This window comes from Ornithorhynchus anatinus, chromosome 15 (genome assembly GCF_004115215.2).
Source record: "Ornithorhynchus anatinus isolate Pmale09 chromosome 15, mOrnAna1.pri.v4, whole genome shotgun sequence".
Lineage (NCBI taxonomy): Eukaryota > Metazoa > Chordata > Mammalia > Monotremata > Ornithorhynchidae > Ornithorhynchus > Ornithorhynchus anatinus.
In genome coordinates, this window is record NC_041742.1 from 3274416 (window position 1) to 3543418 (window position 269003).

Sequence of the window (269003 nt, forward strand, 5' to 3'; positions counted from 1 at the left end):
CTACTAGGCCAGGTGGGACTCAGTCACTGCTCCAATTTGTGAACTAGAAGGATGCAGTAGCCTGTGTGCATGTGTATAGTATCACTCTACTGTCTCAAGCACTGCCTATAGCACGCTAACATTTAAGTGCTCAATACATACCATTGATTCCTCTCCCTTGTCCCTCATCCTGTCCACACCAAGATGTCTGCGAGGCAGCTGGGTCTGGCCCGACACATCTGGGGTTCAGGCTTCTGCATTGGCCCTTAAGGATACACCAGATCAGGGCTCAGGGGACTCTTGCTCTACCCCCCTACTTGGGTCAGGGGATGCTGAGAATGAAAAACACAGAGAAAAGAGATCAAATAAAGAGAGAGGGGGGAGAAGAGGCCAAATAAAGAGAGAGGGGGGGAGAAGAGGCCAAATAAAGAGAGAAGGGAGAGGAGGCCAAATAAAGAGAGAAGGGAGAGGAGGCCAAATAAAGAGAGAAGGGAGAGGAGGCCAAGCGAGGAGAGAGAAGGGGAGGGGCGAGTGGGGTGGGGGGGGCGAGCCAGAGAGAGAGGGGCTGAGCCAGGGGAGATGAGAGCCGGGGGAGGGATGGGGGGGGGGGGAAGCTGAGAGCCAGGGGAGGGATGGGGGGGGGGAAGCTGAGAGCCGGGGGCGGGAAAGCTGAGAGCCAGGGGCGGGGGGGAAGATGGGGGGGGAGAAATGAGAGCCGGGGGCGGGGGGGGGGGAAGATGGGGGGGAGAAATGAGAGCCGGGGGGGGGGGGAAAGATGGGGGGGAGAAATGAGAGCCGGGGGGGGGGGGGGGAGATGAGCCAGAGGGACAAACCAGGGGGCGTGCGAGCCAGAAGGGGGGGGGGGCGCGAACCAGAGAGACCTCCCTTCCAAGGGAGTGATAGACAGAGACCCGACAGAGTGGCAGCAACTCACATCCCCTGCAGACGAGGCCCTGGCCCCTGGCTGGCTTAGTCTCTCCAAGGCAGGACACCCCATGCAGTCTCGTTTCCTAGGATTAAAAAAAAAAAAAAAAAAAAAAAAAAAGAGTCAGCTCCTGCAGGCTCCATCCCCGACACCCCCACTTCCCCAAGGTCTTACCTGTCAGCGACATGGTCCAGGAGACTTCTCCGGCGGGGCAGAGAGAAGCTGGGCTTCTGCCTTCTCTTCTCACGCAGCCAAGTCCCCGAACACTTACCCCTTGACGGTCGGGTCCTCCACCGCCGTTCCTCCTCCACTCCACCCCCAGAGTCCCACTGGGCCATTCATTCAATAGTATTTATTAAGCATCTATGTGCAGAGCACTGTACTAAGCGCTTGGAATGTACAAATCGGCGACAGAGACACTCCCTGCCGTTTGAGGGGCTTACAGTCTAATCGGGGGATAGAGACAGACAAAAACAATAGCAATAAATAGAATCAGCTCACCCCACTTGGCTCCGACCTGAGACCACGCCCCATTAGACACCCTTTTTGGCAAACTGGGTGGAGGCAACGCAGCCCCTCCCCACTGGGAGATTACAACCCGAGTCAGTCGATTATTTGAGCTCCGTGAGCCAAGCATTGTATTAGGCCCGTGGGAGAATACACCATCACAACCTAACGGACTTCAGCACGCCCCCGAATTTAGAGTCTAGAGGGGGAGGCGCTGATTTTTGAACACGGTACAAAGTGCTTCAGGCAGTACAGAGCATACATGACCCCCGCTCTCGAGAAATTTTCGGGCAGACATTGAGTCACACACAGATACAAGGCAATCTCCAGGTCGGGACAGGGTTATCTTAAAACGGCAGTTCGAGTACAATAATTAAAAAAAAAAAGTACATCAGTACAGAGAGTGAAGGGTGGCAATATCGCATTAAGACAGCGCTAGTGATTATCAAAGGCTCTCGCAGAGAGCACCTTACGCAGAACGGGATGGGGGGAGAGGCCTCCATCGCAAAAGGCGTCCGTTGCAAGTCGGTCGGTTGTATTCATCCAGCGTTTACCGGGGGCCGAGCACAGTATGACCATCAACCGACAGATTCCCTGCCCACTGGGAGCTTACAAGGTACAAGGAGCGACAGAAGTAGAAATACAATTACAGCCATTTCATTAGGAGCCACGACAAGCCGAGGGCACTGGGAGCTTACAATGTACAAGGAGCGACAGACAGGAGTAGAAATACAATTACAGCCATTTTGTTAGGAGCCACGACGAGCCAAGGGCGAAGTGCACTGAAAATCTTCCCCAGACGAGATTCCGATTTAGTATCTATTAATATACTCAACGAACGCCGTCAGTGACTCCGCTTCCGTCACTACAACCGCGGTCAGTCCGTCATATGGGTCGAATTCAGAGGAATATTCAAAATCCCTTAACAGATGCATTCCCTGCTCATTTTAAGCGTACAATCTACTCCACGCGGGTAGGGCTCTGAGCCCCAACTCATACCTAGGCTTTTAGGGAGCCATAATGGAGCCCCATGGGGGTGGAAGGAGAGACTCGACTCTTGGGGTACAGCAAGGGAGAAGCCCCCAAAAGGAGTCCCCCGACAATTGGCTGACGGCGGCACAATCCTGCCCTGGAGAGACTTCCATTCTAGAGCCGTCGAGGGCCGCACGACGATACCAGCACCTCGCCCCTCCCTTGGCGGCGACTCTCGGATCCTGTCCCGGGGGGGGCTCACAGGCTGACCCACCTGTCCACACTGATGCTTCCCGGACCCAGCCCCGGCGCTCAATTCAAAGACACCATAAGAAAGGGCGCAGCAGAGCGCGCAAAAAGCGCACCGAATAGGGCGCAAGAAGCATAAGAGAGAGGGCGCAGACGAGGGCGCAAGACGCGCATGAAAGATGGCGCAGAAGAGCGCACGGTAGACGGCACAGAAGGGGAAAGGCGCAGAGCAGAGAGCGCAAAAGGCGCAGAGCAGAGAGCGCAAAAGGCGCAGAGCAGAGAGCGCAAAAGGCGCAGAGCAGAGAGCGCAAAAGGCGCAGAGCAGAGAGCGCAAAAGGCGCAGAGCAGAGAGCGCAAAAGGCGCAGAGCAGAGAGCGCAAAAGGCGCAGAGCAGAGAGCGCAAAAGGCGCAGAGCAGAGAGCGCAAAAGGCGCAGAGCAGAGAGCGCAAAAGGCGGCACAAGAAATACCCGGGAGATGGCGCAGGAAAGGGCGCATAGAAGTGCACAGAAAAGAGCACAAGAGGCAAAGGAGTGCCCAGAAGAGCGCGCAAGAGGTGCATGGGAGACAGCGCTGTAGGGAGCGCAAGAGGCAAAGCGAAGAGCGCGCAGATGAACGCGCAAAAAGCACAAGGGAGAGGCGCACAGGAGAGGGCGCAGAATTGGGCGCATGAGGCGCACGGGAGATGCCGCAGAAAAGCGTGCAGAGGAGAGCACTGGAGATGGCGCAGAATTGGGCGCATGAGGCGCATGGGAGAGGCAGAAAAGCGTGCAGAGGAGAGCACTGGAGATGGCGCAGAAGAGGGGGAAAAGGCGCACAGAGGAGCGCGCAAGAAGTGCACGGGAAATGGCGCAGAAAAGCGCGCAGAGGAGCGCACGGGAGAGGACGCAGGAGAGGGAGAAGAGGCGCATAGAAAAGCGCGCAAGAGGTGCACGGGAGATGGCACAGAAGAGGGCGCATGAGGCGCACGGGAGATGCCAGAGAAAAGCGCGCAGAGGAGCGCACGGGAGAGGGCGCAGAAGAGGGAAAAAGGCGCACAGAAGAGCGTGCAAAAGGTGCACGGGACAAGGCGCAGAAGAGCGCGCAAGAGGCGCACGGGAGTGGGCACAGAGAAGAACTTAGAAGAAGAGGCTATTGTGTACAGTGTTCTGCAAACAATAAGCGCTCAAATGATTGAAAGTCACTTAGCTTCTCTGTGCCTCACTTACCTTATCTGCAAGATAGGGATTAAGACTGTGAAGCCCACGAGGGACAACCTGGTTAAGTGGTTAAATACCATAATTAGCATTATGATAAACCAACCCCCTCAGTACCCACCTCCTTTCCGAGGCATCTAGATAAAAACACCTCCCCGCCACAAGCCAACCCCTCACCCATGTAGACAGCATTAAGAAGCCCACCCTTCAATTGCCCCGCCAAAAGACCGATCCTGGTGCCCCTAAAGCCATCGAAACAAACCTCTCCCCCAAACCCAGTTCAGTAAATATCAATTAATACGGCTGAGAAAAAGAGAGAAGCTAAGCAAGGCCTCAAAAAGCCAGAGCCGCACACTCTGTCTCCTCTTCAAGGCCAAAGAGAGAATGAAAAAGGAGGAACCTCAGCCACGGGCGTCTATAAAGGGGAGAGAAAGTTCCAGAAGCCTCTGAGGCTTTAAAGGGGCAGTGCCACTCACATCCCCCCCTCCCCCCCGAGGGCAATCCAAGGGCGAGATTGGGTGCCTGGGGGTGGGGCTGGAGAAGCAGGAGACCATTAAGAAGTGGATTTGCAGCTGCTCATCGTTAAATGGTCCTGGAAAAACATCCTTCATTGTAAACACCTGCAACCCATTCACAGACTCCTCGAGGATGGGGTCCGGTTCTCTCCCCGTGCTTTCTCTGAGCTTAGGGCAGTGCTTTGCACCCAAGGGGATATTCGATAAATAAGAATGAATGAGCGAATGAATCAGTCGATCAATCAACTCAAAATCTTCACTGAGGCCTCCCCATTCCCAGGCCCCACTTTCTCCTCCATTCTGTCTCTCCTTTTTGTTTCTTGTTTCCTGTTTAATGGTATTTGTTAAGGGCTTTCCAGGTGCCAAGCAATGTGTGCCACAGTGGATATAAGACAGTGGGGTGGGACATGGTCCCTGTCCCACGTGGGGCTTGCACTCTCGATCCTCCATTTGACAGATGAGGTGACTGAGGCCCAGAGAAGTGAAGCGACTTGCCTGGGGTCACGCAGCAGATGGACAGAGGAACTGGGGTTGAAACCCAGGTCCTCTGACTCCGGGGCCTTTTCCAGAAGGCCATGCTGCTTCTCTCCTCTCTCCCTCTGTCCCGTTCAGTTTCTGGAGAAGGACTGTTGTTGTAAGAAGTAGGTAGAGGAGGCCAGCTTTGGGGTGCTTTTTAAACACGGGCAAGGGGGCTGGGGGGGGGAGGCAGGTAGGAAGGGCAGGTCAGCTTTAAGGCTGGCCACAAGGGTGGCCACTGATGGCCCTTGCACGTCTTGGACGAACAGATAATAATAGTAATGGTATTCTTTAAACACTGCCATGTGCCAGGCACTGTATTAAGCACCGATTCCTGGGGTGTCACATGTCTCGTGGAACGCTTTTTTCTATGCCATTTGTTAAGTGCTATGTGTTCAACACCATCCTAGATGCCGAGTCAGTTACAAGTGAATTAGGTCAGACACGTTCCCTGTCCCATATGGGGCTCACAGTCTAAGGAATGATGGCATTTGTTCAGCGCTTACTAGGTGCAAAGCACTGTTGTAAGCGCTGGGGAGGATACAAGGTGATCAGGTTGCCCCACGTGGGGCTCACAGTCTTAATCCCCATTTTACAGATGGGGTAACTGAGGCCCAGAGAAGTGAAGTGACTTGCCCAAAGTCACCCAGCAGACAAGTGGCTGAGCCGGAATTTGAACCCATGACCTCTGACTCCCAAGTCTGTGCTCTTTCCACTGAGCCAAACAGACGACGGGAGTACCGAGGCCCAGTGAGGTGGAGCGACTTGCCCAAGGTCACACGGCGGGCATTTGGCGGAGCTGGGCGTAGAACTCGGGTCCTTTGACCACTAGGCCCGGGCTCTTTCCGCAAGGCCTCACTCCTTTTTGGAAGCCTGCCTGAATCTTGGGTGTTTCTCCAGTGGTGTTCCCCTCTTTCCGGTCCCTGGAAGCACCGGCACCGCCTCTGAGCCGTGGAACTCTTCAGGCAAAGTAAAAGAGTGTAGGGAGGCTGGCCGTGGAAAATGAAAATGGTGGACAGGAAGGTGTTCGGTACTTACCCTTACTATATCGGATTAGGTGAAAGATCAGATCGGACAAATGGACAATGGCCCTCAGGACTTACCCTCCACCCCCCTTTCCCTCTGCCCTCTCTCTCCTCCTACCCTCTGCTTTTCTCCCTTCCCCTCCCCTCTTCTCCCTTCCCCTCCCCTCAGCAGTGGGCTCATTTGTATATATTATTTATTACCGTATTTATTTTGTTAATGAGGTGTATATCTCCTTGATTCTATTTATCTTGATGATGTTGTCTTGTTTTTGTTTTGTTCTTTTTGACTTTGCTGTCTGTCTCCCCCCTTTAGACTGTGAGCCCTTCACTGGGCAGGGATTGTCTCTATCTGTTGCCAAATTGTACATTCCAAGTGCTTAGTACAGTGGTCTGCATGTAGTAAGCCCTCAATAAATACTATTGAATTGAGCACTCACCCTGTGTCAAGCATTGTGTATTCAGCAACTGGGAGAGTCTGATAGAGTGATTAGATGCGATCCCTGCCCTCAAAGGGCTAAGGGGCCAGCCAGTTGCCACCTGTGCTCGTTTCAGCCTTAATTGGAAATCTCTGTGATCTGGGCAAGTAGGAACGTGGAAAGTTGGGAGCCCCTACTCCATCACCCTCTTCGCCCCCATGGATTGGCCTCTATCCCCTCACTCCAGACCTCTTTGGTTTCCTCTGCCTGGCTCCTATGGATTGGGGATCCTCTTCCGGGCCCCGGGATTTGCAATTGAAAAACAACGGGTATAAATGGTGTCCGATGCCTCATCGGCTCTTGCCAGGGAACAGACCGGCTGAGAACTGGGCCGACAGGCATAAAATGGGTGAGACCTGCGGATCCTGGCTGAAGGGGGAAGGGAGAGAGGGTGGGTGGAGTGAAGGTAGAGGGAACATGAGCTCAGGGGCATCTACCATCCCCAAGGGAGCCCCAGTGATGCCGCCCGGAGGCCCGCAAGGGATCTCGGGCTCCAAAACGAAAATGGAAGCCAGAGGACACCCACTGTTATTGGGTTAAAGGCCGCACTGCTACTGCTGTCTGCCAGAGAACACGCACACCAATAATGGTGGTTGCGTGGCTCAGTGGAAAGAGGCCGGGCTGGGGAGTCAGAGGTCACGGGTTCAAATCCCTGCTCAGCAGCTTGTCAGCTGTGTGACTTTGGGCAAGTCACTTAACTTCTCTGTGCCTCAGTGACCTCATCTGGAAAATGGGATTAAGACTGAGCCCCACGTGGGATAACCTGATCACCTTGTATTCCCCCCCCAGCGCCTAGAACAGTGCACATAGTAAGTGCTTAACAAATATCACCATTATTATTATGATGGCTTTTGTAAAGTGCTTACTCTGTGCCAAGCATTGTTGCAAACACTGTGGGGAGATACAAAATAATCTGGTTGGGCACGGCCCCTGTTCCACATGGGGTTTATAGTGTTAATCCCCATTTTCCAGAGGAGGGAACTGAGGCCCAGAGAAGTGAAGTGACTTAGAACTACTTCCCGGTTAAAGGCCACGCTGCTGCTGTCTGCCAGGGGACACACACACACACACATAACTGCTGGATTAAAGGCCACATCTGCTGCTACTGCTGCATTGGTTTTCCTCGTAAGAGTCTATTTGGAAAGCACTGACTATGTGCCAAGGGCTGCCCTAAGCACTGGGGTAGATACAAGCTTATCAGGCTGAACATAATCCCTGTCCCCCATGGGATTTACAGCCTTAATTCCCATTTTCCAGATGAGGTAACTGAGGCCCAGAGGAGTGAAATGACTTGACCAAGGTCTTCCAGCAGACAAGTGGCAGAGTGGGGATTAGAACCCAGGTCTTCCCGATTCCTAGCATTTGGCCACACTGCTCTCCTGGAATGCCCTCCCTCCTCAAATCTGCCAAACTAACTCTCTTCCCCTCTTCAAAGCCCTACTGAGAGCTCATCTCCTCCAGGAGGCCTTCCCAGACTGAGCCCCCCTTTCCCTCTGCTCCTCCTCCCTTCCCCATTCCCCCTTCTCCCACCCTCTGCACTTCCCCCTTCCCCTCCCCATAGCACTGTGCATATTTGTATATATTATTACTCTATTGATTTTGTAAATGATGTGTATATATCTATGATTCTATTTATCTTGATGATATTTATGCCAGACTACTTGTTTTGCTTTGTTCTGTTTTGTTTTGCTGTCTCCCCCATCTAGACTGTGAGCTCATTTTGGGGCAGGGATTGTCTCTGGCTGTTGCCGGATTGTACATTACAAGTGCTTAGTACATTGCTCTGCACATAGCACTCAATAAATATGACTGAATGAATGAATGCTTCTAGGTGGTCCCAGCAGGGCTGGGGTGTGGCCGGAAGGAAAAACCTGAGCATGGGGAGCAGTGCTAAATATCCATTCAATCCTATCTCTTGAGTGCGTACTATGTGCAGAGCACCGTACTAAGCTCTTGGGAGAGTACAACAATAAATGGACATATTTCCTGCCCACAACAAGCTAGATCCCTGTTGAGCCTGGCTAATCCCTGCTTTCAACCAGGGTACACACAAAGCTCTTAAACACAATGATGAGTGTGCTGGTGTTGAAGTAACTGTGTGCCAAACTCTAGGGCAGACATAGGATAATCAGGTTGGGTCCAGTCCCAGTTCCACCCAGGGCACACAGTCTAAGTAGGAGGGAAAACAGGAATTGAAGCCCCATTTTATGGATGAGGAAACAGAAGCACAGAGAAGCTAAGTGATTTGCTCAAGGTGACACAGCAGAAAAATACCTTGGACTCATAGACTGATTAGTAACAGGCAAGACATATCCATGGACTTGAGATGTGACAGGCATCCCCAGTATCAATTATCTGTTGGGAAATTCCTTGATTGGTTTCTGTTTGTGCCAAGAGCCCTTAGCTCCTTCAGCTGGCTCCTTGACCAAACCTTCCCAGCTGAACCAAAGCTACTTTCTTTAGAATTAGTTAAGCAGCTTACTAGAGATAGCAAGCTAACCACAAATTGCAGATATTAAGGCACGGGATGAGGTATAAGATAAATGGGGAATGTGGGGGGGGTGTCTCATCTATGAGGCTTTTTGATCAGGCCTACATTAGCAAATTCTACACATCAAAGGGCAGAAAAAAACCTCCTACTTTTAAAGTTCAGGTAATTGAATTTTTTGACCTCAGTTAGTGGAATTATTTGCTGGTTCAGGTCCTTCTCTCCCTTCTTTCCCTCCACTAAAGACGTTGAAACAGGACTGAGATTCCCTGAAATCTTGGTGAAATGGCCCTCTTCCCCAGATGTCCCTCTCTTTGGGGACTGGGAGTCGGTGTGTGGAGAGGGAATGTGACCTCGTGTCTGATGAAGAGAAGCAATGTGGACAGAGCTAAGGTCTGGGAATCAGAAGGACCTGGATTCTGATCTCTGCTCCTCCGATTGCTTGCTGTGTGACCTTGGGCAAGTCACTTCACTTCTCTGAGCCTCCATTTCCTCAACTGGAAAATTGGGATTACTTGTTTTCCCTCCTACCAAGACTATGGGCCCCGTGCGGGACAGGGCATGTGTCCAACCAAATGAACCTGTACCCATCACTTTGTAAAGTGCTTGACACATAGTAAATGAAATACCCTTGAACAAGAAAGAAATATAAACACCTTGCCTTGTCCTGATCCTTCTCCCAGCTTTATTTCAGTTGATCAATGGCATTTATTGAGGGCTTACTGTGTGCTGAGCTCTGTATTAAGCACTTGGGAGACTATGATATAACAATATAGCACATAAACTCTCTGTGGGTCCCCCCGGCCGTGGACTGTAAGCTTCTTGTGAACAGGGAACATGTGTGTCAAGGAGCTAATAGTCTTATTAGCAGCATGGCACTGTGGATACAGCACGGGCCTGGGAGTCAGAAGGTCATGGGTTCTAATCCTGTCTCTGCCACTTGTCTGCTATGTGGCCTTGGGTAAGTCACTTCACTTCTCTGTGGCTCAGTTACCTCATCTGTTAAATGGGGATTAATACTGGGAGGCCCATGTTGGACATGGATCGGGTCTAACCTGATTAGCTTTGTTTCTACTCCAGTGCTTAGCACAGTGTCTTGGCATATAATAAGCGCTTAACAAATACCACATATTGCTCTGCGGGGGCTGGGTAGCTCCTGAGGACATAACTCAGGAGGCAGCCTTCTCTGATTAAGCCCTCATTTCCTCTTCTCCTACTCTCTTCTATGTCACCCAGATTTGCCGCCATTATTCATCCCCCATCAGCCCCACAGCACTTACGTACATATCCATAATCTTTTGCTTTATAATAATAATAATGATGGTATTTGTTAAGCACTTACTATGTGCCAAGCACTGTTCTAAGTGCTGGGGTAGATACAAGGTAATAAAATCGTCCCACGTGGGGCTCGCAGTCTTCATCCCCATTTTACAGAGGGAGCTGAGGCACAGAGAAGTTAGAAGACTTCCCCAAAATCACACAGCAGACAAGTGGTGGAGCCAGGATTAGAACCCACATCCTCTGACTCCCAAGCCCAGGCTCTTTCCGCTAAGCCACGCTGTTTCTTTATTTATAGACATGCCTCCGTTCTAGATGTAAATTCGTTGTGGGCAGGGACCGTGTCTACTGATTTTGTTCTATTGGACTCTCCCAGTTCTTTTACTACCGGGCTCTGCACACAGTAACTGCTCAATCGATACCATCGATCGATTGAACTGTGAAAAGGCAAGGTTCTCCATCAACATCCCCTCTTTCCTCGAGACAGAACATTTCTATCTGGAGCGTGGCAGGAGAGGTGCACCGTGTAAAATCCGGCAGGAAATTCTACAGACGGATGCAGGAAAAGTTCATTTCGGACTGGAGCTAAATCTTGTCTGGATCATACAGTTGAGTTCAACATCCGTCTGTCCCCTTGAGCCTCTGCCAGGACGGGTAGCCGGAGAGTGGGTGTTCATTCATTCATTCAATAGTATTTATTGAGCACTTACTATGTGCAGAGCACTGTACTAAGCGCTTGGGATGAACAAGTCGGCAACAGATAGAGACGGTCCCTGCCGTTTGACGGGCTTACAGTCTAATCGGGGGAGACAGACAGACGAGAACAATGGCGATAAATAGAGTCAAGGGGAAGAACATCTCGTAAAAACCGATGGCAACTAAATAGAATCAAGGCGATGTACAATTCATTAACAAAATAAATAGGGTAATGGAAATATATACAGTTGAGTGGACGAGTACAGTGCTGTGGGGATGGGAAGGGAGAGGGGGAGGAGCAGAGGGAAAAGGGGAAAAGAGGGTTTAGCTGCGGAGAGGTAAAGGGGGGGTGGCAGAGGGAGTAGAGGGAGAAGAGGAGCTCAGTCTGGGAAGGCCTCTTGGAGGAGGTGAGTTTTAAGTAGGGTTTTGAAGAGGGGAAGAGAATCAGTTTGGCGGAGGTGAGGAGGGAGGGCGTTCCGGGACCGCGGGAGGACGTGGCCCAGGGGTCGACGGCTGGATAGGCGAGACCGAGGGACGGTGAGGAGGTGGGCGGCGGAGGAGCGCAGCGTGCGGGGTGGGCGGTAGAAAGAGAGAAGGGAGGAGAGGTAGGAAGGGGCAAGGTGATGGAAAGCCTCGAAGCCTAGAGTGAGGAGTTTTTGTTTGGAGTGGAGGTTGATAGGCAACCACTGGAGTTGTTTAAGAAGGGGAGTGACACGCCCAGATCGTTTCTGCAGGAAGATGAGCCGGGCAGCGGAGTGAAGAATAGACTGGAGCGGGGCGAGAGAGGAGGAAGGGAGGTCAGAGAGAAGGCTGACACAGTAGTCTAGCCGGGATATAATGAGAGCCCGTAGCAGTACGGTAGCCATTTGGGTGGAGAGGAAAGGGCGGATCTTGGCGATATTGTAGAGGTGGCTGGGACCTCTAGACTGGAAGCTCCTTGATAGCACGGATGTTGTCTGCCAACTCGGTTGTACTGGACTCTCCCAAACACTTAGTACAGTGCTCTGCACACAATAAGCACTCTATAAATGCCATTGATTAATTGAATGACTATAGACTGTCCCTTTAGACTCTAAGCTCATTATGGGCAGGGAACATGACTGCTGACTCACTTGTAGTGTACTCTACCAAGCGCTTAGGACAGGGAACATGTATGCTAATTCAGTTGTAGTGTACTCGTGCAAACGCTTAGTATTGAAAGGAATAAATAACTGAATAATCAGTGTAAGGCCCTTTGGTAATTAAAAGCACCACCTAGAAACGCAGTTGAGAAGCAGTGTGGCTTAGTGGGAAGAACACGGGTTTGGGAGCCAGAGGACGTGGGTTCTAATCCCTGCTCTGCCACTTGTCTGCTGGGTGACCTTGAGCAAGTTACTTCACTTCTCTGTGCCTCAGTTCCCCCATCTGTAAAATGGGGATTAAGACTGTGAGCCCCACGTGGGGCAACTGATTACCTTGGATCTACCCCAGTGCTTAGAACAATGCTTGGCATATAGTAAGTGCTTAACAAATACCATTATTATTATTTTTATTATTACTGCGCTCTGGACATAGAAAGTGCTCAATAAATACCATTGATTGATTGATGGATTGTTTAACTATAGACTTTCACTCAAGACTGTAACTTCATTATGTGCAGGGAACCAGTCTGCTAATTATGTTGGAGTGTACTGTCCTAAGTACTTAGTCCAGTTTTCTGCACACAGAAAGCACTTAATAAATTCCACTGATTGACTGATTGGAAACTAACTCCCTAAGATTTTCCTGGTAAGATCTGCTTCTTGTCAGGAATTCTCCATAGGGTACTACTGGTTTGTCAGGGGGAAAAAGATCCCTGAGAATTGGGTTGCCATTTAGAAACAACTGAAGGGCAGGGTAAGAGGAGACACACACAGACCCCCTTCCCTAACTCTGAATTTGCTGGACTGCCAGATGGACAGCTTTTGCATCAGGTGATTTGTTAATAATGTCACCGTTGGTCGTCTCTGTCCTGAGGGGTTAGCACAGGCATAAGGACTGTAAACTCGTTGTGAGCAGGGAATATCTCTGTTGCATTGTTGTATACTGTTGCACATAGGAAGCGCTCAATAAATATGATTGACTGACTGACTGATCCTGAATCAGTTATAGGTCTGGCGCACCAAAGGCTCCCATCTGTGCTGAGGGCAGGGGAGAGAATCAATCTGCCAGTACCTCTGGCCTGGAATGCCGCCCCCCCCCCCACATCTACCAAACTAGCTCTCTTCCCCCCTTCAAAGTCCTACTGAGAGCTCACCTCCTCCAGGAGGCCTTCCCAGACTGAGCCCCCCTTTCCCTCTGCTCCTCCTCCCCTCCCCAGCGCCCCTCCTCCCTCCCTCTGCTCTACCCCCTTCCACCCCCCTCAGCACTTGCATATATTTGTACATGTTTATTATTCTATTTATTTTATTAATGATGTGTATATACCTATAATTCTATTTATCTATTTTGATGCTATTGACGTCTGCCTACTTGTTTTGTTTTGTTGTCTGTCTCCCCCCTCTAGACTGTGAGCCCACTGTTGGGTAGGGATTGTCTCTTACCGAACTGTACTTCCCAAGGGCTTAGTATAGTGCTCTGCACACAGTAAGTGCTCAGTAAATACGATTGAATGAATGAATGGTGTTTATTGAGCACTTCCTGTGTGCAGAGCACCATTCTGAGAGCTTGGGAGACTACAACAGAGTCAGGAGACACAATCCCTGTGAAAACTGACTGGCTTACTAATCAATGAATCCACTAACGGTTTCTTTTTTTTAAATTAAATTTATGTGCTTACTCTGCCAGGCACTGTACTAAGCACTGGGGTAGATAGACGGTTGGCCTTACAGTTTTAATCCCCATTATCCCTGTGTCCTCGGGTCTGTGGACCCTCTGAGCAGCTGTCCTGAGAGAAGAGGAGGACAGGAGGACAATGGACCAGGCTCATCCCCCAACCCAACAGGTGTCCCTGTAGGCAGTCTTACTCAACGGGAGCAGTGAGATGTCTCGGCAGACAGTTGATTTCAAACCCTGAGCCCAAGTTAGTGTGTGTTGCTGCAATAAACTGATCCCAATACCCTACCCTAAAAGATCAGTGATACTACTAACCAGGGCAAGGCCAACCAAGTAAACACTTCCCAGTTAGAGCTTATGGATGAAGGCAACACTGTAAACTGGCTTACTCACACTCTGCTAAGACTCACCTTCCTGCCCAAGAAGGCTTCAACTTCCTTCCCATTATCCATTGGAAATAGAGATTTGGAAACCCCTAATTGCAGCAAGTTGGGGAAAGGGGGAGGGGAAGGGGATGAGGGGAAGGCATGAAATTGTGCTTAACCACATCCTGGCTGGGGTTGGTGGGCATTCTTAGGAGTACTGGGAGGGATTTTTTTTATGGCATTTGATAAGCAGTTACTCTGCATCAAACACTGTTATAAGTGCTGGGGTGGGTTGGATACAAGTAAAACAGATCAGGTCAGCCACAGTCCCTGTCCCAAGCGGGGCTCACCATCTAAGTAGGAGGGAGAACAGGTAATCCCCATTATACAGTTGAGGAAACTGAGACCCAGATAAGTTAACTGACTTGCTCAAGGTCACAGAGCAAGCAATTGGCAGAGGGCGTCCAACCACAACACTGCAGTTTCCTACCTGCTGGAAACACTGCAGAATTGCATTTCACCTGGCTCAGGCTCAGGGCCAGATACTCTCCTTCTGCTCCCTTTAACACTGCAGCAGCAGCCAGCACCATCTCTGCCCCCCACACCCTGCCTACCCTCCAACCTGCTTCAAACTCTCCCAGACAACCTTCCCAATGATTACCAGAACTTTGGGCTGGAAGAAATCTTGGAAAGAAGGGGATTCTTCTCAGAGGAATGGAGACTGTGGCGGGTAAGGGAGGGGTGGCGGGCAGGCTGTCGACACTCGTATTCAGCAGCTGCTCCCTTCCCGGCCCAGTTCCAGCCTGGTTCCGGCCCGGTTCCGGCCCTGCGCAGGCCTGCCTGGTCCGCCGGCCCGCTGGGTCCCACTGCTTCCCTGGGGGTGCCAACGCAACACACTCGACTGGCCTCTGGTTTTCCCAGGATTTGTTGTTTTCTCTCTCTGTGTGGAATTTCTAAGGCATTAAGGAGAGGGACAATGCTCCCAAGTCTAAATCTACCTTTATTTGTAGCTTGCTGGGGCAATCTGCATCAATATCAGAATTATAAAAGAGCTTTAAATCAGTGGTACAAAAATATGTTCCAACAACTTTAGTTTACTCCAAAATAGCCTTCAAGCTTTCAGAGCTTTAAAAATCCACGTAAAAACTGCGCAACCCGGACCTTTTGCCTGGATATCGGCTTTTAGAAATGTAAAGCTTCAACAGGAGGAAGATTGCATTCGACAATTGACAAACAACCCTTTTAACACTGCCCATCCGCACGATTAACCGTTCATTTAAAAATGAAGGACACAATGGCACAAGATTTTGTATCAAACCCCATAAAAATATGAACTTTCCCCGAACCCAGTGATTTACTCCCTTATGACAAAATGAAAAAGATTCACTCATGTGCAACAAAAATCCAGTCTTTTTTCCCCGTCCAGTTACGGTTTGGTTTTAAATGATTAGGAAAGAAGAAATCAAATTGGGGCATGCGTTATGCTCATACAGTTTTTAGACGATACCCCGGCCGAGTAAAAATTAAATAAATATAAATAGGATAAATAAATAGGTCGTGGCGAATATAATACACGAGAATCATATATGGACCTGCGGCGCCCTGGTCGGTCCCTAACGCGTTGGTTCCCTTCCGGTCATGGCTCTGGAGCGCTGGAAGGGTAGGCTGCAGCCAGCCAATAGGTGAGCAAGGTGGGCTCAACTTTCACTTTTCCTGAACCCCCCCAAGCTGGCCCTCACACGGCTCTCCAGCCATTAGGACTTAGCATTCTTTGATTGTGAAGCCTGTCTTCCGACCTCGCAAGCTTAGCTATCAACAGGTCAGGCCATGCCAGCCCAGAGCCTGCAATAGAAGAGGCCAGTAGTCTCTGCAGGACACTGCGGGAGGTGCTTTGGCCCCCTTGCTCATTTGCTGGCTTTCAGCTCTTCAGCCTTCTCATCGCTCGGGGATACATACCACCCACCTCCTCTGCCTGTACTGGCCCACGTAGTAGCACTTCCAGGCTTGTAAGACCATTTAATAGGAGGGTAAAAAGGCGAGCCATCAGGGCCCAGCCATCCAAAATGGCTACTTATCCGCTCTTCCAAGGAGACTATTAGTCAATCCATCAGTGGTACTTACTGAGCGCCTGCCGAGAGCGAAATGCATACTAAGCGCTCGGACGGGCGGTGGCCCCCATTGACTCCCTGACACTGACTGCCTGGGCTCAGAAGGGTCACTGCCCCTGGGGGGGGGGGGGGGGGGGGAGACTCTCAGTTGGTATCTTCCATGGGCGTCACAGATGATCCGGCACCTCCTCCTAAGCTCTTTGGACAAGTTCTGCTACTGGATGCTAAGGACGAGCCAACAAGCATTCCACTGCCCCAGAAAGCTCCCTGGAGGTTTTCCTTCTGTCCCCTTCCCCACTGCTGCTCTCTTCTGCCGGCAGAGACCCTTGGAGGAAGGCCAGACTTAGCTGAGGCACCCACAGCCCAGAGGCACTCCCCTTCCCGCAGCTTCTGGGCCCTGGCAGACAAATCTGCCATGAACCATGACAGGAAAAGAAAGAGACAGTGGAAGCCGTTCCCCTATCCCCAACTGAGTCCAGCCATCCGGGAAGAGAACAGGATGGCTTCTTCTGTAGGCAGCTTGGGCCCTGTCCATCGGGGCAGCTCTAGCAGTCCGGGCTCTGTCCACGTTCACCGTCCTTGGGATCACCTGCTGGGCACAAGGAACCACGTCTCTGCTTTCCGGGGTCGGTCCAGCTCGTCTACGCCGGGGGGCAGGGCAAGAGGCACAAGGCACTTGGTTTAGGCAGCGAGATCGGCCTCTTCCGACTCAGGTGGCCCCAGTGGGGGCCCGGGCCCCTGATCTTCCTGGACTGTCCCCCACGGTCTTCACACAGGCTGCCACGGACAGAGAGGCTGGGCCTTCCTCAGAGGCCATCCAACGTCACGGGGGGGCCGGGCTCTCCTCTGGGCTCTCTGGGTTCCTGGGAATAGTAGGGCTGGAAGAGCCGTTCTTGGCTGCACAGCTGCATGGCACGGTAGGTGTGAGCGAGGAGGTGCGGGAACCGTGATGTGAAATAGCGCACAAAGTCATCGGGTATGGAGCCCAGGGTCTCCTGCACCTCCTCGGGGAGCTCCCGGTAGTGGTGCTTCTAGAAACAGGGCACAGGACAGAAGAGAACTTAGCCACAGGACAGCAGGTGCTCGCCAGGTGCCGGGAGACCGCCATGAAGAACCCTAGTTCCTGGCCAAGATGAAGGGCTGGAGGCCTTGCCACTTCCCTCCCCTCACTTTGTCTGGACCCACGAAATCCAGAGCATTCACCCTCTACTGGAGCTACAGCTCCCCCTTGGCCCGACTCCCGGAACCAGGGCCCTGGCCACCGCTGGGGAGGGCGGCTCAGACGGGGGGCCACTGGGCTCAGATGGACCAGCATGTTTCCAAACCCCAGTTGGGTCGGAGCAGGAAGGGGAGGGGGGCAAATTCCCCCCAGAGCCCTCGTTGGGGACAGGCACATGGGCTCCAGGCAGTCACCACTCAATCCAGACCGACCAACTCCTCTAAAGCAGAAGCAGTAAGCCACCGAGCACAGGAAGGGACCAGAGCACAGATCCCCAGAGGCCTTGGTTCGGCTCTGCTCAACCCCAAGAGCTACTCCCAAAGGCACAACTTTGGACATCGGTGTAGGGTTGCTCTACGCTTAGGTACCAGCAGACCCGAACAGGTGACAAGAACCTGACTTTTGGGTGGGGAAACTGCCTTGAACCATGACCAAATGCTGAGTACCCTCAATGCCCAGAACTCGCCAGATACAGTCTCACAGTTTCTCTCTTTCTCCCTCTCTTTCTCCTGTTTCAATGTGTTACACCCCGCTATCCGGCTGGATGTTCTCTGAAGCGTTCAACGGCAGGCCCAATCTTTTTCTTGCACAGAAAAGATTTGATTAGGACTGTCCAAGATAGATCAAGATTTCTGAATGGGAACTGCTAAGATTTAGCAATCTGCATTTTTTTGTTGTCACTTGGCCCACAAGTGGGGGATGTTGATTCCCCCCACATTGGCATCCCGATGTGGAGGCAGAACTGTCATTTGTGGGATGAGGCCTTTTTCTCCATAGCAGCAGGAACAGTGCATATTATCTCTCTGGATAATGAAGCAGGGGGAGGTGATAGTGTTCTCGTTTTGACAAACTGATAAAATCAATGCTTGAGAGATGCTACGCCCTTAACTTCTCCTAATTTTATCTGCACCATCAAAAGCAGCAGCAGCAAATCCTACCCTGTTAGCAGTGAAGTCACTTCCTGAGCATGGAGCTACAGAAAAACGTTTCTCTAAGGGGCCCAAGCACAAGACACTGATATCTCCAAAGGAGCAGGCTTGGGTCTTGTGTACCAGGAGACCTCCCAAAGCCAAGAAAATATACTGTCAGAGATGGGGTGGGCTTATGAAGCGGGCTCACAGGCAGCTCATACACCAAAGTGAGTAGAGTGCCAATTGAGAAGAGAGTCCATCAGAGGTGTGGTGCCACTCACCCCCGTTCCCCATTCACTTTCCTCAGGACCTAAGGGGACATGCAGGCCCCCGATGGGAAACCTCCTCTCCCTTGACTAAAGCTCGGCCAGTATGCAAAGGCCTGCCCCTGCCACCCCGTCCCGACCCCATACCTTATTTCTCATGGCACGGAGGAGATCTCGCACGGAGCCACCTTTGTAGGTTCGGAATTTCCGGAGATCTGTGAGAGGAAAGGGGCACATGGATTTGAAGCACTGAAGTAACAAACGACTGGAGTTACTAGTCCTTTGGGGTTCACTGGGGTCACCTAGCTAGCCCAGCCCCACCACCCTCGAGTGCTACAAGGGTGCACTCGAAGCAGCGTGGCTCAGTGGAAAGAGCACGGGCTTTGGAGTCAGAGGTCATGGGTTCGAATCCCGGATCGGTCACTTGTCAGCTGAGTGACTTTGGGCAAGTCACTTAACTTCTCAGTGCCTCAGTTACCTCATCTGTAAAATGGGGATGCAGACTGTGAGCCCCACGTGGGACAACCTGATTCCCGTGTCTACCCCAGCACTTAGAACAGTGCTCGGCACATAGTATCCCAGCTCTGCCACTTGTCGGCTGTGTGACTGTGGGCAAGTCACTTAACTTCTCTGTGCCTCAGTTCCCTCATCTGTAAAATGGGGATTAAGACTGTGAGCCCCACGTGGGACAACCTGCTTCCCCTATGTCTACCCCAGCGCTTAGACCAGTGCTCGGCACATAGTAAGCGCTTAACAAATACCAACATCATTATTATTATTATTATTACATAGTAAGCGCTTAACAAATACCAACATTATTACAACGGATCTGGATCCGGGTGAGCAAAACACAACCCGGAGCCCAACCCGGGTTTGGGTCTTGAGGCAGCTGTGAAGGTGGTAAGCAACCTCTCAGCAGCACGAGGGAATTGCTGGGGGCCTTCCCAGCCGGCCAGGAGCCTGGAGGACAAGCAGCAGTCGGGAGAAGACCAAAGTGCAGTCGCCTCTGCCTTTCAAGCCCCGCCCCTGCCCCATCCTGGCTAATCGCTTTCGGTTGGCTCTGAGGCACTTACAAAATGTGGTGAGTAGCCCATAGGCCCAAATAACTGGCCGCCCCAACCTCCACTCTTGTCATTTGGATAAAACTAAGATCTCCATCTGGCATAGACTCAGCAGGTTGGGCTTTGTTTTTTCCAACAGGCTCAGGGCTCCGGAGTTTCTTTAAAGGCTCCAAGGGCCCCACTTTCCACCTCCCCCTCACCCAGCTGACAAATCCAACAGCCCAAACTGAATTTTCACAACTGGGAAAGGTGGCCAAAGGTGGTGATTGCCTCAACCTACAAGTCACTGTGGGGACCGATGCTGCCAGGCTAATAATAAGGGATATGGGGAAATCCATCATTATATGCAAAAACTTAGGACCCAAGCCCAGTAGGTAAGACCCAAAGTAAGTTCAATCAATCGTATTACTTGTGTGCAGAAGGCTATACTAAGTGCTTGGGAGAGTACAATATAGCAGAGTTGGAAGATATGTTCCCTGTCCACAATGAGCAACTTCCTTATGTAAGTCCTGCCACAGGTGAATGCATAAAGCTTATGCCTTCTCCTTTCCCCCATTAGATTGTAAGCTCCATTAGGGCAGGGCCTGGGTCTTTTATTCTTGCTGAACTTTCCCAAGTGCCTAGTACAGTGTTCAGGACAAAGCAAATATTAATGAAAGAAAGAGGGGAACATCCAGATCTAGATTTGAATTCAGATTCCTTTAGGGGGAAGGACCAAAAAACCCCGTTCAAAGTTACCTGTTTGGGAGAGGAACGGTGATGTTTTCCCTCCAGTCCATTTTGACCACATATCTCCCTCCTCTTTCCAGCTGTTTAACTATTGGTCCATCTAAGGATTCCTTTTCTATTCGGTCGCTCACATCCTACAGTGAAAACCAGTGAAAGTGAGAGATGAATAAAGTGAGACTGACATACCCGTAACCTGCTGGCCACGCTGTCAAGCAACACTTTGGTTTCTATAGCTAGAACAGGGAGCAATTTTCTGTGACCCCACAAAATCAGCAGCAACTTCCCAGTGAGATGTGTGCAACTCTGGGGTTGGAGCAGGTTTTGGAGGTCAGGACTCGCAAATCTCTAGCCCATCAGCAGGTTACCATGGAACCCCATTCACTCAGCCTGTCTGGGACTTTACTGCCTCCCCAATGTCAAGTGGAGTTCACTGTCATCCTTTAAAAGTGCTGGGAGAGAAAGAGAAAGGCTAGATGAGAAGCAGTGTGGTCTAGTGGAGAGAACATGTGCCTGGGAGTCAGAGGACATGGGTTCTAATTCCGGCTCCATCGCTCGTCTCCTGTGTGACCTTGTAAAATGGGGATTAAGATAAAATGGGGATTAAGACCGTGAGCCCCATGTGGGACAACCTGATTCCTTGTATCTACCCCAGTGCTTAGAACAGTGCTTGGCACATAGTTAGCACTTAAATACCAAAACAATAATAACTATTAAGGACCTTTTGTTCTAATCCCAACTAAGCCAACTCTCTGCTGTGAGACCTTGGGTGAGTCACTTAACTTCTCTGGGCCTCAGGTACCTCATCTGTAAAATCGGGGATTAAGATCGTGTGCCCCAGGTGGGACACGGACTGTATCCAATCCGATTAGCTTGTATCTATCCCATTACTTAGTATGGTATTTGGCATACAGTAAGAGCTTAACAAATGCCATAAAAAGTAATAATTTTTCAGATAATCCTATTCACAACGGATGGGGCATCAACCCCATCCGGATTACGAGGCCAGGTAGACGGCCCGTCTCCCAGCACCAGCACCACAGCCGGGATGCCTGGGGTCTTCGCTGAGGCCCCCGGCCTCTCTCTGCATCGCCGGGACCCTCGCCTTAACCACCTTCATCCTCATATTAACTCTTTAGGTTTTGCCCAGGAGGGAGCTTTCAGCAAGGAGCTTCTGAAATAAAGCTGTGTAGGGGGTTAGGTTCTACATTCACAGCTAAGGGCAGAGGGAGGGAAGTGGCAGGGGCTGGGGGGGAGGCAGACACACCACACACACCTGAAAGAACTGCAGCTGTTTCTCCAGACCCCAGAAAAACGGGTGTTTCAGCACGTGCTTAGCCGAAGGCCGTTTCTGAGGATCCATCGCGATCATCTTCTCTATTAATTCGTGAGCGATAATGTCCTCTGAAAAGAGCAACAAGACATCACATTGATATTTCTGGGCTCTGGCAACTCAGAGGCCCAGGGAGCTAGCCACCCAGCTAAAGCTTCCCTCCAGCCCCAGGAAATGCTCCGGAGAGAGAAAAGAGATAGCTTGGTTGGAAAAGGCTTCCTTCCAGACTTTAGCAAGCTCGCCCTACACAAACATCCTGGCTGCTGCTGGGATTTGGCTTCCAAAGACCTACAGAACTTGAGCTCCCATCACACCAACTACTCCAAGCCCACACCTTCTTCCCTTGCCCGTTAGAGGGCCAACGGAGGGCATTTCCGTCCACATCTCCCAAGTCCCGGCGGGGAGGCCGCCTGTGGGGCAGTGGACGGGATGGGGGTCGGGAAGTCAGGGCCAGGGGAGGGTCACCAGGACAGCAGCAGAAAGCCTTCCCGACCACTCACCCGTGCTTCTCTGGGTGCAGGCAGTCCAGGCTGTATGCGCCCAGGAGATGTTGGCTTGCCGCTGCAGGGACTTGCCAAACGGTGATTGCCGTCGGATACCACGTAGTAAAACACACAACCCGCAGAGAAGATGTTCCACTGTGTAAGTCTGTGAAGAAACGCCAGAGCATTCGGGTGCCCACATCCCTTGGATCGCCCCAATCCCCTGCCCCAGACACCAGCCTGGAACCAGGCCTTCAAATCATGAACTTCTCAATTGGGAAAAAGGCCCTGGCACGGGCTAGTGAAGCGGGCCCGCCTTGAGGACGGGGACTGGGGTTCGTGAAATCTGCTGCATATTTTCTAAACAACATTGGGAATAAAGGCACCGACTCTTTCTCCACCTTCCTGGACAAGTACAGTGCCTCGGTACAAAGTAAGCACTTAACAGATAACATATTAAAACAAACAAATAAATAAATAAATGTCACTGCGTGACAAGATGATCCCATGCAGCTGCCAAAGACTCTGCCTTTTGACAGGAAAGAGGGCAACCTTGCAAGGGAGATGGTGTGCATGTGATTTTCCATGAAGTGTTCACCCTCTGTCTCTAATTGTGATGCCGGGTTGCCTCTCTGGTGAGGTTGTGGTTACTTACTTGCCACTTTTCAGGGCAGCCTTGGTCAAGAGGACTTAAGACAAATGATCATACTTCAACTTTACAGGGGTAACTCAGGATAACTGCCCCTGGATGGGTGGCTCATGAGGAAAATGAGCCTATAAGAGGCTTCGAGTTACATTGCTTCTCCTCCCATAAAGTCGGACACACAGTGAAAACCCGACTGTGTTCACTGTTTATGTATTTAGACTGACTGCTTCATGATGAGGTCAGGGCTTGGGTGGGGAGTTTACAGGAAATATTCCGAGGCCTCATTTCCTCATTCCTTTCTGCTCTTTCACAGAGCCATCCTGTGAATCACTTGGGGGGCGGGGATGGACGAGGAGACACCAAATGAATGCCCCAGGAGCTGTCCCATGCCACCCCTTACATCGCCCTGACAATAACACAACAAAGATAGAAAAATCTATTTCAGAAGTCCTTCATTGCAAGACACTTGCTTATAATAATAATAAAAATGATATCTGTTAAGTACTTACTATGTGCAAGCACCTGTACTAGACGCTGGGGGTGGCAACAAGCAAATCAGATCGGACACAGTCCCTCTGTCCACATGGGGTTCACAGTCTCGATCCCCCATTTTACAGATGAGGGTAACTGAAGCACAGAGGAAGTGAAATGACTTGCCCAAGGTCACACAGCAGACTAATGGCGGAGCCGGGATTAGAATCCCATGGACCGTCTGACTCCCAGGCCCCAGTGGTCTATCCACTACGCCACGCTCATCTCTACAACCAGCTCAGAGCAGCCTAAATTTCACACTTTTTAGCCCAGATAGGACAGGGTTATATCCAATAAGATCGCAAATACTTGGAGGGCAGGGACTATCCGATACTTTGGTATGCTCTCCGAAGAACACTAAAGTACTAATGATCAGTGGCATTTTATTGAGCACTTACTGAGTGCTGGGCACCATACCAAGTGCTTGGGAGAGTACAGCAGTTAGCAAGGAGTTTACAACTCTAGCGGGGGAGCGAAAAGCATTTCGATGGTGAAAGCTGGAGGCAGGAACGAGTATAAAGCATGAACTGAATGGTCTACCCACAGTAGGCACTCCGGTAACTACTACTGAAGGATCGTTGATCGCTCTAATTTGGTTGCTCTTGCAGACAGGGGCACAACCCTGTTCATCCCCTGAGAACTCAGAGAAAACAAAGTCCCATAACTCACAGGTCTCCCTTGCAGATCTTCACTCAGCATCTCTGGAGCGATCCAGCCCTCTGTCCCTGCACTCCGGAGCGGCCGACTGAAGTCGTGCCTGCCCACCGAGCCAACTTCTTGACAGGCCAAAGTCAGAGATCAGGCTTTTGATCTGGGCCGTGGGCGTTGGGGCATGGGAGATGAGAAGGTTGTGTGGTTTCAGTCTCCTATGAACTAAGGTGAAAACAGAGAAAGGCCCAAGTTATGTCAGTGTCCTCGTTACCTTCCTCAGTGAGGGCCCTAGCGGAACTGCAGCCACTTCTGGGGGCAGTGGCATCCAGTGATTCCTCGGGGGAGACGAAAACTCAGGGCAGGAGGCTCCGCGATTTGATGCTAAAACTTATTTCTCCTCCGTTTCCAATCTGCGCAGACCCGATCCGTGGCCTGTGAGATGGTTCCACGGCTCTCTCGGACCCCACCGAACCTACTGGCCCAAATCCAGCTGCATGTGGGCCCCGGGCGGTGGGGGAGAGGGTGCGGGGTGACCAAGACCACCGGAGCCCAGCTGGATTTTTCAAGGGGCATGGGTCTATCGGAGTCGGGCCCCATAATGCTCTAGCACAAGCTGAGCTACCAGAGTAATCCACTGTGGCTGTCTCCACTGGCAGGCAAGCAATGGGCCACGGTCACCCACCAGGGCTCTCTCTCTCTCCTCTATTAGGAAGGTTTCTCACCGATGCTGAGGGAGTGCAGGTAAGCAAGACCCGACGTCGTCTGCTGCAACAATGTGATTGGCTCTAATCCGAGGTGAGAGAAGTCCTTCTGCCCACGTACTGAAAGAAGGTGGAATAGAGTCAAAGCCCAATTGCCTGGACCTTCCCTTCTTTCTGCCTAAAATGGATTATGTTTGGGCTTGGAAAGCCTTGATAAATCATTACAAGTGTGCACCACTCACAGCTCATAAACCTCTCCGCAACTATCCGTCCCCAAACTCCCTCGGGGAAGAATTTCTCTCTAATCCACCAGAGGCCATAATTTTAGAGGCTAGGCTTGGCCACCAAGCCCAGGCAGGCTGCTCAGCCACACTTCCACCTCTGAAACCAGAGGACGCTGAGCCCTGACTTCCTTGACCACTGGACCAAAATGATGGCCAGCGAGTGAGCTGTACTTAATCTTCCAAGGAAGTGCACTCTTTCAAACTCGAGTTGTCTAAGCCATCTGACATTAATGGGGGTCAGTTTACAACAGGAGGCTCTGTGAGCAGGGCTGGACCTCCCACAGTCTCTGTGAGCCTGGCCAGCACTCCCATAGTCTCTTGCTAATAATGTTGCTATTTGTTAATGTTGCTATTTGTTAAGCGCTTACTATGTGCCGAGCACTGTTCTAAGTGCTGGGGTAGACACAGGGGAATCAGGTTGTCCCACGTGGGGGCTCACAGTCTCAATCCCCATTTTACAGATGAGGTCACTGAGGCACCGAGAAGTGAAAGTGACTTGCCAAAGTCACACAGCTGACAAGTGGCAGAGCCGGGGTTCGAACCCATGACCTCTGACTCCAAAGCCCGTGCTCTTTTCCACTGAGCCACGCTGCTTCTCTAGCAGCGTTGCTAGCCAGGCCAACCCCACTAGCCCTACAGCCAATGCCGACGGAGGAGCCGGACCCTACCTCTTGGCAAGGTGGCCGTACACAGCTCGATCGCGATGTACTGGGAACTGTCTGTCTCTCTCTGTGCAGAAGTAGCGGATTACATTGGGGTGCTCGTCCGACTCCCGCAGCAACTCACCTCCCGGGTCGCAAAGCTGAAGCACTCGGGAGGGATCCTCTTCACGCCACGTCTCGGTTGTCAAACATGCCTCTACAGGAGAGGAAGGTTGGAACTCTGCTTTCTCCGGCGCCCACATGTTAGGAAACATTAAGCAACAACCCCAGAGGACCCTCCTCCCCTTCTCAGTTGCCAGCTTGTTTTGTGCCTTTGCCGGACTGAAGCTTTCCCAGGCCGCTCACCTGTACACGATCGTGCCCTCTGCACCGTGTCCCAGGACGTCCCTTGGGCAAATGAAATCTTCCCAACCACCACCACATTGGTCTCGTCATCTGGACATTGACAAGGGAAGGTTGGTTTAAACAAAGGGGCAGAAACATCCACCTTTGAAGGCCAATCTTCCCTACTCCCCCACCACCTCCCCAGCCAGTGCTCCTTGAGATATTTCCCAGTGCAGAATTGGGAGCTGCTGTTTGCGCCTGTTTGGGCGTAAAATGTTTAAGGTTCTGGGGTCAGCCCTGGGCGATTTTGCTCTGATTTTGCCTGAGGTCAAACAAGGGACTATCCTCACCCCTCATTCCGGGAAGAGGGAAAAAGAAAAGGGGCTTCATTTTTGGTGATTCTGTCTCTGTCCCCTGAGTTTCCCAGGTGCACTCTAAATCACAGTCCAGTCACCCGCAAGCCCTTCCAAAAGGATAAAAGAAAGCGGCACATTGCTTTGGAACTATAACACACCACGAGAAGCAGTGAGCCTAGTGGAAAGAGCACAGGACTGGGAGTCAGAGGACCTGGGGTGTTAATCCTAGTTATGCCACTTGTTTGCTGTGTGACTTTGAGTGAATCACAACCTCTCTGTTCCTCAGTTACCTCTTCGGTAAAATAGGGTTTAAGTCTGAGAGCCCCATGTGGAACAAGGACTGTATACAGCCTGATTATCTTCGATCTACCCAGTGCTTAGTACAGTGGCTATGTCATAAGCAGTTAAATACCGTTAAAATAAACATCCCTTAGCATCAATCCCAGAGTTGAGCCTACGTCTCGCTCCTTGGCTCCCTATTTTCTTCTCAAAGGGCAGTCCCAATTTTGCTTCTTTGAACCCCTGACCTAACTCCCCACAGTCTAGACCCATTTGTTCTCTTCCTACACAGCTGGTTCTCACCCAACTACTTGTTGCCCTCTTTCCCTGCACACTTTAGCTTTCTTTCCCCTGACTACCTCTTCTTTCATTGCTGGATTTAGTGGCAGAGCTGGGCCAAGGGGAGAGGAGACACAAGAGGACTAAGGAAGGCAAGGCAGTGTGCCCAAGCAGATGAGGAGTCCAGAAATTAAATTCCCTGAGAGGAGAGAGTAGCGAGAAGAAGGTTTGGTGATGGCAGCTGTCCATGAGTTGGCTTCGATTTGGGAAGAGTAGATGAAGGGAATTTGTTCTAATTGGCCGAATTTGTTCTAATTGGCCTTTAAAAGGCTTGGTTTTCAAAGATTTGATGGATAAATCAATCAGGTGGTACTTATTGAGTACTAACTGTGTGCAGAAAACTGTACTGACTGCTTGGCAGAGTACAGTTTGATACTATTGTGTTGACCAGGAGAATGAAGGAGAAGGGGTTAGCATTATGAAGGATAGTTAGAGGCAAATCCTGAAGGTAGGGGAAAAGGGGAAGCTATTTCCCACACTATCTGTCAGTCTGTTTTGGCAGCTTACAAGAACAGAACTGTCAAAAAATTGAGAGGCGACGGGGGAGGTGATGGGGAAGAGAAGGACGCTTGCTTACCTGGCTTCTTCTTGCTCCCGGGTCACAGAGGTGTTGGTGCAGCGAGTGGTTGGAAGCCCTGGGGGACACATTGGGGCTGCTGGTGGCTGAGCTCTCCGAATGCCCGCAGGTGGCCACGTCCAGGAAATCCGGGTCCTGGGCCAGGTCACCAGCTGGGTGGAAGGGAAGCTGCTGTTGCTGCAAGAGCTGGATCTTCTCCTCCAACTGCTTCTGGAACTGCTGGTGTTGGAGCTGCTGTTGCTGATGCATACTCTGGGGAGACAGAAAGGGAAAAGGGTGGGGGGAGACGTCCCCCGGCCACAAGATTCGCCTGGTAACTCTGGTGCCTGGAATTTCGCAGCCACAGCCTCTGACCCTTCTAAGAGCCAGAAGGGCAGTGGCCTTGCAATTCTTCTAAGAGCAATGCTCTTGGCAGGGGTGGTTCGAGGGCAGAAGGCATTACCATGGGGTAGGTGATGATGAAGGCAACCCATCCCACAAGTAGAAAGGTGCTCAGGATGATCGTAGCCATGTCCTTCAACATGAGTCCACTGGGGCCTCAGGTTTGGCAGAGAGCTCGTGGATGAGCGTCTCTTCAATATCTTGAGAGTCGTGGGAGGCAAATCCCCGAAGTTTCATCGACAATATCGATAACCTTTGCAGGAGAGGAGTCGGAATCATTATATTATTAATATTTATATAAAAATAATATTTGTTGATGCACTTACTATGTGTCAGCACCGTTCTATGCGCTGGGGTAGATACAGCTAATCAGGTTGGACACTGTCCCTGACCCACACGGGGCTCACAGTCTTAATCACCATTTACAGAGAAGTAATTGAGGAAAAGAGAAGTTAAGTTACTTGCCCAAGGTCACACAGCGACAAGAGCAGAGCCAGGATTAGAACCCATGTCCTTCTGACTCCCAGGCCCTTGTTCTATCCACTAGACCATGCCGCTTACTGCAAAGCTCCTAGTCAGGGCACAAATGAACCAGGGTTTGGAGAGCATGTGCCCCATGTTTTAAGAATTATCGCAGTGGGATTTTTAAAATCCCTTTCTGGCATTAAAGACTGTGCCTTACAAGACGCTGGACTGACCCTTCTAGGATTCAGAAAGAGCTTGAACATTTCCAGAGGTTTTGAAGGTGGACTTCCTCAGGATATCCAACAAGCAAACCCTCATGTTATGGGATCTACCATCACTAGTCAAAACTGGAATTTCTCCCACTTTTCCAGCTTCTGCTTTTCACCTACTGCACTTCTCTAACAATATCACCAGGTGTTGACTTTCTCTGGGCTTTGTTGGGAAGGCACTGCTCACATCTGAGTTTAGAGGGCACTTCAGCACAGTAAAACCTAGAATAACTACCTCGGCAGTGTGCTCTTAGAAATAATGCATCGAGGGAAGCCAGTGAAGGAGTAAACGAGAAACAGCATGGCCCAGTGGATAGAGCATGGGTCCAGGAGTCAAGAGGACCTGCGGTCTAATCCTGGCTCCGCCACTTGTCACTTACCTTCTCTGTGCCTCAGTTACCTCATCTGTAGTAATGGGGAAGCCTCCAGCCTTGAGCTGTGAGGCCCATGTGGGACATGGGACTGTGTCCAGCTTGATTAGCTAAAACTACCCCATGTGTTTAGTACAGCCTGGCACACAGTTAGCGGGCTTAACAAATACCATTAAAAAAATTTAAAAGTACTTGGGGGAGGGTTAGTATACAGAAAGAAGGTGAATTTAAAATAGATATCCTAGGCAGTTCAACAGGCCTATTTTCTGTGTGTGTTCTAAGTGTGTGTTTGTGGTGGGCATGTTTGGATGTGCTGAGCTTCTCTAACTTATGCTATCCCCTGGCCATCTTTTTAAATTTTTCTGTAAAGTGTACCACATTTCACAGCATGCTATGATAATCCATTTGAGAACCAGGCTTGCAGGGCCTAAACATTACCCGGGCAGTGAAAACAACATTCTCATTTATCACCCACTCCCCTGCCCAGTAGTCACAGCAAAATACAGCAGATCTTTCTATTCTTCACCCACCTCCTCGAAACTTTTTTTCTCGGATTCAGCCGGGATGATGTTTTCAGCGCGCTTGGGCAGGCTGTTGGGAAACCTCTCCAGAATCTTGGTGGAAGCAGAAAGTGGGGTTTCATGGTGCCCTGAAATGCAAAAAGACAGAATGTTGCTATGGCCCACGGTATCTACTATGGCTCAGACTTCTTTCGTGCCCATGTCTCCCAGCAATTTCCTCAATTACAGCTCCAAGGAATCAATCAATCACATTTATTGAGCACTTACCTATGTGCAGAGCACGTACTAAGTGCTCATGAGAGTACAATATAACAGAGTTGGTAGACACGTGCCCTGCCCACAACGAGCTTACAAATCTAGAGGGGCAGACAGAAATGAATGTAAACAAAAACAATTACAGATACGTACATAAGTGCCGTGGGACTGAGGGACGGGTGAATAAAGGTTGCTATACAAGTGCAAGGGTGGCAGAGAAGGGAATGGGAAAAGGGCAAATGAGGACTTAGTCAGGGAGGGCCTCTTGGAGGAGATGTTCCTTCAATAAGATCCCCTCTCTGCTTCCCTCAAAACAAGGATGCCCTTATCACTGCAAGGGTCCTGCCTACGCCAAAGCTCCGGAGGTTAACAATAGGAAGACATGAGAGAAATGCCTGAATAACTGGGAGTGGGCAAGGGGGAGGCTTCCCCTTTCCTAACCGCCCTGGCCTTGACCACGGCAGGAGACTTCTTGGGGAAGTGCTCAGTTAACCCACAGATTTCCTTCCCTTTTCCCACTCTAAGGGTCTAAGGGCTCAGAATGGCTTCGGAAAGTCTCCCCAACAGAAAAGAGTCAGTTATCTCTGGACGTCAACGCTTGGTAGGAGAACCCGGTTAAGATACACCGCACCCCAAGACGAGCTGGGTGACCATGTCAGGGTGCCTGGGCCCAACGGGATCCCGCTGAAGAAGAAACTGGGGGACAGAGCATGACACAGAGTGGGCTGGGGACAAATGCTAGCAAGTGGGAGAATTTCATCTTGCTGTCGGTCTGCAGGGTCTCACAGACTGTGAAGCCTGTAACCTCCTGAAATGTGAGGTGTACTAGATAGCCAATACATCCTTCTCATATCCCTTTATGACAACTGCCTACGGTATGTGGGGGGTTTAGGGGTCGTCACCGGGTTAGGGAATTCTTGCCTGTCAGGTCATGTAGATGTGAAATCATGTGAATTCAATTTGAAAATAACAAGTAATCCAAACAGAAATAACACTTTATAGAAGTAGAAATGGGCGGCTTACTAACCTACTCTTTCGGCCAATCATTCGCAAGGCTGGATGAATTTTACCCAATTGTCTTAAAAAAAAAAAGGAATTGAGCATCTCAGGTTTCCAAGTCAAATTCAGGATTGAAGACAGTAGGTGGTCTTTTAAGAAATTCTTGCTTACAGAGTTTTCTGTAAAGCCCACTTAAATTCAGAAATTGGCTACTATAAGCCTGCCACTGCGAGTAGAACTCTGGGTGGATGGAAGAGTCCGAAGAAAGAGAGTCCAAAACCTCATTTTAGCCAATGTTTTCCATGCTTCTCTGGGCCATCTAACCAGAGACAGGGGAAACACAACTGATTTTTACTCTTCTGCTCCCTGCCCGCCTCTAGTGGATGTGAGGAGTGGTAATGAAATAAATGGCCCACGCGGTAGGGAAAAAGAGCGAAGATGAGAATGAAAAGCAAGAGGGCCCGGAAAAAAAAAATGTAACCAATTGTTTTAGCCAGGGGAATGACGGAGAGTCAAAAAGAGCCCATCCTAATCCTAGTTGAACCCTGAAGGCGTCCACAAGAGGGCAGCTCCTGCCAAGTGGCAGAGGCCAGGCCTCCTATCCTATGAGCAGCCATAGTTCCTCCAGTAATCCAGCTTGTTCTCCCCTTTGAGGCTGGAAGCAAACTTCAGGTCCGTACTGGGGGTAAATTACGCACTCTCCGTTGTCTTTGATGGTGAGCGCCGTCCGTCTGAGGCCCCTCCAGCAGGGGAAACGAACTGCCGCGCGGCTGGGAAGACAGACTGGGGGTGAGAGGAGCGATCTCATGCAAGTCCAGGGAGGCGGCATCGCTTGGGGGAATTCTCTGCTTCTGTCGGCAGGCACCCACACAACCTCTCACTAGGTGCCGCAGATGAAACTCCACTGACTGGGGTGGAAGGGCTTGGAGCCCTGCCTCCTCCTGGGGAAAAATAAGCGGTCGACGGCCTAAGAGCCGACACGTCGGCAATCGCAAGCAGTGTGGTCTAGTGGAAAGAGCGGTGGGTCAGGGAGACAGGAGAGCTGGTTCCCGTTCTGCCACTGGACTCTGCTATGTACCATGGGCAAGTCCCTTGACCTCTCTGGGCCCATTTCCTCACAACCAAATAATAGTACCTGCCCCCACCACCCTGTCCCGCCAGCCGTCTTTGACTGTGAGCCCATGTGGGACAGGGACTATGTCTAGTCTGATACCCTGTATCAACCCAGCCCTTTATTAGTACAGTGCTTATATCATAGTTATATAGACCGGTCGAAGTACAGATACTCGCCGGGACTTACCACGACTGCAACGCCCTCGTGCACCATCGATGGGAAGCATAGAGACTAGTGGAATATTTCCCGACATAGGGGTGGCCTAGAAGGAAACAAAGGATATATTTACTGGAGGACACATGACAGCTTAATCAATCCTCTTCTGCAAAGCCAGGAACTGAAGAGCAAAGCTGCTCGATGTCAGCAATTTGGCGAGGGTCTAGTATGGTGGCATGGCTTCCTTCTCACTGCATTTTGGGCACAAACTTTCACACTACTGGTCTGTGAAACTTTCTCTGGGGAAGTCTGGCAAGATGCTAAATTGCAGGGTCACCTTCCAGTTGTTAAGGTGATGGGTATTCTTAGATCCTATCCCCATGATTCAAATTTAGTAGTCTGTTTGAATAAGGTCCAGGTTCTTAAATCAGCACAAGGCACAAACATAAACAAAACAGTGTTTACTGTACTCTCCCAAGGGCTTACTATACTGTTCTATAGACAGTAGTGACCCAGTATATACCACTGATTGACTAAATAGCTATGAAATAGGGATTACATTCATTGGCCTTTTTTTTGGTGGGGAGGGGAGGGGGAGTCAAAGAGAATAATGTTGTGCCTAAAGAGCACTTTTCATTGGATATTTTTCACCCTATGCATCCAGGTGGGCATTAGGAGCCACAGAGCTAAAGGGGTCGCTTCTCTTTTCCAATTAACAGGTGAAGAAACTCGGTAGGGGAAGTGACATCCTCCGATCACAGGGCATTCAAGATGGGTAGGGGATGGCAAAACCAAATCTCCAGGCTTCCTTCCCCGACTCGGACGCCTGCTGGTTTCAAAGCCCAGCCCACAGGCAGAGAGGGGAAGAAACGAATTTCAGTTAAACCCTCAGACTCACGTCAATTTGCCTTGGTCTCGGTCTCCCTTAGGGAAAGGGTATTTCCATTTGGTGATGCGCCCCACCTCCCCAGACATGAAGGTGAGGTAACGCAAGGTTTCCACGGCCACGTTGGTGTGCAGCACCTTCTGCAGGCCCTCTCGCTGCCAAATGTAGAAGGCCACCACCGGGGACGCATAGTTCTGGATCCACAAGACGTCCCCCGACTCGCTGTCCACTGTCACCACCAGTCCCATCTCCGTTGGACACAAAGTGGGACATCTCTGAAACAGGATCAAATACACGAGGTCGGGTCGGGTTTTGCAGCCATACACATTTCTATTCTCTTGGAGTTACTCCGAAAGCGGACTTTGACCATTCGGTTAAGAAGAACAAAAGATTTCTAAGGATCCCGGGAGTTTTGAGATCCCGCCTGATGTGGGCCTTTGCAGACGTTCCAGGAACAATCCCCTGATCCAGGAAGTGTTGACTCCTGTGCCCAACAAACTGGGGAGTTCTGCCTCATTTTCGATATTCTGGAAGCTGAGCCGAGGACAGGACCTGAAAACTGAGCTATCTGCCAGCGTGGAGCAGACGGCATCTCTGGCAAGCACAAGCAGTCCTGGTTGGGAGGCGGAAGGCCCAGGACAAGAAAGGCATGTTGTTTTTACAGTATTTGTTAAATGCTTACTATGTGCCCGGAATGTACTAACACTGGGTAGATACAAGGATGGTCAGGTCGGACAACATCTATGTTCCACATGGGGCTCAAAGCTTAATTCCATTTACAGATGAGGTAACTCAGGCACGAGAAGTTAAGTGACTTGCCCATGGTCGCAGAGGCAGACATATGCGGAGCCGGGATAGAACCTAGATCCTTCTGACTCCAGGCCTGTGCTCTATCCACTGGGCACATTGCTTCTCACAGTATCCAGGAACAATACTATGGAGCTCCCCTCTTCCCTGCAGGGCTTTGACCACTTTAAATAACCCCCAAGACACTCCCTCACCCCTGCCCTGAGTCCCTTTGTACAAAAAATCACTGTTTCATGCAGCATAAAACCTCAAAGGAGAATTTCGGGGATTCTCTTAAAAAAAACCCAAACAACTACTTCCTGGCATCCCCTTGGTCCAAGAGAGACAGCATTGGGCCACCTGAGCAGGCCTCGAGGTCTTACTGTATTCCACGTTCTCCTCAGGAAGAGTGGCTGCATAGTCAAAATAAGTAGCGTTCCAGCGCAGTTCCCGGCTCTTGGTATCAAACATAGTGATGGTGTACTCTGCATGGGGAAAAAAGAGCACTGTGAACCCATTCCCAGGTATCTCCGAACCTGACATGAGGCTGATACTCTCCGATGATCCTGCCTCATCCTTCCACGCTAACACCCTCTCTCCTTGCCTGCAGAGGCAGGTGAGTTAAATGGCTGTCTTTCCACACAAATAATCTATATATAGTCTAACCACAGTGGAAGTGGATCCGAAAAAGCCTGTTTTGTTGGTTCTATCACTGAGGAGGCTTGTGATTAAGATTTTCTTCCCCACGTCCCTAAAAATCACAACACAGGTTTATCTTTTTTCAAAGCATTCGGAGGAGAGTCCCGCGCTCTACAGTTGGCTAGTGGAAGAAGGATGAAAAGCATGAAAAATAAAATCATTTGGACATGTTCCCTGATGCCCAGCTGAAAGAACAAAAGGGACACCCAAATTTTCTCTTACCAACACACTCCTGCAGAAGTACGAAGAACTACAACCTTTGCTACTGATTTCTTCCATATTTATTCTTCATGTCAATTTCAGCTCCCTGAGTTCCTCCACCTGGAATCTCTTGAGTAAAGTCATGGAAGAAGCTCAACCTACCCGGAGCATCTGGGAGAAAAGGGACTGGCCGTGGCCCCTGGAGGACTGCACCTGAGTCACACAACTTTGTCGCCTTCTGCAAGCCCACCCAAGAGTTTTTGAAAGAGGAGAAAACCCGCATTTTGCCCACCAGAAGAAAGCCCTCCTACTTACCTGTTCTTCCCAAGATAGAGGAGGGAGGAGGATGGGCAGAGGCTCGTCCTCAAATGCGACGATAAGGTCTGTTGCTTCCGCGCGGTCATGAGTCGAGACGACTTACCAGATGTCCTGCTTCTTACCTGAAGAACATGAAGGACTTTCAATCTATTCATTTGGTCTGAAGAAATTAGGGTAGAACACACCTGAGGGAGTGGACTCCGAAATATACAAAGATTCAGGCCCCGTTGGGTAGACAGAATAAGGGGTTCATAAAAGTGGTTGATTGAGTCGGTTGAGTTACGCATGCAACAACTGCCCTGGCCCATCTGTGAGGGAAGTGGGACCCATGTGGGGAGAAGTCCAGCTCACAAAAGCATTTTCTCCAAGAGATGCTTTCTCTCTTCAGAGCAATAGCTTTTGGGCGTTGAATCTACAACTGGATAATCACTAGTCTTGAGCCTTCCTAATGTGAACCACCGCTTGACCACCATCTTCCAACTCGCCAGTCAAAGAACCAAAGGGGAGAAAACAGCTCCAGAACTACTATTCCATTTTCCAAGACCTTCCAAAGCCTTTGGCACCATTCAGTGGAGCTGGGCTGTGGCAATTACTAGGTAAATATGACTGCTCCACATGGTACACGATAATATTTATATGGAGCATGACTGGTTGGATCAGAGTTGAGGGGGCCTTTTCTGAGACTTTCCTCAATATCATCTGGGTAAAGCAGGGCTATGTAGGGGGTACAGTGCTGTTCAATCTATTCCATGCAGACATGCTGGTAGATTCTATTGATCAATGGTATTTATTGAGCACTTAATGAGTGCAGAGCACTGTATTAAATGCTTGGGAGAGTATTTATAATAGAATTGTTAGATCTATTCCCTGCCCACAACAAGTTTACAAACTAGAAGACTGTAAGTTTTAACAAGAGGCCCAGATATTGGGGTTAAAATCCATTTCCCATCCCTGAGAAACTCTTCCAACTGGAGACAGTCTTTCGCAGCCAGGCAAGGCAACACCCTCACTGTGGGAAGTATGTTGCAGTGGGAGCCGGGGCTACGATCGACAATAGGAAACTGAGGTACTGTACGCTAGCCTGCAGTAGGAAAATCCTTCATGCAACTAGAGATCTTCAACAGTAACAAGGAACTGAAAGCTGTCTTGAAAATCTCTTATCTAGGCAGCACATTAATCCAACCAACCAATGACGGACAAGCAAACAGACAACCAGAGAAGACGGCCAGCATATCCTCTGTGGGTAGCAACGACGTCTCAAACTTCATGCTACACTGAACACCTCCAGAATTGTACCGCTACCCAACCTTGCGAGATCCGAGAAAAGGCTACTGCCGGCTCCTTGAGCAATTCTCGCAGTTTCATCTAGGTGCTAAATTCATATCATATGGTAAGAGCAATTACCAACAACCAAATCCTAGAATGAAGCACTAACATTATGCTTATCTTAGCTTGTTCAGGAATTTATTGAGCGCTTACTGTGTGTGCTTGGGAAGGAACAAAATAATAAAGTTGATAGACATGCTCCCTGCCCACATTATGATTTGGGGAAGCAGTAAATAAAACCTCAAACAAGGTGACATCACCACTGAATGTAGGGAACCAGGTGGACCAGATCGGTGTGCCTACAGTTGAAAAAAAGAGTGGAGGTTTTTGCACATAAGCACTTACAGAATCACTAGGCAAATATCAAAACAGTGCCAAGCGCTGCAGAGAACAAACAGATTAGCACAACAAAGCACAATCTTTGCGTATATATGGTGTGGTCAAGGCTGTCTGTCCTGCAACGGCCCTTCTGGCCACACTTACACCCTCGAGTAAACCTTCCTGTCAGTAGTGTCATTGCTAAATATCAAAGACAACTATTAATAGGTGGAGATTAGGTTTCTTCTCAGGGTTTTCATCTGGAAATGACCGTGGCCTTGTTGACAGGTACATGCACCACGCATAGAGTTCACATGAAAATCAGGATTCAGCTTTATCTCCTTATTCAGCCAGTTGCAACTGCTGTTCTTTACCTGAACACAGTGACTTGATCCATCCAGGTGAAAATAAGAAATGCTATTACTGAGTCAAACTAATGGTCCATGCAGGCTAATATTCTGTCTCTACACTGGAAACCCCCAGATTTTTGGAGACAGAAGGTTGGTTGGGCATGGACCGAGTACAGAGGCTTTTATGAGTTTTGCCTAGGAAGCTCTCTGCCCTTCTCCTATACTTGCATGTTGAAAAATTCATATCTACCATGTTGCATTTTGGCTGGATGCTACATTGTGACTCACAGAGAAAATAGGCTCCTCAACAGTAACTCAAGCAATGTCTCGACTCGACGGCCCATAAAATGAAAAGCAGTGTGGCTCAGAGGATAGAGCATGGATCCGGGAGCCAAAGGACTTGGTTCTACTCCCCGTTCCGCCGTGCCTGCTGTGTGACTTTGGGCAAGTCATTTCACTTCTCTGGGCCTTCATTACCTCATCTGTAAAATGGGGATTAAGACTGTGCACCCCGCGGAGGACCTGGACTGTGTCTAACCTTGATTAGCTTGTGTCTACCCTAGAGGCACATAAGCCACAATTAACAAATATGATTAAAAAAAATCCAAACTCCTCTCAAACCCACTGAAGCCTGCAGCTTTCTATATTGGAAGATTCCATATGATTACTACTCATTAGCTGAAGAAGTACTTCCTTTTGTTTGTTTCTTCATTCTGAGCCTATTACCTTTAGGATTAATGGACACTCCCTTCACCTCTGACGGGATTTGGTGATTTCAGTGCATGCCCTGGTTTTGTACACTTCAACCATGTTCCATCTTAGGCTTTGCCTTTGAAGCATGAAGAGTTTCAATGCTGTCCATCTAAACCTCATTCAAAAGCCCCCCAACTTCCTCATCAACTGGGTTGCCCATCTTTGGACCCTCTCTGGTCAACCGGGTTCTTCCTGTGATGTGGCAACCTGAACTGAAGTAGCCAATTTGTTCTTAATCAATACCTGAGATTTCCCTAATTTGTCAGCACTTATAGTTCATTAATGACCCGATCAATGCAACCTTCCCTACATGTTATATTCTCACCTTGCTTTTCTTTTATTTGTCTGGGAACTCTTTGGGAACATCCCTCAATTATTATCTGTGTGATGGAGCATTTTTAGCTCTCTGTGCTTTCAAATATTTCTGATGTAAATGTCACAGGCAAAAAGATGCCCATTTGCACGTCACATTCTAACTGCCTTAAGGTAAATTATTATTATTTTTTAATCAGACACATGTAGTCTCCTGCGGCCAAATGGAAGCTGTTTTGCCACCCAGATATTGGGGAAATGAGAATGTGACTCCAGAGTGAATTGTGAACTGTGAGTGAGATACCCCCAGAGAATATCAACAGTCCCCTGAATTCACTGGGCACCTTCCTTCAAGGCGCTTAGCCTGCTTTACAATATGCTGAACACTTCTCACCAAATCCTAGTAGAATAGACAGATAATCCTTGAAGACTACTACTCTCAAATATTCTTGTAAGAGAGGAAGAGCATAAGTCATTTGAAATCCACCATTAATCCTAAAGTCAATTTAGCTATTATTTTCAACCTCTTCTGTCAAATTTTTGATATGAGCTACTAGTAAAACTGTGACTTAAGTATCCCTTCTTTTTCCTCCCCCAGTCCACTTTCTAACGAGTAAGCACTCAGTAAATACCATTGATTAAGGAGTGAAATTGCCCCAAATATGGCAAAAAGGAGATGGAAGACAAACAAGTGGGTTGATAATCTGTCCAAATCAATCCAGCTCAACAACCAATAGTATTGAGCGCTTTCTATGTGCAGGGCTTGGGAGAGTACAGGACAATGGAGTTGGTAAGAAACAATCCCTGCCCACCAGGAGCTTACAGTCTTAGAGCTAACCCAGAGAATAAAGAAAGTTACTGTCCCTGAATAAAGAAAATTGATTTTATCCCTATATCACAGAAAGGGGAAAGAGGCAGAAGAAAGGAAAGGAGAAATGATCCCCCCAAAATCTCCACCTACACCACCCCGCAGCTGCTCTGCCCAGGTTTCAGAAATTGTATCTGGTTGGGAACCTGGGCTCAAGTCTGGATGAGCCCTTTGACTTGCTGGGAGATCTTGACCAACTCCATCCACTCCGAAAGGCCACCAGCAACCAGCTACTTCAGTTTAGAGTCCAGGTGCGCTGTTGGGGAGTTGAGGAAAGAATAAACAGTACCTGCCTAAGTTACCACCAGCTCTGGCAAATGTCCTAGGTTTGTCCATTTCATAAGAACTGAACCTGCCTGCTGCCCATGACCTTCCTCTCTCCCTGCCTCCCCCAACAATAAAGCCCACTGTGAAAAGACCTGAAGGGTAGAAAAGAGAGAGATAGAGACAACCCCTGCTAGCACAGCCTGTACTCAGGAGCTAAAAAGAACATTGCATCACTGAAAGGTGAACCACAGCTTAAAACAATTTTGATTAAACCCAGCAGTGCCCCGAACAAAGGAATTGGCTGTACCAACAAGCTTTTAAGTACACAATTTGGACTGATTTGAGGTAGTACTTGGGTCCCGAAAACAAATGCACCAGTCTAAACATGGCCGAGGTAACTCAATGACAGCTGGAAACGGATGCCCCAAGCATCTGTGATCTTTGGCATTCCCTAGGGCCACGGTGCTTCCCTTTATGGAAAGCTGAGACTGGGAATGCAGGGTACCTGTGTCCTCCCAGTTGAGTGTCCTAGCGTAGGGGTGAAGGAGGTATGTCGACTCCAAAGCAGCCTAAAAAGTACTGCTAGGCTCCCTAAGAACCTCAGGCAATGAATGCCCTCAGAGGAGGGAAAGCACTTTAGAGTCAAATTGAGAAGAGTGCCTGATGGGCTCTGCCCCACAATTAGAAGAGCTTCGCTCCACCCCACCTTCCCCTTCTCAGAGGAGCTCCCTGTGAGGGTGCCATGGAGGATTGCGATTTGGACCCTTGCATGAGGTCGCTGTCTGTGTTAAAGAAAAGCTGCTGGATCCTACAGGACAAAGAGGTTTGGGGCAAAAGCCACTGTCCTGGAGGGGAGGAAACCAAGCTGGGACAAGTGATTCCACCTCTTTGAACCCTCATTTCCTGATTATGAAACAACTGCCTCACGCCTCTCACTGATAAACTGATCCCAAAAAAGCCTTTGTTAAAAGTCAAAGGTGAAACAGATGGTTTGTGAAAAAGCCTCTAAGGTCCTCTCAAGAAAGACGGCATGTGAATATAAGATATCACCGTCACCATCATGCCAAGATAAGTGTAGATTTACTCTGATAAAAATGGTGTTATTAACTCGTGTTTTGGCAGGAAAAGTGAGGGTTGGAAAAAAAAAATACCTCTGCAAGAACAATGCACATGGCCTATCCCATCAAGCTAAGTGCCGTTTTTTTTTTTTACCATGTGATCCAATATCAGGAGGAAGGGAGAAAGTACTATAATTAGTAGTGATAGCAAGCAGGGCTCCTTCCCTGGTGCATGATGCTCTATACTTACTTTAAATTTCATTTTTAGTGGTGGCCCAGTTTACCACAAAGTTTAAATGCCCCAGGGCAGATCGATACGGCAGGACAAAACTGGCAGGGGAAATATCTCTTATCGCACTTTAGTAGTCACAACCTCCAACAGCACTTCTGTATATATCTTACATGTCTATTACTTAGACACTAACTCATGTACATATCCCCTTCTCTTTCTTCATATTTATAATTAATTTTAGGGTCTGTCTTTCATGCTGATCTGCAAAATCCTTGAGGAAAAGGACCAGGTCTTTACAGTAATGTCCGCCTCCCCATCTAGACTACAAGTTTGTTGAGGGCAGGCCACATTTCTATCAACTCTGTCAGAGTGCATACTCTCCCAAGCGCTTAGTACAGTGCTCTAGACAAACTCTCAATAAATAACCACTGTTGATGATGATGACATTAATTTTACTGTACTCTCCCAAGATCCTAGTACAATGTTCTGAATATAGAGGGTCCTCAAAAAATTCTATTGATTGATGAAAAGCAGCCTTGTAGAAATTCTCTTTCATGCGGGAAAACTACAACACCCACCCCTCTCTCATCAGATGCCTGATAGTTTTGGAACAAGACAGGCTGAACAATTCAGGTAGGGCTGTTTCCATAAAACTTAGAAGGGAAGGGCATTCCTTTGCCTTTCTGGTAACTAGTCACGTTCCCAATTCACCTGGAAACTCAAAGAGCCAGTTTTCCCTGGCCCCGAGGCGAGGTCCTGGAGTCTCTTACCCATGTAGAGAATTCCATCTGAACTCCGGCATGGAGATGCGTGCACCAACTCGGGAATAGTAAACGGCAGTTTCTATAAACAAAAAACAAATGTACGAGGAATAAAGTTGACTTAAAAAAAACTATGCAACCTATTACATTTTGGCTACTCTTCTTCATCACTCAGATCTGATATTCACAACCAAGGAGGGATGGGATATGTAACTTAGAAATATGAGGAACCAGGCAACATTGGAAAAAGTCAGGAAAATTTAAGGAAGACAAAATTCCATATGGATTCATCCCGCTTGCCTAATCTGGATCACAGTCTTCTGTTGTCTGATTTTTACTGATAATGACATAGTGGTATTTGTTCACCACTTACTATTTGCCAAGCATTTTACTAACTACTTGAATACATACAAAATAATCAGGTCAGACACAGTCCCTGTCCCACATGGGGCTCACACTCTTAAGTAGGAGAAGGAACAGGTACTGAATCCCCATTTTACAGAGGAGGGAACTAAGACACCAAGAAGTTAGGATGCTTGCCCTAGGTCACACAGAAGGAAAGTGGCCAATGCTGAGTTTAAAAACCTAGGTCCTCTGACTCCTAGGCCCGAGCTCTTATCCACTAGGTCACGCTGGAGTACTAGTTCTTGGCAGCTCTAACTTTTGTAATTCCTTTTAACCCCTCTAAAATGCTTCCCCTGCCTTTTCACAATTTCTCCCAAAACAGATTCCCCCTCCATCTGCCTCGTCACCCTTCTTTCATCACCCTCTCAATTTCTGTCATATCCCTCAAGCACTACAATTTAAATCCTTCCCTTCCCCCTATGCATTATCCCTTAAGATACACAACCCTGAGGACACATCCCCTATGGCCACACTTGAGAGACCGGCCCACCTGCAGAGGAGAGGGAATCCATTGCCAGCAGTAGCAGCAATCCCAACTTTTTCCACCCAAAGGAGCCTCTCTCAGCTAGGTCCTTTGGGGGACACTTCACTGTTGCTGAATGAACAAGACGAAAAAACTGCCTTGCCCTCAACTGAGGAAGAGCTGATCTGCCTGATTCTTATCCCCAAAGCCTGAGGGAGTGCGAGAGACTGGCTAGAGGTTGGAACCAGAGAGGCTGAGGGGTGAGATCCCCAGGCCATTTGGGCCACGTACACCACCAATAATTTCAACTCCTTTTTACATGGGTTCACCCTCCTGGAGAGCCCCTATGACTAAAAGGAAGGGTGGTCTATGACAATGAAAACATTCCCAGCCCTTGGGTCTCCACAGTTGTGAACACAAAAATAGAAGATAGATAACCTGTTCTTTCTAAGGGATAAGAACCCAAGGGTTACAATTTACGTGAGGCTTTTAACCCAAGGTGGAGAAATAAGGAAAGAACTAGAGAGGCAAAAGATTAACTCTGGGCAAAAGGAAACTCAGTGCCCAGCCCTGAGAGCTCCCTACACCTTTCCAGGAAGAGGCCTGAAGAATAGCTGCACGGAGAACATGACGGAGCTAGAAGACAAACCCTTAAAGCTCTCTGCCAGAAATGCCTCTCTGTTCAAACAAAAAGGTGCCATGGGGGAGGGGGAGAAAGACTCAGAATTAGAAGGAAGTTGTGGTGGGTGCCAGGAAAAGAAATTAATGGGAAGCCAAATGTTTCACTGCATTTCATCATAAAACACGTTCTTCGTAGACGTACAGCTGACACCTGAACTGCTTCCAAATACGGTAGTTTTGGAAGGGCCACTATTTCTGAAGCTTTTACCACTTTCATTCTGTTCTTATAAAACATAGAAGTGACTGGGGGTCAGGAGACTGGGGTTCAAATCTTGACTCCTCCTCTTGCTAGTTGGGCAAGTCACTTATCTGTTCTGGTCAGAGCAGTTAATAAACTATCTGTATTTCTTCCTCTGTAGGATGGGGATTGAATACCTTGTTCTCCCTTCCCTTTAGACAGTGATCCCTGTGAAGGGCAGGGATGGTCAGTGTTTGAGCTTATTGTAGTGTATCTACTCCAGTGCTTAACACAAAGTAAGCCCTTAACAAATACTATTATTAGTAGTAACTCCAAGCTGAGATAATTTTTTTTTTAAGGACGGAATAAGGACAGAATATTGATGGACTTTAAGGAATTTTTTTGTATCCGCTGGATTTTTAAGGAGGAGTTTTTGTGGTTTTGAAATAAGAATAAGGGTTTCCTCTGGCTTAGCTAAACATTTTTGTAAATTTTGTGCACTTAATGACTACTTAGCATTTCCCTTCCAGCCAAGAGCAACAAATGGTGCACTCTGCAGACAATAAATTCCACTGATTAAATGAAATGGGTGTCAGGAACAGGGTTTCAACCGAGTGGCCAGGGAAGGGGGGCGTGCTGTGTTGGACCCATTTGCTTTCCAGGCCTTGGCCCCAGGCTCAGCCACGCTGTCTGGGAAAGACCAGATGTTTGCAGAGCAGTTCTAGAACAGAAAGTGCTAGGCCTTACAGTATAAGCTCCGTACCCCAGATTGCCCCCTCAAAGCCTTGGGCAAAATACCAAGAGCACCTTGCTCCCCCAGTGGTGATGTTATCTTGGCTCTACTACACCATGAAGTCAGAAATTCCTGTTTCAGATCTGGTTGTTCCACTCCCGGTTAGATGAATTCAGTTTTTACAGCTGTCTTCATTCTAAAAGGGATAAGGGCCATAATGGCTCCTAAGTTGTTCCTACAACATTCTGGCATGAATGCTTAAGACGATGATGGGGTGAGGTTGGGGGGGGGGGTTGGGGACGAAGGGTTTGAGGAGGGCAAGAACTTTTACTTCCTTCCCCTACTCTCTTAACTGGCTCTAAGTGGTGTCATACTCGTTCCAAGGGCCCAAAAAATAGGCAACTTTTATGAGCCAGACACTCTACAGAGGGACACAGACCATGCCACAAGGGCCCCAAGCCCCAGGTTTTCCCAGCATCCCTGTGGCCAGCCCTGGGTTGCTCCTGAGAATCACAAAAGCGGCTGCTGCCCACAGCACGTCAGCTACAACTGGGATGTCCTGCTCAAAAATATGGGACTCTGGCAAGTGGCACAACGGATGAGCTATGACACTTCAAGCCAAAGACCCAGAGACCTAGGGGATGCTCGCTTCTGCAAGGCATAGTCCGTCTGACTGATCTTTACAGCTAATAGTTACCAATAACAAGAAAGGGCCCACATCCAGTAGCAAGCTTCCAGACCCACACTTAGTACTAGATGCCCAAACCATACCTCACCGTCAGGCCTTCGTTGTTTTTGCCCCCGACGGTGTACAGGCTGCCGTCATTGGGGATCTGGGAGGAATGCAGGCCTAGGAGTCAAGCCAGAAAAGGCGTCAGGGAGGACCCAGTGAATAGAGCCTGGACCCAAGAGAGCCCTGGAAAGGTAGAAGTGTCCATGTGACCATGTTACTTCCCTGACTTCAATTCATGTTCCATTTCCTCCCAAACCAGAATAATCAGAGATGGGGGCTTATAATAACAATGATGATGGTATTTGTTTGCTGCTTCCTGTGTGCCAAGCACTGTTCTAAGTGCTGGGGGAGATACGAAGTTATCAGGTTGTTCCAGGTAGGGCTCACAGTCTTAATCCCCATTTACAGATGAGGCAACTGAGGCCCAGGAAGGTGAAGTGACTTGCCCAAAATCACACAGCTGGGATTGGAACCCACAACCTCTGACTCCCAAGCCCGTGCTCTTTCCACTAAGCCACGCTGCTTCTAACACAAGAACTAATGCAGAGGCTTCATTCGGAAATGTACTACAAGATTCAGAAAACTCTGAACATAATAATAATAATAATGTTGGTATTTGTTAAGCGCTTACTATGTGCCGAGCACTGTTCTAAGCGCTGGGGTAGGCATAGGGGAATCAGGTTGTCCCACGTGGGGCTCACAGTCTTAATCCCCATTTTACAGATGAGGGAACTGAGGCACAGAGAAGTTAAGTGACTTGCCCACAGTCACACAGCCGACAAGTGGCAGAGCTGGGATTCGAACTCATGAGCCCTGACTCCAAAGCCCATGCTCTTTCCACTGAGCCACGCTGCTTCTCATATTCTCTATGTTCTCATGAACATATTAAAAGAGGATCAAAAAGGGAAAACCATTACAGGTTATGGTCCAACTTCAACTTTGAAAACACACTCCAGGGAGAGGATAACCAAAATGTAGAGCCCTGGCAAGTTTTAATGTACAGTGACCACCTTCCCCTAGAGTTTATTGCCCAAATCCAGACAGCAGAACGTTTGGTGATCCTCTAGACTGTGAGCTCATAGTGGGCAGAGAATGTGTCTGCTACACTGTTGGGTTGTTCTCTCCCAAGCACTTAATATAGTGTTCTGCACACCGTAAGCACCCAATATCGACTGACAAGCATGTCTGTCTGTGAAGAACATGATGTGGTATCACTACCACTCCTTGAAAGCAGGGATAATGTCTAGTAATTCTATTGTACTCTCCCTGCACTTGGTATAGTTTTTGGCACACAGTAGGCACTCAAAACCTACTACTGATTAGAGGAAACCTGACTTTGGTTTTATTATGGGGAAATGGGGTTCCCTGCATATTCTCCCCTTCTCAAATTCCCAGAACTTCTCCATGGTTTGGGAGTTGGAACCTCTGACTTTCTTGCCCTGTCTTGAAAAAGCAGAAACAGTCTAACTAGATGGACGTGAGCTGAAGCATACTTACTCTTCCACATGTGTTGGAATCTGCAGGACTGGATCTGCATGAGAAAATAAACAGTATGTCGATGAACAGGCAATGAAAAGAATCAGGGCCCCAGAGAAGAGGCTGTGAGATGGCAGAATAAGACTGCTGGAACATTCTTAGATTGTGAGCCCCCTCGATGGACACGGTCCATGGTCTAACCCCCACCTGGGTACTCTGCCCTAGAGCTTAGTCCAGTGCTCTGCACACGGTAAGCATTTAATAAATACTATTATTACTACTACCCCATAGCTTCCAACTGCCACATAGGGCAAAACCAGGAGTCTAGGCACGCCAGCCTATGTCTAACCAATCTAGCGCTAGTCCTCGTCCATTCTAGCGAGGCCCAATCCAGGAGTAGTATCAATAGCATCAGTACTCACTAAGTTCCTATTTTGGGACGGCACTGAACCAGGTGTTTGGGAATTTCCAGAATAAACTGGCATGTTCTTTGACTGCAAGGAGTCTACCCAAGAGTCATAAACATAAAAATATTTACAGGAGTAGTGAAATAAATCATTGAATGCACAAAGGATTAAACATACATTCAAGGGCGCTGAGGATGGGTGTAAGTACGGTCAATAAGGCTAGAGCTGTCTGTTGAGTTTATGCAGCTTGATGTCCTGGGGATTAATTGGGGAAGGTTTTGTTGAAAGAGGTGGGATTTTCAGCGTGTTTTTGAATGTGGGGAGAGCTGTTGTTTGTCAGATTTAGGACGGGACAGAGTTCTGAGTCGGGGGAATAACCTGGATGAGGAGACAGAGGTGGGAAAGTAGAGAATAAGGAAACAGCTAGCTAAAAGTTGGCTTGGGAGGAATGAAGAGAGCGAGTTGGAGAAAAACAGGTGACAGAACAGACAGTTAAAATGCGGGCCAGTTGGTGCATAGCCTAGAAGAGCCTAATTGGCTTGAGGGAAAAAATTAAGCAAATCATTTAATGAGGAATAATGTGCTTTAGAATACCCAAAGTAAGATCCTACAGTCGGTAAAGCAGTCTGCTTTATCTTCCCATCAATCCCATCACTATTCCTTCACACATGGTGATCAAAGGAGGATATAAAAGTACAAGATATTTGTCAAACTGCAGTGGGCAAAGACCTAAAATGGTAGCCATGAAGCCTTCCAACTTAATGTAGCAAGATTCTTGAATTTTAAAGATCAGGATATCAGTGGCACATTTATTGAGCGGCTTACTGTGTGTACAGCACTGTATTAAGCACTTGGGAAAGTACAATCCGGATAGGGTTATGGACATGTTCCCTGCCCATAAGGTGCTAATTTACAGTCTACAGAGGGAGCCAGACATTAAAATAAACTAAAGCTGGGGGAAATGGGAAGAATGTAAGGATATTTACATAAGTGCTCGTGGACAACAAGTGACACAGTCAAAAAATAGAATGATAAATTCTCTGCTTCCATAAGTTCATCATGAACAAACTGAGACACTTAAATACAGGTAACAAACTGACCCTAAGCAGTCTTATGGTAGGAACTGTCCTGAGCTGGTAGCTTGTCCATTGACCAACTGAATCAAGAAATCAGATTTGAAAATGTGCACTGGTACCAGACAAGCCCAATTAAATAAAGACAGAGCTTTCAAAAAAATCATCACGAGATCTTCGAGAGGCTCGTGAGGCTAAAAGGCAAAACTGAAAATGTTATCAGGTGCTGCAGCAGGAAACAAGTCAGCACAACAGGTGGATGCTTTTTTGGAGACTAGGGTTGTTAATCCCACCCCCACTGGTGGGTAAATTTCACAAAAAAAGGAACACTCTTTTGTAATATGAAAGAGGTATGTAGGTTGTGTGTTGGGTGAATGCTCATATTATAGCTAAAAACCATGCCGCTCAAGGAGTTTTATCACATTTTGTAAGGCCTTTTTTTTTTAACATGCTATTTAAATCCTAAAAGGGAAAATGGAAAAAAAAAATTCCATGATTGGAAAATTAGGAACAAGAGTTAAAAAAACCCCCAATAAATGAGTTTAAATCATTTCAGTCTACTCAAGATAAGCAGTGGGAAGAAACACCAGCTGCTCACTTTATACTCTAAGACAAACACACCAAGTCCTTCCAATTCTACCGCAAAGTGTAGAAATGATCCCCAAAAGCCTTTTAAATATGAAGCACATAAAGGAATTATCCCTCTAGGCTATTTATCTTAGCAAACTCTCAGGAGAGTTATCCAGTGATAAGCACTTTTAAATGGTTGCACTGTTATGTGAAACCGTTCTGTGGAAGGCTATTTTCTTCTGCTTCCCCCACTAAATTCAATGCAGGAGACTCTCAATATTAAAATCCAATTCTGCATCAAATAACACAGATATAGGGCATAAATATGCATTTATTTGACATTTGCCTGGAAGGCTTTGCCATATAAGTGAGGGAAGACTGAGAACACAGACAAAGGCCAACATGTCTTCTGTCATTTCTAAGGACAATGTAGAATGGCCCAAGAAGGGAGAGGGCCTTTGGAAAAGGAAAGAAAGAAAATCATCATTTCAGGTTTCCTCACACCCCAAGTTGGTTGATTTAGAATGGAGGAGAAAGGAGATTTGGAAAACCTATCAGTGGAAATTCTGCAGATGCCCAGGGGTGAAGACAAACTACAATTTAAAACAAAGTTCCAATCCTGACTTGAAGGCAGCATCCCCACCTAGGCTGACTTGGCTTAGAAGCTTTTCTCTAAGAGAGGAAAACAATCAGATGCCTTTGCTGATTAAAGTCACTTCTAGAACAGAGTGCTCATTTAATTGTTGCTCAAAGAACCCTAATCTGAGATCATTCTTTTCCTTAAGTGATCACCACAGGGGAAAAGAAAAAGTTGTCTCCAGCCTAGACTGGATCTTAATGATAACTGGATGAATAGTTGCTCGAGCAGCCATTTCACTTTGTTTTTTATTTAGCTTTCTTAAAACCACAATCCCTTACCAATGGAAAATGCAGGAAATGACCAATATCACCTTAAGCTTGTTCCCGAATTGTACTTTCCAAGTGCTTAGTACAGTGCTCTGCACACAGTAAGTGCTTCCTTAAATATGATTGAATGAATGAATGAACTGAAGTGTTCCCTTTGTTTACAGTGACACACTTAACATTCATCAACCCCACTCCTTGAAAATTCAACTGCCTTCTTTAATACACCCCAGCCTCAGTCTCCCAGCACGTCTGCACATATCTGTAATTTACCTAAAGATCTGTCTCCCCGTTTGGGCTGTAAGCGTTCTGTGGGCAGGAAACGTGTCTACCAATGCTGCTGTATTTCAATCCCCCAAGCGCTTAGCACAAGGCTCTGCATATAAGAAGCGCTAAATAAATACTATTGTTTGACTGAGCTGGGCCTTTGTACCACAGCTAAACTTAGAACTTTGTCTGTCCAGAGCAGCCTACCAAGACAACTAATCAACTCAAAGCAAAACTCTTTTGCTCCCTCTGGGAGCAGAACACCTCACCATCTTCTCTTTATCATATCCATTGGTCAGGGATTCCTTTGATTTTTGAAAAACAGCCTGACATCCCCAGCCATGAGGAATGGTTTGCTCAATTATTTCACCACAATGCCAAGCCTCAGTCTGGAAGGCTTTAAGCATGATTCACTGGAATAAGGTTCCTCATCTTTATTTGCTGACAAAAATTATCCTTCCCAACTCAAATTTTATTAAGCTCTCAGCCAAATTAAATCAATACATCCTAGTTCATAGATTGTTGGGAAGAAACTTTTCCCCAAATATAAATTTATTCCTGGCCTTCTGAGGAAAGGGCTAGATTAAGCCTAATCTGCAAGTTTACACCTACTAAGTACTTAGATCAAAACTATAACATTGGGGCAGGATTTACATAAGACTCGATTTAAGATCCTCAGACTCATAAGAGCTGGAATGGGTGTGGCAAACTTTCTTCAAATATCACATTATTAAAGATAACAGTATTGCAGATTTTGCTCAAAGCAAAGTGTAATAATAATAATAATAATAATGTTACTTGTTAAATACTTAGTATGCACCAAGCACTGTTCTAAGCTCTGGGGTAGATACAAGGTCATCGGGTTGGACACACTGTCTCTGTCCCACATGGGGCTCACATTCTTAATTCCCCTTTTACAGATGATGTAACTGAGGCATAGAGAAGTGAAATGACTTGCCCAAGGTCACAGAGCAGACAAGCAGCAGAGCCGAGATTAGAAGCCAGGTCCTTCCGACTTCCAGAGCACGGGTCACACTGCTTCTCAATGCATCAATTGAACAGATTTAGAAAATAATGATTCTCATTTATCCACAGGAACTGATGCATGGTTCTGCAGCACAAGCAAAATAAAATATGGTAGCCAAATAGGAAAATAGTCAAAGGAGAAAAAACGGTGGAGGGAGACCCAATATTGCTTGGTACAATTCCTGAGGAGCTCATCAAGAGGAGAAAACTTCAAAGACCCAAGCACAATGTTTCCCAAATACAGCTAAGTAAATCGAGATGCAAACATGAGGAAGGGTCACCAAACAAGAATAGACACAGTATTCATTTAATTCTACAACTTCATTCTGTTCAAAACATACTAGCATCAAAGTGTGCCTATTAATGAAGTGAAAATGTAGGTGGAGGTTTCTGAGGAGCCAACACCCCCTTCTCAGGAAAGCCAACAGAGGCCAATCTCACATCCTCCCTAAAAGAAAATCAAAAATTTTCCTCTCTGTCTTCAACAGAACAGAGGAGACCACCTTTTAAACCACCCACGGGGCACTGAAATAAGTTAGAGAGCTTGAAGAGTATAAAATCAATTAATTAATCAATCAAGAGTATTTATTGGGTGCCTGTGTGCAGACACTGTTCTAAGTGCTTGGGAGAGTTTAATAAAGACAGAAGATAAGATCCCTGCCCATAAGGAACTTAAAATCTAACGGGGGAGACAGAAAATAATTTGCAAAGAGGAGGAAGAAGTGCTCAACTAAATTCTAAAATTAATTTCTAAAAAAAAATATTCAATGTCATCTTCCAGACCCTCCCTACCAGTTTGGACAACATCAACAGATTTCCCTCCTTGAGCAACGTGGCCACGCCTGCAGAGCGGTAAAGAAATCCAACTACTGAAAAGGAGAAGTGGAACACTGAATCAAGAGACTGGACAAGCACCAGCTCCTGCTGCCGCGCTGCAAAAGAGCTGAAAAGAGAGTTTTCTCAAATTAGAGGCTGAGTGCAAGGACTTTAATTCACTGGAACTAAATAAACCTTGTTCTGTTAATTGAAGTCCATGATCCCAGATCAAGATTGGAAATACTCTTTTCATTAGCTCTTAAAGCCATCCCAGTCTCTCTTCTCTTTCACTTGGGATTTTCTGATTCCAGAAGGGTCGGAGTCCAGCTGTCTAATTACATGTCCTTGAACAATTTTGTTAGTCCAAGACTACATTTCGGCAGCTTCACGGTTCAAGACAGCAATGAAGGAAGCTAATTTTTCAGCATTTCGGAGCCCCGATCACTGATAATTTTGACCACATTAAGTTTCAGTTCCCAAAAGTAGGCATGATGATTTTAAGCAGAGGGTGGCTCACCAATCCAAATCTCTCACTGCTAGGACCAAGAAAGCCCGAGGATACTGTATTTCATTGTTAAATGTCCTTGTGAGCCTTGCATGAAAAACTAGGAATGACCAACAGTTCCAAGTGAAATTCCCATTACTGACCAATCACTACTAAGGGTACATTAAGGGAACCTTGAATAGACTGGACTTTTACCTCTTTCGAAAAGTCATCTGCCTAGCAGAAGATCAACTCTGATTTCCTCTTTAATCTCTCTCAGCTATATCCAAATTATACCACGTGGAGACACCGAAGCACAAGGAGGAAGAGAAAAACAAAAGGAAGGGATGTTCTGAAGAACCACTACTAACTTCATCATGGATAATTTAGACATTAGAATGAGCATTATCTGGCATTGTTGAAAGGAGGCCTGAGTCCCCTCTAGACTGGAAGCTCACTGCAGCCAGGGAATATTTCTACCAACTCTGTTATACTGTACTCTCCTAAGTGCTTAGTAAATGTTCTGCACAGAGTAAGCATTCAATTAATACAACTGAAGGGAAGCAGCATGGTCTAGTGGCAAGAGCACGGGCTTGGGAGTCAAAGGTCATGGGTTCAAATTCCGGCTCCGCCACTTATCTGCTGTGTGACCCTGGGCAAGTCACTTAACATCTCTGTGCCTGAGTTACCTCACTGTAAAATGGGGATTAAGAATATGAGCCTCATGTTGGACAGCAACTATGTCCAACCCGATTACCCTATATCTACCCCAGTGCTTAGAACAGTGCTTGGCACATAGTTACATTTAACAAATACCATAACTATTAGAGGAACTTTAAACAGGCACGTCATTCGGGGCACAGATGTAATAACAATAATAGCAATTATGGCATTTGCCAAGCTCTTATGATGTGCCAAGCACTGTTCTAAGTGTTGGAGTAGATAAAGGGTAATCAAGTTGTCCCACATTGGGCTCACACTTTTAATCCCCATTTTACAGATGAGGTAACTGAGGCACAGACAACTTAAGTGACTTGCTCAAGGTCACAGAGCAGACAAGTGGCAGAAGCGTGATTACAACCCACATCCTCTGACTCCCAAGCCCATGCTCCTTCCACTAAGCCATGCTGCTTCTCTGTGAAACAGTGCTGAGGCTGTTGCCATCAGATAACGTGCTAGATGAAGAGAGATTGCCGTGAAGTCTTTAGGACCTCCATATATTCCATTTCTAAAAAGATATGGAAACTGTTCTCCATCCAGGTGTGGTTTGACACTGCAGGCAAAGTGGCCTTCATTTCTGGGAACAGGAGCACATGTTTGATTAATCAGATTATTGGCCAGCAAAGGCATCTAGAGGAACTCCTCTGTGAACAACCCCCGGTCTTTAGGGTTACGGGAAAGGTTACACTATGAAACTGGAGGATCCTGGTACCATGGAGCTGAATCACCATCTTTATATGCTGAATTTGGGCCAGTTTTTATGAAGCAACACCACTCATCTTAAAGCAATTCCAGTGAGTTATTAACAATGGTTTTCCAATCTCTCCACCTAAATTCCCAGCAGAAATTTCTCGACCCTAAATTCCTGTTGGATTGCCCACTGGTTTACCAACAAGCGGGAAAGAGAGGGTGGTACAACCGAGGACATGGTGGTGGGTGAACTCAGTACGGTGGGACCGAAGAACCCAGCTGTATGTGGGTGGCCCAGCACTGATGGCTGACTTAACTGCACTGCATTTGATTACATTTTCAGGTTTGGCAGCGACCCAAATAAATCCCCATTATCTTATTCGGAGGACCTGACTCATTATTAGGTTCGGCATCGGCTCAGCCCGGCAACAAAGATAACCTGGGCTACGCAAGATTCGCTAGCTCAAGGTAGACTGCTGTAAAAGAAGAACTTAAAGGAAAAATATCTGGGGGACTTGAGGGGCAAGAGGAGTGGCACGGCTGTATAAAACAGTTAAAGTTAGACGGATTCCTTAGTGTCTAGTCTTCATGCAAGCCTTAGAAAGGTGAAATTCCAGGAGAGGGAGGAGAGAGGCCAAACAGAAGGGGGCACGATGCTTTACATCAGAGTGTTTTGACCTGTTTGAGACTAATCCTTGTGAGAAGAGAGAAACTCAGAAGGAAATTAACTCTGCTTTAGAAGACAGGGAGAGACTTCACACAATAGAGGCCAGTAACAGAGAGCTGTCTTGGGGCTCAACTGTCGTGCCACTTCTTCCCAGTTACCCTTCCTCACTTCAGCTATGAAAACTCCACCATTGCTTTCCCTCGCATCACTGAGGACCCCTGATGCCAGCATGCTCTGTGCATGCCGGGTCAGGGATCCAAGTCTGCTATGGCACGCTTGGCATTTCCCCGGCTGGACAGCGATCCATGCTGCCTTGCCCAGTACCACCCTGTCCTGCCTTCCATCACCCTGGCAGGAAAGGCATAAACACTCGCAGCATGAAGGATCCCCAAAACCTCAGGAAGATTAATGGCTGCTGTGTGGCTACAGGTTTGTCTTGGATTCTGAGCCACAAGAAACCTCAAATTCTTGTCCTCTAGCCCAGTACTGCACCCCACTGATTTTTTTTAATTGTGTGTAATTGTGTTTGTTTCAGCATTCCTGACGTTTGTCTTTCTCTCCACCATGTCTAATTTCCCACCTATGTGCTCTCTCCCAGCATGTGATATAATGCTCTACACACTGTATCTTAATATTTATTAAGATTTATTTATTAAGTACTTAATAAATACCATTGCTACTATTAGGGTTTGGGCTGCAGGACTTACTAGGCAATCCTGGAACCTGCCAAGCAAGATGGCAAAAGCAGCCTTTGCTTCCAACCTTTAGATGGCAACAAATCCTGTCACTTGTGGTGATAACATCATGCGTGACCTTCTGACACAAGCGAAACCTTTTCCATATGGAATGTTATTTGGAAACATTTATTCATGAGATGAAAACACTTGCTGTGCTCATTAATGAATCACAGAGGGTAAAAATGGAAAATAGGTTGGCCATGTTCTACCTGAAGCCAAGTCAGAACTGCTATTTTACAGAACAGTAGAAAGCACAATATGTTCAAGGGTACAGTCTGTAAGTCCCATAACCTGTCCCTTGCAAGATTTTCCTTGAAAGATTATTTTCTTGAGTATCGCCACGCTCTAAGGTTTAAAGGACAAAAGCTTTTGCAGAATGAGTTGAAGGGCTACAACAAAATTTCAATCTCACTTCCTCTAACGAACCCCACTGGAAGTTGACCAGTTTGGTAAACATTCTCTATTGCCCACATTTTGATGAGCCCTGTAACAGTTTGAAGGTAAGCCTCATGAATTGTAAATACAGAGGCAGTTTCCTTGCAAATATAGGAAGCCTGACTTCAACCTTTAAAAAAACCCAAAAATGTTAAAAGCAACTTGTCCTCACAAAGACCAGCCTGATAGAGCTGTTATTAGCAAAATGCATGCCAATTATATAAAGGTACAGGCTGGATGGCTGCAAACAAATCCTAATGAAACATTATTAGTGTGCAAACAGCCCTTAACACATTTGGCAATCACACTAACACAACTGCTAAAATACTCTAATTGTACATTTTCCTCAAGCCACTTTCTCCTTTATTGAGTAATTATAACTGCTTCACTTTCTTTGTCATCGGGAATGAGTCTGGGATTCAACAGTTCAAGATCAGCTCATCAAAATGCCCACCTCATCCCAAAAGTGGTTCCAAATTACCTTCTTTTAGAGTCCATTTGATGGAACCAGTCCTCTTGCTGACAGCATGCAAACTTCCATCCAGAGTAGAAACAAACAATAGTGTTTCAGGAAGGGTTACTGTGCTGGTACTTTCAAAACTCTGAAAGGGGAGAGGAAAAATAAAGAAAATCTTACTATTAACACAATCTGCCCACCACACAGCTGTAATTCCACAGTTGAGAAGTCGCCCTTCTGGAAATTCATAAGCCTACCGGCAGACAGAAAAAACAAACACTCAAAGCAGAGGAACAGGATTTACAAACTGGAATCACTGGTATGGCGTAATAAATGTCAAACAGTGAACAACTAATACAATGAAGATAAGATGCAAGACCCTGTGCAACCCACATCCTCATCTCCGTTACTTCTAAGTTGCTCTAACAACTCTTAAGGGGGAAAGTGCATATGGATTTTAAAAGGCCTCAATGTATCTTTGACATCTTTTTCCATGTGAACTGTTACCATCTACCAAAGAGAGGCCACTCAACAAACTGATGCAGATCCAGGGCTCTAGATTTCCTCAATCAAAAAGCTAGGCCATAATTCTTATTTAAATGGTAAATTCAAATGGCATTCTAATCACAAGTACTTTTAAAAGTTAAATATAAAATAGCTTTAAACATTTACAAACAGCAGCAGCAGCACCACGTCATTCCGGGGGATGAAAACAACAGCCAACTGCCTTTAAGACTACGTTCTTGTCCATCATAGGCTGGGGAAATAAAATACATCTTCTATTTCATAACCCAAATGGCTTCCCCAATATTAAAAAACAAACTACTTAAATATAAATTCAAGATCTGCATGATGAAAGAGAGGCAGGGGGGCCTGAGTCCATCTTTGCAATGTCCCAGGGGCAGGACTACATCATGAGTGATGGGTTTGAACCTTCTGACTTTTTTTCCATGCATCCTCAGACTACCCTGGAGGTCACTCTGCAAGTCACTCCGCCAAAGAGAAGGCTCTCCCAAGGGGCGGGCTAAATAACAAATGAGAAGTAAAGCGTGGAAATTCTCAGTCTAGTCTTGCAACTAATTTGAATGGAATAAAAGCCCCTGAAAAGCAGGAAATGCTTCTTCAATTACATGGCTCATGGTATGGAACCATACACAGGAGAGTGCTTAAATGTCATCTCCCTGACAGTCACAAAGAATCTGGAGGTACTAAAAATTTTGGGTCCCTCTTTTGCTTTACCTGACCTGTGTATTGCGGTCACTAGCAGTCAATACCAATATGATTCCTGTTTTCCTCCTTCCCTGCCCCTTAGAATTCTCTTCCTGTACCTTCCTGAACTCTCAAGGCCACCCTGTTTGGCTACTGAGAGGGTCTCTCTCTCTTCTAGGCTCATTTTACCTGGCTTTAGGCCCGACCTGTTAGTTCAAGTTCTTTCTCTCTTTTCCTGCTCCTTTACTCCCTCACAATTACTGTCACCAGAGAGTGTTAGATGATGATGAATTTGCTACTTTTTTATTAATGTTAGTCATTGGCTAACATGACAGTATGGCTAGTCCTCTCAAAGTTGTGGGTACACTCCCTGACACATTCCCCATCAGATAACACTGGGTTTGGAAAAGGTTCTGCTCAACTTATTGGATGTAGTAATGCTGGAGAATGCAACAAGAAACCTGGACACTAATATTAGAATATATATTCCCATCAGCCAAAGACTTAGATACCATCATTCCAGTGATGCTTTATGAGGATTATTGGTCCCTTGAGGTACTCCTGTAAGGAGACCAAGTGATGATCAATTGTTTTTTACGGTATTTGTTAAGTGCTCACTATGTGCCAGGCACTGTACTAAGTTCAGGGGTAGATACAACCTAGTCAGGCTGGACACAGTCTATACCCCACACGGGGCTCACAGTCTTAATACCCATTTTACAGATGCGGTAACTGAGGCACAGAGAAGTGAAATGCCTTGCCCAAGGTCACAGAGCAGAGAAGTGGCAGAGCTAGAATTAGAATCCAGGTGCTTTTGACTCCCAGGCCCATGCTCTATTCACTAGGCCATGCTGCCACTCATGGCTTCTCAAAATGGCTCTGCAAAGTCAGCCTGACTTAATTGGCTGAAGATAAACTTCAAGAAAATGGGGGAATTGAACCAGCCTGCACTAGGGAAACTCCACACAAGTTCACAGATTTTAATCAGCAGTACAGAACTGAAAGTTTTGCTATCTCTGGAGCAAGCTGTCCAGTGACCCTGTGACTAAACAAAAAAGTCAAAAACCAAATCAGGAGAGACTGTGCCTTTCAGGAATCTGTCAGCGCATGTGGGTGACTTCAAGCTTCAGACCAGAGTGTCTACAAAACTGTAATGTTGTCCAACCTCCTATACAGTTTCAGATTTGAACCCATTACAAACATATCCAGTGTCTTGACCAGTTCCATTCATTATCACACTTGACATCACATGACAAGACAGGAGTACAAATGGATAGGCCTTGGAACAAAGGGACTCTGACAGTATCAAAGCTATGTTCATCTCATCAGAGCTTTGCTGGGTGTGGGACTCGTGTAGCACGGAGGGTATTATGATACCTAAGAAGCGGCTGTACAGTTATCTGAAATGGAGCAACTAAAAGCCAGGAACACAAAGGAAGAACTTAAAAGCTCACAGTCAACCACTACCTTAGATAATGCGGGATGGCAGTTGAATGTTGGGATACAATTGCGGCGGGCAGCTTTGACGTGACAGGCTGCCATCGAGAATAGATGACGCCTTGTGAGCCGAAGCTGTGAGAGTATCACAAGTCTGAGACCCAAAACCGAAAATGACACCAGGTGCTACAGACAGCAAAAACACAGGGAACAGTCTTTGTGTACGCACAGTGAAGCTGGGACTGACAGGCTAATGGCCCTTTCAGCCATTTTCCCACCTGTGGATATACTTCACCATCACAAGAAGGATCTTTGAATTCAAAGGACAACTTCATATGCACATTTAAATATCTGCTGTATCTCAGGCCTTGTCTATTAGATTAAGAACACCTGTTCTTTTAACAAGCCTGAAAGACAAATATTATTAAAAAGTCTCCTAAAAACAGAAATAGCTGTGTATCTGACATGACAGATGCACGAGAATGAAGACTTTGCAAATGATTTCCTATTTGGGGCCTGGACTGTGTTCTACAGAAACTGGGGGATACACAATGATGCTCACCTTCCAGAGAAGAAAATGTTCTCTTGGAATAACCTGAATTTCCTGGAAGCGGTAGCATGGCCTAGTGAAAAGAGCACAGGTCTGGGAGTCGGATGACCTGGGTTCTACCCAGCCTCTGCCAGTTGCCTGCTGCGTGACTTTGTGCAAGTCACTTAACTTCTCTGTGCCTCAGTTTTCTCATCTGCAAATAGGAGATTCAATGCCTATTCTCTTTCCTACTTGGGTCATTAGTCCCACGTGGGACAGGGAATGTGTCCAACCTGATTAACTTGAATCTACCCCAGTGCTTGACACACAGTAACTTCTTAACATGTAATAAAAGTCATCATAATAATAATAAAGGAACGCTGGGCCTAGGAGATGACAGTCTCATCACTGTGGCATTTATTAAGTGTTTATACTCTGTGCCAAGAGTAGATGCAGGATAATCAGATGAGGCAAAATCCCTGTCACATCCAGGGTTCACACTGTGCGAGAAGGAGAGGAAGGGGCTAGAAACATTCTCACCAGTCCGGGCATTCACTGCAGGATTAATCGGGGTTAAAGAGAGAGTTTGGGTGACAATTTTGGGAAGGGAGTCAACCAGAGGGATCGGATGCTGTCTGGGGGGGAGGGAGGTGGGCACCGCCCGCAATCCTGACACTCCAGATAAGTCTCTTCAAGCGGCCAAAATAGAAGCCGAGGGAGTGGGCAGTTGAGGGCCAACAAGTAGTTAAGGGCGAAGAGTGGTGCTGCAGGCCCCGGGCAGCAGCCGAAATCCTGGCGGGGGTCACCTTACGGGGGATTTAGATACAGGACAGAGCTGCAACCTAGAGGCAGAGGCCCCGGCACATTACAACTGCAAAGGCAAGATCAGTTCCTGGAGCCCTTCTGTCTAGAAACAACTTCTTCTGAGGTCCAGAGGCTTTGCTCCTGGAAAAAATCCCTCTCTTTGACCTTTCTCTACTTGACGTTCACCATGGAACTTCGGGAAAACTCACCCCCAGTTTACAGACAGGAAAATGACTAACTGATCAGGCTCTGAAAATTCTTGGTTTCTATGACACATTCTAAATTACTTGTGCTGCTTTATCTGCCTGTTCCTCCTGTGCCTGTAATGGTTCATCATTTAGTGAGGGACAGGAGAGATGCTAATTTCAAAAAATTCTTGCATAAATCAAATGTACCATCAATATAATAAAAAACACTGAAATGATGGAAAGCACTAATGAATGGGCTAAAACAAAAACAAACTTCTGAACTGCTTTTGGAATACTCTTTTTCCACCCTGAAGCTTTATTTCAGTTCAAGTGTCTCCTAACTCCTATATGTTTATTTTAATGCCTACCTCACCCTCATGACTCTAATCTCTTTCGGGCAAGGAACATATCTATTAATTCTACTGTACAGCACTCTCCCAAGCCCCTAGTACAGAGCTCTGTACACCGTAAGCGCTTATAACCATGGTGTGCAGAGCTCTGTACTAAAGCTTGGGAGAGAGTACAATATAACAGAGTTGGTAGACAGGTTCCCTGCCCACAGCAAACTTACAATCTAGAAGATGAAAAGGCCACTGATACCGATACCACCGAATGACTGATGATCCATCCAGTTACTGACACAAATTGGCAAGGCTGGAGGTTCCACCAGAATATACACCATGCCATTGTAAAACCACCCATGGCAGGCCCGTTCAGTGTGGTCTAGAGGATAGAGCATAGGCTTGGGAGTCAGAAGGAAGTGAGTTATAATCCCAGCTCTGCCATTTGCCTGCTGTGTGACCTTGAAAAAGTCACTTCACTTCTCTGAGCCTAGGCTGAAGCAGCGTGGCTCAGTGGAAAAGAGTCCGGGCTTGGGAGTCAGAGGTCATGGGTTCTAATCCCGACTCTGCCGCTTGTCAGCTGTGTGACTTTGGGCAAGTCACTTAACTTCTCTATGACTCAGTTAGTTCATCTGTAAAATGGGGACAAAGACTGTGAGCCCCACGTGGGACAACAAGATCACCTTGTATCCCCTCCCCCCAGCGCTGAGAACAGTGTTTTGCACATAGTAAATGCTTAACAAATACCATTATTATTATTAGGCTCCCTCATATGTATAACAGGGATAAAGACTATGAGCCCCATAGGGGGGCATGGACTGTGTCTAACCTGATTAGCTTGTATCTACCCCAGCGCTTAGTACAGTTCCTGGCACTTAGTAATTACTAAAATCCTACAATTATTAAATGTACATCTACATTTTCCATGGAAACCAACTCCCTCTAAAGTTCTAAACCGCCAAATTCCGGGAAAGGCAGTGTTGCAGACACCGTATGCCTCCCCGCCCCCGTTTACAGATTGCCCAATGTGATGGGCTCAAAGGTCTAGAAATAGTCCAGACCCTTTCATCTCCGAGTCAGTACTTACATGAGAGGCACTGCTGCCCTCATCTTTTTAGTTAAGATCAATTTTTCCCCCCGGGAATCTCCACTACAGGGGTAATTTAACAGCTGGTCTGTTTGTATTCGGGAGGTGGTTTTTCCCACATGTGCAACATGCATCTAAGATACATCCTGCTGGAGCCAATCTCTCTCTAAATGCATGTTACATCTAGAAAGTCAATTTGTTTAATCTAAACCAATAGCTGGATCCATGTGCTTAATTCCACTTCTAGTAATAATAATAGTAATGATGATGATGGCATTTGTTAAGCGCTTACTATGTGCCAAGCACTGTTCTAATACGGAACCACAAATGGAACATCACTTGGGCAAATGAGCTTTTTTAAGTATTAATTTTTTTTCTTTAAACTTTTTTTTTGTCCCACAGGGAGGAAGACCTGGGAGCTAAGGTGGATTTTCGAGAGTAAATATTGACACAACTCAAAGTGTCCTATAAAAGGGTTACCATAATAAAATTGCAACACAACCTGCAGAAAGGAGTTTTTGGGTCCAATCTAGCCCTCCGGGTCAGAAGACAAGTGCTCTTTAGTCCTTTAATTCCCAGGCTGGGGCACAAATTTCTCTCTTGCCATTTATTAATGAAGAAAAATTGCCCCTTTCAGCTGTCTCACTGCTGGATTGAGCCAGTCACTCGTGGACCCTCTAATGCTTAGAGTGAAGCTGCTACTTTTGGGACAGGTCATTCCTGGAGGGGAATCAGCTTTTTCCTTTCTCGAGTCGGCTCTCAATTGCAGGGAGTGAGAGGGAAGAGTTCCTGCGGTTTAGGGGCGCTGAGAAATAAAACTCGAAACAATGGGCCATGTGCTGGTCATGACCAGGCTGGTGCATTCAGTTATTTGCCTCCTTACAGCTTCTCTCAACAGGGATCACCATCCTTGCCAAGCAGCATGGCTTAGTGGAAAGAGCATGGGCTTGGGAGGCAGAGGTCGTGGGTTCTAATCCCGGCTCCGCCACTTGTCTGCTGTGTGGCCTTGGGCGAGTCACTTAACTTCTCAGTGCCTTAGTTACCTCATCTGTAAAAATGGGGATTAAAAAATGGGAGCCCCACGTGGGACAATCTGATTACCCTATATCTACCTCAGCGCTTAGAACAGTGCTCAGCACAGAGTAAGCCCTTAACAAAGACCATAATTATTATTACTGTTATCTGACTATGCGACACAAACAATCGTTTGGCTTTAATCACAATTTCCTTCTCTCTTTAGTGGGAAATGAAAATACTTTTCCTTTTTCTGTAATCTATATAAAAGGTGGGCTCACGAGGGCACAATGTTCTGCAGTCACAGACCACACCCACCTATCTCTGCCAGCTACCAAGCTGCTAGGCAGAGTGGGAACGCGGAGGTAAAGTTGAAATGTCAACACAAATCTTCGAAACTACTAAAAAAAAAACCACTACCGTGCACGTTCTGGTGGTGGAAGAACATACTTTTCTTCCTATCCCTAAACTAATACCCTAGTAAACATGGGGGGGTTCCTATATGTGTGTTTGTATATACATAAATAAAATATGTATTATCAAGGTTCACAGATTTCTTTAAGGACTGTAAGTTATTTATATTAACGGTTGGCTTTCCCTCTAGACTGTAATCTCATTAAGAGCTGGGAACATGTCCACCAACTATGTTGTATTGTACTCTCCCAAGCCCTTAGCATTGCACTCTGCACACAATAAGCACTCAATAAATACTTTGGATTGATTAGATACAATTGACTGATATATAAGCATCATAGGATCAGTTTTGAAGGAGGGACTGTTTCCTACTTTAAAAGAGGGAGGAAGGGAGGAGGGGTTCAAAAATATTAAAATAAAAATAGCATTTCAGAAAAATGTAAAAGACAAAATAAAGGCCCAACAAATCACAGTGACTACTGCCATGTCCAGGATTGGAAAAAGACTTCTGTGTATTAGGAATTCACATTTTAGGTGTGACACAAAAATCCCAAAGGCCTGGAAAAGACCTGGAGAAGTCTAGCACAATATTATTCTTGTTATAATTTTATATTCCAGGCTTTAAAAAAAATCCACTAGATGTACATTTCTCCAATTTTAAGCATTATTTAATTGCTCCATCTTCTGGTTCTGCTCTCATTCACCTCCAGAATCAGCCAGTTTCATTCCTCACAAAACAAGCATATGCTTCCTTCTCACTGTCACATCGATTTCTACCCTAATCACAAGAGAGTCAATAAAGATGTCAGTTAACTGTGATATTTGCTTTGGATTCAATCCTTTAATTTGGGATGTGAAAAAAAACTTGCTTGTGCTCAGTTAACTGAATGTGGCCGTGTGGTTTCCGAGCCGAATGGCTCAAAGAGAGACGTTTGAATTTGTGGCAATTCTGAGGTGTGTAATTACCACCATTTCATACCATCATAGTTTAGATTACCCTTTTCCCTCAATGTGACTGACAAACTTTTCTGGGGGGGGGGGGAATCCAACTCTTTCTTGAAACTTGCCCAGTTTGGTGATTTCACACCAGCTTAATGTATTTCCTTGGCACTGGGCATAACCTGATCGACAGAGCATGGGCCTGGGAAGTCAGAAGGACCTGGACTCTAATCTAAGCGTTTAACAAGTACCATAATTAGTATCATTATTATTAGCCCAATGGGATTCCGGGAAAACCCCGGTTGGCCGTTGAGACCCCAAGCCGGGCCTCAAGCAGTTCCTTGTTTTGGTGGAGCACCGAGCCACATGAAGTTGGTAAGAAGTAATGTGGAAATTGGCTCTAGAGAAGCTTCTATACCTCAAACCTCCAACTCCTGCTCTCCAAAGGTTTACACCCAAAGTCCCGGGTGAATGGAAGAGTCAATGCAGCCCTTTTCACTGGTGGTGGAGCCTCAGTTTTGCCTACTTTTGTCCTGAGTGAACAGCTTACGATGGGGCTTGAAGATTAACGTCTTTGGCATTAGCCACCCAGCCTGACTGCTTGGGGCTTTGCCTTATCACTGAGTAACTTGATCTCGGAGTCGCTGTCCTTTAAGAAATGTTAGACCAAGACCCTTTCTTTTTTGCTCAGAAAAATACATGTAGTGGTAGTTTTAAGGAAAACTACAGGAGTAGTTGGCCTACGGGGTAGGTTAACTTACCTGTTACTGTCAAACAGGTTTTTATGCCCCGGGCTAGGGGTACACCTGTTCTCCCTCCTACCTAGACTTTGAGCCCCTTGAGGAACAGGGAGTGCGTACAACCTGATCAACTTGTATCTCCCTCCAGTGCATAGTAAGTGCTTAGCAAATACCAAGAGAATAATAATAATACACATTTCTGCTAAATGCATCGGCTGTTCTAATGCCTCCACGGTCCCTCGTTCACTAGTATGCAATATTATTCTGAAAAAAAAACAAAAACCCTGGGGACTGACAGGTCCCACACAAAATGTCTTTCCACTCTATTTCACTTTTCTCCTACGGCAGTAACCGACAACAAGTCTTTGTTCTTAGTCAGTTGACACAAGTGGGCAAGGTAGGAACAGTATATCACCAGTATAGATCAATCCTTTGGAAACTGATAAAGCTGATAAGACTTTTAGAGACCTGGCTCATTTAGCTTCACGGCACTGTCACTATCAATAACTGAAAAACATTTGTTGACCTCCTGTTTGTTGATGGAGCTGATATAAATATGTGCGAGCGCATTAGATATGACCTGTGAACTCCGGAAGCGGGGAGACATATTAAGGATTAATATACAGTTGACATACATGGGCAGGATGATGGTAACTGGCTCAATAAAAGACACCATTTTATCTACCTGTTTAAAGTCTCGGAACAATAATAATTTCTAAGAATGGACTATAAAAAGCAATGCGTAATAATCCTCCAAACCATCACTGCCATCTGTTGCTTGGTGAAAAATCCTGAAATGGGAGGCTAAGGAACTGAATAAAGGCTCCAGTTGTTACAACTACTTTCAAACAAAAACCATGTACAGCACATCAATTGCACTTGATTAAAAAACACCTCCATCTGCCAGATGTCATTGAGCCTTATTCTGTAAGTTAGCTACAAGAGATAAGCCTGTTTTTGGAGGGCCACCTGTGCCGACTTGCTTCTCCTGCCCAGAGCACGTGGTGTTACACACTTGGAAACCTTCCTTTCCAACTCTCTCCTTAGGCCCCCTGTTCCTCCCCCTCCCCCATCTCTCACCCCTAATGATCTGGCCACCTATTTCCTCACGAAAATCAACACGATCAGGTCTGAGCTCCCCAAAGTCACCCCTCCGCCTCTCCCCTCCCCCCCAACGACCCCCTCCCCTACTTTCCCATCCTTCCCTGCAGTATCCTCAGAGGAGATCTCCTCCCTCCTCGCAAGTGCCACCCCCTCCACCTGCGCCTCGGACCCCATTCCCTCTCACCTTCTTAAAACCATCGCCCCTGCCCTCCTCCCTTCCTTAACTTCTATTTTTAACCACTCGATCTCCAAGGGCTCCTTCCCCTCTGCCTTCAAACACGCCCACGTCTCCCCCATCCTAAAAAAACCCGCTCTTGACCCCACTTCCCCCTCCAGTTATCGTCCTATCTCCCTACTACCCTTCCTTTCCAAAATCTTAGAACGAGTCGTCTACAATCGATGCCTAGAATTCCTTAACTCCCATTCTCTCCTAGACCCCCTCCAATCTGGCTTCCGTCCCCTCCACTCTACCGAGACTGCTCTCTCTAAGGTCACCCGTGACCTCCTTCTTGCCAAATCCAATGGCTCCTACTCCATTCTGATCCTCCTTGACCTCTCTGCTGCCTTTGACACTGTCGACCATCCCCTCCTCCTCCATACCTTATCTCACCTTGGCTTCACGGACTCTGTCCTCTCCCGGTTCTCCTCTTACCTCTCTGGCCGATCATTCTCGGTCTCCTACGCTGGAGCCTCCTCCCCCTCCCATCCTTTAACTGTTGGAGTTCCTCAAGGGTCAGTTCTTGGCCCTCTTCTGTTCTCCATTTACACTCACTCCCTCGGTGAACTCATCCGCTCTCACGGCTTTGACTACCATCTCTACGCAGATGACACGCAGATCTACATCTCCGCCCCTGTCCTCTCCCCCTCCCTTCAGGCTCGCATCTCCTCCCGCCTCCAGGATGTCTCCACCTGGATGTCGGCCCGCCACCTAAAACTCAACATGAGGAAGACTGAGCTCCTCATCTTCCCTCCCAAACCCGGTCCTCTCCCAGACTTCTCTATCACCGTGGATGGCACGACCATCCTTCCCGTCTCTCAGGCCCGCAATCTCGGTGTCATCCTTGACTCGTCCCTCTCGTTCACCCCACACATCCTATCCGTTACCAAGACCTGCCGGTTTCACCTCTACGATATCGCCAAGATCCGCCCTTTCCTCTCCACCCAAACGGCTACCTTACTATTACGGGCTCTCGTTATATCCCGGCTAGACTACTGTGTCAGCCTTCTCTCTGACCTCCCTTCCTCCTCTCTCGCCCCGCTCCGGTCTATTCTTCACTCCGCTGCCCGGCTCATCTTCCCGCAGAAACGATCTGGGCATGTCACTCCCCTTCTTAAACAACTCCAGTGGTTGCCTATCGACCTCCGCTCCAAACAAAAACTCCTCACTCTAGGCTTCGAGGCTCTCCATCACCTTGCCCCTTCCTACCTCTCCTCCCTTCTCTCTTTCTACCGCCCACCTCGCACGCTCCGCTCCTCTGCCGCCCACCTCCTCGCCGTCCCTCGGTCTCGCCTATCCCGCCGTCGACCCCCGGGTCACGTCCTCCCGCGGTCCTGGAACGCCCTCCCTCCTCACCTCCGCCAAACTGATTCTCTTTCCCTCTTCAAAACCTTACTTAAAAATCACCTCCTCCAAGAGGCCTTCCCAGACTGAGCTCCTCTTCCCCCTCTACTCCCTCTGCCATCCCCCCTTTACCTCTCCGCAGCTAAAGCCTCATTTTCCCCTTTTCCCTCTGCTCCTCCACCTCTCCCTTCCCATCCCCACAGCACTGTACCCGTCCGCTCAACTGTATATATTTTCGTTACCCTATTTATTTTGTTAATGAATTGTACATCGCCTCGATTCTATTTAGTTGCCATTGTTTTTATGAGATGTTCTTCCCCTTGACGCTGTTTAGTGCCATTGTTCTTGTCTGTCCGTCTCCCCCGATTAGACTGTAAGCCCGTCAAACGGCAGGGACTGTCTCTATCTGTTGCCAACTTGTTCATCCCAAGCGCTTAGTACAGTGCTCTGCACATAGTAAGCGCTCAATAAATACTATTGAATGAATGAATGAAAGTCCCAACTGTAGGCCTGGGCACTTATAAGCTCCTCCCTCACATTCCCTCAACTTCAGCTAGTAGTCACCAAAGTTCTATGTCTCCATTATTTTATAATCTGCACCACAAAGCTGAAAAGGGGGATGAGCTGGCAGGATCTAGAAAAGGTTGGTGACTTCTAACTTCTTTAGAACCACAGGTTCATATCCCAGCAAATCTGAAATAACACATTCCAACTAACTCAAGGTGTGCTTCTCTGAGCCCTCTATGAGGAGCAGCATTTTAGAGATAGCTTGGAAATGCAAAGCTTGACTGGCCCCTGAAGACTCTAAATCCAGTCTTGGTTTTTAGAATTCGATTTCCGCAACCCCACCTTCACAAAATACCTGAAATTCATTCTCTAGGAGGAACAATCACTCATGAAGCAACACTGCTTCCTGAGCTGCCCAATTCCTCTACCAGGTGTGACCCTAATGCCGAAACCTACACAATGAGCAACGGCAGAGCCTCTGTACCACAAGACCCATCTCTACCCAAGTTGCAACCTGACAGAGGGCAAGGCTGTTTGCAAAACCAATGGATCAAGCCAGCAAACATCTGCTTGCCCCATACCTACAGAGCTGATATTACCAACTCAAAAGCACTTTAAAAAAATGCACCTTTCAAAACTGGCTTATGGTACTCCATTTGGGCTTCCTGAACTCTTTAGAAACATCACCCTGTGGGGTCGAGATGTGGAGGGAGAAACCCCATGGATGGAGGCTGAGCTATACAGCCAGAGGTCTGCAGGAAGAGAACAGGCAAAATGCAATAGTTCATACTAGAGCAATACTGGGCTCCCCAAGACTCTCAGAGAAAAAACAAAAAATAGAAGGAAAGAATTACTAACGCCAAAAAACCAAACCTCCAGGGATGGCATCAACGGTCCTCTGAGCAACAGGAAAAAGTCAGATTATCTCATGGCCCCCAGGCGAATGCTCATGTTAGCCAAACTACTTATATCCAGCGGGCATAAGTTTGAAGGTTTCCCCCTCCCAAAAGCCTCAAGCACAGACAGTAGTAGACAAGGTATCTACTGAGTGCCCACTGGGTGCAATGCTTTCACTCAACTCTGGGAAAAATACAGTGACGCATAACACAAGATCCCTGTCCACAAAGAGCTTACCTTCCAATTGAGGAGGGGGAGAAACCTATCTACAAATAGGTCATCAGAAGGAATTAAATGACTATAAAATCAATCACACGTGTATTCAAATGTGTTGAAGAGGGACAAAAAGTCACAAATGAACATCTGATGCTGCAACAGGTGACAATGTGGGAAACCTAATAAGGGTGAGAGAGTCTGCATCACCAGCGTGGCTCACTGGAAAGAGCACGGGCTTTGGAGTCAGAGGTCATGGGTTCGAACCCCGGCTCTGCCACTTGCCAGCTGTGTGACTTTGGGCAAGTCACTTAACTTCTCGGTGCCTCAGTTCCCTCATCTGTAAAATGGGGATTAAGACTGTGAGCCCCACGTGGGACAACCTGATTCCCCTATGTCTACCCCAGCGCTTAGAACAGTGCTCGGCACATAGTAAGCGCTTAACAAATACCAACATTATTATTACTATTCCTCCCACTCACACAGGGACCTGAAAACTCAGAATTGAATACTGAGACTGTGAGCTCCACATAAGACAGTGACTGTGTCTTATCTGATTATCTTGTATATACCCCAGGGCTTAGTACAGTGCTTGGCACAGAGGAAGACTTAATCATTCATAGTTACTGAGCGCTTACTGCTTGCAGAGCTCTTTACTATAAATGCAAATGCCACAATCATTACTATTATTATTACAAGTTCCTCGTGTACTCTGCAAAAGGTTGGGGGATCATGGCACCCTCTTTTGGAAGCACCTGTGATCCTCACACCAACCAATCTAGTCACTGTACTAAACTGCTGGGGTCTGGAGAAAACCAGGCGTATTTACAGGACTTGGCATGATAAGACATGCGGGCGTGGACTTTCCAAGGCTAACACTGTGGAAGGGTTCCCTCACACACGCTGCTCAAAGAAGAAAGGCTAAAAAAGCTGAAAAGTCAAAGAACAAAACAAACCAGGGCCTTGAAGTGAGAAGGGAATTCTTGCTTCTCTCTAAACCACAAACCAGATGTGAATTCAAACTCTACCCACACTCTGATAGCCCTTTAGATCTCAGAGTAACGAATGATGACACTGGAGATTTTAAAAGCTGTTTTAGAAACAATGTGGTTTCGTTTTAAGTCTGTTGGGCACTAGAGTGTAGAGACTTTGCCTGCAATCAGTTTTGTTTTTTTTTTTTATGGCATTTAAGTGTGTACAATGTGCCAGGGGTTGTACTAAGCACTGGGAGAGATATGAGCTAATCAGGTTGGACACAGTCCACGACCCACATGGGGCTCACAGGCTTAATCCCCATATTACAGATCCCCATCTTATAGATGAGGTAACTGCGGCACAGAGAAACTGACCTGCTCAAGCTCACATTGCAACCAAGTGGGAGATCGGCAATTAGAACCCAGGTCCTTCTGATTCCCAGGCCCATGTTCTATCCACTAGATAGAGCACCTAAAGTCACCTAAATACCTTTTGTTTCTTGATTTTGTGATTTCTTGAACCCACCTCAGGGCTCAGAAGAGATCTCAACAAGTAGTAAGCACTTAACAAATGCCATAATTATTACTTCTAGTTTCCAGTAAAAAAAAAAAACTTAGGTATTTTTTTCTGGATAGTGGTCCAAGGCAATTGTGAAAAAAAAAATAACACAAAAACTCCTAAATCCTAGTAAGAAAAAGATGGCAAACCCCAGGAGGATTTTGGATTGTTCAGTACGGCATCTTCAGACCCCTCCATTCAGTCCTGCATTACCTGGTCTGAGGACCACCAGGCTAATTTTGCCCCCTACGCCAACCTCACCGCCCGCAAGTTAAGGGTATCGGTTTTGCGTCCCTCCCCATCCCTGTTCTCTTCCAGGAATGGAGGAAGGCAGTGAGGGAGGGCCTTGGCCTGACCCAGAATGGTCCCCGCTTCACTCCTTTCCCAGGGCCACACCTGAGGTGTGGGGAAAGAGAGGAGAGAAGGAGGGTGTGGTAGCCATCCGTCCCAAGCCCCAGCCTAGGCTTTGGAGACGGCACCTAAAGCAGGTGAGCAGGTTTGGTACGGCTCTGGATTCAGAGCTTTGCAGCTGGCTGTATGCTGCTGACGGTCCAGTCCACAGGCTCACAGCACCAGCCAAAGGCTCCCCTCCCCTCCACCTCTGAATGCCTGGCAGAAGGAGCAGGGGTCTGAAGCAGAGGCAGAGGACGTTGCCTGGGGCCATATCCTGGGTCAGATTATTGGACGAGGGGAAGGAAGGGTAATGGCGGGCCCTGTTTTTTTATCTTCTCCTCTGCTCGACCTCCAGCAGCTGTCCTTCCCTGGACTTACGCTTTAGCCCTTCGCCACCTCTCACATTGAGATTCTAAGGGTTCCAAAAAGGAAACAACTACTTTTCAAAAGAAGCCCTGACGGCTCCTAAATTGACCACAATACAAAACTCCATGTTGACAGCTCAAAAAAGATATTAAGAAATACATGTGCCAAGGAGGTTACCTATCTTGCCCTTTACCTTGAAGCTAGTGGCACATGCCCATAGAGGGTAGCATTTAACAGTGTTGTACACTGGTTGCCTGGACTCTGTGCCCCCAAAATATCACCCTTTGCCAGGCCATGGTCAGGAAGGAAGTCCAAGTTATAAGAACGGTCAATACGATTTTTGGCCAGGCCTTTACAATCACCAGTCAGTCGTATTTATTGTACGCTTACTCTGTGCAGAGCACTGTACTAAGCGCTTGAGGAAAGTACAGTATAAATCAGCCACAACGAGCTTACAGTCCAGAGGGTCACCAAATGTCCTGCTGGGAGACTGCAATGAAGTTGAGTTAGTAGACAGGATCCCCACTCTCAAGGAACTTACGATCTCACAAGGAAAATAGATGCTAACCTAATTTACAGACAAGATGAAGCAGTACGGCGTAACCCAAATCACCAGGAAACTCAGGAGCTCATAATGAATTTCTGAACTTCACTGGGAAAAGCAGGCTTCATCCCAATGCTCAAAAAACTAAGGGTGAAAAGAAAGGTGAAGCTCAGGCACACGGCTGAAGAGTCTTGTGCAAGAAAATGCGAGGAGCTAGGACACAGGAACGTATAATACTGGACTGCTGAGTGCCAATAATAATAATAATGTTGGTATTTGTTAAGTGCTTACTATGTGCCGAGCACTAGTTCTAAGCGCTGGGGTAGATACAGGGTAATCAGGTTGTCCCACGTGAAGCTCACAGTTAATCCCCATTTTACAGATGAGGTAACTGAGGCACAGAGAAGTTAAGTGACTTGCCCACAGTCACACAGCTGACAAGTGGCAGATCCGGGATTCGAACTCATGACCTCTGACTCCCAAGCCCGTGCTCTTTCCACTGAGCCACGCACTTTTGGGTGTTATGAGCCAAGGAGCTGGGTGGCCAAAATACAGAATTTAAGCATAAAAAGAGTTTGTTTTTAAACCAAGAGTCTGTTATGGGAAAGCAGCAATGTGGTTTAGAAAAGCAGCACGGCCTAGTGGAAAGGGCACAGGCCTGCAAGTTAGAGAATCCAGGTTCTAACCTCAGCTCCTCCACTAGTCTGCTGTGTGACTTTTGGCAAGTCACTTAATGTCTCTGTGGCTCAGTTATCTTCACCTGTAAAATGGGGACTAAGACTGAGCCATTGTGGAACCTGGACCGTGTCCAACCTGCAAATCATGTATCTACCCCAGAGCTTAGTACAGGGTCTGGGCATGTAGTAAGTAAGTGCTTAACAGATACCAATAAAAAAAAAATTGTGGAAAGATCAGAAGATGGGTATGGAACTGTGAAAAGGAGAATGGGAAATTGGTACAGAAATCATTAGAAATAAGGTAAAACTGCTTGCATTTTAAGATATTTGAATGTAATTTTGTTTATATGAACTGCTTTTATCAGATGACTTTTATAAAATCCAAATACAGAAAATCAACAGCTTATGTTTGCAGAACTCCAGTTTACTGCCAACTTCTACTTGGGTAGGCTTTCCAGAACCTTTTGATTTGGCTTATTCCCAGTGACCCAAAGGGAAATTTGGTGGAGTTCAGCTACAAGTGAAGTTAAATCTGGCCGCTTAACCGGCCACTTTGGTAGCTCCCTCCAGCAACAATCACAGTTCAGGGACTGGCCACTTTCACCTGGAATTCAACTGCCTTTAAAAGTTAGTGGAATAAAAGTGTTCTGAAATTCACTGGCGCCTCAACTTTCTGCACTATGCCGCATGTGACTGGGTCAGCCTGAACACTTACAAACATGGGACTGCAATAAATATATGTGTGGAAAAAGTGAGGCAGGAAAACAACCAGATTCCAGAACTTGCTTACAGAATCCCTCTCCTCTCCTGCATTCTGAGAAGGGCAGCTCCTTCCTTGGGCTATTTGCTGTGCCTTTTTGTTATTATCATGGTATTTGTTAAGCACTTACTATGTGTCAAGCACTGGTCTAAAGCCTTCCACCTTACCCTAGCCACTTCTGCCTCATATTTTTTCAGGCTCTTCTCCAAACACTTGAAAGCCTAGAGTGCAGGACTGAGAGTCAGGAGACCTGAGTTCCAGTCCCGGCTTTGCTACGGGCCCTCTGTGTGACCTTGGACAAGTCACTTAACCTCCCAGTGCCTCAGCTTCCTCTGTAAAATAGTGATAAGAATCTGCTCTTCCCATGTCTCAAATGGTGAATTCTGTGTGCAACAGAATCTGTGTCTCATCTGATTATGCTGTACCTACCTTAGCACTCACCATTTGGTACATACTTAATAAATTCTATAATTATTACTCATACGGTTTCCGAGAAAAATACCTTACTGTGAACCTGACTTGATGCTTCAGGAAGAAGTAATTAAGCCCTAAAAACAGCATTACTTAATTCCTAAGGTTCCTACAACTCAGAGAACAGAAAAGAAACCCAAAAATGGGTAGAGGGGCTACCCCAGTATGAACGGATGTAGTTAATTTTGATTATTCTACAATTAAAAGTCTCAGTTAATAAGAACCTCCAAAAAAAAAAAAATCCATGTATTTTTTCGAGGAGAAATGGAAGAGACCGCAGGGAACAGACAAACCCACCAAGCTTTGTATCCTGCTGGAAGGCCTCACAAGTGTCTGCAACTCACTCATCCCTCCAAAAAATCAAGGGGTATTTAGTTCTGTGGAATTTACCAACTGAACAGGGAGGAAGAGATGAAGGACTTTAGGCACCTAGTACTAAAGTTGTTTGTGCAGATAAAATAAATATGAGGAGTTCAGTTTCCACGGCGGCTAGACCTGTAGCCTTGACAAGCCCAAAAGGCTCTTCGCAGGAATGCAGCAAAAAGAGATAATCAGCCACTGGGATGGGCTATGGTTTAGAATGATAAACAAGATTTCCCCTATATCATCTTAAAGGGGTGATTTTCAAAGCCAAGGTCAGAACAATTTGGGCTCCCAATTGATTTTTAAACAGTGAAAAGTCAGGCTTGGTAAAAATGAAACCAACCCAAAATCATCCCCTTAGGTGTATCAGGCTTGTTACTGGAAAGCAAAACAAACAAACAAAATAGTTAAAACAACCAAAAAACATGCCCCATAAAGCTCCATCCCAAAGAATTGGTCTGAAGAGTTTCCACTTATTCCTGGAAGAACAGGAGGGTGAAAGTGTTGCCCCTTCCATATAGCTGGAAAAATGTCCATCCCTGAGTGCCTTTCATTCCAAAAGAACATTAATTCCTGGCAACGGGAAAGGGGAATTATTTGAAAGACGGGAAGACTGCATAAGGAAATTCACTCAACCCTCCCCCCGGCCATTACTGATTTTGACAAAGGTCTGCTCAAACTGGGACCTCTTCAGGGAAGGCCAGTTTCAGTTACAGACATAACCAACAAACGAAATTTCAGTGTGCTTTACAGAAATATTACAGGGCTCTCTAGGGCAGAACACATGCACCTGCAGGGTTATTATTAGTGCACAAACAAAGACTACATTCTGGGTTGATCATTTCGGGCTGGTATTACTCTTCATCTTTACGGGCCACATCTCCCTGTGACCCAATCAGGTCATCAGGCTCCAGAAAAAAACAGATGGGTCAGTCACTCTGTTGATGGATACTCCCCAAAGAAGGTCCATAGCCGAAATACTTATGATTCTACACCTCTCTAAAAAATGGGTATTCCCCACTTGCGAAGCATAGGGTACCCAGCTCACCCCCAGGTAGAGAAGGGGAGAAGGAACACAAAGGGAACCTTTCTGGTGATGGAGAACACTCAGTCTGCCAAAACAGGGCCATCCCTCCCTGCAGCGAGGAGTAAAGCGGGAAGAGAACTCTTTTGAGAATACAGCCCTTTGGAAGAAAAAGAGATGGCTCAACCCTTCTGTTCATTCACCATCCCCTTAAGAGGGTTCGGTTTAGCCACCATTCCTGCCCGGATGAGATACTTTTTGTGTGGAAAATGGGCAATGCTCGGCTGGTGTGGAGAAGAAAACCACCACAGCCACTGGACAGGTGTGTTCTAAAAGCTCAGATGCTTCCAGAGTGCTGGATGGAAACCCCAACAGACAACAGGACTCTCTTACCCCCTTTCTCCACTCCTGCCAGTGGGTCAGTACAAGAAAGCAAATCAAGCCACATCTTTTTGAAACAGCGAAAACCAAACATACAGGATGGGCATGTGATTGCTATAATATTATTGACTTTTTCAAAAAACAAACCCCCCTGTAACCAAAAAATAAAAAAAAAAAAAGAAATTCAAACAGAACTTGGCAAACTTGGCTTCACCAGGCCCAAACTTCATGCAGCCACTGGATAAAGCTTTAAAAGTTTGCCCATTCAGAAAAAGTTTCAAGGAAATGGTTTTGATATTAAGTCGTCAAAACATGAAACCAGGATTGTATTTGGAGAATCTTGGCACCACCTAGGTGCTACCCAGGGTTTTGAGCATCTCAGAGGCAGGGACCAGGACTTTTCTTTGTAAACTTTATTTGACTAGACGGCACGACAGACCCTCAAATATCTACGATGCTCTGTTGACCTGGAAAGAAGACCTTGGAGATGAGACAGGATGGAAAACACACAGCTTCTGGTAAATATAATATGCAGCAGCCAGCACATTCATCATTCATAGCCTATGATTCACTGCCCCTATTTGTTAAGCAAGCACTATACTCTAATTACATTGCTAGGCTACAGGCCTAAAATCATTTGTGCATAATAAAAACTGAAGCCATTAAGAGTCACACATGGAGACGTTTGCCATATTTATGGACCTCAAATTAAAATCTCTGGTAAGGGAAGTTGTAACCGACAAAGTGCGCAAACATGCAGGTATTCTGAAACCAAAGATGCACAGTGATTTTCTAAAGAGATATGGATCCAAGTGTGGATTTTCCAAAACAGAACCTAATCTTAATTTCCTCCAGGACTGGTAAAACTACTTCCCCACTCACACTCCAAGCCTGCCGGGTCACAGGATGCTGCCCCTTGGACTCGGCCTACAAATTCCTGTCCCCAAAGTGCAAATGGTAAGCTTAATATGTACAGATTTTCAGTGGATCCCTTTCTCTCAGTGTGAGAGGCCCAATGGAGGGACCCAGTGACCTGGGTCACAAGCTGCCCAAGAGTGCTGAGAAGTTGGGCAAGCTCATACATATGCTCAAACCCTAGGATCACTGACTTCTGCCACAGCTAATTTTACGGCTTACAGAAGCTAGCGCTTTAATAAAAACATTATTATTCCAGCCTCTCAAAAGGCCATGGAGTCATCGGCTAGGAGGATAATACATGCATGCGTGTGAAAAGAATCAAAATGAATCATAAAGAAGGCCGAGACTTTGCATTCGACCTCATTTCCCTTAAGAATGCACTCTTTATGTGATTTCTCACACACATTCGGCACCGGCTGAGGTAAGTGAGGAAAAAGTACAAGTAACTACAGCAGGGAAAAGACTCCCCTAGGCCACAGTCACTTCTGTAAAATTGATAACCGCTGAGAAGGGACGGTATCTGGCACCCTAGACCTTGTGTGCAATGGCCTACTTAGGGGCATTTGAAGGTGTCCCTCCTGAAGGTAAAATCTCATCCTCTCGGGTGGGTTTGGCTGAACAGGCTTATGCTTGGCTGACAATCCACTCCATAGTGCAGGCACAGAAAGATTGTCCTTTGCTGCCTGGGAGCCAGAGGACCTGGGTTCTAATCCCAGCTTTGCCCCCTTGCCTGCTGTGTGACCTCAGGAAATTCACTTCATTTCTCTGGGCCTCAATTTCCTCATCTGTAAAATGGGGATTCAATACCTAAATCCCTTCCTACTTGCACTGTGTCTGAGCTGATTATCTGGCCTCTGCCCCAGTGCTTACTTAGTTCAGTGTTTGGCAGAAAAAGAACTTGACAAATACCGCTGTTATTATCATTTTTGCTCAACTGATGCTCCGCTGTTGGCAGAGCTTATTGCTGTTTTCAAAACGAGCTTCTGGATATCCTGATCTGAAGTCACTGCTCAAAGGAGAGCAATCCCTGGCCTGACTGTTGTAAGCCATGTCCCGCTGATCTGGTTCAGCCTCTGCTGGGATCCTATTCTGGGACCCAGTTTTTAAAATGTTTCCTCTCTTGCCTCCACTTGGGCATGCCCCAATTCAGCTCACCATATCGCAGTTTTTAACCCCTCTTCTCATGCATCTCACCCAGCAGCGTTCTGTTGTATAGAAAACTGCCTCAATACTAATGAACTGACTATAGCCCTGGACATCACGCTGGTAATTCTATTTTGCCATTTGTCCTTCAGTGTGGCTTGCAGCTGATGCTGATGACACTGAGTGATTCATGCAACCACTAATGTCAAGGTAAAGGAATAAACCCAAACAAGAATCTAAAAAAGCCCAGGTTCTATGAGCTAATTCTGGACTACAAATGACAGGAAAACAAGAGAAATTCCTATCGGATAAACAGCAATCATATTCAGTTTTGCACCCGGTAGTCTGAGGGTCCAAATGTGCCTCTGCCTATCCATCCAATTGAAACCCTGAAGTAAAATCTCAACTCCACTGGACATGAGTAGCTTTGCATCCAATGATTTGACTGCCTATTTGACCATCAGAAAACGGAAACCCACCTACAAAATACTCTTAAACTCGGAGTTGTTTTTATACCTATACTCCTAGTGGGTTGTCGAGATCTCACGCACATTCCGAAAAGGACAAGGGTCTGAATGATCTACTTTACAAGAAGATGCACTGATAAGGCCTCACTTTCACTTTAAGGGGCAAAGCAGCAAAACTAAACCTTTTACATGCATTCCCCTTTGCTTAAAAGAAAAACTGTTACACTGGGGGCCTTTTTTTTCTCCAATAAACCATATTTTTTGCTGTTGGAAAGTTATGACAGCCAGTTCCGACCTCTTAAATAATAGCAATTACCAAGATGCAGAATTTGGGCTTGAGAGATTTACAAAAAATAGACCACATTTCCATCTCCAAAGTCCTCCCGTACAGGAACTAGTCTGTTAATGTTCTGCTCTGTTTTAATTACTTACATGAACCCTGTAACCCAAGGATACCAAAGAGTGAATATTTAAAAAAAAAAATCAGGAGAAAGGTATAGGCCACCTATACCAGGCTTATACCAGGTCAATAATTTATGGGAGTGCCTTTACTTAGATACCACAATATTTGTGAAAATGCCTGATAGTGTGTTGCAGCAGTCCAAAACGTTAAGTCATTGCTCATTTAGACGATTTCATTTTCCATTAATATTCTTTTCTATCAAATCGAGTCTTTAGTTTCACTGTCTAGAGAGGGATGCTCACGTAGCAGTATTAACGAAATTACATTTTTTAGGAGATTTTTCTTCATTAATGCAGGATTTGTTCCCTTACCTGAAAAGAAAGTTATACGCCTCTGCGTGGCTAGCATCACAAGCACACCAGGCTGACATACTTTTTCACACTGTTAATAAAGGTGACTTTAAAAATCACAGCAGTCCTGTTTTCAAACCCTTCTTATTCCCAGATCACAAAGTCCATTCTAAGAGGCACAAGCTCAAATATGACTCTCCAGCCCTCAGGGTCTGTACCTGCCAAATCTGCAGATCTGCCTGACGATTCGGACACCGGATACAACGAAATTCATTAAGCAGAATATGTATTTGCTACACAAAAAATACACTAGTTGTTCATCGCCCATACCCTCCTGGACAATAATACACACAGCTTTATGGTCATTTGAAAGGCAGACTCCTCTTGCCCACAAGGGAAAAAGTCCCTTCAAATGTCCTTGAGTCGGTTGCCTCTCTTAGGCTATCCATCCTGCCTCTATTGCGGTCCAAGTACCTCACGGCAAGATGCAGAGAAGGGTTTTAGATACCATCAAAAATGCTTTCAAGTGAGGAAACAGACACCTCAAATTCCATACAACTTCACCTGTGGTCCCTTGGGAGGGAGGTTTAAGTGAGCCACTCGAAGTCGGGGTACCTGGCTACAGTCAGGCTTAGAAACCAGCAAGAACAGTACGGAGGTGAAGGAGCAGGATCCAGCCGGGTAACTTGCAACAGGGCCACAACCTAGTCTTTGAAATAAGGATTAAACCTCTCCCCTTAAAAAAAAAAACAAAAACCACCTTCCTTCTTCCTGTTATCCGCAGCAAGGCTGCATGGAAATGCCAGGGAATAAAGAGCCAAAGCCAAGGCCTAAAATCGCCACCGATGAGCCGTAAAGGGCTAAGGAAGTTGGCCCAGGGACCCCAAAATACTTCTGGGGGGAGAAAGGTGACTGCCTTCGATGCCTCCCATTTTTGGACCGGTGCGTGGTTCAGCAGCGTGGCTTAGTGGCCAGAGCCCGGGCTTGGGACTCAGAGGTCATGGGTTCTAATCCCGGCTCCGCCACTTGTCAGCTGTGTGACTTTGGGCAAGTCACTTCACTGGGCCTCAGTTCCCTCATCTGGAAAATGGGGATGAAGACTGTGAGCCCCAAGAGGCACAACCTGATCAGCTTGTATCCCCCCCGGGGCTTAGCATAGTGCTTTGCACATAGTAAGGGCTTAACAAATACCAACATTATTATTATTACCTCTCATTAGAGCCCCCCACCCAGGCAGCCCACCGATCCATCCAGTCTGCCGAGCAGGAGACCGGACCGGTCCTGCCCCAAGCTGAAACGGTGGTCGTGTCCGGCCGGCCCTTCCGCACACGTTGTCACCACTGTCACCTCCACAATAACCACCACGATGCTCTCTGTGGGGTGCTGCCCTCCGTGTCCGGCACTAAACGCTGGGGCGACCCGGGGCCTGGGGTTGACGGTCCAAGGGGGAGGGAGGGAGGGGGCTCTTCAGTGGCCCTGCCCACGTCCCCCGGCCATATACACACACCACAGCCGCTCACACACTGCCTCCCACGCTCCGGCCACTTACCGGGGGCCCGAGCAGGAGCAGGAGCAGCGGCAGCAGCCTCCGGGGCAGGGGATCCGGGGTCCGGGGGCCTGGCATGGCGGGGCTCGTTGTCGGAGGGAGGAGGGAAGAGGGAAGAGGGCGGGCGGCGGCGGCCTGGTCGTCGTGGTCTCTTCACCGAGCGCGGAGGCGTCTCTCCAGCAGCTCCTCCATTCCCGGCTCGCTTGGGCCGTGTGCTGAACGCCTCTTCCTGGCGGGGCGGGGCGGCCTGGGCCGGGCCTGACGAGAAAGGCCTCGAGGGGCGGGGCGGGCCCGGCCCCGCCTCAGGCCTTCGTCCCCCTCCTCCTGCCCTCCGACACACACTCATTCACTCGTATTTACTGAGCCCTTACTATGTGCCAAGCACTGGGCTAAGCGCTTGGGATGTACAATTCGGCAACAGAGACCCTCCCTGCCCAATGACGGGCTCTCATGGACAGCAAAGCAAAAGAGAACAAAAAAACATTCATTCACTCCATTGAATTTACTGAGCCCTTACTATGTGCAGGGCACTGGGCTAAGCTCTTGGGATGTCCAATGCGGCAACAGAGACCCTCCCTGCCCAATGACGGGCTCTCATGGACAGCAAAGCAAAAGAGAACAAAACAAAAACATTCATTCACTCCATTGTATTTACTGAGCCCTTACTTTGTGCAGGGCACTGGGCTAAGCGCTTGGGATGCCCAATGCGGCAACAGAGACCATCCCTGCCCAATGACGGGCTCTCATGGACAGCAAAGCAAAAGAGAACAAAACAAAAACATTCATTCACTCCATTGAATTTACTGAGCCCTTACTATGTGCAGGGCACTGGGCTAAGCGCTTGGGATGTCCAATGCGGCAACAGAGACCATCCCTGCCCAATGACGGGCTCTCATGGACAGCAAAGCAAAAGAGAACAAAACAAAAACATTCATTTTCTCCACTGTATTTACTGAGTGCTTATTATGTGCAGGGCACTGGGCTAAGCGCTTGGGATGTACAATTCGGCAACAGAGACCATCCCTGCCCAGTGACGGGCTCTCAAGGACAGCAAAGCAAAAGAGAACAAAACAAAAACATTCATTTTCTCCACTGTATTTACTGAGTGCTTATTATGTGCAGGGCACTGGGCTAAGCGCTTGGGGTGTACAATTCGGTAATAGAGACCATCCCCGTCCAATGACGGGCTCACTGTCTAAAGGGGGGAGACGGACAGCAAAGCAAAAGAGAACAAAACAAAAACATTCATTCACTCCATAGTATTTACTGAGCGCTTACTATGTGCAGGGCACTGGGCTAAGCGCTTGGGATGTACAATTCGGCAACAGAGACCATCCCTGCCCAGTGACGGGCTCTCAAGGACAGCAAAGCAAAAGAGAACAAAACAAAAACATTCATTTTCTCCACTGTATTTACTGAGTGCTTATTATGTGCAGGGCACTGGGCTAAGCGCTTGGGATGTACAATTCGGCAATAGAGACCATCCCCGTCCAATGACGGGCTCACTGTCTAAAGGGGGGAGACAGACAGCAAAGCAAAAGAGAACAAAACAAAAACATTCATTCACTCCATAGTATTTACTGAGCGCTTACTATGTGCTGGGCACTGGGCTAAGCACTTGGGATGTACAATTCGGCAACAGAGACCATCCCTGCCCAATGACGGGCTCACTGTCTAAAGGGGGGAGACAGACAGCAAAGCAAAAGAGAACAAAACAAAAACATTCATTCACTCCATAGTATTTACTGAGCGCTTACTATGTGCAGAGCACTGGGCTAAGCGCTTAGGATGTACAATTCGGCACCAGAGACCATCCCTGCCCAATGACAGGCTCTAGGGAGACAGACAGCAAAGCAAAACAGAACAAAACAAAAACAAGAACAAGACAACATCATCAAGATAAATAGGATCAAGGATATACACATCTCATTAATGAAATTAATAGGGTAATAAATAATATATACAAATGAGCACAGTGCTAAGGAGAGGGGAAGGGGAAAGAGGAGAGTGTGAGGGGCTGGGGGGAAGTCTCCTTCTCAGGCGCTCGTTCACACACACACTCCGCCACCCACCCCAGCATCCCAAACTGTCCTTTCCAAACGGCATGAATGAAGGGGGCCCTGACCAACATTCCCTTTCTCTTGGATACGTGGTGTGCCTACATTCGCATTCATTCATTCAATAGTATTTACTGAGTGCGTACTATGTACAGGGCACTGGACTAAGCGCTTGGAACGAACAATTCAGCAACAGAGACAATTCCTACCCAATTTTACAGTAGGGAGAAGCAAACTTCACAGATGGTAAAACCCCACTGGCAGCTCCTTTCCCAGCAAAATGTTTTACTGCTGGGAACCAGCGTTTTCTAGGGGATAGAGCAGGAGTCAGAAGGATAATAATAATAATAATAGTATTTGTCAAGTGCTTACTATGTGCCAAGCACTGGTCTAAGCACGAGGGGGTGATAAAAGGTAATCAGGTTGTCCCTGAGGTTCCTGGTCTCCTTTCCGAGCAAAGGACTTTCCCAGGTGTAATTAGGTGTTCTGTTTGAGAGTCCTAACGGGTCGAGGTGGAACTCATCAAAAACACTTTTCTCCCAGCTCTTCTGAGCCAAATTAAACTTTTTCTACACACACTTTCCTATACTTTTCCTAGGAGAGGAACTCATGGACAGTCCCAGAGTCTAATCCCGGAGCCCAGTGCAGGAGCAAAGGATATCAGCACTGCCAATGTACTGGGTCAAATCAACAGATGCTCAAAACAATCATACAACAATTGCCCTTCCATCATCACTAGCTAACATGTTGAACTTTTTCTTCTCTATTATCCCTCCAGACTCCTTCTGGGCAGGGAACGTTTCTACCCACTCTATGTTGTGCTCTCCCAAGAGATTAGTATGAGTGCTCTGATCACAGTAAGCGCTTAACAGATATGACAGATATCCTATCCCTATCCCTACTGGTCTTTTTAGCCTGCACAACTTCCTGTTGAAACAAATTTCAGGTGCTTAACACTAGCTGCATGGAAAAATGGGGTTTGTGGGGTTTGGGTTATGAGGAAACAACATGGCCTAGTGAGGACAGCATGGGTCTAATCCCAGCTGTACTACCTTGGGCAATTTACTTAATTTTTTTTAATATTTGCTAAGCTCTTACCATGTGCCAGGCATTGTTCTAAGCACTGGGGCAAGTTAATTAGGTTGGACACAGTCCCTGTCCTTCTGCCAGGGAGAGGAGCATCTGGTCTGACACCAGAGCTTGACAGAAGTAACTGTGGGTTTGGGGCCGGAAGAGCAGCTGGCAGTGTGTTTTACAGGGGTGTATTTTCCCCAGGCACCTAGGAGCTGGCAAGCAGGCGGACTTCTTTTCTTGCCCTCATGCAAGAGTTCATTAAATATTTTAGCTAATAACTTACTGAGTAAAATACAACAGTCAGTTCAGCCATGCCCAGTGCTCTTCTGATGCTGACCTGGCCCTTTGACATCTCTCTCAAACTAGGGTATGGACCTAACCTATTTCTTCCACTTAGAATCTGTAGGCCCATGCCCACTTCTGGCACTCTCTTCTAAATAATTACTTGCAAAAACTCTATACTCTCAGAACTTTCTTCCTTTCCTTTTTGACCTCTAGATCCTAGATCCCACATGCTACCACCACCCTCTCATCTTGACTCCTGTTGGGAGCGGTTACTTGTACCTCACCCCTAATTCTTTCACCTTCTAATTCCTTCCTCAGATTTGTCCCTATTGCTTTGCTCTTTTGCCTTTATGAGATTTCATCCTTTCTTTCCTTGAAATTCCTGGCTTCATTCCTCTCTCTGACCACCTTCCCAATACATTTTTCTAAATTTCTCATCACTTTTTCACCTTGTAGAACTCAGTTATCACCCCCCAGAAAGTTTTTTTCTTAACTTGCCTATCCTTGATCTTGAGGGCTAAATTTCCCCTTTCTCCTTTCCTTCTCCTGTCACAGTAGCTCACAGCAGGAGGGTACAGCTAACCATATCCAGGACCCCTAGTTCTGCTTCTGTTCCTGAGTTTCTGAGAAGAGGGAAGAGCGGAGGGCTCCACAAAAGCCCAACAAAGAGGCGTTAAGGAGCGCTAATCTCTAAAACAAGCAGCCCTTCCAATTCTGCCCATCTTGTCTGCAGCACAGATGGACCTTGAGCCTGTGGCTCAGAGGACGATCAGTTAGGTGACATGAGATTCAGAGGATGGGGAGGAGTGAAGGAGGAAATGACAAAGAAATGTGGAAGACGATCAAGTGTGCCATAGGTCAAATACAGCTCACTTAGGTCTGGTCTAGGTCAGGCAGAAGTGAGCAGACTGAATCCCAGTTCCCTTCTGAAGAGTTCCTGTCTTAGCATGACTAGGGCAGTTTAGAATGAACCCACACAGCATGAGTGATGAATCCAACCCATAAATTAAGAGTTAAGCTACATCCAGGCAAACGTAAAGGCTGTGGGCATGTTCATTTTAATAAATGTTTGCCGTAAATTTAGATGCAAACAGCTTCCCTCTGGATTAACAAGTTGGGGCACTGCGGCTAGATTCTGGTGAGGAGACTGGCTCTCTAAATTGCTAGCAGGGAGCCCCATTGCTGCTGAGCCACTAACAGGTGTCTCTGAAGAAGACTGAAGCAAACAAAACTGGGAGTAACACTTTAATTACTACTTTGTCCACAATGCAACCAGAAAAAAACAGGATTTATACGGTGGTGGTGGTGTGGTCTAAGAGAAACTTGAAGAAAGGCCCCTTTGCAGATCAGTTCTCCATTGTTTTTATCAGATTAAAAAAAATTTCTAGGAGAGGGACTTTATGTGCTGAAACTTCAGCCATTCCTTTTAAAGCAAAAATGTCACCGTGACCCTGCTCCAACCGGTAGAGATGGAACACAAAGAGATGTGTTACCTTGGCCAGACCCATAAATCGCAATTACAGATCCTTGAAAGAAATAAATGAAGAGAGCCAAGTGAGTAATGGGGTCTGGTGGATAAGGCTTGGTTCCGGTGAATTTGCCAGGACCAGCCCTGTTTGGTAAATTATTACACCGATAACCTGGTTTGTGCTCTCCGAATCCCACAGCCATCCCATTTAGCACTCACACTTAAAGATTTCACATTCCCAGTGGGCTTTGGGGTCCTCTTGGCAACGGCCCTGAAGATTAAACCATAATTAGGGGGAAATTTTGCTAATCATCTATAATCATGCCCTAAAATATTGCTTTGGAGTTTTGATTATAGTACAGCTAGAAGCTGGTGTAGTTTATAACAACATATAAGGATTTTACATGCAGCCTTTGAACAAGTTTGTCCCTCCACTGTGGAAAAAGCTGGAAAACAGGCAGTTGCTGTGCAGGGCCCACTAAAAAGAGTTATGCCCTGGAGAGGATACTGCCTTCTTTCCTGATCCAAATTCTTACCTGGATTTGGGGGCTTACCTCGGTTGTATCCAGACTCTCGTTTGACCTGTCACCTGACTACCCGACTAGGAGTGGGCTGGCACGGGTCCCACAGTGGGCTTGGGGCAAGAAGGAGCTGGCAAGCAGCTCTACTTCTTTCCTGAAAAGTCAGGCCACATCTGGGGCTAACACGGGAACGCAAAGAGCTGCCGACCCTGCCATCCACTCGCCGGACACCAGCCCCTCAGCCTGTCAGAGGGAGCCTTGCCCCCGGGGAGAATCGGGTGAGCGGGCAGCCTTATGCATGGCCCAATGGATCCCACTTTCCAACTGGTTCCTGGGGGAGTGGGGGTCGGAACTCAGTTGCCCCCCGGTCCCCAGGCCTACCTCACAGCTGGAAAGTGGGCGATCCAGGGTACTTGGTGGGTGAAGAAGAAGTCAGAGGGGGGCTTCAGGCAGCAGAGATGGTTAAGAAGGAAAAAGAAAAAGATAAAGAGATGGATAGAGACACCAGGGAAATGGATGAGGGCAATGATGGGTGGGGCAATAAAATAGCATGATATTTGTTAAGCACTTACTCTGTGTCAAGCACTGTTTTAAGAACTGGGGTAGATACAAGATAATCAGGTCGGCCACAGCCCCTCTCCCACAGGGACCTCATGGACTGAGTGGGGGGAGAACAGGCACTGATTCCCCATTTTACAGATGAGGAAACTGAGGCACAGAGAAGCAAAGTGACTTGCCCAAGGTCACACAGCAGGCAATTGACAGTGCTAGGATTAGAACCCATGGCTTCAACTACCTCCTCTAGGAGGATGATATCCAAATGTACAACTCCAGCTCTGATCTCTCTCCCTCTCTCCAATCTCACATCTCCTCCTGCCTTCAAGACACCTCTACTTGGATGTCCTCCCATCACCTCAAACTTCACATGTTCAGAACCTCCTCATCTTACCACCTAAACCCTGTGCTCCCCTTGACTTTCCCATAACTGTAGAAGGCACTACCATCCCTCCTGTCTCACAAGCCCCTAACCTCGGCATTATCCTTGACTCCTATCTGTCATTTAGCTCACATATTCAATTCGTCGCTAAACCCTGTCAGTCCCACCTTCACAGCATTGCTAAAATCCGCCCTTTCCTCTTCATCCAAACTGCTACCACGTTAATAAACTCATTTTATCCGGCCTGGATTACTGCATCAGCCTCCTTGCTGACCTCCCAGCCTCCTGTCTTTTCCCACTCCAGTCCATACTTCACTCTGCTGCCCAGATCATTTGTCTATAAAAAAAAGTTCAGGACATGTCACCTCGCTCCTCAAACAACTCCAGTGGTTGCCCATCCCCCTCTGCATCAAACAAAAACTCCTCACCATTGGCTTTAAAGCACCACACCACCTTGCCCCCTCCTACCTCACCTCGCTTCTCTCCTTCTACAACCCAGCCCACACACTTTGCTCCTCTAGTGCTAACCTTCTCACGGTGTCTCACCTTGCCCGTCTTGCCGCCGACCCCTAGCCTACGACCTGCCTCTGGCCTGGAACGCCCTCTCTCCTCAAATCCGATAGACATTTGCTCTTGAAAGAGCACAGGCTTGGGAGTCAGAGGTTGTGGGTTCTAATTCTACTCCTCCACTTGTCAGCTGTGTGTCTCTGGTTAAGTCACCTAACTTCTCTGTGCCTAAATTCCCCCATCTGTAAAATGGGGATTACGACTGTGAGTCCCACGTGGGACAACTTGATTACTTTTTGTCTACCCCAGCGCTTAGAACAGTGCTTGGCACACAGTCAATAATAATATCATCACTGAAGGCACATCTCCTCCAAGAGGCCTTCCCAGACTAAGCCCCACTTTTCCTCATCTCCCACTTTTCTCTGCATCACCTTGATTTGCTCCTTTTGCTCTTCCCCCTCTCCCAGCCCTACAGCACTCACGGACATATCCGTCATTTTATTTCTTTGTATTGAAATCGGTCCCCCCACCCCTACCTCCGCACTGTAAGCTCGTCATGGGCAGGGAATGTGACTTACTGTTGTATTGTACTCGCCCAAGCACTTAGTACAGTGCTCCGTACACAGCAGGCGCTCAATAAATACCATTTGATGAATGAATGAAGATCCTTTGACTGCTTCTCAGAGAATTGGGAAAGAAGAGGGAGGGAAAGGCCTGGGCATTTCTGCTAGTGCATTTTTGGGTGTGAGTTCTGTGCAATAGAGCAAGGAAAGCATTGGGACTGGATCTTGGCGGGTGATGGGAGTTTGCACTTCTGTTCAAATCTATTGGCTTTGAAAATTGTGCCCTCTTGTGGTAGTATTTGCGCCCTAGACATTTTAAAAGGTTTCTAGTTGGTGGCTAATACCAAAAAAATTAGTTTAAAAATAATAATTATGGTATTTGTTACGCGCTTACCATGTGCCAAGTAATAATAATAATAATGTTGGTATTTGTTAAGCTTTTACTATGTGCCGAGCACTGTTCTAAGCACCGGTCAAGGTCATCAGGTTGTCCCACAAAGGGCTCACAGTTTTAATCCCTATTTACAGATGACATAACAGAAGCACCGAGAACTTAAGTGACTTGCCCAAAGTCACACAGCTGACAAGTGGAGGGCCGGGATTAGAACCCACAAACCCTGACTCTCAAGCCAGTGCTCTTTCCACTAAGCCACGCTGCTTCGCTTTAGAAAGGAAAAAGAAAATGAAGGACGAGAGTAAAGTTTCACAGACTTTGGGATCTAATAGGAAGACCCAATGAACTTGAGAGATAAATCAACTCAAGAAAACTGGTTTATGGAGGAAAAAAAAGTTTCTTAAATTCACTTATCTCCTAAATCTGGAAGAGAGCAGAGAGTGCAAAAAAAAAATGTAAAACTGTTAAACAAAGACTTGAAAAGTGAGAAAGATACGAAAAGTGGAAATCAGGCCACATCTGAGTATGAGTTGTATCCGGGTATGATCGGGTACGGATAAGTCAGAAAAGTTCAAACTAGAAGGAAATGAAGCTAGAACAGGATATACAATACTTGTTTGTTTTCAAAGATGCCTCTGATAATGAACTTTACTTGCCTGGGTGTGACTACTAAGGGTAATGTGTCAACCCACCAGCTCCTTATGCAGTTATAACAATTCTCGTTATTTATACAAATTAATTTATTTTGTTGCATCCTGACATTCATACCCACTACCTCTTATTACATCTGTGCTCTTCCTCTTGCTTCCACTATGTGTACATAAACGTGTTCAGTCTACTTCATTATCATTAGACCATAAGTAGATTTCAAAATCCTTGAGGGTACGCTATCTATTTTGTTTTTGCTGAACTCTTGGACGGCCCAGTGGAAAGAGCCCGGGCTTGGGAGTCATAGGCCATGGGTTCTAACCCCAGCTCTGCCGCTTACCAGCTGTGTGACTTTGGGCAAGTCACTTAACTTCTCTGTGCCTCAGATATCCCATCTGTAAAATGGGGATTAAAACTGTGAGCCCCACGTGGGCCAACCTGATCACCTTGCACATAGTTAGCGCTTAACAAATACCACCATTTATTTTTTTACACTTCACTCAGTAGAAGCTCAAGATGTACTTGGCCTAGTGGAAAGGGCCTAGGCCTGGGGGTCAGAAGACCTGGGTTCCAAATATTTGCATGGGTTAATTTTGTAGTGTGTGACTGTGGGCACGTCACTTGAGTTCTCTGGGCCTCAGTTCCCTCATCTGTAAAATGGGGATGAAGACTGTGAGCCTCACGTGGGACAACCTAATTACCCTGTATCTCCCCCAGCGCTTAGAACAGTGCTCGGCACATAGTAAGCACTTAACAAATACCAACATTATTATTATTATTAGTGAGGATTGGTGAAATGACATAAAGGACTAAGGAAATAAGGAAAACAATTATTACAGTGTGGTCATGAAAATTTAGCAGCCCTTCCTCCACTTGCCTTTTGTGTGGACAACTGGGCAAGTCACTTAACATTTACTTTTCTGTGCCTCCGTTTCCTCGTCTTTAAAAAGGGGGTGAAATATGGGTACAACCCCCTCCAGAGATTGTGAGCCCCACCTAGCACCGGGATTGTGTGCGACCTGACTGATGTGCACCCATCCCGAGAAACTTGTTTCCCTCCCTGCGTTTGGAACGGTGCTTGCCACACACAAAGGGCTCAACAAATGTCACAGTAATAATTGCAATTCATGTGACACCCCCCTTCCAAACTGCCATCCCCAACGGTATTTTACTGAGCGCCAACTGGGGCCAAGGGCTCTCTGATTAGGCATGTGAAAGGAAACCCCTGAGGAGGGAATTGCGAAACCCGACCTCTCGTGAGTTTATTATCCAACAGGGAAGAAAACCAAAGGCGGGCAAATAATGAGGAATTACCACACTTCACTGCTAGGCCAGTTCGGTCGAAGTCCTAACGTGCTGCTTTCCCTTGCATCACCCAATCACACGACGGTAAAACTGCTGCTACTCCTGAAAACTTTTTCCACCCCTACAACCAACAGAAATAATAAAAATTTGCCCCTAATCGGGCCTACAGGGACTATCTCCAGCCGCCCCTCTCTCCCTGGCTCCCCGCTCTCTATGATCAGCATAGAGAGCCGCTCTATCCACCGGAGGACTGAAGCCTCTATGACCAGGCGCACCTCACGTGGACTCCGATCTGCCTTTCTATTGGTTGGTTCCGGGCGCAGGGGGCGGGGCGTCAGGCCCCCCCTATAAATATCGCTTAGGGGGCCGCTTTTCGGTCTTTTTGGGAAGGGAGGGCGGGTGGGGGCAACCGGTCCTTTCTCTGGCCTTAGTAATAATAATTATTATGCTGTTTCTTAAGCGCTTATTATGTGCCGAGCACTGTTCTAAGCGCTGGGGCTGATACCAGGTCATTAGGCTGTCCCACGTGGGGCTCAGTCCTGATCCCCATTTGACAGAGGAGGGAACTGAGGCCCAGAGAAGTGACTTGCCCAAGGTCACCCAGCTGACACGTGGCGGAGCCGGGATTAGAACCCATGACCCCTGACTCCCAAACCCGGGCTCTTTCCACTCAGCCACGCTGCTTAGGCCTCAGGTGGGTGGTCTCCCCCCCCCCATTCATTCGTTCAATTGGATTTATTGAGCGCTTACGAGGTGCAGAGCACTGTACTAAGCGCTTGGGAGGTACAGTTGCCCCCGGGGGGGGGTGGTCCCAGAGGGGCTCGGCCCGCCTTGCTGTGATGACTTCCCTTGAAACGTGTTAGACTGCTGATGCGAATGATGCCACTTCCAATCTGAGCCCAGGGCGGGCCGGGGGCGAGGGAGCAGGGCGGCCCGGTCACCCAAATCCACCTGGGGACTCGCTTCTCACCTCTCTCCTTTTTTTTTTGCAGCTCCTCGTCCACCGGACCGGTCTCCCTCTGCCTCGTTCCGCCCACCTGGGGAGCAGGGAGATCCGCTTTGGAGCAACTGTTAATAAAAGTGATTTAAAGAAAAATGGTCTGTCGCCTTTTGCTTTATTCGGGTGCACTGTCTTTGAACCCATGAAACGCCTCGTCCGTGGCTTGATGGGCTACGCAGCGGTGCAAAATTATGAGCTTGTTTATAACTGGGGCTGCTTGGTCAAACCCAAGTGGCTCTTTTAAGAACAAGTGACATTTTTAGCAGACAAAACCTTGGCTGTAGCGCGAGGGGTGCTGAACCTTAAGTATAGTTGGGTTTGTTCGGGGGCATGATAGCACAACGTTTGGGCAAGCAATTACTTCTAACCCCCATCCAATAGCAATTTCCAACTAGGCAGCATGGGGAGAAGGCTGCAGCAGAAATAAAAACAAATCTACATCTCCAGCCCTCATTGCTGACCTCCCTGCTAACTCCTTTCTCCCTATTCCAGTCCATGCTCCACTCTGCTTCCCGGATCGCCGTTCTACAAAAACGTTCAGGCTACATTTCCCCACTTCACGACCTCCATTCATTGCCCACCCACCTCCACATCAAACTCCTTACCATCGGTTTTAAAGCACTCAATTTACCTTGTCCCCCACCTTTCATTCAATCAAATCGTATTTACTGAGTGCTTACTGTCTGTAGAGCACTGTAACAAGTGCGTGGGAAGCAGCATGGCTTGGCCCTCAGAAGGTCATGGGTTCTAATTCCAGCTCCGCCCGTTGTCTGCTGTGACTTGAGCCAAGTCACTTCACTTCTCTGTGCCTCAGTTACTTCATCTGTAAAATGGGGATCAAGACAGCCCCAATGGGGCAGGGACTGTATCCAGTCTGATTAGTTGTGTCCACCTGGGTGCTTAGTACAGTACCTGGCACACAGTGAGCACTTAAATACTGTAATAATTGTTGGGAGTGCAGTTGTCCTTTCTGTCTCCTCCAACTCAACCTGCACACTTCACTCCTCTAATGTCAACCTACGCACTGAACCTCCATCTGCATCACTGTCCAACCCCATGAGCCCTTATCCACCCCAATGCTTAGTACAGTGCCTGATACACAGTAAGCCCTTAACAAATACAACAATTATTACAATCGCTGCAGATCTATCTATCCCACAACCCACCTCTAGGTTGAAACATCCTCCCTCTTCATATCCGGCTATTAATCTCCCCGCCTTCAGAGTAGGTACATCCCCAAGAGGCCTTCCCTCTTCCCACTCCCTTCTGCATCGCCCTGATTTGTTCCCTTTATCCACCCTCCCTCAGCCCCACAGCACTTCTGTACATATCTATAATTTATTATTAATGTCTGTCAGACCTTCTAAACTGTAAGCTTGTGGTCAAGGAATGTGTTATAATGTCCTATCCAGAGCACTCAGTACAGTGTTCAGCACACAGCACTCACGCTTGAAAGCTGGAGGACGCTCAACTATAAAATGAAAATTCATTTTTTGGGGAAAACATGTCATGAACTTTGTTGCAGCAGGAAGTAATTTATTTTGACACTGCCGCCCTTTTAGAAATTGTAGTAAAGTACACATTCCATCCCCACAGCACTTACAAGTACACAGCTGCCTGCTCAGAACTGCCCGCCCCACCTCCCAGCTACAATTTTTCCATAAAGTTATACGATTTACCAGTTCTTCAAAACAGCTCAAAGATACAAATGACCAACGCTCCAGGGCCCCTGAAAAAACAGTAAGGGACAGTATGCACATTGCATCCCATCTGCTTTTATTGAAACACCTGTCTAAACAGTTATGTAAAAATAACTTAGATGCTGTTAACATTAGACAAGAGAAATTTATTTTTTAAAACAAATGCAAGCGGATTGTAATTCCTTACATACTATCTTGATTTAAGTGCGATAGGATACCTTCAAGTGTAATCCTACACACTAGTGCATCTAAGTTCTTTGACTTTAGTTATTGCACAAATATTAAATCATAAAGATCCCGTGAACAAGACATGCGGATTTTATGAAAGGCAAAGGGTGCTGACGTAATGAAAAATAACCGTACACAAACTGGAATGGTCAAATATAAATTTAGTCAAATATAATATTGCAATTGAAAGTAACCAAAAATAAGTGTTCAAATATAATTTCTTTCAATATATTAAATGCTTTTTATGCTTTAGGCAAGGTGCTGTTTAAAAAACCTTCACTATTAGCTTTGTCTAGACATGGTAAATTATCAAAAGTTGCACAAAGTAATGTAGATTTACATCGAATGCAGCTTTTGAACACAATACAAAAAACTCCCCCCAAATTACTTTAAAGCAAATGATACAACTAAAGGGAGCCTAAATCTCCCCTTATTTGTAAACTAAACATTCTGACACAGATGCACAAATAAAATTGGCAACATTGAGCATCAGAAGAAAAAGTCACAAATGGTCATGATCAGATACGTAGTGTTTCAAAGAATTCTGCAAACTTTTGGTCTTGAATTTAATAACAGGATAAGTAACAGTTTCTTTCCACTTTGGCCACTTTTTAGAAAAGGAAACTGTTCTTAACATTATCCTGGACCAGTTTACATAAGCATTAATTTAAATAAGCATTTTAATTCCTATATAAAACTTCCAGAAATAAAATCATGGCTGGGAAATCATTAAGACACCCACAGGACTGTCCCACTCTCCTTTGGCCTCTACTGAGAAGGCTCCACTGACAAGTGGGACAATTCATTATTTCTGGACAATGTGTGCAGTGTTAGACATTTTCATGTGTGCTCATGTCTCACAAACATTCAGGACTAGTCACAAACCATGGTGATTGTACCTCACTGGTAAAAGGCTTGGTATGGTCTGATCTCATGGCTTTGCCTAAGTGTTTCACAAAACCCTACCATTCCCACCCCCAACAGATAGTGTGTAAAGTGTTTTTGTATGTTTTATGGCTACTTGCTTCCAAAATGCACTAGTTAATATGAAAAAAAAACCACCCAAAAAACAGCTTAATGCTTTTCTGCGTCCAGTGAAATCATTCACTAAATACTCCATCTGATTTACATTCTTTTCAGGCGAACAGTGGGCTGAGATTGCACAACATAGCCCACTTGGCCACAGGAGTGGAAAAAAAAGGTTTAACTAGGTTCCTCTAGCTGTCAGAGGAAAAGCTATAGAATAGGGAGGATGAAGCTTTCTAGTGGACCACTTTCCTTTTGTACTTTAGTTCCATTGGCTCAGCATTGCCAATCCTCGGCCACCAAGGTAACACCTCTAGTGGAATGAGGATGACACATCCCAAATTTTGGGATCCTCCAATTTAAGATCTACCGTGATCAGCTTCCCTCATTCACCTTTGCCAACTGTCAGAGCTCGACCAGCGGCTAATCCATCCGCTTGAAACCTGAAGACCTGCGCTGTGGTGGAACAGGTAAGCAGAGCATAGGGATAACAGAAGCAGTCCTCCTTTGAGAAACAAAACCTGTGGCACAAGTTAAGGATAAGACTACGACACAGAGCAAAGAGAACTAAAATCCTAGAAATCAAATTTCATTTAATACTGTAAACGGCAAGTCTTCACATTCACAGTTGTTCAGCAGCCTCCGGGAGCGGATCTTTGAATGGACAGGCAGCGGAGCGAGGATCCATGGCCGAGTGCATTACAGGGAGATAAACATCATCCATGTTTGGCATGACAAAAACTTTCTGCAAAATTCATATTAAAAGGAGAAATTACACATCCTCCATGCTGAAGCCCCAGTCAGAATAGCTATGTGGCTCCCCACAAACCCTAGCACGTTCACTGAGAGGTGAGCAAACCAGAGTGAGTAGGTAGTTTCTAACACTGTCCTGGACAGATCCTTCCTGGTATATTATGTTTACTTTTGGTGTTGAGCATTAAAAATGATGCAGAAAAATCAGAGAGGTTGCAGAAAAATTAGAGAAGTTCCAGTAAAGTAGCTAAAGAGGCAAACGGGGCCCAGAAAAAAAGGATTAGAGAAGGTGAGGTTATTTAACCTAGAGAAGAGAAAACTGAGTGACAAGTGTCTAAGAGTATAGAGAAAGGTTTCATGAGGAGGGCCCTACTCAGTTCTTCATGCCCTCAGAGACCTGAATAAAATGACAAGCTCAAAGGCCAACAAAAGAAGTTTCTTTTAGTAAGAGGAAGAATTTTTGAACTGATAGAGATAGGAAACACCAGAACAGCTCCTCAGAGGGCTTGTAGTCTGTCCCTGGAGACCTGTAACAAAATTCACCATTTCATCCCTCTCTGTTTGTAGTAAGTATACAACCTCACTACCACATTTAATACCTTTAAAACGAGTCTAATAAAAAAAGCTTAAACTAGTACTTTCCTCATTGGCCTTATTGCTGCAGGATCCAAGTCTAAGTATCGGACAGGGAACTTGTCCACCAACTCTTACACTGTATTTCTCAAGCACTAATAAAGGGCTCTGCACACAGTAAGCTCTCAATAAAGATGACTGATTGACTCGGACCAGAGATGCTCTGCTTAGAAAAGAGCAGGATATGTTTCATTAGTAATTCTCTGATGTAGAGAACCAGAACCCTTCCTTGATCTTGAGCTAGCCAGTCTCTACTCCACGAGTAAGACCTAGGTAGAGGCCTATAGTGAACACATACTTTCTGATAATCTAGACTGGCAGATCTCTATTTTAGAGCTGAAGGATGGAATATTTATTCAGGTTTCCTTTTATGTTTCCCCCATTAATCCCTATAAGGGTTTGTTTATACTAAACACCAGAAAACAGAACATACTTGAAACTCTTGCTCCAGTTTCTTTTCAATCCATTCAGTCACGTGGACTAAAGTCACTTCTCTCTCCCCAAGTTTTGGCCGGGCTTTCAGTTCCACGTATGGCGGTTTTCGGAAACCATACCTTTCAGGAAAATAAACATAAGTTAAAAGACATATTCCTTCAGAAGCTAATACCATGTTAGTCACATCCTTATCTTACTATTTTGTTTCAAAATGTTTCTTTTTTGCTGTATCTGAGCCACAGATACCATTACTATTGCTCATAAACTAAAATCAGCTCAAACAATTGCTTAAAATTCCCTACTGCCGAGAGAATGTAGCCCAGCTCACAAAAAATTGGCTTTTCTGGTTTATTAAATGTGTTCACAACAGATGACTCTTCTTCCAAATAAAGTGAAATCCTCCAACAATGACGGCTGAGTTAAATTAAAAATTAAAATTTTTTCACATTCCTAGGCTTGAAGAATAGTGACTTTTCAGCTGCTTACGGGAGAGGGAAAAAAAACAACTGAATATGTCAATACCAACAATAAGAATTGTGGTACCTGTTAAGCGCTTACTATGTGTCAAGCACTATCCTAAGTGCTGGGATAAATATAGGATATCCAGGTTGAACACAGTCCCTGCCCCAACCAAGGTTCACATTCTAAATGCGAGGGAGAACGCGTAGCAGTGTATTGACAACTTTGCAGATAAGGAATGGTTGCTCCATATTCCTGTGTCCCTTCCTTGTCTCTGTCCCATCCGCTAATCTGCCTGTCGCCCCTCCCTCCCATCCCAGGTCTGCAACAGATGATTGTGAAACTCTCTACTCTAAGACATACCATATTCGGTCAGTTGGAGGTGGTGGAATGTTGATGGCCAGGGTTCCTTTACACTCTTGAACTTCGACCGTTAGCAGCAGTGGCGTATTAGAGACTTCTTCAATTTTCTTTTTAATGAACTCTGTCTCAGTTGCCTTTTGAAAGTATTTCGACTTGGTGATTTTATCTACAAATCTCATTATCTTACTGGTTCGATGACCTCCAACATACCTTCAAATTCAGATCACAGAAAGTATTATTAAACACTCAACTTGATTCCTCCAGAAAGTCATGAGATTTTGAATGAGGTATAGGGGAGTATATGAATGCAATACATTCCAGCTCACTCATATAGATACAAACTAAGACTCCGGTGTAAGATGACATCATATATCAGTTCTGAACAGACACTTTATTTCATCTCTATGACTATTAGCTAGCATCGTACAATTTACTCCTTTTTCTCCCCTTAGTTTCTGTCAGACAAGCAAGATGCCAGAAAGTAAATGTCCCAAAAAACAAGCCTCAGTTAAAGTAGTCAGAGTCACCATCTACCTATGACTTTAGGGGCCGTGGACAATTTGAAGCCAGAGGATTTTTTTTTTTCTGGGGATGATTCTTAGGACCCCAAAATTAAATCCTGCTAGGCTTATATGCAAGTTGGATTTCTCACGTGTCAATTAAATTTTAGTACTTTATTCATTATCTGGATCAAGAAGAGATATGCTACACGAGGAGAGTACTTAAAGCAAACCTAAAGTTTGCTTCTGCTAAAATCCTTTGGGTTTTAGCTTGGGACCTGAGCCGCTCTAAGTGGAATTAGCAGCATGTAGGCATACAAGAAAATTATGAGCAACAGGGATGTGCTAAAGAATGAAAAGAAAGGCAAAATGTTGGCAATCAGTACAAAAAAACTCATGTCAACCACCTGAAGATTTTAGACTTCTAACTTTTAAGTCAATCAATGTATTGAGTTCTCACTGTGTGCAGAGTACTGCATTAAGTGCTTGCGAGACTACGACAAAGTTGGTAGCCACGACCTATGGCCACGAAGAGTTTACAGTCTATAAGGAGAGACAGACATTAAGATTCTACTCTTCATTATAAATACGATTCTAACAGTTAACTGCTGTTCACTTTCCTGCACTTAACTTGTAAAACATTTGGAACTGCACTGTCTCTTAAGGGCCTGTGGGAAAGAGATGAACAGGAATTGGGCCTAAAATCCCTAAAGCCACTACCACTTGGACAAAGCTTCCACAGGGGAATACTACAATTATAACAATAACTGGTTTTTGTTAAGTGCTTACTATATGCCAGGTGCCGTACTAAGCGCTGGATTTAGACTGGTCCCAAACTAAAGCCAAGAGAATTAAGTGGAAGCAAACTCTGTGGTCTGCAGTGAAGGAAACCACAGGCAAACAACATCTGGTTAGCCGTTTGTGTCTCCTTGTTGGGTAACGAGGAGAAAAAATTACATGGACTAAATTGACAAAATAATTTCTCACATTAACCACAAGGAGGAGACACTACAAAATCAGTTTGGTGAAAAAAAGATCCAAGGACTGCATATTTAAGATCAAGTCACTGAATAGTGAAGAGTTACATACTTAACCCTGGAGAAGGGGAAGAGTTATGTTTTTTATTTTTTTAATTCTGCAGAATGTTTCCTCCTACTACTTACCCTTCAGCTCCAGGAGCGAAGGGTTTATCTCCCGTGGTCACTTCTGGGGCATCGTCTTCATCGGAGGAGCCGGCGCTGGAAGACTCCTCATCGCTGTCGGCGAGACAATAAGCCCTAGGCCTGGATCTGTTCAAGAAAAAGAATCACAACTTCCCACTGTGAACTTCTCAGCTTTGTCAAAATGAAAAGTTATGGTCTAGCAAGAGACATATATTCAATGCCATGCTGGATGGTAATCCTTATTTTTCATAAAGCTATCCTACCCATACCATCGCCCCTCTCAAGACAGACTAGTTGCAAAATCCTTGAAACCGACTTTCCAAAACCTAATTTCTAGTCTGATATTCCATATTAATGTGATACATAGGGCCACAAGATTTATTCTGCATGCAGTATAGGACAGACGACAGGTAAATGTTTTCTATACAACAATGCAATGACCTCATCAGAAGCTGCCAGGCCTATGAAGAAGGTTAGTAGTCAATATTCTACTCAGGAGTTAATGTGAGAATGGCATGGTTTCAGAGGTGAGATGATAATGCATTTTATCTTGTACTGGACACACGAGTTCGTACAGGGGACTTTTCTGCCAGGGCACTGCTTCCAGAGGAGTCTCCTGGCTCAATGGGACTTCTGCCACATGACCCGGGTTTTTCATGCACCCTAGGGGCCCCAGCTTCACACCTTCTCAGGCACTGCCTAATGGGGAAGGAGCACAAAAGGCAGGGAGTCCAAAGTACAGTTGTCAGGGGGTGACACATATGTCTGGCTTCATATTGCTTTACAAGGGAGGTGGGAAATTAAGATTGACCTTTTTCAAACAACAAAATATATATTGGTGGGAGCTGTGGGGTAAAGTATCTTCTTAAACAGGAAAGAGCATGCATTGGCCTGGGATTCAGAGGACCTGGATTCTAATCCCCGCTCTGACACTTGCCTTCTGTGTGACACTGGGCAGGTCGCTTAACTTCTCTGTGTCTCAGTTTCCTCAGCTGTAAAACAGGATTCAATACTTGTCCTCCCTCCATCCTCTTTAGGCTGAGAGCCTGACGAGGAACAGGAACTGTGTCTGACCTGACTAGCTTGCTTCTACCCCAGTGCTCAGGACAGTACTTAATACCCAGTATGCATTTAACAAAATGCCATCAATCAACAACGGACCAAGGACAAATTCAAAGCCTCAAAAGGCAGAGAAGACATTGGTTCAAACTTCTGACAGCCATCTCATGCCGTATTACTCTGCTTCTCAATGGGACATAGAAACAGACAGTGTAGGAGGAAGCAAAACAGTGAGAGGGCAGCTCTCCTGCTGGACAAAGTCCACTGTGAGGGAAAGGAAAAAGAGCATATAAAGACAGGCCACGACTTGCTCTATAAGCCAGAGAGTAGGACATTACATGAGATTTCACTCTTTTCTGGATTGCTGTGTCTTCTGGAAGGAGATGGCTGCTATCTTGCTCTTAGCAACTAAAATCTTTGTGATTCATTCTCAAGCAATTTGAGTGTATAACATACGTGTCTCAGGACTATTAGCAGGCAATTGAATAGTTACCCACTACGAGATCTTTTTGACACATTTATCTCTGTCAAAGACAAAATGATCCAGACAGAGAATAACAGTTGTGTAACATTTCAGTGACTAGCTACTTTAATTTTTGTTGTTCATCTGGTTTGCTTCTTTTCTCATGGAAAATCCTCTTGGTATTGGCCACCTCACACAGCAGCACTTTAAGCACAGAGGGCCAACAGATCAAGAATAGACTGATAGGCCTCCACAGTTAAGTTCCAAACCACGAACATATGGAACTTGGAAGTTGGTATTGCCATTGGTGAGAGGTCCACAATAACTTCCTTGGAATAGGATCTGGTTTGTTGGGTAAAAAAAGCACCTCAACATCCCTCCTCAATGTGCCAGGCTGATCCTACCCTGCCCGTTTGCTGGCCTGGGGGAAGGGGAGAGTCTGGTTGCAGTTAAACTTTAAAAGAAAACTCCCTTTGACTTGAGCAAAAGGCACTAGGACTTACCCCCTGAAACTGCATTTAATGGCCACTTGCTGCTCCCAGAATTGCTGACTAAAGCTCTGAACAACATCGACAGGACATTCTAAGAGTAAAGAGTGAGAGCTTCTCAGTGCAATCACTTCGGAGACCTCACTGATTAGGAAATTGACTGTGTGGCCTTCTTTGGCTTAAAGGGTACTGCCTGAAAGGATTAATTGCTCTCTTTTGAGGGTGCACACAACCTCTTCTCCAAGGACTGTCCCCAAAATTTTTAAAATTTCCACAGTTTGGGGTTTTCCCCTAATTCGCTTCTGAGAGCTGATAATGAGGGGGTTCAAGATCTCATTGTAAAACAAATGAGCACTGTATTTCAGGGAGATAGCTCTTCAGTTTCAGGAGCTTGACGTTGCTTGTACAAAAAGTCTTGGATCCCACTCAGTCTGCTGACTCATCCACATTCTTTGCAGGGCAAACTTTAGCCTCCATTCAGCAGCACTCCAAGGGGCAAGAACTGCACTGAGTTCTCATGTTATGCAATCAATTGCTCTTGCAGAGATTAGCGGACCAAAGATAATAATTTAAATGAAACTACTACAGTCAAAACACCTTGTGTGTGATAGGAACTGAATTTTTTAATTGTGGTGCTCACTCATGTCGAGTTACTTTCTACAAAGTAACACCAAATTAAATACTTATGGAATACTAAGACTATGCCTCCTTAGTTTTGATTAGAAGGGTGTAACCATCCCACAATCTCAATGTACTCATTGGCTGTGGTGGTTTTATAGGATCCCATCTAGGATTACAGAAGCTATTAGGAACTGAAATGAAGAGTGAAGTAGCATGAGAATCCGTCACAGCAAGTTCCTCACAAAGAAGTAATACTACTAAAAAAACTTCCAAGTCATCTCATGTCTAAAAGTTTCTTTCCTTATTACCCCAAATCCTTTCCAAGGCATCTCTCCTCATTCTCAAAAGAGGGACTGTTCCTCTCCCTTGCCCTCTTATTTGACTGAATTCCACTTGGGACACTTTGTTGCCTAGGAATTGAACCTAGTTGGAGGGAGCCCAGTGAAGAGTGGAGATGAAAGAGAAGAACAGAAGAGCCACAATCTGTTCAGTCCAGTTTGCTGGTATTTGCTGACACAAATGGAAAAAGGAATAGTATGAAGAAAGATGTCCTAAAGCGATGGGAGTCTGAGGAAAAGCAAAATTCTCATCCTGAAAAGCCGCCATTTGGGAGGACTTACATAGGGAGTCATTTGTTCCCTGAAACTAGGCAGGTAAAAGAGGTGCTATATGAAGGGATCCTGCACTTGCAAAGACACTGATCAGAGGGACCTACCAGGAACAGGATACTAAGGAGTTTGAGGACAATGACTTTTATCATAAAGTGAGCTTCTCAATAACTAGATGGAAGAGTGTGAAGGATAGTTATCTAAGTATTTTGGCTCCTCATTCTTGAGTGAGTTTAGAGAAGCAGTGTGGCCTAGTGGGGAGAACACAGGTCTGGAGTCAGAAGGACCTGGGTTCTAATCCTGACTTTGCCACCTAACTGCTATGTGACCAAAGGTAAGTCACTTCACTTCTATGTGCCCCAGTTACCTTATCTTGTAAAATGGGGATTAAGATTGAGACACAAGGACTGTATGCAACCTGATCAGCTTGGATTGACCCCAGCACTTTGAACAGTGCCTGGCACATAGTAAGCACTTAACATATACCAATTAAAAATATTACTTGGGAGCAAATGGTGAAGGAAAATGCCAAAATTAAAAGCATATGTTTAATGGCTTTTACTGCTTACACTCATTTCTTATTTCAACTCTGGCATTCAGAGCTCTAAGGGTGATTTCCTAACATTCATGGCTGCAGTTGACCTTTGATACTATCATTCTTAAAATTTTTGGACCTTCCTGCCAAATGAGGCATTTTGAGTTATATTACCTTAATTTGCTTTGCAAGACTGTTAAGAATGTGGGTGTTTTTTGAGGGGGAATGTGGAGGATAGCTTTTCTCCAGAGCCTACAGAATTGTGATTACAACTGCTTTGCATGAATTTGTTATTCTAACTCTAGAAGACAGTATAATGCTCCAGGGGAGGTAATTTATTTTCTATTTACAACTAAGATCCAAAAATTAACTCTTCCTTAAAAAGAAACTCACCCTGAATTTCCAACTCACGCTCCAAAGGTGCACACTGTCTCACCCAATACCCTGACATTCCTTATGTCAAGAAGCCACTGGGTGGATTTTAAAGTTAAATTTAATTCCATCCAAAATGAAACTGAATCCTGAATTTCAAACATTTCAATAATGACCTTTGAATTTTATGCCTGCTTTCTGGGGTGGCCATTTTATACTGAAGAGAGAAATACTGTCTCTGATGACATTTCTAAGGCTTTGGGCACAGAATCCTTGGAAGAAGGCCAGTTTGGGGGGGGGAGGGCGGCAGTGGCGGGAGGTGTGTGTGTGTTTCATACATTTGCAGTTACATACCCGGTAGAAGGAACCTACATGGCACCTTTCCCTGGTCAGACTCCCTTGGAGAGCCCAGAGATCTCCATGCTAGGCTGGAAGCTAAGGACCGGCACTTGCTAAAAACCCAATTTCACAATAACGCTACAGAAGGAAACCAGACACCCAGGCAAGCTGTGTCCTGTTCCAAAAGGCAGGGTTCAGAAACTAGCACTTGAAAGCAGAAGGATTTCTTGTTCGAGAAGCTTTGTAGATCGTCCCTAGAGATCAAGATCTCAATGCTTTCTGACGTTTGTGCATTTTCCCATATTTCTAGGAATGTGGGGGAAAGAAAAATTATGGTTGACTTCAGTACCAAGAAGACTCAAGACTCACAGGGCATGAAATGCTAATGGAGAGTTGATAAATACCACTCACCAGAGAATACAAATCCACAGATGGACGAATCCCAACATATTATAATAAATGGAGAAAAAAATGAAGGGAAAATAGCACATATACAAGTTAGATGAGATTCAGCAGGTGAAATTCTGAGATCGTTACGCTAATAAGCAATTGAACAAAACTTCCGGACTGAACAGATTATCCAAGTAAAATACCTTTCCAAATGTATTACTTCCTTCCCCCCAAACATTTACATTATTGTTAGATCAGCACTGAATTGTATTACAGGGGAACAGCACACTTACTCAGGTCATGAGCAAAATGCCTAATGAAACAATAAAAAGGAACCATATTTCAAAAAACTGCTTGTCCACACTAAGTGCCACATGAACACAAATGGGGCTATAGACTGATGGTAACACTTTGAACTATATAATAATTTCAATTAGGGTCAACCCCCTAAGAGGGAAAGCATTTGGGTCTATTTGCAGTCCAGATATTTGGAAAAATACTAGCAGAAATATGGCTCTCTAAGTATTCACTAACCTACTGTATGGGTGTACAATAAAACTGCAGTAGCAAACAGAATAATAATTTAATTTTCACTTATGGCCCATGACCTCTACGTCACAGGACTGTTTCCCTCCAAACTGGCTTAGTTATTGTAATTCATTCAGGCCCATGAACCTTTTGGACTTCTATCACAGATTTTAGACAAGAAATTTGAATCTTAGGAGAAGCATTAAAACAGAAAACTCGGGGGTTAAGGACCAAGAATATCAAAGTTTCTTCTTTTCAGTTAAAGCTACATTTGTTACTTTTCTTAAGAGGCCATCATTTACTAAGATATAATGTGTTCAAGGCTTGAGAAGATGAGGCACTTTGATATAAGTGGTTTATTACTTTGTCCCTAAGTTACAGGCTACCACCTGCTGCTTAGCGGGGGGAAAGGCCAAAAGAAATTAAATGAAACAAATTCACTTAGGTCCATAAAATGGAACACCTCCTCTTCGCTACAAGTTAAATAGCAGGGCAGTTATGCAAAAATCAATAAGTCTCCTTTAAAAATAAATGTGACTTCAAGCAAAGTTAAATATTTACTCCCCTCTCCCCAAACTGCACAAATTGAGTTAATGCTAATTATCTCTTACCCTTCTTTGCCAATTTCTCCAACTTTGAGGTCTTCACAAAGAGGCTCTTTACCCAGTTTGGTCAAATTCATTTTGGTCTCAAGAGTCATCAGAAAAGACCCAGTGTAAGACATTTCCAAGTCAATCCAGAGTCCTAAAGTGTTAACACAATATGAGAATGCAATTTTGATATGAAAACAGAATGGGAACAGGACAAAAAAAACCCCAAGATACTTGCCTCCAACAAAAAAAGGTTGATGAAATATAATCTTTGGGAAAATATGGGCATCATTAATCTTGTAGCTTTGTGGAGCCTTGGATTTTGTGTTCCTGGGTGACCACTTAAACCTCTCTGTCTGAAACCTGCCCTTAAGGAGAGGATGTGAATTGTAATTAGGGGCCACATATGAAGTGTTTTGGGTGGTACTCTGGGTGCAAGTGGAATGGCCGAGAAGCAGCATGGTCTAGTAGAAAGGGCATGGGCCTGGGAGCCAGAGGACCTGGGTTCTAATCCCAGCTCTGCTTCTTGTCTGCTCTGTGATTTGGGGTAAGTCACTTAACTTTTCTGTGTCACGGTTACCTCATCTGTAAAATAGGGTTAAGATTTTGAGTTTTATGTGGGACAGGGATGTTGTCCCACCCGATTATTTTATATCTACCCTACTGCTTAGTATAACACCTGGCACACTGTCAGCACTTAATGAATACCATAAAAAAATTTGCCAACCTTGATGGTTCTGCAGTGAATCAGGAAATCATAGTTTGCTATCCTAAATACTGGAAAAAGAAGCTATAATATGAAATTTTAGACTCAGAGCTCTAGAATGCTTAATGGACTATCACCATCCATCTCAATCTGATGTTTATAAGAATGTCTAAAAGATGCTAATGCAACAGGAATGAATCAATAGATTTCAATTCACACCACACTGACGAGTAAGTCTATTTTGTTTCTGTGGGTTTGTCCTGTGGCTCGTTATCTGGCTGCAAGGAGGACCTTGGCAACCTGGCTGGAGATGTGAAGCCTAGATGTGCCCTGAATACTGGGAGCACTTCTATTCTTGACAAAAGGGTCCCTAGATCTGGGTGAATTGTCTGTCCTTGATTTGGTGTTATCAGGAGAGGATTATCCCCTAGAACCACTGAACTTTCCACTGAACCACTGAACTTTGTACTGTCTTCAGTCACAGAACCATTTCAAGAAAGCTTAGTATGGTGTTAGGAAAATCTCAACTTGATTAACAAACTGAACAACCATGGAGGAGTAGAGAAAAGCCAAAGAAATGTTCAGGCTTTCACTACACTGCATGGCTCTGCTAAAGGCAGTAATTTTATGTGCAGGCAGTCCTAGATTTGTGACTTTTCAAGTTTGAGTTTCAATGATTCTGAATTGTGCTATAAGCCTGGGGATTTAGAAATTTTTTTAGGAATGCCACTACATGGCCTTTAAGAAATGTGTGTCACGCTACTGCTCTTTGGCATAAAAATACTCATTTTCCCCTTAATCCATGGAAAGGGTTGATTTCAATTCTCAGCAGAGTAAACACCAGACTGAAAGGATGATCTCTGACACATTTCCCAAGTATTTCAATGCCGCTCTCATTTACTGTGTGGTAATGACAGCGCTGTCCTCTAACCTAAACAGTCAAATGTCAGAAATGATTATTGGAGGTTTTGAGGATAATTTTCCCCTTCCTTCTTTCGAAGTTGGAGTAGCAGACAAACCATTAAAGCTTCTTGGGAAAGGAGGCTTGGTTCCAAGCCCAGGAAACTAATGATTTGGTTCCAGCAATCACTCCAAAAACGGCCCTCAGCTTTGCTCCTCACAGAAAGGCCGGGCGACACCTTGCTGATCTGCCTAGTATATCTCAAAAGGGGTGAAAAACTTACTGACGGTAGAGCTACATATATGGAGGTGATGTTATTAAGTGTTCATTCAGGAAAAACACTGATGAGAGCAGGATGAGCTATTTAGGTACAACTGTTTCTTTAAAAGAAAAAAAGAAAATATATCATGGGAGATGACAGTGGAGCTGTGGGCAGGGAGAAGCTATATGACCACCCAACCACACAGTGGTTTTTCCAGCACAACAGACTCGCAAGCTTACCAAGCAGAGCACCAACTTTAAGGTCTTCAGAGACCATAGAAGTCTAGGATTGAAACAAGAACATATGGAGAGGGTATGCCCAGGGTAGTTGTCTAGTCCATCTCTCTTTCAATTATGACAATAACAATGATGGTTTTTGTTAAGCACTTACTATGTGCCAAGCACTGTTCTAAGCACTGGGGTAGATACAAGGTAATCAGGTTGTTTCACATGGGACTCACAAACTTAATCCCCATTTTAAGGATGAAGTCACTGAGGCACAGAGAAGTTAAGTGACTTGCCCAAAGCCACACAGCTGATGAATGGCAGAGCTGGGATTAGAACCCACAACCTCTGACTCCCAAGCCCAGGCTCTTTCCTCTAAGCCACACTGCTTCTCAATCAGTTATCAATCGGTAATGCTTACTGAGCACCTAATGGGGGGTTTCCTAGCATTTCTCTTATATTGCTGGCCAGACACTAGTAAGGCACCTAGATTTTAAATAGCAGAGAGGTCATTCAAGCAGTCATTAGTGCTTAACAACGGATGCTGTCAGGTTCTTGAATGCCGTTTCCCTTACTGAGAGTTGCTGGGAAGTGCTAGCCTTCTCCAGAGACTCATCAAAGCTTGAATGTTTACAAGCTTGAAGGTCTAAGCAGGCTCTACGACAACCTGAGCCAACAGGAACCTCTTTCTTGCAAAATACACAACTCTACACAATATTCACGGCTCCCATCTTCAATTGATTTTGTAGGAAAACACTGAGGGAATAGAAAAATGGTTCCACTGGCCAGTAGTCTCACAGTCTGGTTAAGGTTGAAGACTGACCCAAAATGACAACCCATTTTTTCCCTTTTTTATACCAAATTAAAGGACAGTAGGGAAAAGAAGGAGCTGTGACTCGGGAAGGCACTTTCCATTGGAAGCTAGGAGGCTTCCTCACTCAGAACATGGTACACAGCAGGGACAAGGACAGTAGTCATGGCATTTTGCTGAACAACTACTGGGTGGTGTACTTCACTAGGCACTTGGCAAGTACATAATAATGAAGTGCACGTTTCCTGCACACAAGGAGCTTCCAATCTAAGAGGGGAAGGAAACAATAAATCTACTTACAACTATAGAGGTCAAAAATAAAGCAGACATATGTACATGAGTGCTGAAGAGGGTGTGAATACATTCATAAGTGCTACAGCTGGGTAAACTGGGTGAACTTAATCGCTCCCACAGCTTCAACTATCATCACTTTGCAGATGACACCCAAATCTACATCTCCTCCCCTGTTCTCTCCCCCTCCCTCCAGGCTCGTATCTCTTCCTGCCTTCAGGACGTCTCCACCTGGATGTCTGCCCACCACCTAAAACGCAACATGTCCAAGACTGAGCTCCTTATCTTTCCTCCCAAACCCTGTCGTCTCCCTGACTTCCCTGTCACTGTGGACAGCACGACCAACCTCCCGTCTCACAGACCCGCAACCTTGGTGTCATCCAGGACCCTGCTCTCTCATTCAACCAACACATCCAATCTGTCACCAAAACCTGCCGGTCTCACCTTCACATATCGGCAAGATCCGCCCTCTCGTCTCCACCAAACAAAAAATTTTTGTCTGTCTTCCCCCATTAAATTGAAAACTACTTGACGGTATGCACTTTGTTACAGTTATACTCTCCCAAGCACTTACTAAACTTAATTAAAACCACCGATTGACAGGAGCAGTGTTTAACAGGCTCTGCAGTGAACTTCTTACAATGTTTAGCATATTTGTAAAATAGCATAATCTCTTCAGAAACCTTTCTCCACCAAACTGTGAAATGCATAAACATACTTTTCAATTTGTGAATTGCTAAAGGTAAATACTAAGTGCAAGTTTAAACACTACGGTAATTCTATACATTTCAGCTTCTATTTCCAGCTTTTCATACTTTTTGAAATCATGCACCTCCCATAGTTGAATTTTATGAGTGCTTTCAAAATAAACATGTCCTTCAGGTATGCTTTATTTGTTCTCCTTGGCCACATTTTGATTGTTCAGATAGCTATTTAGAAAAAATGTACACAAACCTTACCTAAGAATGACTTAGCTTAAAGATGCTTATTTTTAAAAAGTTTCATTGCAAACACCTTGTTTGCTACTTCCCTGAAGGATGTAATTACTTCATTCTGCTGCTTAACAGGTTCCTTGACCAAACCCAACTTGCTGTTTGTCTAAGAAGAATTCATTAATATGCATTATACTGTATTTCCTATCATACATAAAAATATTTATAAACCAGTTTCCAAAAAAAAAATAGTGAAATGGGATTTTACAGAATTGTGTACGATAATCACTCTTTTCATGGAGGTTAAACATGAACACTGTGTGCATAGTGTTTTATTTTTTTTAATGGTATTTGCTTAGTGCTGAACTATGCTTTAGAGTCTAACTGAGACTTTCTCTTCACTCTGACCAGATGTCCTCTCAAGCACAAAGAGCGGCTTGGTCCAACTGTCGGTTCAACAACCAGTATTTCCCCCTTTCTCTTTTGACCAGATAAAGAAAAAATTTACCTTGGTGATCAACATAAGGCTTGAAGGCCTGAAGGATCTTTGGCACAGCCACTCCCATGTCAAGTTCTGTCAGAGTTAGCTCATTCATGAAGTACGGGAGCTAGAGAAAGATGGAATATTAGGGTTGGGGGAGTTGGAGGGGACTATTACAAAAGGATTAATATTTCATTCAGTGCCAACTACTCCACTCAGCAGCCTCCTAGTCTTAAACCAACAGACTGAAAGCAAGCCAGCCTGAGATCTCTTCCATTCTTTAAATGCTTAGGGTAGTGCCTTTATCCAGCAAGGACACAAATACCATTGACGGTCACTAAGCAGGCCTCTCCTAACCAGATGATCCCAGGTGGAACACTTCCTTTTCTCTGCCTCAGTTTCCCAATCAACTTAATGGAAATAAAACTTGCTAATACCCAGCTGATAAAATGTTTTGAGACGGTTTAGTCTGTTGACATGTTTCCCTGGCTACGGCGCTGGAGAAAGAAGAGTAGCGCACATACGCATAATCTACAGCTCTCTCGAAGTAACTGCTGCCCAACCATAGCTGAAAGCAGTCAGGGGATGAACAAGACCAAGCTTCTACCCTCCAGGTCCGTGAGTCAGGAGCAGAGGGCCAGGTGCTGACTCTGCTGCTTGTCATGATGTCGGGCTCTGTTCTAAATAGGTTGAATGAGGACTGCTTAAGAGACCAAGTAGTAGTTTTTCCCCCAACCACCGCTCCCCAGCAGTGTTTGCATTATTCATGCAAGAAATCAAATCTAATCACTCTGCGTGATACAATACCTTTATTTTACTGAGTTTCATTTGGATTTTCTTCGACACCAGATCAGTCCAATATTTCTCTCCCAGAAAGTCCCAGAATATCCTTCCAAACAAGGCATTAACCCAGGCCTCCTGTTCTTCCTCTTCAGGGGCTTGGGCCTCTGGCAACTGAAAACAGAGATGGAATTGAACAAGCAGCATTAGGACAAAACAGCTGGGGATTTCTGTAGTCTAGACAGGTATTTCCCCTCTCAAATTCTATACTTTAAGGGTAATGGCGCAGACTAAGTCAGGCTCTGAAGCCGGCTCGGCACCTAAGAAGACTACTCTGGCTTGGATCACGTTTCCTTCTCGGAGCAAAATTTCCTTGAGCCCAAGCATGACACCGCTGCTGTTGCCTCCCACTCCTGGTGCCAGGAGCAGTGCTCCTTCCTGATGGGAATCCCTCTCCAGGATGTGGAGGTGCCAATGGCTATTATGGGGCCACCTCACTGACCTTGATCAGCTGTCCTCAAGAAAAACTGGGGGCAAAATAGCAAATTCTCACAATGGGGAAAGAAAAGGTGGCAAAAAGGTGGCTGTCAAGCCTAATGATAAGACTAGATATGGAATGGATTAACTGCTAAAGCCGAGAGTCCGGGATAAATCGACAAGCCGGGAATGGGGTTGGGGCTTCCAAGATGGAAATATTGGAGAAGCTTTCCAGCTCAGTCAAAAGGAGTTCCTCATATTTCTCTCCTGATATCGACTGCTGAAGAAAAAAAGTATAGCCATGAAGTTCTTCATTTACTTGAACCCAGACTTATCTCTCACAGATTCACAAATGTAGTGATCAGGCCTCCATGTGACTCACTTAGAAAGGAAGAGTTTAATTAGAGCCTGGAAAAACTGAATCTCAATATAGTCCAGAATTAGAGAATTTGCCTTTCATTTCTAGTACATCAAAGCCAGGTATAAGTCAGGTAAAGGCGCGACCTAGTGGTAAGAGCACAGGCCTGGGAGTCAGGCGACCTGGATTCTAATCCTGGCTCCACCACTTGCCTACTGTGGGCAAGTGACTTGACTTTTCTGTGCTTCAGTTCTCTCTTCTGCAAAATGGGGATTCAATACCTTTTCTCCCTCTTACTAAGACTATGAGCCTCACAAGGGACTTGATTATCTTCTATCTACCCAACGACTCTGTTGAGTGCTTGGCATAGTAAGCACTCAATAAATACTATTGAATGAATGAATGAATATAGCAAGTGCTGTACCAAATACCACAAGTAATATTGTTACTATTAGTAGTAGTAATAATAATAGTAATAAAAGCCTAAGATTCATTTCCCAGAGCTGTCAGCACACTCTCAGGCAAGGGGTCTAGAGACTGCTGTCCTCTGCACGAGATGACTGCTAAATCTAATGAAGACAGAGGGTTACCATCCTTAATTCCATCATATTTTACTTATCATTAAGGTCTGTAAAATAAAAGCTCCAATACTGCCATCCCCTGGGCCTGAGTTTTTGCAACCCCTTCAACACAGCCAGCACCCCTGCTGCACATTTTCTGAAAAATTCAACATTCAGAATCTGTTCAGGCTATGGCAGGGGGTTTTCAGATCAACTGGTTCCTATCACACTCCCAGATCCAGGCCTGTTTCTGAACCTCCAAAACCTACATCTGCCATGCTATTTACACCACTTGTGGGTAGGAAAGGAGACCTTGTTGGCTGGAGTTTACCCCTGCATCCTGACAGCCCTCAGAGTTGGCAGGGAACCAGTTTAAAAAAAAAAGGAGAGAGATAGAGAGGGTCAAACAGGGCATGGCAAAAGGTGGAGTTATCAGTTATTCAAGGGGAAGGATGTAGCTAAACTGGTAGCTATCTTGGTAGGATATCTCAAGGAAAGATGTTGCAACTGAATGGATGGAATATGACTCCCTTGAGTTTCTCCATAATTAATTCTTGGAAAGGCTCCTGAAGCGTCAAAGTGAAGGAACAGGGAACCCCACCCAATGTCCTAACACACTAACAGAGGACTGGCTCTAATGGCCACTTCAACATCATTAAAAAAAACACACAGATTTAGGTGATCGTACAAAGTGAAAAATCTTAATATGAAGTTAACAAGGTAGAAGGTATAATCATTCAATCAGTGGTATTTATCAAGCACTGTGTGCAGAGTACTGTACTAAGCTCTTGGGAGAGTACAATATAACAGAGTTGGCACACAGGTTCCCTCCCCACAAACAGCTTACATTCTAGAGGGGGAGACAAACATGGAAATGAATTAAGGATATATACATAAGTGATGTGGAGTTGAGGGTGGGGTGAATAAAGGGTACAAATCCAAGTGCAAGCATAACACAGAAGCACGCTAATTAAGGGCTTAGTCGGGGGAGCATTACAAGGAGGCTTGTAAGATGGAGAGAGTTGTGGTCTGTCATGGGAGGAACCCCAGAGGCAGGATGAGGGCATGGGGTTGGTGACAGGATTGAGGTACAGCGAGTAAGTTGATGGTAGAGCCGTCAAGTGAGCAAGCTGAGTTTTAGTAGGAAATCAGTAAGGTAAGGCAGGAGGGGACAAGGTTTAGAGTGTTTAAAAACCAGTAGTAAGGGGTTTCTGTCTGATGCAGCGATGGATGGGCAACCACTGATGGCTCAAGACTGTAAGCTTGTGGGCAGGAAATGTTTCTGTTATATTGTAATCTCCCAAGTGTTTAGAACAGTGTTCTGCACACAGTAAGCAGGCAATAAATATGATTGACTGCCTGCCTGACTTGAGGAGTGGGGAAATGTGAGCCAGGTAGCCAAGTGAAGTATGGCCTGGACTGAGAAGAGACAGGCGGGACAGAGGTCAGTAAGAAGGCTGATGCAGTAATTGAGGCAGGATAGGATAAATGCTTGGACTAATGTGGCAGCAGTTTGGGGGGAAAGGAAAGGGTGGATGTTAGTGATGTTGTGAAGGGTGAACCAACAGGATTTGGTGACAGATTGAATATGGGGGTTGACTAAAAGAGAGATGAGTCAAGGATAATGCCAAGGTTATGGGCTGTGAAACAGCAGAAGAGTTCATTTTCTCCACTTTGGCTTCTCAACTAATTTCGAGGGAGATCTGACTGCCAGAGCTAAAGGCTTAGTTGATTATGGTCTCCCTGAAGAACAAGGTTAAAATAATTAAAAAAAAAATAAGTAATGCTATCTGTTAACTGCTATGTGTCAAACACTACAGTAGATGCAAGTTGATCAGGTTGGACCCAATTCCTATCCCAAATGGGGCTCACAGTCTTAATTGCCATTTTACAGATGAGGTAAGACAAATTAAATGACGTGCCCAAGGTCACACAGCAGACAAGTGGTGGAGCTGGAACTAGAACCCAGGTCCTTCTGACTCCCAGGTCCGTGCCCTATCCACTAAGCCATGCTGCTTCCCTACCAAGAGTTGCACAATTTCTTACGATCCTTCTGTTGACCTAATGTGCACAGTCTCTACAAAGGCCAAGGTGCTGTTAATAATAATAATAATAATGTTGGTATTTGTTAAGCGCTTACTATGTGCAGAGCACTGTTCTAAGCGCTGGGGTAGACACAGGGGAATCAGGTTGTCCCATGTGGGGCTCACAGTCTTAATCCCCATTTTACAGATGAGGGAACTGAGGCACAGAGAAGTTAAGTGACTTGCCCACAGTCACACGGCTGACAAGTGGCAGATCTGGGATTCGAACTCACGAGCCCTGACTCCAAAGCCCGTGCTCTTTCCACTGCGCCACGCTGCTTCTCGTTAAGAAACACAGACCACGAATGCTTCTCTCCTGAGAATATAACCGCCACGTGGCAAAAATACAACTGCAGTAATTACAGTCAATTGTACGCGGCAGCTATCTACTATGGAATGGTGATGGGTTTGAGGGTGGAAAACAGGGAGTAGGAAGAACTTCTCATAGAGCAAAAGAACAATGTAATTCCCTGGCAGCCATTTCAGCATCCTGGGTTTTGGCAGAAGACCCTTCCAATTCTAGCCATTATGCCTGTAAAATGCTCAGAAACAAAGAACAAAGATGAGAAACTCAAGTTTTCACATATAACACAAACACCACAATATGCCTTCATCACGATTTATCCTATTAAAATTGTGAAGCTCATCGATGATCTGATCAAATAACCCATAGTAATAGAAGCAAATCCTTTTACCTTTTTCCCAGCTGTAGGGCTGCTCTCTGCACTCTGAATTGGGCTAACTTTGGGGCTTCTATCTTCCTGTGGGATACATTTGGCCATGTACACATTGTAGTCCAGAAGCATTTTCTGCCGCACAGCACCAGTCAGCTCCTTTTGCTTAGCTGGAGACATGAATTCTTCTACACTGCCTTTGCTGCTGTTGCGGCTATGTGTTAGGTTCCCAGACTGGCTACCGTGTCTGCTGTGGGTGGGCAAGAACCCTGAAGTAAAGGAAAAACAATTACAACAAGAAAATGACAAGATACAATAAGGCGAAACTTCAAAGTGCTTGATCTGAGGCAGACGGTAATGGCTGGTTTTTACAGTTGGTATTTTCAAAGACATTAAAAGCCTGTTCCATAGTTCAAAGCAGAAAATGACCTAGAAAATGCTGCCTTAAATTCCCACATTTTATACTGTTGTTCTTTAACGTAAAATTCATTATCACCTTCAATGTTTCAGAACCAAGTACAGTCCTAAAATGGGAATTTGACTCGAGGGAGTTAAAGTATGAAGTTCTTGGCCAAGTACTGTATTTTTTTTTTTTGATCATTCACATCATTGGTGTTCGACTGAGGTAGTCAATGACAGGGGCAATCACAAAAAATGGAAGAAAACTAATTGCTAGTGGTAGTTTGGGCTAAATTTTATGAAAGAGATAAAATGATCTCCAACCCAATTTGCTAGTATCCACCTCAGCATTTACTACAGTGCCTGGCACAGAGTAAGCACTTAAATTCCACAATTATCATTACTATTTTTATTAGAAGGATTCCATCATATGACAGGCTGCTCCCATCACGTGAGAAAGTTTTCAGTTGGAGAACTTTTAGAATTATTTTTATCTTGAATTAATCAAGAAAAACCTGCGGTCAAAATGAGATGTGAGGTAACAAGAAAAATTACAACGTAGTCATACTAAAAAAGTAAATGGACATGTACTGGATAATATGCATATACTGTACATCCCCCTGATTTTCCCATCACTGTAGACAGCACCACCATCCTTCCTGCTCTTAGTCCCATAACCTAGGCATTATCTTCATCATCATTCATTCCTCATTCAATTTGTCACCGAATCCTGTTGATTTAATGCTCACAGCACTGCTAAAATCTCCCCTTTTCTCTCCATCCAAACTGCTATGTTAATCCAAGCTCTTATCCTATCCTGCCTTCATTACTTAATCACCCTCCCTCCTGACCTCTCTGCCTCTTGTCTCTTCCCATTCCAGTCCACTCTTCGTTCTGCTGAGAGGATCATTTTTACACAAAACCTCTCTGTCCATGTTTCTCCACTCCTCAGGAGTCTCCAGTGGTTGCCCATCCACATCAAACAGAAACTCCTTACCATTGGCTTTAAAGCATGCAATCATCTTGTCCTCTCCTATTTTACCTTACTGATTTCCTACTACGACCCAGCATGCTCACTTTGCTTCTCTAACACCAACCTACTCACTGTACCTCGATCATATCTATCTCACCACTGACCCACCAACCTACTCACTGTAACTTGATCTTATCTATCTCAGTGCTGACCCCTTGCCAATGCCCCACCTCTGGCCTGGAACTCTCCCCCCCTTCACATCTGACAGACTACCACTCTCCACACCTTCAAAGACTTATTAAAATCTCATCTCCTCTATGTGGCCTTCCCTGACTAAGCCCTCAATTCCCTGACTCCCCGTCCCTTCTGTGGCACCCTTGCACTTGAATTTGTACTTTTAATTCACCCTATCTTTAACTCCACAGCACTTATGTACATAGCCATAATTTATTTTTCTCTCTCTCTCTCTCCCTCTGATCTTGTGGACAAGGATAATTTTTACCAACTATGTTATACTGCACTTTCCCAAGCACTTAATACAGTACCCTGTACCCACTAAGTGCACAATAAATATGATTGATTAATATACAGTGAGTCCTTCAGGTCAAGTTTCAGTCGAAATGAATCCGAGAGACTACGTATCTTAAGTAATCCTGGAGAAAAGGGAACACAGTACTGAGGAAGAAACTCGATAAAGCAGTTTCTATCAGAATACTTGAGGGAAATAATTGAGTTTTATGCATTTCCCACTCTACACTGTTAGCTCACTGTGGGCAGGGGACATGTGTACAAAGTCTGCTGTATTACATTCCCCCAAGTGCTTAGTAAAGTGGTCTGTACATAGAAATAGTGCAACATGATTGATAACTACTGTACTCTCCCAAGTGCTTGCTACGGTGCTTTATACATAATAAAGTACTCATTAAGTGCCACTGATCGACTGATGTCATCCAGTGAATTCCCAAGAGTGACTTGGGATCTCCCAGTAGTCAAAAAGAACCAGATTTTGGTGAATTCAGATTTTTGCCACTTTGGGGACTGGAAGAGAAGGGGAACGGTTGGAATCTCACCTTCTGCGATGCTCCTCTGCTACAAAACATACTTACACATCTTGAAGAGTTGTCTCCCAGTAAAGTTTCAAGAATCATTAATTTTTTTTTAAATGCTATTTGTTAAGCTCCTATGTGCCAGGTACTGAACTAACAGCTGGGGTTAAATATAAAATAATTATGTTGGACCCAGTTCCTGTCCTGCATGGGACTCACAGTTAACTTCAGAAGGAGGTCAACTTAATCCTCATTTTACAGATGAAGGAAGTGAGGTACAGAGAAGATATGTGGGCTACACAAAGTCACAGAAAGTGGATAGGTCCTATCAGTATCTACATAATTTTTAGAAAGTTGATATTTATCCAGCTAAAACCTGCTGAATAATTTCTCATCCACAATGGCTGACTTACTTTGCTCAGGGCCAGATAACTGGGAGGCTCTGGATTTCATAAACAGCTACCTTTTCTCCTAGGTCAGAACCTCTGATTCTCCAGGTCAGGCCCTATAAAGTACAGTTAGAGTTTAATATCCATATCACTACCTGGCTTGTTTCCACAAAGGTTGAGTGGTTTCTTCATTTCAGATTTCAACTTGGAAGCAAGAACAAATCTTCTGAACCACTCCTCTTTCTCCCGACCTGTCCTTCCAAAGAGATAAAGGATTTGATCTTTCTGGCCTGTAGATTTTCCTCCATCCAGAAGTTTCTTTTGGTCATCACTTCCTGAATCCCTCTCAGCTGGTGACTTCTCTTCCAAGGCATCTTTATCCGCCTGGACTTTAGACATAAAGTCATCTTGTTTACCAAGTTCAATACAGATTGGGTACTTTTTGTTCCAGATTCGCTTACGAGCCAAACTCTTGGGAACAAGATAAATCTACAGAACAAAGAGGAAAATGTAAGTTACTTCTCAAATTAAAGTTTTCATGATGCAGCTACATCAAACACTCAAAACTATAGCTCAGTAACATCACTTTCACTTGCTGGCCCAGAATGAGATTTGGAAAAGCTCACTTACTAATAAGCAAGGTCTCAGGATACATTCTAAAATAGGCATTTTTTGCAAACTGTGCAGAAGTTTTTTGACTCTAAGTCTAGTGTTCTTAGATATTTGCCCAACTGGTTCAAGACTTACTGGGACAAAGAAAAAAATAACACTTTGTGTTTCAGTTAATCATTCTTCTGTGATGCTCGGAGTGAATGCCAACGTTTTTCAAGAATCCATTTACTCAGTGCACAAGATTAAATGCTAAGCCTTTTGTAGAATTTTGGCACAAACCAGATTATAGGTTTTTGTTATTCATGTGAAAATAATCAAATTACATGTACTCTTTAAAATTTCCCAGACAGACCCTATCAGACACCATACTAGATCACATCTGTGAAAACAGGCAGCCTGGCAGCTCGTCCACACAGATAGGAAAGTCATAGTGTAGCCACACTAGTGGTGCCATGGGAAGCAGCATGCCTTAAAAGATAGAGCACGGGCTTGGTAGTCAGAGAGTCGTGGGTTCTAATCCCTCCTCTGCCACTTGTCTGCTGTGTGACCTTGGCAAGTCCCTTCCCTGGGCCTCACTTACCTCATCTGTAAAATGGGGATTGAGACTTTGAGCCCCATGTGGGAAAGTGACTGTGTCCAACACAATTCACCTGTATCCACCCCAGCGCTTAGTACAATGCCTGGCACGTAGTAAGCACTCAACAAATATCACAATTACTATTAATTTTACTATTCCAAATACAGGCACCACTGATATCCCTCCCCTGACTTGGGTGGGCTGAATCGAGAACTCATGGATCTTTATTTTCCAGAGAATTATATAATAATAATTATGGTATTTACTAAGAGCTTACAAATTGTGAAGCACTGTTCTAAGCACTGGGGTAGATACAAGTTAATCAAGTTGGACAGAGTCCCTGTCCCACATGGGGTTTACAGTCTAAGGAGGAGGGAGAACAGGTATTTCACCTCCATTTTACAGTTGAGGAAACTGAGGCCCAGAGAAGTTAAGTAATGTATTTAAGGTCACACAGCAGACAAGTGGCAGAGTCCAGATTAGATCCCAGGTCCTCTGACACCCAGGCCTGTGTTCTTTCCCTGAGGCCACACTCCTCCGTTTTAGCCTTTTCAGCATTTTAAAACTACAGGGAAATATAAAATTGTTATCAGCACATCATGACCTAATTGTTTTGGCAGTCATTTACAGATCAACCTCACTCGTAAGGCCTCATCCTGCTTGCCTTTTAAGATATAATTTGGTCCTATCTCCCAAAAACCTTGACTGGGCAATGTTTTCTGAGCAAAAATGATGATTTCAAAAATGTAAAACCTCTGCTTTACAAATGGTACTCTCTGAAACCTTAAATCTAGCCTACAAAAATCAAGAGAATTAAGTCATTCCCAAATCTTCTATGGATTTTATTGGCAAAGCACAATAAAATTCACACCAGTTATTTTCCTAAGAGACCACCTTTGCTGGCTGTTCCCTCTCACATCATTCTGTTCTCCTGAAAGAACCACAATTAATGCTCTTAAAGCTGTCAAAAAGCAAGTATGTGAAATATATCTGTTAAAATAATACATTTTTGATGTCACACGAGACAAAAAATAAAGCAAATATGGTGATTTTAGAGGCAAATTCATTCAAGGAAGTTCTTAATTCCAGTGTTCCCCCGTTACCTTGCTTTCTGAAATATCATAAATCTTCTGGCTGATGTAAGTGACCTCGGGCTTTGGCTCGTTGAAACTGGCTCTTCTGGATATATTTTTGTTGGGCTTTGAAAGCCTTAAGGTTTCTCCTTCAAGTCGTACATAGATTGAATGGGTCAAAGTCGCATGGTAAGTTTCTGGATCATAATTGTAAATCTCATTCATCCATCCCTGATGAATAGAAGAATTGTGTTACTGACACTTAAATGGATTCCTAGTAAGAGATGAAAATGGCAAGCACACCTTTCCTCCTGAGGGAAAAACCTACCATCTCATGCTTAATATTGCACTGAAATAATGGAATATGATGGCGGAGAGATTGACTTATGTGAAACAAAATGATCACATAGTTTGCCAAGACAAATATTTACTTTAAAAGGGATAATCAATATTAATGTTCACTGAATAAGATTCTTTTTATATCCAAGCATTTGGAAATCTATTCATTATGGTCAAAAGGTTCATTACTTACCCTCTGAGTCCCATAAGGGACAGGGCCTGTGTCCAGTCTGCTTATCTTGTATCTCCCCCAGTGCTTAGTACAGTGTTCTACACTTAATAAGTCCTTAATAAATACCGTTATTATTTAAATAAGCCAATGGTTTAAAAAGAAAAACTTGATGTATAATGCATAAACCAGAAAACAGGAGTTTATACACCAAGATCTCCTTAACTAACTTAGGAATAGTTCTGCATTGTTGACCAGTGGGGTAAAAGTGATTAGTGTTGACTAGTATATAAATTAGTATCATATTTGGCTCTTCACATTATTTATTCCCAAACTCTGAATTTCCTGGAAGAAATTATGAAGTAAATTCTCAGCACTGCTTGAAGTCAAAATAGGAAAATGTTAGACCTTCAGTTTTAGTGACCATTAAATTGCTTTAGCTCATATGCAAACTAAAAATTAGAAATATGATCCAAAAGGCCATACTAAAATGGATCACTTTGGGCAGGAGGTTACTTTGGTGAATCTGAAAATCGGATTCTTTGGCTATTATTTAGCTTCTACCCCAAGCATCAGGTTTCTACTGCTTGAAACACACACACACACACACACGATCATCTTAATATCCACAGTATCAAATCAAGAAAATTTTGTAAAATTTTTTTGAAATATAAGTTCACAGAAAAAAAGAAGTTTTATTAGGTATCAAGAAATAAAGTAAAAATATGAATCATTCTGGGTTTTTAGTATTGTAGGAGAAAGAATTTGTAATTCATAGGTTGAAAAGTTCACAGTATTTGTAACATACTGCTGAGATCCTGGAAATCCTAAAATGCGGCTGAAAGGTTTATATTGGAGGATTAAAAACAGTCTTCTTTCAGATGAAAAAGAAATTGTGTTCAATGGAATTTGCAGCATATATGGTTCCCTAGAGGTTGCAGGAGCTGAAGCTTGTTTTTGCTGAGGTTTAAAACCCAGGAAAATGACCTGGCATATGCTTTCCTATCACCTTCTGCAGTTAAGCAACAAGGTTATCATATGATTTGCCTCTAGGTCACAAAAGTCGATAGTTCCCTGCAAAGGCATTCACTGGAGCTTCCGACCCTAGGCCCTAACAACACAACCAATGGCCACCCAGTGACAGAACTGTACAGCAATGTGCCACAGTAAAAGTTAGAATATTATTAATAACAATAATCGTAATGATGATGATGATGGTGGTGGTGGTATTTGTTAAGCTCTTACTATGTGCCAGGCCGTGTACAAACCAACTGGGTTGGAGACGATCCCTGTCCCCCATGGGGCTCACAGTCTTCATCCCCATTTTACAGATAAGGAAACTAAAGTTCTAAGAAGTCAAGTGACTTCCCCAAGGTCACATAGCCAACAAATGGCAGAGGTAAGATTAAAATTCAAGTCCTTCTGACTTTCAGGCCCATGTTCTACCCACTAAGGCCATGGTGCTTCTAGATCAATCTTGTAGGTCTATTACATGTTGATCCAATGCAAACCCCACTCAAAATACATCTCTAGCTCTATAGTAAAATCAACACTGTGGATTTAAACTGCTCTATATTTTGTATGTATATAACTGGCACATTGGGTCCACTAATCTCCATGGATTGTAAGCTCCTTGAAAGTAGGGGAGTATCTTAGTTCTAAGGATATTCCTCAGATGTCTAGAACAGTGCTCTGCAATCAATCAGTGGTACTGAGTGCTTACTTGGTGCAGAGCATACACAATAGGAGCTTAATAAATGCTGCTGATGATACCCCAACATGTATTTTTTTTCCCAATGAAAAGTGAGAGATACTGCTCTCACTTTTAGGAAACTGAGTCACGCTTGGAATAAAGAGATCTTATTTAATGATTTTTCTTTTTCTTTTATATCTGGTCAAGGGAAACTAAGTGGACCTTTGGATTTTGGAATCTTGAACCTAACACCTTTAAACAAATACATTTTTATTTCAATATATTATGACCTATAAATGAAAACAGAGTCTAGGATGTAACTTTATAAAGGAAACAAAGCACTCCTTTACAGCCATGATGTGACCAGGAGCATCCTTCTGGAAAATGTGGAATCCTTTAAGTCCCCTCTCAAAATTAATCTGAAGATAAAAAACTAACTACCGTGATATAATTTGTTGATGGTAGCAGTGCAGAGCATTTATCAGCAGGACTGAACCAAAAATGCTCATTTGTACTCATCAACAAGCGTGACTTGATGTGAAAGAAACAAAACACTATTATTGGCAGTTGTGTGTGTGGGTGGGGGAGTTTTCTCTGACATGAATCTCACTCTCTGCGGAGAGGAAAAAAAATCAATATTAAGCTGGGTGAAGTTTCTAACTAATTATAAGTGCCCTGGCTTATTCTCTGAATTATCTCTATTGGATGGCCTAATCGGAAAGTAAATCGTGGCCTCATATCCATTTACAGAATTGAAAATTCCTTTTAAAAAATAATTTAATTTCTGCAGAGACCATAAAAAAACTTCAAAAAATAGGTTACTACCCTATTATCATGGCAAAAACTCCTCAAGAAATCACATAATGTACTTCACCATCAGAAAAAACCCCTGAGGAAATATTTTTACATAGAACACATTTGAGGGTCACTAGGTTTTTGTTTTTTCTTGGCATTTCCTCTAGTTCAATTACTCTAACGCTTAATTTGGAATATCACAGAAATGATTCACTGATTCTCTGTCAAGAAATAAATAGAGGGAGTTTGGAGTAAAGAGAGGCATCATAACTGTAATTCTCATTTCATTTTAGCCCTTCTGCCATCAAAAAGTAGTCCTGCTGATACCTTCAGTGCAAGCCTCAGCAAGTGAAGCTTTATCACTATTTCTTTTTGTTCTTAACCTTATAAAAATGGGAACATCAAGCAAGTGCTTTGGAACAATGGGTATACAGTCAGTCAGCTACTCTGCAGCTGTCTAACTATGCACACTGATCTTGTGATTCTCATTTGTTAAAGGTCAGTGGTTTCTTTGAAATTCCCTGATGGGTTTAGGAGTGTGTATGTCTGGCTCTAAGTAGATCACAACAAACTTCAGTGGGGTGGTTAAATTGCTAGTATAAGTACTACATTCACCCTTTTGAGAGAGGGTGAAGTTTGGAAGAGTTGCATGAGCTGGAACAAGAATGAGGCTTCCAGTTGAAATGAAAATGGGCTTAGGGAACCACTAAACTAGTTCACAAAATCATCAAGTCCCACATGAGGCTCACAGTCTCAGAAGGAATAATAATAATAATGTTGGTATTTGTTAAGCTCTATGTGCAGAGCACTGTTCTAAGCGCTGGGGTAGATACAAGGTAATCAGGTTGTCCAACGTGAGGCTCACAGTTAATCCCCATTTTCCAGATGAGGTAACTGAGGCCTAGAGAAGTTAAGTGACTTACCCACAGTCACATAGCTGACAAGTGGCACAGCCGGGAGTCGAACCCATGACCTCTGACTCTGAAGCCCAGGCTCTTTCCACTGAGATGGGGGAACTGAAGTACAGAGAAGTGAAGTGACTTGCCCAAGGCCACACAGCAGGTGGAGCTGGAATTAGAACCCAGGTCTTCTGATTTCCAGACCCATGCTCTTTCCAGTAGGTCAGACTGCTTCCCACCCTGCACTCGAATACTAGGACTGCTGCTGTACCGACAGTCTATAATTCAGAGCTTCCAAAAGGCCCTGCCACCATATTTCTCTCTCCATTATCAAGGTCAGAAAACTCTCCAGTTGTGGCTAATCTAGCCAATATTAGAATCACCCAGAACAGTTTTCCTGCTCTTATGTTCTGCAGACATCCCGAGAAGCAGCATGGCTCAGTGGAAAGAGCATAGGCTTGGGAGTCAGAGGTCATGGGTTCGAATCCCAGCTCTGCCACTTGTCAGCTGTGTGACTGTGGGCAAGTCACTTCACTTCTCTGGGCCTCAGTTACCTCATCTGGAAAATGGGGATTAAGATTGTGAGCCTCACGTGGGACAACCTGATTACCCTGTATCTACCCCAGCGCTTAGAACATAGTAAGCGCTTAACAAATACCAACATTATTATTATCCTGATTTAGGCAGGGCTGTCTTGGAATTTCAGGGCACATTTCCAAGCTTAGGTTCTTTAGGACACTTTGCATTCTAAAAAACTAAATAAATATAACGAGAAAACTATGGTTGGATGAGGTGCACCTCCACTTCAGGATGAGAGGGATCATACAGGGAGAGTAATAAGTTCCCTGCTGACTGCAGAGGAAGGAGAAAGCATACATACAGGAAGAGGATGGAGCAGAAAATAAGGCAGCAGGAGGGGGAAAGCTGCCCTGGGGAAGAGGAGGGAAGAAGAGGAGAGAAAACAGCTTCTCTCATTCCTCCTCTTCTCATTCCTTCACCTCTCGGCAGGCTGTCCAGGCCATCTTCACCCAGGACAGTTGGAAGGCTTTTCTTTCCCATGTCAGTTCAACAGGTGAGTGAGGGATTCTCTCCCTGGGAATCTCACCCCTCCATCTCTGACCTGGAGACAAGACCCCTTTCTGCTATATCTCGCCCCAAACCCCACAACTTCTTGACACTTTTATGAATCCCTGCCTCAAGTTTGTTCCTGAATTACAAATGAAAGATTGGCACCTAGTACTAATAATGATATTTGCTATGGGCTTCCCAAGTGTTAAGCCGTGTACAAAGCACTGGGGAAGAGACAAATTAAAATAGACAATAATCCATTGTCATAAAAACTTTGTGGGTTTTAAAGATAAAATTACTCATCAGTTTTAGACAATCAAAACATAAATAACTGTGCCAAGCAGGGGCAAATCCTAGATCAAAGTATTGTCAAATGGGTTCAGATCAACTCCTCAAACCACCCAACCCTCTATTATCCACCCTCCTCATAAGGACAGGAGGGGTTGCCAGAAGGGCCCCTAACCCAGAGGAACAAAATCTCTAGTCCACAATAATGGGGCAGAAGAGTTGGGCCTCACATGGCCTCTCCTCCAACATTCCTGATGTTTTCCAGATAGTAAAAGTACATCCCAACTGGCATCCATATCACAATCTACCACCAAACATGGGAATTTTACTAAATTGAACTCAGTGAGTCATAGACTGGTGTCCACTCATTTCCAGCTGAGACCCTCTGGCCACATCTCAATGAGTTCAGCCCAGCAATATCAATGGTATTTATTGAGCACATTCTGTATCTAGAGCACTGTAATAAGCACTTGGGAGAATACAATGCAACAGAGTAGTCAGATAAGATCCCCGCCCAAGAGGAGCTTGCACACAAGAAGGGGAGACAGACAAGAAAATAAATTACACGTGGATAGATACTTAAGTGTTGTGGGATGAAACAGAGCAATCCCCAAGGGTGCCTACTGGTGAATTTGCATACTTTGGAAATGTGTTTAGCCTATGTAAGTGACTCACTTGGAGAAGAAAGCTGGGGGCTGAAATTGAGAAATGGTTTTGGCCTGGTGGTTCATTCCTTGACAGCCCAGAAAAATGACCTCTAGTGCCAAGGGTACTTATATTAGAGTGAGATGAAAAAATAAGATCAGTTTCTTTTCACAAGGCTCATGGCTTGCTGCTGAAGACCAACACAAAGCAATCCTCGCTCCTTTTCTCTATTCATGCTAAGATCGCCTACGCTGGCATTATCTTTAGGCCTCTTTCAAATACTGGCTTCTGAAGCTGGAGGAAGGTTTTTAATGCAATCAAATCGAAATTTACAAGTCCAAAACAAAACTACTTTTCAAGACTGACAGTGTGTCCCACACACAGTTACGCTTTTAAAATATCAAATTCGAGAATGGGTTCAGGGTCCCCCAAAATCTACTGTTTTGAAATACTTCACTTCTATTAATTGTACAAGTGCGTGTTGGAGCGGAGATGAAAGGAGAGATCAAGGCAGCCAAGAGACTATTAAAGAATCAGTTTTCATTTTTTGAACTGGACCCAATATTGCTCTTCAGGCTTCATTCAAAAACAGTTCTAAAAAAAGGGTGATACTAGAAGCTGGAGAAAACTGCACTGAAGATTTACTGACAGTTTCAGGCCCAGAAAAATATTCCCTGAAACTCTTTTGCAGTCACTATTTTTTTTTCTTTCTCCCCTACCTCCTTTCTGTGGACTCAGCCTAGAGCATGTCTCTTGAGATTTTAGCAAAGAACCTTTCCATACTTCACTGATCTGCTTCGCTCTGCCACCTTCCCAAATCAGAACCTAAAACTGGGGGAAGCAACATACCTAAAAAGAGCCTTAACTCTCAAAAAGGAATGAAGTCCAAAAGAACCTAATACCACCACCCGGAAAAAGTTAAAACAGTTAGCCACCTTTCAGGCAACTATCCGGTCAAGGCATCAAAGGGCTTGAATGTCCCACTTAAAACAGGCAACAAGCTATCTTCTTCAGCCCTCCCTGCAGCTGCCAGGGTACAAATGCTTCCTCTTGTGGGTGGTCAGAGGATGGTGTGGGGACAGTATTTTGGGCTTTACCTACTAAAGCCTGGCATCTTCAGTGCTGGAGAGACTGAAAACTGCATGGCAAGCTCTTCTTTTGCCCTCCTTGCAGCTGGTTTCCTAAAACACTTCACTATCAAGCTACACCCAGAGAAGCAACATGCCCTAGTGGAAAGAGCAAGGGCCTGGAAGTCAGAAGGACCTGGGTTCTAATCCCAGCTCCGTCACTTGTCTTTTCTTTGACCAGGGTGTGGGGAGAGGCACCATATGCACCATATGAAATAACTTGTGCCTCCCTAAAAGAGGAAAAAAATGACAAGACACTTAAGTTAAAATCCTCCCTCTTCTGAGTATCAAGATTGGCTCATCTCACTTTCCAGCATTACTATGCTTCTATCTGCATGGGGATGGGACTGATGGGGTGGTCTGAAGAGGACAGCACTTGCCTGCTGTGACCTTGGGCAAGTCACTTAACTTTTCTGGGCCTCAGTTACCTCATCTGTTCAATGGGGATTAAGACTGTGAGCCCCAGGTGGGACAGGGACTGTGTCCAACCTGATTACCATTATTATTAAGTGCTATCGAGTCATTTCCGATTCATACTGATTCCATGGATATACTTTCTCCAGAATGTCCTGTCCTCTGGCATAATCCACAGCCTTTCTAATGGTTCTTCCATTATCGCTGTTATGGTCTCTATCCATCTAGCTGCTGGTCTGCCTCTTCCATGCTTTCCCTGGACTTTTCTTAGCATTAGTGTCTTCTCCAGAGAATTAGTCCTGATTATGTGTCCGAAATACGCAAATCTAAGTCGAATCATATGGCCTTCCAAAGATCACTTTGGTTTAATTTGCTCCAAAATCCTTGGGCCTTTGTTTTGTCAAGAAAACAAAGACCATGACAACTGCAAGTTTTAACACATTTGCAGTGGATGGAAAGAAGACTGAAATAGTTGACATTTTTCTTTCCTGGGATTGATAATAATAAAGGAACTAGTAACCAAAAAAATAAAGGCACATAGTAAGCGCTTAACAAATACCATAATAATTTATTATTATCATTATCCCCAGCAGCATCACCTGAAGAGAGGTTACATAGCTACTCTTGGATTGTTAGCTCCTGCACTGGCAGAAACTATCTAATTCCCTCCTCTCTATTCTTTCCCAGCACTTAGTACAGTGCTCTGCTCAAAGTAAGCACCTACTAAATAAATATTATTACTCCCACTCCTCTGTTCCCATAGCAGCCAGCCATGCTTAGGAGTAACTGCTGATGCAAGTCATTGCACCTGGCTCTTGAAAAGCAAGAGGTCACCTTCTAGTGCTCGGGGCTCTTTCCCGGACTAGAAAATGTCAGGTTCTTCAACAATGCTCCCATTAACTCTGAAGAATAAAGCTAAAATGTAGCTTCAGACAGACAATTCAACTGACAGGGAAACCTCTCCAGAAAATAAAGGGAGAAAAAAACCAAGAGAGAAACATACATTAAAAAACAAAACCAGACAGTCCTGCCCTAGTGGGATGATGAGATCCCTACCACATCTTTCCTTTGCCAAAGTCTTACATTTACAGAATTACACCTCATGTGTGAAAGCTCTCCAAATGAATGAGTTGGGCTAAATTTTCATTGTTGCTTCACTGTTTTCCCACTATCCACTGACATGGGTCTGAATTCTTATTTTGGGCCTGGAAGCTAACGGCATGCATGCAGTGGAGGGGTGGGGAAGGTGACTTCTTGGGGTGGGGCTGCCAAAGGAAAATAATCTCTAAATACATATTTTCTATGAGATTACATAAAATTTAGAAAAAACTAATGACACAAAATGGGGAGGGCAGATAATGACTGCCCAAAGTATCCGTTTTCATGGACTCTAATAAACCCGCAACCTCCAGCAGAAAGGCTGAACTGTAGTTATTGCCCAGGAAGTTGAATAACTCCTTCTGCTGCATGTGCAAAAACCAACAGGGAAATATGTGTTTACTTGCCTAGATGAGTAGTATCACCATGGCTGCCTCTGTGGTTTCTGGAGGAGTGGGAACAGCGACCACTGGGTGCTTTAGGGGGTCAATATTCCCAAGACCAGCAGTTGGGGGTGTGGCAGCGCCTTTGCACGGGACAGTCCAGGCAGGGGGCAAGGTTGGGAGGCAATAACAGGTTCTCGATCTGGGTCAGACACTTTGCTGGTGCTCCTGCAGTCTGGGGCTTTCCAAACCAAGGGAGAACACAAAACTGGAAATTCCTTGTAGGCAGAGATCATGTCTACCAACTCTATTGTAATGTGCTCTCCCGAGTGCTTAGTACAATGCCCTGCACACAGAAAGAGCTCAATAAAAAAGCAGGATGGCCTAATAGAAAGAGCACAGGCCTGGGGCTCAGAAGACCTGGGTTCTAATCCCAGCTTCTCCATTTGTCTGCTGTGTGACCTTGGGTAAGTCACTTCACTTCTCTGGGCCTCAGTTTGCTCATCTGTAAAATGGGAATTAAAACTGTAAGCCCCAGGTGGTACAGGGACTATGTCCAACCCAATCACCTACTCCGGTGGTCAGTATAGCACCTGGCACATAATAAGTGCTTAATATCGCATTTATTATCATGATTATAATTACGATAAATACTGCTGATTGACTGCGAGTCACTGGGCACCACTGATTAGGGAGTGAATTACATCTGGAAGAAGGCCTGGCCTGATTTCCAGGGAAGGCCCACCATGTGTGTGAGGAAACTTTGCTCATGTGCAACTGTCCCCAACTTCTGGGATTATAACTCCCAGCCATTCTGAGCATGTACAGCAGCACTTTCCAGAAATTAGTTACTGAGTTAAGTAGGTGGTTATTGCTTTCTTGGCACACGTGCAAATCACTGAGGTAAATATATCGATCAATTGAAACACCATCCTGTGCTATAAGGAGTGCATACTCTAACCTGGGGAAAGATACACAGAATGATAAGTGAGGCCCAAAACTCTGCTCTGTGAGGGACTGGAATTGGATCCACCCAGAGTTCCTACTCTTGATAACATGTTAGGGGCCAAGGGCCCTGCTAATTAAGGGCTCAAGACCTGTTCTACCTTTGAGACCCTCTTCCTTCTCTCTGTCACACCTACTGTTGCTACTTCACTCTCCTCCCTCCATCACTGATATCTCTGCCTCCTCCATCACCATCTCCTCTTTCTACACTTCTCCCATGTCTCCCCCATCCTAAAAAAAACCCGCTCTTGACCCCACTTCCCCTTCCAGTTATCACCCTATCTCCCTACTACCCTTCCTTTCCAAAATCCTAGAACGAGTTGTCTACAATCGCTGCTTAGAATTCCTTAACTCCCATTCTCTCCTGGACCCCCTCCAATCTGGCTTCCGTCCTCTCCACTCTACCGAGACTGCTCTGTCTAAGGTCACACATGACCTCCTCCTTGCCAAATCCAATGGCTCCTACTCCATTCTAATCCTCCTTGACCTCTCTGCTGCCTTTGAAACTGTCGAACATCCCCTCCTCCTCTATACCGTATCTCACCTTGGCTTCACGGACTCCGTCCTCTCCTGGTTCTCCTCTTATCTCTCTGGCCGATCATTCTCGGTCTCCTTCGCAGGCGCCTCCTCCCCCTCCCATCCTTAACTGTTAGAGTTCCTCAAAGGTCAGTTCTTGGCCCTCTTCTGTTCTCCATTTACACTCACTCCCTTGGTGAACTCATTCGCTCTCACGGCTTTGACTACCATCTCTATGCAGATGACACGCAGATCTACATCTCCGCCCCGTCCTCTCCCCCTCCCTCCTTCAGGCTCGCATCTCCTCCCGCCTCCAGGATGTCTCCACCTGGATGTCGGCCCGCCACCTAAAACTCAACATGAGCAAGACTGAGCTCCTCATCTTCCCTCCCAAGCCTGGTCCTCTCCCAGACTTCCCTAACACCGAGGATGGCACGACCATCCTTCCCGTCTCTCGGGCCCGCAATCTCGGTGTCATCCTTGACTCGTCTCTCTCGTTCACCCCACACATCCTATCCGTTACCGAGACCTGCCGGTTTCACCTCTACAATATCGCCAAGATCCGCCCTTTCCTCTCCACCCAGACGGCTACCTTACTGCTACGGGCTCTTGTTATATCCCGGCTAGACTACCGTGTCAGCCTTTTCTCTGATCTCCCTTCCTCCTCTCTCGCCCCGCGCCGGTCTATTCTTCACTCCGCTGCCCGGCTCATCTTCCTGCAGAAACGATCTGGGCGTGTCACTCCCCTTCTTAAACACCTCCAGTGGTTGCCTATCGACCTCCGCTCCAAACAAAAACTCCTCACTCTAGGCTTCAAGGCTCTTCATCACCTTGCCCCTTCCTACCTCTCCACCCTTCTCTCTTTCTACCACCCACCCCGCACGCTCCGCTCCTCTGCCGCCCACCTCCTCACCGTCCCTCGGTCTCGCCCATCCCGCCGTCGACCCCTGGGCCGCGTCCTCCCGCGGTCCCGGAACGCCCTCCCTCCTCACCTCCGCCAAACTAATTCTCTTCCCCTCTTCAAAACCCTACTTAAAACTCACCTTCTCCAAGAGGCCTTCCCAGACTGAGCTCCCCTTCTCCCTCTACTCCCTCTACCGCCCCCTTTGGCCTCTCCGCAGCTTAACCCTCTTTTCCCCCCATTTCCCTCTGCTCCTCCCCATCTCCCTTCCCATCCCCTCAGCACCGTACTCGTCCGCTCAACTGAATATATTTTCGTTACCCTATTTATTTTGTTAATGAAATGTACATCACCTCGATTCTATTTAGTTGCCATTGTTTTTACGAGATGTTCTTCCCCTTGACTCTATTTATTGCCATCGTTCTTGTCTGTCCATCTCCCCCCCAATTAGACCGTAAGCCCGTCAAACGGCAGGGACTGTCTCTATCTGTTGCCGACTTGTTCATCCCAAGCGCTTAGTACAGTGCTCTGCACATAGTAAGTGCTCAATAAATTCTATTGAATGAATGAATGAATACACTTCTTTCCAATCTCCCCTCCAATTCCACAATCGCCACCGCTGCTCTCTGCCCGCTTCCAGAAGAAGCCAGACTACCCCTGGCTCCGGCGAAGCCGGTGAAGAGCAGGCGCAAGAGCAGTGGTGTCACGATAGCGTGTCATCAGCCTGAGATGGGGCGATGCCAACCCCAACCCACACTCACTGACATAAAGATGAGGAGTAATGAGCTTAGGGCTCCTTACATGGGGATGAAATGATACTTCTTTCCCCACTCAGTTGGTTATATGTAATTGGCTGTTTGAGTCAGACAGCCGTGCATCAGGTTATTCAGCCGCTTTCACAGGCAAATTTCTCCATCGGCAACATCACGATAGCAATTAATAATTATGGAATTTGTTAAGCGCTTTCGAGGGGTGAGGCACTGTCCTAAGCACTGTGGCAGATACAACACAGTCCCTGTCCTGCATGGGGCTCACAGTCTAGGTAAGAGGGAGTAGGATTTAAACACTTTTACAGATGAGCAAACTGAGGCACAGGGACTTGCTCAAGGTCACACAGCAAGTGGAAGAGTTGGGAATAGAACCCATGTCCTCTGACCCCCAGGCCTGTGCTCTTTCCATTAGAACACACCAGTCATCTTTAAATACAAAAGACAATTATAATTATGAATCAGGTACCTGTATCACCCAGGATGGCGTAGTGGATAGAGCATGGGGCCTGGGAGTCAGAAGGTCAAGGGTTCTAATCCCAGCTTCATTAATTGTCTGCCGTGTGACCTTCCTTGGGCAAATCACTTCTTCCATGTGTCACAGTTACCACACCCGTAAAATGAGGACTGGGACTTTGAGCTCCATGGGAGACAGGGACTGTGTCCAACCTGATTTGTTTGGAACCACCCCAGCACTTAGCACAGTACCTGGCATTTAGTAAGCGCTTAACAAATACCACAGTTATTACTATTTCAAACCAAGTTCAAAGGGAAGAGAACACTTGGAATTTTATTGCAGCAAGGGTGGCTATTTTTGCACCCTGATGAAACCTTTCATGTGTTTCATCTATGTGGCAAATTTATTCAGGAGACTAATCTCCCTTTCCCAATCCCACAAGATTTGCGTTGAGAAAGCCTCTAAATTCACAGGAATTGGAAAATCTAGTCTTTCAAGACACGTCCTCTCTAGACCAGTAAAATTCATGGAACCAACTCTACAAGATGCATAAAGAATTTACTTCTTTAACTGACACAGGTAGAACAGGAGCTTAAGAGAAAGGCTTCTGAGCTCTGTCACCACTGATTTACTGGCTAATCCTGAGTAAATCATTCTTTGCGCTTCAGTGACTTCATCTGGAAAAAACAAGGGCACCTTGGGCCACCTGCCTACATCTCTGGGATAATAACAATTATGGTTCATATTAAGCCCTTACTATGGGCCAAGAACTGTTCTAAAGTGCTGGGATAGCTACAACTTCATCAGGTTGGACACAGGCCCTGTCTCACATAGGGCTCACACTCTTAATCCCCATTTTTCAGGTAACGTAACTGAGGCCCAGAGAAGTGAAGTGATTTGCCCAAGGTCACCCAGCAGACAAGTAGCGGAGCCTGAATTAGAACCCAAGTCCTTCTGACTCCCAGGCCCATGCTCTATCCACTAGGCCATGCTGAGAATGAAGCTCTGTTCAAAACCTGAGGTCTTTGGAGAAGAGTAGGACATGTCTGATCAGTACTTTACTTTTCTTTGCACCAGTCAACTATGCTACACAAGCATGCCATTCTTCACTTTTACTCAGCACCAACTGGGATGCTGCCAGTTTTACACACTTTTGTATTCAACTACAGCAAGGCTCGAAATCATAATGTGCTCCCTAATCCAAGAAAAAGCTCAATTAAAATACTCTTACCTTCAGTATTTCAGGCTCTTTGATATCCAGAGGTTCTGTTTTCCCACGTTTCATATTTTTATATAACCTGGGATATTTTCGAGCACTTGGTGGTGTAAAAAACCAAATTACACAAACTGCAGTCATAAATCCAAGGGCAACTCCCAGAAAGAGTCCACTCACATAGCTTGGAAGAGGGATTATAAAGTAGGCATAGACTAGCATTATAAATAAATACAGCGTCTTCATTGGTAAATTAGGCTGTGGCACACACCGGTCGTCTTCATCTTCACTCTCAAGAACGGCACCGTTTTCCTCACGCATCTGTGACTTGGAAGATGTATCTATGGGTTTATCCCCTCTGTTTTCCTCCTCAGTATCCAGATCAAAGTCCTCGGTGTACAGCTCACAAAATTCCTCATCCTCTTTGCTCGCCAAGGCGGACATCGAACATTTTTCAAGTGCCAGGGAAACCTTCAAATTCACATCCTTTGTGCTGCTTGAGTGAGAGGTTTCTTGAGCCAGATCCTCAGCGGGCTTCGTGGAGTCATTTTTACTGATGTTTGAGTCACTTCCATAACAGTCCCCTTCTGAATCACATTCCTCTTCTTTAATGCTGTAGTTGTTATTGCTTTCCAAATGGCCATTTAAGCTGGAAAGATTGGAGAGTTCCGAAGCACTTGAAGATAAGGCTTTTGGCCTGTGGCTGCTGCTTTCGTCTCCCATAATTTTGCTGAGGAGTTGGAAAGGTTCATATATGACTTCGGACAGGCGCCGTTTAGTGTCTTCTATTTTCGCCTCCATTTCGGGCACTTTAAAAAAGGAGCGAGGTTCCGAGGGAGATGTCAGCGGAGAGGAGGGAGCAGTTTTGGAATCTCCCCCCGTGTTGCGTGGCTGAGTGAACTGCTTGAACAAGTGCAAGTTCAGTTTGGAGTCGGGGGGCTTGTAGGCCACAGTGTCTGATTCTTGTTTGGAAGTGTCTGTGGACAGAGACTTCACTAGAGTCTTCATCAAGTGCCTGTGCCTCAGGGGTGACGGCGAGTCTTTTGGCTCTACATCTGTGGAGAAGGACTTGACAAGGCTCATGAAAGGTTTTGCACTGGAGAGGGTGGAGGAAGAGGCACTGGAGGAGAGGACAGGAGACTTGGAAGGCGAGGACAATGGGGAAGAAGAACTGGTCTTCTGCTCCGAGAGCGATGACACGCTGGGTGAGCTAGCTAGGGGAGCGAGGGGGGAAGATGCCTGCAAAAGAGCCGATGGCACCGTACTGAATACTTGGGCAGCTGGAGGAAAGGGCTCCAATGGCTCTACAGTGTCCCCGGTGACAGGTAAAATGGCAGGAGATGAAGCTAGGGACTTTGCTGCCAGATAAGGCAAGGTAGCGGGTCCTGCAAAGTCATGGCCACCATGTTCAAAATCAAGGTCTTCCTTTGCTTCGAGCCCAGTTACAATGCTTTGGTCGTCTACCTCCTCACTGGGGGACTCCCTAAACCCCTCCTCTTCCTCTTCCTCCTCCTTCCCGGAGGCCGAGAAGTGAATAGTGATGGTCTCTCGGGAAACGGACCGCTGGACCTGCACCTTGGGGGTTGTTGGCTTGGGCATGTCACCGGTTTTCTCTGCATGGCTACTGTTCAGACTTGTCATTGCCGTCCTCACCAGGCATCAGGCTCTGTTAAAAAAACAAAACAAAAAACAAAACCATGTCGGGAAAAACAAACAAAAATCAGAGCCAATTTCTCCAAAACAGACCCTGTCATTTTCAGATCTGCCTAACTGGGCTTTCTTTGTGAAGCCTGCTAATTACATTTTTCCTGAAGACAGCATTTTTTTACCCCCTTCAGTGGATAATTGGCATTTATCTGGAGAAAATTTAATCGTGAATAACGCTCATAGAGGCAAATCCTGAAACGTTTCTCTATGTTTCACATAATCCACTCACACCCACCCTTCCAAAGCTGTACGGTTGCTTTTCCATGCTTCCCCTCGTCCTTGAGGTTCCCGAAAATAATCATTCAGGGGAGTGCACATTGTTGCTCCCTTATGATGGGAACCACCAAAGATTAACTCCACCTGAAAAGAAACACTAAAATCCAGGAACTGGAAGGGAATCAAGACAGCCACAAAGTCTATGACTATTGTCCCATTTACCCACATACTGATGGGTTTTATGTCTTCACTTGGCAGACAATCATCTCGTGGTCAAACTAGTTCAGTGACCAATGTTTTAAATGAACCAACCTGCAGATTTTAACTGGTGCATTTAGAAGAAGGTTAATTTTCAGTAAGAGCAAGGAGAACTAAACAAAGTAAATCATTTTAATAGCAAACGAGGAAGTGAATTTTTTTTTGAAAACTATACTGATCAAATTTTAGCTCATGTGCACAGACTTTAGATGTCTTCAAGGGATAACTGGGACAATAAACAAAATTTTAATTGGTTTTCCTATAAATCGGGACTTAGATTGGTGGGTAACAACCTGCAACTGCACATTAAAGAAACCCCCTCTGGAGCATGTGGTGGGAGTTGATCATTGACACAAACATGTGCAAACATGCATTATGCAGTACACTGTGCTAAAAACTGCACTAAAATGAAAGCCTAGACCATGCAAGGAAGATGTGCCTTAAAAGTACCCGCCAAAACCACAATTTCCAGAGATGACGATTCCATAACTTCTAAAGGTTTAAACTTCACAGTCAGAAAGTTTTAATATCCAGCCAATTCACACTGCAATTTATTCACCCTTGCTTGGGCCTTCCTGACAAGGGCAAACAGTAACCATTTTCCTTATCAAAGTCCTTCAGGTATACCGCATCAGTTAAACCCCTACCCACGTGTTGTTAGTAAAATGGTGGAGCAAAGATGACTGTGAGGGGAGAGAGGGTTTAACCGATATAATATTTCTGAGGAAGATTAAAATAACAATGGAATTTATTAAGCGCTTACTCCATGCCAAAGCACTGTGCTGAGTACTGAGATACAAACAAATGATCAGATAGGAAACAGTCCCTGAGTGTGTCTGTTATTTTGTTTTACTGTACTCTCCCAAGCTCTTAGTGCAGTGCTCTGCACACAAAAAGCGCTCAGTAAATACAAGTGATTGATCCCACCCAGGGCTTGCCATCTAAGAAGTAAGAAAAGCAGATATCTTGTCCCCATTTTGCAAAAGAGGGAACTGCAAGTCAGAGGGCTGAAAGTGACTTGCCCAAAGTGACTTGGCTGGATGGGACAGAACTGGGATTAGAACTAAGGTTTCCTGACTTCCAGACCCATTTGCTTTCCATTAGGCCCCAAAACACTAATTTATTTACCCTTTCCTCATATGCTATTTTCCTTCTCCTTTAATCATTTGTCTTGCTCTCCTCCAAACCCTCTTTTTTATGGCATTTGTCCAGTTTCTCCTCAACATTTTAAAAACACACTGGCCAAAACAGACTTCAAAATTTGAATTAGAGTCTGCCAATACATAATATAATGGAAATATTTCCCAGTTTTCCATACTTCTGGGAAAACATCCCAGAATCAGGTTGGGAGTTTTAATCCTGGCACCCATGAAACAGAGAAGAGAATTGCCAATTTTACAGCACCTCTCAAAACAACTTATGTTCCAGGGTCATAATTACACCTTTGAAAAATTTCTCAGTGAAATAGAACATAATACTTTGAGCCGCTTACAATACCAACAATAACCAATTATATTCAGAGTACACTGTATATCAGTCTCAACCTGATTAAAGTTCTCCAATTATCCATTTGTGCTTCAGTAGATCCTAAAATGCTGATTCACACATCAAAAACTCACTGAATCTTGACCAATTAGTTATGCATGTTTCTTGGTCCTTCCACTCCTCTCAAGGACAGCTGCAACAAGCTACCAGTCTTTAGATGCTCAGCGTTGGAGCCAAAGCTATTGCACCTTCCCTTTCTTTCAAGATTATCAGTTCTGAATACCACTTTCCTTCACCCTACCCAATCAAAAACCTACTAGATCCCCTTAATTCCCACATCAGTTCAGGGAACAATTTTCTAAGCAAAGAAATAGTCCCATTCCTCTCCACCCCAGAAAAAAGGAAATGAGGGTAGAATGCAGGGATATGACACCAAAAAAGCAAGGGAAACATATGCTGTTAGACTGACTCAGCTTTAAGCCTAACCTTTCTCGACAAAAAAACAGTTTTCATTAGTGAGCAAAGTTCCCAGGAATATTTGTAATTCAGCAGCAAAATTATCTCTCCAGAGGTTCCCTCCACCAGCAAAATCAAATGCAATAACTGTGTTTTATTTTTTCCCCATTAAGAGTACAGTTATTTTATCCCATAACCCATTAAGAATAATCAATAAGAAAACATACTGTTTTCCATGGCACTCCTTACAGTACATGAAAAGCACTACATGAATACAATCACCACAGAACTAGTTGGCTGAAAAGATCAGGTACTGAAATTCTAAGTAGCATAAAAGGCGATAGGGGCAGAGAATATACACCAATTACGGCTTGATAAAAAAAAAAAAAACTAGGTCAAACCTCAAAGTCTCAGTCCCCAGTGGACAGGATTCCAAAGCAGTAGTTCTAGAATGAATTTTAAGAAGTAGAGAATTCTAAGTGTGACAATGCTATGGAAGCTGTCCAGAGCTCACGTGCCCAGTTACGGGGGTGGGAGGGAGAGAAGGGGAGTTGGTGGGGGGGAATGATGAGTCTATAACCTTTTAAGTATTGCATGCTAAAAATATTTCAGCTTACAAAGAGTTTATCAGACACAAAGTTTTCCTTGAATGTTAAGTATTGATGCATTTGATGGCAGTGAGCATAATCTAATTTTTGATCTGAATTAACCTCTGCCCTAATTTATTTATATAATCTGATTTCTACCACCTTACCTCATGCTGTAACAATGGGAGGACTGATTCTCCCTTTCTAGGCAACCACAAAGATTCCTGTTTTCTCTCCTGGTAGTAATACTGAACATAGCAGCAGGACAGCAGAGTGTCAAATTCAAGTTCTTTCTCTGCTTCCTTCTACGTCTTACTCCTTGCCCATCCTTCCACCCACCACCCATCACATTCATGCAAAGAATACATCCGCTTCAGCAGATCTCCTGTATCACCTACTTGCCACAGGGAATGGACATGTCCTAAGTATATAGCATGTGTTAAATTGAGAAGCAACATGGCCTAGTGGATAGAGCACAGGCCTGGGAATCAGAAGGTCATGGGTTCTAATGCCAGCTCTGTCATGTCGACTTTGTGGCCTTGGGCAAGTCACTTCACTTCTCTGGGCCTCAGCTCCCTCATCTGTAAAGTGGGGATTAAATCCATGAGCCCGATGTGGGACAGAGACTGCGTCTAACCCGATTTGCTTGTATTCCCCCCCAGTGCTTAGTACAGTGCTTGGTACACAGTAAGTGCTTAACAAATACTGCAATTATTATTATTAGAGAGTTATATCTAGATGGCATTAGTAATTGAGTTCGCCAGAACTGTCCCAAGGGCTACTTACTGAATTTGTGTTCAGGGTTAACACAGCAACTGCAACCTATAAGGAATCTCCTCCTCTTCCCCACAAAAGCACCTACCCATGCTGACTATTCTGATAGAGTTTGCTAATGTTCCACTGATTTAAAATTGTGGGGTAAAGGATGAAAATCACCTTGTCAGGAGATAGATGTAGGGCTGTGGCATGAGAAATAAAAACCACAGACATATCAGCATTAGTCCTGGGTTTCAAAAGTTTAATCCACCATCTGATCTTTCACCCAATAATTTAATTCATTCATTCATTCAATAGTATTTATTGAGCGCTTACTATGTGCAGAGCACTGTACTAAGCGCTTGGGATGAACAAGTCGGCAACAGATAGAGACAGTCCCTGCCGTTTGACGGGCTTACGGTCTAATCGGGGGAGACGGACAGACGAGAACGATGGCAATAAACAGCGTCAAGGGGAAGAACATCTCGTAAAAACAATGGCAACTAAATAGAATCGAGGCGATGTACAATTCATTAACAAAATAAATAGGGTAACGAAAATATATACAGTTGAGCGGACGAGTACAGTGCTGTGGGGATGGGAAGGGAGAGGGGGAGGAGCAGAGGGAAAAGGGGAAAATGAGGCTTTAGCTGCGGAGAAGTGAAGGGGGGATGGCAGAGGGAGTAGAGGGGGAAGAGGAGCTCAGTCTGGGAAGGCCTCTTGGAGGAGGTGATTTTTAAGTAGGGTTTTGAAGAGGGAAAGAGAATCAGTTTGGCAGAGGTGAGGAGGGAGGGCGTTCCAGGACCGTGGGAGGACGTGACCCAGGGGTCGACGGCGGGATAGGCGAGAGCGAGGGACCGTGAGGAGGTGGGCGGCAGAGGAGCGGAGCGTGCGGGGTGGGCGGTAGAAAGAGAGAAGGGAGGAGAGGTAGGAAGGGGCAAGGTGATGGAGAGCCTCGAAGCCTAGAGTGAGGAGTTTTTGTTTGGAGCGGAGGTCGATAGGCAACCACTGGAGTTGTTTAAGAAGGGGAGTGACATGCCCAGATTGTTTCTGCAGGAAGATGAGCCGGGCAGCGGAGTGAAGAATATACCGGAGCGGGGCGAGAGAGGAGGAAGGGAGGTCAGAGAGAAGGCTGACACAGTAGTCTAGCCGGGATATAACGAGAGCCCGTAATAGTAAGGTAGCCGTTTGGGTGGAGAGGAAAGGGCGGATCTTGGCGATATTGTAGAGGTGAAACCGGCAGGTCTCGGTAACGGATAGGATGTGTGGGGTGAACGAGAGGGACGAGTCAAGGATGACACCGAGATTGCGGGCCTGAGAGACGGGAAGGATGGTCGTGCCATCCACGGTGATAGAGAAGTCTGGGAGAGGACCGGGTTTGGGAGGGAAGATGAGGAGCTCAGTCTTGCTCATGTTGAGTTTTAGGTGGCGGGCCAACATCCAGGTGGAGACATCCTGGAGGCGGGAGGAGATGCGAGCCTGAAGGGAGGGGGAGAGGACAGGGGCGGAGATGTAGATCTGCGTGTCATCTGCGTAGAGATGGTAGTCAAAGCCGTGAGAGCGAATGAGTTCACCGAGGGAGTGAGTGTAAATGGAGAACAGAAGAGGGCCAAGAACTGACCCTTGAGGAACTCCAACAGTTAAAGGATTTAAACAATGGCTAATCCAAAAGCAATTTAAACAATGGCTAATCCAAAACGGCATGAATTCACTGGACCAGCTTAAAAAACAATCAAATCAACTACTTCATGTCTGAATCCAATAGCAATCTAGTTAATAATAACGATGGTATTTGTTAAGTGCTTATTATGTGCCACTTTTCTAAGCGTTGGGGTAGATACAAGGTAATAAGGTTGTTCAACGTGGGGCTCATGGTCTTAATACCCATTTTACAGATGAGGTAACTGAGGCACAGAGAAGTTAAGTGACTTGCCCTAAATCACATAGCTGCTAAGTGGCGGAGCCGGGATTAGAACCCACGACCTCTGACTCGCAAGCCTGGGCTCTTGCCACTAAGCCACGCTGCTTCTCTATTGCACCCATCAACCATACGAAGTACTCAATCTCGGGAACCTTTTCAATCTAACATTTTGACTAGCAATAAGTGTTTTCTATTTTTCAGATTATTTTCACTGATCTCTTACATAAATGTTAATTAGCTGGTGCTCAAACAGTCTAACATGCCATGTATTTGCAACTAATACTTAATTACCTGAAACAAACTAGATTTATTAACAATATCCCATAGCAGCTTGGTGTATTAGAAGAAGTCTAGGATTGGGAGTCAGGGGACCTTTCTTATGGTATTTGTTAAGTGACTACTAGGATCAGGCACTATGCTAAATGCTGGGGTAGACACAAGATAATCAGGACCAGAGTTCTAATCCCAACTCTGCCATTTACCAGTTGTGTGACTTTGGGCAAATCACTTCTCTCTGCCTCAGTTTCCTTATCTGCAAAATAGGGATTCAATCCTGTTCTCCCTCCTACTTAGACTGTGAGCCCCATGTAGGACAGGCAGTGTATCAACCTAATTATTTTGTATCTGTTCCAGCACTTAGTACTGTACTTGGTACATATTAAGTGCTTAAATGCCACATTTATAACCCTATCCCTGTAGTTGAAGGCCCCGAATTAACTCTTTTTACTGAACTGCTCCCAACCCTAGAAATAAACTCAACATCTTGAGCTACTCTTTCCATCTTCTGTCCTTTCGAGTCATCTGTGATAGTGACTGGGCAAAAGATTAGTAGGAAGAAAGGAGAAAAGAAAGGGGCTAGACAAGCCAATCCATTTTTTTCTAGGTCCCTCTTTCACATTCCCTCCTCTCCTAATAAAAACAGACATTTAGTCATAATATTTAAAAAATAAATAATCTATACAATGCAAGACAAAGCCTAAACTGCTCTCAACTTAAACCATACAAATACAGACCAAGAGTATGAATGTAAAGTAAATTTGCTCAAATCTTAACAGCTCCTTATGTGAACTGGGCTTAGTTCCATTTAAAAACCACACCGAAGAAATACGCTGAAGACCGGATACTTAAAAAGGAAACAGTTACCATGGTGATGCTTTTAAAGACCTCAACAGACTCTCACTTGTTGGTAGCTTGTCCTTGAGAACTTCAGTTTCAGAAGCTGGGCTTAAGGAAAGCAAAATTTAACCTGGGAAGCAAACTTCACCAGGGAAGTCATACACCGGGGCCCAGTTGTCTAGGAGAACTGGGATTCAGCCAAATTGACTTTGCATCAGGGTTTAACTTCCCCAGAGAGATGGGGAAATTTCAGGGTCTTCCCATGGGGCTAAAAGAAGGAGTATCCGGATTTTTTGTTGACTAACACGGACCCCAGTCAACTTTCTACACTATCCTATAAGTCTCCTTACTGTATGGGTGGAGTCAGTGGAAAAATAGCACAGAGAAAGAGCCGCAAAAGCACTCCAGTTAATTTTGAGGTGGCCTTATCTGAGATTCATTTAAGACTAACTGTGTATGCATAGAAATACTTCTGGGGTTGCCGCTTTACAATTCTCAACACACCTTCTACTACTGAAGATGAGGCCTTTAGGAACATAGCAAAACAACCAACGTATAAAGACAAGGCACCTGTCCCATCTACCGAGGAAGTCACTGCAGCAGCATCAAAAATATTATTCACTGAGCACCCACTGCATACAATGCACTATATTATGGGCTTGGGAAAGTACAACCAAAGCACAAGGCATTCTCTACCCTCGTGTAACTTACAGTGTAACAGGGGAGACAGACCGAAAAATATTTAAACACAGCAGAATCTGAATAACTGAAAATACACATATACACAAGTGCTAAGGATGGGTAAAAGTCAATACCCGATAAATTCTAGTATATCTTGCTAATCACATCTACAGCATTAATTTTACATGAGAAATAATGATCAATCAGTATGGATCACTCATGCACTAGGCTTCATTTCAAATTAGCTTGAGAAAGTAGGTTAATTTTAAATTTGAGACTAGATCCCTAAAGGGTTTAGCACATTTTGGAGTTTTCAATTAATTCCACTCACTGATCTCGGGTAGACAATATAACTTGAAGCTACGTAGTTGAATGTTTGGGATTTTTTTTTTGGTCCAAGTAGTTTTTTTATTTTATCCTTAAAACCCTGAATCAGAAAATTCTGTCCAGTCATCTTGTATCAAGCAATTCTTCCAGACTCCAAAAATGAAACTTACCTAAGACTGCCTTGCTATGGAATTGAAAATTACTTCAGAAGCAGAGGTACCTACATAGAGACATTGACAGGAATGTGTCATTTTGCTGTGTGTCACTAGACACACGTTGCTGCCCAGTGAAAAGTCTTGGATGATGCCAACCAAATGCTGAGGCTGCTCCCCTTAAGAAGGGCAGTGCCTCTGAAGTTGCTGAATCTCAGGGTTTACCAGCAGGGTCACGCTGGATCCTACACTCTTGGCCGAGGTTCCAAACTCTTAACCATAAAGAGGAATAAAATGACAAAGGGGGCAACTGGTCTGAGGGGAAAAAGAAACTCAGGTAAGCCCTCTGGTGCAGGCAAACATGAGTATAAACCAGGGTGAACAGGAGCTTCGCAATATGAACTGCTTGGCTGGCCGGGCGTCTATTTCCCTTTTGCACAACCACACCCCAGAAGTCATCGGAGCGGGGAGTGCTTTACTTGGTGCTGTCCTCTGGCCCAGCTTTTCTGAATCATCATCACCATCATCAGCAATGGTATTTACTGAGCACCTACTGTGTGCTGAGCACAGTACTAAGTGCTTGGTGGGGTACAATATAATAGTATCATTATTAGTATTTCAAACAAAGAGAAGTGATTTGGGGGAGCAGGGTCTTCCCTGTTGCAAGGATTCCAACAAAAGCATGGACAAGAGCAAGCACATGTAGGGAGACGAGAACCTATAAAATGCTCCCTCATCTGGAAGTTAATATTCACATCCTGAAAGGTTTGAGACAGCCAGCAAAGAAATACTGGGTAGGTGCTGATGTGCCCAGACCCATCTGTGCATCAAGCTGGGCAAAGGTCATCAAGATGGGCTGATTGTGGGGAAACAGCATGGCTCAGTGGACAGAGCATGGGCCTGGGAGTCGGAAGGTCATGATTTCTAATCCTGGCTCCACCGCTTGTCTGCTGTGTGGCCTCAGGCAAATCACTTCACTTCTCTGGGCCTCAGTTACCTCATCTGTAAAATGGGGATTGAGAGTGAGAGTTCCACGGGGGACAGGGACTGTGTCCAACCCAATTTGCCTGTATCCACACCAGCGCTTAGTACAGTGTTTGGCATATAGTAAGTGCTTAAATACCAATATTATTATTATTATTGTTATGGTGACCCACTCAGTGGGGACTTGCTTTGTAATAGACTCTGGGCAGCTAGATCTAGGCTTCCTTGTGGGGCAGTCTTTTCTAGCCCCAATCAAAGTGACATACAATACTGGCATGTAGCCAATATGATGATGCTAAGAGGTCTGTATCATTGGGCATGAGGATATCAGTGGGAAACGTAGACAAGTAATGCTAACCTGGGTCTGCTTGGGATCTCCACAAGCATGTCAACTGAACAAAAGAGCAAGCAAGGTATGGGTTAAGAACACAGCCTGTGCAGATACAACATCTTCACTCATGTTTATTCGATGTAAAAATTCTACCCAAAAGAGCAGTGTGGGGCAAAAATGTCATCCAGGGGATTGAGTAAAGTGCAATCTGCACAAAAGGGAAAAAGTCTGGTCAAGGTTTTGTGTGATTATGCAAGTCTGAGTAAATATGACCAAGTCAAGCATGCAAACCTACGGAGGCAAGTGGAGCCTTTCAAAAGTAGAGGTCTAAGCGAACATGCCAACCTAGGCATGTTGCAAGTCCAAATGGAAATCAAAATAAACAACAGCTCCAACATGCCAACTGACTCAGAGAGCTAATCTAGGGTAGTGTGTCAAACTGTTGTTTTATGCTAATTTGGGATGTCCAGATAAATGGCTACAAATTTAAGAACCACTAATTCATGGGGAGCTGAAGATATTGCAAGCAACCACCTCATAATTCTTGAAAACTGCCTAAGATAAAAGTTGGTATAAAATGCTGAATTAAGGAGATGTATAGATTAGTGCTAATCGGAGTATAGAAGCAGAGAAGCAGCAGAGAAGCAGAGAAGCAGAGAGCATAGTAGAGAAGCAGCGTGGCTCAGTGGAAAGAGCCTGGGCTTTGGAGTCAGAGGTCATGAGTTCGAATCCCAGCCCTGCCACTTGTCAGCTGTGTGACTGTGGGCAAGTCACTTAACTTCTCTGTGCCTCAGTTTCCTCATCTGTAAAATGGGGATGAAGACTGTGAGCCCCACGTGGGACAACCTGATTCCCCTGTGTCTACCCCAGCACTTAGAACAGTGCTCTGCACATAGTAAGCGCTTAACAAATACCAACATTATTATAAGAACCTACATCGATGTATAAATATATATTTACTAGTCAGAGGTATCAACCTGCAAACAAGTCTAAGCTGCTGTGCAAATCCGACTTAGCATACTAAATAAGCTAAGAAATGAATGTGGGCTTACATCACAACATGGCTGTTGCCTTGTAACAGCATTTAAAGGCCTCAACAGGCCAAAAAAGTTGCCCAACTTTTGTCCTAACATTTGTTCTGGTGGTAAAGTTCCTATTAGCAATAAAATTTGCCCATTTTGAGTATGTGCATAGTTTTGCCAAGTAAATATAAGTTTGCCAAGGTGACCCATTCAGTGCTCCAGTTTCTGTTGTTGCTTAGCAGAACCTGAGTTGAGCCCATTCCCTTTCTCTTGTTAAAGTTACACTGAATGTACAGCAATCATATTAATAAATGTGGTATTTGTTAAGTGCTTACTAGGTGCCAGGAACTGTACTAAGTTCTGGGGTGGACACAAGCAAATCTGGTTGGACGCAGTAGCATACCCACTTCCAACTCTCCCACTGTAGACCTTTTCAACCCATCTTTCCCCCTTCATGGTACCCTAACCCCTCTCAAATCCACCAACTCTTACCCTCAAAGCCCTCCATGAACCTCCTCCTCCTTTTTGAGGAGGCATTCCCTGAAAAATCCCTACCTCCCAATCTAACTAGCCACTGGTAGCACTCATGTACATAGTTTAAATCTCAATGATATGACTGTACGCTGCAGATTATCCATGTCTTTCCCACTGTGGTGTGTCTGAGCCAAGAAGGTTCTGGTATTGAGTGGGACGGTGCAGTGAGTAGGGCTTGGGGTGGCCAGTCCTGCTCAACACCACGGTCCTCACAACAAAAACTGAAGTTTTTCCAGATCTGGTGTGCTCCCGTGTCCACTGTTTGGGTAATGCCGGAACTTTAAAATCTCCACAGTGAGCCAAAAGAGTAAACAGCTGAGAGTGAAAACCTCTCAGCTCAGGAGATCCATCTGAACAGGAGACACAGAGGCCTACTCAAGCTGGAAAAATCACCAACCTTAGGAAGAGGTATTAGAGAAGCAACATGGCTTAGTGGAGAGAGCCCGGGCCTGGGAGTCAGAAGGTCATGGGTTTTAATCCCGGCTCCACCACTTGCCTGCTGTGTGACTTTAGGCAAGTCACTTCACTTCTCTGGGCCTGTTACCTCATCTGTAAAATGGGGATTGAGACTGTGAACCCCACGTGGGACAGGGACTTTGTCCAACTAATTTGCTTGTATCCACCCCAGCACTTAGTACAGTGCCTGGCACATAGTAAGCACTCAACAAATACTGTAATTATTATTACATTGATTTTCTACTTCACCTGAGTTGGGAGACTGATCCCTCAAAATCTAGCATTTACTTTACATTTGCTTATTTCATTCACCCATCCTGCCTTGTTTTTATCATTTGTATCTGCCATTTCATTCGTATAAGCTTGCTGTGGGCAGGGAATGTGTCTTTCACCTTTTATATTGTCCTCTCCCAAGTGCTTCGGACAATGCTTTGCATACAGTAAGTACATAATGTAACTGATTGTTTAATTGATTGTTCTTACTATGTTTTTGCAGTGTGTGTCTGCTCATCTCCCCCATTAAACTCCTAAGCTCCTTGACGGCAGAGACCGCATCTTCTCTGCCTATTCCTAAGAACCCAGAACAGTGTTTGGCAGATTGATGAGAATGGACTATGCAAATTTATACAAGTGTTAAGTATGCCAATTCAAATTTAGAATTGTGTGATGATGCAATGGGGGTCATTTGGTGAAGGTGATGTCATCCTCTCTCTCCTAGAAAGAGCTCACTGAATACAGAGGGCCTATACGGACTGCTCACATACGTTCTCTGAAAATGTTAGCGGCATCATACCTCTCCCGATCACAGTACCAACATGTCATCCAGGCAATCCTGGCATCTTCCTTCCTCTCCCCACCCTCTCAATCCCACCTCAATACTACAAGTTGAGTGCAGTCTGGACAAGCACGGCAGGCAGCAGGGGGAACCATGGAAATGGGAAAGGGGAATCTCTCACTTCCCATTCTAAAAGTGCAGCAGTGGATCCCATTTCCCTCTCGGGATAATAGGGAAGCCGTGTCAAAGGGTTTAAGGGAAAATTAAGTGCTAAATGGATCCATTTTCCCCTTAATTTTACCATTTCTTTGACTTTGGGGCTATTGATTCTCTAAAGGATAAAAAGAGAACTCCCATCCTCTAAATCAAAGTGTCTTCAGGTTGTGTGGAAAGGAGAATGGGAAAGGATTGGCACTGAGAGGGTTCTTCTTAGAAGATCAGCTACTATTTACTGAGAGAAGAGACAGAAGGAGGGATCTGTAAATATTGTGAAGTTTTAACTCTATTCAAACTCTTATAGGAGAACTTAAGCCTATACTTATAATTAAAAATTTAACCAGCAAAATTCATTCAGGGATTAAAAGGTATCCTGAGCATAAAGTTCATAGCTATATAATTTGTCTTTTTTCAAGGTGCCTGCCTATCTACTTTCCCAGAACTCCAATTCTAAAACATCCTCGTGAACTTCTGTGATCCCTTTGGAAAGGCTGAAGGAGCCAGGTGTCATTACTAGCTATACATTTGAGTTCAACTTCTAATCCCTATTTTCTAATTCAGTTTTTTTTTCTCACATTCATGATACTCCCTTTTCAGCAGCTTATTCACACATTCCATTCGATTTTTAAATCCAGTCTTATCTTTCTTTCCCTTTTAACACCAGTGGATACAATATTGCAGCCAGTTCTACAACGTACATTCTTGATGATACTTCAGCTAAGGAAAACTTGCATTTGACTCACGTGTGGCCAACGCTCTGCACCTATGTACAGACATTTCTTCTGACTCCACATGGCCTGGTCTCCAGACAAGCACTTGAGCCTTGTCAGACAATCCTTAATCCTGCTGTCACGTTCTATCTAAAACACAGAGTGAAAACCTATATTCCCATAGAATGTAGGCTACTTGTAGGCAGGGATCTCATCTACCAAGTCTACTGACTTGGTAACTGACTTGGGGAAGCAGCGTGGCTCAGTGGAAAGAGCATGGGCTTTGGAGTCAGGGCTCATGAGTTCGAATCCCAGCTCTGCCACTTGTCGGTTGTGTGACTGTGGGCAAGTCACTTAACCTCTCTGTGCCTCAGTTCCCTCATCTGTAAAATGGGGATGAAGACTGTGAGCCCCACGTGGGACAACCTGATTCCCCTATGTCTACCCCAGCACTTAGAACAGTGCTCGGCACATAGTAAGCGCTTAACAAATACCAACATTATTATTATTAATTTAGCTAATTTAATATTTTATTATATATAATTATTTATGATTACAATATGTATTTATAAAAATTTGTTTGTTATATCATCATTTATTTAAACAATTTATTTATATTAGTCTGTCTCCCCTTCTAGACTGTAAACTCGTAGTGGGCAGGGAATGGGTCTGCTATATTGTTATACTGTACTCCAAGGGGTTAGTACAGTGCTCTGCATACCGTACATGCTCAATAAATACGAATCCTGAATTATACTTTTCCAAGTGCCTCATACAGTACATTGCACACAGTAAGTGCTTAATAAATACCTAAGATTGAATGATTCTAGGAGAACTGACTCTACTTTTTCAACATTTAACACAACCAATTTTATCACCAGACACCCATCTACCCCCACCCCTATTGAGAGTTATGCTTTTATTAAAGCTCAGATAGGCTATATTTAATTTTTAAAATGTTATGGGACTCCCCTCAATTATTTCTCACAGCTTGTGTCACTCTTTTGTTGGCCATAATAATACAATTTACTGATGTGTATTAGAGTAAAAAGCTCCTTTCAATTATTTCACATTTCCTTCTACAGATTAGCATGTTGCTAAATTTAATACCCTTCCTCATTTACCACATGAGGAGCCTGATCTAGTAGTAAATTCATACAACAAAAACCAAAACAAAAATATTCAAATTCTGAAACTCTCTACTGACAATTACTCTTCTCCACTTCAAAGCCTTATTTAAGACACAACTCCTCCAAGAGGCTTTCCCTAAGCCCTCTTTTCCTTTTCTTCCATTTCCTTCCGAGTCGCCCTAACTCCCTCTATCACCCCTCCCAGCCCCAGAGCACTTATGTACGTAACTGTAATTTTATGGAATAATAATAATAATGGCATTTGTTAAGCACTTACTATGTGCCAAGAACTGAATGTCTGTCTCCCCCCTCTAGACTGTTAAGTTCATTGCAGGCAGGGGAACGTGTCTGTTAGATGGTACTCCTCCAAGCACTAGTACAGTGCTCTGCATACAGTAAGCTGTCAATAAATATGACCGACTGAGGGTCAGCCTGGTCAACTGCCTACCCTACCCACTTAGCAAATGGTGAAAATAATTTAATAACAATCAGTCTTGGACATAGGTGTCATTTGAACTCCTGCTGCACTATACTTTTATCTATCCCAAAACACCTACATAAGGAGGCAACCATATTTATTGGAAGGTGGTAGGATCAAAACAAAAGGAAACACCGCCTCAGGTGTAAAATCTGTGGAACTTACCTCATGTGTTATCTCAAAAAATGCATTCAGCCCCAAAACATTGACAGCTTTTAAGAGATTGGAAAAATTAATGGTCAGGAGGATCACACAAGATTACAGGAGGAAAAGTTAAGGAACTAGTGGGACACATTAAGTACAATAGATGATAAAGTCTGAACTATTAGGTAGGCAACTAGAATACGGCCATGGTCAAAGACCGAATACTGGACTGGACAGAACATTTATGTTACTATTCTTCTAGTCAGATTAGCCTTCCCTCCACTTTCACCTCTAAATCACCTCCCAGATTTTTATTCCTATTTCAATTTTACTAGAGTTCTCAGTACTTTTCTCATGAACAGTTCTCATGTAATAACAAACATTTTATGTTTTTCTTTCAAACAAAAGGCATCCATAATCTGTTCCAAATCTATGGATTGAAAAAGAGAACCTCTCATAGCTCTTGGTGGAAAAGACTTTGTCCTTACAATAAAGGGTTTTGGGTAACCATAACATAACCACAACCATAGCATAACCATAACAATTGGCTACGTAACAACGATATGTTCATGGATTAAGTACACAAAAACGGCATTTTCAAACCTTGCAAAATGCTAGCAACACACTATTATGCATTTAATATGCTTCACTATAACAGTAGAACCTAGTAATTTAAAATAAGCTCCTGATATCAAGAGACAAAGCAATTAGTAGCTTCTTCTTCCCAATCAAATGACTATACTATCGTGATCATTTTGATCAAAGGCAGGACAGACAGTAGGCCTCAATACAATGTCCTTTGCTCAGCCTAAAATTCTCTAATTTTCACAACCTGTCTTAACCCACAGAGACGATCCAATAGAGTCAGGACTGGAAGCAGTTTGAAAAGGCAACAAGCCTCTGGAGGAATGTGCTGCTGAAAGAGCAGTGCATTTATAGTTCACGATTTAAGGCATTTTAACATGGATTTAAAAGTGGATGTGAGTAGGCTCCTCGGGCCCATTCATTCATAAATTAAATGTGGTTCTGATTCATTAAAAAGGGGTTTCTTTTCCTTCACCCCTTGTTAATTTCCCAGCCAGGCGAGAAATCTAGGGTGATCTGCATTATAGTTTAAGAGGGCTGGGGTAGGCATGAACTCGGGGGGGGGGACCCCCTAAAACCAAGCAGCCCCAAAACACCCTCCTGCTGAGAAAGAGGGAAGAGAAAAAACAAGAGTCAGGGCTCCCCTTTCCAGCTCGAGGTTCTTCCTTTCTCTTGGGTCCTTGGCAGCAGAAAGGGCAGGAGGCTGTTGTGCCATCAACCCAAGGTCCTTTCATTTATTCAACCATATCTATTGAGCACATACTGTGTGCTGAGCACTGTACTAAGCGCTTAGAAAGTACGATATAGCAATAGGGACAAACCCTGTCCACAACGGGCTCACAGTCTGGGGGCGGGGGAGACACAGTCATTCAGTCCTATTTATTGAGTGCTTATTGAGTGCAGAGCACTGTACTAAGCGCTTAGGACAGCGCATTATAGCAATAAAGAGGGATAATCCCTGCTCACAGCGGGCTCACACTGGGGGGGGGGGAGACATTCATTCATTCCAATTTAGTAAGCGCTTACTGTGTGCAGATACTGTACTAAACGCTTAGGACAGCACAATAGAGAGATAATCCCCGCCCACAACGGGCTCAGAGTCTAGAGGAGGGAAGACATTCATTCATTCAATCGTATTTACTGAGCGCGTCCTGTGTGCAGAGCACTGTACTAAGCGCTAGGAAAGCACAGCGTGGCTCAGTGGAAAGAACTCGGCCTTGGGAGTCAGAGGTGGTGGGTTCTAATCCCGCCTCCGCCGCTTGTCAGCTGGGTGACCTTGGGCAAGTCCCTTGGACTCCTCTGGGCCTCAGTTCCCTCCTCTGTAAAATGGGGATGAAGCCTGAGCGCCCCACGTGGGACAACCTGATGACCTTCTAACCACCCCAGCGCTGGGAACAGTGCTTGGCACATAGTAAGCGCTTAACACATACCAACATGATTATTATTACTACAATTATTATTATTCACTCAATAGTATTTATAGAGCGCTGGCTATGTGCAGAGCACTGCACTAAGCGCTTGGAATATCCAAATCGCTAACAGATACAGTCCCTGCCCTTTGACGGGCTTACAGTCTAATCAATAATCTAATATTATTATTGCAATTCCCCGCCTGCAACGGGCTTGGGGGGGGGGGGGGAGGAAATAGACATTAAAGGAAGGCAAAAGGGGACCGTATAAAGGGAATTACAGAGAAATGTTTTCTTCCCCAGCCCAGGGATTCCAAGCGCTTAGTACAGTGCTCTGCACATAGTAAGCGCTCAAATAAATACTACTGAGTGAATGAATGAATGAACCGTCCCTGCCAAGCAATTAAAGTCAGACTGGCCGGGGGGGGGGGGGTTCATCGCCATCTCCTGCCCATGCACTTGGTGCCTCGGCGCCCCCTTACCCCCCTCCATGCCACCTGCCAACAGGTGCCGGTGCCCGGGCCGCCCCCCCCCTCCCCCCACCCCGTGCTTACCGCAGCTCCGCCGCCCAGCTCATTGCACGGCGCGCCCCCGGCGGACAGCGCGCGCGCACGCGCGCGCCCCCGCCCCCCCCGAGGCCCCGCCCCCCTCGCCTCCTCCAATCACGACGCCGCGGGGGCGGAGCCTGCCCCTGCCAGCCCCGACCAATCCAGCGCCGAGCGCCTGGAGACCGACGAAAGACCGGGGCGATTGGTTGGGGCTCTTAAAGGGGACGCTACCGAGATTCCCTCACTGCCGGCGGGGGTGGGGGGGGGGGCGGTGCCTTCTTCGCTTGTCCTTCATGGCGCCCCCTGCTGGAACATCGTGATAATGTTGGTATTTGTTAATAATAATGTTGGTATTTGTTAAGCGCTTACTATGTGCCGAGCACTGTTCTAAGCGCTGGGGGAGACACAGGGGAATCAAGTTGTCCCACGTGGGGCTCACAGTCTTCATCCCCATTTTTACAGATGAGGGAACTGAGGCACAGAGCAGTGAAGTGACTTGCCCACCGTCACACAGCTGACAAGTGGCAGAGATGGGATTCGAACCCATGACCCTCTGACTCCAAAGCCCGTGCTCTCTCCACGGTTGTTAAGCGCTTACTATGTGCCGAGCACCGTTCTAAGCGCTGGAGGAGACACAGGGGAATCAGGTGGTCCCACGTGGGGCTCACAGTCGTAATCCCCATTTTACAGATGAGGGAACTGAGGCCCAGAGAAGTGAAGTGACTTGCCCACAGTCACACAGCTGACAGGTGGCAGAGATGGGATTCGAACCCTTGATCTCTGACTCCAGAGCCCGGGTTCTTTCCACTCTTTCCAACATAATGATAATGTTGGTATTTGTTAAGCGCTTACTCTGTGCAGGGCACTGTTCTAAGCGCTGGGGGAGATACAGGGTCATCAGGTGGTCCCACGTGAGGCTCACAGTCTCCATCCCCATTTTCCAGATGAGGGAACTGAGGCACAGAGAAGTGAAGTGACTTGCCCACAGTCACACAGCAGACAAGTGGCAGGGCGATATTCGAATTCATGACCTCTGACTCCCAAGCCCGGGCTCTTTCCACTGAGCCACGCGGCTTCTCTGGAGCATCCCTTCCTTCACCTCTGTGGTCTGTTGAGCCCCCAAGGAGTCAGAGCTGGAGGATCGTCCCCTTTCCTCCTCCTTCTCCAGATCCAACCTCGAGGTTTAAACAACCGAACCAAGACCAAAGGAATCCCTAGGCCCCCAACCCTTGACCCCCTAACCCTTGACCCCCCCACCCCCAGGCCTCATGCCCAGGGCCCTCCTTCTCCTGATTTTCTGGGCTCGTGGAGGAATAAAGGCCAAAGGCTTCGCCATGCTGCACCGTTTCCCAAATGCCAATTTGCATTTGGGAGCAATATTCACCTCTCCTTGTAGGAAGAAAAAACAAACCACTGAAGACAGTTTACATCCTGGAAAGGGAGGGCAGGAAAAGTTTCACAAGACCAGACTTCCTTCAACTCTAATGTGTGCTCCTCCCCTTTTGAAATCACATCTCCTCCAGGAAGCCTTCCACAATTAATTCCTAATTTCTCCATCCCTTCAACTCTCACGTGTGCTCCTCCCCTTTTGAAATCACATCTCCTCCAGGAAGCCTTCCACAATCAGTTCCTAATTTCCCCATTCCTTCAACTCTAACATGTGCTCCTCCCCTTTTGAAATCACATCTCCAGGAAGCTTTCCACAATTGATTTCTAATTTCCCGTCTTTATATGCCGCAACGGCCACTTCAGCCTTTCCGTGACATTCAAGCACTTAAGTACTCACAACCCCAGTCGGTAGCCCTCATGTACATATTTTTGTACTCTAATACTTCCTCCTCTCTGTAATTTATTTAAGTATCTCACCAGATAGACTGTAAACTCCCCAGTTCAGGGATCGTATCTGCTAATTCTATTGTACTTTTCCAGTTCTTAGTCCACCCAGTATTCACTATTGTACACCCTTAATAAGGTGCTTAATAAAGACTGCAAATTGAGTAATTGCTATCCACTTCAAGACAAATGAAGTTTTAGAAATATAACTTTAAGGAAGAAAAAAATTCTCAAAGATGTATGGGTAGTTTGGTATGCTTCAATGCATATACATCACGATATTGTTTCAAAAAGTAATACCCAGGACAGCAGGTCCCTATTACGTGTGATATTATATAATACTATATTATATAGTATTATATATATAATATTAGATTATTACCATATTATTGCTCTCTGTTGCCAAAGAGGCAGCAGTACCTGTCTGCTGTACCAGGAATTTATCCTTGACTCCTCTTTATCATTCAACCCACATATAATAATTATGGTATTTGTGAAGCACTTACTATGTGCCAAGCACTGTCCTATGCACTTGGGTCGATACAAGGTAATCAGGTAATCAGGTTGGACACAGTCCCTGCCCCAGATGGGGTTTACAGTCTTAATCCCCATTTTACAGATGAGGGAATTGAGGCACAGAGAAGTTAAATTACTTGTCTCAGACACACAATACACAGCTTGTCACACAGCAGGCAAGCGGTGGAGCAGGGATTAGAACCCATGTCCTCTGACTCCTAAGCCTGTGCTCTTGCCGCTAGGCCATGCTGCTTCCCCATCACTAAATCCAGTCGGTCCCACCTTCACAGCATTGCTAAAATCTGCCCTCTCCTCTCCATCCAAACTGCTACCTCATTAATATAATCACTCCCCCTATTCCACTTGGATTACTGCATCAGCCTCCTTGCTGACCTCCCAGCCACCTGTCTCTCCCCACTCCAGTCCACACTTCAGTCTGCTGCCCAGATCATTTTCCTACAAAAAAAGTCCAGTACATGTCACACCACTTCTCAAAAAACTCCAGCGGTTGCCCGTTCACCTCTGCCTCAAACAAAAAGTCCTCACGATTGGTTTTAAAGCAGTCAGTCACCTTGCCCCCTCCTATCTCACTCCCCCACTACTCTCCCACTACTATCCAGCCCCCACACTTCACCCTCCTAATGCTAACCTTCTCACTGTGCCTCCATCTTGACTATCTCACTGCCGACTCCTCACCCATGTTCTGCCTCTTGCCTGGAACAACCTCCCTCAGATCTGACAGACAATCACTGTCCCCACCTTCAAGGCACATCTCCTCCAGGAGAACTTCCCTGACTAAGCCCCCCTTTCCTCATCTCCCACTTCCTTCTGCGTCACCCTGACTTTCTGCCTTTGTTCTTCCCCCCTCTTAGCCCCACGGCACTAATGCACATATCTGTAATTTATTTATATTGATGTCTGTCCCCCAGCAAACTGTAAGCTCTTTCTGGGCAAGGGATGTGTCTCTTCATCGTTGTATTGTACTCTCCCTGGTGCTTAGTATAGTGATCTGCACATAGTACGTGCTCAATACATTGAGTGAATGAATGAATTTCATGGAAGCCCAAATACCTGCCCCCAAATAAAGCTAGGGCTGAGGGAAAAACTTCAGGATTTTCTTTATGTCCTGTCCTATGCCAAGCTGCAAAGAAATCCAAAGCACAAAGCAGCCTGTATGCATTCATGTCCAAGGGCTTCACTCTTTTTTATTGCCCATCTCTGCTGGTGTTAGTAACTCTCCAACTGCCATCCAGTCCCTTAGCTGCCCCCTGAATATCTGCATTCCCTTGATAGTCGTCCTCATAACATCCCCATCAGAAGTAAACTCCCTGACTTCTGACTGTTCAGCAGTCTCCCTGGACTGGCTCTCATCCCTAACTCTGGTACCATCAGCTCACAACTGAGGCTCTCACACTTGTGGGAGGGGGAAAGTGGCTCTCCAATTTGTGTCACTCCATCTCTAAACTCTACCATTACCTTTTCCAACAGTCTTCCTACCTTTCTGAATCACCAACCCCTCTCCTTTTGTCTATAACATCATGATCCACTCACAAATACACTTTGTCTTAGAAACCCAACGGCTTTTACGGCCCTTAATCTATAAATAATCCAAGTCTTGTTCTCGCTGCGTCCATTATTTGCATCTTGCTTTTCAGCACCACAAGGCTCCCTGCAGGGAAATTAACTAGGTGTCCCTTCAGAATGGGAGGTGGAGCCAAGGAAGTCTACAGATGCCTGGCAGGTGCTGATTATCCAGCTCTGGGGGTGGAAGTGATACACAATAGGTTCTTGTGTTGCCTTAGTTAGCCTGTCACTAAGCCAAGCTGCCATGGGGTACTAATAAAATACAAAAAGGAGGTTGAGAAAGCAACAGCGATTTCCTGGAAGGAGGGAGGATTTGGAAACTCTTAAAAATGAACATTCTTGGTACTAAAGAAGCTGAGGGAAAATCATTAAGTAAGGAACAAGAAAGGAATGTTAAATGGTCTCATGATCAGCAGTCCTTGACTCCTGGGTTTGACCTGGAACAGTTTTTCAGAAATCAGGGATGCTAAGTCTGGAAGAAAGTCAAGATGATCTTGGATTTTATATCCAACATTAGCTATACAGAACAAATACAGATTATATAGTTGCTTGAAGTACGTGCCCCCCATAAACTCATGGTGGGCAGGGAACACGTCTATCAACTCTATTGTATTGTACTCTCCCAAGCGCTTAGTACAGGTGCTCTAAACACTGCAAAAGCTCAATAAATACCATTGATTGATATTATCCTCCACCACCTAGACTTACAGGAGAGGAATAGCAGCATGGCTTAGTGGATAAACCACAGGACTGGGATTCAGAAGGATCTGGGTTCTAATCCACATGGTTGTGTGATCTTGGGCAAGTCACTTAACTTCTCTGGACTTCAGTTACCTCATCTCTAAAATGGGGATTGAGAGTGTTAGCCCCATGAGGGACAGGGACTGTGTCCCACCTGATAAACTTGTATCTACTCCAACACTTAGAACAGTGCTTGGCACATAGTAAGTACTTAACAAGTACCATAATCATTATTATTATTAGGAGTAGGAATAAAATATATAGAAACCTTTGTCGTAGTCTCAGTTCTGCCCCTAGCCTGCTGTGTGACCCTAGGCCTGTCATTTAATTTTTCTAAACCTAAATTTCCTCATCTGTAAAATGGGGATAATAATACCTGTCTCTCCTTACCTCACAGGACCGTCATAATAATAAAAGAGATAAATGATGTGAAAGCGCTTTGGAATAATAAAAACACTACCAAAAACAAGCAAGATGGAGGAACAAACCTACAAATAATGCAACATTCACGGGGTCATGTAACTCACCCACAGGAAGAGGATCCTAGGAGCTAGGAACTTGAGAAAGGCTTTTATCTGGTCACACTGGTGTTTCATCCCACCCAGTGTTTCATCAAACACAGAAATAAGATGCTTGAAGGAACCAAGTTACCTTCCTTGAGATCCATCCTAATGGTCAGGGATGCACTATTCAACATCCTAGCTTTTCCCTCCAATCCCCCAACCTACCTTCTAGTAATTATTACATTTGAATTTACCAACACCTTTAAAATGATCTAGGATTTTCAGCCTACCTGATTTCCCCAGGAAACCAATTCTATCTTTTTACCATCCACTGCATGAAGTGCTTTGTTTTGAACATTCTACCTTCAATCTTTAGTGGGTATCCTTTGAAGGTGATGTGGAATTTGGCAAAAAAAAATTTCAGATTTACTCTGTTCATCCCTTTCAGGATTCTGTAGATTTCAAACACATTCCTGTTCAACCTTCATCTTTCTAGGCTGGAGAGTCCTCACTTTTTCAGTCTATTCTCAAAGACTTCTGCATTCTCTGATCCTTGTTGATCTTAGTTTCCCTTTGCTGAATCTCTGTGATTATGTCTGCTTTTCCTAAGATGCAGGAATACCACCACATGCAAAATTCCAGGTGTAGTTTTCTTTGATTTTACTGAAGGCTCCTTGTAGTCAGTAACATGTTTCATGCTTCTGTTGTACTTTTTCCAGCTCTTAGTAGATTGAACTGCCCTTCAATCAATGAATATTTACTGAATGCTAATTATGTTCAGAGCACTCTATTAAGCACTTGGGAGAGTACAATGCAACAGTTGGATTCCTGCCCACAAGAAGTTTACAGTCTAGATATTACTGAAGGTCAATAAATATCATTACTAATGCTGTGCCTTTTGTTTTTGATTCCCTCTTGAAGGTGGTTATTAGGTTGTCCTTTTGACTTCTGCAAACTGTCAAACACATTATTATTCCTGTATAAAACAGCAAGGTCCCATTCGTGCCCCCCAACACACTCCAGGAAAAAAACACACACGAATGAGGTGGGAACCATTTGTTGACTTGTCATATGACAAATGAAAATCTGTTCCTATACTAACATTGATGGGCCCTGATTTTTAGAGACCTAATGAGGAATGTTCTCTGGGAGTTTTCAAAAGCTTTTAAGGACCATTTGTTAGGTTTTTAAAAAAACGTTCTGAGTAATTTCCTGTGATAATGGAGTGGCAACCTATTTGGTGACTCTTCCTTCTGGTATCTATTATTTACTTTGTACTTAGTATTTGGACATCATTATTAAATACTAGCATTTGAAAGCCAGTCATTCCCTGGCCTGTTTGGGAACTGTGGCTTTTAATTGGGCTCCAGCTGGTGCTGATGATACAACGTGGGAGTTTTCTGAATGACTCTTCTAGACATTGTTTTGCTCTCTCATTTGTCTCCTGCTAAGCTTAGAGGAGAGCTGAATGGTATCTCAGAGATAGAGGCACTTCTTCTTCCTCACTCTCCTTCCAGAAGTGAATAAGCTGCAGCAACAGGAGGTAAATGTCATCTCTCTGCTTAGAATTTCACTTATAACTCTTTCTTTGGCCTTGACCATTGAACTCTTCTTCCACCCACATATCTCTCCAGAGAAATCAGGACTCACCCCCACTGAACCACTGTGGAATGACCTGGGGTAAGAGAGGGCGATACTCAGAACAGTGACAGCAAGAAGTCTGGCCTGCAGTGATTAAGAGCCAGAGTTACATGAGTGAAATATAGTGAAAGACTTCAATTTCCAAACACACGGAAAGCCGAATTACAGGTCCAATTCTCCAGTTACAGTATTTAGTGGGAGCCCTGTCCCTAAGGACAGAATAGAGCATGACATTTTGTTGAAAGACCATGGGGCTGGGAGTCAGTAGGCCTGGGTTTCAGTCCAACCTCCGCCACTGGCCTACTTGTGTGACCCTGGGCAAATCACTTCACCTCTCTGTGCCTCAGTTTCCTCATATGCCATAATAGGATACTAATATCCATGTTCTCCCTTCCTCCAAAACTGTGAGCAAGGCTCTGCACCCAATCAAATTATTAGCACATAGCACATTGCAAGTGCTTAATGAATACTATTATATCTACATATTTAGGTTGCGAGATCTCAGAAGGAACTTGGATGCTGCCACAACCTGGGTCAAAAACCCCCAGTTGGAGGGGTGGCCCCAAAGAGGGTGAGTCTGAGATGTCATGCCTCTTGGATTAGCACAATCCCCTTCTTTAAAAAGCAACAGAGTGATTATTTCTAAAAATCAAAGGAAGATTACCAATTTAGGAGAAATATACATTTTATCTAAGGTCCTGGCCACCCATATTAAGGACTTACTTTCTTCCCATTTTCCCCCTTGCCAAAGAGCCTCAAAGGAGCAGAATGGAAGCAGTCTCCATTACCACTGTAATAAGCTAAAGAATGATAAAACTACAAACCTTTCTACCGGTTGTATCTCTTTCACATCCCTACATGCTCGGGTTTCCTAGTCATATCCCTGGCATTCTGCCAAATTGTTGGAGCAAAGCGTTTCTACCATTTGCTCTATTCAGTTTTAAAGGTCCTGACAGGACACAAGAACCTACCACATTCCAAACTTGCAAAGGGATTCTAGTAAGCAAAGGAAGGTAATAGAATGATAAATGGAAGGCACCCTATCCTAGCAGAAAGTGCATGGGATTGTGAGACCTGGCTTCTAATTTCTCCTCTGCCTCTGGCCTGGCTGAATGATTTTAGGCAAATCAATTAACCTTTCTGGACCGTGGATTTCTCATTTTGAAAAATGGGGATGACACCTCTTCCCATACCTCTTAGCTCACGAGCCACGTGTGGGACAGATATTGCCCAATCTGATTATTGCAGAACTTGGCACTTAAGTGCTTTACAAAAAGAAAAAAAAACAAGAGGCATTTTGAGGCGTGAGGAACTGTGGGGAATGGATGGCGGAAATAACAAAGGGTTGACTGGATCCCAGGAAAGTCAACCGCCAAATGGCTCTGTGGAAAAATGAACATCATCCTCAGATCAACTCACTCCATACCTTCTGGCAAAGCCCTGCTTCCCTGTTAACTTCCTCTTGTGAAACATGGAATTAGGTGGATCTGGGGCATCGTCTGTTTTGCGGATGAATTAATTACCGCTTGCAAAACACTTTGAGTGGCAAACTATGCTGAGCAAGTGCCAAATAAACACACCCAACTTGCCTGCAGTACTGCTAGGATAATACAATTAAATGGTTTTGAGGCTGAGCCAACCCAATCTAACTCAGCAGGGAATGGGAAAGGGGAGATTTCTGAGCATTTTGACATTAAATGAACATGCAAATTATGTGGAAAACAATGTATAAGATTCTACTATTTAAGTTGCCAATTCAAGCACGCTTAATGCTAAGATGATTTCACTGGTGCATAGGCAAACTGGGTTATTAGAACGCAGGTTTTGCTCATGGACCATTTTTTGGTACACCCCAGCTCTGCGTACCCCTATCTGATATTCAGTACACTCTTCTGGTTACTGTGGAATGCAATTTTGAGTAAACACTGTTTTCGGCATTTGGTCAACAGCTTGTCGCCTGCCATTTTCAGATAACCAAGCTCTTCCTCATCATCAACACCACACTGAGAGTCTCACCGTGGCTTTCAGGGTAGCACCGTCCTCCAAATTTCACCCATAATTTCACTGCCCTTCATCAGGACTGCTAAGCAAAAAGTGAGCAAGAAAACTGTGGAGAAGGCATAGAAAATGCTGCCTTGGAAAAGAAAGTGGGACTGTGGGAACATGGAACATATGGAGAGATCATGGTGTCTGGAGGGAGGTGAACAAGTTCTCTGTAAGAACCATTAAGAAAAGTAAGACTATCAGTGGGGATGAATAATAATTATAGCAATAATAACAATAGTATTCATTAAGCATTTACTAAGTGCCAAGCACCATGCTAGAGGAGAACAGATTCGAAAATATACCTAACTCCCTCTGAAGGTTAATTCAAGGAGATCTTTCTAAAACAAAGCAGCAAAACAAGGAACAATCCTCGTTCATGCAATATCATCTGGTTTAGAGTTTTACATCTTGAGATTTTCTGCTTTATCAACAATGGTATAATGGGACTGGATGAGATCACAGGGTAAAGATAGCTCCAAGAAAATCTCTCTGATATTTTACACCCGCCAGCACTGCCCTTATCAGTTCCATGGCTCCACACAGACTCAGGCAGCTCTTTTAGGCTATGGGGATCAAGAAGGGGAAGAGATGTTCTCTCCTTAGCCATCTTTTTAGCATCCCCTTGCCCTTGCTCTTATCTCCAACAGGGCAACTCCCAGGGATTGGGGTGGAGAGCCTATCTTGAGAGACATGAGGGAACTTTGACCTAGGGATCAGCCATTGAGCATTACCTCCCCTGGCCCACCAGAGCCTTCAAATGCTTCTGTCACGTGCCTACAAAGTCCAAACGAGCTCTGCCCCACCCACCTTCACAGGAACTTTCTTTCCCCTTCTAAAACTGAGGTCCTAGGGAGAAGCTGATCGCCTATCCCGCCGTCGACCCCTGGGTCACGTCCTCCCGCGGTCCTGGAACGCCCTCCCTCCTCACCTCCGCCAAACTGATTCTCTTTCCCTCTTCAAAACCTTACTTAAAAATCACCTCCTCCAAGAGGCCTTCCCAGACTGAGCTCCTCTTCCCCCTCTACTCCCTCTGCCATCCCCCCTTTACCTCTCTGCAGCTAAAGCCTCATTTTCCCCTTTTCCCTCTGCTCCTCCACCTCTCCCTTCCCATCCCCACAGCACTGTACCCGTCCGCTCAACTGTATATATTTTCGTTACCCTATTTATTTTGTTAATGAATTGTACATCGCCTTGATTCTATTTAGTTGCCATTGTTTTTACGAGATGTTCTTCCCCTTGACGCTGTTTACTGCCATTGTTCTTGTCTGTCCGTCTCCCCCGATTAGACTGTAAGCCCGTCAAACGGCAGGGACTGTCTCTATCTGTTGCCGACTTGTTCATCCCAAGCGCTTAGTACAGTGCTCTGCACATAGTAAGCGCTCAATAAATACTATTGAACTGTGGTAAAATTCAGTCTTCTCTTCTTCTTCACTTTTTGCCTCTCTAGCTTCTTTTGGTTGTAAAACGAGCATATTCATATGTTCTTAATGAAGCATCCTTGACCATCTCGGAAACACTGTTTTAACCCGGCTGAGGAGATGATGGAGGCCTGGTATACTACGGATATGAGATCATCTCTTCCTTTATCAAAGATAATAAAACAGCCACTCTAGGAGATGCAGGGAAAGAGGCGGGTTTCATTAGGCAGGAAGTCTCTCACCCTCAAACTCCAATGCTTTGTCAGTGACTGATGCATCTCTTTATTTACAGCTATGATGGACTGGGAAAGAGACCAGATATTTACCTTCTATTAGGACTATTATGCTTGGATTAATAAATCCAAGGCAGATTTGTAAGAGGCATCGGTGGCTTTTATCAGCTGCTCCTGACAGCCATTCTGGTAGAGAAAACTGGGTTGCTCCCATTTTGAAGATAGAAACACCAGTCCAGAAAGGTTAAGGTCAAGGTCAGACTGTAATCCTGTGATCCAGATGGGATTTCAATATCGGGCACTGTGTCCTCAATCCATATTGTCTCCCTTTTCATTCTAATCCAAGAATCAAACACAGGCTGTCAATGGAAGTTCTACTGCTCGTCTCCCCACCTTCCCCCATGAAGAATGCCCAAATCCATTACTAAAGAGACCCGGGTGATGATCTTGGATTACACGTGCTAGCCACAGTGGGAAAGAACCTCCCAATAGTGGTGATGAATGTCAACATACCCCATTCAGACTTGGGAAGCCATGTTCATGAAATGCAGGTGAAGATTCGTGAAATGTTCTATTTTTTTTTTCTCACCACCAACCCCCTTCCCCGGGTCCTCCTTCGGGCCTGGAATGCCCCCACCCCATTTATCTCCAACAGATGAACCTTTTCCTCATCTTCAAAGCTTTACTAAAATCATGTAATAATAATTATGGTATTTGTTAAGCGCTTACTATGTGCTGAGCACTGTTCTAAACGCTGGGGTAGATATAGGGCAGCGTGGCTCAGTGGAAAGAGCACGGGCTTTGGAGTCAGAGGTCATGAGTTCGAATCCCACTCTGCCACTTGTCAGCTGTGTGACTGTGGGCAAGTCACTTAACTTCTCTGTGCCTCAGTTACCTCATCTGTAAAATGGGGATTAAGACTGTGAGCCCCACGTGGGACATCCTGATTCCCGTGTCTACCCCAGCGCTTAGAACAGTGCTCGGCACATAGTAAGCGCTTAACAAATACCAACATTATTATATAGGGTAATCAGATTGTCCCACATAGGGCTCACATTTTTTTTCCCTGCCAAACCCCTTCTCTGACTAAACCCTCACTTCTCCATTTGCCCTCACTTCGAGGTTGCCTATGCACTTGTGTCTGTACCCCTTAAGCACTATGATTTTCACCCCACTCCTGAAGCTCTTAAATATATCCATTTGTGATTTATTTTAATGCATTTCTCCCCCCTCTAGCGTGTGAGATTCTGTGGACCGAGACCATGTCTACCAACTCTGTTATATCGTACTCTCCCAAGGGGAGCAGCATGGCTTAGAGGAAAAAGCATGGACCTGAGAGTCAGAGGACTTGGGTTCTAATCCCAGCTTTGCCAACATATGTTTCCTTAAGGAGCTTGGCAAGTCACTTAATTTCCCTGTACCTTAGTTCTCCTGTTCTCCCTCTTACTTATATTCAGAGTCTCATTTGGGTCAGGGACTGTGTCCAAACTAATACAGTAGCATCTACTCCAATGCTTAGAACAGTATTTGTCAAATAGTAATTGCTAACAAATACCATTTAAAAAAGTGCTTAATAAAGTGTGAACCCTAGATAATAATTAATAATAATTATGGTATTTGTTAAGCACTTACTATGCGCAGAGAACTGTTCTAAGCGCTGGGGTAGATACAGGGTAATCAGATTGTCCCACGTGGGGCTCACAGTTTTTAATCCCCATTTTTACAGATGAGGTAACTGAGGCATAGAGAAGTTAAGTGAATTGCCTAAGGTCACAAAGCAGACAAGAGGCAGATCCTGGATTAGAACCCACGACCTCTGACTCCCAAGCCTGTGCTCTTTCCACTAAGCCATGCTTCTTCTCTAACCTCAAAATCTACTTAGGGAGGAATTGTTTTTTACTGACCTTCCCAGAGGTGTCAGTAATAGAATTCTTCTATCTACTATAATTATGCTTAACCTTTCCACAGGCAGAGCTCACACCAGGGAATGAATGAATTTACATTTCATGGCTTGAAGACTGCCCTCCCCGCCTTGCCCTCGGTCTTCCTCTAGGCTTCCCCACCACAGCAAGCCATCTATGATTCCCACCATGCCAATATGCTGGGGCAGCCTCACCCCTCCCCTCCCAAAGTTGCAAACATCCTGCCCACTCAACCCTTTACTTAGGGCCCAACTCCAACAAATCACTTGGCCACTGGCCTTCATCATTAGTAGCCACAAGCTTTCCCCAGCTGCTCTGCTGGAGGTTAATTTCCCCATCTCTTCCAACTATACTCAAGAGCTGGCACATAGCAACTAGCAAAGATAATAATTATTAGTAGTAATGTTATTATTATTATTATTTTTATGAAAAATATTCCAGCCTTCATTCCAAGGGGATCCTGCTGGAATTTCACCTACTTAAAAAAGGAAGAAACCCAGAAAAATGTGAATTCTTATGGACATGGAATGTTTGTCTTGCTACTCTCTCTCAAGTATGTAGCATAGTGTTGGTATTCACTCTGCATGAAGCAGCATGGAGCAGTGGAAAGAGCATGGGCCTGTGAGTCAGAAGGTCATGGATTCTAATCCCAGCTCCTCCACTTGTCTGCAGTGTGACCTTGGGCAAGTCATGTCACTTCTCTGTGCCTCAGTTACCTCATCTGTAAAATGGGGAATAAGACTGTGAGCCTCAGATGGGACAGGGACTGCGTCCAACTTGATTTTCTTGTACCCATCCCAGTGTTTAGTACAGTGCCTGGCACATAGTAAGTGCTTAACAAATACCATAATTATTATCATTATTATTCGCCCAAGCATTTAATATGAGGCTTTGCATCCAGTGGACACTGTTGATCTTAAGTGTTTGGAGAGTCTCAAACTAGCTCCCCCCGCAAGGGGCCAGCATTACTGTTCCATCTCCATCTGTGGGTCGAATCACTATTCCAGCTCCATGACACGACCCCCAGGCTGTCAGGTTTCCTACCACAGAGAATGCATGAGACACTGCTTCTTCGGAGCGAGTTTTTAAGATACCGGGCAACAGCCTTACCCTGAAACAGCACAATCTTGCATATCAATGGCCTACTGGTTCCTTTAGCCCTGAGCACTATACCCACCAACCCTGCTCACTCTCAGCATGACACAAGTGGAGAAATCAAAGTACAAGCCACTTAAGTGCTTGCTGCCTGAGTTTCCCCATCTGTAAAATGGGGATGAAATACTCGTTCTCTTTCCACTTTAGACTGTGAACTCCAAGTAGGGCAGGGACCGTGTCTGATCCGATTATCTTGTGTCTATGCTAGCCTCTAGTTTGGTGTTTAACACATAGTAAGGGCTTAAAAAATACCACAGTAATTATGATGATGATTACTACAAGCGAAAACAAAAACTTCCCATTTTTCCCTACCTGGACAAAAGAGTTTAGTTTTCTGAGTTTCCAGAACCACGTCCCACCTGCAAAAAAGAAAGTGAACTCCTCAAGAAGAGGACAGCTGATCCCTCCCCCTCCTCCATTCCTAGGGCCTGCTCTGGTTTCACCACCCCTCAGAGGCAGCCAGAACGCCACTGCTGAGGGCCCTGAGTTGAAGGATCAAGCAGAGTTGTTTATCCTGGCGGGGGCAGGGAGCTGGGGACAGCATGTCTTCATGGAAGGAATGCATGTGTACAAAGGTCCTGGCCATGGATGGGAAAAGGAGAGGGAGCGGGGGCCATGGGGGATCCTGCCCCTAGAAGCAAAATTCACAAGCCTTCTCAGATGCTGAGCTTCTCTAAGTACCTGACTTCCTTGCTTTATCATCTTCCTGCACCTCTATTTAGGGACTTAAAAGAGTTTAAGAAAACATAGAAATAAATGGGCCTAACCAATAACTAGTCCTCTGCACACAGCAGGTGCTCAGTAAATACCTTTGAAGGTCCTGGGTTCTAATCCCAGTTCCATCACCTGTCTGCTGTGAGACCTTGGGCCAGTCACTTCAGTTCTCTGTGCCTCAGTTACTTCATCTGCAAAATGGGGGTTAGGACTGTAAGCCCCATGTGGGACAGGGACTGTGTCCAACAGGATTAGCTTGTACCTACCCTAGTGTTTAAAACAGACACATAGGAAGCACTTAACAAATACCATCATCTTCATCATTATTATTATTATTAATAGATCGATTGATTGGCTGACCAGAGAATGACCTCTGCCTCAGCAAGAACATAAACTGGTGAAGACGAGGGAGTATGATTATCCCTCCACACACTATTATCACAATAATAGCAATTCCTGGGTACAGGTTCTTTATTCTGATGTCTCAGGACCCAGGCTCAATCTTGATGGGGGACTGCAAGATCATACTAGATATTAGAGAACATTCAGTAGACAATGTGATCTCTTCCTTCAAGGAGCTAACAAACTTACTAGTCTCATTGGCCTTTGGGTAGAGTCCTTTGAGCTAGGCTCTGCTACCTTATCAGCTGCTTTTTGCACTTGAGTATTTATGTCCATCCTCATCAGTCAGTCGATGGTATTTATTGAGCTCTTACTATGCTCAGAGCATTGTACTAAGCACTTGAGAGAACACAATATAACAATAAACAGAGATACACCCTGCTCACAATGAGCTTACAGTCTCTTGCCTGTGGGATAGGGACTGAGTCCAATCTGATTATCTTGTATCTACCCTTATGCTTAGTAGAATGTTTGGCATATAATAATATACATTTAATGCTTGTCTCCCCAATTAGAGTATAAGCTCCGTGAGGGCAGGGAGTGTATCTTGTGTTTCTGTCGTATCTCCCAAGTGCTTAGTACAGTGTACTTCACTCAGTAGGCACTCAATAAATAGCACTGTTACTACTACCACCCATCACCCCCACCACCAAGTAAGGTTTAAGTTATGCTGAATTGAAGCCAGTTAACAGACATGACATGAAAGTCCAGCCCATTCCTCAAAAAAAAACAACCCCCAAAGCCCCCAATTTGCATGAGACAGAAACTCATTATAGCAGAACTTTGAATGAATAATGTAAAGACAGAATCTGGAGGCAGAAAAATCCACTGGCAAAAAGTCATATGGGTTGATCACCTGGCAACAATCAGATTTGGGACATGGGGCAACTGCCAGAGTCACATTACAGCTGAAAGTAGAAAAGATTCAAAAATAAAACTGAATAATTTTCCCCACCTGAGACTGTTTCTCATCTCCTCCAGCTGCCTCACTTCTCATTCCTGACCATTCAAGATTTCTGAACATATTGCCAAGTTTTCTGCCTATTGTTCCAACCATTATATCTAGCTAAAAATAAATTAATAAGCAGTTTAGCCAGTGTACTTGCTTGAACTCTTAAAGCAGCTATTGTTATCACAATAATCAGACTGTAAAAACAATTTGGGTATGGAGCAGTTGCTTGAAAACACACTGAAGAAGCTACATTCTTTGTGCAAACACATTTTATATATGCACAGTTATGATATTTTTATAAGACATATATATGCATACTATGAGAATATAGACTGTACCTACTTCAGTTTGGTTTCAGATAACATATGCATAATAAGGAAGGGAAACCTGTACTATATATATTTTATTATTTTTATTTTGGATGTTAAAAATTATATATTATAAAGTCTTACTGACAGTATCAACCAAATGCAACAACCAGGATTCTGTGGCAGCTTCTTTAGTGTGATGTGTTCTCTGGAAGCAATTTAGTAGACTCATCTCCTTCAGATCCTTACAGACCCCTGAGAAATTATCCAGGACTCCTTTTAATGAAGTTGAAAATCTAAATTTGCCCTTCTCTTATTCAGGTTAGCAGCTGGGGTTTCTTAAGCTGGCTGACCTTACTTTAGCATTTCCTGACCATTTTAACTTTTCTGTACACATTTTTTCTAAGGGGTTCAGCCTGTTTCTCATCTCTTTCATCTGTCTTGGTGATTATGATCAGTCCCGCTCTGGAGGCCAGGGGCTAGACTTCATGACCCCTTCAGGTCTCTTTCAGCTCTAGAGTTCTTAGAATTAGTTTGTGGGTTTTGTTTTCACTCTGGATCATTATTTAAAAACAGGCCAGCCGGTTGGGGGCTTCCTACAGCCTCAACTCTGAATCACCAGTCCCTCTTGGGGATGATGGAGTAGACTGGTTGGCCTCATGAAGCTTTCCACAGACCCAGAAGTCCAGGAATTTTTTTTTATTTTAAGTAGAAAATCTCCAGATCCAACAGGGAAGCTAATTAAGACCCTAATGCTTACAGCACAAAGTGACTCCATGGTAGAATAAAGTAGAATAAATAAGAAAGCAACGTAGCCTAGTGGAAAGAGCATGGGTCTGGGAGTCAGAGGACTTGGGTCCTAATCTCTGCTACACCAGTTGCCTGCTATGCGACCTTGGGCCAATCATTTAACTTCTTTTGCCTCAGTTACCTCACTGCTAAATGGGGATTCTATACCTATGTCAACCTGAAATACTTGATCTATCCCAAAGCTTAAACAGTGATTAACACATAGTAAGCTCTTAACAAATACCATTAAAAAAAACAAAACTAGATTCAAAGTTGGGAAGGAGGTAGGACCTCTTAGGGAGGGAACAGAAAGAGAGAATAAGGGATGAGGGAGAAAGTGAGAGAAGAGTAAAGAAAGAAGCAGAAGAGAAAAGAGAGGAAAAAAGGATAAAGAGGATTTCCATTCATTCATTCATTCAATAGTATTTATTGAGCGCTTACTATGTGCAGAGCACTGTACTAAGCGCTTGGGATGAACAAGTCGGCAACAGATAGAGACAGTCCCTGCCATTTGACGGGCTTACGGTCTAATCGGGGGAGACGGACAGACGAGAACAATGGCAATAAATAGAGTCAAGGGGAAGAACATCTCGTAAAAACAATGGCAACTAAATAGAATCAAGGCGATGTACAATTCATTAACAAAATAAATAGGGTAACGAAAAATATATACAGTTGAGCGGACGAGTACAGTGCTGTGGGGATGGGAAGGGAGATGGGGAGGAGCAGAGGGAAAAGGGGAAAAAGAGGGTTAAGCTGTGGAGAGGTAAAGGGGGGATGGCAGAGGGAGTAGAGGGAGAAGAGGAGCTCAGTCTGGGAACGCCTCTTGGAGGAGGTGAGTTTTAAGTAGGGTTTTGAAGAGGGAAAGAGAATCAGTTTGGCGGAGGGGAGGAGGGAGGGCGTTCCAGGACCGCGGGAGGACGTGACCCGGGGGTCGACGGCGGGATAGGCGAGACCGAGGGATGGTGAGGAGGTGGGCGGCAGAGGAGCGGAGCGTGCGAGGTGGGTGGTAGAAAGAGAGAAGGGTGGAGAGGTAGGAAGGGGCAAGGTGATGAAGAGCCTTGAAGCCTAGAGTGAGGAGTTTTTGTTTGGAGCGGAGGTCAATAGGCAACCACTGGAGGTGTTTAAGAAGGGGAGTGACATGCCCAGATCGTTTCTGCAGGAAGATGAGCCGGGCAGCGCAGTGAAGAATAGACTGGAGCGGGGCGAGAGAGGAGGAAGGGAGGTCAGAGAGAAGGCTGACACAGTAGTCTAGCTGGGATATAACGAGAGCCCGAAACAGTAAGGTAGCCGTTTGGGTGGAGAGGAAAGGGCGGATCTTGGCGATATTGTAGAGGTGAAACCGGCAGGTCTCGGTAACGGATAGGATGTGTGGGGTGAACGAGAGGGACGAGTCAAGGATGACACCGAGATTGCGGGCCCGAGAGACGGGAAGGATGGTTGTGCCATCCACGGTGATAGAGAAGTCTGGGAGAGGACCGGGTTTGGGAGGGAAGATGAGGAGCTCAGTCTTGCTCATGTTGAGTTTTAGGTGGCGGGCCGACATCCAGGTGGAGACGTCCCGGAGGCAGGAGGAGATGCGAGCCCGAAGGGAGGGGGAGAGGACAGGGGCGGAGATGTAGATCTGCGTGTCATCTGCGTAGAGATGGTAGTCAAAGCCGTGAGAGCGAATGAGTTCACCGAGGGAGTGAGTGTAAATGGAGAACAGAAGAGGGCCAAGAACTGACCCTTGAGGAACTCCAACAGTTAAAGGATGGGAGGGGGAGGAGGCTCCAGTGAAGGAGACCGAGAATGACCGGCCAGAGAGGTAAGAGGAGAACCGGGAGAGGACGGAGTCCGTGAAGCCAAGGTGAGATAAGGTATGGAGGAGGAGGGGATGGTTGACAGTGTCAAAGGCAGCAGAGAGGTCAAGGAGGATTAGAATGGAGTAGGAGCCATTGAATTTGGCAAGAAGGAGGTCATGGGTGACCTTAGAGAGAGCAGTCTCGGTAGAGTGGAGGGGACGGAAGCCAGATTGGAGGGGGTCTAGGAGAGAATGGGAGTTAAGGAATTCTAAGCATCGATTGTAGATGACTCGTTCTAGGATTCTGGAAAGGAAGGGTAGTAGGGAGATAGGGCGATAACTGGAGGGGGAAGTGGGGTCAAGAGCGGGTTTTTTTAGGATGGGGGAGACGTGGACATGTTTGAAGGCAGAGGGGAAGGAGCCCTTGGAGATTGAGTGGTTAAAAATAGAAGTTAAGGAAGGTAGGAGGGCAGGGGCGATGGTTTTAATAAGGTGAGAGGGAATGGGGTCCGAGGCGCAGGTGGAGGGGGTGGCACTTGCGAGGAGGGAGGAGATCTCCTCTGAGGATACTGCAGGGAAGGATGGGATTTCCAGAACCAGGGCGGAGGTAAGTCACCAAGTTGTTGCCTTCTGTGACCTTCCACACCTGGCGTTACTGCCAATCTCACTGCTGCTGCTGCTGCCATTCTCCACTACCACCCCTTCCCAGAAGAACTGTCTCCTCTGAATAATTATGGTAATTATTATGTGCTTACTGTGTGCTAAGAGAATCAGAAAAGGAGCGTGGCTTAGTGGAAAGAGCATGGACTTGTAAGCCAGAGGGCCTGGGTTCTTATCGCATCTCTGCCCCTATCTGTGTGACCTTGGGCAAGTCACTTAACTTCTCTGTTATACTGCATGCTCCAAGTGTTTAATACAGTGCTCTGCCTACAGTAAGTGCTCAGTAATTACAATTGATTGATTCCCTGTGCCTCAGTTTATTTCCTCATTAGTAAAATAGGCATTAAATGCCCATCGTCCTTCCCCATGTGAGGCAGAGACTGTGTCTGACCTAAATATCTCATATCTCCCTGGCACATATTAGGCATTTGACAATTATTATTCTTATTTTTACTAAGTCCTGTGATAGAGTCAAGATAATCAAATTTTACACAGTCCCTGTCCCTCATGGGACTCACTACCTAAAAAGGAGAGCACAGGTATCTTATCACTATTTTACTAATAAGGAGACTGAGGCCTGGGAACACGTGGTGACTTGCCCAGGGTTATACAACAGGATAGTGAAAGAGCTGGGTCTCCTGATTCCCAGTTCGATGTTCTTTCCATTAGACCATGTTGCCTTCCTAGACCAAAATAAGTAATAGTCCAGAATAGCCAGCTCTGTTGGGGTCAGGCAGCCTCTTTCTTGACCTACATCTGTCACCACCGTGGCTAGCGGTTTTTCCCCTGTCTAAAACCACACCATCATGACTAAGATGTCCCCGGCTGGCACCTGAAGATCCCAGATGATGTCTTGCCAACCCAGAGATGCAAGTTGCATCGTGTGCCTTATGCCAGTTACCCGAATTAACAAAGATGTGATCCAGAACTTTTGGTGGAAATACGAGGAATCTAATGCAATACCAGGTTGACCCCCTGACCTCCCCCTTATGCTTGAGAGATGTTACATTCCCCTTTCAGATCTGTGTAAACAGGAGCACCTCTTCTGAGCCATCCTCTATGTCCCCTATCTCTAATGTATTTTAATGTCTGTCCCCCTTGTAGACAGTAAGGGCCTTAAAGGCAGAGATTGTGCCCACCAATTGCATTATATTTCCCAAGCACTTAGTATAGTGCTCTGTTCACAGTGAGCACTTGATAAATTCCATTGCTTGAGTGACCGATTGCTAGGATGGGGCTGCAAAAGCCAAACAGAGGGAAGCTAGGTAATGAGAGTGAAATGATTAGACGTAAAGGTGCCTGGTGCCATTCCGATACAAAAAAATGAACAAACAAAATCCAACTCATCAGTTAAAAATCAGAAGACCGGGCTCTCATCCTGCCTAACGCAGGCCGTCTGGTCACCTTAATGCGGTATCAACCCCGGCCGACCCACCTCAGTTGAGCGTGTTGAAGAGCCTGGAGCACGTGAAGTGCCCCATGGTCCTCACTTGCCAAAAGCTTGCTCACAACTGAAGCTTAGATTCCAAACTTTTACTTCAAACGGGTAACAGGAATAAAAAAAAATGACTGAGAGTTGTATGGAGCAATAAAGACAACAATGGCAGTAGTTAGTACTTCCCCGCAAAGCGGCAAGGCTTAGTGGAAAAAGCATCAGGCTCAGAGGACCTAGGTTCTAATCCCCACTCCTCCACTTGCCTGCTGTGTGACCTTGGGCAAGACACTTCACTTCTCTGTGCTTCAATTACCTTTTCTGTAAAATGGGGATTAAGACTGTGACCCCCATGTGGGACATGAACAGTGTCCAGTAGAATTATCTTCTATCTACCCCAGCACTTAGCACAGACACAGAGTAAGCGTTACCAAACACCATGAAGGAAAAAAAAAGTACTGCTCACACTAAGATTTCCTGAGGCACTGTCTCAGCTCTTTGTGCTGGACTGTACCAATAGAGTCTCCTATTATTAGCAGCGGTAATACAATCCTCAGCACCAAACGGCAGTTTAGAGATTTTTGGAACAGTCTAACTGCACTGAAGCCATACATAATGCACAACAGTGGCAGGACATCTTGCAGAGTGTAGATGACAACTGGACAACTATACAAGTCAAGGGTAATGTCTGCAGGCAGGGAAGGCAGAAGAAACTCAAGTCATCAAAAGAGGCAACCTTAGGCAACATCATATTGCCGGGACAAAGCTGTGGCCCGGAATGACACAGTCAGGAATAATTTTACTCTCTCTGTATAGTCCTACAATACAATGGAATCGGTAGACACATTCCCTCCCCAAAAGGAGTTTACAGTCTAGAGAGGGAGACAGAAATTAAAAGAAATTATCAGCAGTTCATACATGCTGTGGGGCTAAGGGTGGGGTGAATATTCAGGGCTTAGAGGCTATAGTCTTTAGTATAGTTAACATCACCATCACCCTCACCAAAGTATAATTTTACCTCACGTCAAGCAAAGCAATGGAGGGCAGCATGTGGCAGATATAGCCAAGTGGAAAGGGCTATTAGCCATGTAAGCATTTGATGAGGTGGTCCCAGCAGCAAGTACTATAGAAAGTGTCACTTTTACATGGATGGGACATGTAATTTGGGACCAAAACAAGGCTAGAGTAGGAGACACTGTACTCCACAGTAACAGCAGTTGTCTATCTTCCTCAGAGGTCTCGGGGGTTGTTCCTCCTGGCCCTGACTCCAGGTTGGAAAGGGATTTGTAGGGGGCAGAGAGGGAAAGTAAGAGGGAAGAGCAGGGTGATCCAGAATGGAGGGAGGGGTGCATGGACCCAACAACATAACTATGGCAGAACCATAGGCCGTTCTGGGGGGCAAAAAGACAAGAGAAGCAACACGAGTCCTCTCGACTGTGAACTTGTTATGGGCAGGGAATGTGTCCAATAATTCCACTGTATTATACTCTCCCAAGTGCTCAGTATAGTACTCTGGACAGAATAAGTGTTCTATATATGATTGTTTAAATTTTCTTAGGGTCGAACCCAAATTTTCAAAGGAATTAAATGAGTCCTATCCATAATTCATTTATATGAATGCCTGTCTTCTCCTATGGACTGTAAGCTCATTGTGGGCAGGGGATGTCTACCAACTCTGTTATATCATACTCTTTCAAGTGCTTAGTACAGTCTCTGTGCACAGCGAGGGCTTAATAAACGCTTGGTGGCAGGTAATTTGGGAAAAATTAGGGAAACAATGAAACCGGGATTCTAGTAGGTCGTTCAAGTAGTGTGTCGCACTCCCCAAAACAAAAGAAAGCATCCTGTTCGTTTGGCGCCATCTAGTCACCTTCCCATATAAACATACAACTCATTCTCCAACCGCCGCCACCTCACTGGTTTCAGCGCTATTTCTCTTCACAGTCCCACATGGGACTCGCAATTTTAATCCTTATTTCACAGATGAGGTAGCTGAGGCACAGAGAAGATAAATGGCTTGCCCCAGGTCACGTAACAGACAAGCAGTGGAACTGGGAGTAGAACCTAGTTCCTCCGACTCCCAGGCCCATGCTCTTTGCACTAGGCCATGCTACTTCTCAGTTCTTGAGCTGGGACAGTGTTCTACCATGCCAGAAAAGGCTACACTGGGATTCGTGTGCACATGTTTAATCTTTGGGTTGTACCCTCTTCGACAAGATGAGCTGGGCCCACTGCTTTAAGGGAGCCACCTTATGCTATGACCCAAGACCCCACCCTGAATTTAGGGACAGTGATAGGATGGAGGAATCCCCAAAGGACATACCCACCTAGAGATAGCATATTCCATTCATAAACATAAGATAAGGAGAGTTCACTGAGTCTCATTTGGCCCTCTCTACTGTCTTAGTAACCTAGGAAATATCCTACAGGACAATAAAGCCATCCCCTAGAACATTCTTCTAGCCTATTGAATGTTAATGCCACATTTCTCTCTCACTCCAAGATAACACTGGAAAGTTTGCTTTGCTTTCAACACCTCCATTCCTCTCCTCCACCTTTGAAGTGCAGTCATCCTTTTCCCCTTCCCTGGAAGGTAAATGGATGTGTTTGTCCCAGCACACTCCAAGAAGCCCTGCTGGTGAAATTCACCTATGGCTGCAGGGTGGCTGAAAAGGCCAATAGGGGACCCATGGACCAGATGCCAATCCTCTTTCCAGCACCAAGCCAATGGAGGTTGAATAAAAAATGCAAATATAAAGACAAGAATGGCCTACCTTGGTCGATTCCTTGCCGCTGCTAGATTCGGGTCCAAAGAGGGCTTCTTGTTCCTTTTATATCCGGATGCACCCTTCAAGCCCCACCTCCCTTCCCCGGTTGAAAACCTGAGGACAAGTAGGTTATGTCATTATAGTCCTCTTTCTTCCTTCCTTTCTCTCTCTCCCTGTCTGTCTCTCTCTCTCTATACACCCACTATACATATACATATATCACATGTTACATGCATGTAAGGAGTTAGTGTATGTGCAGTGTATATGTAATGTGTATGTAGAGCAATCATATTTATTGAGCACTTACTGTGTGCAGAGCACTGTATTAAGCGCCTGGGAGAGTACAACAGTGTTGCTAGACACATTCCCTCCCCACAGCAAGCTCACAATCTAGGGAGGAGACAGATGTTAATATAAACAAATACATTTTAGATAGGTAAATAAGTGCTGTGGGGCTGAGGGAGGGGTGAACAAAGGGAGCAAATCAGGGCGAGACAGAAGGAAGTGAGAAAAGAGGAAATAAGGGGGTAGTCAGGGAAGGCCTCTTGGAGGAAATATACCTTCAATAAGGCTTTGAAGGTGAATGTATATCTATATGTTTATAGGAGCAGCGTGGCTCAGTAGAAAGAGCACGAGCCTGGGAGTCAAAGGCCATGGGTTCTAATCCTGGATCCACCACTTGTCAGCTGTGTGACTTTGGGCAAGTCACTTAACTTCTCTGTGCCTCAGTTACCTCATCTGTAAAACGGGGATTAAGACTGTGAGCTCCACTGGGACAACCTGATCAATTTGTATCCCCCCAGCGCTTAGAATAGTACTTTGCACATAGTAGGTGCTTAACAAATACCATTATTATTATTACTATATACATGTATTATCTCTCCATATACATTATATGACTATAAATCTATCCTCATTATCTTGCTCTCTATATAGCTTTCTATACAGAGATACCTAGATATAGATACCTATACATATATCTATATTTAGATATATATAGGGAGATAATGAGGACAGATATGTAGACAGGAGCAGCATGGCTTAGAGGAAAGAATGTGGGCCTGGGGGGTCAGGGGACTTGGATTCTAATTCTGCCTCTATCACTTGCCTGCTGTGTGACCTGTGTGATCTCCATTGGACTCCCAGGACTTTTCAGATATTATCTCATTTACTTATATGTTTTCACTCGTTCCTGGGCGTTTGGGGCAACCAGGTCATTTTTAACAAATAGAAGCAGTAGATAAAGAATCGATGATCACTTCCCCCCGAGGTCTGAGTGCCTGCCTAAGGGTTGAAATGTTTGATTCCACCAGGGGTCAGTGCTGCATCGTGCTTCCTCGCGGCTGCTTGAGACGCTCAGGGCTGTGGAATAGAGGGAATGAACCTGGTTTGGCCTCAATTACCTGGGTCATCACCACCTTCTCTGCTCTGCTAAGACTGTGGCTACCAGACCACAGGTTTTTTGGTTTGGGTTTTGGTTTTTAAAGGGAATTTGTTAAGCACTTACTGGGTGTCAAGCACTGTTTTAAGTACTGGGGTAGAGATGTAGTTAAAGGTTGGACACGGTCCAATATCCCACTTGGGGCTCACAGTCTTAATCCCCATTTACAAATGAGATAACTGAGGCCCAGAGAAGTTAAGTGACTTGCCCAAGGTCACACAGCAGACAAGTGATGGAGCTGGGATTAGAACCCAGGTCCTTCTGCCTCCCAAGTTCATGCTCTGTCCGCTGAACTGTGCTGCTTCTCAAGGGAGTTGCGTCCCACTGGCTCAGAGGCAAGGATTGAGAGGAGGCCCATTTCTAGGTCAAGCTGCTTGGAATGGGATCTTTCATAGATGAACACTGTCCTCCAGGATTCCTGGTGAAGTAGAGTGAGGGCAGGAACTGGGATGACCCTGACTCAAAATTTCTCTCCTGGGAAGAAACAAAGAGGCCCATAGTAGCAACACTGAGTCAGGCCTGGACCGGATTCCCCAGTAGTCATGAGGGTGGCGGGAAAGAGATATAAGGGTCTGGGCCGGGGTTGGGGAAGCGGGGAAGACATGGTCAGAAACAAGTACCAGTAGTGATTTCAGCAGCACTGTCTCCCTGTCGACCCCTTGCCCACATCCTGCCTCTAGCCTGGAACTCCCTCCCTCTTCATGTGAGCCCACTGTGGGCAGGGATTGTCTCTGTTGCTGAATTGTACTTTCCAAGCACTTAGTACAGTGCTCTGCACACAGTAAGCGCTCAATAAATATGTCTGAATGAATAAATGAATATCTGACAGACCATCACTCTCCCTACATTCAAAGCCTTATTAAAAGCACATCTCCTCCAAAGAGGCTTTCCCCGACTGAGCCCTCATTTCCTCTTCTCCTACTTCCTTTTGGGTCACCCTTGCACTAGGATTTGTGTCCTTTATTCACCCCTCCCCTCCGCCCTCAGCATTTATGGACATATCCGCAATTTAGTTATTTATATTAATATCTGTCTTCCCCTTTGGCTGAAAGCACCTTATGGGCAAGGAACAGGTCTAAAGAGTCTGTTATATTGTACTCTCCTAAGCACTTCAGTATTGTACCCCCATTAAGCGCTAGGGAAGCAGCACGGTACAGTGGATAGAGCACGGGCCAGGGAGTCAGAAGGTCACGGGTTCTAATCCCAGCTCCACCATTTGCCTGCTGTGTGACCTTGGACAAGTCACTTCACTTCTCTGTGCTCAGTTACCTCATCTGTAAAATGGAGTTCGAGTCTGAGCCATTTGAGGGACAGGGACTGTGTCCAACTTGATTAACCTGTATCTACCCCAGCGCATAGAACAGTACTTGGCATAGAGTGAAGGTTTAACAAGTACAACAATAATAATAATAATAATTATGCACTCAATAAATATGATTGACTGATTGTGGGCAGCTGTTGTTGCTCCTGGGTTTGGTAACTAAGATACTGTGGGCAGGCTTTTCACCTGGTGGGGTTTTTTTGATTTTTTTTGTTTTGTTTTGTTTTAAATCCCTTAGGCGACTTCGGCCCTGATGAATTTCATCAATTAATGGAAGACCATTTCTTTAGTTTTCAGAAATCATTTTGCATTCTTATTCTGCTTTCAAAGGGCTTAGCAGCACCTCCCAGTTTAGTATCAATGATAAATTGGACGAGCACACATTCAATTATCCCATCTGAGCTGTCAACAAAGATATTAACAGAAGGAATTCCAGGATCAATCCCACTTAATACACTCCCCTCAAGTTGATATCAAGCTGTTGATTACTTGCTACTCTTTCAGGGCTACCATCATGCCAGGTAGGCACCATCTTAAACAAAACCTACAACATGTTCTCCTCCCCTGATTTGCTCTTTCCTTTTGACTATGAACCCTGCCTGGGACAGGACCACATCCAATTTACTTGTATTACCTCTACCCCAGTACTTAGTACATAGTAAGCAATTAAATTGAAGAATTATAATGCTATAATTATATTGTTATTAATAATATGGGTTTTCAGCCTAGACAAAATAGGATTTAACTTGTGTTGTAGGGCTTCACTAGACTTTGATTATATCCCATTCCATCCCAGGGGTTCTCCTCAAAGAATTGGAAATCATATTGAAATCCTCATTCTTCACCTTTTCTCTCCTGAAGAGTTTTTTTTGTTCAATGATAGCTTCTCCAGGCTTAGTCCCTGGGTGTCTAGTGGGGCATTCGGTATGCTGCCCTCACCTCCCCTCAGGGCCAGCAGAGGGGACTGATAACCACAGCAGAAACTCATAAAGAAATTTCTGGCCCTGGACTGGCTGTTCAGCTCAACAAGACATTCCAGGAAAATGAGCACATCTCAGTGCTGTTTGAAATAGCGAAGAATCCAATGGACAGCTCTAGAGAATAGCTGCATTTAATAATTCCACCCACAGAGCTTGCTGGGAAGGAAGAAAGTTACATCAGAGCAAATTTCCTGCTCACTGATTGGGGGGCCAGGCATGGCTCTCAAGTAGTTTGCCCACAGGCTGCTGCCCTGACAATTAACTTTTTCCCAGGGTCATTCATTGTTCAATGAATGGAGGGAAGTTTCATAAGGGAGATAGTCTCTCTCACAAGCACTCAGTACAGTGCTCTGCACACAGTAAGTGCTCAATAAGTACGACTGAATGAATGACTACTTTTGACCTATTTTGTAGCTGGGGAGCAAAAGAGAAGGAAAAACAGTCACTCTGGAAGGTCATGCATCTAGAAATTCTAGGCAGATGGCAGCCCTGGGGAAGAGAGCACACCAGATCGTTCTAGAGAATGAGGACCTCTCTTTTTTCCCAGGAAAGACCGAATTCAGGTTGCTGGTAAGTTGCTTCCCCCGATTCTATAGGAGCTGCCTCTACCATAGGATGGAACTCAAAGGTTACATCCCAAACCAAACTCTTCAAATGAAGCCAGATCCTCTAGTCCCACCTGCAAACACCATCAATTTGACATGGGTGTCCTCATTAAGCCTCCTGCTTTTTCAACCTCTTACCCCTCTATCCTGGTTTGGACCCTAGAAGCTCCCCTTCCTCACAATGGGTAGATTAAGTTCCTTACTCTCTCTGAGCGAGTCCTTATGGAACATCAGAAATCACGCTGACCTGTATGGGATGAGAGAACAGAGCATCTCATTCATCTTTCCCAGACTAAAGAAGGGAAAGTAGGGGAATGGAACTTAGAAGGGCTTTGCCCATTTGGGCTAATATTTAAATAACAAATTGCTGTTTGTCTTCCCCTCAAGTTAATATCATAAGTTTAGAACCACGAGAAGAGAAGATGGTTCTTGGGTCTGTTTCAGGGTTGTTGTTTTTATGGCATTTGTTAAGCACTTACTATATGCCTAACACTAGACTAAGCACTGGGGTAAACACAAGTTAATCAGGTTTGGCACAGTCCATGTCCCCACATAATTCCATTTTACAGATGAGGGAACCGAAGCACGGCGAAATGAAGTGCCTTGCCCAAGGTCCCACCACAGGCAAGTGGCGGAACTGGGATTAGTTCCCAGGTCCTTCTGACTCACAGCCCCATGCTCCTTCCACTAGACCTCCCTGCTTCCCACTGTTCCAGCAGAGCTTTAGGTGATTTGTCTTATCCACAAAGCACTCACAGCCAAAATGCTAATGGGTTTTGGCTCTCCATGTACCATTTGTGGAGGATGACAGAAGCACAGGAAAACACCACAAATAGACCTCGGGGCATGGACTGTTGGGTCAGGGTCGCTGAATGAACTGGGCCAGTTAGGGAGACAGTAGAATGCTAAAGAGATAAACCAGTGGATTCTAATGCTTCATTGTTTAGGACTCATACCACATCTAGGCACATCTTCAAAACAAGGCCTCTGCCCAAGCATATGTTTCAGCTGGGGAATAGTGTCTATTTAGCTGTCTCCAGGCTTAGGCTCTGAATCAATCAATCAATGGAATGAGTAGTGGATTAAGCACGGACCTGGGAGTCAGAAGGTCCTAATCCTGGCACGGCCACTTGACTGCTTTGTAATCCTGGGCGAGTCATTTCGCTTCTCTGTGACTCATCTGTAAAATGGGGATTGAGACTGTGAGCCCCGTGTGGGACAGGGACTGTGTCCAACCCAAATGGTTTGCATCCACCCCAGCACTTATTACAGTGCCGGGCACAAAGTAAGCACTTAACAAATACCCCAATTATTACGAGAATGTACCGTGTGCAGAGCACTTGGTATTAAACACTTGGTACAGTACAGTAGAGTTGGTAGGCACGATCCCTGCTCACAAGCAGCTTGCAGTCTTACAGACATTAGATATATTACAGATAGGGGAAATAGTAGAGTAGAAGGGGAAGACATCTCAGAATTTCTAGACACAACTATTTGCATTTTCCTGTTAAATAACATTCCACAAACTTGTGAAAAGTAAAGTCCAGATTTGTTTTTACTAACCCCTTCAGACTTTAAACAGTCGCATGGTTTTGTTGATGGAGCGGGGAGAGTGCTCTAGGTGCACTTTGCTAATACAATTCACCAGCAGAAACTACTGGCTCCCGGCACAATTTGCAGTGCTTTATAATCTAAGAAACATTTCTTTAGTAGGCAATAAATTAAAAGAATCAGTGAGAAATTACAAGTTTACTCTTGCTTGTAGGAACCCATTGGAAGCTCTCCTGTCTCATAGCCAATGGTGGAGTCCTTAGAGCAATGGAGAAGAAGGAAAGATGAGAAATAAAGTAACATGCTTACGAATGCCAGAACTTCTTTCATTTCATTTTTTTAATATTACTAAGGAGGATTGCCCTGGACAATGAGAAAACAGTGCCAGGTCCTGCAAACAACAAACCTGACAGTCCAGCAATCTTTACGGGTTCATGGTACGGTCGGGACTGTGGATTCTGCCTTGGATTTTTCAGCCACCCATGCACCTGATGGGTGCTTTTCACTGCCAGTGGTGTCTTTTCTCAGTGTGAAGGACAATTACAGACATGTACAACAAGACACTTCGAATTAGCATTTCAAAAGATTCAGTCTCCAACTGCCCACTTTTCCCACTCCAAGACCTCCCAAAGTTGTCTGAGGAAGCAACTTTCCCATTTATATATTGAAAGGGGCTGAGATTGGACAGACATCTGGAAGGTGAGAAGGAAAATAAAAAAAAACAAACAAAAAAACCCACAGTCCACGAGCCTGGCCGTATTAACTCAAACAAACAATTTTACCATAAAACAAGAAATAGATCTCTAGGTAGGCACTTTGCAAAGTTCTGCATCTCTGTACAAACAAAATATTCAAGTTTCAAAATATTCCAAAATGGACTGTTACCAGTGACCCTCCTGCACCAGCTCAAACTCTCCCAAATTGCAGGAACCAGAGGACCCAGGACCGAGATCTGTTGGTGAGGGGAGCTGGGTGCGGAATTAAACGGAACACTGGACGTCCATTTCTCTAAGATCTTTACAAGGAGTTTATCCCAAGTGCAAATGATTTAGAGATAGATTCTTTTTTAAAAAACGATAGCTCAGCCTGAGGAAATCACTATTTGACGCAGGGGAAAGGTAGGTTCATAGTCAGGTGATACAGAGCTTTTGGAATATGTGGTCTTCTTGGTTCATGGGTCTCTTTCCAGGATTATCTTCCATGGTCAGTTTTTTAAGTTGCATCAAGAGAGCCTTCTATTCTCTGTTGGTGACAAGAGACAAAAAGACTGATCAGGTGTGTACCACTTATGAAAGCCAAACTATGACAGCAAGCGGGGGTGTGGCGAGAGGCCATCCTAGTCTGTTACTTTTCCAACTCCCCAGTTGTTCATAGAAGAAAACCCTAGCAGGCAAGAAGAGCACATGTGAGGCATGATAGACAGCATCATCCTGGATCTCTAGTCCCTCCCAGGGCAAGGGAATGGCAAGCACATTAGAAGAGTAGAAGCTGGTCATAGTAGAGGCAGAGAGAATCTCTTTTCATCAGTGATAAGGGAAGTTATATCCTTGAGTTACTGAGTTTTTAAACAACTGCTCAGGCCACTGTGTAAGAAATTGACATCTCTTTCCCTTTTCTCTGGCAGGTAGGGATGGGGGAAGACCACGAAGATGGGCAGAAGACTTGCAGGCAGTCTTAAGATCGGGTCCAGAGATCCCAGCAACAGGATGCTGGCTCCACGTCCCACCCTCACCCAGACTTTGAAAGATGTCCAAAACCCTGGAGCGAGCAGTTTTTTGGCTTCCTCTGTACTGTTATCTTTAATGACCATGTGGAAGATTATACTATATTAGCTTTCTCTCAATTTCTCTCGCCACAGTAGCAATGGGAGATACTGTGTCTGGCTCGCTGTTCTCAATCAGGACAGAAGGATGCTTAGACCCTACACTGGCAACTCCCAGCCCGAGAGTGACTCTGTTGCTTCTTCAGGGTTCTCAGCCAAGTTTGTTGGGAGGGGTAGGGATTAGGGTAGGACTGATCAAGTTATCTGCGAAATTACTTAAGGAAAAGTGTCACATATGGAGTCCTCAGGAAGCATGATCCAAACTAAGGGGGAAATGTGGATTTCATTAGGGCTGGGGCCTGTTTGGGTTAGTTTGGGGTTGCTCTACTTAAAGACTTATGGAGAATGTGAGGCACGCTGAGAACCAACTAATGTGGAGAAATGGATGGATGGATGGCATCACGACAGAGTTTTCTCTTCCATCATTTAGCCAAGACCCATATTGAATAATTGAAGATGGTAACTCCTGTGGTTGCCTCCCTGCTCTTCCACTGCTCCATGCCCTGCCCAGAACTGGCTTTATTTAGAGTAATAAAAGTAACTTTCCTCCTTCTGCAGTAGATCTGAAAGCACTCTGGGGTCAAGTGAGTGCTTTAAGGTGCAAGTGGTAAAATTGACCAGTTTCACCAAGGAGAAAGGAAAAATACAAGTTTCTCTCCAAGATCATAAATTTTTCCCTATTCTGGATTTACACCTTAAAGAACAGTTTGTTCTGTTTCATGCTCTGTCTGAAGGCACCACAAAATGCAGCTTATAAACAAGGCAAAATATGGCAGGGGAAAAATGAAGTCAGAATGTACCGTTGAAGTAAGTCAAACACAATACCAAATTAGTATTTGGCTGAGCGGCTATCTCATTGTTAAGATATTTCCTTCAAAATGTTTTCAGAAACTGTAGCCATCAAACAACTAGGAACGATTGCCAATTTTGATTTCAGGAAGGAAACCCCCTCCCAGTTCCCTTCTGGGTAATTCAATTAATTTACTCCTGACCCTTGCAGGCAGATTATTAGGGGAAAATCCAACCAGACCAGCTTCTTTTACAAACCATTTCCATTTGTTTGGATTTAAGATTCAAAATCTCTTCCTAATCGTTCAAACTGTGGTGTTTCCTCTAAATTGTCATACTTTTGTGCTGGGCTTTAGGCCATGGAAGACCAGCATCCCTCTCAGAAGCTTTCATTCGAATACAATTCCCTGCAAAAGCCGGGAGAATTCTGTCTGTGCTTAGAGTGGCTGGTGTGGCCTTTTGGACTGAATTCAAGGTAAACAAGGCAGCCTAATCCTAGTGCAGAAAGTAGGCCCGTCCCACCCGGTGCAGCAGGACTGCTTTGGGTGGATATGGGGCTGTTTATTGGAAGAGGAATTCATTTTTATCTGGGTCCCACACTACGCGGGGAGCAAAGTTTTCAATTTTCCCTTCAGAGCCACCCTTACTGAGTTATATCACTTCTTTCAGATTTGGGGTTGGACTGGGAAAAGCAGTTCAGTTTACATTCAGTTGTTTGCCTTTTCCCAAAACCAGTTCCTCCCCATTTAAGTATAGCCTGAAACTTTCGCTCTCTTGTAGCTAAGCAATAATCTCATTTTACAATACATGTCATCGAATATAATCAAACTCAGACTCAGAGGCCAGAATCAGAACAGCTAGAGATAGTTCCTGGACTCCATGGACTCCAGGCCCTTTGGCAGCAGAAAGCTTTTCCCACTCCCGACAAAGGGGACTCGGCTTTGTATTTTTTGGCACTTAGTACAGTGCTCAGCACACGGTAAGTTCTTAGTACAGTGCTCTGCACACAGTAAGCACTCAATAAGTACTCTGAATGATGGTTCATGCCCAATCTCATGGTCTCCAAGCACTTTCAGGCTTTTGTATTGGTCACCCTCAATTCCCATTTTACAGATGAGAAAACTAAGAACCAGATCAGTTTACGGGCTTTTCAAAGTCACTGGAGGACAGAACCACTCTGCCTTGTGAGCCTGAGAGCCAGTCTGTTTACCGCATTTAAATTGAGAACCAAGATGAGACGAGAGCAATAGAAAAAAAATTTAGCTAAATTACTCCAATGCCAATCCACTTCTCGAATGAGTCTTAAAATAGGCTGGAAGGATTTCTAGTTGTCTTACTGGCTCCTCTTCTGATCTACATGGTTTGGGGTAAGGAGCATGGGGCTGGGAGTCAGGAGACCTGGGTTCTAATCCAACCTCTGTCACTAACCTGCTGGGTGACTTTGGGCAAGGCACTTAACCTCTCTGAGTCACAGTTACCTCATCTGAGAATGAGGATCAATCTATCAGTGGTATTTATTGAGTGCTTACTGCGTACAGAGCATGGTACTGGGAGCCTGGGAATGTATAATACAACAGAGTTCGTAAACATGTTCCCTGCCCACAAGAAGCTTACATTAGAAAGTCAGTTTCACAACTTGACATGATAAGATGCCCAATTTCCCATCTTTAATTGTGAGTCCCATGTAGGATAGATACTTCATCTGATTTTATTATCTTAAATCGACCCCAGCGCTAAATACAAAGAAAATGTTCAGCAAGCACCATAAATAAATATTCTTCTATGGGACGCTGTACTAGGCCTTTCACCTATGTGTGCTTCTATTTCCTGACCTGTAAAATGTGGATCTTACTATTCAGTTTCTGGGAAAGAGCTCACAATCATTGGATAAACAGCCCTACGTAGATGTCCAAATACTGCATTAGAAACCTGGCCTCTAGCTGATTTTTCCATTCAGCATCACAGATGAGAAACATTCCCACAATTTGATTTTTAAAATTCAAAACAGGGACCAAAAGCTTCTGCTTTTCTCCCCACGGGTCTTTTTGGTTCATTTAATCAGAACTAATTCCCATGTTCTCCAAATTCTACATAATGTGCCGGTCTTCCCCTGCTCCAAGTACTAGTCATGCATCCAAGGCAGAAGAAAAGCAACAATAATAATAATAATAACAATAATAGTACTTGTGGTATTTGTTAAGTGTTTACAATGTGCCGGGAACTCTTCTAGACGCTGGGGTAGATACAAGCAAATTGGGTTGGACACAGTCCCTGTCCCACCTAGGCCTCATAGTCTTAATCTCCATTTTTACAGATAAGGGAACTGAGGCACAGAGAAGTTAAGTGACTTTCCCAAGGTCACACAGCAGACAAGTGGCAAAACTGGGATTAGAACTCATGACCTTCTTACTCTCAGGCTTGTGCTCTATTCACTAGGCCGCACTGCTTCTAGAAGGAAGGCTACCAAACTCAGGGTGGAATTCTTTAAAGATCAGCAATTCCTGTTTCCCTCAACAACTGGTAAGTTGGAAAGCAGCAGCCATTGCATGTCTAAGTTAGACAATCAGAGCTGTATGAAAACACCACTTATTCAGTAGTTACCAAAATTCTGCTCTTAACTATAGCCCCAAATTTTGTTACACTGTGTGAGCAGTGAGCTGATGGGTGGGAAAGAACAGGGAGGAGGTAATGTCATCACAGTGGGATAAATTTGGAAAACAAATTCCAAGCATAATTCCAGACCTACTGGAAACAGAGTTCAACTCCTTATAACTGTAAAATAATAACAACTGTTGTATTTCTTAAGTACTTAATATGTGCCAAGCACTGTATTAAGTGCTGGGGTAGTTACAAGATAAACAGGTCCTATTTGGGATTCACAATCTACGTAGGAAGGAAAACAGGCATTTAACTCTCATTCTGTAGATGAGGGAATTGGGACACAGAGAAGTTAAGTGACTTGCCCAAGTTCACACAGCAGGTAAGTGGTAGAGCCGGGATTAGAACCAGGTCCCTTTGACTCTCAGGCCCAGGTTCTTTCCACTTGGCCTTGCTGCTTCTACATGGCTTTCTATCACCACCCACGGTCCCTTCTGTTCATTAAATTCATTCAATCGTATTTACTGTGTGCAGAGCACTGTACTAAGTGCTTGGGAAAATACAATACAACACTAAAGACTAACGATCCCTGCCCACAACTAGCTCACAGTCTAGAGGGCGAGCTCACAGTCTAGAGCCCAGCCCAGTATTAAAAAAATTCCCAGGGGGGTAAAGGAATCAAATGTTCCAGTTCCAGTGACTTTGAGACTGTTCTCTGATTTTGAAACTATCATCATTGTTGGCCCAGTTGAAAAAATGCCCAAAGATATGCAGAGAGAGATTGGAACACAAAAAAGCCACCAGATGATTTTATGAGACCCCAGGGACATAGATAGAAACAGGGGCAGTTAGACTGACAAAAACAGACACCAGAGGTGCACTCAGTAACAAAGAGGAACATATAGGCACCAAATGGATTTTTAAATCACATTCATTTTTAACAGGTTTTCAATGGGTTTTTTTTGCATTACCTTCATTAGGCTGATTTTGAAAAATTAGATAGAGCCACCAAAGTTTTGTGACAATGTTCTTTGAGAAACACTAATCACAGTCTAGAGCCAAAATGCCTTTAAACCTCATCACGGGCTTAACTCTCAGTATCTTGGCAAAATTCTCAGGAATTTAGTATCTAAAGCATTAATCTTACATAATAATAATAATGGTACTTGTTAAGGCTTACTATGTGTCAAGCACTGTTAGAAGCATTAGGTAAATACAAGTTATTCAGAGTGGACACAGTACCTGTTCCATATGGGGCTCTCATTCTTAATTCCCATTTTACAGATGAGGTAACTGAGGCCCAGAGAAGTTAAGGACTTGCTCAAGGTGACACAGCAGACATGTAGTGGACCGGGATTAGGAACCAGGTCCTTCTAATACCCAAGCCTGTGCCTCTATTCCACTTAGACCACACAGCTCTTAAACCACATTACATCACTGTGGGTAGCTACAGCACGAACCTTACATTACCTCCAACTTCCAAACATTTATAGAGCTCATGCTCCCCTTTGGGAGTTTACAGTCAGAGAGGAAAAGGCCTGTGGATGAGTCTGGGGATATTTATGGACCCAGTGTTCCAGTTGTTTCAAATTATTTAAAAGAAATGAGTACTTACAGAATGCCTGTTTACCCCACAATCTGAAAAACAAAGAGAAATTTTATGTGGGCAACTGCAAGCAGCAAGTGGATGATTTGTTGGACCTTTCCTCCCATTCCCCAGTCATTTCAGAAAGTTGCAGTATGTCTTAATGTCTTAATCAATCATTTGTAACCAGGAAAGGAGACTCACTGCTCCCTTGGGACTCAGAAAACGATTCCTGTAAACCTGGGGAGGTAGAGATCCAGAACAGCCCATCTTTCCCCACCCCTCCTCGAGAAGGTCTCATCATCAGGTGAAAGAAATATTCTTGGGTGAGGGTAGAGGGGCTTAATGTCTAGCTGTAGAGGCAATGTGGATGTGCTCCTTAACTCTCATTCCTAGACGAGGCAGGATGGGCAGGGACAGCATGATCTCCTAACTCTAACTCCCAGACAATAAGTTCCTGTTGGTGCCACCAGCCATGACTCTCCTTTGATTGACTCAGCCACATCGGAATGTAGGGAGGTGGCCCCCGGAGACTGATTTCGGAAGCACTAGGCTTTCCTGCCTGATATCTAGTTGGCATTCACTGACGCTTTTCTGAACCTCAGCTGCTCGACTGTCAGCCCAACCTCAATCAGACTGCTGGAAGAGGATCCAAATATTAAAAAACAGGTTTCAGATCCTGCTCCCCCTGACCTTGCACATCTCGTGGGTCCCAGGCCCAAGAAAAATTAATAGATTTGATGCTTGCTGGGCTGTTGCCTCAGTAAAGATATATAAGTGGCCAAGAGCTGGAACTGAGGCTGAGATTCTGAGAGCGCCCTCCTCCACTCAGAGCCGTAGAGATCTCAGATCAGTGAATGTTTTCTCTCATTCACTCTCCACAGTGTTCATTTTGTGGAGCCAGATGAACAGGTTCATTTTACAGAAGGACAACCTGAGGCCCAGTGAGATGAGTGGTTTGCCCGAGTTCATACGGAGAGTCAATAGCAGAACTGGGAAGATAACTCAGGAGTCCCAGTTCCTATTTTAATCCTTTGTCTTTGCCGATTCCCTTCAAAACAAGAAATTCCTACAGCGAGTCTAAAAAAAAAAGGAGAAAATCTGTCAAGAATCAGTGCTATCAAAAGAAACTTGAGTGACCCTGTAATTTTCACTTTAAAGTTTAGTAGGTCCTGAACCTTAACAGGGGGAGTGATTGCAAGTCCTGGGGATAAACCAGGAATGCAGACAAGGACTGGAGGGATGCAGGAAGGATCTCAAGTTGAGTAGCCCACCTTTACTCCCAAGGTCCTGAATCAGACTGACCCAAATGATTTTTTCCTGACATCTGGGCCCATACTTGTCCTCTTTAGCTGACTCAGCATTGGCAAGGACTTCCCGTTCTTTGTTTTATTTTAACCGGGGACAGGGAGGGCAGAATGAAGCTCAAGGAAGTCATGACCCTTTAAGAAGAGTACTGAGTCCTGAAGTTCTATCCAGGAAGGAGGTAGGAGAGAAAGGCCTGCCTGAATTGGAGGATCTGGAAGGAGAATCCTATGTCTGGGTGGGTCAAACACTATGAGGGCAAGGAAATTCGTAGGCCTAATTACAACAGAATGACAGAGTGGGAAACAAAGGCTCAGCATCTCCTGGCAGGAACAGTGAATCCCCTAATGTCCCTGAATCTCAGGGCTAGGCACTGGAGTGGACAGCCGAATGCTTGGGAAAACACAAATAATAATAGTAAGAATAATAATAATTGTGCTTTTTGTTAAGCACTTTCTATGTTCTTCCCCTTGACTCTATTTATTGCCATTGTTCTTGTCTGTCCGTCTCCCCCGATTAGACTGTAAGCCTGTCAAACGGCAGGGACTGTCTCTATCTGTTGGCGACTTGTTCATTCCAAGTGCTTAGTACAGTGCTCTGCACATAGTAAGTGCTCAATAAATACTATTGAATGAATGAATGACTGAATTGCCAAGGGACTCTACTAAGTTAAGGGGTAGATACAGGATAATCAGATCCTACATGGGGCTCACAGTCTAAGTGAGAAGCAGCTTGACCTAGTGGATAGAGCACGGACCTAGGAGTCAGAGGACCTGAGTTCTAATCCAGACTCCGACACTTGTCAGCTGTGTAACCTTGGGCAAGTCAGTTCACTTTTCTGTGCTTCAGTTACCTCATCTGTAAAATGGGGATTAAGACTGTGAGTCCCAAGCAAGAGAGAAACTGTGTCCAACCTGAAGGACTTTTATCTAACCCAGTGCTTAGTACAGTCCCCGGCATAAAGTGAGCTCTTAACAAATAACATATTTTTTTTAATGTAGGAGGGATAACACGCATTGATCCCCCAATTTGCAGGTGAGGGAACTTAGGCACAGAGAAGTTAAGTGACTTGCTCAAGATAATACATCGAACAAGTGGAAGAGCAGGGATTTGAACCCAAGTCCTTTGACTCAAAGGCCTCTGCTCCTTCCACTAGGTCACACTGCATCTACTGGCTCTTCTGTAGGGAAGACTTAACTGGGACTTGAGATGTTCCCTATCACTTTCCCCCACGTAAGGAGAAAAAGCTTTCCTTCAGTCTCTTTATTTTCCCTTCCCTTCCTTATCCTCCCACTGGCTGTGAAGTTTATTCTCTTTTCCAAAGAGCTTCTAAATGGCCATGGGGGAAAAGCATGGAGCAGGGCTGAACTAGGTGGTTCGAGGAAGAGAAACCCTTTCTTGAAACCCAGTTGGGCCTTCTGAAGCTCCACGTTCCAGGAACAAAAGGATCAAAAACCCTGGGAAAGGTGTTTAGTCCAGTGCAAAGACAGCAAGTACTGGAAGCTTCCCAAGACATCTCAGTCTGAAGGGATTTCCATACTGGGATCAGAGTCCCCCAGAGAAGCAATCAGCCTATCAGTACCTCACTGTCAACAATGGGATCCCAAAGATAGGGAGGGAGAGAGAAATTTACTCCCAGGAACCACTACACCACTCAGAGGTCAAAGGGGCTCTGTTCTTACATTCATCAATTCCATTGGGAAAATTTAGTGTAGGCTGGTGGGGGTAGTATCTGCAGTCTTAGAAAGAGTGGGAGAGGAAGAAGAGATAAAGGAGATAGAGGAGAGAAAAGCATCCATTTCAGCTTCAGCTCAGTAAAAACTATTACTCATCCTTACATCTTTTCTCTGAGAAAGACTGAGACTAACAGGAAGTGATTGATGCTCATGGAAGTGAGCCTGGAATGTCAGACAAATCTCACTGAAATTCAGCAAATGGCTAAACTAATTCTGCAGATGGAAAGCAAAGCCAAGGCCGCCGTTCCATCCCACCTGCTCAGTTCCCAAAGATTCCTTCCCTTCCTCTCTCAGCGGACTGCCTTGCCTCCCACTCCCACTTTCTCCTTCAGATCATTCAGGCTGCTCTTTCCCCAGACGAAAGCCTCTTGGCTGTCTCTCCTTCCATAGAAGCCAGATGCCCTCCTGCTTATCTGAGAGGAGCACTTTTCCTGTGCACGCCTGGGGAAAAAATTGCCACAGCAGCCAGAACAATGACCTTTTACGACATGTCCCAAAATAGCCAGCATGGCAGCGCCCCGGCTGTGAGACAGCAGGTGGTTGGAAAGATTAAGTTGAAGGAGGGGAGGGAGAAGGGGATCCCTGACAATTCAAAGATCCAGACTTGGTTGTCCCTGGGCAGGAATGGGCTTACTGATTTCCCTATGCTTTGGATAAAATTAAAGTTTATTCTTAGGAATTTTTCCTGCTGATTTTCTCAAGGGTGATGGTTCCGTGAGGAAAATCCCCAGCAAACTTCTTTAAGTTTCCCCCCCTCTCCAAAAACAATCCTAAAAAGTCATGCTTCCACCTTTCCCCCTTTTCCCAGTCACCCTCTGGGGAAGACAGTGTTCCAGATCCCTACTCCCCATTCAGTTATTTGCTGCAGCCCCAGGGAAGGGAAATAAACATGAAGAACAGAGTTCTGTGTGAAGGGGCACAGTGAATGTTGATGTCTGAGTGCATCATCAGAGAAGGAATGTGGCCTTGTAGAAAGAGCAAGGGCCTGGGAATCAGGAGGACCTGGGTGCTAATCCTGGCCACTGATCTGATGTATGACCTTGGGCAAATGACAACTTCTCAGTGCCTGTTACCTCATCTGTAAAATGGGGGTTAAGACTATGAGCCACATGTGGGACAGGGACGGTGACCAACCTGATTATCTTGTACCTACCCTAATGCTTAGTACAGTCCCTGGCAGATAGCATTTAACAAACACCATTTTAAAAGTTTTCATCTCAGCTTTCCCCTAAGCTCTAAACTAGGCCTAAGCTGTGTTCCTGCCCTCATCTTTATTTTGAAATGTGTGTGTATATATATATATATATACATATATATATATATATATATATGTTAGTGATATGTATATTTATTTTCGCCCCCCAAGACTATAAGTCCATTGTGGGCAGGGGTTGCCTCTCTTTATTCCTGTATTGTACTTCCCAAGCGCTTAGTATAGTGCTCTGCACACAATAAGGGCTCAATAAATATGAATGAAATGTAAAAACTTTTAAAAACTGAATTCACTTTTAAAGTGGTCCTGACATAATATGTTGGTATTTGTAAGCGCTTACTATGTGCCGAGCACTGTTCTAAGCGCTGGGGTAGAACATAGGGGAATCAGGTTGTCTCACGTAGGGCTCACAGTTTTAATCCCCATTTTACAGATGAGGGAACTGAGGCACAGAGAAGTTAAGTGACTTGCCCACAGTCACACAGCCGACAAGTGGCAGAGCAGGGATTCGAACTCATGAGCCCTGACTCCAAAGCCCATGCTCTTTCCACTGACCCACGCTGCTGACATCCTTGGCATCCACCGTGGAGCAGATTCCTCCAGGCCACTTGGAGGAATCACAGGGAGACAACAAGGGCTCTGTTGGAGACTTTGCCCCCACAACAGTTTTCTTTCCTAGGGCAAAGTCTTTTCCAAGTCCGGGTCTCAACTGGGGCTTTCCCAGAGCAGCAATTCTTGAGCACCATTTTCAGATACCCAGATGGGTCATTACTCAGCCTGAAGTACAGTTGAAATATTCAAAATAAGATCTATAAGAAGATGGAGAGTTGAAGATCAACTTAGAAGATGGAGAAAATCAATTTCAAGTTAAAATGAGATAAAGCCATAGCTCGTTAGAAAACAAAGTTAAGAAGTTCTGATAAACAGTAGGGTGGGTACAAATAAGATGTGCTCTTTACATTTCCAATATCCATGAGAGGAATTATATAAATCAAAGGGTTGAGAAAAAAGAATGAAATAGCTGGCTCTTCAGAGGCCACTCTTGGGACACTCAACTTCCAAAAAGCCACAGAGGAAAATGTCTCTTTCTAGGAGAAGAGGGGGATGGGAGAAGTTATTTTACAATTGCTTAAACCAAAAAATGATCATGCATGGAGGATCCCCAGATTGTCCCCCCTTTCACCAAGTAAGGGAGGGAAGTGGATTTTTTTTAGAAGTAAAAATGGGAGAGACAAGGCTGGCAGCTTATTACTTTTCCAGAGTGAGCCTCCTTGCACGCAGCAGCTGAGAGGAAATCCTTCCTGACTGAATCGGTAACGATATGACAGGAAACACCCAAGCTTACTGTACAGGGACTCTACCCAGCTAGAGAAGAACATAGTGCTGGCTGACAACAATGCAGCAGTGAAACATTGTCCCCTTAACCCAAGTCTCAGCAGGATGTACTCTTCCCCAGGACGTTTAAAAGGGCAGAGTTCTTCACAGTAGCAAGCTGAGGAGTGGAGGAAGAGTTGGAGAATTGGGCCCAAACATAGTCCTAAAATTCTAGCCCTGGGCAATGGTAAGGCTCTCAATCTCCTGGGCTAAGGAAGCTTTGGATCCTAGAGCAGTGGCAGGAGAATGAAAACCTTGATGTGTTCTGTGATCGGTACTATGTCTGTATTTCTCTCTCTCTCAAGTTTTACTACCATGGTAAGAAGAGATAAAAACACAGAGCCTTTCATTCACAAAGCCCAAAAAGGTTGGGCCTAACTTTGGGAAAAAGAAGACATAAGTCGGCCCTTCCCCCCTGCCAAAAACACTTCCTTTTCTCTGATGGGGGGGGGGGGCGGGGTGGTGTGTGGACACCCCATTCTGGAAGTTTTAAAGCAAGGTTTCCACTGTCTGGGATTGATTCAGGCACACTGGAAATCAAAGGGTCTATTCAGTTTCTAGATAACCGCTAAAATCTAGAATGGATGGCCAGTTTTGCACAACCAGGATGAGCATATCATTTATTTTCTGGCTCAAACAGCTGTGATATGCATGATTTAGTATAATGAAGGGAGGGCAGCAGGTGGGGAGAAGGGTGGGGAGAAGTGGGCAAGCATCCACTCTTCCTGAGGAACTGGGAAACAAGAAGCCCTGATGAAATACAGCACTACAGTTTGAACATGCAAACTACATTTTCTAAATTTAAAATGAGGAACAGCTCCCTAAATGTTCTCCTCAAAATGTTTTACAGAGTCATTTTATAAGTCTTATGCACTAGCAGTCAACCCCATGTTCCAAATATAGTGTGGGTGTCTTATTTAGGGAATGTCTGGGTGTTCAGATTACAGAGTACTTTCAAAATTGAAAAGTTCATTTCTGCTGTGTGGTAAAATGAAATAAAACAATGGGAGATTGTCATCTGCTGGTAAGCTGGGGACATGGGCCAGTGATGAAGCAGGTCAGGGGAGAAATGCAGAAGTCCAGATGGCTCAGAGAAGTCAGAGGGAAGCAGGGCCTCGGGGCAGAAATCTTTGGTGTTTTTCTACTGATAATAGGCTCAAGACTGAAACAGGAGAAGGAGATGTGTATGTCTGAGAGAGATATGATTGAAGCTGTCCTTCTTAATCTTATCCTCTTTCAGGGCCCCCCAGTGGGATTTCCCAGGGCACCAATTTTCTAGATAGAGAGGTGGGCATGGGGATGAATAAAACAGACTGTTCTACCAATGAACTCAGCAGTCCTTCCAACTGGGAGAGCTCCCCACTTTCCCTCCCAACACACCTTTTCCCACACCCCCATCCTTCCACCTGGCCCACTGAGTCGTTTCCCCACCTCCTTCCAATGCCCTTGTTCATTATCTTACTTACCAGAATTAGCCTTTCTGATTTCACTATAAACTGTCTCCGCTGCCTTCTTTTCAGGAGCTGAAAAACCAATGGACACAAAGTCAGGGTCTTTCATACAGACCTCAATAAAAAGCTTCATTAAATTTCAGGGCTCTCTATGCTGGTAATGGCTATTTGTAATATGGTTCCTTATTCATTCATTCATTTGTTCAATCGTATTTATTGAGCACTTACTGTGTACAGAGTACTGTAACTAAGTGCTTGGGAAAGTACAATGCAACAATACACAGACCCATTCCCTGTTCACAACGAGCTTACAGTCTGGAATGGGGAGACAGACATCAACAACAACTACACGTATGTACATAAGTGCTATGGAGCTGGGAAGGGGAAAGGGGGCTGGGAGGAGGGGAATGCACTGCCTCTGGTCTGAGACATCACAGCACTTCCCTTTCCCCAAAGTTAAATTAGGACTTACAACCCTGCCAGAGAAAAGTCACCCCTTTCCCTGATTCGGGGAGGGGTGGAGGACTCAGTTGACTATATTATTCTCTCTGGATGCTGTTCTAATTTCGATGGAGGGTCAGAAGAGGAACAAAACAGGTGCCAATCCCAAAATCGAGGAGACAGGAAAGCACCTTTTTCCATGGTCTAACTTCCCAGGTAAGGCTTTAGGGGATTACCCCAGAAATTTGGTTTCCCAGGTGGAGGGTTGTGAAATTACAATCTATAGCCACTAAGTTTCCTCACAGCTTCCTCAGAACTTCTCCACATCCTTCCCAGTTCTGGCAGCTGGGTGAAAGGGGAAGTAAGATGGGACCACCCCTACTCACCACTTTCCCACATCATGTACCCACCAGCTCAGTCCTATTGCTCATACTCATATCTGGGTGTGCGTAACCTTCCAATTGTGGCTGACACTCTGGTTCTGCTCTTTGGAATCTATATAGGGACCATTAGGGACACACTGTGGTTGCCTCTGTTGATTTGAGTGAACACCATGGAAAATACTTTCCCGGCCACTCAAGGAGGCCTTGTCAGGAAAGTCCACGGCTGCCAGTTTTGTGAATGAGCTTCATTTCATGAATTGATCTGGACATTCTGGGCCCCAGGTAGTCAAAGTTCCAAGATAGTGGCCCAAAACTGTTTCCCCAAGGGCTTCCTCCTTGCCAAAAAAAGCAGGGCAGAATGTTGAAAAAGCAAATCCTAGAAATCTCCTCTTGGTGTCCCCATTCCTTCCCCTTTTCATCAACAAGGATCAGAGTATCTGTATTGCCTTCCCCCTGGAATGTGGCCACATCTACTGGAGGCTAGAAGGAGAATCTAACAGTCACCCAAACTTTAGCACCCTTCAGTACACTGGGCATGTCTAAGGGGAGCCTGCTGTGAAAAGAGATGTTTACCTACTAAAATGTCAAGGGTAACGTTTCTACCTGAGACCAAGCCAAATTCCTGAAAATGGTTTTAAATCCAGATGGGGAAAACAAATGATTTGGAGGTCCCTGGCCCAGGATCCTTGACATCACACCTATCCAAATAACAGAGAGTATTTTAGCTTTCTCTATCTTTCCCACCTTATCATACTGTACTTTTCCTTTGACCTCCTGCAAGTCTGGCAGTACCTGGGCCCAGATAGACTGGTGGGAGAGTGAGGAGGGAGAACACAAGGTTACCAGCACCCTTAAGCTGCAGCCATCAATCACGCAGGTTCCTGAGCCAATCAAGAGTTGCACAAGGAAACATGAACCAGGCCATGAACCTACTTCCTGTCTCCAAGAGCTCAATCTACCTTTTTTTGGTGAAACCAATCTCAACTGCAACACAACTGCTAGTTCCCATGTTCCCCAACTATTAGCTTGCAAGCAAAGTCACTGACATTTGCTATTAAGAAACAGGTGGGTCCTGTTCACTTTCTCTTTCCTTTTAACCAACTGTCCTGCAATGTCGCACCACTAGATAATTCCCTGGGAGACAGGGAAAAGTCACTATACTCTCTTTCTTTCAGTTTCTTGAACTGCAAATTAAGACCCCCATTTATTATTTGGTAAGGGTTTAAAAATATTTTTCACACTTGGTTTGTGATTAATTCAGAGTGAAAACTGAAGGATATGATGACTAGTTATGGTTTCTGGGTTGGCTCACTAAAGTAACTGTGATATCCTGTGTAAACAGCCTGGAAAGATCCTCAGAGACAAGCTCCCGGGAAACCCTCTCAGTTAGCAGGGGCCCCTGCCTCCAGAGCCACAAACAAAGCGGGAAAGAATGGGGAACCTAGAGGACCTGGGTTCTATTCCCAGCTTGGCCCTTGACTGCTGCTCAAGTCCACTTAACTTCTCTGTGCCATAGTCTCCTCATCTGTAAAATGGGGATTAAATCCTACTGCCTCCTACTTAGACTGTGAGGCCCATATGGACAAGGAGTGGTTCTACCTGTTTATCTTGCATCTGCCCCAGCGCTTGATACAAGAGTGGGGCACAAAGCTAAACCCCTTGACAAATACCATAATTATTATTATTTCATTTAAGGTTCCCACCCCTGGGGTCAGCAGATTGAAGGGGGTGGTCCAGGGCCCCCCGGCTGACTTTCAGAGGCATTGAGGAGGTGTCCCAGGGGACACATCTAAAGCCAAGAGCCCCCGATAATGAGCCTTAAAGGTTGAAGGGAGCTAAAATGGCACATCACCTCCTGAGTCTGGGGTATACCAAAACCCAAAATGCTAAATGTCTATGAGGGAAGCATACTGTCCTGAGTTATTTGGCAATGTTAACACTAAAGTCCTTCAGGGCTTGACTGTCATCTCCTGGGAGTGAGCAACCTTCTCAGTGCAGCTGGAGAGTTTTCAATCTTCATCAGTTTTCCTTATCATCTGGATTATCTTTTCAATGTTTAATGGGTCATTCTGCACGTTGGAGATGGTGAACCCCAAGGGGGCCAGAGTCCTAAATGATTTTCAGGTAATCACCATAAAACTTAACTAGTGCTTTGTGCTTTGAATGGGTGTATTAATAATCAATATTGGGATTTTAAAAGGGCTTAAATAAGAGGACATTTTTGTCAGTTTTGAATGGCAACTTGGGTTTCTCAGCAGCTGCTGCAGGTTGTTTTTCCTCCTCGGTCCTACCCTGTGGCTGAGGAATGGACTATTATCTTCTGCACAAGGTTAAGGCAAACTGTCATTTCTTTTTCCCTCCCTTAACTTTACAGCCCAGCTGGCTTCAGATGACTAATCTAGCTAAGAGGGCACTCATTTACCCAGGGCAAGCTGTTACTCTCTTCCCTTGACAGGGATATTTCCTGACCTGGCTTTATTTTGGCTTGTGTTTTTCTTTGTGTTAACAATAAAGAGCTTGATTCACGTCACAGGATTTTCCCAGCAATTACACTTTCAGAAAGTTTGTTAATGGCTGCAGCTAGGCAAACACATTTCTCCTAGGCAAAGGGGTCTTTTTGTTCTTCAGCCACCGTGGCATCCAACACAGCCCCTCTGAGGCAGAGTTCTACAGCTTTGGTACCTTGCACTGATCACCTGGGTTCCTCCTTCCCAGTTGCAGACCGAGTCTGCCCTTACCACACCTGCCCCTCCCGCCCCCCCTCTCAATTGTGGTGAAGAGCCAGAGCTGACCTTGGGCTGCACCAGTGATCACAATCTTCTCACATATCCAGGAAGGACTGAATTTCCAGGTCTCTATGGCCCTGGTTCAGTCCTTCCTCCCATTCCCTAATATTGGGTTCCCAAGGCCCTTTCAGGCTCTAGAAAGCTCCAAGAGTCAAAGAGACCCTTGTTCTACCCTTTAGTGGTGAAATGGAAAATTTCCAAAAGATAAAAGAACTTTCATCATGCCAAATGTTTCCTTAATCCCACACCCTTCTTACAGTCTGAACTTCTCCTCCAACTCTTGCCTAAAATCACCCCAAATCAATATAAAAGGGGCTGAGAAGTCTTGCATGAGTCTTGCACAGAAAAAAAGCATTTCAAAAACTACAGCCACAATGGTTGTTACTTAACCTTCGTGGACCAACATTATGCATGAGTCCAGGACAGGAAATGAAGAAAAATCTTTGGCTAAATAAACTCTCAGGAGAGTCTAGAAAGACAGGACCCAAACCATCCGTGGTATTTTTCCAAAGTGCATTAAGTTTGGATAAGTTTTATTCCTTTCTAAACAGTTCTATTTTTTCAACTTCACCTAGAGGTAAGTATCCTGTAGCTGTAAGCCCAATGCCCTGTGAAAGTGAGACATTCCCAAAGGGGCCAGACAAGGGAATGGTCCCATATGCTACAGACATATCTGTCATCATTTTCTTTCGACCAGTTGAAAAAATGAAGGTTTTTAGACAAATTATATGGGGGATGAATCAGGTGGCAATAGTTGGAGGTGAAACAGAGACCAAAAAGCGTATAACAAGCAACTGGACACTTGTACCACATAGCCTATAAGCTCCTCGTGGGCAGGAAACATGTTAACCAACTCTGTTGTATTATACTCTCTCAACTGTGTAATACAGTGCTCTGCACATAGTAATCGCTCCATAAATATCACTAACTGATGATTCTGCTAAATACAGCTCAGACTGACAATCAAACTCAACTCAGACCTAGAAACTGGAGAGACAAACTCCTCCAGTACCACCCGGGTCAGCTGGCCTAGCCTGGCATGTTGTGATAATGGAGAAATAAAATCTTTACTTCAGTAATAGCCTCATTACTCCTAGCAGAGCTGAGAGGCGTGGCTTAGCTGAGGCCTTTGAGCATGAGTAGTAAAGGAAGTAAAGGAGTTGTCAGAATCACCACTTTATCGTGGGCCTTCGAGAGGATTAATATTAATGGGGGAAATGGACACTGCCAGGTTCTGAGTGGGCACCCAAAGAGCCACTTTACTGAGCTGCTGGAAAACACTATTAGCACTTCAGAAGCATCTAGCTTTTAGAAGGTATAACATGCATAAAGACACATTATGCCTTGTATGGATGCTAGATAGAGCTACCTAGCTGGAAGAAAAATTCTCATAATGTTAGGCCCCTCAGCAGAGATTTCTTTGGAGAGACGAAGGGGTTCCTGAGATTCACCATGGGCTGCTCTGGACAGAGCTAAAGCAAGCCAGCTGACTACTAATGTTCTCTCCTATCACATTATCATCACCGTCAACAGCATTTATTGAGTACCTACTATGTGCAGAGGAGGACTGGACTAGGCACCTAGGAACATAGAACAGAAGTAAAAGGCAAAGTCCTGCCCCTAAAAGTGGTTACCAGCTAAAGGAGGATCCTGAAAAGTAGAAATCACTCTATAGGCCAACAGGCAAATGCCTAAATATTCCCTGCGGGAGACTGATAGACAGACTGATTCTTTGCCACATTCTAATTCCCAGGAAAACTGCCAAGAACATCATTCCCTAGATAGCCTATTGTTCTAGCTGGAAAGGAAGAAGGATTTATTGCATCCTATCATATTCTCTCCCAGTCCCATGGAAAAAGGCATTCAGGTGTTACTGAGGCAGGACTCTTTAGGCCCTGCCTTTCTGTCATCTGGATGGACTGGGCCCACTTAGGTGTAGCAGCCCTGCTCCCCCACTAAAGGAGGTCAACTGGCTACATGCCAGTGGGATCACATGGACTCTTCTTTCGGACAGTGGTTGAACATGCCCCCAATCAATGGAAAGCTTAATTCTGCCAAAGAGGTCTATGACACAGTATGTGTACCCCTTTCATTGCAGCTATAGGCAAGGTTCAGAAATGTCCTCTGCCTGCCAAAAAATCAATGGGTCAGGCCATTTCCAGAGGCCAGGAAGCAAAATGCAAATCAAAGTTTTATACCACATCTTCAGTCCCCCATTACTTTTCACATGGCCCAAGAATCGACAGAGGTGAGAATCATTTACCCTGGTTCTATCAACTCAATACTAAACTCAGGGAACCAATGCTAAATACATCTACATGCTGGTTAATTCATAAAGGTTCAGGTATACTCAATCCAAATTTGAAGTTCTAGATGTGTATTAAGCATCACTAATAGTGTTATAGAACTGGAGAACCTTTTTATCTTTAGGGATGACTTGAAATTAGAAACAGAGAGCTGTCTGCTATAGAACCAGCGTAGAGAAGCAGCGTGGCTCAGTGGAAAGAGCCCGGGCTTGGAGTCAGGGCTCATGAGTTCGAATCCCAGCTCTGCCACTTGTCGGCTGTGGTGACTGTGGGCAAGTCACTTAACTTCTCTGTGCCTCAGTTCCCTCATCTGTAAAATGGGGATTAAGACTGTGAGCCCCACGTGGGACAACCTGATTTCCCCTGTGTTTACCCCAGCGCTTAGAACAGTGCTCGGCACATTAGTAAGCGCTTAACAAATACCAACATTATTATTATTATTATTATTAACCAGGTTTAATTTTGGATCCAGGACACCCCGACTTGGAACAAATACAAGTGGAGTAGAAACTGGGGCAACAAAGTGACTTTATATTTGTAAGATAGAGATGTCTCCTGAAGAACCAGATTAAATATTGGATCCAGAACCAATCAAGCTGGAATGAAATGTTAGTGGAATAATAGGGTCATCAAAGTCACTTTTCTTAAATCCCTTGCTCTTTCAAACTCTATTTCTCTAACACAATCCTTGATAAATGTCAAGAGCTGGAGAAAGATAATTATTGAAACTTAAAAGTGTTTCTTCTTATTGCTTTCCAGTTGAACCAAAACCAAGTTTTATAACAGTAACATGACCTGATCATATTTGGAGGGAGTGTTCCCTGGACCTTAATTCAGAGCCCACTTTTCTCACTAAACCTTATCTTAACCGGCACTGGAAGCTGTGTGCATATTCAAAGATACATCAAAAGAAAGGTTACAGGGACCATGAGTCTTTTGGTTCAATCATTATCTGAGGCAATGCAGTAAAGTCCAGCAAACTGTAAGCAACAACTAGTTACCTCTGGGAGGATCAGGCATCGACACTTCAACTTCAGTATACTCCACCTCAGCGTTCATGTGGTCAGGCCCTGCCCCAAAGTAATGATAACACCCTATGTTTAGACAGCATCTTTCTCTGAGGAGCACAAAGCATGTTACAGATTACTGATGCTCATTCCAATTCTTAAGAGGAAGGCAGGGTGTGGAGCTATTATTACCATTTTCTAGATGGGAAAACTGTGGCACAGATTAGTGAAGTAATTTGCCCAAGACCAGGCAGTGAAGTAGTGGCCGAGCTGGGATTAAGAACCCTTGAGACCGGCTGCAGAAGCAAAAAAATTGACCCCGTCGTTCCATTATTTAACAACTCTCATCGGCAAAATGTACTCGACCCAATTTCTTCTTGTTCTTAAATCAGAGGAGGAAAACATCTGGTCATTCATTTTCCTCTTTAGAAAGAGAATGGCAACTTTCACTTTCCAGTGAGACACTGAGGCCGGTGCTAGTGGCAAAACTAGGATTAGACTCCAGGAGTCCTGCAGCTAATTTTGTTTGTTTCTTATTTTTCCTCTTTCCACAAATCTACCTTTCATCCTTCATTATTCAAAGAAAGAAAAGAAAAATATTTTTCTTTTAGAAATACTTCATAAAATAATTACCTTTATTTTCATCTGTTGGTTTCACTGCATGATTTCCCATATCTTCTACATGCCCTGTACCAAAAATCAATTGTGGAATAAAGGGAAATAAGGGTTATGAGTGAACTTTTTATATTAAGATATAACATTAAAAATGAAACAGTGCCACTAAGAGAGAAAGCAAAGTCCATTGCCCTCAGCAAAATGGAGGAGGAAACTGCTGGCATTTATCAGTTTAGTCACTTAGGATGCAAAGTTTATGCAATCTTTAACGATAAAGCATTTCCACAACACATCCAAGTAGAGAGAGTTATTTTTACCTTCCTTTCACACTGCTAATACTAATAGTAAACTTGCAATCCTACAGGAGGGGCTGTTGAATTTTGTACCCCATATAATTGGTCTAATTGCTTCAGGTTTTTGAAAATGGAAGGGGGCTGGGAGCAAATGAGTTATAGGAAAATGATGAAGTAATTCACTCCCTCCTCAAAGGGGCCTAGACCATCTGTTTTGGGAATGAATGAGAGAAAGGGTAAAACTGAATTAAACTACCAAAACCTCAATATAATACCAATTTAACAGCTGCTATTAGAAATGTACTGAAAAACAAAACCCAAATTCTTGAGTCATTCCCTACTTTGTACTACGTTGTTGTTATTACTAGTATAAAAACATGTTTGTAAAAAAAAAAAGAAAAGCTATCTACAGAAGCAACACAGAGGCTGTTTCTCTCATTAGTGCTCATTCTCCACCTCCTCAGTGGAACATTTCATTTCAGGGAATGTGAAAAGGACACATTTGCTTTTAGCTCTCCCCAATGCTGTTACTAATCCACCCACTGCCTTTCCAGGGTATGTCTTGCATTCCCTGCCTATGAAAGAGAGAAAAATCACAGCTCAGTTTGTATAATGCTCAGCAAAGATGCTACATTTTGATTTTGAGTAGAGGCAACTGGAGGTGGGGATTTTATTGCGAGGGAGTGGGGGTATGACGAGTGGGAAGGGACTGACTTCAAAGAGCCAGTATGTCAGCATATCACCATATTGGGTCTTTTCAGGCCTGATTTAAAATTCTTAGGATGAGCAAGTGTAGCTCAAAAAACGGTGAGGGTGATAACCTCCACACCCCCTTGACGTGGGTTAGTCATTCAATAGTAATTACTGAGGGCTTACTATGTGTAGAGCACTGTCCCGAAGAGCTGAAAAATCTTTTGACAGAGCGATAGTGAGGTTAGTATCAGCTTCAGAGAATAAAGGTGTTAAAGAAAAGCATGTTTGACCATTCAAATTGTCTTTTTTTTTTTTTTTTTTAACTCCAGACAGAGTGAAGCTAAAATAACGCCTGGATCCTAATCATGGTCTTTTTCCTCTGAAGGCAGATTCTGCCCCATTGGGATCGGTGAGCACGTTTACAGATAATGCATTTAAAATGGACAGAAAGAGCTTCACAAGTCAGAGGTGGAAAGCAGTGGGAACCAATACTTTTAAAATGAGGAAGGCAAAGATTCTGTACCATAATGGAAGTTCCCTTCGACACCATCTTCCATGTGTTCTGAAGACATCTTGTCAATACTGTAGTTCGGGTCTGGTTTGGGCCTTAAAATTCAATTTGGAAATGAAAACAAAAACTACATTACTTGGAATCCAACTCAAAGTCATCAAAATGATAACCAGAGAAAACATTTGGGAAAAGAGGGAGCTATTTTCAAGTAAAAAAAAATCTTTACCACCCAATTTAGAAAATAAGCTCATTTCAGTTCTGCAATGATCTGAAAAAGGGCTTTGCTCCCCAAAATATCCATGCTAGAGCCTCTAACCCCCTCTCCAGCTGCTCTCTTTCCAAAGTGTCCACATTCCAGCTACTTATGAGGATGTGAAAAAGCAATCACCTCCTACAATATTCTGTTCTGAGCCACCACATCTCAAAACCCAATCTTTTCCTAATTTTAAAAATAAATCCATAGAACCAAGACACTAACCTGGACATCTCCATTGGTATCTGTTTACCTTTAAAGGGTAAGAGAAGAAAATCAGTTCAGATGATATCTTTGGCAGGAAAGAAATAAATTTTGGGGACATTTGTCTATTCTGAATAATGCAAAATGGGCAAAATGTCATCTTCATCCTTATGCAGGTCTTTCCAGATTGTCTAATACTGACCACATACTGTCAGTTTCTAGTAAGCCCTCAAACTCGTACTGCATACCATGTGAAGTAAACTTTTAAAGAAATTTGATATTATTTCAACCAGTAGTGAAGGTGGATAACATGGTCATTGATATCTGGAGTCTAGAGGACTCTTTCAGGGTTGAAACTCATCTTGAGAAAAAGAAGTCCATTGTGTGTCTCCTCCTTTGTAGTGCATCTTATAATAAAGGATGAGAGGGATGGAGCCCAAGATACAAAAATGAAGGCATTTAACCAACATAAATTCATCCTACAGTTGCATTAGCACACTCAAACTCCACTTCAGGTCTCTCTAGTTCCAGCCTTCATCACCACCCACTTCCCCCTCAGAATTCCTCTAGTAACTTTAGCAATTCCAAACCCCAGCTGGAGAAATGCCAGCCTATTGACATAACATTTATCCCTGCATGAATACCCAAATATTCCCATTATAGATGGTTCCAGTTTCCATCTTTGCCTTAAACTCCAGACTACTTCTATAACTAAATTTCTTTAAAAATGCCCATTAAATGAACACCTAGCATCTACTTGGCACCCTCAAAATCACCAAGGCTCCAGAAAGGTGGAATCACCTATACATACGGATAGCTATGCCGTTAGCTTTTCTTACTTTCCTTGAAAGGAAGAATGAAAGAATGAAAAGAGAATTCTCACCCTTAGCCTTCTTGTTGAAATACCACTTGGCCACAAGAACCATGATGGCGATGATTATTCCAATGACAACCACCGCAATAAGTCCCTTCTTCCATGGAGCAAGAATGACTAAAATTTTTTAAAAAAATGAAGGATGTTACCTATGCTGCTAAGAAATTGCTTCAGGTTTAGGACATAAATTAGCCATAAGGTAATTTTCTGACTTGGATTTTAGTTTCTTGATTTAAAATCTTTACAACCCTTCTAGCCACTTAATATAATTAATATACTTAACTTATACTTAATATATCTGTATAAATCGTATACATTCATTAGAAGGTATGTAAGTGAATTAATTAGCTTTTTTTGGAAATATAAAACCCCCAGTCAGTCCTGACATTCTGCATATCAACTTACTTATAAAGACTGTTTAGCACCATGTGGGAGCGGGACTGTGATCAACCTGATTGCCTTGTACTACTCCAGCACTTACTCCTAGAACAGTGCCTGGCACACAGTATTTGACAAATATCATAAAAAATAAAATAAAATGTTATTGGAATTGACAAGGAGTAGGGACTGGTTGGAAGATGGGAGACATAGGACTGCACACACTCTTTCCCAACTCTCTCCAGAATCCTAGCAGAGCTCTCACCTTCCTTCTAAAAAAAGTAATAATAATAATGATGATAAAGATGTGGCACTTGTTAAGCACTTACCCTGTGCCAAGCACTGCACCAAGCACTGGGTTAGATTCACGATAAAAAGATCAGACACAGTCCCTGTCCCACATTTGGCTCACAGTCTAAGAGGGAGGGAGAAGAACTCACCTCCTCCAAGAGGCCTTCCCAGACTGAGCTCCTCTTCTCCCTCTACTCCTTCTGCCACCCCCCCTTTACCTCTCCGCAGCTAAACCCTCTTTTTCCCCATTTTCCTCTGCTCCTCCACCTCTCCCTTCCCATCCCCACAGCACTGTACTCGTCTGCTCAACTATATATATTTTCATTACCCTATTTATTTTGTTAATGAAATGTACATCACCTTGATTCTATTTAGTTGACATTGTTTTTACGAGATGTTCTTCCCCTTGACTCTATTTATTGCCATTGTTCTTGTCTGTCCGCCTCCCCCGATTAGACTGTAAGCCCGTCAAACGGCAGGGACTGTCTCTATCTGTTGCTGACTTGTTCATCCCAAGCACTTAGCACAGTGCTCTGCACATAGTAAGCGCTCAATAAATACTATTGAATGAAAGGTAACGAATCCCCATTTTTCAGACGAGGAAACTTCTTGGTCAGAGAAGTTAGGGACTTGCCCAAGGTCACACAACAAGTGAGTGGCAGTCAGCCTTTGAGCAAGATGCACCACACAAGTCTAACAACAGACTTTCACCTAATCTGACCAGTAAACTGTACTCACTGGACACACAACCCCTTCTCGACCGGCCTAAGGCTCCCCAAGTGATTTTGCGGATCCTGTTAATTGAGAGGTAACACATTTGGAGTAAAATTCCTTTGAAATCCTCAGAAAGATCTGGGGGCGGTGTTGATACACTGAGGACCGTTTGCTGATTAGAAAAAGAAAACATTTCTTCACATGGTAAAACACAAGGAATTTGCCAACCCATGAAGTTGTGAAGGCTGAAATTGTCAAGATTCTCCAAAGGGGTTCAGGTAAATTGAAATGGGTTACTACAGTGAAGGTCGAGAATGTAAGGAAATAGTTAGGGATGTCAGATGGAACGACCCTAACCGTAAAGATGGATGTTAAGGGAGACAGCCATTGACCTTTTCCTCCAAGCAATTACGGTATTGTTTCCCCTATTCAAGTGTAAGCTTCTTGTGAGCAAAGAATGTGTGACTGTTTGTACTGTACTTCCCAAGCACTTATTACAGTGCATTGCGCAAAGTGGGTGCTCAATAAAAACTACTACTACTACTACTAGAATGCTGGGCAGAATGGACTATTGGTCTGACACAGTTTTGTAATAGCCTTTCTCATGTCCTCCTGTAGAGTCAAGAATAAAATCCAGGGCTCCTGACATTTAGTCACATGTTCTATCCACTAACCTATACTGTCTCTTGCAAGTAGGCTTGCCTCGGGAATGTTCCTTGGAGTTTTCAGTCCACCTGGTGAAACCACAACTTACCTTTCACCGTTATCAAGCTACTCCTGGGAACTTTTTGGTTGGAATTGGCTCTGTTGTAGGCCATACAGTAGTACTGTCCTGCATCGTCTTGGCTTGTTGCTAGTGTGTGCCAAACAATGTGGGTAAGATTTGTGGTTTCTTTGTGAAGGGGCTCTACTTGACCGTGCCTGTAAACTTCAAAGTTGATCGGCCAGGACCCTTCATCTACGGAGCATCTAAGTACAATCTCTCTTCCAGATTCCACTTCTCCATTTTGCAGAATGGTAATGTTGACCTTTCCAACTGGAGCTGAAAATTAAGACCAGGAAAAATATTTTTTTCAGAGTGTAGAAGATCGATTATTTATAACCAAGGATTCATTAAACATTCCTAATGACCTGTTTCCTCACATAAAACTAATTATTCCTGATGAAAGAGGAGGAAGTCCAGTCTCTTTTAATCTGCCTAAGGCAGTTGGAGATTCAGGTTCTCTCTTTCTGTCTTCTCCCTCATTGCTCAGCTCAATCCCCATGGCTCAGCCTCTTATACTTGCGGCTCAACTGAAACTCTGTTAACCATTTCCTTCTTTAGAGCCAACTCCATTTTTTCTTTAGCAGCAGCAGGGAGGGCAAAGGAAGGAAGCAGGGAAAGGTCTAATTATCATAAATTTTGAATAATTGGGAACTGAATTTAGGAGTTCTCTTGTTCTTTAAAGAACACAGCCTGTTCCCTCAAGAAGACTATATAAAGATGCAGCCAGCTATTTTGAGGGGCTCTTGTATGTTACATTAGGTTCAGTAGACAAAATCACCATGCCAACCCCAAAGTATTCACAATATTATTAAACATATTTACCCCAGTGCTTAGGATAGTTCTTGACTCATAGTAGGTGCCTAAAGAATACCATAATTATTATTATTCACCAGGACACAGAGCACCTCAACTCGATATTGGAAACCTCACTCAATGCCCCAAACTCATTATTAGGGCTAGAAGGCTAAACTCTGGATATTAATGAGGTTATTGGCAGCCCATTATCAGCTTGGAAATTCTCAGTGATCTTTGGCAAAGTATACCCAGTTTTCCTAGAATGCCAGGGCTGGGTTTTTGCAACTTAGAAGAAAACTTTTGATGGAAGAATCATCTGACTCAACAATGTGCACATATGGTTTCTTCCAACATGGCAGCGTGCTCTATTCAAACAGGTTTGCACCAATGAACACTCATTTCCCTAACCCCATTCTAATTCAAACATGCAGTGAAAACACCCATTATGGCAAAACTGAGTATAACAAGTCAACTTGCTTAGAAAAATCAAAACTCTCCCTCTCTGACCAGTAGCATAGTCTTAAAGCTATAATTTAGTCTCTGGTTCAGTCGAGTTGCACCAGGTCAATGAATCATTTCCTTTCCCTTTACCTCCTGGTCCTGCCTTTATAAGGCCTGACTTTGTCGCCTCATTGCACCCCATTCCCTTCCTCCTAACGCTGAATGACCTCCAATGAAACCCTGGCTATGATGACATAAAACGTTGCTTTTAACCAAACCCTCTCCTTGGAGGAGGTTACATTATTTCTCTACTACCCACAGCAAACTCAACTTACCAATAACCATGACTTTCAATGCCGGACTTGATTTTCGACCTTGGCTATGGAGATTTTGAGCAATGCATCTGTAATCTACTGGTTTATTTGGGTTGTCCAGGAACAGCGCAGGAGCATGTGATGAGATATTTTTACGCTCTAGTACTTTATTTGCTTTATACAGGGTGTAAAAAATCGGTGGTGTTCCTTCTCTGGACCAACAACTGAGCTCCAAAGTCCGCCCCAACACCACTTCAGATTTTGAGCCGTTATAATCAATTTCTGGGGCAGAAAGCATAGCTAAAAGAGGAAAGAGAAAAATGCAATTGAATTAGAGACAGGAGTGGAAATACTGGACGATTAACATAAACTGCTCTCTGTTCCTTTCCTAATTTCTATTCTGTAAGAGCTCCATTCTAGTACCAATCATAATACTGTGGGCTTGGTTATACCATAAGAGTAAGGATGTCCCTCAAAATGACCGAAGCTGGAATTCTCAACTAACGTTTCGACTAATCTGTTCTCAAAGCGTTCGGGTTTCCACATTCATGGCAGCTAAGTCGGAAAATCTTATGGTTCAAATCCACGGCTGAGCTGCAGTGGAGGTCAGGGAAAGGGACCCAACCACTGAAATCTCGGTAACAGTGAATTAAGTAGATTTAGTTTAGTATTTCTACCATACAAGCCTAATCTAACACAGCTTATATTTATGGATCCAGATAGGCTGAGGCTCTGAAATGTCCTTCCAATCTCCTTGCTCTTCTCGTCCTTTCAGCTGCTTCTTCAAAACCTCAGGTGTCCACATGAACTGAGTCCCGTATAAGAATCCTGGCTCCATTAATCTATGGAATAATAGTGCCATTAAAGCCAGTCAGGCTTGTAAATCGATCAATCAATAGTATTTAATGAGTGCTTACTGTGTGCAGAGCACCGTAATGAGCTAAAAATTGGTAGATTCAGTCCCTGTCCACAAAGAGTGACTCGTCTGCCTGGAGGGAGAGACAGACAGTAATATAATTAAATAAATTATGGATATGTACCTAAGTGCTGCCAGGGTGAGGGAGGAGTATAAGTGCACATCCAAGTCCAAGGGTGATGCAGTAGGGAGTGGGAGAAGAGGTAATGAGAGCTTGATATAGCTAGCTCATATGCAAGTAGTTCCAAAGACCACCCCTGAAGGTATTAATCATTAAAAGTTATACATCATCTGTGTTGATAAAAAATCCATATGTCTTAAGGATTTTTAGGAACTGGGGAGAAAGATGCAGAGTGGAGTAAAAAAAAGTAGGGTTTGGAAGCCTTCAGGAGGAACTAGTAAGGATCAGGGAGAAGAGGCTGAAGGCTAGCAGTGGGGCAGCCATAAATGGAGTAAAATCAAAAGTATGTCACAAATCATTCCTTCAGGGCACTCTTGTTTTGATATGCTTGGTGTGGGGGCGGGAGAGTGGGGGCGAGGAAGGAACCCTTGAGCCCAGTGCCGATACAGGCAACCTACAGGCCAGTTCTCTCTCTCAGAATAACTATCTAGTTGTGGGTCAGACACCAGTCGTATCAGCCAGTGGTTTAGAGGCTATGCAAAATGGTCATCAGAGAAGTAGCATGGCCTAGTGGCGAAAGCACTGGCTTGGGAGTCAGAGGATGTGGGTTCTAATCCTGGATTCATCACTAGTCTGCTGTGTGACCTTGGGCAAGTCACTTAACTTCTCTGTGCCTCAGTTACCTAATCTGTAAAATGGGGATTAAGAGTCGGAGCCCCATGTGGGACAGGAATTTTGTCCAAGTTGATTACCTTGTAATAATAATAATAATAATAATGTTGGTATTTGTTAAGCGCTTACTATGTGCCGAGCACTGTTCTAAGCACTGGGGTAGACACACAGGAATCAGGTTGTCCCACGTGGGGCTCACAGTCTTAATCCCCATTTTACAGATGAGGTAACTGAGGCACCGAGAAGTTAAGTGACTTACCCAAAGTCACACAGCTGACAAGTGGCAGAGCTGTGATTCGAACCCATGACCTCTGACTCCAAAGCCCATGCTCTTCCCACTGAGCCAAGCTGCTTCTTCCCCCATTGTTCAGAACAGTGCTTGGCACATAGTAAGTGCTTAGCAAATACTATTATTATTATTATTATTTTATAGTGGATAAAGCATGGGCCTGGGAGTCAGAAGATCACAGGTTCTAATTCCAGGTCCACCACATTTTTGCTGTGTGACCTTGAGCAAGTCACTTCACTTCTCTGTGCTTCAATTATCTCATCTGTAAAAATGGGGATTGAGACTGTGAGCCCTAAGTAGAACAAGGACTGTGTCCAATTTGATTTGCTTGTATCCATCCCAGCACCTTAGTACAGTTCCTGGCACATAGTAAGCACTTAATAAATACAATTATTATTATTTTCTGCTCCTGATGACCAGTCTTCTGGGATCTACTTAGGTCATCTCTATTTGCCTCATCAAACCACAGCTTAGGCCAATATTAAACCAATGAAATGAAAGCAAATTACAGTACCGCTATTTCAGGAATTATAAATATAGGTTGGGTCCATTTGTTCCATTTACATGTTGTTACGACTGCATGAGAAAAAGAAGTTCCCACAAATTCTCATCTTGCTCCTCTCCTACCCAGCTTTACTCCTGGTGTTGGTGTGGCAAATAAAAGGTACAAATCCAAACGCAGCAGGGGTGACACAGAAAGGAAGAGGAGTAGGGGAAATGAAAGCTTAGTCTGGGAAGGTCTCTTAGAGGAGATGTGATATTAATAAGGCTCTGAAGGTGAGAGAATGGTAGTCGAATATGAAGGGTGAAGGGGTTCCAGGCCAAAGGTAGAATGTGGGAGAGGGGTAGGCGGTGAGATAGACAAAATCGAGGTACAGTGAATAGCTTGGTGTTTGAGGAGCCAAGTGCACGTACCAGGCTGTAGGAAATCAGTGAAGGGGAGGGGGAAGGTGACTGAGTGCTTTAAAGCCAATTATACGGAATTTCTTTGATGCAGAAGGGGATGGGTAACAACTGGAGGTTCTTGAGGTGTGGGGAAACATGGACTGAATGGTTTTTATAAAAATGATCCAGGTAGCAGAGGAAATATGATCTGGAGCAGGAAGAGATAAGAGGCAGGGCAGCTAGCAAGGAGGCTTATGTAGTAGTCAACAGGACAGTAGCTTGCACGGTAGCAGTTTGGATAGAGGGGAAAGGGCAGATTTTAGCCATGTGGTGAATGTAGAAATGCTAAGACGTGCAGCTAGATTGAATATGTGAGTGGAATGAGAGAGATGAATCAAAAATAATACCAACCCCACGGGCTTGTGAGACAGAGGATGGTGGTGCTGTCTACACTGATGGGAAAATCAAGGGGAAGACAAGAGTTTGGGTGGGAGTTCTATTTTGAATATGTTAAATTTGAGGCGTTGGTGGAACAACCAAGTAGAGCTGTCCTGAAGGCAGGAGGAAATGACAGCCTGTGAAGGAGAGGGATCAGGGCTGGAGATGTAGATTTGGGATTCATGTGCAAAGAGATGATAGTTGAAGTCAGAGGGATGAATGAGTTCTCCAAGGAAGTGGTTTAGGTGGAGAAGAGGGGACCCAGAACTGAGCCTTGAGAGACTCCCATAGTTAGAGGGTGAGAGGCAGAGGAGGAGCCCTTGAAAGAGATTGAAAATGAGCGGCCAGAACGGCAGAAGAACCAGGAGAGGACAGTGTCGATGAAGCCATAATTAGATACTGTTTCTGGGGGAAGGGACGGGTCTATAGTGTCAAAGGTAGTTAAGAGGTAGAGGAAAATTAGGACAGAGAAGAGGCTGTATGATTTAGGAAGAAGGAGATCACTGGTCCAGGGCCCCACCACCTCCTTCCCATCCAAACCCTCCCCTCCCCCCCACCCTTCCCCCCTCCTCCCCTTGCACCCACAGCTACTTTCAAGTGTGGCCTCTGGAACCCCCGCTCTATTACAGGCAAGCTACCTTTCATCCATGACCTTTTCCTCTCCCGCTCTCTCCTCCTCCTCGCCCTTTCGGAAACGTGGCTCTCTCCCGAAGACACGGTCTCCGCCGCCGCTCTCTCCAGCGGAGGCCTCTCCTTCTCCCACTCCCCCAGACTCACCGGTAAGGGAGGAGGCGTCGGCTTCCTCCTCTCGCCCCGATGCCGCTTCCGCACTATCCCTCCGCCCCCCGCCCGCTCCTTCCCCTCCTTCGAAGCCCATATCATTCGCCTCTACCACCCACACCAGTTACTTGTCGCCGTCATCTACCGCCCTCCCGGTCCCACCTCCGACTTCTTCAACCACCTTGACCCCTTTCTCACCTTCCTCCTCTCCTTCTCTCTGCCCACTCTGATCCTTGGAGACTTCAACATCCATACGGATGTACCCGACGACTCCTCTGCCGCCCGCCTGCTATCCCTCCTCGACTCTGCCGACCTCCTCCTCCACCATACCGCGCCCACTCACCGACTCGGTCACACCCTCGATCTCGTCATCTCCTACCGCTGCACTATCTCCTCACTCACCAACTCTGAAATCCCTCTCTCTGACCATAACCTTCTCACCTGCCTCATCTCTCACACTCCCTCCCCCTGCAAATCTTCGCTACTGCCCCACAGAGACCTCCGCTCTCTCGATCCCATCCGTCTTTCCAATAGCATCTCGCCTCACCTTGCCGCCCTGTCCTCTCTTCCCACTCTCGACGAGCGGGTCTCCGCTCTCAACTCCACCCTCTCTACTCATCTCGACTCTCTCGCCCCCCTTTCCCTCCGCCGCTCTCGCTCCACTAACCCACAGCCCTGGATCACCTCCTCCGTCCGCCTCCTACGCTCCTATGCTCGAGCTGCTGAGCGCTGCTGGCGAAAGTCCAAGCACCAAGCCGACCTCACACACTTCAAATTTATCCTTTCCTGCCTTAACTCTGCCCTCTCCTCCGCCAGGCAAAGCTTCTTCTCCTCCCTCATCGACACCCATGCCCGTCACCCCCGCCGATTGTTCCGGACCTTTAACTCTCTCCTTAGGCCCCCTGTTCCTCCCCCTCCCCCATCTCTCACCCCTAATGATCTGGCCACCTATTTCCTCACGAAAATCAACACGATCAGGTCTGAGCTCCCCAAAGTCACCCCTCCGCCTCTCCCCTCCCCCCCAACAACCCCCTCCCCTACTTTCCCATCCTTCCCTGCAGTATCCTCAGAGGAGATCTCCTCCCTCCTCGCAAGTGCCACCCCCTCCACCTGCGCCTCGGACCCCATTCCCTCTCACCTTCTTAAAACCATCGCCCCTGCCCTCCTCCCTTCCTTAACTTCTATTTTTAACCACTCAATCTCCAAGGGCTCCTTCCCCTCTGCCTTCAAACACGCCCACGTCTCCCCCATCCTAAAAAAACCCGCTCTTGACCCCACTTCCCCCTCCAGTTATCGTCCTATCTCCCTACTACCCTTCCTTTCCAAAATCTTAGAACGAGTCGTCTACGATCGATGCCTAGAATTCCTTAACTCCCATTCTCTCCTAGACCCCCTCCGATCTGGCTTCCGTCCCCTCCACTCTACCGAGACTGCTCTCTCTAAGGTCACCCGTGACCTCCTTCTTGCCAAATCCGATGGCTCCTACTCCATTCTGATCCTCCTTGACCTCTCTGCTGCCTTTGACACTGTCGACCATCCCCTCCTCCTCCATACCTTATCTCACCTTGGCTTCACGGACTCTGTCCTCTCCCGGTTCTCCTCTTACCTCTCTGGCCGATCATTCTCGGTCTCCTACGCTGGAGCCTCCTCCCCCTCCCATCCTTTAACTGTTGGAGTTCCTCAAGGGTCAGTTCTTGGCCCTCTTCTGTTCTCCATTTACACTCACTCCCTCGGTGAACTCATCCGCTCTCACGGCTTTGACTACCATCTCTACGCAGATGACACGCAGATCTACATCTCCGCCCCTGTCCTCTCCCCCTCCCTTCAGGCTCTCATCTCCTCCTGCCTCCGGGACGTCTCCACCTGGATGTCGGCCCGCCACCTAAAACTCAACATGACCAAGACTGAGCTCCTCATCTTCCCTCCCAAGCCCGGTCCGCTCCCAGACTTCTCTATCACCGTGGATGGCACGACCATCCTTCCCGTCCCGCAGGCCCGCAATCTCAGTGTCATCCTTGACTCGTCCCTCTCGTTCACCCCACACATCCTATCCGTTACCAAGACCTGCCGGTTTCACCTCTACAATATCGCCAAGATCCGCCCTTTCCTCTCCACCCAAACGGCTACCTTACTATTACGGGCTCTCGTTATATCCCGGCTAGACTACTGTGTCAGCCTTCTCTCTGACCTCCCTTCCTCCTCTCTCGCCCCGCTCCGGTCTATTCTTCACTCCGCTGCCCGGCTCATCTTCCTGCAGAAACGATCTGGGCATGTCACTCCCCTTCTTAAACACCTCCAGTGGTTGCCTATCGACCTCCGCTCCAAACAAAAACTCCTCACTCTAGGCTTCAAGGCTCTCCATCACCTTGCCCCTTCCTACCTCTCCTCCCTTCTCTCTTTCTACCGCCCACCCCGCACGCTCCGCTCCTCTGCCGCCCACCTCCTCGCCGTCCCTCGGTCTCACCTATCCCGCCGTCGACCCCTGGGTCACGTCCTCCCGCGGTCCTGGAACGCCCTCCCTCCTCACCTCCGCCAAACTGATTCTCTTTCCCTCTTCAAAACCTTACTTAAAAATCACCTCCTCCAAGAGGCGTTCCCAGACTGAGCTCCTCTTCCCCCTCTACTCCCTCTGCCATCCCCCCTTTACCTCTCCGCAGCTAAAGCCTCATTTTCCCCTTTTCCCTCTGCTCCTCCACCTCTCCCTTCCCATCCCCACAGCACTGTACTCGTCCGCTCAACTGTATATATTTTTCGTTACCCTATTTATTTTGTTAATGAATTGTACATCGCTTTGATTCTATTTAGTTGCCATTGTTTTTACGAGATGTTCTTCCCCTTGACGCTGTTCAGTGCCATCGTTCTTGTCTGTCCGTCTCCCCCAATTAGACTGTAAGCCCGTCAAACGGCAGGGACTGTCTCTATCTGTTGCCGACTTGTTCATCCCAAGCGCTTAGTACAGTGCTCTGCACATAGTAAGCGCTCAATAAATACTATTGAATGAATGAATGAATGGTGACCTTTGAGAGGTCAGGCGGGGAGGTTGTGGTTGGATAGCGGGATTTAGTGAAGGTAGAAATTGTACTGCGAGTAGGGAGGATGAGATCGAATGTGTGAGTAAGGTGGAGAAGATGGTGGAGGTCACTGGATGAAACGGGAGGCTCAACGGGAACATTCACGGAGATGTTGAAGCCCCAACGATCCATATAGGGATGGAGAAAGAGGGACAGAATGGGAAAAAGGGATCAAAATGGTTCAGAAAGTTGGAGATGATGCCTGGGGGGCAGTAGATGACCATCACTAGTAACTGAAGTGGGTGGTAGAGGTGGAAATATGGGAACAAGGATTGAAGAGGTGGAAATGCACCACAAACTATTTCCTTGGTTTGGGAACCTCTAGTAAACTCTGCCAGTTCAGTTATGATGGTCAGTTGCCGCACTGTGACAAGTAACAAAGAAAAAGTAATAATAATAATAATAATGTTGGTATTTGTTAAGCGCTTACTATGTGCTGAGCACTGTTCTAAGCGCTGGGGTAGACACAGGGGAGTCAGGTTGTCCCACGTGGGGCTCACAGTCTTAATCCCCATTTTACAGATGAGGTAACTGAGGCACAGAGAAGTTAAGTGACTTGCCCACAGTCACACAGCTGTCAAGTGGCAGAGCTGGGATTCGAACTCATGACCCCTGACTCCAAAGCCCGTGCTCTTTCCACTGAGCCACGCTGCTTCTCAAGTATTCAAGTATTCAATAGGAGGTGAGAAAGAAGGTATCAGTAGCACTAGTGGGAGTAAACAAAGTTTTTGCTGATTCCTTGATTTCACTTCTTGGATTGCTTTCAAATCTGGGTTAGAATCAGTAAGAGCAAGAGTAGGTGAATTTATTCAAAAAAATGCTTAGGTCTTTCAGAAAGGAACAAAGTCTTAACTCACCATACACAGATATCGGGATGGGTTTACTCTCTTTCTTGACACCACGGATTTCTGCGGTACATGAGTAAGTCCCACTGTCATTGACAGAGACTATCTTTGTGAAGTTCTGGAACTCTCCTATGGCAACATTATTTTTGAGGAAGGTGAAGTTGGCTGAAGGGGATCCTGGGATTTGACACCACAGACTCAGGTTTGCCTTTTCATCCAGCTGATAAGCAGAACTCTGCAGCTCCGGTCTGGAAAACAACTCTGGAAGACAAGCATACTATGGAGTTATGCAAGCCTCAAGGACCATCAATCAAGCATATTTATTGAGTGCTTACTGTGTTCAGAGCACTGTACTAAGCGCCTCGGAGAGTAAAATATAACAGAGTTGGTAGAAACATTTCCTGCCCATGAGGAGTTTACAGTCTAGACAAGAAAGAGACATGAAGGAGGGGATTATTGACCAGAGGACTCTTTAAGCTGAACGATTTTTATCAGAACCAAATAGAAAAAAATAAACGGAACAAGAGCCTCTGTCTTTTTTCTACCTGACCCTGTCTCTTGGGTATTCTTCAGATAAATAGTTTTTTAAGAATACCACGTAACTTTCTTCTCTGTCTTGAAATTCAGGTGAAGACTTGCTTTCAGTTGCTTATCTAGCGAGTTCCCAGAGTTCTCTGTTCTAAGCAGTCTAAATTCCCCCAGATTTCTATGCTTTTAATTCCCCATATTCAATGAGTTTCCCAGACAATAACTGTAGTAAACATTTCAGCAGGCCTGAATAAAGAACAGATTGTTATAGTAGCTATAGAGGTCAGTTTCAGGGTCACTTTTAAGCATTTAGCTGAGGGGCCACTACCTAGGACCAGCACTCACAGGGGATCCACCTGGCATCCCTTCCTCACTCACCCCCTGACCTACCCCTGCAGCAGCCCCCCAAAGTTTTGGCACTGTCCTCCTTGAGGGAGCAAGGGCAGGTATGAGCTCTAGGGTTAGCTAACTTTGGCCTTGAGGGAGCCCTCAGACTCCTTGCTCCAGGACCCCCAGAGGCTTGATCTGTCATGCTGGCCAGGCTTCACTCGGCCCTCTTTGTCTTCCCTGACACTCAACTGAGCTGCTTTCTAGAGTACAGCACAGGTCTGGGAGTCAGAATGTCATGGGTTATAACTCCAGCTCTGCCACTTGACTGTTGTGTGACCCTGGGCAAGTCATTTCACTTCTCTGGGCCTCAGTTACCTCATCTTTAAAATGGGAATTGAGACTGTGGGGCCCACGTGGGACCGGGACTGTGCCCAACCCGATTTGCTTGTATCCTACCCAGAGTTTAGTACAGTGCCTGGAACACAGTAAGTGCTTAGCAAATACCATTATTATTAAAGGTTTGTAAAAGGTTCTTATGCAAAGACAAGAAAGACACTTCGCAGTATATTAGAAAGATACCACGTCTTTCTAACAGTCATTCTGCCACTGATCGGAACCTTCTGTTTCTACAAAATAAGGCAGCAAACCTCAGGAAAGTAGATTTTTTGGCTAGAGTTCAAACACTTCCTGTTTCAGGCTGCCACCAAGAAAAACAGAAATCCCCAAGAAACCATGGGAGGAAAAAGTCTGTTGAATTCTTCTGGCTTCAGAAAACGTCTGGGGTTCAGCTAGGCCATCGGCAGAGGGTCAGTCATATATAGGTCTCGAGCGGTCTGGGGTCGTGGCAGCCAGGAAGCCTCCTCCAGGGCCAAGCTAGCCTGTGCCTCTCCCCAGAGGAGTGTGCACACTCCCCTGCCTTCACACAAACACTCTAGATACTGACAGGGTTATTTTCAGGCTGGAGCAGTGCCTCCAGCAGCGGTCGATGAGGTGGCCAAGGTAACCCCTCCTCCCAACTGGCCAGACATAAGCTTTGTCATTTCTGAGCTCTGACCAAGACCGGTAGAAATACAAAGCGTCCGAGCCTGGGTTCCTTGCTCCCGAGTCTCTGGGAAAAGCATGTCTCCGCTCCAGCTCCCAGGCCAGGGACGGGGCCCTTCCCCTCCCAACAAGGTATTGGGTGTTGTCTGAAAGTAGGGTTACCCCGGTGGCCTTGAGTGGCCCCAGAGGTAGGAGAGCCCTGGGTTGCCCAGTTAGCACAGGCCTCATTTTAGCCTCAGCTTAGTCTTTCCCTAAAGATATCCAGGGAGAGAAGTTCTGTGGCTTCCCTATACTCTATTTGACTACTTTACCACACTGTTTATCAAGAAATTCCTCCTATATCCAACCCGTAATCCCTCCTGTTTTATGGGCACCCGCTTCCTCTCATTTGGACACGGGGCAGATTCCCCCAAATCTAAAACCGTCAAACATACGAAGGTATTTAGTAAGTGAACTCAGACTTTTTTTCCGCAGACTAAATAGCCCAATTCTTTCATCTGTCCTCCTAGGGTTTCTTTTCCATCCCTTTAATCTTTTTTTCCTACTCCCTCCTTTTATAAATACACTGACCACACCACATGATTCTAATAAGATTTTAACCTATGCAGAGTGCTTGCCTGCCAAACTTATACTATTCCATTCCAGAGCCCTGTTAATGTAACCTCAGTAAGGAGGAGGCTGTTGAGGAGCCCATCTTTGCAGTGCCGACAATCACAGTGCCAGACAATTGAAAAACCAAAGGCACAGATGGGTGGTCTTGACTCCCAGTTCTCCAACCAATCCTCTTTCCTTGGTTCCTACCTACGTTGCTTTCCTACCTTCCTCGAAAGGAAATAAAATTCACAGCTAAGGTGCCACTGTGCCCCAAGAGATGGGCGAAACCTCTATCCCATCGAAAATCTAAAATCCACTCAATTGCCTTACAAAACATGAATTCCAAATCAGTGATTTTATATTTAGAAAGAGGCTGCATTTAATGTGTCAGTAAGTGAGAGAAAACCAGTCCCACTAAGTGAGTCACTCTCTAGCTTAAGCAACCAAGCCCAGATAAATTACAACTTGCTCAAGGTCATCCAGCAAAACAGAGGTAGAATTAGACATAGAAAGTTTGGAACTTGTGACTCTGTTCGTAATGTAATACCTGCACGAGATCTAAGAAATACAGGCAAGGCTACAATACAGAAGACTAAACAGAAGCAACAGAACAAAATTTGACACAAATTCACTTGCAAATAATCTAATCCTTTAAATAAAGTATAAAACCTGCAGTGATTGGCTTGCTTTGCGGTGAAGACTCATACCAGACTCTCCAGTTTGCAGTTCACTAAATTCCACTTATTTTCATTTAGGAGACTAATCTCCATTGACTTTTGATAGAAAAGGTTCAAACAAATGAAAGGAAACAAGTCTTCATATAGCAGGAGGTAAGCATTCAAAATTCATTAGCTTGGGAAGTTGCATATGCCGAAATACGAGTATGTTCAAGGGGATTTCGGATAAATGTATGAACAAAACATCCCTACTGGGAGAAGTAGTGGAGAAAATGAGGGATTTTACCATGGAAGATATTTCTATTCCAAGAATATTTTTGCCAGTGCCAGGGAGCATTTTACTTGGCTGGATGAACCATTGGTCTGGCCCCTGATGGTGTTTACTGTAGAAATTTGAGAGTTGGACCAAACAAAAATCTAGAAAGCAAACCAAAGGCTTAATTCTTTTGACTGAATTACTCCAAGCTTTCATCTAGCTCAAGTCAACATAAACCTGCCCTAATAGGAATAACTACCTTGAGTTTCAAGGCTTTTAGATTTTTTGAACTAACTCCCAGTTGCTTTATATTAAAATGAAAAGAGTTATCAGTTGTTCTTACCCGTTATATTGACAAATATACTGCTAACTTTAGATATTCTACTGGATTCCACTTTGCAGGTATAGTTTGCCATTTTTTTCAACTGTAGCTTGAGTAGAATAAATAGCTTCATTATTGTCTCTTCTGTGGGCTTGGATCTCCTTGTCTCTCTGGATTATAATTTCATGGCTCTCACGAGGCAAGTGTGTCACCTGGACGGTGCACTTAATTTCAAGTGGTCTCCTTCTGTGATTACTCCCGTAGGTCTTATTTGGAATTTGGGATTGGAAAAGGTTTCTGCAAGGGGAAAAAAAAAATAGAAATTAATATTCAAAGTCTCTTTTCAGGGAGTGAGAGTTATCCTTATTATTTCCCATTTCTTCTTGCTATCCTCAGCAAGGTTTTCAGTTTTCTACACAGTCTAACCTTCAATAAATCATGATCTTCCATCCGTATTTCCCTCTCTTCCCCCCACTATCTCTCATCTGTTACTCTGAACTATCTTTTCACTCCATTCTTCCTAGGCCCATTTCCTTGTTGCTCTCTAGATTCTATCCATCTCCTCTCATCACTGCATAAACTTAGAATCCTGCTTCATAGCATGTCCATAGTAGACCACCATTTTCAGAGAGAAGGTGTGATGATGACTGTCAACACTATCCCTTTTTTCCCCCACCAGAGGGGCAACAGAGTTCTTAAAAAAAAATAATAAGTGGGTGAGGAGGAATGGGATAAGAAGGGCAGAATCAGAGTCCAGGGACTCACACACATAAGGGAGGGGGCAAATGCTAGTGGAGGGGACCCTTCTTGCTGAAGTCCCAGTGTACTTCGTAGTTGATGATTTATGCTCAGAACACTCATCCCTCTCCCTCATTTAAACACTGTCTTGATCTTGGACTCTCTTGACCACCATAGCCTGAAACAACCTTCACCAGGACCCACACTTTCTTCTCTTACAACTTTCTTCTGCAAAATTTTTCTCATATCACTTCAGGAACAACACTGAAGGTGATGGACCTAAATGTTGAACCAAGGTTTTATTAGGGGGGAAGAAAGAAAAAAAATAACTAGTTCTTCCCCCTATCTCAGCAGAGGATGTGGTTGAGAATACATTTCTAGTTCATTTTCCCTAAATAACTGCACCTTGGATTCCATCAGAACCTATCCTACTGAAGTGCTAGGCCTGAGACAAACCTATCAATGTTTTCATTTTTGTTCTTTATGTGTGTCTCTCTTTCTCCAGTTAACCTTCTTACCATAAGAGGGAATAATAAGAGGGGAAGCTAACTAGGATAAAGATGGAAGCTAAACTAGCAATCAAAATGTTGTCTGTTAGAAGTTAAGGAGAGAGGGAAAGAGAGGGGAATGGAGAAGGAAAAGGTTCAGCAATGATGATGATCATAAAAATAATAACAACAATAATAATACAATAATAATGCTAATAGTATCGTTAAACTCTCACTACCTCTCTGGACTGGAAGCTCACTGTTGGTAGGGAATGTGTCTGCTTATTGGTATATTTTACCCTCCCAAGCACTTAGCATAATGCTCTGTGCACAGTAAGCACTCTATAAATTCGTTTAACTGACTCCTCTATACACTGGGTTAGATATACGCTAATCAGGTCAGACACAGTCCCTGTCCCACATGGGGCTTACAAATTAAGTAGGAGAGAGAACAGGTATCAAATTCCCATTTTACTACTAAGGAAACTGAGGCACAGAGAAGTTAAGCGGCTTGCCTAATGTCACACAGCAGGCAAGTGGTGCATCTGGGATTTGAATCCAGACCGCTGACTCCCAGGTTCGTGCTCTTTCTTGTAGGCCACATTGCTTCCCTCGTTCTGCACAGTTTTTTCGCTGATGGTGGAGTGGGCAGAAGCAGACTTCTCACTTCTGCACCACCTCTAACGGAAGAATGGCAGTGTGGGAGAATCCCCTAGGCAGACATACTAACTGGATTTTACTGAGCAACCACTGAGAAGCAGCATTGCCTAGTGGAAAAAGCAGGAATATAGGTGCTAGGGTACCTGGGTTCTAATCCCAATTTGGCCATTTGCCTGCTGCATGACTGTGGCCTGGTCACTTACCTTCCCTACGCCTCAGTTTCCTCATCCCTAAAATGGGGATTCGATACCTGTTCTCACTCCTATTTAGACTATGAGCCCTATGTTAGACAGGGCTTGCGAGATGATCTGTTCGTCTCGTATCTACCCCAGCACTTAGTACTGTGCTTGGCATGTTGTCAACACTTAATGAAATCATTATTATTATTAATAATAATCAGCACATGGCAAAGTACAACAAAAGCTAATCATTAGATGGAAAGTCAGCTGGGATGAGAATATATCCAACTTTCTGCTGGGGGCAAAAATCTAGCAAATCCAGTCAGTGCAATAAAATGATAGCTTTCATGAGCAACAGCGTGGCCTAGTGGATGGAGCACAAGCCTAGGAGTCAGAAAAACCTGGGTTCTAATCCTGGCACAGCCACTTGTCTGCTGTGACCTTGGGCAGGTCACGTAACTTCTCATTGCCTCAAGTACTTCACCTGCAAAATGGGGATTAAGACTGTGAGCCCCATGTGGAACAAGGACTCTACCCAACCTGATTAGCTTTTACCTACCCCAGAGCTGAGTACATTGCCTGGCACATAGTATGCACCTAACAAATACCATCTTAAAAATATTTTTTAATAGTCAACTTCTTAGGGCACTTTACCAAATAATCCCAGTTTCCCAATCTCTCTCTAAGACTTCCATGTAGCGGATTTGGGAAAACAATTATTACCCCCTCAAAAGATGCTTTTCTCAGACTTCCTAAATAGTATCTGGGTGTTCGGTTTTGGTTTGACTCAGCTCTCATTCCTTCATGGGTTTGTGTGTTTTTGATAACGCTGCTCCTGACAGCACAAGAATGGTGTACATGCCTAAGCATAAGTGCCACAGCTCCTAGATAGCAAGCCGACCAGGAATGTCTCGGTTCCTGAAAAGATGACATGGGCAGATAACAGGCTTACTGCCTCTCACATAAATTTGTCCATGTTCTAGGAGAAAAGGAGCCCCTCTGAGATCCCATTTTCAGGAGGCCTTCAGTGATTAACCTCTCATCTTCCCACCTTATATCCTCCAACTACTACTTCAGCCCTTCTGCAACCCCAACTAAGCCTTTCAGTACTCACAGCCCTTGGAGTACTTATGCATATAGTCTGTATATTCTATTACTTCCTCTTATCTGTAATTTAACTGTCTCTCTCTTCCACTTGACTCTAAACTCCTAGAGGGCAGGGATCACTGTACTAATTCTACTGTATTCTTCCCAATCGTTATAAAATAGATCTGTGCACACAATAGGTGCCTCAATAAATACTATTAATTGATTGGATAATCAAAGCACTAAAAGCCAGGTACCCTGTTCACTAATGCAAGCCCTAAGATTTTTACTTGAAGACAGCAGCATTCCCCAAAACATCACGTTAATAGACAGAACCCTACCAGGAGAAAATTTCCCTGTCAGATCTTCAAGTTCTTTCTACATAGTTCAAAGCCATCCCAAAAGAGGATGCAGGCTACAGAGAGTAATGAAAACCAAAGAAAGAACCTGACCCCTGACGGTCACTATCGCGCTGTCGGTGAATGGTGAAACCTCGCTCGAGGCCCCAGAAGAAATCTTTGCTTGGCAGCGGAAACGCAAAAATTTTGGTCCCCCTTCTTCTATAGGGAAGTCCACTTGCACATAGTTCTTATCCCGGACATTCTTTTCTTTCTTTTGCTTGAAGTTGAAAAGTCACATCTAGTTTTCTCGATAGTGAAATAGATCGGTGGAGTCTCTTCTTTGACTTGACACTTGACAGTCACCAGGACCGCCTTCCATCACATCTTCCTTGTTCAGCGTCAACGTGGGTGCCGGCACTCCTTTGTGGAGAAAAGAAGAGCAAACAGAGTGAGTTTCACCTGGAATCACAAGTCAGACTTTGCTATGTCAGTCATCAGTTTACCAGTCCGTTGGGTCGTTTGTTCTTGGCCACACTATCCAAGGGGAAAAAGGCAAAAGATCAAGTCAACATAGTTATGTGAAATATACCAAGTTGGCCTTGAGCACAGGAGTTGTAGGCTCAAAAAAAAACCCATGCTCAGGAAAACATCTGGTACTCATCGTGTAGGGTGTTCCACATGCCCAAAAGCCACTTATTCCAAAACAGTGGCATCCTATATCCTAACAGGATCGCATCATCAGACAAATATTCTCTAATTCTCTACCACCGTTCTAGCTGAAACATTTAGGTGAAAACATGAACTAGCCAAAAGGGTATTATAATAATACCCCTACTGGGCTCTGGGAAAAAATGACTGTGATAAACTACTTGTAAAAATGCTTAGAAATAATGGGATAAGTTCCGAGCCCAAAATCCAGGTAAGTCAGGCAGTAAACGGCCAAATCTCACCCAACAGCAGGTCTACCCACGGAGATGTGGCCGGGATCAACCACCTCTGCCCGGCCTAATGGGCAAATTCCAGTGATGTTTGGGCATCAAGGAAGCGCAAAAGCATCACCTTCGTTCTAACTTATTGCAACACCCACGGACAATTCTCAGAGGACACTCGCGCTCAAAGATGTGGTTACCATCAGAATCGTCATCTTCAAATGGGGGACTGGTTCCACGATTCCCCCCTACTGTAGTGCCCAGGTCCCCCATTGATAGTCATGAGAGAAATCGATGCAGATTACCACTGATAGTCCTCATGACGGACGGCAGTGAAACAGCAAAGATCTCACACAGTGAGTGCCTCACGACCCTTCCGATCTCAAAATCATACCCTGTCACTGTGACCTATGCACCTGTCCTTCCTTATCCCTTCCCACAGTTCTGGCTTTTGCTGATCAACCACATCCATATGTGAAGAAACAGTTTACCTTTCACGGAAACCTTTATACCTAAAGAGGTTTTCTTCTTCTCATGGGACAATCACGGTGCATCTGTAAACCCCCGTGTTGAGAATCCGGGCAGCAGGGATGACAAACATGGCCTCTTGCATCTCCGAGGTGACATTGCCGATGAGTTCATCGTCCTTATAGAACAAAAACTGGTGCTGCAGCTGAAACTGTGAGGTTTTGCTGATATCCACACTGCAGATAATGTGAGGTTATCCCCGTTCAAAACTTGGTCGGCTTATGACTGATATAGGCACTATTTATGGTGAAAGCTGAATTCAAAAAGGAAAAAAGGACAATAGTGTTGATTCAGCTCCAGTGAAAAGCATTCACAAGGGTATCCTACCTGGTTTTCACTCAGTTAATGCCTCTCCCTACAGCGGCCTTAACTCCCATCACTGGAACAAGACTTCGGTAAAGCTTTTATCTGTGGCTATAATAGTACCTCAGAACAGTTTTGGTGAGGCCTGTGTAATTCAGAGGTGAGTAGAGCTAAGTTCTAGACTGGGACAATAATCATGGTTTTTTGAAAAAAATAAAAAATAAAAACTGCCACTACCCTCTTTCATCTTTTAGGCTTCAGCAAAGCAAGCAAAATACCTGCCAAATGAGGTCAACCGCTGCCTCAGAGCAATACAGAAGAACATATCCAGCTTGTGGAGCACATTACGCCTCTGAACCATACTGGACATCAAAGAGCAAGACAAGACTAAAAAAAATAAGTTCCTGGACTGGAATCAGCTCACTAACACTAAAGGAATGATCAACTGGGAGGGACCACATAAGGAGAATGGATTAATTTTTTTAATGGTATCTGTTAAGCACTTACTACATGGCACGCACTGAGGTAGGTACAAGTTAATTAAGCCAGACACAGTCCTATCCTACACAGGGTTCACATTCTGAGTAGGAGGGAGAACAGTTTCTAATTCCCAATTTACAGTGAGGAAATTGAAAGCCACAGAGAAGTTAAGCAACTCGCCCATGGTCACAGAGCAAGCAACTGACAGAGCCAGATTAGAACCCAGGTCCTCCTACTCCTAGGCCCACAATCATGTCTGCCAACTCCCTTTTGCATCTACCAAGTCTCCCAAGCCTTGCACGCACTTAGAGCTCAAAAAATATCACCGATTGATTGATGAACTGATTGAAATGGGGCATGTGTGGACCAGGAAGAGAGAACAATGAAGGACAGTCTCAGGTAATACAACAAACATAGCAATGGACTGGAAGTGCCTTGGGAGACCTTGGTAGCAGAAAGACCAACCTGGTGGAAGAAATCAGGAAGGAGTTTGCTCTCCTCAAGCAAAGTGTTCCAAAGATTAGGATACTGATTGACTGCCTCAAAAACAGAAACAAAACTCTTTATGGGACAACCCCATTAGCACAGTAAGGATATATACTTATATACAAACAAGGCAGAAGAGCATGTCAGTCACTCTTTGGCCTCTTTGCCACACTCACACAAATGAATAGAATCTCACCAACAGTAAGTAGCATTGTCATCAAAGTACGGTTCTACTATGGGCCCAGGTTGGGGGAAGCAAATAAGTCTCACCCATCTCCCTTTCCAGCAAATAAATCCAACCCCAGAGAAGGCATGAGGACTAATAACCAGAAAGGTGGAACAGTAGCCGAAGAGTTTAAGCCTTGACCACATTCGACTGTGCCTGGAAGAATTCTGTAATTGTGTTGGGGGCCATCTATGTCAAGTAGCTGTGGAACTGGACTTGGCCAGAGAGCAGGGGCAATTAACTGAAGCTCTGAGGTACCTGTGCTATTTGCTGCACGGATAGCTCCGTGCCCAATTGTCCAAAGGCGCTTCTGACACTGCCAGCCAAGATTAAACGAGAAAGATGGGGCTCAAGAAGGGAGGGGGGCATTAGGGAAGCTAAGTCAAGGCTTGATAAATACCACTGGATTGTCTATCTGCATCATCTAAAACTCTAGATTGGGAATTCCTAGTGGACAGGGATGGACCTTTAAGATTTGTACAATACCTAGTTGTTAAGCGTTTTTGACAGTAGGCATTTCATAAGAATTCTCTGGAAACATTGCTGATTTTTAATGAAGGTGCATCTAGAGCTAAGATGAGGAAAATATGATCAAAAAAATACAGCTGTGCGACATATGGTCTGAAGCGTTGAGGGTTTCAGCTGGAATAACAGGGCAAATGAAGTTCAGAGAGTTGGGCGAGGTTTAAAACAATGAGGAATCTAAGACTGTTTATTTTAGACTGTAATCTAAGACAATCTATCGACAGTGCCTAGTCGATATGTGTTATCAATTTCTCGCACTCACAGTCTAGGTATTAAAATGGCTGTGGGGAGTTGCAAGGGAAGTGGAAGATGTGCTCTCTCAAAAATCTAGCAGGAAATCAGGACACAGGATGAACACACAGGAAGCACATATGAGAGAAATACATCTATCTAAACCAAACACCTTGCAGGAACACTGAAAATACAAACCAAGTTCATTCTAAAGATGAGAAGGAGGTTTACATCTGAAGCCTAGTTTTATAGCATCATATCTCGCTCAATTTTTTTGTCCAAAGTGATATACTGTGACAATTGGACAAACGATTCAGACATGTGGTGGATTATTCAAAATCTTGATCTTCAAACATAATCCATTCCCTTCCCTCACTCCTCTCCTTTGCCTAATATAAATTCTAAGACATTTCAAAGGTATTTTTAGGGTTATGTTAATGCTCTTTAGCCCAAGATAATGTGTAGTTTATACTTGTGGAGAGAATGGTCCCCAAATACAAACACTCTCTCTCTGTCTCCACGCCGAAAAAACACAAATCATACGGTTCTCATTTATTGCAACATTTGTGGTTTGTGTGCTCCTACCCAAGCATAAGGTTTAGGATTTCTGTTCATTTGGGAAGTAACAAACAATTAATAATTAAAATTCTGAAAAGTCTCAGCTCTCCCCCAAAAACCTTCTGATCCATTAAGGGAAAAACTGAAGAGACAGCAAGCTATTTTTCGGCACTTCTTTCCTATTTCTTCCCTAAATTTCCAGTAGTTTTCATCACTGTATAAAGTATAACATTTAGCCTAGGAGACACTGTGCTATTAATCTTACTAGAGAAACAACAAAACAGATTTTTCACAGTGACAGAATAAGAGAAAGTAGCAGATTGACATGAGGAAAATTATTTTTGGAATTTTCATTTTTAAATTGTCTCCTAAAACCAACAGTTGCCTTAGAATTCAAATTTTATACTTTTCAGAGCACATGTAATTTTGAATGCACGTATGACTTGTATTCTGGGTTAATAAATAAATACTTTGGAAGGACTGCCTCGATGGAATAGGACTTTACAATCTATTTCTTAGCTTCTACTCAACGGCTACTATGCTTTCATTTGAATTTACGACATCAGGACAAGGATAAAAACTGAGCAAAAGGGTGAAATATTTAAAAACTTACAGTTTTCATTCCCTTCGAGCCTTGAACCTAGAAATGAAAGATGAAATGGCATTATTTTCAAAGCTTCAAGTTCTGTCGAAATGTACCAAGAAAGAAACAGAATAAAAAACTTACAGAAAAAAGAGTCACCAGAAGAACAAGGTACATATTGCCCTGGGATATGAACCACTCCATTCCAGACATAGGAATCTAACTGATGTCCTGTTAATTCTCCCTCCTGGATGTATAGCTCATTAAGCAGAGTTTTTCTCCCTCCCAGATAAAATTGAGGGGAAAAAAGAAGAGAAATTCTTTGGAGAAAAGCTGGAATAAGGTACCGTAGCCTTTTTCTAAGATGAAACGAAAAGGACTACAATATTGGTCAAGTAAATCACTGCCATTACTGGAAAGTGTTGAACAATGAAACTCTATCAACTGTGCACAGGCTTGATAGCTCTTCAGGAAATGACCGGTCTTTTCCTGAGGGACTCAATGAACTCATTTCTTTGTTTAGTTTCTAAGGTAATTTAAAAAACAAGAAGGATAAATGACATTTGCTTCGTACTCCTCTCAATCTTTCTTGGCCATCGCCCACCCCAGCTGCTCTTTTTGTGTATTCTAAAAGGATGTGGAGTTCTCACCCAGAGTGTCTAAAAATATTATTTGGTCCCTATTGCTCTTAGAAGTAGCTCTATCTACAAAGGTATAAATCTGAATAAGTTGCCTTTCCGGACCAGTTAGCAGGTGGGGAAGTGATCTGTAGAAGATCCTGGGTCTACCAATTAGGACTTGCAGGGGTAGACAGCTTTTACTGAGTGTAGCTCAGTAAAATGAAATGAACCGCTAAACTGCCGTTGCTTCATCTAACCTTGGTGTTATAAGGTAGTTTCAAACACTAGGTAGCACCAGACAGAACGAAAAAGTCCACTTCGGTACTGGATCCTCCAAGTGATCATCTCCACGACTGCTCCTCGCACTTAACCCACAGGCTCAGTTTCATATGGTCCCATATGTGCAGCTTTGGATTTGACTGAAAGGGAGCCGCATCTTCCTCCCTTGATTGCCTTCTCTCCCCAGCCAAGGGAAGGGGCCCGTGATGCAGCAGCAAAGCCCCTTCATGGTAATGCGAGCAGCGAGGGGACTAGCAAAGGCCAGAAAATTCATAAGAAATCTTTGCCAAAAGCATCTCACAGATTAGTGGCAATAAGTGCCTTGTACAAGCCTCAGTGCTATGTCACTTGGTTGGAAATTCAGTAAATACTTGTTGACTCCCTCTCTCTCTTATTATATTACCTGCCTTCTCCCCTAGGACCATAAGCTTCTTATACACAGGAAATCATGTCCAACTATATTATATATATTATATAATATATTATAATTTTCATTATATTATAATATATTATAATATTCTATATTATAATTTTATAATAATATAAGATTATTATAATCTTCCAAGTGCTCACTGCAGTGCTCTGCAACACAGTAAATGTTTCAATAAATATCACTGATTGATTAATCGGTGGATTGGCCCAGGCTAAAAAGTGAGATTATGTCCAGTCTGGGAGCTTTCCAAGGGAGTTAAGCACCAACCTTTTGCCCAAACTTTCACTTCCATCCTGGTGTCTTAGATTACAACAGAGTAGCTTCTGGGAAATGGTGTGTTCCAGGAACACAGTGTACTTGCTGAACACTATCAGGTCTAATGATGACAAACCTTTTGGAGTCTAAGTCAATTAAAAAAAAATCAAGTCACTAAGGTTACGTGGAACTGATCCCAGAGGCACCAAAATGGGATTTTTAGCAGAAGGGGGTCCCGCACACCTAGAAAATTAAATGGAAAAAAACATCGCAAAATAGACCCCTAGTAAACCTCACAAAAAGAAAGCAGGGAGAGGAGGTGGGGGAAATATGGGTTCCTCTCTATGGTACACCTTGGCAGGGTTCAAACAAACATTTTGTACAAGCGATTAGCCCTTGCTACAGTGGAGGCTGAGGATACACACACATGAGATCGCTGTGCACTTTGATAATAAGTGAAGAAAAATGCTAAGTCTCTGCATTAAGAATCTCTTTTTAAATCAACAGATCAACCTGCAGCACTTCTTGATGCGCCAGTCTGTAGTTAGACCATCTTTTAGTCTAAACATTTGAAAACGTAACGAAGACGAATTTTTTTAAAAAAATCCCATTGGCTAATTCTTAAGTGCGTTGGGTGTATGACAGTAATGTTTATTTTATTTTTTCAAACAATGATAAGGTGAACTGTATGTGAAACACTAGGTCACTTCTCATAAAAAAAGACTGCCACGTTTCCGCAGATCTCCTGATTCATAGGCCAGTTGTTGAATAATCTGCAGTGTGTGATATGAATCAATGACACATTGGTGTACAAGAGTGTTTCCCTTCATTATTTTCCCTTAATATGTTTTCTTCTTACCTTCCTGCTTCAAGCCCCTTAACTATGTGGTCGGCTTCCTCTTATTCATAAGTGACTGGTGTCATGATAGGCAAGAGGAGATAGGTGACAGTTGGGAGCAGAGATCAAAAAAGGATGTACTGTAATATGTGCTGAGATTTGTTTGGGGAAAAATTGCATTTAAAAACTTTAGATGGATCAGGCAGGAACTCAATAAAGCCTGCGACTACTGCCCTGAGAAACTTCTCAGTAATGACAAACTCATAAAAATGTAAATAATCCCCTTTACCAGATTTTAAAAGGGGTCTCTGAAACTCAGTGGGGTGCACTCGTCAGGGAAGTATATATCTGAATATATATATATATACATATATATATATGAAACATATGTATATACTTCCTTAATGGGATACACCAGCATAAAGTCCATTTAGCCTGACTTTCACCTCATGTTTCATTAGGATCCGGCAGATTATTAATCCTTTCAAAAACCACAGGCACTTCTATGCAGGGAGTGATAGGAGCCCAGGCAGAAAGTGATGGAAGCCCACTATCCATTGTTGGATGGAAAATATTCCTCAGACTAGAGGGGGTTTTCATTTTAATTCTGGGAAGTAGAGGGGAAGTAGAAAAGATAGATATTAATGAAGAAAGCTGTGAACCGTGCATTCCTGGGATGCAGTTCCAGCACCGTGTCCTGATGCCCAAAAGGCACTGGCACATTAGCAAAAAAAGGAAACAGTAACATTTCGAGTATTACCAAACAGTAGTTCTTTCCATCTCAACTTCACCCCTCAAGGTTTTCTTTATTTTTATTGGGGAATTCTCTTCCACTTAAAAATGATATTTTTAAAGTGCTTATTATGTGCCAATTACTGTGCTAATCCTGGAGGAGCTACAAGGTAATCAAATCAGAGAACTCCTTTCCCACGCTAGACTCACAATCTAAGAGGTAGAGAGAGCTAGTAACCTTCCCATTTTACAGATGAGGAAACTGAGGTCCGGACAGTTTAAGTGACTTACCTAAAAAATCCCAGCAGACTAGCAGCAGAGCTGGGACTAGAACCTGAGTATCCTGACTCCCAGGCTTAGGCTCTCTCCACTACAGAGGGAAATCAGTGGCAACTGAAGCATGTGAGTGGAAATAAGAGGTGTTCCCTTTACCCCATCATTATCAACACCACCAACATTTAGGGAGTGCCAGTTGTGTGCAATATTGTATTCGCTGAGCATTCGCAATGTGTCAAGCACTATTCTAAGGGCTGAGGCCAAATCAAGTAAATCAGGTCCAGGCACAGCCCCTGTTCCACATGGGGCTCACAGTCTAGGCAGGAGGGAGAACAGGCATCGAATCCCATTTTACAGATGAGGAAACTGTAGCACAGAGAAGTTAAATGACTTCCCCAAGGTCACACAGCGAGCCAATGGCAGAGCCAGGATTAGAACCCAGGTCTTCTGACTCCCAGGCTGCTGCTCTCTCCACTAGGCCACACTGCTCCTCATTTTCATTCACTGCAAAGGAACTGGCCACATCCAAAGTCAACATTGCAGCCCTGACCCAAGTGAACGCTGACACACACACAGACAGGTGCTGGATACATCAGGTGTTGGATTTGGAATCAATCAGTGCTTACTCTCTGGATGGCTAATTCTGCCTAGCAGTGTAAATGACTAACAATGCCACGCCAAGAGATTGACTTTGGTGCCATCACTAGCATGTAGGTCCCAATAAGAACAAAAGAAAGAAAGAGAAAGAAAAATTCCATAAGTACCTAATCAGACTCAGTATAGCAGACTCACTATATAGAAATATTGCAAGTGGATCAACATGGAAGATTCCTATTTCACCCAGATATCTTTTCTTAAAATTCAGGTAAAAAATAATCATAACTGTGGTATTTGTTAAGCGCTTACTTTGTACTATGCACTGGGGTGAATGCTATCTATGCAGATTGGATAAAATCCCTGTCCACTTGGGGCTCTCAGTCTTAAATGAGGAAACTGAGGCCCTGATCTTGCCCAAGGTCACACAGCAGACAAGTGGCAGAGCCTGGATTAGAAGTCAGATCTTTCAACTCCTAGGCTTGTGCTTTTTCCGCTAGGCCACCCAGCTTGCCTAATGTTAGAAGGTTAGTTTTGGAGGAGTGAAGAGTGTGAGCTTGGGAGCAATAGGTGAGGAGAGCCAATATGTAATTTGGGGAAAGCTGCTGGGCAGTCTTTAAGCCAAAAGTAAGGTGACATAATAAACAACATGTACTATAGACTCGGAGGGAAAGAGGCCGGAGGCAGAGAAGCCAGAGAGGGAGCTGACAAAGTAGTTGAATTGTGGTATTACCAGAACTTTTGCTCTCCATTCCTCAGTGGATAATCCTTTAGCATTATACTGTAAGCTCCCTGAGAGTAGGGATTGTGACTACCAACTGTACTATACTATCCCAAGTGCTTACTACAGTGCTCTGCACAAAGAGTAAAGCATTCAGTAGATAGCATTTTTTAGGGTATTTGTTGAGCACTTACTACGTGCCAGGCTGTGCTAAATGCTAGGGTAGATAAACTATAGGTTGGACGCAGTCCATGTCCCACAAGGGGCTCACAATTTTTAATTCAATTGCTTATTTCAAAAACTATAAATGGCAATAGTTTTGTATCTGTCTCTTACCTTGGAGTGTGAGCTTCTTGAGGGTAAGGAATGTGTCACAACTTTCCCACATGCTTAGTACAATGAATTCCACCCAGTGGGCCATCAGTAAATGCTATTGCTAGGACTACTGCTCTTGAAAATTCATTTGCAAATAGGGCAAAGAATTCTGAAGGTAAAAATGAAAGCCAACTCAGTTTTCAGAGACCATACTGTGTGCCCCAAAGGCTACCTTTGTTTCTTAAGGGATTAAATGGAATTGGTTTTCCCAAGTCTGATTCCTTCAGGTGTGAATTGAGGTCCATGGACAACATCTACTACTCTGGCAGTTTTGCAACAGGAAAAAGGAAGGAACTTGTGATCTGCATAGTGTTGGCATCAACAATGCTAGCACCCAACCCACAGTTTGGAAGAGGAAAGAGAGCTTGGTAGCCATAGCAATAAATAACCAGGAAGTAAGTCAGGGAGTCAGCAATAGGACTGGATTTTTCCCTCCCCTCCTCTCGGTCTCTCTCAAATACATTTTTAACAAAAGCACTGTATGCTGGCACTTTTCCAGATGGGTCTCCAGAGCCACAGGTAGAGGAAGAGAGGAAGAGGTCACCAGCCAGATGGAAACAAAGATTGATAAACTCTAGCTATTGATAGCGGAGGAAGGAAGGGTTTTTTTTTTCTTCCCCTTCAAGCTGAGCAGCAGAGAATCACAAAGCAGAGCTCGGTCTGGCTGGCCTTTCTTATAAGGAAACAAAGACGGGTAACCTCCAAGGAACAAGAGAGGAAAGAGCAAGAAAGGGCCAAATGGGTGAACTAGTTTTTCTATATACAACTCCACTTCAGCAGAAGCTGGCCCGACACTGGAAAGTGCGAATAAAGCATGGAAAGTGGGCATTTTAACAACCTTAGTGCCGGGGCAATACCTCGAGGCAACCCCTTGCCAAATGTAGGCACTTGCTCCCACTTGACCACCCTGGGGAGGCAAATAATTTCTTCTCTTTCTTATGACTACTTTAGTAACTCGAAAAAACTGAGAGAGAAGAGCAAAATAACACTGGGCATTCTAGGGTCCAGCCAGAGCCCTGGTACCTGTTACCCTGACTAAAGCTACCAGTATGAAATTGGGGTAACAGTCACAACCCAAGGAAAAGTCAAGTAGGAAACTGAGCCCCCAACAATTGAGAGGTTATCTTATTTCTTTATCACCAAAGAGAAAAAAGACATCAAAAGTTACCATCCTGGAATAGTGAATACTAAAAGAAAAAATACCACATTTCACCTCATTTAACAAAAGTACAATTCCCTTTTTTCTCTCTATTGGTTTTAAATATTAGGATATTTCCGGAGGATGTTCTCTTAAAGAAACAATCTGCACAGTTGCCAAAGGTTGGGGGGGACATCAACAAAACACTCTAGCTTCTTTTGCAGACATCTTGATGAGCTCTCTTTCCATTTTGATTTGTGTTAAACCTCACAATGGCTCCATCTAATGGAGAATTGAGAACCAAGACAGGGAAGGTGGCAATCAGTTGTAATCATTTTTCCTCGTTCAATAATTTGTCCTTTCCCTTTTAATGGAACATAATAGAGAAACTCTTTTCTCGAGCATTTCCACTGCTTTGGACACCTAATGGCTTGAATTTACAGCTAGGTTACATTTTTTTTATAAGCCAATTAATTTTTACTTCATGATCAAGGCCAAAGAATAGGAGGTAGGAATATCGGGGGTGATGAGGATAAAGGAATCACATATGTTCCTATCTGGCGATTGTGCTTTCCTAATTGAATGCTTCAGTAGAAAGCTTCTTGCTCTATTTTTTTTTCCTTTACAACATTTCTAAAATCTATCTCTTCCTGAGTTTCTTCATCCTAACAACTCCACCTGAGTCCACAACTTCATCACCTCCTAGCTAGACTACTGCATCTTCCTCCTTACAGGTCTCCCTGCCTCCAGCCTCTCCTTTCTTTAGTCTAACCTACACTCTGCTCCTGGGATCATCTTCCTAAAATCTTCTTAAAAACTTCCCTCCTCAATGATGATCCTTACCTGGAGTGGAGTCACAACACTTTTTAGGGTCTGTTTAAGGGCAAGCATGAAACAGAAGGCAGAGCCACTAACACTCCAATGCATTAGTTACCCTTCAGGAATATTTGTCTTCTTGTGCCCAACCATTCTGATTTATCCCCCTGTTCCCTTCACCTAAAAATGCTAGTTACCAATTTCCCTTTCATTAAGTGGAAAATGATGTGGGTGGCTGTTTAAGCTGAAGACTTTATTTACTCAGATTCTTTTTTCTAAGTGTCTGTTACCGGGCTGACTTCAGATTAGTAAACCAGTGAGGCAATTGTCTCAGGATTTATCGGAAGGCAGTGGTTAAAAATTCAAACACTTCCACATCCCCACCACCCACCAATCCCCCCCAACAGAAGTAGTGATTCTGGAGCTAGAAGTTGTTCTGCATTCTCCACAGAGAAACACTCTGGGTTCTGGGGTTCCAAAAATTTCCACATGACATCACTGTATTATGCCGCATGCACACACATCACCACACATGATGTCACACTCAGTGGGTGGAGGTAGCCCAATATCTGAGGCCAATCTTAGTCTGTTTTAGATATAACAAAATTTTGCACCTGAAGACTTGGAAAGGCTTTATAATTACTTCTCTACTACTCCTTCCCCCCGCCTCTCCCCGCCCACCTCTTCCCTTCCCTATGGGCAAAACTTTCCTTGAACAAGTGGTATAAATAGCACGTATTGTGGGCCAATTTTTATGATACCTTGTCCTAGGCACTTGGGAAATACAGATTAACAAAGTCACCTGTTCCCTGTCCACAAGGAGCTGACACTCTATTTGGGGAAACACACATAAAAACATTTACAACACTGTCAAAACAAATAAGTTGAAGACACAACTTACGTGTGTGTCTGTGTGTGTGTCTGTGTGTTTGCGTGTGCTCTAAGGAAGGTGTAAATAAGGTCATTAATGCTAGAGTGGACTGAAGAGATGCTATGGTTTAGGGTGCTGGTAAATTAATCAGAGAAAGCTTTTTGGAGGAGGGGGGATTTTAGGAGAGATGTGAATGAGGGGAGAGCTGGAGTCTATCTTAAGAGGGGAGGAAAAGAGTTCCAAGCTGGGGAAACAGTGTTTAGCAAGGGGTAGGGCTATATCAGACAGAATCTCAAAGATCCATCCTTGAATCGATTCTAGTTTGACAATCTGATACCTTTCTGTTTGAAACCCCTAAAGCTCAGGAGCACCAGTAAATCAATCAGTAACATTTATTGAGTGCTTATCGGGTGCAGAGCACTGTATCAGACTTCCACCGTGGGCAGAGCAATGAACTAAGCACTTGAGAAAGTATAATAAAAGTGGAAGACATGGTTCCTGCCCTAAAGGGGCTGACAATCTAATGAGGGAGATGACCCACTCAAAAGTGATTTTACATAATGGGAGCAGGATTGAGAATGATCTATCAACTATTGATAGCAGAAGTATGCTGGGATAACAAGTATGGGTTAACATAAACCCAGATATGCCTAATGCTAAGGGTGGCTTGTTCCTTTTGCTTAGGCAGGGCCAATGAGATACTCTTGTATATAGGGAATAAAAATAAGGAGGCATGCTAGATAGACATTGAGCCATGAGGGCAGGGAGTCCGGGACAATATGGGTCCAGCTTAGATATACAAGAGGATTCCAACCGAGGCCCAATGTAAATGGAGCAGAACTCGCTTTGCAGTAATGTTTTTTCAGGGAATCACCAATAGATGGAGCAAGACCCATAAAGAAGCTGAAATTCTGTAACTCTTGCTGGGAATAAAGTTCCCCTCAAAGGGACAGATCTGTTCACAGGCAAATCATAAAGGATTCTGGATATAGGGACAGACAGAAAGAGTATTTCCACCAGAAATGCTCCTGCAAAGCTCATCAACCTCAAGGATCATGAGCAGCTTCGGTGGCAACCCAAGATTCAGGAGACCCTGCTCTGTGACTCCAATCTGACTTCACAGCACTTCTTAATATCCGGCAGAGTACAAGAACCTTAAGCCTCAATATCAATTTAAACACCACTTCCTCCCTGAAACTTTCCAGCACTGAGCAGAGAGCAACTCAACAACACCTGCGCCCAACAAAACCCACTAGCTCTCTTTCATTTGCATGCACACTAAAATATATGACAGCATCAACGGACCTAGAGTTTGGCTACTACAAAAAGTTTTCCTGCCTTAAAAAGCTTATCAGGAGCCTAAGATTACTTCCATAATAGTATGGCTGTTTGGGTTAAAATTACAGGAACTTTGTCTTTCCCTTTTCCCAGCACAAATGGAATAAAGCAGGAGTATTTATTAATATAGTCTAGGGCCAGCCTAGTCTACCCAGACACATTAATAGATGCAATAAGAAATCTGGAAGCTAATTTCAGATTGAATAATTAATAATAATTTTGGTGTTTGGTAAGCACTTACTAGATAATCAACATTGGACACAGTCCCTATCCCATATGAGGATCACAGGCTAAGTAGAAGGGAGGAGGATTTAACCCCCATTTTATACAGGAGGCAACTGAGGCCCAGAGAAACTAAGCGACTGGCCCGAGGTTACAAAGCAGGCAAGTGGCAGAGCCAGGATCAGAGCCCAGGTCCTCTGACTCCCAGGCCTGTGGTCTTCGCACCAGGCTACTCTGCTTCCCATTCAAATCCTCTGGGAAACACTAACAATTCAACAGGCTGGGAGCATTGTCAAAAGCCCCTGAATCACTCATCCAGGAGCACCTATGCTCTGACAACTGTGCTGCAGAAGCAAACACTGAAATATGGTACCAGACGTGGACATGATGTACCAGACCTGGACCTGTTATAGGTTTGTTGCTTCAAACCTTCAAATCTTGTTTCTTCAACAGTTCCAGCCCTATGCCACACTAAGTGGCAAGACAGGATCACAGACAAGGTCATGGAATGAAATTTACCAGCACCGAAGCTATGCCTACCTCATCACAGCTAGGCTGGAGAGATCAAGTGAAAAGAATAAATAATAGTAAGCTTACCAAACCTACTGCTGTACGGTGAACTGCAGTAGGGCAACTGAAAGCATGGTGGGAGTGGAAATGCTTTAAGGACAGAGTGAAGTTCAGTTTCAGACAATGCAGACTTACAAATGAAGGTAGAGAAAAAACTGCAGCAAGCAGATGAGACTAGTAGTCCACAATCAAGAAAAGAGTGGTTCTTTTCAAGCAGAAGCTTCTAGAGGACTGGGAAACCAAGAGTTTAAAATGCATATAGAACCAGGCCCTGCAGGCAGCCAACATTGACACCACAGGGAATGATCTTGGAGTATGCGGGGTGTAGTGTGGTGTGGTGGGGACTGTTTGAACAGAATCAGCCTCTTCGGTCACATCTCTACCTATAAGTGAATGTTACTGACTACAGCTTCATCTCCAAAAACCAAAGGACTCTCTTGGCTATGTATATTTATATAACTTGAATGGCAGGTTGGGCAAGACTTAGGCTTTGTGGAGTGGTTTATTGTGGGTAGAAAAGAGAGAAATAGAGGGAAGAAGAAGGGGAGGGGAGACTGGGAGGAAAGAAGTACAGACAAGATTACAACAAAAAAGAGTTATTACTAAGGAGATCTAAATGCTCGTCAGATGTAAACTACTGAAAAGAGCATGGGCCTGGAAGTCAGAGGACCTGAATTTTAATCCTAGCTCTGACAGTTGCTTGCCGTGTGTGACCTTGGGGAAATCACTTAACTTTTCTTCGCCTCAGTTTCCTCATCTGTAAAATGCCGATTAACTGCTTGTTCTCCCTCTTACTTAACCTGAAAACTCCATGTGGGACAGGGACTGTGTTCAACTTGATTAACTTTTATCTATCTCAGCATTTGGAAGTGCTTAATGCATAGTAAGAGTTTAATAAATGCCATAATTAATCAAAATCTTAACTGGGTATATCTGTTTGCAAATTATGTGAAAGTCTCTCAACTTCCTCAAAAACCCTTATTCAAAGGAGGAACTTAACAGAAATAGCCTGTCACGACTGCTCACGTCTTTTTGGCCACCCTCTGATCTTCGGAAAAATGCTGAACCCCCTGACCACCCTATTCCTCATGAAAATCCTCTTCTCTTCTATCAGATGTGAGAACCATGATTACCTTTTTGCTACCTCAGTCTCCAAACTGGAATATAACTATTGTTTCTTCAATGTCATTTTTCTCTCACAGTACAAACAGCTCAGATGGACTACAATCTAAAGAATACCACACAAGGTATGTTTCATTTCCTGCTATTACAAAAATTTTCATTAAAACAATTAAATCTGCCCCTTAGTAGCTATTAGTATTGGTATGAACTAGTATGAAAAGAGCTCTGTGTTTTAAATGTTTTTGAATTCTCCTTTGCAGTCACAAAAAAAAATCCCCACAAGATTCAGGTAAAATGGACTATAACCTGGTTAAGAGAATAGTTTAGGGACTGAGAAATTTGAAATTTGGGTCCCTCTATTTGGGCAGTCCAGGATATTATAGATCCTTGTCTCATTACTCCCAGACCTTAACCCTGCCAGCTTCCAAGCCTTATCCCCATTCTTCTCCTTGCTTCTCGTGAAGCTCACAGGTTTTAAAAATTGTGCCCCTTGTTAAAACCTAGGGATCTGAGCTCAACAAAAGGATTCTTTAAAACTGCTAACAGCAGTTAGCTGTTAGCTCTTCTTTCCTCCCGCTTTGCAAAAATACCAAGTAAAATGAGAATCATGATGGTAGTGAGCTATATGCTGCTGTGGCTCAATGACATCAGTAATATTAATTTGGTTTCTTTATTTTTCAAACAAAATGCAATTTCTCCAACCTTTAGGAAAACAACTTTCTGTACTCCTCAGTAATCCCACTACTTTTTTGGGCCTTTAACAAACAGCAAAAGATAAACAGCAGCAGTGGTTCAGAAATATGATTTAGTTCTCAGTTCTCTGAAATCAGACTACTCTTCTCTTTTCTGGATGGCAAGTTCAGAGCCCCAACCCACAGTTTTACCTTCCTCGGTCATCGCAACTCAGCCAACTACCTCCCAGCCCACCAGTCTGGGAAAGGGGTTGTCTCCAATTGTTCTTACCTGTAACAGTCACTGCTGTAACTACCCCTGCCCATCAACTGTTTTTAGCTGTTCCAAGAGATTCTCCTTGCTTAACCTCTCCTCAGTTGAAGTATGGACGGAGACATGGTAAGAGGGTCTGGTTGTGAGGGAAACAGTTTACAGATGGGATAGTGGCAATTGCTGTTTTTCCTCTTCTACCTTTTCCCTATGAGAAGCGCAGGAAGAATGTGAAGGCTTTTTTTCTGTATTAAAAAAAGGGATGGCATCTTTGGCCATCAGACTTTAAGTGGTTTCCGTGACCCCAATCAATCTAGCTGCAATTGACCATGGCTCTGAAGTTCTAACCACACCTTTGCTTCTCTTGAAAACCAAATATTTTGTTATTTTCACATTAAAGAAAAGGTTAACTCTATAAAGCTCAAGATCCTAGGATAATATAGTCTGAGTGATACATCTTCTCAGTGGGAACATTAAAATCACATTCTGCTATGAGGTTTGAACACCTAGAGCTTTTCTGGGGGTGGTGAAATGGGCGGGGGATGTTAAGAATGAAAGAGATGGAACAGGGACCTGTTCTCACCTGTAACTCATTGTGGGCAGAGCATGTGTCTGCTAAAACTGTTGTATTGAATGCCCTGAACACTTAGTACATAGTAGGCACTCAAATATCACTGACTGATTGATCTCCTCATTCTTATTAAATTCACTGCCCTGCCCAAAGAGAGCTCCCAAGCTCTGGGAAGGACAGTAAGCTCTCTCCAACCCTCTTTAACTCTCTGACTGCTTCAAACATTCGTTTCATCCACCATTGGCAATTCACTCCTAAAGATCAGTCTCCTCTGATTTAATTCTCTTAAAGAACTGTCAATTCTTAAACTGTAAGTTCTCAGGGGTCAGGGAATGCGTGCGTCTGTTTATTCCCTGATTCTAGCACCAACATCCTAATGGAAATACTGAGTAGGTGTATAAGAAATGCCTTTGGAGGATGATTGGAATTTGTTTGGTAAGGAAAAGGGTGGGATTGTGAGGGAGAGAAATTAGAGAGGTTTACAAATCTAACCTGACAAAGGTCAGGGTTTCGTTTGTTGTTTTTTTAAATGGCATTTGTTAAGTACTTACCATGGCCAGGCACTGTACTATGCACTGGAGTAGATACAAGATAATCAGGTTGGACACAGTCCATAACCCATCTGGGACTTTCAGTCTTAATTCCCATTTTACAGATGAGGTAACTGAGGCACAGAGAAGTGAAGTGATTTGCCCAAAGTCACACAGCAGACAAGTGGCTGCTTCTCAACTGGGAGGTCTTTTTTCTTAAAGACTTAAATATTTCCATTTTATTAATCTCGCCCCATGGAGACAGACAAAGCTTGGTGGTGCGGTAGCCACCCACATTCACCTGGGGAGAACCAAGTTCCACCCTAAATAGTTCTAGTACTGACTAACATAAGTAACTTTCTGGAATAAAAAATTTCTAGCTTTTCCTTTGCATTCTTCATTTCTTTAGGTTGCTAAAAGAAACACCGTGGCCTAGTAGATAGAGCACAGGCCTGGGAGTCAGAAGGACCTGGGTTCTGATTCCGGATCTGTGACTTGTCTGCTGTATGACTTTGGGCAACACACAACTTCTCTGTGCCTCAATTACTTCATCCGCAAAATGGGGATTAAGAGTTGAGGCCTCTCTTTCAAGGTGTCCCCAAGTCAGACTACAAAGTAGCTTTGCTTTAAAGTTTATATGTTGGACATAGATCACCATCCTTACAAAAAGTAATAAGATCTCTGAACTTGGTCCTTTTGGCTAGGATTTCGCATTTCAATGATTGCTTTATAAATGGTTTTTACTATGTGCTTACCCTGGGCCAGGTACTGTGCTAAGCACTGCGGTGAATACAAGATAATCATATTTTCTTTTAATTTCCCTAGTCTGACTACAACTTTCCTGACATCCTTGAGTTACTCTTGTTCTACACAGCCTGTTCCAAATTGCTTGGATATGGAACAAAGATTCACATATAGCCAATGTTGAAAGCACCCCTTCTATATGGCAGGGATTTAGCTCCTCAACAAGCAGGATTTTGCTGGACCTCAATTTTCAGAGTAGCAGTTGTGCTCTGCTCAGCACACTCTAATGCTGTGGGAGACAACTTGGCCAAGTGGGAAAGAGCATAGATTTGGAAATCCGGAAGTCAGATTCTAGTTTCAGCACGGGCCCCTGCGCTGCTAAGTGACTTTCAATATTTAACCTCGCTGGGCTTGTTTCCTCATCCGTAAAATAAAGATGTGTCCAAACTGATTATCTCGTATCCGCCCCAGCGCTTACTACAGTGCTTTGGCGCAAACTCTGACCTTAGGATAGGTGAAAGCCTCACTGGGTCTAACAGATTTCCCACTTCTTTCCTTAAAGAAAAGAGGGTCTCCTGGATTGCCATCTTTCTCTTGTCATGGGTAATTATAGAGGGAATCATAGGAGGCTGTTAATATGTATTTTCAATTTTTGTTTTGCAGACTTCCAAATTTTGCCTCGACCTACTCTGTCCTCTAAAACCACTGAGGTCATAAAGGGCCAGACGGTATTTCTATCTTGCTTCGCCCAGACGAGGTTGTTTTCTGTCAAGTACATATTATTCAGAGGAAATAAATGCATAAAAGAGTCTGGTCCAGAGATGGGAAAAGAACAACAAGAGTTTAAGATAACTATTTCAAACACCAGTGAGTTGGGTACATATAAATGTAAGGTTCAACTGCAAGGTACCAGTGATAAGAAATACAGCAACAACTTCAACTTCACCTTTATATGTAAGTTGAATATACTGTCTTTGCTTATAGCAGTAAAAAATGAACTTTCGGTAGATCTACATAAAAATTCCCTATTTTCTTTGGTGAGCATGCTATAATCATTGTATTTAGGATTATTAGGATGTCTTCTTGTTTTTATTGGCCTTCTTCAATTATTCATTATGAAATACTCCTCTCCACCTCGAAGGAAAGTTAGTCTAGGTCACTGAGAATAAGAATTTCCTAACACTCTTTTTCCCCTTTTTTTTAAATTGCTTTCCAAAAAACCTAAGACTTTTTCCATTAAAAATAAGAACTGGCCTAGCATGCATTTTTATATACAGAACTTGATGCCTAAAATAGGATCGTGTGCCAAGTTGGGGATCAATAAATATCAAATGAAGCACTGACATATTTAGTTGAGGCTTATAACAAATATATGGCACAAAAGGCCTGGGTCTTGCATAGGGGTAACACCTTAACACCTCCCCTACTGAGAGCTCACCTCCTCCAAGAGGCCTTCCCAGACTCAGCTTCCCCTTTTCCCTCTGCTCCCTCTGCTGCCTCTCTGCCCCCCCTTCACCTCCCCTCAGCTAAGCTCCCTTTCCCCTTTTTCCCTATGCTCCTCCCCCTCTCCCTTCCCCTCCCCTCAGCACTGTGCTCATTTGTTTATATTTTTATTACCCTATTTATTTTGTTAATGAGGTGTACATCCCCTTGATTCTATTTATTGCGATTAAGTTGTCTTGTTTTTGTCCGTCTGTCTCTCCCGATTAATAATAATGTTGGTATTTGTTAGACCCTTACTATGTGCAGAGCACTGTCCTAAGCACTGGGGTAGATACAGGGTAATCAGGTTGTCCCACATGAGGCTCACAGTCTTAATCCCCATTATACAGATGAGGTAGGTAACTGAGGCACAGAGAAGTTAAGTGACTTGCCCACAGTCACACAGCTGTCAAGTGGCAGAGCAGGAATTCGAACCCATGACCTCTGACTCCCAAGCCCATGCTCTTTCCACTGAGCCACGCTGCTTCTCTATTAGACTGTAAGCCCATCAATGGGCAGGGATTGTCTCCATCTGTTGCCGAATTGTACATTCCAAGTGCTTAGTACAGTGCTCTGCACTTAGTAAGCGCTCAGTAAATACTACTGAATGAATGAACCTTACCACTGCTATTACATAAGTTTCTAAATTTGTTTAAAATTGTGTTACAGTTACAGTTGATCTCTAAAAAATATACCCTTGTTACAAGCTTATACACTTTAGCTATTGAGCATTAGGGTCGGTAGTTACACACTGCACGAGATGGCTACACTCAGAGTTGACTGCACAATAACTCGGGCACCTGCCCTGTCGGTATTAGAGCATACCTTTCTCCTCTTAACCATGTGCCAGAGCAGTGCTCACTCTAATGGCAAGAGATAAGAAAAAGAGAATGACTGTATTTTCACAAGCGAACTAGGCAAATGATTCTCAGAATGACTCACACACACATGGATACAGTCTCACCGTCAGCAGTGGTGTCTTTGAACCGAGGCAAAAAGGGAAGTTCAACTCTACTGAGCTGAAAAATAGCGAACCCAGTTAACTGACGAGCAGGGTGTCCGTTAGGTTATAGAAAGCGGCAAAGGGAAGGAAAATGTCTCTGCCACTCTGTGAGAGCTCTGAACCACCACAAAAAATCCTGGTACATAACACTTGTATGTACCAGCTGAGGCACAACCAGTGTTAGCCTCAAGAGGGAAAAGGTTGGCAACCGTGTGATCCTGGCAATTTTCCTAACAACTATGAAGGCTAAGTCCAGGGATAGTCTCCCTCAGAACTAGTGGGGGCATACAGGAATAACAGAATGGGAGTGTTGTCAACTGCTTTGGAATCAGCAGGGGAGAATTGGCATCATGAAATTGTAGCCTAGATTTGCTTCTTACCATCACTCACAAACTAAAGTGAACTTTCTCTTCCAGATCCTGTCTCTACACCACAACTGCAACTCAAACCTTTTACAACCGAAATAGGCCAACATGTGGCACTGTATTGTATCTCATTTAACGGATCACTGCCTATCAACTACACATTCTTCAAGGGAAATTCTAGTGTGTCACCAACAATTTCCAAGACTGTGAGGGAGCCCGCTGTATTTAACTTAACAAATTATGATAACCGGGATTTACACGGATATAAATGCAAGGCAGAAAACAGGTTTCCCAATTATACAGGATACAGCCATAGTGCCAGCATCCCATTAAGAGGTAAGTACATTTTATAACATAATAATATTAAAAATAGACTAAAATTCAAGAATGGATAGCTTGTCAATATTAGGACTCTATCCTGTTTGCTTTCATAAGATATCATTCCTTAGTACCCACAAACCCCAAAGTAAGAACACCTGGGATTCATGAAGTCCAATCTCACTTTTTCACTTCCTTCTATTTCCTCTTGAAAGGTCAAGGACACCAGATAACTTTCCACCAGCTTTAACTCAAATAACCCTTCACACTTTGTCAATTAATGTGACTTTGACTAGCTATCTACTAGTGTCCCCCACATTTTAGGTCTTCCAAATACTGAACTCTAATATTTAAGGAAATAATTAAATCTACTATTACCCTATTTTGATGTTCATTTTACCCTTGCTTGGGAGCCTGTAAAATGATTCTGATACAATCATTCAGAGAAAAAATACCTGCTCCCAGGATTCAGAATTCCCTGTTGGAGGCTGAGCAGGAAAGTAACGGGTTGCCCATTAGAAATCATCAGTTTGTGAAAAATGGGTAAAAAAAAAGTTGGAAGTGATATTGTGTACATCGAGGACAGATATATGCTTGAAAGCCCAAGAAATAGGAGGTCAGTAGACAGAGTGCTGGGTTGATGGAGATAACATCAATCAATCCTATTTACGGAGTGCTTACTGTGTGCAGAGCATTGTACTAAGCGCATGAGAGAGTACGATATAACAGGGTTGGAAAACACATTCCCTGCCCATAGGTAGGAATCTGTTATAGATAAACCAAGAAGTAAATCAGATGATGACTTCATTAGTCAACTCACCGTAGTATTTTTGAAACAGGATCTGGTGGTGATCAAAGATATGGCTAACGTATTTACTTGAGAAGGATTTCAGCCCACTGCACACCATCACACAGGTCTTGGGATTTCATTGGGGACAATAATTTCCTAGTGGAGAAAGTAAGATAGATCAGCTGGGGTAAAATGCACTTCCTGAGTTAATCCTAACAGGAAAGAATTGAGGACCTAAAGATGAGGGGGAATAATCACATGATAACTGTATTCAAGATCCTACCAGAAGGGAAATGATAAGATTTCACAGGCTTAAAATGCTAGACAGGTAGACTGAAGGAAAGGAATGCCTGAGAGGCAAAGGAGTCCAAGAAAATGGACTTTCCTTCTAAATGAGAAATCTTCAAGGTCAGGAACAAATTATTCCATCACACAGGCAGGACAAGATGGGTGACATGCCAAATTAAAGAGAAGCGGTGTCACACAGTGGACAGAGCACGGGTTTAGGAGTCATAAGGATCTGGAACTTAATCCCATCTCCACCACTTTTTTGCTGTGTGACCTTGGGCTAGTTACTTAAATTCTATGTGCTGCAGTTCCCTCATCTGAAAAATGTGGATTGATACTGTGAGCCCCATGTGGGACATGGACTGTGTCCAGCCTGATTAGCTTGTGTCTACCCCAGTCTTAGTACAGTGCTTGGCATATAGTCGGTGCTTAAATATGATTTTTTAAAAAATTAGCTCTCCCCAACACTCTAAAAAGGCTCAAAGAGCAAATGTGAGGGGAGAGGGCAGTCACTCTATCAGAGCTGTGAGGGAGAGGAGTATTTGGGGATGGGAAAAAAGATTATTTTAATGTGGTAAAGGGAGTGTAAGACTTTCAACATAAACCTCATGTGAGACGGGGACTGTGTCTAACCTATTTTATAGCTACCCAGTCACTTAGTACAAAGTTTGACACATGGTTATAATATGGTATTTTATTATATTATTATGAAACTGAAAGAGAAGTGAAGGCTTTATGGATAGAAGGAAAGAACTTCGAGAACAGGGGAGGTACAAGGTTGTTTTAATGTAGGAAGTGGTAATTATAAGCCTACTTATTGGGCAACTACTTAATGCACACTCTTGTAAACATATGGGAAAGCACAACAGAACCAAAAGAGACAGGGTGGGGGAGAGTAGAGGAAGTTTTTCAGCTCAGGTGGAGGAGGGGGAGAAAGGGCAGAAAAGAGACCTACAGCCTTCGTGACCTTTTCGGGGAAAGGAAGGAAAAGTAGGAAGTGTTCTTGATAAACTGCTCAGGGCAGCAAAATTATTCATAGTTGTGAGAACCCAGGTCTACTTGAGAGGTTAAAAACTTTTGTTTGGTGTAAAAACACAGTTTAGAAAGTTTGATGTTGGTTTTCTTTACTTCGGCTGAATTTGACACGGAAGTTTGGAGTGGCATTTATTTAGCACTTACTGTGTGCAGAATACTAAGTTAACTAAGTTGGGAGAGTGCAACAGAGTTGGTAGAAACGTTCCCTGTCCACAAAGTGTTTTCAGTCTAAAGTATTTAAGTAAACGTGCAGTTTTGATGAGGAAAATGTTGAAAGTTGCTTTTTCCTTCAACTTAGAAGCTAATAAGAGGGACTAGACATATTAGACTTGAAGAGTTTTTGGTTGCACATAAGAACTTGACTGCCAAAGTGATTTAAAAACTCTGTAAAAGGCTACGGAAAGAGCTTGTAGAGACATTATCCCTGAAGATCTTCAGGAAAATTTGGAACTAGATAATCTCCCAAGATTCCTTCTACCTGTATAATTTGAAGATTCGGTGATTCTGAAATCACCTCTCTCCTCCTCTTCTCTCGCCCCGCTCCGGTCTATTCTTCACTCCGCTGCCCGGCTCATCTTCCTACAGAAACGATCTGGGCATGTCACTCCCCTTTTTAAACAGCTCCAGTGGTTGCCTATCGACCTCCGCTCCAAACAAAAACTCCTCACTCTAGGCTTCAAGGCTCTCCATCACCTTGCCCCTTCCTACCTCTCCTCCCTTCTCTCTTTCTACCGCCCACCCCGCACGCTCCGCTCCTCTGCCGCCCACCTCCTCACCGTCCCTCGGTCTCGCCATCCCGCCGTCGACCCCTGGGTCACGTCCTCCCGTGGTCCCGGAACGCCCTCCCTCCTCACCTCCGCCAAACTGATTCTCTTTCCCTCTTCAAAACCCTACTTAAAAATCACCTCCTCCAAGAGGCGTTCCCAGACTGAGCTCCTCTTCCCCCTCTACTCCCTCTGCCATCCCCCCTTTACCTCTCCGCAGCTAAAGCCTCATTTTCCCCTTTTCCCTCTGCTCCTCCACCTCTCCCTTTCCATCCCCAAGCTCTGTACTCGTCCGCTCAACTGTATATATTTTCGTTACCCTATTTATTTTGTTAATGAATTGTCCATCGCCTTGATTCTATTTAGTTGCCATTGTTTTTACGAGATGTTCTACCCCTTGACGCTGTTTATTGCCATTGTTCTCGTCTGTCCGTCTCCCCCGAGTAGACTGTAAGCCCGTCAAACGGCAGGGACTGTCTCTATCTGTTGCCGACTTGTTCATCCCAAGCGCTTAGTACAGTGCTCTGCACATAGTAAACGCTCAATAAATACTATTGAATGAATACTAAAAAATATTTAAGGAGCAGCTAGGTGAGCTCTTTCAAAGACACAACAGAAAAGTTATTTTTGAGGAGGATGTGCAACTATCAAATAATATCTTGTTTCTTTGCAATTATCTAGATAAGAGTTGTGCTGTTTGTCAGTTGCTAGTGCTTCTTGGGATACTACTGGGAACAATAGCAGCAATTCTAATAGTTCTATTTTGGATCCTTCCCAAGTACAAAATAAGTAAGTTCTTTATGCTTCTTATATGAACTTAATAACTTGCATTTATGTAGTGCTTTTTTCAAAATGCTTTTATGTTGGTTATATTATTTTTGTCCTCCCAGGTAAGGATGACAAAGGCAGATATTCTCATTTTACATATGAGGAAACTGAGGCACAGAGAGGTTAAGTGATTTATTTGAGATAATACAGCAGATTAGGGGCAGAGCTGGGAATACCAAATTCTGCTTCTGCTGCTGCATTAGCTGTGATCTTAGAAAACTGGGTAATGTGAAGCAGTATTATGACTACCAAACCTGTTCTCGTTCCACTTTAACGTTACCTTTCTTCCTAACTTCTTCCTACACAATCAATGCCCTGAGCTATTTAAGAACTTAATGTTTTAACTTCTTGAAGAGGAAGACTCCCCTATTACCAGTGGGTCCTCACTATAGGTAGGGTTGAGGATCCAAAAGAATGATTTGTAAAATGGCCAGCTTCATAGTATAATATGTCTCTTTCTCCCAGCCCTGGAAAGAGCAAAAGGAGAACCCCAGGCTTTCCCTTCTCTATCCCATATGAGTTTGTTTCCCTTTTAGTGAGTGGCTGCTTCTCCTTCAGTGCTCTGGACACAGTAAGTGCTCAATAAATACCACTGATTGATTGGAAGTTAATCATTAGCATTAGGAGAAGTCTCCGTCCCAATGTCTACAAACTCAACATCCTCCCCCCGCAAAAAAAAAATTAGGGTGCAACATAAGTGCAATAATGAGTTATCTTAAAATAGAATCCTATTGCTATTGGCTTGTGATATTAGCTTTATTTCAAGAGCCATCTGGATGGCATGATCTTCATATTCACTTTCACTCAATCCCATGCCCAGATGAAACTAGAGAATAAGTCCCTTCCAGTTCCACATACATCTCAATCTCTAGACTGTGTCACACTCTAGCGTCTAATGGAATGGTGGGAATTTAGAACATATCTGTTTACCAGATAAGTAACAAAAATGTACTAGCTGAAAGATCTTTAACCAACCTGCCCCCTCATTTCTTGCAAGAAAAACAGACAGCCAAGTAAACAACATCATGCTTCCCTTTTTGCCAAGAATAAACCAGTTCTTTCCTGAAGTTGATGGCCAGGTAATGGATGGGTTATAAAATTTCTCAGTGTGTCCTGAACAAAGAATACACTAAAACCTTGTGTAATGCAATAGCTGTGATCTCAGAAAACTGGGTAATGTTGAAGCAGATAATGAATCATTAGGGAATTTGGGCTTTGAGTTCCAAGATTTCAGAATTTTCAGAATTTAAAAATGCTGTTTCAATCAATCACCTGTATATATTGAGCGCCTACTGTGTGCAGAGCGTTATACTAAATAGTTGAGAGTACAACATGACAATATAACAGACAAGTTCTGTTATATTTTATATGGTATTTAAGAATAATTTATATTTAAAATAGAATTTCTGTGCCCCATGCTTGTTTATCCCTCCAGTGTGGCAGTATGCTTCTCTGGGTGCTTTTCCCTATGTACCTGTGTTCCAAGAATGCGTGAATTGAGTTTAATCTTACTCTCCCTGAGGCTCTGATTGTCTTTCTGTCTCTTTAAATCTGAATATGGAACAGGAAGTCACCTGTCTCCCCTGCTTCCTTTGTCTTCCTCATCATCCTGCATACATGAACAATAAAGTTACTGAGCCTTTGCCTAACCACATTGTAGAATTAAAGTTTGCCCTCCTTGGAAGAGGGAAAAGGCAGCAAGAAAGGCTATGGGCATATTGAAAATATGTTTTAGTAAAGGAGTGCTCACATTTCTCAAGAAGTGCTGGCAAGAGGGTATCAGTTGTGTCTTATTAAAACCACACCAGGTAGATTTACTTTATGTAAAGAAAAAAGAGAAGTCTGAACATCTCAGGAAAAATATCCATTGGGAAAAAGGTCCTTCCCGGGGGCCCCCCAGTTGGGAGGAATAGATGTTTCAGATTCTCAGATGCATAGATGGCTTACAGTCATTTAGGAACATTCTTCCACTGGGCTGAAGTTTCCTTAATCCAGAATTTTGAGATTTGATGCAGATAGAAATATCAAGAAGAAGAAAAGTGTCACTAAGTTTCTCTTCTACATCTTCTTTCTACTCAATGTATAACTAACTGCAGGAAATCCCAAGACAAACCACGTTCCAGAGAATGGCAGGAACGAAATCAAGAAGGGAGCATTATACGAGAACATCAGCAGAACCCAAAGAGGTAACAGTTCTCTGCAAAGCTCTGCGTCTATAGCCACATCAAGGCCCGTCAACACTATTGAGCCTCACTTTTAAACTCGTGTTAATTTGTCTCCAACCCAGGACTGAACAGCATTCAGGAGGTGGAGTACACCAGCATCTTGATCAAAGAAGTGATCCCGGGACACAGAGATAAGAAGCCGGAGGCAGGAAACTTAGATGACATGAGGCAAAGTCTCTTTTACATTCCTCTACTTATATGCCTTTCTACCAGCTCTTTCAGAGCTCCACCCTGGAAGTACTGAACACACTCAATTATGTTTGTTGAGGCCCCACTGTTTACTACGGATTGAGGGAGGCTGGCTAACTGAACGAGTTACAGGGGCCACGGAGGCGGACATGAATGAAAATTCTGTCTTTAGGGCACTGGGAAAAATTGTTTTGAGTCTACCCTGGACAGAAGGTCCTATGGGTCGCCTGAAAGAGGAAGAGCATACTCATGGTAGAGTAGCTGGACTGGCAGCTATCTTGCTCTGACACCATTTCCTTAATGGTATCGCTACCCCTCTGGTGGACAGAACTTCCTCCTTAGATGATTCTGTACCATGGTCCAACAGGCCTAAGGAAGGCCCGCTACGGACTCCACTTTATGCAATGATCGGGGGTGGGAAAGAACTGTTCAGTTGCAGTGACAATGAGGCTGTCACTCCCCCTCTAACCAGCATGCCAGAGTAGCCGTTTCTGGATCAGAGAAGGGATCTTCCAGTACGGCCAAACAAATGACTGGGCCAGAATCCCCTCATCTGACTGGAAAGGCCGGTTCTGAGATGGCCACGCACTCTGGTGGCCAACTGTCCTCTCGAGGCTACCACAACCCAGTCCATCTAGCAGGGAGGCTGAGCTTCGCCCCAGCTGGGGACAGAGCATGTGGCAAATCCCCCTGGCTGGTCTGCAGATAATAATAATAATGTTGGTATTTGTTAAGCGCTTACTATGTGCCGAGCACTGTTCTAAGCACTGGGGTAGACACAGGGGAATCAGGTTGTCCCACATGGGGCTCACAGTCTTAATCCCCATTTTACAGATGAGGTAACTGAGGCACCGAGAAGTTAAGTGACTTGCCCAAAGTCACACAGCTGACAAGTGGCCGAGCCGGGATTTGAACCCATGACCTCTGACTCCAAAGCCCGCGCTCTTTCCACTGAGCCACGCTGCTTCTCAACCGTCTGACCAGAAGGCCAGCCTATCAGTCTCCCTGAGTAGTACTGGGGAGTACAATTTCTCCTGGCCGGAGGACATCTTGGGAGTGGGTGGAGGTAATCCCTGGGTGGCAGAGTTGAGTCAGTTTACCTTTTGTGTCCGTACAAGTCTGTGTGGGCCTCTGTATACCTACATGTATGTTTCCAGTCCTGGGTGTGTCTCTGCAGGCATAAGTGTGTGTGTGTGTGTGTGTGTGTGTGCGCACGCACACCTGTCTCAGTGGGTCTGTAATCTCAGCCCTTTTTTCCTCAGCTTCATCTTTGACCATCTCTGCCCCCTGGTTCCCTCTTGTCTATCTTCCTTTCTGTTCTGTTCTTTTTTCCTTTATTATCTTGCTGTCTGTATATGACTCTGCTGTCTTTCCCATCTTTCCAATGGCTCAGGCACGCTGACGAGGGCAGGGGATGGAATGAGAGAAGTGAAATCCAAATAAGTGGGTGGCAGAAGCAGCAAGGTTGGAGGAAAGTGGCAAGAAATCCAGCCAAATGGCAGCAGGTCCCCAGGGCAAGTGGGAAGAGGGAGGAACATAGGAATAGTTATGCCTAGCAGCTGAGTGTGAGGTGGGAACAGTAGGCAAGATTGAAACTGTAGAAATCTAGGAGACTCATGGGAGCGAGGTAGATTAGTATAGTGCTCTGCATAGTTAGGACTCAATAAATACCATTAATTGATTGACTGAAAACAGAGCCTCAAGTCAAACTGGTGGAACAACCCAAAAAAGAGCAACTCTGGCTTGCCTTCAATTACACAGGCTCCAGATGGCAATGATTCCTTAGCAGAACGACTGTGGCCAAGTAGAAAGAGGACTGTAGTTCTAAACCCGGTCCCTCCATTTGCCTGCTGTATGACCTTGGACAAGTCACTTTAACTACCTCATTTGTAAAATGGGGATTAAGACTGTGAGCCCCATTTGGGACAAGTACTATGTCCAACCTTGCATCTACCCCAGTGCTTAGTACAGTGCCTGGCACATAGTAAGCACTTACCTATCATTAAAAAAAAACACCTAAAACCAAAAAGCCCTCCACTCCCAATTTACTGAATGCCATCATAAACACTTTTAAATTCCTGATTCATCATCAGGGCATGACATTAGAACAATCCAAATAAGAGAACTGCTTTAGAATGAGTGATTGATTTAATGATAGTTATTGGTAAAGAAGGACTCAGAGGAGACACAACACGACAAAATAACCAACTAATGTGATGGGGATGCTTCTCAAAGTCTTGGTTACAGTAGGGAAACAAATGCACACTCAGAACTCCCTTTTACTCTATAATAAATAGAAACAGTGGTGAAGGAAGAAGCCCTCATAGTTATTTTTTAAAGCAATGAAGATGTTAGCCACCTGGCTAAGGAATATGGTATGGATGTTGCCTCAAGATGTTAGAGAATAACACGCTATGTTAGTCAAAGGCCTATAACTTTTTAAAGTTGGATTTTCAAAAGAAACCAGCTAAGAGGCCCAAATGGGTTGAATAAGAATCAAAGGGGCAGCATCCTGTGTTCTGCTATTCCTAGACAGTGGGGAAGAGAAGTGGGAGGGGAGAGTGAACCGTGGCTCTCCATGCTTTTTTCCCCTAAATTTAAGTCTCTTCTTTCTCAATAGAAAGTTCCCTCTTGGCCAGGCTTGGTCAAGACACCAGAAGCCCAAAAGAGGGACAAATTGGGGGTCTTTCAAGACCAGATTAGAGAGCTGGCGTGGGCGAGGTTTGTTGTGGTGCAGCTTACTTTCAGGGAAAGGTAGGAGAGCCATGCTCTGGAAGTAAAAGATTAGATTTGAGTGGAGGAGAGAGTGAGACAGAGAGCCTTGTGAAAATATCAACAGGTTGTTCTAAGCAAGTATTGAATCTGGTGAAGAGACTACTTTCTCAAACCCCAGCAAATACCACTGTGGAACTGTGGGCAGAGGATATCCATCCTACTAAACAAAAACAAAACAAAAAAACATAACAAAAGCCATCCCAAAAAACCCCAAATAAATATCTTGGAGGAAGTGGTGTCATAAAATTCACACTAGAGTTTTCAAAAATACAGACAGATATGATACAGAGATTAGAACAAAGAATGCCCTCGAGGAGAAAGCTCATGTCCCTGAAATCAAGGAAAAAGCTGAATTTGACTTTATGCAACTCTAAATGGGCTATTTAAACTTTATGAATCTTCTGAATGACCTTTTCAGAAAAAGTGCCAGAAATGAAAATGACACAAGAGTCATATATTCTGAAGTCCTCAGATGAAATTTGAAAGAATAAAACAACTTCTCAAGGTAGGTTTCTTATATAACAATTATATGCAAAAGAATGAAATGAAAAATTTGAGAATACCACTAAGATGGCAGCTTGACAAGAAACCAAATAATCCTCATTTTGCATATCTGAACATTATTCTTTTGTTCCAATTGGTTTACATCAATTCTCGAGCCCATCCTCCAAGAATGCTGTTAAATCCTTCTGTAAAGTCTTTACTTTTAAAAAAACCAAAACCTATTTTGTTGATAAATTCTATTATTAATCTCCATTTTTTTTTCCACAGAGGCATTTTAGATGCTGTTTCAACATGGATAAATCTTTACAGGAAATCAATTTTTTTGTAATGAAAACCTACTGCATGCAGAGTTCTTCGGAGAGCACAACAAAAGAATAAGATGTGGTCCCTGCCCTCAAGGAATTCCCTTATTTAGGTTTTATGTTTCTCTTCTCCCATTGCTAAAAGACAAACCACAAATGAAAACACAGAATAAAGCTTAAAAATGGATGGCTCAAAACCCTGAAATACAAGGTACCTGGAAAATACATGGAAAAAGTAGTGCCTATAGAATAAAAGACTTTCAGATATGCTTTCGTCTCTTCCCCCATTTCCTAAGCTTTGGCAGACTTTTGGCATTAATCTTCCCCTGCACTCAAAACTTCCCTCCAAGCATAACAAGTCCTACCAGTGCTCACTGTTGCAAACTCTGATCCAAGTGGAGATGGAAGAATTAAGCAGATTTCCTTTGGGAAACTCTGATCCCTAGAGCTGCAAACGTATTCAGATAAAAGCAATGTTATTGTCACCAGGGTTTATACTGTTTCTAATCTTAAAGTGAAACCCCCTACCTTGTGTTGACTGTCCCTTTTGGGTAAACTTCTCTCTGCATCTGGCCTTAAATCTTTGACATGGAAACAGGACTTCAAAATGGCAAAGGAAAGAGAGAACTCACTCTAGAGACTCCCATCTGGAACTTTCTTCTTCGGGCTTGGGAGGGAGAATATACACATTCAGATTCATTTTAAATGTTCAGGGTTGCATTGGCAATACTTAATCCAGTTATCCTTTATGGTATCAGCAGCGACTACAGTCCTTAAAGGTGGCTGAGAACAATGCTCTCTTCTTTTCTCAGGGTGTCTAATAGCAAACAGAGCAAATGTTCTTTTTCATGGCGAATTTTAAGTGCCAGGAAGCAAAAATGCACGCAAAGTTTCCACCATGGTTCCTGTAGGAATGGCTCAGCTCCCATCCAATGCAGCCAAGGAGCTAGCTTTAAAGCTGCCCATCACAGGCAAGTCAATGGCAGGGCAATGGTGGTGGCTGCCAAGTTGCCCAGAAGATAAAAGATAACTTCCTGGGGCTTGGCATAGACTTGTAGGCCCTGTAAGGGTGTCAGATTTTCCGTAACTCCACTTTCCGGAAAGAAAACTGGTACTTCCAAAGCAGCCCAAGTGAAGTTTAGGATACGAGAAACAATTTGCATGGGATTCCAATAGATTTAACTTGAAACCCACATGGTGGCCTGGAGGTCCGGCAGGGTAGATCTGGAGGTAATCTTAAATTAGGGTTGTCTAGAAACATGAAGTCATTGCCTTTTGGATGATGCCACAAAGACTCTAAGTCACTCGTGATCTATTAAGGTGAAAACGAGTCCAAAGGGAATGAAAAGAGTGGTAACTGCCCAATCTGAGATGGAACAATCGATCTTGTGCAGGGTAGATAAGAGGTATGCAACTTCCAAGTCAGGAGTCCATAACCAGCTTCTACCTGGCTCTGCACAGATTTAATTGCCTTAAGGTCCAAAATCGGTCAAAAGCTACTTGATATCCTGGGAATAAGGAGCCTCTCCCTTCCCTTTCTGAGGTCAGCATGGCCTCTACTGCCTTTTTCTGAAGCTTCTAAGTTCCATGTTTCTAAAACAACTGCTGAGGAGCACATCCTCAGAATCGCAGAATCCTACTGAAATTGGTAGTTGAGGTTCTGCAATTTCCATCTTTCTTTAGTAAGTCATCAAAATCGTGTATCTCCACTCTGAAAATGTAGGCCAAAACATTTTATATTTGCAAAATATTCTTTCAGCTTCCTGAAGAGCCTGGTACTGAGAACTTCGATATTTCCAGTGAACTAATGGAAAGCAAATGCTTTAATTATTCTTCATGTTATGGTGACATGGTCTCACAGACAAATGTAATCTCTCAGGTCTTGAGTTCCTTGTCTTGGAGAGGAACTCTGAGTCACAGAGCACAGAGCAAGGTTCGCACGCAACTGCCCTATGTATCCGTTAAAGAGACCATTACCCTTTTTCTGCTAAGAACAGATCATTTGATATGCACAGATCACACAGGGCATGTTTCACACTGCCAGGCTCCACTCCAGAGCTTGCCCCACTTCGGAGAAGCTGTAAGATTTTCCTTTGTCATGTTGATGCCCCTTGCACTTCCTGGAAGCATTTAGAATCTATCTCTAGTGTAAATCAAGAGTAAAGACAAAAATCCATTGGAAATTTTTGCATCACAACCTTGGCTTCATCTCTTTAGGCAACAGTGTCTCTGTAGGGGCTAAAATGAAGGATGTTATCTTTGTTAGGATTAATCTTCACCAAAAGTCCAAAAGCATTTCCAGTTAATTTAACCTAAGTATTGACAATTCAAATCTTCAGGAAACACACCAGAAGATATTTAGAGTACACAAATATATTTACTCATGTGGCTGGCTACATCTATTTAGATTCCTTTTCAAAAATTATTTTTAGCCCATCTTGAAATACAGTGTCCTGGAACAGACAATTCAGCCGCCTCCAGAGACTGTGATGAGGAATTGCCACTGGGGCTTGCTCAAATCAGTCAGAGGCCCGATATTCCCAGTTTCATTCTTTCCATCTTCAAATCACCATCTCTAGTTCGACTGCAGATCAGCATCACATAATATTGAAGGGCGCAGGATGGAAGGAGTGATGATGAAGCACCAAAAAGTGACTGAATACATCTTTGTCAATGCAGCAGCCTCGATAGAGGAGATGATACAGGAAATATGTTCGGCTTGAAACAAACTATTTAATAAGAAATTTTAACCTATACATTTTTGGCTGCTGTAATATACTTGGTTAAAAAATCTGTAACTTTAGAAATATGCATCATTTCCTTTATCGTAGTGTCTCTGCTTCTCAGTTGTATTACTCCATTTTCCAGAGTAACATCAGTAACAAGAACTGTGAAGAGGATACTCATTTCATCGTACCTGCAAAAAAAGTTAAAATTTCATAGAACACAAGTTCCACCAGTGCTCTCTTCTCATTGCACCATTCAGCTTAAGTTTCTCTGTGGTGTACAAATAGTTGTCCCTCGATTATGAAGATAATAAATACTGTTTCCTGAGAGATTTCATGCAAGCGTGAATGTGGGAGGAAAGACAGCCCCTTTCACAAAAAGATAGGAGGGGATCTTGTCTTGCCCTTTGCCCATGTGGGTGAGCAAGTGCTATCCCAAATGGGCATACTCAGACATTAGGATGGTGTTACCACCTCTTTTGAAAACACGGAACCCAACATCAAGATTCAGAAGTCAGTCCAAAAAAATAAAATCTAGATTTTTCTGAATCATAGTTACAAGACACTTCAAGAGAATTTCCCATTTTTTTTTAATAAGCTGAAATGGAAATTCTAAAAATCAGTTATTTAAACAAACTTTAGTTGAATTTCCAAAATAGATCCATAAAAAGTAATGTAGTTATTGTATTATTTGTAAAGGAAGACATCAGGCAAGGTGGAGGATTCTGAGGAAGTTGCTTATTGCCTGGGGGCCAAACTGAGTCAGGGGCCTGGTACAGAATGGCCCAGTACGGCCCCCTCCCCATGTGCAGTAATAATAATTATGATGGTATTTGTTAAGCGCTTACTATGTGCCAAGCACTGTTCTAAGCGCTGGGGTAGATATAAAAGGTAATCAGGTTGCCCCAAGTGGGGCTCACAGTCTTAATCCCCATTTTACAGATGAGATAACTGAGGCACAGAGAGGTGAAGTGACTTGCCCAAACACACAGCTGACAAGTGGCGGAGCCAGAATTAGAACCCATGACCAAGCCTGGGCTCTTTCCACTAAGCCACAGTAGAAACAGAGGCCTCCCTCCAAAGAGGCTGGAAGATTTCTTCCAGGCAAGAGGGGAAAAGGGGAAACATGTGGATTAACCAATGGGCAATGAGGTGGAAAGGATTCATAAAAAGTATAATAACCTCTCACCACAGAGTTACAGTGAGTGGCCTCCTCCAGGCACTACTCCGATTCCCTACTTTCCAGGGGAAAGACTGAGTCCACGGTAGGCTGGGTTGCCTCTGCCAAAGGGGGCCAGGGCACTTCTGGGTCTCGTGCCAGCCAGGAGGTCTCCCACCTTGCCTTTTAGGTGTCATGTAGGTTGGGTAAGTCAGCTCCAATAATGTATGCCCTGTGACAATTTCTGACATTCCCCACGTCAGGGATGGAGCCCATATGTGGGGCTTCCAAGAGAAGAGGGGAAACAGATCCCTGAAAAGATTATCTCCTTAAGTTGGGTACAGGCGGTAACCGGAAATCTGTGGGACTGGTCACTAGAAATGGGAGTTAGGGTCTGACCTTAGGTCAGATTTTATTAAAGGAGGCCAGGTAACTGGGCCGGCCCTAATGGACCAGACCGAGAGGAAGCCTTCCTTCCCATCAGTTTTCATATGACTGGTCATTTCTCTTGCAATAATCAAAATTTTTTTTATGGTATTTGTTCAGTGCTTACTATGTGCCAGGCACTGTACTCAGCACTAGGGGAAGATAGGCGATAATCAGGTCGGACAGAATCCATGTCCTACAGAGGTCTTAATCCCCTTAACTGAGGCACAGAGAAGTACAGTGATTTGCCCAAAGTCATACAGAAGACAAGTACAAGAGCCAGGCTTAGAACTCTGGTCCCCTGACTTTCAGGCCTGTGCCCTTTCCACTAGGCCATGCTCATTCTTTAAAAACTTTCTTCTAGCACTTGCATGAGTGTAAATAAAAATAAACTTATACAAAAAGCCCTTACATTTGGTTCAATTTTGCCCTTTTTTTCTATGGAAAAAACATATTCTATTTGAAACTGCTCAAATAAGAAAACCAATTTTTTCCAGGGCTTAAATTTGTTCTCTGGTAAAAGCCAGGCATTTTAAAAGGAAGCTGCAATTCCAGGAAGCTGGAAGACCACCAGTGAACAGCCTAGTGCGTTGTTCCTCAATTAGGCAACCATCTGCAATGAACTAGAATATCTCACCCCAAGTGCTCAACTTTATAGCCACGGAGTGAACTTAAGCAGAGAATTGGGCTCTTTAGATTGAATATGAAGAAATGAGCAGTGTAGGGACCAATAAGAGAGACACAGGTATGGGGATGAACATGAATTGGCCCTCAGACTTTTTAATCTGTTTCTGCAAAAGCAGATGTGTGATGGGGATAAACCCCTAGCAAACAAGAAAAGTGAGAGTTAGAAGGTGCGGAAAAGTGCCTCAAAAGCACAAATAAGGAGTCGTGTGAAAAGGAAAGTCAAAGTTAATTTTGTTGGGGTTCTTTTACAGTATTTACTAAGCACCTTGCGAGTCAATGGGGTAGATACAAGACAATCAGACTGGACACAATCTGATGTATGAATGAAATAAGTATTTGCTTTTATTCATTGGAATTTTACTGATCCTAAGTTTATGATGGAAAAAAAAGAGTGCTTTTTTTTTACATGCTAAGAAGTGTTGCATAAATACATTTTTCACTACCAGGATAGATTTTCTTACCTTGAATAAAGTTGCTCCAGGGAAGAGTGCATGGCTTCCAAATAACCCGGCCAAACTGATATTCCATTTTCTGCCAGTTCATTAAATAAGCCCTGACAAACCTAGAAAAATAATACAACTGTTAATAGTCTGAAAGTCATCCCTAAATTCTGTCGCCTTAAAACTACCTGCCTTGCCTATGCAAATATACATATTTGACCAAATATGATGCTTAATGAAATAGCATATCATTTCAAAATGAAATTGACAATACAGTCAGATCTATAACAGAAAACATAAACAAAAAATGACATTTATTACATACCTGTCTCAACTCCATAGCTGGACCTTTTCCTATATTCAATGCCACCTTAACTGGGGCTAAACAAGGGTGAAGTTTGAGTACCTAAGGTGGACACGAGAAATAAAAGATAATTGTACTTCTGGATGACATAAGATAGCCCAAACATGCACACAAACATGGATCCATATTTTAAAACTTTCTATGAAATGCAAAATAAGGAAACTATGGCCAAAGAGACAGAGGCCAGAGAAACCACCGATAGTGCCACATGCCGAGAAAACAGCCTTTATTGACCTTCGAACACAAAGCACTGATCATTAAGATCCCAGGGACATGGTAGAGGGCTGATGACCTCAGAGGTCTTTGAACTGGGAAACCCTAAGAACACTTGTAAGAGTGAGTTCAGGGGAACATATAGTGGGAGAAATTAAAGACAACTTAAGAAAACAAAGATCCTGTACAATCAAGAGCACTCTTTTGGAATAATTGGCCAAGCTATTTATCAAACTTTCCAAGTCTAACGGCACCAGAAAGCGATTTATGAAAAATTTTTACCATGTGTCAGGCCAAGAGGCACTAAGGCTCTCATTTGATTGTTAATAGTTGCCACACGAAAAACCTAAGCATCTTCTAGAATTTGAGAATATGGCAATTGCTGCCCTGTCTTGAGTAAAACCATAAAGCATCTAAGGAGAGAGTACTTCTGGAAGAGAATGGTCTTGTTCCCTTCTGCCCAACCAGACCTGAAAGTTGTACTGTGGAAATTACATAATCTACTGCTTTACTTTTGGATAAAACATCACTGCTACTGTAGCCAAGTGAAATTGCATTACCATCCTAAAGGTTTTATCTTTCTTTTTCATTCACTATGTAATATTTTTGTAATTCTTTAGCATTTTGGATTCATGGTACACCTTTCTTATTAGGTATCAAAAATTTCATAAATGATTATTTTGGATCCTAGTAACTCCTGGACTCCTGAGAAGATTTTGCTAACTACCGCTTTTACCAACACAAAAGACTTTCTGAATGTTTAATTGCCTCTGTAATTTTACATATAATGAATGTGGTCATGCAAAACCCAGAGGCAAGTGAGCAATACATGAAACTAAGGAAAACATTACAATTCTTTGACACTAAGATTTTGGAAGCTGAAACTTCAAGATGGCAAAAACTGTCACAAACCTTTAGGATGTAATTATGTAATTTTGGCTTCCCAAATTTTTCTTCTGAATCCCCCCAAAAGCACCTTTCTCTGCAGAGTTATCTTTCTGGTAAGGGAGTTCTCTGACAGCTGAAGTGAATCATAGAGGAAAGCTAGCACTCCACGGTCTAGATCTCCACTCAGAGAGAGAACATGAGGAACAACACTTTTTCTTCCATCTCGGCCCTTTGCAGGAAACAAGGACAGAAAAACAGAGCAGGTACTTAACAGTACTGACTGGCATATCTTGCATTCTGAATGGCTCTCAATCAAATTACTAAAGCAGTATTATTAGGGTCCTTGGGAGCAGGGATCGTGGGTACCCACTGTTTTGGACTGTACTCTCCCAAGTGCTTAGTACCGTGTACTGCACATAGTAGGTGCTCAATACATACAACTGATTTGACTGTGGGAAGAAAAATTAAAATAATTCTTTCCGCTATGCCGAGGAGGGGAGCAAATAAGTCTTCTCAGATGTTGAGGGGGAAAAAGCCCTCTCTATCCCCTCGGTCACACTACCAGAGCCAACAAACCTCAGGGCCACCCACAGTGCCACTCCTGTTTCCCGGAAAGGGAAGTGCAGCAATAGCCGCCGTTTAAGTGGCAGACTTCCTGGTCATGCAACATCAATGATACAAATAGTATTATTTCTATTAAATACTACCACCATTAATAAATAACAACAGTTATGTGGCCGTGTCCCCACAAGAGGGTAAACTAAGCTAATTAATGAGCAATACAGGAAAAGAAGTAGCAAAGGGAGTTCCACAGCATTACAAATCTCATCTTAATACTGATTTACAAAGACCACCCCTTAAAGGTGTGTTCAGACTGTAGAACCTGTTGGGAAACGGGGCTCTTGGTGGAGATGGCAAAGTATCAAACGAGCATAATCGTCTTCCACATAATCATTCCCATATAAACTGGATTAAAACCAACAAACCATATCATATGCAAACAACCACTATACTGTGGGCTCTGCAGTCAGTTTTTCCAAAACACCCATTTTCCTTATGCATATTAGATTTAAAAAACCCTCGGGAATTTAAGGACATCTGCACATTTGTCTGGTTAGAAAACACTGGGTTTGAAGAAACAATTATTATCCTTAACATGATAATGATGATGATAATTAGTGGTACTCGCTAAACTCTTAACTATGTTTCAAGAGGTTCAAGAATACAAACAAAATTGCCCATATAAGCAACTGATCCAAAGTTACCTCATTTACATACCGTATAAAAAGTAATCACTTGGAATAAGAACTGGTGGGATGGCCTCAAAATTATGGCAGAATTCAAAATAAATAACGTATATGGAATTGTTCAAGAGTAAACAACCCAAGAAGGCATCCAAGAAGTGATCCAAAAAGATAAGCACAAGAGATGGGCTTCAATATAACCATCTATTTACCTTAAGCCCTAAGTCAGCTTCCTTTAACAATTAACTCTCTTAAGGAGAAAAAGTACATGCCATAAGGCTAACCCTGACGATAAATGTAGAGTCAAAGTAAGGGAAATCTTACCTGCAATTTGGAATTATCTCCAGGATACATCTGTAAAAGTTCATGATCTCCTAGATTCCACAAGGCTTCTACTGACTCCTTTCCCCATGGAAAATTGTAGCACAATTTGATTCCCTTTCGGCCAGCCTCATCCTGACAGTCGCTGCTACTGAAGTTTGATGGAGTTAAAGCAAACTAAAAAATAAGAAGCAAAATCAAATTATTTCATGCCACTAATGATCACCAACCCTAGAATCTCTTTGTAAATTTCTGAAGCTTGGGGCCTTTTACAGAAGCAGCAGCTGAATATTGAACTGCTTTGCCGTAAGGCCTATTCTGAGATTGACATTTGATATATCCGATGAAAAAAATACACCAGCATATACCAAAATTACTTGCCGTCCAAGAGCTACCTGTCTTGCTCCTGGCCAACAGCAATGCTAAACACACTTGAAAAATCAAAATCAAAATTCAAATATAGGTTTCGGGGAAGGCTAATTCAAAGTGTTATGGATATTAATGATCAACTCGTGAAACACATCCATGTTGTTCAATGCTGCTCTACATAAGAAGTCTTGTGGGAGAAGACACAATCACTTGACTGAGAAAAGGAAGTTCCTCAAGTGAAAATTGGTTAGGTTACCTTTCTCCACCACAGGAGTCGATGACGCAACCAGAAATCAAGCCACTGGCCTGCTGTTCTTGGAGGGGCAAACCACACGAGGGAAGAAACCGTCCTTTCACCTACTCTTTAAATAACGGGAAGGTCAATAGGTTAGCACTTTCAAAATATAAGAACTTGAAAAAAACTGATGAAAAATGAAAACTTGTATACCTTTGGATGCCATGATTTCCATCCCCAGCATCAGGAATGGGATGAAAACACACCCCAACTTGAGCTAGACCATAAGGCAACTTCTTATTGACCAAATCCAGGCAGTTCACATATTGCTCCAAAGCACCTATCCAAAAAAAATAAAAAATTCAGTTATTTTACTTAACTTTGAAAAATATGCGGACGATAGTAGTAATAATAATTGTGGCATTTGCTAAGCACTTCCTATGTGCCAGGCACGATACTAAGAGCTGGGGTGGTCACCAACCAATCTGGTTGGACACAGTCCCTTGCCCCACGTGAGGCTCACAGTCTCAATCCCCAATTTACAGGTGAGGTAACAGGCACAGAGAAGTTTAGCAATTTTCCCAATGTCACACAGCAGATAAGCGGTGGGGTGAGGATTAGGACCCATGGCCTCTGCCTCTCAGGTCCTTGCTCTATCCACTCTGCCATGCTCGGTCTCGCCTATCCCACCGTCGACCCCTGGGTCACGTCCTCCCGCGGTCCTGGAACGCCCTCCCTCCTCACCTCCGCCAAACTGATTCTCTTTCCCTCTTCAAAACCCTACTTAAAAATCACCTCCTCCAAGAGGCGTTCCCAGACTGAGCTCCTCTTCCCCCTCTACTCCCTCTGCCATCCCCCCTTTACCTCTCCGCAGCTAAAGCCTCATTTTCCCCTTTTCCCTCTGCTCCTCCACCTCTCCCTTCCCATCCCCACAGCACTGTACTCGTCCGCTCAACTGTATATATTTTCGTTACCCTATTTATTTTGTTAATGAATTGTACATCGCCTCGATTCTATTTAGTTGCCATTGTTTTTACGAGATGTTCTTCCCCTTGACGCTGTTTATTGCCATTGTTCTCGTCTGTCCGTCTCCCCCGATTAGACCGTAAGCCCGTCAAACGGCAGGGACCGTCTCTATCTGTTGCCGACTTGTTCATCCCAAGCGCTTAGTACAGTGCTCTGCACATAGTAAGCGCTCAATAAATACTACTGAATGAATGAATGCTGCTTCTCTACAGATTTGCCAGTTATTAATAACTGGTATTCTTTTAAATGGTCTTTGTTAAGTGCTTAATGTGTGCCAGGCACTGTACTAATCACTAAACAATATTAGTTAAAGAAACTACAAAGGAGGTATTTTATACTTGGATATCCTGAGCACTGACAGTGTTGGATTAAAAGGCAGTTTAAACCAAATAGTAGTAGAGTCCATTTTGTGCAAAGCACTGGAAAAAGATACAGATCAGATGGGGTTCCTGCTCCCCAAGGGGTTCATAATTTAACAAAGAGTGTTTAGGAGAGTTGGTGACAGACACATAAGGGAAGATGAAACAAAAATATCAAAGGAAACAGCAAAACCCCACGGAGATTAAAATAAATATTAGGGCATTCCAGTTGGCATACTATCATACAAATGAGAAAGCATTTAAGAAAGTCCCAAAACACCAAAATTTCTGCCTAATACTTTCGCAAGAGTTCACTAAGATTGATTAAAGCCTCCCGGGGCCAAATATTTGAGAAATTGGTGGGGGGGGGGGGGGGTGGGGTGTCACTTGACAATCTGAAAGTGACTGCAACTCATGAAGTCAAAGTTCAGGCATCACTGTCCATGTCCCTTGAACTTGGCAGAAGCTTTGGATATGAAATATACCCTGTTCGCCTATAACACGAGGCTGCGTTTCTGGAGAAAGCCTCGCGTTAAGGAAACCTCATATTTCGAGACACCACACTGCGGTGTATCCACACAGGCTCTGGCTGACCAGTGAGAGCTCCCTCATCCACTAACACCGTACTAAAGAAGGGAGAAAATGCGCTACGGAGAATGGAGTACCGTAGCTTTCCTTCCTAGTATAGTAACGATGGTATATTGTTGCTTACTCTGTCTTTCATTCTGCTGTGTCCAGATGGATAGATAACTATATTTCAGGGCCCATCCTCACCTCATAGAATGGGAGCCCCTTAAGGGAGAAGGATCGGGTTTTCTGAACCCACCCCTGCGCTTAGCACAGTGCTTAGTAAAATCGCTGTGGGCAGGAAACGAGCCTATCAACTCTACTGCTCTTCCCCACTTCAAAGCCTTATTGAAGGCACATCGCCTCCAAGAAGCCTTCCCTGATTAAGCCTTCCTCTCCTTGCCTCCCACTCCCTTCTGCACCGCTCTAACTTGCTTCTTCGTTCATCCTCCCATCCCCACAGTACCTAGGTATATATCTGTAATTTATTTCTTTATCTATACTAATGACTGTCTCCCCCTCTAGTCAGTGAGCTCCTTGTGGGCAGGAATGTATTGGTTTGTTACATAGTACTCTCCCAAGAGCTTAGTACAGTGTTTTGCACACTGTAAGCCCTCAATCCAATCGAATGAATATTGCATTGAAATTTCCCAAGAGCTTAGTACAGTGCTCTGCACACTGCAAGCCCTCAATACAATCAAATGAATATTGCATTGAACTCTCCCAAGGGCTTAGAACAGTGCTCTGCACACCCTGTCTCACCCGTGACCCCTGGCCCACGTCCTCTCTCTGGCCTGGAACAACCTCTCTCCTCAAATTCAACAATTACTCTCCACCTCCTCAAGGCCTTACTGAAGGTGCACCTCCTCCCGGAAGCCTTCCCAGACTAAGCCCTACTTTTTCCTCATCCCCACTCTCTTCTGCATTGCCCCAATTTCTCCCTTTGCTCTTCCCCCCTCCCTATGGCACTTATGTCTCTTGTCATTTTATTTATTTTTACTGACTCTGCATTGGTGTCCCTCCACCCCACCAGATTGCGAGCTTGTTGTGGGCAGGGATCGTCCGTCTACTGAAAAGCAGTGTAGCTTAGTGGAAAAAGTACGGGCTCGGGAGTCAGGTCATGGGTTCTAATTTCGACTAGGCCAAGAGACAAAACACTTCTTTAAGCCTCAATCGCCTCACCTGTAATACGGGGATTAAGACTGTGCACCCCACATGGGTCAGCCTGACTACCCCAGAGCTTAGAACAGTTCTTGGCACACAGCAAACATTTAACAAAGACCATCGTTATTCTCATTATTGCTCTACTGTACTTTCCCAAGCGCTGCTTAGAGAAGCAGCATGGCTCAGGGGAAAGAGCATGGGCTGGGGAGTCAGAAGTCATGACTTCTAATCCCCACTCCATCGAGAGACAAGACACTTCTGTGAGCCTCAACTGCCTCACCTGTAAAATGGGGATTAAAGGCTGTGAACCCCACGTGGGACAACCTAATGCCCTTGCATCTGCCCCAGGGCTTAGAACAGTGCTTGGCACATAGTGAGCGCTTAACCAACGCCATTATTATTATTCTAACCCCCACTCGGCCAAGAGGCACTTCTCTGGGCCTCACCTGTAAAATGGGGATTAAAGGCTGTGAGCCCCACGTGGGACAACTTGATGACCTCGCACCTGACCCAGGGCTTAGAACAGCGCTTGGCACATAGTAAGCACTTAACAAATGCCATTATTATTATTCTAACCCCCACTCGACCAAGAGACACTCTCTGTGCCTCAACTGCCTCACCTGTAAAATGGGGATTAAGGGCTGTGAGCCCCACGTGGGACAACCTGATGCCCTCGCACCTGCCCCCGGGCTTAGAACAGCGCTTGGCACATAGTAAGCCCTTAACCAATGCCATCATTATTATTATTCTAACCCCCACTCGGCCAAGAAGCACTTTTCTGGGCCTCACCTGTAAATGGGGATTAAAGACTGTGAGCCCCACGTGGGTCAATCTGATGACCTCGTATCCGCCCCAGGGCTTGGAACAGCGCTTGGCACATAGTAAGCGCTTAACCAATGCCATTATTATTATTCTAACCCCCACTCGGCCAAGAGACACTTCTCTGGGCCTCACCTCGGCCTGATGACCTCGTACCTTCCCCCCCCCCCCCCAGCGTTTACAACAGTGCTTGGCGCTCAAGAACCAAGAACTGTTGGGATTCCTGCGCTTTCCCCTTGGAGAAAGGGGCGGGGAGGGAGAGCAGACCGTGAAGGAGGCCGGTCCGCAGGGTCCCGGAGGTCTCCAACAGGTCGTGCAGACGGGCCAGCCGGTCCTCCCCGCCCAGGGCTCGGTCGCGCACGATGGCCGTCCAGCTGTCCTCGGGGACGACCCTCAGGGCCCGGGGGTGGGCGTCGGGGGCCCGGGCAGCGTGGTGGGGGGCCTCCACGGGGAAGACGGGCTCCCCGAGCAGGTTCAGGGCGGCCCGCCATTCGGCCGCCAGGTTGTTCTTCAGCTGGATGCCGGCTGGGCCCAGGCCGGGGTGAGGGGCCCTCAGCAGCGACGCCCCGCTGCCCCGCGGGCCCGCCAGGAACCGCCGCCTCAGGCAGACGTCCAGCAGCGCCTCGCTCGCCTGCGCGGCCGCCGTCGACGCCGAGGGAGGCCGGGCAGGCCGCAGCGACGGGGAAGGCCGGCGGACCAGGCGGGCCGCCGCCGCCGCCATCTTGCCGCCGTCGCCTCAGCGCAACGGCCACGGGCCCGCCGGCCGCGGCGCGCATGCGCGGCGGCTCGCGGGACAGAGGCGCACGCGACACCCCCCCCCCCGTCAATCACCCCCTCCGTCCCATTTCTCGAGCGCCGTGCCGAGCGGCGGCGTGCCCCTTACGTCGCCTCTCGAGCGCCCCCTCGCGCCGCTCTTCTCTTTGCGGCCGCTCCTCCCCCCCCGCCGGGCTGTTCCCCTCCCCTCCCCGCTCACATTGGCTAACGCTTCCTGTTTTGCACATAAAGCCAGACCCAAATGTCAGATTTTTTTTTTTTTTTTTTAAATACTGTTGGTATTTGCTAAGCGTTTACT

General features: G+C 44.8%; 5 protein-coding genes, 1 long non-coding RNA gene and 2 other non-coding genes across 16 annotated transcripts; 4 read left to right on the forward strand and 4 right to left on the reverse strand.

Moving 5' to 3' along the window:
- Positions 1–14960: 14960 nt before the first annotated feature.
- Positions 14961–79605, reverse strand: ERN1 (endoplasmic reticulum to nucleus signaling 1). Its single transcript, XM_029079883.2, is given in 37 exon segments — positions 14961–17117; positions 18630–18702; positions 20288–20406; positions 21546–21673; positions 22104–22151; positions 22154–22183; positions 22186–22234; positions 22236–22250; positions 23931–24029; positions 24031–24134; positions 24635–24733; positions 25566–25608; positions 25610–25680; positions 25683–25730; positions 25733–25755; positions 25905–25956; positions 25959–25994; positions 27398–27686; positions 27877–28071; positions 29451–29569; positions 30976–30990; positions 31313–31382; positions 31384–31416; positions 31418–31465; positions 31996–32030; positions 32033–32097; positions 32864–33096; positions 33098–33126; positions 34021–34125; positions 34857–34944; positions 34946–34977; positions 41110–41182; positions 44337–44390; positions 44392–44410; positions 45791–45824; positions 55046–55166; positions 79348–79605. Coding segments are annotated over 37 exon segments (2994 nt in total). The 5' UTR covers positions 79423–79605; the 3' UTR covers positions 14961–16892.
- A 10149-nt stretch (positions 79606–89754) lies between these two features.
- On the forward strand, positions 89755–90199 carry LOC114817047. Its single transcript, XR_003764887.1, has 2 exons — positions 89755–89797; positions 90096–90199. It is a non-coding gene; the product is annotated as an uncharacterized LOC114817047 (long non-coding RNA).
- LOC114817105 lies at positions 89937–90002 on the forward strand. Its single transcript, XR_003764956.1, has one exon. It is a non-coding gene; the product is annotated as a small nucleolar RNA SNORD104 (small nucleolar RNA).
- Positions 90200–90226: 27 nt separating the features above from the next.
- On the forward strand, positions 90227–90362 carry LOC114817126. Its single transcript, XR_003764977.1, has one exon. It is a non-coding gene; the product is annotated as a small nucleolar RNA SNORA50 (small nucleolar RNA).
- Positions 90363–91858: 1496 nt separating this feature from the next.
- On the reverse strand, positions 91859–178700 carry TEX2 (testis expressed 2). Of its 7 annotated transcripts, none has more exons than XM_007668081.4 (13): positions 178678–178700; positions 174134–174241; positions 131762–133409; positions 117997–118197; positions 115860–116193; positions 112919–113166; positions 108772–108918; positions 107992–108091; positions 103378–103510; positions 97364–97489; positions 95701–95910; positions 94877–94997; positions 91859–93802 (listed from the first exon to the last, which is right to left on the reverse strand). In XM_007668081.4, exons 3-13 carry the CDS (start codon positions 133382–133384, stop codon positions 93680–93682), a joined length of 3366 nt encoding a protein of 1121 aa, XP_007666271.2. In that variant the 5' UTR covers positions 133385–133409; positions 174134–174241; positions 178678–178700; the 3' UTR covers positions 91859–93679. The 7 variants fall into 7 exon arrangements, with proteins under 7 accessions (XP_007666271.2, XP_007666269.2, XP_028935765.1 ...); XM_007668079.3 differs by lacking the exons at positions 174134–174241; positions 178678–178700 and adding exons at positions 148207–148253; positions 150734–150772; XM_029079932.2 differs by lacking the exons at positions 174134–174241; positions 178678–178700 and adding an exon at positions 150734–150800 and having other exon boundaries at positions 97364–97483.
- Positions 178701–180346: 1646 nt separating this feature from the next.
- On the reverse strand, positions 180347–231727 carry PECAM1 (platelet and endothelial cell adhesion molecule 1). The gene is given in 23 exon segments (XM_029080158.2): positions 180347–181267; positions 186850–186872; positions 193914–193970; positions 200816–200884; positions 201455–201508; positions 202946–203028; positions 203412–203439; positions 204274–204381; positions 206402–206689; positions 207985–208263; positions 215993–216241; positions 219750–219816; positions 219818–219969; positions 219972–220025; positions 223332–223505; positions 223508–223586; positions 223588–223652; positions 224654–224860; positions 224863–224892; positions 224895–224930; positions 225296–225342; positions 229669–229802; positions 231659–231727. Coding segments are annotated over 23 exon segments (2382 nt in total). The 3' UTR covers positions 180347–181237.
- Positions 231728–239166: 7439 nt separating this feature from the next.
- MILR1 (mast cell immunoglobulin like receptor 1) lies at positions 239167–255193 on the forward strand. Of its 3 annotated transcripts, XM_016227519.3 has the most exons (9): positions 239167–239263; positions 239350–239394; positions 242720–243010; positions 244958–245242; positions 248783–248890; positions 251026–251115; positions 251217–251322; positions 254537–254623; positions 254890–255193. In XM_016227519.3, the coding sequence occupies exons 1-8, from the start codon at positions 239206–239208 to the stop codon at positions 254592–254594; spliced, it is 1041 nt and encodes a 346-aa protein (XP_016083005.1). In that variant the 5' UTR covers positions 239167–239205; the 3' UTR covers positions 254595–254623; positions 254890–255193. The 3 variants fall into 3 exon arrangements, with proteins under 3 accessions (XP_016083005.1, XP_028935677.1, XP_028935678.1); XM_029079844.2 differs by lacking the exons at positions 254537–254623; positions 254890–255193 and having other exon boundaries at positions 251217–252069; XM_029079845.2 differs by lacking the exons at positions 248783–248890; positions 254537–254623; positions 254890–255193 and having other exon boundaries at positions 251217–252072.
- POLG2 (DNA polymerase gamma 2, accessory subunit) lies at positions 253473–268652 on the reverse strand. Its single transcript, XM_029080159.1, has 8 exons — positions 268199–268652; positions 264210–264336; positions 264018–264123; positions 263396–263569; positions 261916–262056; positions 260688–260768; positions 260384–260484; positions 253473–257841 (listed from the first exon to the last, which is right to left on the reverse strand). The coding sequence occupies exons 1-8, from the start codon at positions 268650–268652 to the stop codon at positions 257676–257678; spliced, it is 1350 nt and encodes a 449-aa protein (XP_028935992.1). The 3' UTR covers positions 253473–257675.
- Between the last annotated feature and the right edge of the window lie 351 nt (positions 268653–269003).

What these genes read in the sequence shown, in the direction of transcription:
- TEX2 (XM_007668081.4), bottom strand. Translation starts at nt 133,384, where the DNA reads ATGACAAGTCTGAACAGTAGCCATGCAGAGAAAACCGGTGACATGCCC. An exon ending in GCCCTACAGCTGGGAAAAAG is followed by an intron (nt 108,919 to 112,918) that starts GTAAAAGGATTT and finishes CTCTGTTTTCAG; the next exon opens with TTGCCAGAGGCCCAAGCCCC. An exon ending in GGAGAAATTGGCAAAGAAGG is followed by an intron (nt 97,490 to 103,377) that starts GTAAGAGATAAT and finishes TTTCTTGAACAG; the next exon opens with ATCCAGGCCTAGGGCTTATT.
- MILR1 (XM_029079844.2), top strand. Translation starts at nt 239,206, where the DNA reads ATGCTGAACCCCCTGACCACCCTATTCCTCATGAAAATCCTCTTCTCT. An exon ending in CTTCAACTTCACCTTTATAT is followed by an intron (nt 243,011 to 244,957) that starts GTAAGTTGAATA and finishes TTTCTCTTCCAG; the next exon opens with ATCCTGTCTCTACACCACAA. An exon ending in TGCCAGCATCCCATTAAGAG is followed by an intron (nt 245,243 to 248,782) that starts GTAAGTACATTT and finishes GCAATTATCTAG; the next exon opens with ATAAGAGTTGTGCTGTTTGT.
- POLG2 (XM_029080159.1), bottom strand. Translation starts at nt 268,652, where the DNA reads ATGGCGGCGGCGGCGGCCCGCCTGGTCCGCCGGCCTTCCCCGTCGCTG. An exon ending in AGATAACTCTGCAGAGAAAG is followed by an intron (nt 260,769 to 261,915) that starts GTGCTTTTGGGG and finishes TGTCCACCTTAG; the next exon opens with GTACTCAAACTTCACCCTTG. An exon ending in CTGGAGCAACTTTATTCAAG is followed by an intron (nt 257,842 to 260,383) that starts GTAAGAAAATCT and finishes CTTTTTTTGCAG; the next exon opens with GTACGATGAAATGAGTATCC.